The sequence below is a fragment of the Natrix helvetica genome (genome assembly GCF_964273705.1).
Source record: "Natrix helvetica genome assembly, chromosome: 5".
In the NCBI taxonomy this organism is placed as follows: Eukaryota; Metazoa; Chordata; class Lepidosauria; order Squamata; family Natricidae; genus Natrix; species Natrix helvetica.
Window position 1 is genome coordinate 76,160,535 of NC_138551.1, and position 288,358 is coordinate 76,448,892.

General features: G+C 41.2%; 4 protein-coding genes and 1 long non-coding RNA gene across 10 annotated transcripts; all 5 read left to right on the top strand.

Moving 5' to 3' along the window:
• The first annotated feature begins 14,944 nt into the window (after positions 1–14,944).
• Positions 14,945–29,257, top strand: HHEX (hematopoietically expressed homeobox). The gene is made up of 4 exons (XM_081953958.1): positions 14,945–15,436; positions 23,043–23,221; positions 24,432–24,482; positions 25,661–29,257. Exons 1-4 carry the CDS (start codon positions 15,079–15,081, stop codon positions 25,889–25,891), a joined length of 819 nt encoding a protein of 272 aa, XP_081810084.1. The 5' UTR covers positions 14,945–15,078; the 3' UTR covers positions 25,892–29,257.
• A 10,300-nt stretch (positions 29,258–39,557) lies between these two features.
• LOC309392567 lies at positions 39,558–90,246 on the top strand. The gene is made up of 3 exons (XR_014175464.1): positions 39,558–39,618; positions 84,983–85,088; positions 89,254–90,246. It is a non-coding gene; the product is annotated as an uncharacterized lncRNA (long non-coding RNA).
• Positions 90,247–94,136: 3,890 nt separating this feature from the next.
• Positions 94,137–199,284, top strand: EXOC6 (exocyst complex component 6). Of its 4 annotated transcripts, none has more exons than XM_081953920.1 (23): positions 94,137–94,377; positions 120,540–120,711; positions 122,930–122,977; positions 123,075–123,165; positions 123,923–123,968; positions 127,482–127,686; positions 128,958–129,113; positions 130,521–130,589; positions 132,091–132,174; positions 132,255–132,301; positions 133,912–134,032; positions 135,850–135,921; positions 137,119–137,216; positions 137,962–138,067; positions 140,151–140,260; positions 142,694–142,805; positions 143,485–143,619; positions 151,335–151,514; positions 158,741–158,770; positions 170,240–170,381; positions 172,166–172,239; positions 196,588–196,700; positions 198,342–199,284. In XM_081953920.1, exons 1-23 carry the CDS (start codon positions 94,262–94,264, stop codon positions 198,472–198,474), a joined length of 2,460 nt encoding a protein of 819 aa, XP_081810046.1. In that variant the 5' UTR covers positions 94,137–94,261; the 3' UTR covers positions 198,475–199,284. The 4 variants fall into 4 exon arrangements, with proteins under 4 accessions (XP_081810046.1, XP_081810047.1, XP_081810048.1 ...); XM_081953922.1 differs by lacking the exon at positions 94,137–94,377 and adding an exon at positions 98,202–98,332; XM_081953921.1 differs by lacking the exon at positions 158,741–158,770 and having other exon boundaries at positions 94,139–94,377.
• Positions 199,285–202,289: 3,005 nt separating this feature from the next.
• On the top strand, positions 202,290–218,995 carry CYP26C1 (cytochrome P450 family 26 subfamily C member 1). Of its 2 annotated transcripts, XM_081953946.1 has the most exons (7): positions 202,290–202,335; positions 202,784–203,010; positions 204,402–204,626; positions 205,015–205,290; positions 208,879–209,034; positions 214,067–214,630; positions 216,960–218,995. In XM_081953946.1, exons 1-7 carry the CDS (start codon positions 202,332–202,334, stop codon positions 217,359–217,361), a joined length of 1,854 nt encoding a protein of 617 aa, XP_081810072.1. In that variant the 5' UTR covers positions 202,290–202,331; the 3' UTR covers positions 217,362–218,995. The 2 variants fall into 2 exon arrangements, with proteins under 2 accessions (XP_081810072.1, XP_081810073.1); XM_081953947.1 differs by lacking the exon at positions 204,402–204,626.
• Positions 218,996–229,263: 10,268 nt separating this feature from the next.
• Positions 229,264–251,308, top strand: CYP26A1 (cytochrome P450 family 26 subfamily A member 1). Of its 2 annotated transcripts, none has more exons than XM_081953951.1 (8): positions 229,264–230,205; positions 235,103–235,327; positions 238,353–238,649; positions 239,183–239,332; positions 245,670–245,804; positions 246,698–246,850; positions 250,092–250,465; positions 251,152–251,308. In XM_081953951.1, exons 2-7 carry the CDS (start codon positions 235,121–235,123, stop codon positions 250,425–250,427), a joined length of 1,278 nt encoding a protein of 425 aa, XP_081810077.1. In that variant the 5' UTR covers positions 229,264–230,205; positions 235,103–235,120; the 3' UTR covers positions 250,428–250,465; positions 251,152–251,308. The 2 variants fall into 2 exon arrangements, with proteins under 2 accessions (XP_081810077.1, XP_081810078.1); XM_081953952.1 differs by lacking the exon at positions 229,264–230,205 and adding an exon at positions 234,449–234,994.
• Positions 251,309–288,358: the final 37,050 nt, after the last annotated feature.

Here is a 288,358-nt window from a genome sequence, read left to right on the forward strand (position 1 = left end):
GTCTCCTCCACAGCTTGCGCAAGGCGACAATCGCAAGTTGAATTTTATAGGGAGCTGTCAGACCTCTCAACCAATAGGATTGAACCTCTGTTACCGGCGGAACAGAGGACCTTGGTGGAAACCATAGTAGATAGATTGAATATCTAACAAATTGAGTGGCTTGGTCAGTTTTGTCATAACTTATGATGCAAATCCAGCCGTTATGGGTTGTAAGTCATATCTTATGGTTTACTGTTTATTTCATCACAGTTTGTCAAATGAACCACTGTTGGTACTGAAACAATAGAGTAAGCCACACCACTTGCAAGCAAAGTGGTAGTTGTACATGACATGCTGTGCAAACTCATCAGATCAACCACAGGTTAGCCTGATCTGGTCCTAATCAAAAGACACCCAAAAGATGAAACGTGACAGTTCCATATCAATTCCATCATTTTGTTTTTGCTTGGTAATGTCACATGCAGGTATAATTAAACCTGGGAGAAGAATCCATGGTCTCCAAGGGGTTATTAAAATATGTCAGCTAATTTGAGAAATGGGAAGAGATGGTAGATGTTACTTGGTGGATGGCATAGCTACATATCCTTCTCTGCTTAATTTTTAAAAAATATTTATTAAATTCATATGCCACCTATCTCCCCATCATATAATTCTTGAGCAGCTTATCATTTGATAAAACAATATTATAAATGATTAAACTAGTGTAATAATACTGAAAAACAGAAATAAACAACCTTAAATATTTTGGGGCGGCTATAAACTTGGATTAAAGTTGATGAAAGGTGACATGAAAAATAATGTCCGTCCAGCAGTTCCTTTGATTCTATGTTCAGCTTCAAAACATTTTTCAAATATACAATCACCCTAACAACAGTGATTAAAAATGAATTAGATTATTATAGAGCATCATCTTAAATAAATGAAGACATAAAAAAAGGTTTACAAGGGGACATTTTATTACATTTGATTATGCGGAAGCTAATCTTATTCTTCATAAACTGAAAGGCCATTTTATTAGATGCTATTCATAGCTTATGTTGACAATTGATTTTCATTGCCGCACTATGACATTTATTATCTGCAACTTGATAAAGGTAATTAAACTGAATTATAAGCATGGCTGCTGTCATAAATGTTGGTGTGCAGCTGTAAGGCTTGGAGAAACCAACGGTAGGACTGCAAATGCAAAAAGTGCAGAAATTATCTCATTATATATAAGATACATGAAATATTTCTTTCTTCCTTTTCCTCTTTTCTTTTTCATGTTGCAGCCATTTCCTGCCAGAGTTGTTTTGCTTCATAACAGACGTGTATTTCGCTTGCAATAAGGTTTGAGGAAAACAGTGTAAAGAATCTCTTCTATTATTCTTTTCTTTTCTTTGCCACACTGCCATAGTTGGGGATCTACAAAAGATTGGGAAAAGCCTACCTAGCGAAATAAAATCTCTGTGTATTTAGGTGTGGAGCCCCAGCTTCTGCCAACCTAGCAGTTCAAAAACATGTTAAAAAAATGCAAATAGACAAATAGGAACCACCTTTGTTGGGAAGGTAACTGTTCCGTGTGCCTTTGGGCGTTTAGTCATGCCGGCCACATGACCACAGAGACGTCTTTGGGCAGCGCTGGCTCTTCGTTTTTGAAACGGAGATGAGCACCGCCCCCTAGAATAGGGAATGACAAGCACATATGTGCGAGGGGAACCTTTACCTATACCAGTGATGGCGAACCTATGGCACGTGTGCCACAAGTGGCACGCGGAGCCATTTGTCAGGGCACGCGAGTTCACCTTTTTAAAAACCATTTTTAGAAAAGAGCCTCCCCCGCCCCCCCGGAGGCCCTCCGGAGGCTTCAGAGACCGTCCGGAGGCTTCCCTGAAGCCTTCGGAACGCTTAAAACCACCCTCCGAGCAAACCGGAAGTGACTTCCAGTTTGCTCGGAGGGTCGTTTTAAGCGTTCCAAAGGCTTCAGGGACCATCCGGACGGTCCCTGAAGCCTTCGGAGGGCCTCCAGGAGGGCGGGAGAGGCTCTTTTCTCCCTCCCCAGGCCTCTGGAGCCTGGGGAGGGCGAAAAAAGCATGTAAAAATGGGGGAGCGCATTGTGTGCGCATGCGCATTGGGGGGTCGCACATTGCATTATGGGTGTGGCACGCCCACACACGACTCCCCTGCGCTCCCCCCACTTGTGAGAAAGCTCCCACAACCTCCAAAGGCAAGCTGTTCCATTGATTGTCCTCACTGTCAGAAAATTTCTCCTTATTTCCAGGTTGAATTTCTCTTTGTTCAGTTTCTATCCATTATTCCTTGTCTGGCCTTCAAGTGCCTTGGAAAATAGCTTGATCCTCTCCTCTCTGTGGCAGCCCCTCAAATATTGGTACACTGCTATCATGTCTCCCCTGGTCCTTCTTTTCACTAGACTAGCCATGCCTAGTTCCTCTAACCGTTCATCTTATGTTTTAGCCTCCTGTCCCCTAATCGTCTTGGTTGCTCTTCTCTGCACTTTTTCTAGAGTCTCAACATCTTTTTGATAGTGTGGCGACCAAAACTGGATGGAAAGGTAAATTAGGCATATGTGCAGGAGCTCAATGGAGAAGTACAAAGTGTGGAGATTGAGAAATGGGAGAAAATTGATCAAATTGAAGCAAAGCCAATAGACCTACTGTATATTCCAGCTTTGGGTTGTCTTCACTTGAGCAAATTGGATGGCCTCTTTTGCCACTGAGGTTGCACTTCTACAATCCTATCTAGTGTCAATATTCATTTGCAAAAACACGGATTACTGAGACAAATTCTAATAGTACCCATTTGTAAGCTTTGCGTCTAATGTTTCTAGTGCTTAGAAAATAGTGTCTGGGATGATGGACTGTATGTTATTTTTAAAAAGATATTTATTTATATATATCTCACTCACAGAGCAACTCGGGGCGGTGTGCAATTAAAACATAAAAGATGTTATGTAAATATTATACTTCCGTGGGAGGCAATTAAAACAGGAATAGAATGATTAAAATTAAAAAGTTAAAGTTAAAGTTTAAAAGGCAGGAGGAGGCCCTCCAAAGCACTAGCCCACCCCAACAGCTGTGTGCTCCTCTGGACTTCTTTTCACTCTTTTCTGGAAGGCCAGGAGAGTGGGGTGGGGGGGTGGCACCTCACCTCTGCAGTGGGGGAGAATATCCAAATGGCAGGAGTGACAGCTGTTCTGACGTCGACTTCCCAAGAGCATGAAGCAAACTTCCCAACAAAATCCTCTTTTATTAATTTAGTGTGCATTCTTCTCATTCACATCCAACCAAGTCTTTCAAGGGAGGATTTATAGTCACAGACCTTATCTGGCTTGGAGAGCTGACAGGCCGATACCTGGAAAGCTTGGCAAGGAGTCTCGGAGAGTCACGAACTAATTAAGCAAACGAATTGTCTCAAACTCCACTCCCCTTTCGCTCCTCTTTTATTTTTTCGCTCCTCCTTTATTTTTTGGGGAGGGGCCCTAACCCTAAACCTAACCTCTGTGGTCTTACTCCCAAGTTGATCCCTGTTCTTTAGCTGTTTCCTTCATCTGACAACTCTGCGCATGCGCACCCTGAGAACGGGCTCCAGCTGCCTCACTGATGTCTGCCTCTGAAGGCAACTGATAACTGGCAAACAGCTCTGGCCCCCTCTCTGCCTCTGACCCAGAGTCCTCATCAGAGCCTTCCCCAGACTCCAAGACTGGCCCATGTTCCTCCCCAACCTCCTCACTGTCCGAATCTGCTGCCAACTCTGCTGGCTGATGATGGGCCACAACAACAGCAGAGAAGGCTCTCTTCCTGGACCCCGCCAGTCAAAGTTCTTTAACTGACAAGGTCCACAACATACTCTCCTTGCCTGACCAGAGGGGACTGATCTATATAATGGGGCAAAGATGATTCCACAAGTAGCTTGGTCCTGTGCCATCTAGGGCTTTAAAGGTCATAACACCTTGAATTGGACCCAGAAGCAAACCGGCACCCAATGCAACTCACACAGCATAGTCACATGCATTTATGCCCTTGGGGCATCCTGTACAGCTAAATAGTAACTACAGTACTTTTAGTTTAGTTTGTTGAACAAACCATTACAACGTTAGATTCACACCATGCATTGAATGAAACCTTGTTTGAGCCAAAAGATTATGCCAAGGCTTTGAAAAAATATGAATCAGCCACTGTGATGATATGTAAGCCAGGCCTTAAGTCTTAGTGGTTCGAGTCAACAAACTTTACTTTAGGAAAATCAGGTAACTTGGCCAACATTTTAAGGTGATAGTATAACTGGAATAATAAACAAGACACTAACTTTAGTGTCGGTATTACAACACTATGAGGTTTCAATAAAGACCATTTCCCTGCCCTATGGAACACTCTGCCTTCTGAAGTTCATAGACCTCCATGTTTTTAGTTTTCCGTAAGATTTTGAAGACCTGGCATGGCCCCCAAGGGTTGGAAAAGACTAGATTATCACACATTAAAAGTTTGGTTTTAGGATCATTAGTGTAAAATTAGAATGTATTGAGAGGGAAATAATATTTGTAAAGATACACCGATAGGTATATGCTGTAAGAAGGAATGTGTAGTTCTGATATTGCCTGTAAGTTTTGTATATGTGTAAGTCTTTTTTAAAAAAGTTTGGTTTGGTGTAAGATTTTTGGTTTTTATTTTATTTTTTATTTCCCAAAGTTAAAATACAAAGCAAAGAAAATAGAAGACACAAACTAACAACAACCTAACATAAAAAAAAACCCAAACCCCATGATGATATATTTGTTATTTTGGGAGTGGGAGAGTATTTTTTTTTTGCTATTGATGTTTTTTTTATAAAGTTTTAATTGGTTTAATTTACATGGCTATAGAGTCTACTTTGTAGACCACATATATGCAGGCAAATATATACACTATATTGCCAAAAGTATTCGCTCACAACTGCTTCTGATTATGTGGATGGGTGAGTGAATACTTTTGGCAATATAGTGTATTTTAGTTTTAAAAAACAGAAATGTAAATAAGATTTTTAAAAGTTGAACATCTCAGCAATTAAGATATATCCACCAGGATTGTCTGTGGAAGAAGGGGTCAAAAAACCCAAGTGGTACCTGCAACCGTGTGATCAAAAGCGTGGTGGTAGAGAAGTATAGAGAGAAGCTAGAATAAAATACGCAGGAGCAGTAACAAAATACCAGAATGCAGCAGTCTTGGCAAAACATCACCTTAGTCCTCTCAGATAAAACAGGAAGGGTAATTGGTTAATTTTATGTAATTAAAACTCTCCTTTCATGCTTGAGGTTAACTAGCTAGAAGCTTTGTTTTACGGTCTTCTTAGCAGCAAAAAGTTGTGAAAATGCATGTATTCTGTTCCCTCGGTGGATCTTCTAAGCCTCTTCTGGATCATTCAATTCTGGGAGAGATGGCCAATTGCTCATTTCTGCTTCTGGAAAGCATTTTCTCTTTAGGCATTCTTCCAAAGCAGGGGTCTCCAACCTTGGCAACTGTAAGATTTGTGGAGTTTAATTCCCAGAATTCCGAGTTGAAGTCCACAAGTCTTAAAGCTGGCTGAGGAATTCTGGGAGTTGAAGTCCACAAGTCTTAACATTGCCAACATTGGAGACCCCTGTTCCAAAGTGAACCAAAGGAATAGCATCTGGCCTCACTTTATTAAGGTAAAACCTACCACCAGAGGTCACTCATATCCCCACAGAGGGAGATCTTTCCAGCTAATGAAAGCAAAGCAAGCAACCCTTCCATTGTAACTATCAGTGGCTGGGGAGGTTGTCTTTGTTTAGGATCTATTGCTAGAGACAGTTGTAGGAAGTTAACACCCAGCCCTCTCCTAGAAAAATGAAATATCTTAGGAAATATTGAGAAGGCAGAATATTACTATATTTCCCTGGATGTGAAAAGGGAGAAACATGTTTTTAAAGACAGAGTAACTCCCTGCAGCTTCCTCCCCCCCTCCCCGTCAATGAGCTAGTCTACTTTACATAATAAAGGAAATATTAGCCTTTCAGAGAAACTCACCACATGGCATCTGGAAACTCAAACTTGGCCCCATGGGAGTCTAACAACCAATCAGAATACATTTCTTACACAGGAACAGGAAACAGGTGAGACCGAACATAGAGTATAAAGTCAGGAAATTTCATCCCATTGCTCCTCTCTTCTTCTTCACCCAACATTGAAACATGTGATCACCTTTTCTGTTCAGGACTCAAGCCATGTGGTCCTGTCCACCATTAAACCATCTTTCCAAGCAGCCTCCATGTCTCCAGTGTCTTTTTCCCCACTTGGAGCCGAACCCAGAAAGACATTTCTTCCAACACCATGTTAACATCCTCTGAGTAACGCTACATGAGTTATTTTCCCGGGTTCTTAATGGGAAGTCACTCCCGGAATCAACCAATGGAGGCATTTGAATCGGAATGTCTTCAAGATATTGGACCTTGATTCCCATGGATGCCAGAATTGATTATTAAGTGGATTAAGAGATTGCATTAATTTATAATATGGCTTGTCTGGTTTTAGCTTAACCTGTTACACGAACTCAAGCCAATTGTAGCTTATTCCAGAGACGTGATACACAACTGATCTTCATGGGGAATATTCAGCCACTCAAAAATTCCACATAACTGGAAATAGATAATAAACACATAACTGGTTGAGTCCTATTTTGTTTTGTTATTTTTCTTATCTTTTTTTCTGTACATATTCTAGGAGCATTTGAGCATGCTTCAGTTTCTTTGGGCTGGAGGAATGATAATAATGTCAATGGAATTTTCCTCAGTGGGACATTGATAGTAGTATTCCAGTATTTGAGAGACTGCCACAAAGAAGAGGGGGTCAATTTATTTTCCAAAGCACCAGAGGGCAGGACAAGAAACAATGGATGGAAATTAATCAAGGAGAGAAGCAATCTGGAATTGAGGAGAAACTTCCTAACAATGAAGACAATTCACCAATGGAACAGCTTGCCTTCAGAAATTGTGGGTGCTACATCACCAGAGGTTTTTAAGAAGAGACAGTCACTTGTCTGAAATGGTATAGGATCTCCTGCTTCAGCAGGGGGCTTGACTAGAAGACCCCCAAGATCCCTTCCAGCTCTATTCTGATTCTTAATTCTTTTTAACCTTTGCAAATATCCCCCTCTAGGCATCTTCAGGGTCAAATATATTACCTACCTGTGCTGGGGATTGAACTGCTAAAGCCTGGCATTCATCCTGTGTATGAGTGGTAGGAAAAAAAGCTGATGCAAGAGAGCCTTTTTTGTCTGAAAGAAAGAGAACAAACTGTTTTATAACTGACTCAATCTCTTAGGCAATACTTCCATAAATACCTCATCGTGATAGGAAAGTTCTCTAATTGAAGAAATGCAGACCATCTCTTCCAATTATATTGCCCAATTAACTGACTATTTTGTCATTGTGCGTGGACATCAGCATACACCTGGTTCCTTCGTTTATTCTGCTTTTAATTTGAGGTGGATTGAGATGTTTAAGGAGCAAAGCTGATAAACCAGCAATTGTAGGAGAAAGTCAACATGATGAGTTGGCACCACCTAGTCAGGTGGATTGTTTGTTCTGGAAAGGAAGGGAGCCAGTCTCTGGACAAGATAGGACCTAAACAGCAAAGATAAGAGGCTTCCTTTTTTTTGACAGAGGCCCTGAGCTGGAGTTAAAATGATCTTAACAGATAAACTGGCATCCTTACTCTATAAATATGTGAAAATGACTGTCTGGAAAGACTGGCCATTGATTTGTGAAAAACAAACAAACTGCCCTTTCACCCTCCTCTTTTTGAAAGTTTAGAGCAACTTGGCAACTTTAAGATCTGAGGACTTTAACTCCCAGAATTCCCCATGAACCTTTAGTACCTAAGTTTGTGTGATCTAGATTCACAGATTCTATACTTGTAATGGTAGGTCATAATTGTGCTAATTTTGTTTACACTTAGATTTTGTGCTTGCTCAAACCTTCTAGTTTCTTTCTGCAGAAAGCAATACAGATAGTTCTCGACTTAGAACAGTTCATTTGGTGACTGTTTGAAGTTACAACAACACTGAAAAAGTGACTTATGACTGTTTTTCACACTTACGACTGTTGCAGCATCCCCATGGTCATGTGATTAAAAATTCAGATGCTTGGCAATGACTCATATTTATGACGGTTGCAGTGTCTTGGGGTCACTTTTTGCGATCTTCCGGCAAACAAAGTCAACGGGGAAGCCAGATTTACTTAACAATTGTGTTACTAGCTTAACAACTGCAGAGATTCACTTAACTATGGCGGGAAAGGTTGTAAAATGGGGCAAAATTCATTTGAACAACTGTCTCAGTCATGGAAATTTGGGGCTCAATTGTGGTCGTACGTCGAGGACTATCTGGAAAGGGAAAGGAGAAGCCTTAGCAAGTTCAATCATGAGGTGATCGGTTTGGTCTTTGCTTGGCTGATTAGAGAAGATCAGCCACCATGGCAATCTAAAGTACAGTTTATGGCTTAGCATGTTGTGTGAACCTATGCAATTGCTTGTTAAAAGAACAGTAGCACTAGGAAAAACATACGAGAGATACTAGTTGAACTTAAGCAATCTCAAAATGATAAGCTGGGCCAGTCCTTGTTAGCATTTGGATGGGAGACCACTAGAAAATTCGAGGGTTGTAGGGTTGACTGGAAAGTTTAAAAAATCCTTGAAGCAGGCATTGAAAGGCAATTCCACATTGGTAATCTTGACAACTACATAAACTCCAGAATCAAGAGTTTACACAAGACTCACCTTTTCTTCCCCTCTCCTTTCCTTCCTTCCTTCCTTCCTTCCTTCCTTCCTTCCTTCCTTCCTTCCTTCCTTCCTTCCACCTAGCAACTTGAGATACAGGTTTCCTCAGGTTCAGGATGATGGCAGTTTTAACCCAATCATCTGCAAGAGCAACAATTCACTACTAATGCAGGACTGTCCTATAAATCTTCACTTGTCATATATATTAGTAACTTACTCTATAAAAGTCCATAAAATAAGTCCCAGAGCCAAAACAATCGTGTACTGTTTCCGATTTGGGGGGTTATCAATTTTTTTTAACATTTCAAATGTATTTTTAATTTCTTTTTTTTTTTTAGAAGCAAGAATGTCAGGAGGTTCCAAGGTTTGAATTATCATCTTTTTAAAAATCTACAAACATTTCTCTTTTCTATCTCTGTTCCCAAAAAAGCATCTCCTGAAAACCTTACGTTTCAGAGGGTTATCTATTCTGGTTAACCGGTTTTCCTTCAAACTTTCTTTTGTATTATTACCTAATTTCTTTAAAACAGTTTTCCTAACCTAGTGATCTGTAGACTGATGGATTTAACTCCCATAGTTCATAGCCCAGAATTATAGAGCTTGGGGTTCAAATATTGAATTAGTACTCACTTATGCAGAGATGACCTCCCTTCTTAGAAGCTGGAGAATGAAACATATGTTCTCCCATATTTAAACAGAAGAAAGAAAAGAGAGGAGAAATAAGGAAGTTTAATTTAGCCAGAATATAATTAATTTATTATAGGTTTGAGTATCCAGTAGAGCAGGAATATTAAAACTCTAAACAGTCTTCTATTTTTTTTTAAAAAAACCACAACTGTTCAATGTTATGGGCTGTTTGAAGTTGTTTGATTAGGGCCTGTTCACAAAATAGGAAAATAGGGCAAAATCACCGAATTTGAAGAAGAGCAGAAAGGCTGTTATCAAATAATCAGACAATCCCGTATAAAATTTAAGACAATTATATTTAAACAACCTAACTTTCTAAAAGTAACATTTCTGGGCAGTCGGAATTAATCCGATTCAAAATTCTAGAATGAAAAAAAACAAAGGGTGGGAAAGGGTTGGGGTGCAGCGGGGATGGGATTGAAAGGCATTTTTGTATACTGGGCAGCCGGGAAAACGATCCTGTCATGCAAATATCCAGAAATGCGTGATTGGAAAAGTTACTGGGAGTTTTCAATAAGGTAAAAAGGGAGCTGACAATCTTCTTCCTGCGTCTATTTCAGAGGCCTTCAATTTTGGCAACTTTAAGACTTGTGAACTTCAACTCCCAGAATTCTGGGAGTTGAAGTTCACAAGTCTTAAAGTTGCCAAGTTGGGGGACCTCTGGTCTATTTGATTCCTATTTCAACAAGCGGACTCTCCGAGTCCCTCTCTCCCACCCGAGTTTCCCTCCACGGCAGGGAATATATATATATATTGAGAGATCCGGCTCCGACTCTGAGACGTGTTATGGTTTGCTAACTGACATAAATGAAAGGCATGCTAAGTAAATGAAGCCGCACATCTAACATCTTCCAGAGCAAAATGAAGGCTGATTTCCGCGGCGGGGAAAAAACACGCGCGCTCCGCCTTAAAAGACATTAAAGAGAGAAGGCAGATTTAGGTGGGAACGGAGCAGGCAGAAGCTAATAGAGCCCGTGCCTTAAGCCGTCGTGTTTCCCAGAGGCTTTGGCTGCCGAATGGTTGATTGATGGATTAGCTCTCTTTCCCGGTTTTGATCGGCAGATGGCAGCACCAATATTCGCCGCCACAGAAAGCTAAGCAGAGTCCGCCTAGGAAGGACTTTCCAGTTCCAGGCAGGAGAATAAAACCAGTCCTAGGAGCCAACAAACCTCTTCTATTTCATGCCAGGACTGTGGCACAGATGTGTCCACGATGGTCACCAGGTTCTTCAAAAGGAAATGGTTACTCTCCAACCCGTGGAGGCAACAAAGCAGGTCATTCCTCTCTCCATTTCTTCCCACAACAACCCTGTGAGGTAGGTTGGGCTGAAAGAAATTGGCTGGCCCCAAATCCCCCAGCAAAACCTCTGTGGCTGAAGATATGGCCTTGAATCTGGATCTCCCAAACCTCCCCAATCCTAATCTAACACCTACCCTGGCTCTCCTACTGATCTAATAGTAATGAAGGCAGGCTGCATATCACATCCATGGCAAGGACATAATGACAGGGCAACGCTGTCAAAGATTAACGCTGACAGAGCAAGCTGCTGTATTTAAAAAAAAGAGCAAACCCCACTCCTTTCTAAGCACTGATGATGTTACCTAATTGGGTAATGAAATGTCTGCAAAACAACAACAACAACAACCAAGGTCAGAGAGCACTAAGGACCCCACAATAGCATGATGCCTGCAACCACAGTCATGGGGAAAACACTGCTTAGAAAAAGGAGTGACACTGTCAGCCCGTTGTGGCCACTCTCTCGTGACTTTTTTGTGATGCAGGGGTGCCCAGAGTCTGTGGTTTTAAAAAAAAAGAACCAACCAAGGTGGCCTCAAAGATGTGATGGTTTTTAAAATCACTGGTGAGCAAAGGGCCACAGAAGAAGCTAAGAGAGAGAGATAAAAAGGATTTTTTTCCCTTCTCTATTTTCCTGGACACTACTTTTTTCAGAAATAAGACCTGGGGAAGGGAGGCAGGATATTAGGGGAGAGTGATTCTCCTTTGCTAATCTGCTGGGACTGCAAATTTATTCAGTCAATGAAAAGAATGACTTTTTTAAAAAGCCACAGAAGAGGGGAAAAGCCATTTAAGGTGAAAAGCTCTTTATCCTGGAATGAAGCTGGCTAGACAACATACAATGTGTGTTTGGCTGGGTTCTCGCCTCACACCAAGCAGGAATATGGTTTGTTTGGTTTGGGCTCCCCGTGCTGGGTGAGCCTCTATGGATTAGGCGTTAGACTCATCGTGATTGTGGATCAGGTCCTAAAAAGTGAGTTTCCATGGGAGCAGATTAACCACAATCACTGTCTCAGCCCACACGCTAAGCATAAACCAGACAAGGCATAGCATAACAGTGTTTTTCAACTTGGGGAACTTTGAGATGTGTGGACTTCAATTCCCAGAATTGCCCAGCCAGGCAGGTTTGAGAAACACAGGCCTAGCACGTTAAAAGAAAAAAAAAAGCCTTTTGAATTGGGAGCAACCAGCTGTAAAATGAGCCCAATTCCTTCCGATCAAAGGCACTTTTGGCCTGACTGAGATAGGAAAGTGACCCATAAAGTTCCAAGCTAGCGGCAGGAAACATGTATCTCATTTCCTGAGAAAGACAACACAAATTCAATCAGCATCAGGACTTTATCAAGCTTTGCATGGCATGCCAAGGGATGGACTGAGACTGGAGTGGTGGTGGTGGTGGTGTGTGTGGAGGGTTTATGACTAAAATGAAAGAAAACGCACCCTTTGCACCCTCCAAATAGCAATGCTGAAAGGAACCTCTCTCCAATAGAGGAGCATTATCTGTATAATACAGATTTTATTTGGAGGTCTCAGTGCTCTCTGACCCTGCTGGTTTACCTGCAGATATTTCATTACCAAAGTAGGTAACTAAATCAGTGCAAGTGAGTATGGGTTTTGCTCTCTGTTTATATACAGAAATTTACTCCCCCACCCCACCTCTCCTCAAAAAAACACCCTGCCAGGGCAAGAAATCTGCAGGAACCACTTTGTATTGTGCCAGAGCTAGAGGTAGATATTCAGACAGACCTCGCTGAGAGCAACTGGGTTCCCACCACACTCTGAATCCCAAACCAGCCAGCTTTAGACCAACATGTTGTGTAAACTTCATCCCATCCAGCGTGGCTAAACCAGAAAATTGGATAGAGCATATTGGGGGCAGTAGACCTGCCTAGCAAACCTCATTTTAAGGAACACTTTGAGGTTCTGCTGAATTCTGCTAGAAGAATTTCCAAGCCAACGTATTTCCAAGCCTTTTAATTCCACAGAAGAATTTGACTGGCCCAACAGCATGCATTTCCTGACCGGGAGACCCTTCAGTTGTATAGGACTACATATCTAGCTTGCTAAAATATAGAAGCCTGGTATAGGACATCCGAGAGGTAGAGTTTTCTGTCTCTCTTTGCTGCTATCCAGTGGTCATCTGGATTTTTACAGCCGACTTCTGGTAGGCCTAAACTCTGTCCCACTCATTTAGAAGGCTGCAACCAAAGAAGATTGGAAAAGAGGAAGCTGTGATTCCTGGATGCATATTACCATATCAGACCATCTTTGCTGGATGGCATTATTGCCTGTTAGGCGATCGAACAACTCTGGATAAATTTTGGGATTAAAACTAAATTTTGAGGTCAAATTTCAGGAAAAAGAGAGACAGACATACAGACTGGTTTTGTAAAACACAATAACCGTGGTCCCCCTCATATATTCATAGGTCAATTAAAAATCTAACTGCCCAGAATAATTGAGAGTTATGTGGCATAATTTATAAATTATCATCTTTTAGAAGATGCATTAACTCAACATGTGTTAACTTGTCTACAGATATTCCAGTGGTTTAGGGTAGTGGATAAATATGTTTTGTTCGGCTATAGTTCAGCATCCCCAGGGAATGATCCAATAATGCAGAAAACAAATGGAACCTTTTGTATGAATGCATTCGCTTGTGAAAATCCAACCTTGTGTTTAGTTTAGTGAAAACTTAGAAATTTGGATCGGGTGAACCACGATTGATTTAACCACAATAATTGGGTTGTGAGAAAGAAGACTCCAGAGGTTTAAATCAGTAGTGAAATTCATTTTTTTAAAACTATGGGTTCTGTGGGCGTGGCTTGGTGGGCATGGCACGGGAAAGATACTGCAAAATCTCCATTCCCACCACACTTTGGGGCCAGCCAGAGGTGGTATTTGCCGGTTCTCCAAACTACTCAAAATTTCTGCTACTGGTTCTCCAGAACCTGTCAGAACCTGCTGAATTTTCATCCCTGGTTTAAATATAGGCTTACCAGAAAGTCACTCTATTGTCCTTCAATTTGATCAAATTAATCTTCCCAACTTGGGTGCCATTTAGAATTGTTTAGGAACAGCTGCCACAACCCTGCTTTGTAAAGTGGGAACCATCGACAGTTCAACAGGTCTAAATAAAGATGTTTGCCCTAGAAAAGCGCATTCGAGAGAAACGGGAGACTCGTTTGTAACGCTAAACGCATCCTACACGTGTCCAGAGCATCCTTAAGTCTTGCAGGGACCCGCACAGCTCCCTAGTTTGGAGATGGTTTTAAAACAGGGGTTAAGTGAATCCGCGGAGAGAATTGCAGAACCCAACCACGTTCCTTTGCATTGAACCAACGGGGCTTGGCTCCTCTCCCTATAATATATTTGGGGAGTGGGGAGAGAAATAGGAAGAAGATTTCTTTTATTTTTGCAAGCAATCAAAACCAGTCCAGGAGTCTTTCAGGAGAAGAAGAATCGGGCAATGCAGTGCTCTTACTTTTTTCTTCATCTCAGGACCACTTCCCACTTTTTAAAACTATAGAGCAGGGGTCATTAACCTTTCGGACCTCAGGGACCACTAAATTCATAATTTTAAATCCCGTGGACCACTAATATGATTTTTTTAAAAAAAAGATAAATAGTATTTAGTGCAATATAAAAAATGCAAATAATTTTTCTGCGGATCACCAAAATTTTCTCACGGACCACCAGTTGGGGATCTCTGCTATAGAAGACCCCCAAAGAAGTTTTTTTTTTGTCTGCATGGATTGTTTATCGCTATCGCTACCGTAATTAAAAATCGAAACTGATTCATTGGTTGCAGCTACCGCTTCTCAAGAGTCTAATACTGAGATTTCAATACTGTATGATTTTTCAACATAGGCTTGCACATGATTTTGATTTCGCCCCCCCCCCCGAGAGTCCACCCCCCCACCCCAGAATCCTAGGAATACACTTGAAGGAACACAGCCGTGCCCCCCCTCCCCATTCCACCCCACCCGACGTTCCCTGCGGTGTTGCCGGGCAGCGGTTCAGCCCGGGGCTGTGGATTGACGCCGCGGGACAGCAGAAAGTCGAGGGGTGGGCGTGGCCTGTGGGCGTGGCCGGCTCCATCGCCGGCCATCTCATTGGTTGGCTTCCAGGCCCGGGGCAGGAAGCGGTGCTGCCCAGCGGAGCTCCCAGATTGAACCTGGCCGTGCGGGAGGAGGCAGGGCAGGGCAGGGCCCCTCGTTTCGCCCTGCGTCGGGGGGAAAAAGCAGCGGCGGGTCCCGGCAGAGGAAGACGGGCCGGGGCCCCAAGCCCCAACGCGGAAAGGCTCCTGCCTGTGCCCAGCCCAGCTATGCAATACCACCAGCCGTCGGGGTCGGCCTCTCTGCCCCCTCTCTACGCGCCCACCCCGATGCTGCAGCCGGTGCACCCCACGCCCTTCTACATCGAAGACATCCTGGGCAGGGGGCCGCCGGGGCCGCCCCCGCCCACTTTGCCCTCGCCCAATTCCTCCTTCACCAGCCTGGTGGCTTCCTACCGGACTCCCATCTACGAGCCGACGCCGATCCACCCGGCCTTCTCACACCCCTTGGCTGCTGCAGCCACCTACGGAAGCGGACCCTACGGTCCTGCGGCCGGGCCGCCGCTCTACCCGTTTCCCCGCGCCGTCGGCGATTACTCGCACGCGCTCCTCCGCCACGATCCCCTGGGTAAGTCTCGCGGCACGGGGAATAGGAGGTGAGGGTGGGGTGGGGGAAAATCGCAGCCGCCTGGCTCCGGCTGGCCTGCTCCGGGATTAGGGGAAAGCAGAGCGCTGCCCCCTACTCCACAGTTTGGGCAGCATCCCTCTGCTCGCCTGATTCCCGAGACGTCATTTAATTTAAGCAACAGAGTTGGAAGGCACCTTGGAGGTCATCTAGTCCAACCTCCTGCTCACGCAAGAGACCTGTACTAGGGTCTTTGGCGCTCTGGAATCAAAGCCGATTTATGGGGCGATTCGCAGAGGGTCTTCAAACCCTTTCTCTAAAAAAAAGGGTGGCCATAAAAGAATCCCTCGGGAAGAGTTTTGCTGTGTTTTGAGTAGGAGTAACGAGCAACGCCCAGGCCATCGGCTCCAGCGGTTTATCCCTTTTCATAAGCACCGTCTATCATTCCGGACCAATTGATCGGGGGTCGAATAATAGGGCATTATCCCAACTCGCGATTTACGAGGTCGTCTGAAGTGGGGCCAACAGTGGTGGACGGGGATGGGTGGGTGTCAGTGGACGGGAATAGTCCTCTAACAAGAGTCCGGTCTTATTTGCTGCCTACTGGGAAATTGTGTGGCAGGCTCTGCGGAAATCGCCTTGACATTTCCTTGCCTGTGGCTTCAACCGAGGGATACCACTGCGATCTCTGAGCTGGAGAACTGCAGAACGACAAGTAGAGACTTTTCAGGAGATCTGAAGACGGGTTATCTCGGATTGGTTCTTCTTCTTCTTCTTCTTCTTCTTCTTCTTCTTCTTCTTCTTCTTCTTCTTCTTCTTCTTCTTCTTCTTCGTCTTCGTCTTCGTCTTCGTCTTCGTCTTCGTCGTCGTCGTCGTCGTCGTCGTCGTCGTCGTCGTCGTCTTCGTCTTCGTCTTCGTCTTCGTCTTCCGACGGCTTTCCTTAGAAGTCGGCTTAGTTGAATGAGTTGCCGCCGCGCATTTTCCCTATCTGGATTTCCTCGGAAGCCGGCGTCATTTGTGACGATCAATTAAGCTGCGCGCGGAGGTGGAAGGGGGCGAGGGTTGGGGGTGGTGGCGGCGGCCGTGGGTTGTGGGTACGGTGAGGAAGATCTGGTTGAGCTTCTTACACATTTTGATCTTCCGGGACCCGGGTCCGTATAAATTCATTTCTCCCCGGTATCCCCACCCCCAAATTAGGATGCAATAATGGGGAACCCCTGGACACATCGAAAATGTTCTCAGGAGTGCATTTGATCACTGTTCGTGTTTTGAACAACAGCAGCTAGAAATAGCTATCAATCAGATCGTTTAATTACTAAATTTATCTTGCACAGTTCTACATTCCTAGGAGGGATGTGGGGGGGGGGAGACCATATATATTGCCCCCCCCCAATCCTTTATATCTCAACCTCTTTCCTTGATAAATAAATCGCCTGACTTTGAGTGTGTGTGTGTGTGTGTGTGTGTGTGTGTGTGCTCGTGTCTGTGTGTGTTTCCCACCGTCTTTGCGCCGTTTCCTACGGTCATTAAATTATAGGATATTCCTACTTTAGTCTACTTTGGTACAGGATTCCAACTTAGGTTAGCTTAGAAGTCAGTGGGTCGGGCAAGATCAGAAACTTGGCTTAATTGAGAAAGAGGCGTGCTTCTATTATTCGCGAATAAGCGTGCGTATTGGTAGTGGACTACAATGCCCATGCCTCTTAGGATTTATCCCAGAACTATTGCAAAACCCCAACCCGGATCTCCGGAGTTCTCTTTCGGTCCATTCCACCGGCCCGGTTCGACCTCGCGTCTTTGCGAATCGCCGGCTTGGCGTAGGAGTCGGTTCGTGCCGTCTGAGCGAGGTTGGCTGACCCCTTTCCGTTCATACAGGATATCTTGAGCTCTTGATAGGAGCAAAATCTGGTTTCAGAAGCTGTAAAGTATTTTCCTGGACGCCCGGAGCTGGCTCGTCTCCGGGAGCCGTGCACGCTGCTGATTATTTTATCGACATCCTCAATACAGACACATTCAGGAAACACTCGGCTTCTGATAGCCCGGATCCGTTTTTCTGATATTGTTCATTTCCTCTGTGTGGGATGGAGCTTTATGACAGCTAAAATAACTCGCTGCTTCCTTTCAAGAAAAGAAAAGAAAAAAGAAAAAAAGAGAGAGAGAAAGGCTGTTTGCACCGAAATTGCGGAATGCCTGACGCAAACAACAATGCTGCATTTTCAAAAGTACGGAGACAGACAGAAACCCCAAACCGAAGGGGGGGTGGAAGGCGAGCGGGGGGGAGTCAAACTCTTTGAAACGTGTCCGCTCGGCCTCCTGCCTTCTGGCGCGACCGCGGGATCCCGGACCTGCGTAGCGGGTTCCACCCACTCCAGGGAGACTTCCAAGAGGTGCCGGACTGTCGTCTGTCTTCTGCGGTCGCCTCCTTGTCATTTTCCTCCCAGGAACATCTCAAGAGCTTCAGGCCTTCAAGAAATGGGGAGCGCCCCAAAGGCTACCATGATTCTTTTTTGAGGGTGGGGGCACTACAAATGTTCTTGGCTTCCTGCCTGCTTTTGGTGCTGGGTTCGAGTCGTAAACGGAAACGGCAACCCACTTGTCCAGACTCCTCTCAGACCCAGGAGGAATAAGTGCCACTGAAGTGAAAGTGCGTAATTGGGAACTGGGAAGTGGCACCCGATTCCACTCGCCCGACGGGACTTGTTTCTGAGTAGACTTCAATACAAATGTGGAGGGAAGAAGAATGGCTGTTCACGAGACATAGATTAGGCAGCTACATTTAGCCCAGCATCTTGGGCAACCCGGATGGGCGATCGATTAATTCAGGGCATCCTGGAAACCGCAACATTGTGTTGAGTGAATGGAGGTCAAGTTAATCAGAAGCGGGATTTCCAGAGAATCTAACCCCCGAAGGCGTCTGCCTCTGGATTTGGGGGTTTTCTGGAGTTGTTTCCTGATTGTTCTCCCTTGCGGGTTTAGTTTGAGAATAGTGATATCCGTTTCCCTGAAAAGGCAGAAGTTCTTTTCAGAATAAACTCCACTTAGGCAACATAGGGGGATGGCCAATTCATATAAAGAAAACGTGTGAATTCTCCCTATGGTAGAAGTGTGGGATTGTGGCTCATCATCATCAAGGTATATGGAGACACGGGTCAGCATCTTCTCTTTTCCAGCCTTCCCCAGATTGAAACAGAAGATGAATAGTAAGGATTTGCTCCCAGGTACCGCTCCCTTTTCCCACGCACCGGTATTTTAGTTATTTCGAAAGATAAATAAAACAAAGCACGTCCATACATTTTAATGGGATTTTGTCTTTAAGTGTGTTTGAGTCCAAGATTAAAATTTGTCAGTTTGCTTCCTTCTGTCTGTTTTGTGTAGTTGAGGAGGATTGATTAACTTGGTTTGTTCTGAACAGAGATAATCTAACCAAGTTTCGTGGCATATCCATATGGCTTTTCTGGAGAAGCCTTCTATGAATTATAATTGACTACACGATTCTTTTTCCTGAATCAATTTACACCCACAAACACAAATAATATATCAAGTATTTGCAAATCTACAAGGTGTGTCTGAATGTGTGTATTCTGCCTTTTCATTAGTAATTCCACTCATTGATTAATGATTATACAAATTATCTATAAAAGGACTGAATATTTTTTGAATACTGAGTATTCTGTAATAAATATTATTGTTGTGTTTGGTTTTTAGTGCTTTGCTGATTTACCACCTGGATTACATTATTTGGAAGTAAATCTCCTTCCTTCCCGTAAACGGGAAAACAAGAGCCCAGCTAATCCAATTCGGGTTTATTTGCAACTTTAAGATTTTCTATAATTGTGGCGTTTTAACCTGGCATTCAACTCGAGCCCGAGGAAAATCGCCCAAATTCAAAAATAGATGTAACTGCTGAATAAATTGTGTAACTTTTTGCAGTGACATTTACAGAAATTTTAAGAGAATCGCTGAAATCTCTTCCACAACGTTTTAACACAAAAACCAATTGCTAGAGAAAAAGGCAACGGGGAGCGATCCTATATACCTGCTTCTTGAGGCAACCAGCAAAGCTAGAAGGGAGGATATAGGATTGCAATCTAAAAGAGACGGAAAGCAGGAACCAGTTGGATATTCCTAGCTAAGTAGCTGTTTCTGTAAGGAAATTAGGCAGTGAAACAGCACCAATGACGTTGCCACATACTTTATGTTCACTAAGTAAGAGCGATACAGTCCACAGGCCCCTAAACCGGATGATTTATAAGATCCTAGTCCTCATGTGCATTGGGGTGAAGCTCTGTGCCAATTCCAAAAAGAAAGAAAAAAAGCCGTTTTCTTCTTGCCTCTTCGATCCCGTTTGTCGGTATAATTTAAAAAAGGACAACGAATCTTTTATTTTTTACTTACATATATTGTAGTGTGCGTGGGAGAAATAATTTCAAATTAAAATTCGTTTATTTGGCTAGCGGGACCAAATAAAATTAAGAAGGCGGTTGGGGATCCCCCCCCCTTTTTTAAAAAAATATGCGGTGTACATCTAAAGTTGATCCTCGGTTTTCGACGGTTCCACTTCACTCGGGGCATAATTACTCTCAGAACATGTCAATCTGAATTGGTGACCAGAGGTTTCGATGGCTTGAATCGAGAGCCCGGAACGGTCAGCTGGGAAGTAAAACCCCTTTGGAGCCGTTCGTTTAAAAAGGACCCTCCAGACAAGAGTCGCTAAAGTTTTCGACCACTACACAGAATCTGTCCTTGGTGGCTGAGAACATGAAAGAAAATGGGATCCCCCTCCCCCCCTTGCAAACCCACCTGCTGGTTGATAGAACGAGACCTTATGCATGGGGGGTAGACTGGTAGAAAGCTGTTAGCCGCGCCCGCATAACGAAAACTCCATGTTTAAGAGTAGTGTACCTCCTCCGAGGACAAAGGATGAGAATAACCCGACAGAGCTCGGCAGAGGGCGATCAGCAGGCGGGCCTGACCCAAGAGGATCAGGCGCGAGATCCGGATCTGGTCTCGTCTCTGCGGGGGCGCAATCTTTGCCTTCCAAATTGGTGCCCGGGGTTTGAGGCCGTATTCAAACTACGGGGAGGAAGGCTCGGCTCTTTCTTCTCCTTTTGATGCACCAACAGGAAACACATTGACGGAAATGCTGCCCTCGCCTTCTGCGGCCTGCTTCCAGGGTCCTCTGCCCGCCGGCGCCCGTCAGAAGGCCGTCAGAAGGCTGGAACCGCCGACTCCGTCCTGCCGCCCTCCCAACTCCCGGCAGATGGGACCTTTCCCGCGAAAAACCAGCTGTCCGTTAAAGTCTAGCAGTCCGTCGGAACCGACAAACCTGCATCTTAAACGGGTGGACTTCGGAGTTTAGCAACCCTGGCTGAGTTGAGACCCATTGCCAGCTTTGTGTGCTTTGTGTGTTTGTGTGAGCCCTGGGAGGCCACTGATTTGCATTACAACTCCCACGACCCTTTCAAAGCTGCCTGATGGAAGCTGAAGCACGTGGAGGGAAGTAGGTTGCCTCCCCCAATCTATAAGTCTACTCGGGACCCGCCTCCCCCAACCATACGTTAAGCACCCTATGGCCTATCCTGTATCCTGTACGATTTAGCATCTGTGCAACTTTCAAATCATACAGTTGGATTGAGTAAATTATGAGTAAAGGGGGATTATGCAAACACACTCTCCTAATACATAGGGACGTGGAGGCTCATTGGCTAAGAGGCTGAGCTTGTCCATCAGAAAGGTCGCCAGTTCGGATCCCTAGTGCCTCAGGATGACTAGCACATATGTGCGGAGGGAACCTTTACCTTTATTTACCCTCCTAATACAGGTAATCCTCGATTTACAATAATTCATTTAGTGACTGCTCAGTTACAACCGCACTGAAAAAAGTGACTTATTACCATTTTTCACACTTATGACCGTTGCACCACCCCCATGGTTACATGATGAAAATTCAGATGCTTGGCAACTGGTTCACATTTATGAAGACTGCAGTGTCCCAGGGTCATGTGATTAGCTTTTGCGACCTTCTGACAAGCAAAGTCAATGGGAAATCCAGATTCACTTAACAACCATGTTACTTACTTAACAAATGCAATGATTCACTTAACAACTGTGGCATGAAAAGTCGTGCAATGGGGCAAACTCACTTAACAAATGCAATATAAATTTTGGGGTCAATTGTGTTGGTAACTCAAGGACTACCTTTAGATATTGCCAGAGTGGAGCTAGATATTCATGAAAACACCTGTACCAGAACCGAAAACACCTGCACCAGAACCGTGGTTGGGCCCAAAGGGACTTTTAGAAAGGGGGCTTCCAATTGTGAAGTTTGTTTCTACCAAAACATTGTTGGAATCCGACTGGGAAACAGTCTAGGGCGGCAGCAAAATAAGCAACTTCCCTTCGCACAGTTCTGTCTGTAATCTTCAGGTCTCTCATGTTAATGAGGCGTGTGGGTGTTTAAGGTACCGCTCGTGTACCAATTAAATATACCCGTCTAAAAGAAGCTACAAATAGGAAATATTTGCTATCCGTCTGTGGAGCTCCAACCAGGCCTTCCTCAGCGCGCACATGTTTCTTATGACACACCTGTGGTTAAGTGAAGATTTTTAATAGAATTAGAATTCTTTATTGGCTAAGTGTGATTGGACACACAAGGAATTTGTCTTTGGTGCATATGCTCTCAGTGTACATAAGAAAAATAAAATGGAATACGTTCATCAAGAATAATAAGATACAACACTTAGTAATAGTCAGAGTTTACTAATAAGCAATCAAATTATACTAGGAAACAAATAAAACAATATAAATGGTAAAGATAACATGGTTATAGTCATAAGTGGGAAGAGATAGATACTAGGAAGTAAGAGAAGAACAGTAATAGTCTTAGTAGATAATTTGACAGTGTAGTGGGAATTAGTTGTTTAGCAGAGTGATGGAATTGGGCGGGGAGACTGTCCTTGTGTCTAGCTGTTCTAATGTGCATTTAATGCCATTTAAAACGCCTTTGGAAAGAAACCCCTCAAGCGAAGAAGAGCGATCCAGAGGGATGTCTCTGCACCCCATGCCCTTCTAACGGAGAGATTTAAGAATGAAACGCTGAGCTCTTAGAGGCTTCCTCGACGGCCACCCCGGGACGGTCCCAAATAGCGCGGGCGGAGAGCCTTCCACCCTAAAACGCCCCGCTTTGCAGGGGTAGCATGCGCTTCTGGGCGGGACGGGGAACTGGCGCTGCCTCGTTGTTTGTCGGGACTAAAGATCAGTAGAATTATCAGCAAGGGTTTCTTTCTTTCTTTCTTTCTTTCTTTCTTTCTTTCTTTCTTTCTTTCTTTCTTTCTTTCTTTCTCTCTCCTTCCTTCCTTCCTTCCTTCCTTCCTTCCTTCCTTCCTTCCTTCCTTCCTTCCTTCCTTCCTTCCTTCCTTCCTTCCTTCCTTCCTTCCTTCCTTCCTTCCTTCCTTCCTTCCTTCTTAGTTTAACCAAGGGAAGGGTAAGTACCCCGAGTTGGAGAAAGCGGAGTAGGCCACCTAGGAAAGCTGAGAGTCCGTAGCGGAGAAAGGGAGCTCGTCCCGCCCTTCCCCGGCGGTTCCTAACCCCACCCCGTTGTCTCTTGCAGGGAAGCCGCTGCTGTGGAGCCCCTTCATGCAGAGGCCGCTGCACAAGCGGAAAGGAGGCCAAGTGCGCTTTTCCAACGACCAAACCATCGAGCTGGAGAAGAAGTTCGAGACGCAGAAATACCTCTCCCCGCCCGAAAGGAAGCGCCTGGCCAAAGTGCTGCAGCTCAGCGAGAGGCAGGTGAGGAGGCCGCCAAAAACGTTTCCCGCCAAAACTGAATGGCGGGGTGGGTGGGGGAGAATGGTGGGACGGAACAGGCTTCGCCGGCGGAGTCAGCCAAGTCAGTTAGAAGGCTCCTCTTCCCGCGAAGAGCCGCCTTTGGTTCGCTTAGCCTTAAGAATGGAGGCTGCTGGAAGTCGTGACCTGTTTCAGTCGTTCGTCGTGAAATCCCCCAAGGCTTGAACCCTGGCAGTGGTGGGGTTCAAAGAATTTAACAACCGGTTCTGTGCCCTAATGATTTCTTCCAACAACCAGTTCACCAAACTGCTCAGAAAGTTAACCACCGGTTCTCCCAAAGTGGTGCGAACTGGCTCCAAAGGACTCCAAAGTGGAATGCATCCCTTACAGCAGGGGTGTCCAAACTTGGGAACTTTAAGACTTGTGGACTTCAACTCCCAGAATTCTGGGAGTTGAAGTCCACAAGTCTTAAAGTTCCCAAGTTTGGACACCCCTGCCTTACAGAGCTGCACAAGGTAGTCCTCGACTTAACGGCCGTGATGCAGCCCAGAATTTGTGCTGCTAAGTGAGAAATTGTGCTGTGAGACTTTTGCTGCCCCATTTTACAACCTTTCTGGCCTCGTTTGTTAAGCGAATCGCTGCTGGTGTTCAATTAGTTACAAGGTTGTTAAGTGAATCCAGCTTCCCCCTTGACTTTTGCGGGTCAGATGGTAAAAGTGACTGACTGACCATGACTCGGTTGTCAAGCATCATGTGACTGGGGTGGGGATGTTGCAGTGGTCATAAGTGTGAAAAACAGTCATAAGTCACTTTTTTCAGTGCCGTTGTAACTTTGAATGGTCACTAAATGAACTGTTGTAAGTCGAGGACTACCTGTACAATCTCCTGAGGTGTGGAAAAAAATAATGACAATGTCTGATTATATTTTATTTAAAGGAGTGGGTTCTCAAACATTTTGGTCGCTGGGACCCAAAAAACATTCTTAAACTATTACAGATCTCAAAAAAGATTGATTTAGATTCCCTCCTTACTCTGATACTATTAAAAATATCTAGTTTTTGAGTAGGCATTTACAATATTGCAGTGTCTGATGAGTATCTCAGGCCTATCCATCCATAGCAGATAAGTGTATATTGGATTGTAGTTTTTAAGAGGGGTTTTTCCCTCATATTTTCCTCCCATTTACCGTAAGCTTTTTTCTCCCCCCAATTAGGTGAAAACATGGTTCCAAAATCGGCGGGCAAAATGGAGGCGATTAAAGCAGGTAAGTGTAACGTTTCCTGCTCCTCAATCTTACTAGCTGTCCCCAGATTCCTGTACTTGAAGCAGATCAGAATCATAGGGAGTGCATAATTATTTTAGTTTGCTTAAGAAGACAAGTGGCATTTGAAAAGCTCCTGAATCACAGCAGCATGGTTTTTTTTTTTTGCAAAAGTTGTGGCATGTTTAGATATTGTTGACAGTTTCCTGTGCTTAACGGTACATGTCCTCTGTTCACATGCAGTTATTGAATCCTAATAAAAATAAACTCCCATGAACACATTTTCTGGGTTCACACATTACCCTAGGCCATGATGTTTTGTTTTAACCACGCATTGATAAATGAATCATAGTTCACACATTATGATAACCTGAAAAATGTACTTTGCAACTAGAAGGGTTATGCATAGATAGCATGGTTAATCAAAACCAAACCAAGCACATCATACAACATCGGTATGATTTCATTTTGGGATTCATACTTTAATTAAGATGCAGTTTCCTAACCTTGAAAACTATATGTCCAGTTGATTTCCCATGGAGCAGAACCAACCTAAAATGTAATTTGCCTAATTTTGATGAATTACCTTTCACCCCTTTACCTTTAACAATTCATCTCGGTCATTATTTCCAAATCCCACTTTAATTTATAGTGCTATATTTTTCTTAGTGTTTTCTCTTACAGATATTAACAGGTCTAATTCTGCTTAGATTTCTGAGATGAGCCAAAGTCAGGAAGATGTTGTTGACATTGATCAGCTGAGCTTTTACCCTAATCTCTAGCTACTATTTTTTATTAAAGAGTGAGTGGCTCACTTAATTTTTTATTTTATTAATTTATATGCCACCCATCTTACTATCAAATGATTCTGGCAGATTAAAATCTCATAATTTATGGGGTAACAAATTGGAATGTTAACAACATAGAGCATTAAAACATTAACATTCACAACAAACTGAATAAAAAGGATTCATATATAAATGGGGTAGAGGTAAAATATTCTCCTAATCTACAAAACTGTCTCCAGAATGGGACTGTCCTAAACCAGTTGGCAGAACTAGGTTTTCAGAAAATTAGATTTCTGTAGTGTCCAAAGGAAGCTTGAAATGGCCAATATTTTCCAAACCAGTGGTTTTCTCACCAAAGAGTCTTGATTCCATGATTTCTGTGTTTATTCTCAGGAGACCCCTCAACCCAACAAAAAAGAGTCAGAAAGTGGAGAAAGTCTTCAGACTTCCAAACAAGAAAATTGCTTGAGTCCTGAGATGGATAAGGGAGTTTCTCCACATAGGCCACAATATACCCCTTCACCTGTCTCCCAGGAAGAGTTGGATTCGGACATCTCAGATGATTCAGATCAAGAGGTGGACATTGAGGGAGACAAAGGCTATTTCCACGGTCCCCATCTGTAGCACTTGAAGATGGACTTTCCCTCTATTTGCACTTTAAGAGGAACTAGCTTGACAAAAACAATCAGTGCTATAAAAAGTGGGTTTTCTCTTCTCTTTCAGTTGGATGGAGAAAGAGGGAAGGAATAATGAAACTCTGTAAATAATTGTCATTGTGTTTGTCGAGACAATCCATTTGATAAAGGAGCAGATCCTTTCATGACTGGAAGGGAATCCTATATTTGCATTCCTCTATTTGTACTGGGATTGATTTTGTATCCTAGCCCAGAATGCTGCATTCTCCTCCATGAATTTAAACATGAAGATCCTTAGACTACAGGGGGGAAAAAGAACAATCACAACAGGGAACAACACGAAAAAGGAATTTTCTGATGTCTCAAGGAAAATTTTAGATTTTGGGATGAATTCTTTTGCAGGGATCTCAGAAATGTAATAGTATGCAGAATGAAATCAGAATTTTTCATGGGTCATGAGAGTACCCTTCATGAAAGTACATATTCCATTAAAATAACCTGCCCTGTGGTATGGAAAATAATGTACGAGACATTTATTAGGTGTGTAGCAAGGTCTTAAATAATATAAATAATGGTAGGAGAATGAAAAGGAACTTTATTGTTGATTTGAGATATGAATGGTCTAAGGAATTTGATATTGGCCTATAATAGCCATGCTCACTAGTCCATGGTCGGAAGGGAGAAACTCTATGGTTGTATGTTCACTTACCATGTTTAGTCATAATATAGATTTTTGGTTTGTAGATCCTAGTTTGTGGTATGTTTTTTTTAAAATCCAACAACTGTAGCTTATTCAAGAACCCATGCCTAAAACCATGCCTTCGAATGAATTATGAATCTAGATTGTGTGAAATGATTCTACCTGTGTAAAGTATCCTAGAACAAGGAAGAATCCTAAGAAGGCCTTATTCACTAAGATGTTACGTAGTTTTGTTTTCTTTTAGCTTAGTGTGATCTATAAATCATACTATAATATGGTGTATGATGTAGATCATTAGAGCATATTCAAAATCCTGGCTGGGTTCCCATTCTTTGTGGCTTAGAATCTTACATTGACACAGCCAGTGTGGTTTATATAGCAGAGTTTACTTCTATGATTTTAGTAAACAATGGCTAAAGAATACCAGAGACCAACAGATCAGAACGAAGAAGCTTCTTGAATGAGAAGCGAAACATTTAAAAGGAAAAACAATGTCCAGTTGCCTTTTGAAAAAGCACCTTTGGGACAACCGTGACCTGGATGATTGAGAATCTCCATAGATATTTACCAGATACCAATATACACTAACTTTGCTTTTTTCAAACTGTTATCCTCCACATGTGTTGGGCTACAGCTATATCTGTTCCCAAACCACTTCTGTAGCCCAATGCATCTGATTGGGCACCATATTAATGAGGGCTGCAGACGACAGCACAATGGAAATATTACTCTGCACCTCCAGCAAATCTTTGTCTTTACAGCTAAAACACTATTACATGTCTACTTAAACACAAGCCCCATTAATCCAGTGGGACTTATGCCCCAGATGTATATAAAATTGAAGGCTATTTTAAAAAAAATATTCAGTATATATTTCATTTATTTTAATACATTTTTAAAATGTTATATGTATGAGTATATATGTTTATATGTATGCTCTTAAAGACGACGACTAAAACAAAACTAATGGATTTGGTTACTTGCCCTTTATGTTCTGCTAACTACTTTTATATACAAATTCTGTTGTGTTTAAGTAAAGTTTACTTACACCTTATATTCTGAGAGTCCAGAGAAGCCATGTATTTATCAGGTTAAGAAATGCCTACATAAAAACTTTAATGAGATTGCTTTTCTAAAAGTGATAGTCTATTGCCTTTCTTTTGCTTGCATCTATTTGCTCTGCAATTTAAAGAGCCTGGCTCAAAAAAGAAGGCATCCTCAATTTAAGCTTTATCTTGCTCACTGCACCCATGAAGATTCTTAGGTAATGTTAATGAAATAGTTTGCCACTCCCTTTGTCTGGAACAATTTTTCAACTTCTGTCCAGTAGTGATGGATTTCCAAGCAGGCCATAAGTGAAAATTGAAGATTATGAAACTATCTGATGGATATAAGATGCTGAAAAGAAATTTTCAACAAATGCATTTAGATTTGTCTAATTGTCTAGCAAATGCACATGGTTTGTCTAATACCATGTGATACTGTTAAGCCATAAAACATGTTCTACGGTATACAGTGGTAATTATGCCAATGAATTCTGACATCTTGATCTGAGGGGACTGCAAAATGAATGCAAATGGCCTGAAACCAATTTGCTCACTTGGTGAGTTGTTCATACCACGGTTTTTAAAGTATGTTTCTATGGCCAAGAAAAACAACCTAAAACTGGCCACCACGTGGTTCACTCCAAGTGGAGGCCTAACACTCTTTTTTTAGCTTGCCAATATCTCGAGGTTGCTGAAATATGATGGCAGAATAGGAGTTTTCAGTGGTACAGTTTTTCCTTCTCCAAAATATAGGATGTGAATAGAATAGGAGGCAAACTTGTATTCATTTTCCCTATTAAAAAGTTCCAATGTATTAAACATTCTGAAATTGTGCTCTAAAATTAGATTATTTTGCTGCAAAATTTGGGTGACATAGTTTTGAGGAAGTGAGGGTAGCAGAAGCTAGAAACAAGATTTCTAGAGCCATTTTGGTCTCATGGTTAAGGTACAGTACCAGGTTACAAAGCATGAGACTTTGAGTTCAAGTCCAGCCTTAGCCATGAAAGCCAGCATTGATATGTTTGCTGCCTTGAGTTGTTTGTAAAAACAATAAAGGCAGGATATAAATAAATGAATGAAAAAATAGAAATAAGAGTACTTTGGCTTCCAGAGGCGGCCGTTCCTATCCTTATTACCCCCACCTGCCCACCTCCCCCGGCCAATTGAATAAGAATACGTCATTCTTTTGTTTCAAGAGATTTTAAGAGCAAAAATAGTTTGATTTTCAAATTTCTCTGTTCAATATTCTCACCTTTAAATAACCCTCCTAACAATCAAAGAGGGCTGAAAAAATTAATATTGTTACTGGTCAACGTTCTACAGTCTTCCAAAAAGTTGAGCGGCTGAGTTTGTCTCACTGCCCGCTGCTGATTCATGGCTTAAACCAGGAGTACACATCTTCCCTATCCCAAATATTACAGCTGCCTAACACTGGCCAAAAAATCAGTCTTGTTTTACTGATAAATGAGAATATTTTTAGCTCAGGGTTGAACTGTGGAATCCTTGGTGCTCTCTGAGCGTGGTGCTTTTTCTTTCCTAGTTTCATTATCAAATTAACTTAACGTCATCAGTGCTAGAAAGGAGTGGGGGGAGGTGTTGCCTGTTACACACACACCAGTGGTGGGTTCCTACCGGATCGCACCGGATCGCGTGATCCGGTTGGAGAATGAACCCGGAAGTGATTTCCTGCCCCGCCCCCTTGGCGTTTTTTGCATCGGGGCTGACTCCCCGCCACCACCCTGCCCGATGATTCCGGGGGCCATCCAGGAAGACGAGGAACGCAAGGGGGGGACGAGGAACGCAAGGGGGGGCCCTGCCCCCCCCACTGATGGCCGAATCTCGACGCGTTCCTCCTCTCAAAGATCTTTTGGGAAGGGATAGAACTGCGAGGGGAAAAGCCTCCCATTGAAAACAGCGCTGAGTGAGGTGGGGAATCTCTCAACGATCTTTTGGGAAGGGAGGCTTCTCAAAATGGGTTTCTCTTTGCACCGTTCAATCCGTCTCTCTCTCCCTCTGACGTCCCCCAATGGCTCAGCGTGAAAAACTGGTGGGAACAGTGCAGAGGAAAAGGAGGAGGAAGGAAAGGGGGGAGAGAAACGGGGGGGGAGGAGGAAGAGAGACAGAGAAAGAGTGACACCCAAAGGGGGGAAGTTGGGAGAAAGACCTCCCTCTAAATACTGATGCCCTCTGCTTTTGGGGGGGAAAGGAGAGGAGGGTCCTTGGTGAACCTCTACCCACTATTCCCCCTATCCCAGTTAAGCCAGCTAGGTTTGGGACCCAGCCTTTCTAACTTCATTTGGGATCTTCTAACATCCCACTCCCACTCGGTCACATGGCTGGCAAGCCACTCCCACCCGGTCACATGGCTGGCAAGCCACTCCCACAAAGCAGGCCACACCCACAGAGTAGGTTCCAAAAATTTTTGAAACCCACCACTGACACACACACACACAATCTACGTCTGTTGTGTCTTTGTACCTGTTGTACAGTAAGTAAAATAATAGAAGGGGCTCTATCATAATCTATTATGCAGAGCAAAAGGTATAGGCAAGAAACCAAGGCACACTGTCATATTCTCTCCTCCTCTCGGGTGACCCCTAGGTTTATCTGAGGCCATGTGTGTTTAGATTTTGAGTAACCACAATTATTGGTCTGCAAGAACTGGAATTGGAAATAAAGTTCAGATTCTAATTTCTGCAAACCAGGAATCTGTTGATTAATGAAAGATGAATTAAATCTTGTAACTGTGGGCACTTGCAGGTGGCAAGGGACTTTGTGTGCGTCACAGTCTTATCAGACAAATGATGCAGAAGACATACTTCGCATCATTTGCTCAAAGATGTGCAATCCATGACATCAAGACTTCTGATCATCTGTGCTTTCATCTTAAAAGGACCACTTGCAATAGGGAGTAATATTGCAATGCATTTAGTCTCTTAACTTGCTACAGAAATTTGTTATAGGACCCTAGCCAAAGTGTAGGATGATAGATACTGTGTTTTTATCCTTCCTGCTGCTATTTTTTGTTGTGTAATTGTTTCATTTTTATGTTTAACCACAGAAAATTATAATATTGGAGACTTTTGGATTTACTTGTGAAGTAAAACTGGGCCAGTGCCCACCCCAGGCAGTTAGTAATATTGTTTGAATTGAATTTGAATTGAATTTATTAGATTTGTTAGCCGCTCCCTCTCCACAAAGGGACTCGGGGCGACGTACAATAAATAAAAAAGCATATAATATACAATTAAACATTCCACGGAGGAGGTAAAAAATCACACAACAATCATTACAGTACATAGAAATAAGATTAAAAATTAAAATACCCCAATATAAAATTACAAGTTTAAAAGATTGCCAGGAGGATTAAAATGGAACTATGGTTGAGCCAGGCCGGCTAGTTGAAAAAGGTGGGTCTTGAGTTTTGAACGGAAGGAGCGGAGGTCGGTAGTAATCCTAATGTCGGGGGGGAGGTCATTCCAGAGGGCTGGGCCCATCACAGAGAAGGCCCTGCTCCTTTAAATAACCAGCCACATATTTCATAAATAAATGTAATAGACTACTTCCAAATACAGTATATTTAAAAGAAAGTATGTATTACTGTATATATGTGTAGCAGAAATACTAGCACAAGTTTGTGATCCTTCTAGTTTGACTCCTTATAAGTACTAAAGGTTAGAACAGTTTGAAAATGTAGAGATGGCAAACTTTGGGCTCGGTAAATCAACATTCCTCAAGTGTGTGCGTGCATGCATGTTCAGTCAAATCTTTGTTGTATTTTGGATGGATTAGTCGCTGCAATTTTCTCAGGGACTCATTTTAAAAAGTGGTTTGCCCTTGTTTCATTCCTAGGGCAGATAGAGAGTGGCTGGCTCAAAAGTATCCAGATCACTTCATGCAAGGCAGAACTAGAACACAGCTCTTCCAGTTTCTTCTGGTACTTTTAACCAGCTCACCAAACAGGCTCTCTTCCTTAATTCAGCAGTCTTCAAAAACGTCTGGACAGACCACAGTAGAGAAGATTACAGTAGAAGAACCTTCTTTAATTTAACATTTAATATTTCTTTAAGTCCATGTTTTGAAAAGTTTGTAAGGAGACCATTTCCCCCCAAACACTACTGTATTTGGGAGAAAATCTTAAGGAAGAGGAGACTTGCGTGACAGATGTTACAATGTGAGAACATTTAACTGGAAATGTACAGATTTCCTATGAATGGCTGTAGGAAGGGAGAAGAAAACATCCGTGGTAGCCTTTGTCGACTTAGTGCCCCACAAAAACGTTGGATAACCAGCTTCCTAATTCCTCGACTTGATGGCAAGGGATTATGGGAGTTGCCCTAGATAAGGATATATGTCTGTTAGGAAAGTGGTGCTTTTCTGGAAAGGTTACTTTTAGTGTATGAAACAGTCTCTCAATAATCCTGGTCAGCAACGCATGTCCATTCAGCAGTATAGATAGTCTTTGACTTATAACCTTTTGTTTAGTGACCATTTGAAATTACAATGGCACTGAAAACCATCACAACATCCCTATCACTTGTGTGCTTGGCAACTAGCATGTATTTATGATGGTTGCAGCATCCCAGGGTCACGTGACCATCATTAGTGACCTTTTTCAGCTGGCTTCCAACTAAGTCAACGGGCGAGCCTGGATTCACTTAAGGACAGCCTGATTCACATAACAGTTGCAGTGATTTCCTTAACGACTCGAGCAAAAAAAAAAAAGAGGTCAAAATCAGATGGGATTCTGTCAAGGAGTTGCGCAGCAAGTGTCCAAACGAAGTCAGAGACACTGAGACAAACTTGTCATTTGATATAAATAAATATATTTCACATTTTTCTTTACAGCAGACAAGATAGTCAGGAACAGCATGAGCACAGGTGGGTTGCCCCTGGTTCAGCCTGGATCGGGTGAACCGGTAGTAGTGGCAGCGGGAGGCTCCGCCCACTCACCTGGACGCTTCGGCATGCGCAGAAGCGTCGCACGCGTGCGAGCGTGCGTGTGACCGTGCCTGAACCACTAGCAAAAAAATTGGCAACCTCCCACTGATCATGAGGTAAATCAAACAGCATACAGAGTTCGAGAGAAGAAAAAGGCGGGGGAAAAGGGAAACTCCTCCTTTATACACACAGCAACCAATCACAGCATAGATTGCCTCATGCATGAGCCAGCACTCTCCAATCAATCAACTACAATTGAGTGTTCTGGCCCATTGTATACTTTACTGTTCCACCTACTACATTATTTAACATCCTAATTTAATTCACTTGATTTCTTTGCTTAGCAATGGAAATTCTGGTCCCAATTGACAGAGATCTATGGGATGCATTTCCAAGTGAGCCTATGTGAAGGTGCACTCTGGGAATGGATCATATGATTTATGACATCCGACACTCTCACTGTTCATTATTGGGACTGTGCAATCCTAATGTATTATATCGGGTTTTTTTTAATGTATTCAGCCCAGCAAATGAGACAAAACAGCAGTGTACTCCTCTCATACTTCACGGGTGGCTAAGCGCTCCTATTCCAGGAAGTTCTTGTCTTGCTCACATCTCTGTTCTGAACTTCCATGATGATGATGACCTGGTCAAGAGGTGGTTTTAATTCCTTTAATTGTGCTAACAGTTGACTTCCCACCACTCTGCTTCCTCCAAATTGGGATTTCTCCAACCAAAATACATGAGGTATAGGAGAGGAGGAGGGTTTTTAATCATTTGTTTTATATTCTGTTTGTGAAAAAGGAAAAGACTTTTAGTCAGTTTTTTTGTTTTGTAGGAAAATATGCTGGGACCAGAGTAGACAAGGGACTCATTTATCGGCCAGTTTAAAAGGATAGTAAGGGATCCTCCATTGGCTGAGAGTTTTATGTGCTCAAATATTAGCCAAAAAGCAGCAAGTACTAATTAGCTGAAAGTTCTCTGCAAGCTCTAGACTAGGAGTTTCAAACTTGCGTCGTCACGGCATCATCACGTGACGTCACATCACGTTGTTGTCCCCTTCGCTAAACTGATTGTGGGCGTGGCCAGCACGTGACGCATCCCGCCCCAGCCTGGGAGTTTGACACCCCTGTTCTAGACTCATAACATAAATGCACAGCCATGCTTATATTATTATGATGCTCTATAGGCTGTATGGTATAGAAAGAGTCAAAGCAAATTGAATCCATGTTTTAAATTGAAAAGAGTTAAAAGATCAACAGTCTGTTCAAACGATTTACTTTCCAGGAATTGGCAAAGCCACATGTGGGAGTGCCCAGATGCAACAAGGCTATTCCATGTTTTCTTCATTTTTATTTAGGGTGGTAGAAAATACGGGGAAATCACTAATATAAGAAACTGGCATTCAATTTCCAAGCCAAATTCCATGAATATGGCAATGCATTTGCACAATAGAAAACTTGTCTGGAAACAGCCTCCTCCTCCTCCTTCCTTTCTAATGAGTATTTTTGTAGTTCTTGGTAATAGTGATGTAACATTTCCAAGCAGCGTAAGTAATATTAGCATTTATTGGCATTTCCTCCTACCTTCCTCAGAGAAAGTTTTATAGAGAAGAAATAAACTTATCTTTTGGAAATTGTTACGTTTTTGCTTTGAGTAAGGTTGCAAACTGAAGGGCCCTTTAAGGACAGAATCATGGAACTGGAAGGGAACTGGGAGGACTTCCAGTCCAATCCCCTGCTCAAGGAAGGAGGCTTGTATCATCCCATCCAAATGATTGTCCAGTCTATTTTTGAAAACCTCCAATGATGAAGCACGCACAACTCCAGGAGGAAGCTATTGATTGATTTCTGCAAATAAGAAGTGATGGTCTTGCAACTATCAGAATCCTACTTTAATTTTTGGAGTTATACAAAGTTCTAGTTTTAGAGATAATTCTTTTAATTGATATGTAATGATCCTGAGAAGAAATAGATATCCTTGAATTGAACTTGCAAGCATATTCAAGTGACTAAAAAGGAGTGAGACAAGGCAATGAACTGAGTGGGATACAGATATGGAAAGTAATTGGCAAGGAAGTACACAACTTCCTTTCACAACTTCTATTCGACTCACAGTTTAGAAGGCATCAACCCACAAACTAGAAATAGGTTCGTGCTGCCTCCAACATCATATGATCTATGATTTATCCTCTTCGTTAAGCATCCATGCCTACAACATGAACTCCTGCTAGGAGGGACCATTCAGTTGCTATGTGATCCAGAATCCTGTACTTTCATGAAAAGACCTCTATTATAGCTCTAAGGTAAAGGTAAAGGTTCCCCTCACACATACGTGCTAGTCATTCCCGGCTTTAGGGGGCGGTGCTCATCTCCGTTTCAAAGCCGAAGAGCCAGTGCTGTCCAAAGACGTCTCTGTGGTCATGTGGCCAGCATGATTAAACGTCAAAGACACACGGAACACTGTTACCTTCCCACCAAAGGTGGTTCCTATTTTTCTACTTGCATTTTTACATGGTTTCAAACTGCTAGGTTGGCAGAAGCTGGGACAAGCAATGGGAGCTCACTCCATTACGCGGCGCTAGGGATTCAATTTCTGATCGACAAGCTCAGCATCTTAGCCACTGAGCAATCATGTCCCTCATTATAGCTCTACCTTCCCACTAAACTATCTTTTATAGCTCTACCTCCCCCCTAACTATCTCTATAAAGATAACTAACCTACTTCTCATTGTATACAAGAATGATTAAATGTGTGTTTTCAAAAAATAAAGGACTTCCCTCCTCTTTTTTGAGTTTGGAATGGGAGCTGTCACATTGTCATAGTATTCCATGCTTTGGGCCATCTTTCTTTATGTCAATGTTTCTTGCTCCCCAAGCGCCTGGAAATATTTTTTTAAAATAAGCATTTTAGTATGAATATAATAAATATGATAAATATTTATCATATAAATAAGTATGAAAGATCTAGTTCCAATATATAGGTAATCCATGACTTACAACAGTCATCGGTTATTTGAATGGTCATTCAAAAAAAGTGACTTATGACCGTTTTTCATACTTACAACCATTGTATCATGCGATCACCTTGATCATGTGATCAAAATTCAGATGTTTGGCAACTGGTTCATACTTATGACTATTGTTGTGTCCCAAGGTCATGTGATCACCTTTTGCAATCTTCTGACAAGCAAAGTCAATGGGGAAGCCAGATTCACTTAACAACTATGGCAAGAAAGGTCGTAAAATGGGGCAAAACTCACTTAACAAATGTCTCACTTAACAACATAAATTTTGGGTTGAGTTGCGGTTGTAAGTCATGGACTACCTGTATTTATAATATGAGGCTGGGTGCAAATCTGACCCCTAATCACAAATGAATGACAATTCTTAGTAATCTCAGCCTAAGACTAATAGTATTGAAGTTGGGAATTCTAGTTGAGCAATATCCCATCTCTGGTTTATTTCTTTGTTCATTTGTATTGTATAACAAGTAACATGTAGGTTCTAGCCTCACTCTATTGTTTCTAACAAAACTTATGAAAGAGATTTCTTCTTACTGAATCTATTGATTTTAATGTCAGTTAGTCTTCTGCAGTCATTCAAACTAGAAGATCTAGAATTCCAGTTCTGCATTTAATCATCATCTATTTTTCTTAATGCTCTGCTTTGCTTTCTTAGGGGTGCATGTTGTTGCATTTTGATATAATTGTCATTGACAGTCCTTAGGGTTATACCTGCCATCTTGTTGCGAAACATATTAATCAGGAGATTCAACTTGAAAACGATTATCATTTGGCAGAAAAACAAACACGAAAGAACATTTTTGCAAGCAAAATGTTAATGATTGGAAGAATTGCACCAATTTCTGTTTGACAGTGTGTGATTAATCTTCTGGGTCAGGTACTTATATTTTTAACCATTAGGTTCATTGTCCTTTGATAGTCAGAACTCTTTCTAGCCTAATAGGATATTGATTTTTTTGGATAATGTACTTTGACTCCTTAAACAACACTCACTTTTGAAAACTGTAAACAGTGTCTAACAATTCAGCCAGACCCAAATGCCAGGCATGGAATTTGAAGGTCAGTGGAAAAATTAAAACGAATTTCATCCAGGCCATCTTTAACACGTGATAGGTTTGATTTCTGAACAGGCACATATACAGTAAGTAAACTATATATGGACATTTTAGGTCAAAACAGCTTGAGGGTTCGTCATTTTTACTGCAATAATTGGTTTGATTGTATCTTATAAAAAGCAAGTCCACTTCTGTTCTAAACTCTTAGATCAAGCAAACCAGTGAAGTACTAATTAACCTATTTTGGAGTTGTTTTAATCCTAAATTGGGAGTTGGAATCAATGTTTTAGTTATCATCCATGCATCTGGCCTAAGACTAGTAAAACCTGCTTTGATATTGGAAAGTCATAGCCAATAGCAGTTTTTAGACAAGGCTGTTGTCTACTTAGACAAGGCTGTTGTCTATATTCCAATGTATTATGCTGAAACACCTGATGACAATTTAGAACTGCATTTGACTAGGAGGGTTTACTAGAGGGACTCTTCACCATGGTGCCTCTCGATATCTATTGTTGCAGGTATCTTCACCATGGTACATGTGAGCATTTTCAGGCTTCCTGCCGTACCTATTTTTATCTATTTTTAATGGAAAAAGAAATTTGGCAGAGTAAGGCAGCAGCCTCCCACCCCAGCCAAAATTGTATTTCCAGAAATCCCCTTAAACGCCACATAGGCTTACTAAAAATTCTTTAAAATGGATATTGTTGGATGCTTGCTGTAATCCAATTATTTGTTAAGAGGTTTGCCCACATGCCCCTCAAAAAGACAAGATAAATTGGGGTGGAAAAGAGCATCATGGGAGAGATGATATAGGGAGCAACTCCAAGGAATTCATGACTTATGAAGTTTATTAGCCTCTTTCTCCCATTTCGTTCCTCTATCATACCAAACAAAAAGACTCAACTCAAAGTGAATCATCATCATCAGCAATCATTCTAATGTCTCATTCTCACAAATTACTAATTGTGGCACAAAGATGATCCACTAATCATTTTTGGAAGGAGCATTCTTAGGGCACAGGCTTTGTCATATCTCCCATTATCATGGAGACAGTTTATACATACTGTATCTTTAATTCTTCTGATTTTAAAGTACTGTTTTTCCTCTTCTTCTAACACAAATATTGCTATAGAAACATCGACAACTCATTGTCAGTATTGGCAATGACATAGTCAAGGGCTGGGATCTGTCCAGCTTCCTTTGACCATTTTTGGTTGCTGTAGTCACACGTCCCCTCTATTGCTGGCCACTACTTTCTAAAGCCATGGCTTCAGTTGAATAGAGCAGCATTCAGATATCACACAGATTCTTAATATGTATGGCTCTAGCATTCTTCTGGAGAAGTGTTAGTCCTGTTTTAAAAGGTATGTTTAGTGGCCATTTTTAAACAGGGTAGACCTGTGCTTAAAAAGCAGGACTATTTCTCTTTGTGTGGAAGGTTGATTTAAACCAAGAAACAGCTTGGTTCTGTCAGCTGTGTGTTATTGAATCTGTCCCAAATGAGTGCATTATGGGTTTTCCATTGCTTCTGCCAACAACGGCAGTGCTTTATATTGTTTCTAATATTTTCAGTGTATGTGTGGGCATTTGCCTACTTGAGCGTCTTTTTGTGTACTCCATGTGATACCTCTGAGGGCTACAACACTTTTGCCACCAATGTCATTCTCTTGCAGTTCTTAACAACATTGAGAATTGAGAACTGAGGTGAAACTGACAAGAGTTCTGTTAGGTTTTTTTTTTAATCTGGGTCATAAGTTCCAAGCTCAGTCAAGGGATAGGTCCTATGGCATAAAAAGAGAACCCCAAAGCTACTTAGAAGCTCTTTGCTCTCTAAATGGTCACATGAAATCTTTCTGAGCATAGGCACACTAGTCTTCTGAGGCCAGTAAAGCTATCCTGTGTAATAGGTATGGAATAGAGCTCTCTGGATATGCCATAGGACAGGGGTGTCCAAACTTGGGAACTTTAAGACTTGTGGACTTCAACTCCCAAAATTCCCCAGCCAGCATAGCTGGGGAATTCTGGGAGTTGAAGTCCACAAGTCTTAAAGTTCCCAAGTTTGGACACCCCTGCCATAGGACATCATGCTGACCTTACCCTTCTCTCCTATGTCTCACAGACTTCTCAATTGAGATACATTGGGATACAGAAATACCAATCATCCAAAAGAATGACAGACCTATAATCTGACTGTCATATTTATGCTGCTGTCCTGTCACATGAGAAATTTGAAATATACAGTATCAGCATCTTTTTCCCAGTCATCTACCTGCCATTGCCTCAAATCATCTCCAGACATATTAAGGACAGTGATCAATGGATGTTTCCCCCATAGATAGGGATGCTATCTAGGGGAGGGAGAAAGCAGCCATGGGAATTCACCAGTCACTGTCTTTAATTTGTTCCATGTTCAACTTTTAAGACAGTGCTACTTCTTGGCCTTGCAACTTAACCAAAACAGAGTTTGGCTGTTGGAAAAGAACTAGTCAGCCTGGGATACGTTTCTGCTGACTCAGGAACTGGAGGAATCTACCTTAAGGTGGCTGTGAGGAAGAATTGTGTAGGTTTGATTTTAATCATTACAAGTTCAGCTCATGCTGGATGTTTTCTCAGAGGATTTGGAGAGCCATCAGCTGGGATCTTGCAGCCCTCTGTTTTTTTCACTGTGTAATCTTTATGGTTTGGAAGTCCATGATGCTTACAATGGAGATATAACTTTGTGTCTATCTGCCTTGTTCTAAGGGTAGAAGAAAGATAGGGCAAACATGGAATAAAGTGACGTCATTATTAATAACTATTTCATTGACTTCTATAGTCAATAATTTGCAGACCTGTGTTCTTTACTTTGATTTTATAGAGTGAGACTTGTCAGGTTCAGCACAGATAACATTATTGGCAAGAACTGATATTTCTTAATTCCTAATCAGCAGGGGAAAAGAACAAAATAATGTAAGTCTATCTGATTGATTAAACTATTAACAGTGCAGTGAGTCACAACAAATGATTTTGGCAATTTAAGATTATACTCTTGAGTTAGACAGCATGGTCACTAATTTTTGCAGTTAAAGTAGTGCACCTTTGCCTTTGTGTAACGTTTGGGCAATATTGCAGCCTTTATCTGAGAACACTTTGCCCTAAAGGATGAAAAATTATTTGTCAATTGCACCAGGGAAGCAATGTAATGAACAGTTAAATAGAAATGTTAACCACCTTGTGGATTGAGGTCTTATTTTTCCCTTAGTTGTTTGTGGAATCTACATTCCATTAATTGCGAATTACATCAGATTAATTGAACAAATGCTTTCAAAATGAATCCAAAGTGTTGGTTTAAAAGCATAGAGGAAGTGGTTTCTTAGACAACGGTTTCCCACAAAGAGGGTTGATAGCAGATACCTGGAAGGGGTAAGGTGGTTACATTAATTACAGAACTGTTGATTGTTAAACTGAAGGCTGAGGTTTTATTTAAAGCTTTGCTATTCAATAAACCGTTCTCATTAAGTCTTTAACGTTGGCTAAAACACTGTTCCAGCTGAAACAGCTGTGCTTTGTTGTTACATCTTTTAGCACATTTAAAAAATTATTTGATTAATGGTACATTGCAAGTAGAACAGCTTTGTTCATTAAGCATGTGGGATATTCCTAATGATCACAGTTTGCCAGCCAGAAAGGAAGCAAATTGAGTTGTTATGTTATATTCCCCTTTAATCTATGATAGTAGGCCTGACTGTAAAAAAAAAGGCACTCCTCGACTTGCAACCGTTTAGTAACTGTTTGAAATTACAACCGCACTGAAAAAAAGTGACTCATGAAACTTTTTCCTACTTACGGTCATTCTGCCATCAAAATTTGGGTACTGGGCAATTTGCATGTGTTTAGCATAATCACAATGGCCCTCCCCCAAGTAAAGTCAATGGGGGAAGCCAAATTTGCTTAATGACCACAGGATTCACTGAACAACTGCAGTGATTTGTTTAACAACTACAAACAGGTGTAAAATGGAGCAAAACCCACTTAACAGCTTTGTTTAATGATAGAAATGTTGGGCTCAAATTATGGTTATAAATTGAGGACTAGTACACTTCAGTCTAATTTGACTGCTTGAGACAATATTAAGAGACCCGTGTAGATTTCTTGCCAATAGCATGAAAGAGGTTTGTTGCTGCATATCACTCTGTGGGGCTTTTTTTGTTTTTCTTTTCAGCCTAGTCCATTATCCTGGATGGTTTTCCATTTAAGCTTATTATTCTGTGAAGTTGTCGATCAAGATTGGCTGTTTCTTTCGCCTGTTGTGGCAATCTTCACAATAGCATTACTGTAAACTGTTCTTTAATTGATATGTGCTGTATTGGTGCAGGGAGTGAAAGCTAAATATGATAGGGACCCAGTGGTAAGATTCTAAAGTTTTGCTACTTGTTCTATGGGCATGGCTTGGTGGGCTTGGCTTGGTGGGTGTGGCAGGGGAAAGGATATTGTAAAATCTCCATTCCCTCCCCACTCCAGGGGAAGGTTACTGCAAAATCCCTATTTCCTCCCAATCAGCTGGGACTCGGAAGGCAGAGAATAGATGGGGAGGGGTCAGTCAGAGATGGTATTTACTGGTTCTCCGAACTATTCATATTTTCCACTACCGGTTCTCCAGAACTGGTCAGAACCTGCTGAATACCACCTCTGTAGGGATACTACCAACATATCAAATGAACGCAATAGATTTGGCACCAGTAGGGCCACAAAAGGTTGAAAGAAAGCTGGGATAGATAACTTTTAATTAATACAGTCATTTCATTGTACAGTCCCACTGATTCAAATTGGAGCTGAGTAAGAATATGATTTTTATGGTTTCGTTTTCCATGAAATCCCTCTGAAAAAAAGTTGCAGGACATTGGAAAAAGAGCAGGGGAGGTCATTTTATTTCTTTTGGAGTGCCAGTGTAACTTAGATAGGCTTCCTGTTCCCTCCCTCCATCCCCCTCCATACAAATATAACCCCAGATGTATCAGATTACCTATTCATTTTATTGTTCCAAGCCATAAGGTGGTTTATTTGGTTTTCGTTTAGTTTGTTGTGTTATCAGACATCATATTCACAAACCATGATTTAGTTTGTTGTACAAAGATGAGCTTAGTGTGAAGTATGAATTCAGCCTATCTGGGTTCAATTAACGTTTGAGACCAAAATCAAACATATTATAACATAAGTCAATCATTATTATTATTCTCAACACAGTCAAGACACAGTGAAGGGGTATCTACAATCTCTCTAGAACTGGGGTGTCAAACTGGCAGCTCAAGGGCTGGATGAGTCATGTGCAGGCCATGCCTACCCCAGCTCCGTGAAGGGGAAAAAATGTCATGATACATCATGTGACAACGTGACGCTGTGAGTTTTACACCTATGCTCTAGTCTAGATGAATAGTTTTGGTATTTTCTCGCTAAGCAATGTGATTGCAAAGCACAATCTCATTGATTGCATCTGCTTAGCCAATGCAATCCCTGCAGTCTTGATTGCTATCATTAAGTGAAGTTTGCAAGAAGTTAATGGCTCTTCATTGTAACTTCCAGCCAGCTTCCAACAATCAAACTCAGTGGGGAAGTTAACAGGAAGGTGCAAATCCCAGATGGCTTGCAATTAGTCTGGCAGGCAGGCAAGCGAGCGAATACTACTGAGCGTGCATGGCTGGCAGGCACAGCATAAGCATGGCAGAGCTTGGGTGTGGCAACTGTAGAGTGTAGGATCACACGAGAGGGGGCACCACATGGTACAAATGCAGCAGAGCTTAGAGTAGCTGCTATCGGATGTGGGAAACTGACTTGCAACCTTCTTTGCTGGCTTCCCCATTGATTTTGTTGTAGGAAGCCCGAGGGAAGGTCACAAACCATCATGGGGACGCTGCAACCATCCTATGAGTGAATTGGATTCCAAGTCCCCAAATTGTGATCACATGACCATGAAGGTGCTGGGACAATGGGAACTCCAAGGATTGGTTGTTACTATTACTTGTTCGGTGTCTTCATGTCTAAGAATGGTTGCTAAACATGTGGTTATTAACCAAGGACTACTTGAAGTTCTTTTCTGCCGTAATCAGGATGTTTTATATAGTATGTAGAAACAAGTAGAGAATACAGTTGTTTTGTACTTGTAAACATATGTGGCCAAGTATTATCACATCCCGTTTCCTTTTTTTTAATACATACTGCAACATCTCTCTAATGTCTCTCATCTTTAACAAACTTTATGTACTAGTAAAGGTTATTCAGAACCATATTGGATGATGCTGATATAATTGCTTTGCCAATATTGCCTTTAAATGAAACAGCAGATCGCCTTTTAACTCCTAATGAGCTTGAAATTAAATTACCTACAGTGTGTCCTTTGGTAGTACTTATCTACCAACCTAGATGTCTGTTTGTTTAAGCAATCAGAGGACTTAACTGTTTACAGCTCAGGCAAGTGTCTGCAAATAGCCTCACTTATACTATATTAGCACACTCTTTGCAAATGGAGAAATATGAATTAATCATGTGGGTCTTGGTTAGTTCCTCTTTATGCCTGTTTGCTGATACATTTGTAATGTTGTTAGAAAATGAGTCGATGGTAAGCATTAATGAGATGTGAGAAATGGAGCAGAAAAGCCACATTTTAGCTGTTTTAATCAAGAGGAAGCGTCCTAATGTTGGAAACACATTTAATGCAAAACTAAATATTTGACTCAACACAGCTTCTGCTAGTCAATTAACCAATGTTTGTCAGAGTGTGGAAGATGTAGAGCTTAATGCTTCACTGAATGTGTCTCTCAGGCACAGAGGTGAGTAATGGCCTGCGTTTGCGTTTTAGGTAACTTTGGTCTTCCTGCCTTAGGGGAGGGAAGGATCACAGCCATTTTATCACCCACCTTATATTTTTGTCCTTTTGGTATATACCAGGTCTGATTTACAAAGCCCATAGTTATATTTATTTATTTGTATCCCGCCCAGTGGCGAAATTCAACTTTTTTTTTACTACTGGTTCTGTGGGCGTGGCTTGGTGGGTGTGGTGTGGCTTGGTGGGTGTGGCAGGGAAAGGATACTGCTAAATTGGCAGGGAAAGGATACTGCTAATACACTTGGAATACTGCATTCAGTTCTGGTCGCCACAATGTAAAAAAGATGTGGAGACTCTAGAAAGAGTGCAGAGAAGAGCAACAAAGATGATTAGGGGACTGGAGACTAAAACATATGAAAAACAGTTGCAGGAACTGGGTATGTTCAGCTTAAGAGAAAGAAGGACTAGGGGAGACATGATAGCATTGTTCCAATATCTCAGGGGTTGCCACAAAGAAGAGGGAGTCAAACTATTCTCCAAGGCACCTGAGGGTAGAACAAGAAGCAATGGGTGGAAACTAATCAAGGAGAGAAGCAACTTAGAACTGAGGAGAAATTTCCTGACAGTTAGAACAATTAATCAGTGGAACAGCTTGCCTCCAGAAGTTGTGAATGCCTCATTACTGGAAGTCTTTAAGATGTTGGATAGCCATCTGTCTGAAACAGTATAGGGTTTCCTGCCTAGGCAGGGGGTTGGACTAGAAGACCTCCAAGGTCCCTTCCAACTCTACTATTGTATTGTATTGTAAATCTCCATTCCCACCCGACTCTGGGGCCAGCCAGAGGTGGCATTTGCCGGTTCTCCAAACTGCTCAAAATTTCCGCTACCAGTTCTCCAGAACATGTCAATACCTGCTGGATTTCACCCCTGATCCCGCCTCTATTATTTTTACAAATAATTCAAGACAGAAAACATATCCAGCACATAATCCTTGTCCTATTTTCCGCAACAACCACAATCCTGTGAGATGAGTTGGGCCCAAAGTCACCCAGCTGGCCTTCATGGCTAAGTTGAGACTAGAACTCGTGGTCTTCTGCTTTCTAGTCTGTGCCTTAACCACTAGACCAGAGGTGTGCAATTTTCAGACCTGTGGAATTTAAGTCCACAGGTCTTAAAATTGTGAAGGATGGATACCCCTTCACTAGACTAAACCTGCTCTCTACCTGGAAGAATTACTCAGGAAGATATATAAATCCTTCTACCATCCTCAGGAAGAATATAAATACTTCTATCCTCCACCATTCAGTCAGAACTGAAGAAGCTTCTTGGATGAGAAGCAAAATGTCTTCAAAGAAAAACAAAGTCCAGTTGCCTTTTGAAAAAGCACCTTTGGGACAACTATGACTAGGATGACTGTGAATCTCTATAGACATACTCAGGAAGGTTTCTACCTCATGGAGACATTATCCTTGATGGAGTCCTTAGAAACCTCATGATCTTACCCCCAAAATTGAACATCCAGCTGCTATATAACAGGGGTGTAATTGTCTATGGTTTGATTTTAAAGAAAGCAATAAAATATGTCCATCTTATCTCTGCTATGCTTAATGGACTGTTAAAAGTTGATAACATTATCCATCAGGTAGGCCTATCTTTTTACAGTGGAAAGTGGAAACTACCGGTATGTCTCCTCCCTCTCACTTTTCATCAGGGAGAGAAAGGTGTCCATTTTCAGATATTGTCACTGTATTTTAAATCTATTTAACACCTTCACATGCATTTTTCAGAAGGAAAACTTCCTGACATACATACATACATGCATACATACATACATACACACTAAAGTCAAGATGATGACTGTAATTTTGTCATCAAAGCCCTACCTCTTTTTAACATGTCAACATATACTAAAAGAAGTGAGCTTCAGTTGTGTGGTTGTGATCACTGCTTTGCCTTTTCTTGACATGTGTTTATCCTATTTTATTTTATTTTAGGTATATCTGTGAAGATGCACTGACTCACTGGGTTTTGATTTGATTAGTTTTATCAATGCAAGCAGTATTTCCAATACTGTTTTGGGCATTGTTCCCCTGTAGGGAGGGGTGGATTACATGTTCCTAAATTTGTTCTGGTTTCTCCTTGGTCTAGGTACAAAAACATGAAGAAACTTCTTTTTAAAAAAACCCTCAAACTTTCTCCATTCCAGCACACAATTTAAAAGGAGGAAGGGGAGATAATTTATCGTTACTACTATATTTTGAACCAAGTGGGAGTCAAATCTTTTCCTGGTTCATTCTGAATAATCTAGAGCAGTGATGGCTAACCTTTTTGTCGTCGTGTGCCAAAAGTGTGTGTGTGTGCACTGACACCCATAATGCAATGCATGTGCGACCCCCCCTGCATGCCCTGTGCATGGACGTGCGACCCCCCCATGTGTGCCCTGCCCCTTACATGCACATGTGACCCCTGCATGGGGTGCATGATGCCTCATGCTCTCCCACCCCGCCCTTTGCTTTCCAGGTCCAAAACAGGGGTACGGGGGGGCTAGTGTCCCCTCTCGCCCTGTTTTTTGGATCTGGAAGGCCTCTTTCACCAACCTGGAAGCCAAAACGGGGCACGGGGGCACTGCGGGAGGCCCCAAAATGCAATGCGAGCTCCTCCCTGTGCATGCACCCCACCCTCCACGCATCCACACGTTTAGCCCCCACATGCGCCCCCAGAAACCCAGAGACCAGCTGGCCGGCTGGAGTCGGCACAGTGGAACTAGAATGGGGCTACGGCTGGAGTGTCTGCCATCACGGATCTAGAGTTTAAGATTCTCCAGTTATTAGGAATATTACCCTGCTTGCAAGATGCTCCATTGATAAAAAGAAATCTATTGTGTTAAAAAAATCTTTAATAAATAAAGGCACTTAATAAATGGTCCTAATATTATTTCTCATCACTTTTGCAATCATTGTCACTCTTCTTTAAACAGCAGTATCTCTTTGCATAATATATGTTGCTTTGTAGTTCTGCTTTGATGTGTTGATTTTGAATGTTTATATATGTTATCCTGGGAGCTCCTAGTGAGATTCATTTTCGAAATAAATAAGACACCACAAGGACTGTTGCTTTCAAAAAATATAAATGTTGTTCATTCTTTAATTTAGATCGTAATATAATGGGTGTTTGAGTTGTCACTGGAAACACATTATCATAAGCATTTCAAGTAATCCTGCTATTTTAACAGGAATTTCCTGTAATATATAATCCAGTGGCAAAATAACTAGAATTGGGCAAGATAAATATCAAGTAGATATAATAGGGGGCAGCGTGACTGGCCAGGATGAGGCCTTCAGAAATAACAAATATTGAAATAGTAATAACAACTTTCATCACCAGGTTTTACTGATACCGTAGCAACTTTTTCCACATAGCTCTGACTAAAAACAGTAATGCCTAATCCTGGCTAACTTCCTCTTCAGACAATGGATGTACAATAATATTTTATTCCATCTTTTTTGAATGATCAACGGATGATCTAAAATGCGCCTAACAACAGAACAACAAAGAATGAAGAAGCAGTAAGTAAAGAAGTCTCCAAAAAGAAAATGAAAGCAAGTAAAACGATCAGTTTTCTAATTGATTATTAAAGCATTCATTGCATATCATAATACACTTTTAAAATCAACAGTTCAGTCCCAAATGGAACGTCTCAGATATTTATGGGTATGCAGTAGTCCTCAAGGTACGACAACAGTTGAGCCCAAATTTATATTGCTTAGCAAGACAGTTATTTAAGCGATTTCCCCCCCCCCATTTTACAACCTTTCTTGCTACAATTGTTACGTGAATCACTGCAGTTGTTAATAATAATGGTTGTTAAATGTGAATCTGGCTTCCCCTTTGACTTTGCTTGTCAGACAGTTGCAAAGGGTGATCATATGATCCAAGGACACATAATATGTTGTAAGTATAAGTCAGTTGATCATGTGACCATGGTTGTTGCAATAATCGGTGTGAAAAATGGTCATAAGTCACTTTTTTTCAGTGACATTGTAACTTTGAATGGTCACTAAATGACTATTTGTTGTAAGTGAAGGACAACCTTTAAATGGAAATTATTTAATTCTTTATGATGTACCATCATCAGGGTGTATTCTTCCTTCCATGACACAGTACTATACCTTAGCCCGCTGTCTATAGCTGAGAATATTACAGTAGAATCTTTTGATAACAGGAGAAACTGTTCTAGTTATGTAGCTATATTGTCCTTAACAGAACATCAACAAAGGCTGTAAATCTGATTTTTACTTGGTATTTAATTTAGTGGAGCTGGCTTTGCAGTTGCACATGAAAAGGCATGTTTAAGTTAAATTAGTAAAAGTTTGTTTCACCAATATTTTAAAAAATCCGATTAAAATCCAAAAAGTTCAAAAATAAATTAATAAATATCAACAGATTACATTTTAGGGGCGACCCCTCTCCCCAGGCCAAATTCTCTATAGGTTGCATAGACAAAATACCTCTATTTCGTTTAATCAATTTGTGGATAGTATTTTACAGTTTATCTAGCACTGTATGTTAAACAGTACTTGGGGGGGAAAGTAGGGGGGGAATCCTTTACACATTTAAAAGGAATGCAATTGATTTTAGGAGAAATAACTATGTAAAAGAGAAGAGGTGGACTGTCCTTGCATTTTCACAGAGGCTAAAGTTCAGGTTTGACTTGAATGATTGCAATTCATTCTGATTAGATAACTGTAAAAATGTCCTAGACTGCCCCAATGTACACATATTTGCTATTTCTAGCCAAGCTTCTACCCAGGACTGTTTTCTCTAATATCACGCAACTGACTCATTGATTATCCAGAACATAGTAAGTCTGCCAGGTTAAGAAGAATTTTACAGTAAATCATTCATTCACTTCTATAACGTGTGTTTACTGATCTTTTCATGCCCAATCTGAAAAGTGGATTGCTGTTTTGCATTTTTGTTTCCCACTGATACAGTTTACAAAAACAGAAGTTTCTGCCCACAATTGTAATAATAATAGTGATTATGATAACAGGATAACAGCAGTGGTGGGATGCTGCTGGTTTAAAAACCGGTTCGGTGAGAAAGCACTTGTGCACAGTGCTGAAAATGGAGCATGTAGAAGCTCAGTTGCTTATCTTCCAAGTCAGCAATGGTAAGTAGAACAGCGAGGGGGGAGAACTCAGCTGTGTCGCACGATTGAGATGAGCTAGAAAGCAGGATAGGGTGGTGGTGGGTGGGTAGGGCCAACTGATCGTCGGAGCCACCGGTTCATGCAAACCGGTCCAAACCGGCTGAATACCACCTCTGGATAACAGGCAAGATTTGAGATTGAGGGAAACATGCAGAATGAGAGAATTAGTTGAAGAGTTATATATATTGAATGTTTTCAATATGAGATAGATGAGTCTGTGGATCACATCTAATAGAAAATAATGACTAATCAATGGGGACATATGATTAAATCAAAATATGTATGAATGAAGACCAACTAACCAGCTGATGGTTCTCCTGGTCATGTTGACCGCTACAACTGCTGCAATTGAGGTGGAATGTTGTGTGTGTGTGTTTGTGCACATGCACGGCACACCTTCAAGTAAGTATTGACTCCTGATGTCCGCCTGCAGTTTTCTTGGCAAGATTTCAAAAATTGGTTTGCCACTGTGTGCTTTCTTGGGTTGAGAGAGAGTAACTGGCACAAGGTCACCCAACTGGCTTTGTGGCTTAAGGTAGGACTAAAACTCTTGGTCTACCATTTCTAGCCAGCTACCTTAAACACTACATCAAACTGGCTCTCTTAGATAGAGCTGCACTGATTCTCCATAGGCTTCGACCCTAGGTGCAATTCAAGGTGCTAATTGTTACCTATAAAACATTTCATGGCATAGCGTTGGTTGACTTGATGGTCTATGATTGCCTCTCCCCATCCCATGATATCTGGTAGAAAGAGCATGCTTCAGGCCTATCAATTAGAGAGTGTCTTCTTATAGGACTCAGGAAGTGGGCATTTTCTGTCACCTTATCACCTCAAATTAGTTGTGTGCCAACCCAGTTTCTGAAAGCTGTTGAGATCTGTGTTTTTTTCCCTAGCCCCCCCTAGATTGACGGGAAGTTAGTTGAACGCAGGTGAGATGGGTGCTGATTACTTTGGTTTGCGATAGAATGTTGTTGTCCTTATCTTTAAGTTTCACTTATTTCACCAGTTGTACTATTTTAAAATTTTGTTATCTGCCCAGAGTCATGTTTGTAAGATGGGCAGGCATATAGATCGATTGAAATAAATAAATACTAAATCTATTCCCATCAGAGTGTGACTTTCTTCCATATCGCAACAAATTGCCAACTACTTTCCAGAACAGAAGGGAGTCCGCTTCCGTAAACTCAAAACAAAATTCAGGAACATGCTGATTGTATGCTTGTGTCTCCTGGCACTAGATGATGAGAGAAAAAGAAATCTCATTTCTAATGGTTGGAGAAGAGGTAGATGTTTAGCGGCTCATAAAATTCTACCACTAAATGGCAGATGGCTCTGGTCCAGGTTTGGCCAGCTGTTAAGGTACCCTCTACATAAGAAACGATTTTTTTTATTGATATATTGATTTTGGAAAATGGGTGTGGCCCAAATGTCTTCCTGTAGCTATGCTTTCAATAAAAAAATTAAGATTTCGTATATCAACAATAACATCAATAACCTAAAGTAGTGTTAAATTGGATCCTTTTCACCTAAGATAAAATATCGGCCTTGGGGGATTTAAGACAGCAGCTGTTTAAAGTTTGAATATCATGATGACTTTGGAATCTTGATGGAAAAGCTATTAATAACAAGGCTGTTCCTCATTCAATTAGCATCTATAGAGAAGTAAAATTGAAATCAGTTTAAGAATGGGGGGAAATTGATAGATTTTCCAATTGTTCTCAACAGAACTTGATATTGGTAGCTTGCCCAGCATATATTCAGAAAAGAATTATACCTAGAATTCTCTTATATGGATGTCCCTCTCTCTAGCCTTTGTTTCTTTGTAATGTCATTTAGCTACATCTTTAAAATGACCCCAGAAACTGGATTTGCAAAACAAATCCAGAGTGGAGATAAGATTAAAAAAAAAAAAGCAAAAAAGCCTTAAGGAGTCCATTAGTACATCTGTGAGCAACCATTAAAGAGGTCAATTGCATTGTTGAGGAACTGTGATGCTCATACTAATGCAGTGTTGAAGGAGATTTATTTAGGTGGGGGAAGTTAAGAATAATACAAGGCAAATGACAGACAATCCTTCATAAAGCACCTGATCACCTCAGCGATTTCTAAATAATACTGTTGAAGTTTCATATGCAGAAACCTTCAAGGGGTTCAGTCAAGAAGATCTTCTCAAATTACAACCAGAACAACTTTCTTGCGTTCTGGGTGCCTAAGCACAGGAGGTGGTTCTGCTTTTTAAAGGATGTGTAAAGTCAATTGTGGGCTCTGTTATTAGTTTTATTTAGTTTCACAGGCTGGAGGGTTTTGACATGCATGGTTGACTGTTGAGCATTCAAAAGAGAGAGGAGTGGAAAGGAAGCTATTATAAAAGTCTCAAGACTGGACTACACGATTATAATCCCCTTGGTATACAAGGTTTTCTTTCTCCTTTTTGATGTTTCAGGTTTTTATGCGCCACTGTTTATGAAATATACTATTTTGTTGACATCCTTCGAAGCACATTCATCGAAAATGTTGCCTGATGTAGTGGTTAAGATGTTGCATAAGTAATGAGTAGAGCTAAGTTCAAATTCTTTCTCAGCCAGGAAACTCACTAGATGGTTTTGACTCAATCACCAGTCTGGTTCATGTAGGATATTAAGCTTTGCTTTAACAATGGGTTAGTGAATAAATCGCAATTTATCTGTTTTTGCAAGATGCTGGTTGCTAGACCCTGGTTTGTTTGAGTTCAAGCAAGTCAGATTCTGGGCTCATGCATGTGTGAACCCAGCTGCTATCTCTCAGCCAAGCATGCTTCCCAAAATCCTTGTGAGGATGGAATTGGAAGGAAGAAAGAACAAGCGTGCCTCCTTTAAAAAAAATGGTAAAAACACCCCAGTAAGAAAACAACAACAACCATAGTAACTCACGAACTTTTCCCTGTAGCACCCATGAAGATACCTGCCTTCTGAAAATGATACTTTTGCATCTAATGAGCCCCAAATTCTGTTTCTTAATCTTTGAAGATCTTTCTTGTTGTTACCTGACATCCTTTAAACAGAAGATGCCACAGATAGTAACTGGGGGCCTAAGGCATGCAAAGCATGTGGTTTACCACAGGCCTGTAGGTGACATAACTAACGTAACAAAGAAGCACGAGGAAAGGCCAAGCAAGGCCTTTTATGCACTTCCTTAATTTAAAACCACAATGCTCTTCTTATCTACTGTAAAAAAGCTTGTGGAGCTGTTTTGAAGTTCTAGTGGGACTTCAACTGGATTTGTTTGGTTAAGTAGATGTTTCTGATGCAGAGGGCTCTTTCTGCTCCCAAACCTCTAGAAGAGAGGAGACTTGCTCTTAATATTGCCTCCTAACCAGCATTGTTGTTTTTCAGTCAAAAAAAGCAGTGTGCAATTCAGTCAAGACACAGCACTCAAAAGCCATTATAAGATTACATGGCCTTCCAATTGTATCCATACTAAGAATACTACATGGGTTTATTCCTTTATTTCCCCTCCCCCAAACCAAAATGCATTCCTTATCCTTGGTACGTTTGAGTTTTTACAGGCAATGGAAAGCTACTGTGAGCTACATGCAGGTAGTTGGACTTAGTTCAACAGATGGTAAAGCAAACAGAGCTTTCCTTTGCAGTTGCTCTCACTGCCACTGCCCTTAGTGTAAGTGCTTTTAATTTTAATCCAAGTGAGTAAGTGCTATTGTATTATGGACTGGGAAGGCCTGTGAATTAACTCATCAACATTTCCTGCAAAAACAAGCTTGGAATTTTCTCTGAGTAATAGCAAACCGGATTGTGATGATTTTACTGCAGGCCAAACTCCCCTTAAGTAGGGAAAACAATAAATGGATAGATTGCATTATTTCAATCAGAATGTCTGAATTATCTGGATAAATAATAAATAAACAAGGAGAAGAATGTGCACAGGAGCCTCCTCTCAGTTGGAATGGCCAACTAATGGGCCTTCTTAGAAACCAATGACAATACTGAAAAAAAAAAATTGGAGGATGCCATTCCTTGTTATGTTCATCCAACAATTCACTTTAGAATCAGGCCTGTCAAATTGGCGGTCTGCGGGCCGGATACGTCACACACAGGCCACACCCACCCCAACTTCGCAATGGCAAAAAACATCCCAATACGTCACATGATGCAATCGAATTTGACACCTGTGCCTTAGATCACCTAATTCTTTATTATTTGAATTTAGTTTTATTTTTCCATTTTGAAAAAACACGATAGGGATGTTAAGTTTTTGAAAAGCCTAAGCCACCTATTTGATTACAGTAATTATTTAAGGAAGTTTAGATATTGCACCATTGTAATTGAGGCCAGCTGGAGAAGTGGGAAGTGACTATATAATAACTGGATTTGGGGCACACAGCTTGTAAAATGTTACTGCTCAGTTATTGGGATATTGCTATTTTTAGTTTGTTAATGTTTTTTAATGAAGGTGATAATATTGTATTGTAATACAATCCTATAAATTCGATTGAGGGATGATTTAAACAATGTAGAAATTATAAACATAAAAATAACAGATGACAGCTGTTTCAAGCAAACTTTTCAATCAGCAAATAATCCTAAGAAGTTAGTTGGAACAATAGTTTTCATTCTGTATCTTGAAATTAGTGGTTACAGGGCCTGACACCCCTTTGTAGAAAACTACTATATTATCCAGATATGACATTATTAAAAGTTCTTACAGCCTTTTTGCTTTCAAAAGCAAAAGACCACTGAAAAGCAATTTGGTTATCAAACGGCAACACACAATTATCAAAAGATGCTGCTTTTAGATCATTTGGACTTCAATTTATTGATCTGACTGAGAAATCAACATTTGTTTGTCTTTTCCCTTTTCCAGTTTTCCTTTAGCAACAGATTTTTCATCAGGCTGTAGCAGAGAAAGGAAAAAAAAAAAAACCTCCACTGAATTAACTGATCACAAGGATCTCCAGGAGGTGTACTTTAAAATAAAAAGTCAAAATGGCAACCACAGTCATGCAGTTCAAATCTTACGTAGCATTATGCACGTTAAAACAACGGTTGTGAGTTTGACTGTATGGTTGTGCCCGCCATTTTGATATTTCGACCCCCTCTGGGTCTGATTGGCTCCAGTTTGTGCCTCTTTTCTATGAATGTTTTTTTAAAAAAACCAGTCCAGTAGTAATATGGACCATTTCTTCCGTGTTCCACATCTTTGGAATCTGTAGGTAAGGAGGGCATGAATTATTATTATTTTTCTTTGCTTGATTCTAATCTTAAGCAAGCGTTAACTCCAGCTTGTTGACTAGTACTGTCAAAATGCACTTCTGTGGAGCAAGGGTGACATTATTAGAGGGGAAATTCTCGCCCCCATTTTCTTTCCAGTCCAGGAGGTTAGAATTTGTTTGATGCTAGCTGAATCCATGTGTCAAACCACTTTCCTCCCACTTTTGCATCCATATGTTTGAGAAGGGCGGTTTTCAGTCCCTTGCTTGTGGGTTACAATATGTCAAAGGAGAACGGTGCTTCCTTTTTCCAATGAAAATAACATGTATTCTCTTGAGCTGTTGCAACAGCCACGTGAAGCACAAGAGGTCATCCATTACAGAGTTCCTTTTTAGTTCTGTGGCAATTTGTGGGTCTTTTTTTCTTTGCTCTTTCTTTTTTTTGCTCTTTTTTTTCACAGCCGATGGAAAGTGTTATCTCAGGCAGTTTTGTGCAGGAAGTTCTCTTTATCACTTCCTCCCAGTTGCAGTTTGCCTGGGACTTAAATATTAGATCAGATTGCAGTGAAATGTGGACCTTTGTGTGCTTAAATCATCAAACGAGGAGATTCTCACCAGACTTGGTATCATTGGGCTGCACACGCAGCCATGTAACAAAACACATCTATCTTAAGAACGCAGGGTGATTTCTGTTGGTTGGGCAGTGAAGTGAACCCCAGAGAGGGGGCTGCTTGGTTTGTAAGGATGGCAGGTAACTGTGCTGTTTCACTTCTTGTTTTCATATTTATCACCCTCTAGAAAAGCAATATGGTTGGCCGATTTACAGCAAAAACCAAAGTGTTCAATCTACAGGGTTTAAAAAGAAATTTGACTTTCACTTTGAGTAGCCCCACTACCCCCTTCTTTTCCTATTAAAAAGAATTTGTTTCTGTTTGAGTCTGATGGCTTGGAGAAATTCCAATTAATTTATTTTTTATTCAAATAGGTTTCGATGAAGCCTCAGCTCTGGGGGAGGAAGACATGAGGAAGACATGATCGCCTTTAGGAGAGGCCATAGAGAAGATTTAGAAAGCTGTTCTTCCTTGTTTGTGGTTGTTTCTATTTTTTTCCCCCTTCTATCAGAGAAGTTCTCTCTTCCTATCGCAGGCTTGCATTGCCAGATGCTAGCTTATATTGCCAGCCACAGGAAACCCATTCAATTGTGTAGTGGAGCAATACTTCTGCTTCAAGTCAGGGGCCTGGTTTATGCCCTGCTGATTTTGTTATTTTTCCTATTATTACTGTATTCTTAGCCCTCTAATCAGAAAGAACAGCACAATTGTTTAAGTTGTTTTCCACTCTCAAATGTAAATCAGTTTTGCCTAATTTGGTACTTTCTCCGGATCCTAGGGTTACAAATTGAGTTGTTCTTAGCTAACATGGACATTGTACTCACACACATTTGAAAAAGACGTCATATATGACACATTGTCCAAACCTTTGTTTTGCGAGGTACTATTTTAAAAGAGTAGATTCTTTTTTTTAAAAGTTTTTAAATTTTTTTAAAATAAAAATGTCAAATCAATGCGTGAACGCCGTGGCATCTGGGTGCATTGCATTCCAACACAAATAAAACTGATGAAATTAAGAATTATTGTTACATTCAATCAATTTATGAAATTCCCATTACAATACGCATCTACTGTATATTAGGTTGCAATCTACCATTATTCAACTATTCGAACTATTTCTCATTATTACTTCCATTTTATCAACTTAAAAGTGTAATACATTAATATTCCCTTTATTTCTGTGTCTTGTTCTAGCTTTTAATCATATCACCCTATATTCAAAAGCTTTTTCTTTCTTTCCTGCCTAACTTCTAATCGTATCATCTGCCTACAAGAAAAGAAAAAGAGAAAGAGAACAAAAAGGAAAAAGTGGGGAAAGACAGTTCAAAACAGCAACCAGGAGCAGGAATCATCCTTCCATCGTCTCTTGCCCACTTTATATTTAAAAGAGTAAATTCTGAGGGGATTCTTCTTTGCATTTTAAAAATCATATGGTGCTCTCATAAATTAGCAACAAGACAGAAGGGCAACTGTCTTCTAAATTGAAATACACTCTAGGCCTGGCTTTCAGGCCTGAACATTTGCTAACTTGTGGAAAACACTTACGTCTGAAAAAAGAGTGAAATCTTCTTAGGACCATCATGATAATTGTTTGGTGGCTGGATTCCCACATTATGCTAAACTATTGTTTGTGTAACCATGTTTTAATAATAAAATGTTACTAAGTTTGCACCGTACAGTACGCTGAACCATAAAATATGGTTTACAAATGATAATAGCTGGATTAATATATACTGCCTTAAACTGTAATACGGTTTGGATGATCAAAGTCAATAAGGATATGTGCATATATGTGAGAGAGCAAACCCTTAGACTCACTTTTTAATACAGCAATGTATTTTAAGACCAGTTCTTACATCAGGGTTACAACGTGCATGGTGGTGAGTTGGTCCACAGATCTTAAAGTTGCAAACTTTAAAACATACTGTTTTGCATTATCAATGTAAATATAGAAAATTTAGCTGGCATCAGCATCCAGCTTCTCTGGAAGATCAAAGCTGCTTGGCAGTGCCTGTTACTGATCTTATCCTGCTGATTTTTTGATCGGGACTCAATAATTAGCACTAAAACATAAAAGTAAAGGTTTATCTTGTAAACCATGCAGAATCACTTACGTATATGATATAGAAATTGAATAAATAAAAAAGGCTTGGGGATGTTTGTGGTGGCATCATTATTATCACAGCATGGGAAGGCGGTCAATGGGAGAACTAGCTGGTAAGCCACGGGAAGGGTCCAAAGCAGGGATGGGTTCCGGCAGAGACTACTGTTGGTCCTCTCAGGGATGGGTGAGTTGTCATCTTTTTCTACAGTTTTCCCTCTGTAGCTTAGTCCAATTCAAGGGAGCAATGGGTCTACATCCAGATGACCAGTACTAGACTAGCCATATAAGTTACAGTATTTTTCAGAATATAAGACGCACCTTTTCCCCTCAAAAAAGACGGTGAAAATCTGGGTGCGTCTTATACACTGTGTCACGTACTGAGCATGCTCACCAAGTTTGTGAATTGGCGAGAGAAAGCCGGCAGCTGATAGGCTAGCCATCTGACAGCTCAGAGTATAAAAGGGAGCTGTCAGATGGAGGCTTCAGCTGTTGCCTGTCTCCGAGCCAGTTATTCTGTTAGCTTGTTACTGTTATTGGGCATAAACTTATTAAGTTTAAATTTAAGTTTTATTAGATTTATAGACCGCCCCCTCTCCCCGAAGGGACTCGGGGCGGTATTAGCTTTTATTCCTGTCTGCGCCTCAGTTATTCTGGCAACCACCCATCGTTCTAAGGTTAGAATACACTGAATACAGCATTTTTGGCCTCCTGAAACCCTGCCCTCTTTGCAAAAATGGCCGTGCATAGCCTTTAGGAGCATTATAGACTGCTCCTGGGGGCTGGGGAGGGCAAAAATGAAAAAAAAGCTGTTGTTTGCTCATTTTGCCCCCCAGCTCCCAGGAGCATTCTATAAGCCCCCTAAAGGCTATGCATACCCTTTTTTGACAAAAAACTGGCCCTTTTACTTATTTTTGCCCCCTCTACCCCCAGGAGCACTCTACAAGCCTCCTAAAGGCTATTCGTGCCCTTTTTTTTTGACAAAAATGGGCCCATTTTTGGGAGGTATGCAGAGTGCAAAAACTTTTTTTTTAATTTGCCTCTTCAAAATCTTGGTGCGTCTTATACTCTGAAAAATTCGGTAACCTTCATGTAATGGGCTTTGAGAATAACCTTGGAAGACAGAAGGAAGAGCTGCAGCCAGCACAACAGTCAGACAAGGGATATCTCACCCCACATCAGGAATGGGAGAAAACAACTCAGAAGGGATCCTTCCTAATTTTCCTGAAAAAAAAAAACGGAAGGGAAGGGAAAGGAAGGGAGAATTACTTTCTGACTTGTAAGATTGTGTTACTGTAACCTTATTGTAACCTTACTGTCACCTCTCATAATATTGTTTTCTTGTCTGGACTACTTTGAAGAGATATTAATATTATCTCTATCTGTTTGCCTGTCTATCTGAAGGTAAATGAGACCCTGTGGGCTTAACTCCACTAGTTGTAGCTGATGTTAAGCAGGGGTGGGTTCCTGCCAGTTCTAATCTCTTCTATAGAAGAGGTTCCACAAATCTACAGTGCCATTTAGAACCAGTTCCAGCTCCCTCCCTCCGCCCATCCGCACATCATCAAGATGAAGAGTGAGAGGAGGAATTCTGGAGTTGAAGTCCACAAGTCTTAAAGCTGTCAAGTTTGAACACCCCTGGAGTTTTTTTTCTAAAGGGTTAGAGGTGCAAGGGTCTTGTAACTTGACAGCTTTAAGACGTGCGTGCTTCAAATGCCAGAGTTTCTGAGCCAACATTTTGGTTGCTAAGCAAGAGCGTTGTTAAGTGAGTTTCACCACATTTTACAAGTTGGCCATGCCCACCCAGTCACATGGCCAGCAAGCCACTCCCACAAAGCAGGCCACACCTACAGAAGAGATTCTAAAAAATTTGGAAATCCACCACTGACTTTAAGGAACGGTGCTCATTTCTGCTTCTTTATGTCATTGATCCAGTGCTGTCCAAAGAGTTTCCCCGGTCATGTGGTCAGCATGACATCATGCTGCAGCATAAAGTGTCTGTTGAAACACAGAATTACCTTCCCACCTAAGTGGTGCCTATTTATCTATTAGCATTTACATGCTAGGTTGGCAGGAGCTGAGACAAGTGACAGGAGCTCACTTAGTCATATGGTGACCAGACTCGAACCGTCAGAATACTGACCTTCTCTGGTATCTTTTAAGCCATTGAGCCACCCTGCCTCTGGTCTGTCTATTTAAGCACATATAAAATGTTATAAAAGAGAACAGTTTCCTTGAACAGAAAGAGATTACTTAATGTACTTTATATTAGCTGTGATGTTAAGAAAAAAACAAAAGATTGGCATGATCTTTGCTAGATATAAGACAGGCAAAGAAAGAGTGGGAAATTATCTTCAGTTGCATATTAATTCCTTAGGCACTTTAAGGATTTTGACCAGAAAGGTGGGATAATAGCACCAAATTTGGAGGTGGGAACCAAAATCTTCCAGGAGCCAAGGACTTTTCTTATAATTATTTGAGAAGCTGGCCTCTGTAAAGTGGAACCACATCATATATTGAGTTGAGTTTGGAGGATAGCGCCTTCCTTCCTGTTATTTATTTAGGATTGTTTTCATGTGTTTCCCAACTCGGAATGCTGAGAAATTGTAACTGTAACTACCCTGTTTTCTCAAAAATAAGACCTCCTCAGATAATAAACCAATTGGGCTTTTGAGCATGTGTGCTAAAATAAGCCCTCCCCTGAAATAAGCCCTCCCCAAAAATATTGCAACACAGCAGCAGCCATGAGGTAACCACACTTGCCGCCTCCTGCACCTCATAAATAATAAGACCTCCCCAAAAATAAGGCCAAGCGCTTATTTTGGGAGTCAAAAGAAAATAAGACCCTGTCTTATTTTCTGGGAAACGTGGTAGTTTTAGCATAGTGAGCAGAAAAAAAGCTTGGAAGACCGCAAAGTATTCACAGGTGGTCCCGAGGCTGTTGGTTGTCATCATTCAGTCTGCTTGGTTTTGTTTAGCAAGTTGTAAGAGTCTTACAGAACAGGATGATACCCAGTAGTATCTCTATTTCTTTCACTGGTTTCACCTGAATAAAGACTCATATTCTGAGAGCATCTGATCTCCTTTCAGTCGCCATGTAATGTAGAAACAGCTTTTGAATGTTGTAATGGGCAGATTCTTTCTGATGGTAAGGTGATGACTATATTTTGCATGGGAGCAGTTGCTCATTACCTCCATGTGACCGGAAGGGATAACGCTTCTACTGTCTATCATAAGGCACACTCTTAGAGATGATGTGTGCCATGGACCAGGAGTCAGACAAATGACTGAAGAAATGGCTCCAGTAAAAACTGTGGGATGACAGCCATAGGAGACACAAAGTCAAAAATCATCTGAGACTGATCAAACACAGACCCCACCTGAAAAGCCAGAGTGGTCAGATATGATGCTGTAAAGCCTCCAGCCTCCACACCCAGCAAATAGAGTGAAGAGCAGAACAAGGATGTTGCATCAGGCTCCTTGCCAAGCAAGGAAGTAAATCTCTTGATTAAAAATAGCATCTGCAGCCTGATTTAAGAGACAGCACTGACCCATGATCCCTTGTTGAAATCAACTGTCTAATCTTCAGCTCTTGCAGGATGCTCATATGTGGCTTCTGCTTATGAAATTCTTATGAAAATCATAAGATATGATCTCTAGAGTGGCTGACAACCCTGATCTGGATCTTGAAACTCTGGATGAGATTTAACAGATGTAACAGATTAACAGAATTGAAAGGGACCTTATAGATCATCTAGTCCAACTCCCCGCTCAAGCAGGAGACTCTACACCATTTCTGACAAATGGCAGTCCAATCTCTTCTTGAAAGTCTCAAGTGATGAAGCCCCCACAACTTCTGAAGGCAACTTCTGTTCCATTGGTTGATTGTTCTCATTGACAGAAAGTTCCTCCTTATTTCTTAGATTTTGACTATTCTTCTGCACACTCCTCCTAAAAGCAAAACCACTCAAGCAAGCACTCTTTCAGAGACTCTATTTTGGTTTGCATTCCTTGTCTGGTCTTATCTCCTTGACCTTGAGTAAATTGCTAATTTCCATAGGAACTTTGTGTGCATGTACATGTAAGTGAAACCAGAAGCAGGACAATGTGTTTCTTGCTAGCCTTGCTACCTTTGTGCGTGAATATACTTCTGAATATCATGTCATTCTTCCCGTGCTTTGTTAAAGGCTAGACTCTCTGCTTTTCATAGTTTGTTTGGTATTTTCCATGGACCTTGTTGAGATGTGTTTGTTGTTCCTTGAAGAACGGGACTAGGCCTACTTGGTTCATGGAGATCTGTCTGCTTGTTTGGCTTCAATAGAATCAATGGACATATTAGAGTTGTAGGGTAGTTGGGGATTAAATACATATAGCATGATACTCAGATTGGAAAAGGAAAAGAAGCATGGTGGCTACCTGCCTATTTTCAATGGCAGCCTGGAGTCTTCTACATGCAAATAAATACATAAATAAATGTTCTTAAAAATGTTTAAAATAACTGCTGGATTTCTTTTTCCTACAAGCATTCTGAACTGGAAAGAAGTACACAGGTAACATGCAGGGAAATTGAAATGGCAGATCACAGGAACTGCCTATCAAATATTTCAGTATATGACAAGTCATATACTTATTGAGATCTGTTGTAGTATGCCGTGCAACAAAAACCACATGCTCCTAAAGTCTATCCACAAAGTGCTTCCTTTCGCAGTTTGGTAAATGTGGCCTATCTACAAAAGCTGTGAAGTGTTTCGTATGTGGCTCTCCCCTTGGGTAATTTAACTCACTTTTTACTCTTGTGCCACATCAAGTTATAGAATAACTTCTTTAATGTAGGTTTCAAATCCCCATCCCTGCAGCTATTGTGCTGATAGCTCCTTTTCGAATTCTTTGAACTTCTGTCTGTACAGGTTTACGTCATTTCTTTTAAATAGCAAAATGTTTCTATTTTGTCTTGGTAGCTTTTGAGTTCTACTCCCACCTAATAATGTATGCATGGTACATGTCAGGAAATATTCTGACCCATTAAAAATCATTTGTAAAATGACCGCAGACATCACTGGAATCTGATTAAGTTCTTATTGTTGTCCTTTTACATTACAACGCCATCTCTCTGTAGTTTTATAGGTGGCAATGGGGAAGTTGAAGATGTCTCACATGTCCAATTGCGCTGCAAGTTCTACAGCAGTGGTTCTCAACCTTCCCAATGCCGCGACTCTTTAATACAGTTCCTCGTGGTGACCCCCAACCATAAAATTGGTGTCTCGGTTCCTAAGACCATCAAAAATATGTGTTTTCCGATGGTCTTAGGCGACCCCTATGAAAGGGTCATTTGACCCCCAAAGGGGTCCCGACCCACAGGTTGAGAACCACTGTTCTACAGGAACATCACATCAACATACATTCTCTCTTTATTAGATTTTTTTAGGGAGATCAGATAATTTCTATGTGAATCATCTTCTTCAGGATTCAAATCCAGCCACCACTCATGCTTTAGTAACGTTTTGTGCTGTTGCAATAATAATAATAGGAATAACCAGTTAAAGAAATAAAGATCCCTATTCCTTATGCATTAATACTTTGCTTAGTTATTTACTAACTGTTACATACAGACGGCCGTTGTTAAATTTACATATTTTCACATGCTCACCGGGAATTAGTTGCCCAAACCCCAGAAAGTTTAAACAACTGTCATTGGCCGGCTGGGCTGTCGGAGCTCCTTAATTTACATGTTTTCACATGCTCACGGGGGATTGGTTGCCCAAACTCTGGGAAGTTTAACTACTGTCATTGGCCAGCTGGTCTGCCAGAACTCCTTAAAAGGCGAGCTCCAGCAGCCTAGCCGGCAGAGCGCAGTCACTTACTCTTGCAATAAAAAGTGCTGAAACTCACTCGCGCCTCTCGCCTGCTGCTTCTTGCTGATCTAATACTGACGATGAGGACAAAGGGATCCGAGAACCCTTGTTGGACAAGCAGCCATTTCGCACAAGGACCAAGACCCTGCACCACAGCACGAGATGGCATTGCAAGCATCCTCTGCACCAGTGATCTTCGACCTGCAGACGGAGGACTGGCACACATACACAGGGCGACTCCGGATGTTCCTGGAGCCAACAATTACCAGGACTGGTTGGACAATAGGAAGCGGGCATTATTCCTAACCTTTTTGCATAACAAAAATCTATAAGGTGGTACAGACGTTGATTGCCCCAGCAGACGTAGAGACCGTTGAACGGACAACCCTACAACGCGCCCTGGAAGGCCACAACGCGCTATCGGCTGCTCCCATGATGAGCCAGAATGAGTTTTACACTGGTGCCAACGGGAAGGAGAGATGGTGAATGATTTCATGGCCAGTCTCCGAGAAATTGTGACCTGGTGCGAATTCATCAACCCAGAAGAAATGATGAAAAACTGGATCATCTTGGAATGAGAGATCTCTCCTTGCAAAAGAAACTGCTAATCAGAAGGGGAGTCTCATTCAAGGATGTGGTCGAGGAAGCCTGGGTAGCTGAGTCATCGGATAAGTCAGCAACGCACGTAAGGAAAACCAGTGGGGTACACCAAATATTCAGGGAACCCGACTAGGCATCCGAAATTCCGGAGTACGACGATGAAGGGGACGATGCTGACGCCATCCACCATGTGTACCCAGAGAGGAGACAAAGTGCAAGGGACATAGAGGGAAGGCAGCCATGTTGCCCAGGCTGCATGGGATTCCATTCAAGAATGGCGTGCCATTTCCGGGAATGTGGCCTTTCTGTAGATGCCAGCAGAAAGACCACATTGCTGAGGCGTGCAGAGAATCCCAGCCCACCCCGTCTCATCCAACACCTACGGCTCCACAGGGAAGACAAAACAACCCACGACCCAGCCAAGAGCAGAATAGGCTGAGAGAGGAACAGTACCAAGCCCAGAGGGAGATCCATCACACCACCGTGGGCTACTCAAATGCCTACAAAGGGGAAAAGTTCCATGCCACGGTGACCATTGAAGGGGGACCATGCAAGATGGAGCTGGACACAATATCATATTTTACTATCGTGTCCTGGCAGACCATTAAGAAATTGAACCCGACAGCCAGCAAGAAGCTCCTCAAACCACCAAACTTCTGGCTCAACGACTACCAGGGGAACCAGATCCAAGTCCTAGGAAGAATGGAGGTTGAGGTGGTGTTCCATGAATTCCAGGGCTGTCTACCCCTCACGGTTGTCGCCAGCCACTGACCGTCCCTACTGGGAGTGGGATGGTTCAAGCCCCTGGGGCTAGACATCACCAGCCTGCATCAAATCTCAACCCACGATCTGGATCGGATACTGGCAGAGTTCACGGATGTCTTCAATGGGGGCCTAGGTAAATATACGGGGAAACCCATTTCATTTAACCTAGACCCCCATGTAACCCCCATCAGGCTCAAACCCCGAAGGGACCCCTTTGCTCTATGGCCCAAGGTGGATGAGCAATTGGACAAACTAATTGCCCAAGAAATCCTTGTGCCGACCGACCACACGGTATGAGAAACCCCAATATTCATCGCCGTAAAGCCAGATGGTTCCGTCCGCCTCTGAGTGGATTACAAATGTATGCTGAATAAAGCCATACAGCAAAGCGCGTACCCGGTACCAGTTGTGCAACATCTGTTGCATTCTCTAGGAAGCGGGAAAATATTCACCAAACTGGAAATGGCCCGGACACACCAACAATTGCCTGTGGACGAAGCCACCGCAGAAGGACAGACAATTGTGACCTACAGGGGCACTTTCAAATTCACCATGCAGTTTGGAGTCAGCGTAGCCCCAGGACTGTTTCAGTGTTTAATGGAGCAGCTACTGCAAGGAATCCCGGGGGTGGTGCCTTACTTTGATGATGTATTCATCTCAGGGGACTCCATAGAGCAGCTGATGGAATGCATGCGTGAGACTTTGGGGAGGTTCAAGGAGAAGGGACTTAAAGTGAACCCAAAGAAATGTCAAATCAGCATGAGGCAGGTAGAGTTCTGGGATACCTCATAGACAAGTCTGGCATCTACCCCATCGACAGCAAAGTAAAGGCCATTAGAAATGCCCCCACCCCAGAGCTCCAAGCCTTCTTAGGACTATTGAACTTTTATAGTATTTTTTTACAACAGAAGGCAACCATTGCTGAGCTGCTGCACAAGCTCCTGTGAAAGACAGTGCCGTGGGCTTGAGACAGAAGGAAGACCAGGCCTTTGCAGTGGTAAAAGAGCTCCTATCCTCCAACAGCGTGCTCATCCAGTTCAACCATACTTTGCCGGTTCGGATCATCTCTGATGTCTCCCCTTTTGGAGTCAGAACGGTCCTCAGCCATTGCCTACCAGATGGATGGGAGGCTCCCATAGCCTATTATTCCAAGACCTTGTCCCTGGCAGAACGCAACTACAGCCAGATCAACAAGGAAGCCTTGGCTGCAGTCGCAGGGATCAAGAGATTCCATGAGTATGTGTATGGCAGACACTTTGAACTCTTCACAGACCATAAACCACTGCTGGGGCTCCTTGCCGGGAAGCAACAAACCCCGCCGTACATGTCCCTAAGAATGACCAGATGGGCCATTTTCCTCACAGCATATGACTACGAGCTGATCCACTGCCCAGGGAAGGACATCAGCCATGCTGATGCACTCAGCCATTGCCCATTACCGGAGCTGGTGGAAGACCCCACCCCCACCACCACGGTACTGCTAATCAATGTTGACCCAGACAGCCCAGTCACCGCCACGGACATTGCCAAGCACACAGAAAAGGACAAGGGGTTGCGAAAGGTTCTGAACTGGGTGTTGAGGGGGTGGCCACAGGAGAAGCTGAGTGAAGAGTTCCAGAGCTACCAGAGTAAGCAAGCAGAACTATCAACTATCAAGGGTTGCTTGTTGTGGGGAGAGAGAGTCATCGTACCTTAGAGGCTGTGGAGGCGAGCCATGGAAGCCCTCCACGAGGGTTAGTATGGATGAAGGCACTAGCCCAGAGCTACATCTGGTGGCCCAGTATGGATAAGGACATCACAGAGTGGGTAGCCACTTGCAGACCCTGCCAGGAGACACGACCAGCCCCACCCCGGGCACCCGTTCGAGAGTGGGAAGCAGCCAAGGGACCATGGTCACGCATCCACATTGCCTTCGCAGGACCAGTGGAAGGGCAGATGTTCCTGATCCTGGTGGATGCTTACTCCAAATGGCTGGAGGCCATTATCATGCAATCAACCACGGCAGAAGCCACCATCAGAGCTCTCCAGAAACTTTTCATGATCCACGGTCTATCCGACACCCTGGTCTCCGACAACAGCCCACAACTGACCACCAAGATGAAAGAGGCATTCCTTGCAGAGCAAGGGATCTGGCATGTTTTCATCGCCCCATTCAATCCGGTGAGCAATGGCTAGGCTGAGCGAATGGTGAGGCTCACAAAAGAGACCCTCACCTGAATGGGACCAGGAAGCTGGCAGGAAAAGGTCGACCAATTCTTTTTCACCCAACACATCATCCCCCATGCGACCACGAACAAAAGCTCAGCAGAGCTGGTTTTTTTTTTTAAACAAAGTTTTATTGGTTTTTTGGTGTTTTACAAAAAGGAAAAGGTATGGGGAAAGTTACAAATTGTGGCAGCCGCAAACTGCGGTAGGTATACCCCACCTCCAGACTCATGGTGTACATTTGCATAGCATTCAAATATTATATAATAACATATAGTCAGTGTGGTAGATTCATTAGTAATTACAATCAATTTATGTCATGTGGATTTTCTTACTTATTTGTGTGATCTGAGCTTTCTTGATGTCGCCCCATCTCCCCCTGTTGGCAGTGCTCCGGCCCCTCCCGTGTCTTGTGCATCCACTGGGATGTCTTCTGGTTTTTCTAGGAGTAATTTATTTTTTTCCATAAAGGCCTGCGCCTCTATGGGTGTATTAATTCTGACCCTTGTCTCCTCCCAGAATATTAACATACCTTCAGGCAGCAACCAACGAAACCACACCCCCTTCTGGTATAGTTTATTCGCCAATTGCGAATAATATTTTCTTTTCTCCCTCACTTTCTTGGGGATCTGTTTCAGTATGGTTATCTCCTTATCTTTGTATATCAGGGCTTGTCCCCTTTGTGTATTCAGAATTTCATCTCTTGTGCTTTTTCTAAGAAATTTAATGTGTACCTCCCTGGGGACATTGTGTGTTCTAGCATATGTGGAGTTCACTCTATAAACCAGGTCTATTTCCCACCCCATCTGTTGTTTTTCTTTCTGAGTATACTCAGCCAAGATAGTTGTCATGATGTCCCTAATATTTTCATCATCTGTCTCCATCACATTCTGAAACCTAAGATAAAAGGACATTCTCTCAAACTCTATTTTCATTTGTTGGGTGTCAAGCTCTTTGTTTCCCTTTTGCACGCCCTCCACCCCCCCGTCATCTCAGCCACCCCCTGCTCCAAGAGATCCAGTCTCTGTGAGTTCTTATTAATTTTTTCCTGGTTCCCTCTAATTTCTTCTTTCATGTCCTTCAGTTGTTTCTTTGTTTCCTCTTGTCCCTGTAGAATTTGCTGAAACATTTGATGAAACTCCAAGTCCGTAGTTTTAACTTGTTTAAAGGCTGTCAATGTTGATTGTGTGCTCGGACTTGAGGTTGCAGATGTTGGGGCAGAGGCAGCAAAGCCAGACTTTCCAGGAGGTGGTCTTTTAGATGTCATTGTTAGTAATAAAGAGTCCAGTCAGTATAGAGAAGAATCAGTCAGAGTGGTAGAGCAGCCAAGGGAGTCCGGGGGGTAGAGAGACCAGACAAAAGGGAACTCTCTAATCACCCTGGCAGGGAACAGACTTTTTCACTCCAAGAAGTTCAAAAGCAAACAATCCACAAGAGAATTATCCAAATAACACGGAGACAAAGACCGGAAGCCTGAAGCTAAAAGGTGGAGTCAAGTTCACCTTTCATGAAGACAACGGAAGTGTGCCATCTTGCCCTGCCAACTTCGGGTACTGAGGCAACAAATAAAGTTTTCAAAATTCAAAGTTCCCAAGGCTTCCAGATCACATTTTCTTGAAACCTAAAGGTTTAAGTCTGAACATCCATTTAGTTGGAGTGTGACCTCTTTGGTTTGGCTCACCCCCTCCTCCTTCCCTGGGGCTACGAGCACGTTTGTTTCTAGCCGCTTGTCCAAGGGGGGGGGGAAATCCCCCTTCCCTCCAGCCGCACTTCTCCAAGTTAGCCAAAAGTTCCAATTAACACAACTGACAAGTTTTAGAGTTGGTAATAGGTATGAAGAGAGTCTACACCTCACCGCTTCAGCGCGCCTCCCCTTCGCGCTCCTCGGTGCCTGGAGCAAAGCAGGAGCCCCCCGACGGCCGCCGCCGATGCAGGGGTCCTCCCGCCGCGCCGCTCCTCCGGCAGAACGCCTCTCCGGGGCGTCCTGTGCCCCCCAAGGAGTGGGGAGCCCACCGGGGATGCGCAGGGCGAGCAGTCTCTGCCCGTCGCCGTCAGCCGCCGGAACCAGAAGTCAGCTCAGCAGAGCTGTTGATGGGGAGAAGACTGAGGTCCAGACTTGACTGGTACCACCCGGACTACCTTCCAGAGAACCTCCTGGATTTCGCTCGACCAACCTGGGAGTTTAACATAAATGACCAGGTATTACTCCACAACTACGCCGGGTACCCGACTTGGCTGGTGGGCCGATTGTACCGTTGTACTGAGAGGAGCTAGAGGATGGACGAATCTGGAGGAGGCACATTGACCAGCTCCGACACCGCCTGGGGTACGCTGAACTGAGGAACCAGGGCGATTGGACCACACCTGCCAGCTCAGAACAACTCACAGAGAACCCCAGGTCTCCGCCCTGTGGAACTTGCTCAACCACCAGCCGGGAAGGAGATGGGCAGGAACCGGCCCCACCAAGCCAAGGGATCGAGGGATGATCATCTAACCTGAGCCGCGAACATGTAGCTGCGGCCAAAGCTATCCCACAAAGAAATGGCATCTCAGGAGCTGAAGGAACCAGGCCGGAGCTCGACTCACAGGCTGAGGAGCTCCAGAAGGTTCCTTCCCAGTCAGCGGAGGAACAGCAGGCTCTACCGCACTGGCTGAGCTCCCAGGGACAAGTGATCTGCGCAGTTCAAGTAGGAGACCGGCGCGCCCCGCCTACCTGAAAGACTACATCACCTACATAGGCTGGGGATTGGACATTGTTCATTCTAGGAGGCGAGGGGTATTACGTATGTACGTTGTTAAATTGACATGTTTTCATATGCTCACCGACGATTGGTTGCCCAAACCCCGGGAAGTTTAAACAACTAATCAAGGAGAGAAGCAACTTAGAACTGAGGAGAAATTTCCTGACAGTTAGAACAATTAATCAGTGGAACATCTTGCCTCCAGAAGTTGTGAATGCCCCAACACTGGAAGTCTTTAAGAAGATGTTGGATAGCCATCTGTCTGAAACGGTATAGGGTTTCCTGCCTGGGCAGGGGGTTGGACTAGAAGACCTCCAAGGTCCCTTCCAACTCTACTATTGTATTATTATTATTATTGTAACTGTCATTGGCCGGCTGCGCTGCCAGAGAGCTGACAAAGGCGAGCTCCAGCAGCCCAGCCGGCAGAGCGCAGTCACTTACTCTTGCAATAAAAAGTGCTGAAACTCACTTGAGCCTCTTGCCTGCTGCTTCTCGCCGATCTAACATTAACAATTTTTAGAGAAAATATATGTTGATGTACACTTTTATTGTACTAGTTTTATTAATGTTGGATAGGTGGACAGGGTATTGGTGTGGTGTGGTGTTTGGAGTGTCTTTTATTTGTTTTGTTTTGTAGTTGCCGGGATGTAGGTGCACCTGCTTCTCTTTCTTGATCCTAGTTGTGTTTCCTGCTTTTTTCCGCTTGTTTTGTTGTTTGATATGGCTGGTCATTGACCAATTAAATAAATAAATTTCAATTTATTTTTGTAATTTTAAAAGTTTATTTCTGTAATGTTGGTTTTTAACTTCTTTAACTCTTGTTTCTCTTGATGCAGCTTATATTCTCAAATTTTTTTCAACCTTCAAGCTTTTTTCTGCCTTCAATCTCTAGGTTAGGAAAAAATTCTATTGCAAAAATAGAATTTCTTAGTTTTTATCCCTTCCTTTCTAGAGATAAAAAAAAAAGAATGCCCTACACTGTACCTTCTTTTGGAATTTTTCTTTTTAACTAATTTGTAAACAACTGCATGACTACAGGGAGGTAGTTCTATCATTTATCTTCTTCTAAATTGTATTAAATTCACATTTAATATTTCAACATTTACAATTGAAAGGGTTTATGGGTTTACATTTTATTTTATTTATAAAAAATTGTGTTTTGAATAAAATAACTTTGTTAGGTTGGTTTATCCCCCCCACCCCCCAAATGAAAGGAAGGAAGGAAAGGAAGAGCTAAACCCTCTAGTCCAGGGGTGTCCAGACATAGCAATTTTGACTTTAAGACTTGTGAACTTCAACTCCCAGAATTCTCCAGCCTTTTGTTCCTAAGAGATTTTATGTACTGATATTAGAAAAAGAATTTGATAAGAGCCGTAGTGGGTGCAGTGATTAGTATGCAGTATTGCAGGCTACTTCTGCTGACTACCAGCTGCCTGCAGTTTCTCACTGGCTCAAGGTTGACTCAGCCTTCTGTTCTTCTGAGGTCAGTAAAATGAGGACCCAGATTGTTGGGGGAAATATGCTGACTCTGTAAACCACTTAGAGAGGGCTATAACACACACTATGAAGTAGTATATAACTCTAAATACTATTGCTATAATAACCTGGTTAATGTTTAGTATTAAACCACATTGCAGTTGGTTTCTTTTGGCTTATATGTGGAAATTCCCCCATTATAGTTTGGAGCTATATATAATTCACTATAGCTTCTTCAGCAAAGATTCATTAAAAACATCTGGATTCATATGTGGACCTAGCCGCTGTAAAGAGGAGAATATGAAGTGAGGGATTTGAGGACAGATTGTTTTGATTTAAAATATTATTAATATAATAAGAAAAGAGATAAGTAATTATAAATGACTGATAGTATGGAAAAAACCAGGCACCATTACTTCCCTTTCTCACAGAAGAAGTGGCATAGCCTTTGTGCTATTTAGCATGACATTTGAATGTATTCTCCAATGTGCAGAGACCACTCATCTCTCTTTCTTGCCAACATCGAAGGCCTGTATGACAGGAATGTAAGAAGAACCTTCTTGAGAGATCTTCCCAAGCTTTAGCACTTAAGACATGGGCTATGGGAACCTGAGTAGATGCTTTCTTGAAGCTAAGCAGGTCTATTCTGGCCAGTACCTGGTGGAAGATCAATTTCACAGTTGTTAAGTGAACCACTGCAGTTGTTAAGTTAGTAACACAGTTGTTAAATGAATCTGGCTTCTGTAGGAGATGACCAGGCTGAGGCAGAAGGAAGGGTCAAACATCTCATCAGTCATGAGACCCTGTGTGCCCACAAGAGATCTAAGTCCAGCCCACCTTGAACTCCTTCTACTATTATCTCCCGCTAATTTCCCTTGGTTGTTAGTAATTCAGATTCTTGTAGAGAGCTTAAGCTTGCAATAAATCTTTATATGCATTTGAATTCTCTGGATCTCCTGATTTTCTTTGCATTCCCATGGACTGTATTTGCCAGAAGGTTGCAAAAGGTGATCACATTACCCTGGAACACTTCAACCATCATAAATATGAATCAGTTGTTAAGAATCTGAATTTTGATCATGTGATCATGGGGATGCAACAACAATTGCAAGGGTGAAAAGTAGTCATAAGTCACATTTTCCAGTGGTTTTGTAACTTTGAATGGTCATTCAATGAACTGTTGTAAGTTGAGGACTACCTGCATAAAATAATTATTTTATTTATTTATAGCATACATATTTTTGTCATTGGTCAACTCAAACACCACTGATCATGACACAACAGATTAGAAATTAAGCTAATAAATAATAAGCAACTGGATGAAATGGAGAAATATTAAGGACAGTAAAACCTCATGGCTTCTCAATAGATGGCAGGCAACCTACTGAGGATATGGCCTCTTACTGTAACCTGTAGTGAACAAGGGGCTTTTGCAAGTGAGCCATGAAGTAGATTCAACCAGAGCTAAACAGCGGGATAGAATCAAGATCATGTGAAGTGTTAATACCACTTTATAATGCCTTCGTAAGGCCACACTTGGAATACTGCATTCAGTTTTGGTCACCACGATGTTAAAAAGATGTGGAGACTCTAGAAAGAGTGCAGAGAAGAGCAACAAAGATGATTAGGGGACTGGAGGCTAAAACATATGAAGAACGGTTGCAGGAACTGGGCATGGCTAGTCTAGTGGAGAGAAGGACTAGGGGAGACATGATAGCCGTGTTCCAATATCTCAGGGGTTGCCACAAGAAGAGGGAGTCAAGCTATTTTCCAAAGCACCTGAGGGTAGGACAAGAAGCAATGGGTGGAAACTAATGAAGTAGAGAAGCAACTTAGAACTGAGGAGAAATTTCCTGACAGTTAGAACAATTAATCAGTGGAACAGCTTGCCTCCAGAAGTTGTGAATGCCCCAACACTGGAAGTCTTTAAGAAGATGTTGGATAGCCATTTGTCTGAAATGGTATAGGGTTTCCTGCCTAGGCAGGGGGTTGGACTCGAAGACCTCCAAAGTCCCTTCCAACTCTGCTATTCTATTCTATTCTATTCTATTCTATTCTATTCTATTCTATTCTATTCTATTCTACTCTACCCTACCCTACCCTACCCTACCCTACCCTACCCTATCCTATCCTATCCTATCCTAGTCCAGTCCACAGTGCTGGGCTGACTCTAGACCAACATAGTCTTCCCAGCCAGTAAGAAAAATAGAAGTTTATGTCCAATATGTCTGGAGGATATGAGGTAGGGGAAATCTGAGCTAGGCAAATGTGCTTGCGTATTTAAGATGCTTCTATGTGCTGTGCACTTAACTATATTATTTGCCACTGCATTAACAGCCAGCTTTTTGTCCATTGTGAAAAACCTGGTTAATTCCATTTAAGCTTTTCAGTATCTGTTCCACCACATTTGCTCTTGACAAATAGGTGTTTTATTTGAAGAGCAATATCAAATACCATGAGCGTGCTGTCATTATAGCTATTATGTGACTGATTCTATTAAGCAAGTGGCATCCTGTGTGAGAATTAATCAGCCAGCAATAGGAAAGTGCTTGCTGTTTACCCACCATTTTAACTAACGGTTAAAATAGTTTAATCAGTGCTTTGCCATTAAATACTTATATAATTAAACAGCCAATTTAGATTTCCCTCAACTTCTGCAAAAAAGCCCCCTCCCCCAAAGTAAAATATAAATTTAAACTACTAGGTAAGAAGACAAAGCTAGCTTCTCATCAGAAAGTTTGTTTAACTAGTGATTCATTGGTGTTTGTAAAAATAGCTAACTTGACTCGAAACCACTAGCCGTATACAAAAGAAAAGCCTTCCATTACCATAACTCATGTAAAGTGAAGATTAAACATTTTAACATAGACAGGGTCTTAATCCCATGAACCTTATTTATTTCCAAATGTAGTGCTATTGGCAATAAACAGCAATTTGAGAAGTCATAATCCAAGAAAATCATTGTCAAGGGGCATTACAGCTGCCTATAAATTTCCCCCTGATGACTTGAGTCCTAGTGTACAACTTCAGAGTCAAATATTTGTATTAGAGGTTCCTGCCTTTCACAGACTAATTAAAAAAGATGGAATTCTTTGATTCTATCTCAAATCATTCTGGGTCTAATCTCTCACAAAAAAAAAAGCTACTCTATAAACTGAAGTCAAGGTATTTTTTTCCTCCTTCTCATTCAACCAAGACTTTTACTGTCTTGCAATAAATCCTGGCCCTAAAAAGTAAATGTAACTGAAGTGCTCTTAATGATGTGTCTACAAGACTTCCCATGGAAAATTACAAACTGTCTAACAGAATATCAAGTAGAAAATTATGCTATTGAGAAAAAGATTTCGTTTAAAGAACGCTATTGGGGGGGAAATGTATTGTGTTTAAAGAAAACACAGGGTTTTGACAAAAAGGTCTATGTATTTTATATTCAATCAATGCAGATTCTTGGAGACTGCCTAGACAAGTCTCTTACTTGGAAAGTCTTTTCAGAAGTGGTTTGCCCTTGCCTCTTTCTTAGGGTTGAGAGAAAGTGACTGGCCCAAAGACACCTTAGTTTTGCACCTAAGTTGGGACAAGAATCTGTTTTTTTAGACTGACTATGGTCTGACCTAAGTGTAGTACACAAAATTATCCGCTACAATGTCCTACCTGTCAATGGCTACTTTAGCTTCAACTGTAATAATGCACGGGAAAACAATAGATACAAACTCAAGGTAAACCGCTCCAAACTCGATTACAGAAAATACGACTTCAGCAAGAGAGTGGTCAATGTATGGAATGCACTACCCAATTCTGTTGTTACATCTTCAAACCCCCATAACTTTAACCTTAAACTGTCTATCGTGGACCACATCCTTTTCCTAAGAGGTCTGTAAAAGGGAGTGCATAAGCATACCAGCGTGCCTACCGTCCCTATCCTACCGTCCCCATTTATTCGTACCCATTTCCTGCATTCATGTCCATCTTTATACTTATACCTGTTATCTCATACATGTTTGACAAACTAAATAAATAATAAATAAATAAATATACCAAACCGACTCTCTTATTACAGTAACAGAATCTTGCCCATCTAAAAACACCTTCCCCCTCCCTTTCTTTTACTCTCCCAAAAATTCAATAGGGTCCCTTCTGAATGTTTCTCCATTTCCATCACTTCTTTGGACTCAGATTTCATATATCAGACCATAGGATGTCCTTCTTCCTCTTGTATTCTAAGGTCATTCCCACATAGTATTATACAGGTGAAGCTCGAAAAATTAGAATATTGTGCAAAAGTTCATTTATTTCAGTAATGCAACTTAAAAGGTGAAACTAATATATGAGATAGACTCATTACATGCAGAGCAAGATAGTTCAAGCCGTGATTTGTCATAATTGTGATGATTATGGCTTACAGCTCATGAAAACCCCAAATCCACAATCTCAGAAAATTAGAATATTGTGAAAAGGTGCAACATTCTAGGCTCAAAGTGTCCCACTCTAATCAGCTAATTAAGCCATAGCACCTGCAAAGGGTTCCTAAGCCTTTAAATGGTCTCTCAGTCTAGTTCAGTAGGAATCACAATCATGGGAAAGACTGCTGATCTGACAGTTGTGCAGAAAACCATCCATAAGGAGGGAAAGCCTCAAAAGGTAATTGCAAAAGAAGTTGGATATTCCCAAAGTGCTGTATTAAAGCACATTAATAGAAAGTTATGTGGAAGAAAAAGGTGCACAAGCAGCAGGGATGACCGCAGCCTGGAGAGGATTGTCAGGAAAAGGCCATTCAAAAGTGTTGGGGACTTTCACAAGGAGTGGATTGGCTGGAGTCAGTGCATCAAGAGTCACCACACACAGACGGATCCTGGACATGGGCTTCAAATGTAGTATTCCTCTTGTCAAGCCGCTCTTGAACAACAAACAACATCAGAAGCTTCTTACCTGGGCTAAAGAAAAACAGACCTGGTCTGTTGCTCAGTGGTCCAAAGTCCTCTTTTCTGATGAGAGCAACTTTTGCATTTAATTTGGAAACCAAGAACCCAGAGTATGAAGGAAGAATGGAGAGGTATGCACTGCAGGGATGCTTGAAGTCCAGTGTGAAGTTTCCACAGTCTGTGTTGATTTGGGGAGCCATGTCATCTGCTGGTGTTGGTCCACTGTGCTTCATTAAGTCCAGGGTCATTGCAGCCATCTACCAGGAGATTTTGGAGCACTTCATGCTTCCTACCGCAGTCGAGTTTTATGGGGATGCTGACTTCATTTTCCAGCAGGACTCCTGCCCACACTGCCAAAAGCACCAAAACCTGGTTCAATGACCTTGGGATTACTATGCTTGATTGGCCAGCAAACTCACCTGACCTGAACCCCATAGAGAATCTATGGGGCATTACCAAGAGAAAGATGAGAGACATGAGACCGAACAATGCAGAAGAGCCGAAGGCCGCTATTGAAGCATCCTGGTCTTCCATAACACCTCAGCAGTGCCACAGTCTGATAGCTTCCATGCCACACTGCATTGAGGCAGGAATTGCTGCAAAAGGGGCCCAAACCAAGTACTGAGTACATATGCATGCTTATACTTTTCAGAGGTCCAATATTGTTCTATGTACAATCCTTGTTTTATTGATTGCATGTAATATTCTAATTTTCTGAGATTGTGGATTTGGGGTTTTCATGAGCCATAATCATCACAATTATGACAAATCACGGCTTGAACTATCTTGCTTTGCATGTAATGAGTCTATCTCATATATTAGTTTCACCTTTTAAGTTGCATTACTGGAATAAATGAACTTTTGAATGATATTCTAATTTTTCGAGTTTCACCTGTATATAGTGAGGCAACTATATTCTCTTAGCCTTGGGACTTCTTAAACTGCTGTGAACTAAACACAGAGTTGTCTCATGAAAAGCAGACATGTTAAGTTTGAGTCCTCCTGACCCATATTAAGTTGTACCCGTTTCCTCTCATGCTATGATGTTCCTAAGCTGAGGTGATATCCAGTTCTAGAGAACCAATAGCGGAGATTTTGAGTAGTTCGGAGAACCAGTAAATACCACTTCTGACTGGCCCTGCCCCCATCTATTCTCTGCCTCCTGAGTCCCAGCTGATCGGGAGGAAATGGGGATTTTGCAGTAACCTTCCACTGGAGTGGGGAGGGAATGGAGGTTTTACAGTATCTTTTCCCTGCCACACCCACCAAGCCATGCCATGCCCAGCATACCACGCCCAAAGAACTGGTAGTAAAAAAAATTAAATCCCACTACTCTCCTAAGAGATAAACTGTGGGTAATTTCCAGGTTAGTTTGCACCCAGAGATCTATCAGGCCATCTCTGCATCCAAATCAGATCAAGCATACCTGCAACTCACTTCAGCTAGCAAGCCTGGTGCCGTCCACCAAGCAGTGCCAACGGGCTGCGCCTAGGAGTAGAGTCTTCTCTGTGATGGGCCCAACCCTCTGGAATGACCTCCCCCCTGATATTAGAACTACTACCGACTTCCGCTCCTTCTGACAAAAACTTAAGACTCACCTGTTCCGATTAGCTGGCCTGGCCCACTTATAGTTCTATTCTTACCTCCTGGCGGATATTTTATTTGGAATAGCTTTTAGGGTTAATGTTTTTAAATTTTTAAAATTTTTAAAATTTTAATCTAACTTAACTAAATTGTACAGGGAACCATCACTACCTCCTCCAGTCCTATGTTTAATTTATTTATTTCATATTTATAACATGTATATTTACTGTTCAATTATTTTAATATGACTGTACACCGCCCCGAGTCTCTTTTGAGAGCGAGGCGGTCTAGAAATTGAATAAAGTTAAGTTAAGTTAAGTTATTTATTAAACATCAGCAAACATCAGAAATAGTTAATTGGCAAAATTAGACAAAAGGCAGATAGAAACGGGAAAAGAGAAAAAATTGACAAAAGACTTTTTTTTTTTAAAAAAAGGAAAAATTTACACTGTCTATGCACCTATACACCAAATAAAAAGGAAATTTCCAGAACTACTGGAAACAATCCACTGGGCAATTAGCATGAACAGGCCCAAAGGGATTGGCTATTGATTATTCTGGATTTAACCCTTTTAGGGAGTGCCATAGAAGTGGGAAGTAGGACATTGGATGACCCTTCCTCCTATTTTGTAGCATGAAGAAACAATCTTGTGGATGGGCATGTTATAGCTGTTTCACCGGAATATTCTCTGAAGCAAAAAACAATCTATTAGTGTTCCTGTCTCATCTCTCTTAAAGATTATTGCATGTTTGAAATATAGAAAACATCAGTCCCTTATGCTATCTCTTTCCAAAGTGCCTCCCTATTTCATATGAATTATGTAATCAAGCATAGAAAATAAAAATGATGGATGCTTGCAGATTTGTGTGCTTTTGGAAATGTATTCATTGCTGTTTGCATATTAATGTGCTGCCTGGAGATTGAGAAGAAAAAACTAGCATTGGTAGACAGCACGCTCACAAACAGAAGATACTTTTTTTTTTGGGGGGGAGCAATAAATACCACTTCATAGTGCTTTACAGCCCTCTCTAAGCAGTTTACACAGTCAGCACATTGCCCCCCAACAATCTGGATTCTCATTTTACCCACCTTGGAAGGATGGAAGCCTGATTCAGCCTTGAGTGGGTCAGGATTGAACTCCTGGCAGTGAACAGTGAATTAGCCTGCAATACTGCATTCTAACAACTGCACCACCACGGGTAAGGAAAGTTTGGCAACCATTTTGTAAGAAATCTGGCCAATTGTCTTACATTTCCAAATGTGATCACTGGTCAAAAATTTCATATTTAGCTAGAATATATATGTACTGTATTGTTTACCTACTGAAATTACTGTTTTTATATATTCTTGCCTACTAACATAACCTTCTTCATTTATCCAAATAGTAAAAGTAGAGTAACCAAAGGTTTATCAAGTAGAAACAAAATTAATAAAACCAATATTAAAACAAAATATACATACGTTACCTCAAAAAGATTTTAAAGAGCTGGGGAACAAAAAGATCTACCTAATAAGAAAAATCATCAGTGGCACCCCTGAGCCCCTTCAGGGATAATATTCATGGAACCATAACTAAAAAAGACTTAAGAATCATATTATCTTAGCGGAAAAGCATAACTAGTCCAGTTCTGTTACCAAACAGATACTTAAAAGGTAATAGGAAAAAGACTGTTAGGATATTAGAAATAACATATAGTTAAAATCAGTAATAATTGAAAACCTGATTATTTCCTCTATCTTATTGCTTTCCTTGAAAGAATAGGTTAGTCATAGATTGTCATGGATCCTTGTGAGAATAGACTACGCTTCTTGCTCACATCTTCTCTGTTTTCCAGGCATTCAAGTGTGATTGCGTTTTTGTAATTGGTTTCTACAATTTTTTTCTAAAGTCTTCTGGATGGATGTTTACCAGAGGCGGTATTCAGCAGGTTCTCTCTGGTTCAAGCGAACCGGTAGCGGCTGCTGCAAGAGGCTCCGCCCACCCGCTCCGACGTAATGTGTGAGCACTGTGCATGCACAGAAGGCGGTGTACATGCGCAGATGTGCACGTGAGCGAAGCCAGCATGCGTGTGCGGGCTCTTACATTTGCGAACTGGTAGGGAAGGTAAGTGAATCCCACTGCTGATGTCTACTCAAACCAAACTGCTCTCTAGAATCTCCCTAAAGTAAATCTGATGTTTTTGACTGCTCTACGTTGACCCAAAAATTGTGTCTTTGTATTGAGAGATGTTATATTGAATATTCCTTTCTTATTCATGTGCCCTCAATGGACAGTATCAGTAATTCCTCGATTTAGATATAAGAGCTCTGGTCCAAGTGACCTGCTTCATGGACATCTAGAAATGAGTAACACCAAAAAGACCCCAGACTTTCCTTTGCTCCAGTGACAGTTTCTACCCTTTGCTAAATAATGATCTCTTGTATTATTTTGCCCATCTGCTATATAAGAATGCAGGCTTATTTGTCACACCATAAAGTTGGCCATCTTTTGGGCAAACTATGCAATTTACAGGACTGTGGTTTTTTTTTCTTCTTTGAATTTTAGATAACGTGTAATGGATTGTATCTTACGAGTATGTGCTGAATAAACATAGGAAGGAACAAAAAAGGAGATTCCTGGATTTAGTTACAGTTGCACAAAGATAAAACCTCTGCACTATGCCAATGTAAGTTAAGTGTAAAACACACAGGCAAATACATGCTACATTTCCTGAAGCTATGCCAATGACCACAGGTAAGGAATAAATAACTATCTGATGAATAGTGTATTACTGGATGAATAGTGAGTTCATCAATATTCAGTTCATCAATATTCAGTTAAGGCTGCATTAAAATTTTAAATTAAAATAGAAGCCATCATGCCATCTTTGAATTGAAATAGAAATAGATTCATAGAGCTGGAAAGGACCTTAGAGGTCTTCTAGTCTAACCACCCCTGATCAAGGCAGGAGCCTCCCAATCCAATAACTGTCCAGTCTATTCTTGAAAAAAACCCCAAAGAATTGAGCTCAATTACTGATGACTTAATGGGCACATCTGTGTAGTTTTCCTTGGCAACTATATTTAACCACCTTCTGATATGTAATGTATACTGTATGTATTTTCAGTTACAGTCCTGAAATTTTCCCATGATCTCCCATCTGAGTACTAACCAGATCCAACCTTGCTTAGCATTAACAGTTACTTAAACCATACCTAAATCAAACAGCAAAGTGCAAAACTCAGCCCCCCCCCCTTGTATGAAATGGCACCCTACCCATTTGTGGCATTTTGCAGCCCAAAAAGTTGTATACTCCTTGAGTAATGGTAGGAAGGTATCATGCACGGAGGAAGGTCACAGCACGGAGACAGCCTTGGTCGCGTTGGTGGATGATCTCTGGAGGGCAAAGGATGGGGGTTGTTCCTCCATCCTTGTCCTATTAGACCTCTCGGCGGCCTTCGATACCATCGACCATGGTATCCTATTGCGCCGTCTGGAGGGGTTGGGGGTCGGGGGCACCGTATTACGATGGTTCCGCTCCTACCTCTCTGGCCGGACGCAATGTGTGTTGGCAGGAGAGGAGAGGTCGACCGCGAGGCCCCTTATCTGTGGGGTCCCACAGGGGTCGATCCTCTCGCCTCTCCTGTTCAACATATATATGAAGCCGCTGGGCGAGATCATCCGTGGTTTGGGGCTGGGATACCATCTGTACGCTGATGACACTCAGCTGTACATTTCCACCCCAAACCACCCCAACGAGGCTGTTGAAGTGATGTCCCGGTGTCTGGAAGCCGTACGGGTCTGGATGGATGACAACAGGCTCAGGCTCAACCCCTCCAAGACAGAGTGGCTGTGGCTTCCGGCTTCCCGGTTCAACCAGCATATGCCATCGCTGGCCATCGGGGACGATCAATTAGCCCCGGTGGAAGGGGCGCGCAATTTGGGCGTCCTCCTTGATGCCCGGCTGTCTATGGAAGATCACGTGGCAGCCGTGGCGAGGGGGGCGTTCCACCAGGTTCGCCTGGTGCGCCAATTGCGGCCCCTTTTGGACCGGGAGGCCTTGTGCACAGTCACTCACGCGCTGGTGACGTCTCGCCTGGACTACTGTAACGCTCTCTACATGGGGCTCCCCTTGAGGTGCACCCGGAGACTGCAGTTGGTCCAGAATGCAGCCGCGCGGGTAATTATGGGGAGATCGAGGTTCTCCCATATAACACCCATCCTGCGCGAGCTGCACTGGCTTCCTGTGGCCTACTGGGTGCGCTTCAAGGTGCTGGTTACCACCTTCAAAGCGCTCCATGGCACAGGGCCTAGTTACCTGCGGGATCGCGTCCTGCCCCATACATCCCTGCGACCCGTCCGCTCACACAGAGAGGGATTACTCCGGGTGCCGTCCTCCAGAGAGTGCCAGAGGGCGACGCCCAGGAGTAGGGCCTTCTCTGTAGTGGGCCCCACCCTTTGGAATGACCTCCCCCCAGACATCAGGACAACAACCGACCTTCGCTCCTTCCGTATGAAGCTGAAAACCTACCTGTTTCGACTAGCTGACCTGGCATAATACTACAATCTCTCCAGCCCAGGGCATTTTTAATTGGTAATTTTAGTTTTTAAGGGTTAATTTCACTGGGGTTTTAACTTTTTTAGGTATTGTAACTTATTTATTTATTCTTACCTCCTCTGTACGCTATATAATACTTTTGTACGTCGCCCCGAGTCCCTGTGGGGAGAGGGGGCGACTAATAAGTTCAAGTAATAATAATAATAATAATAATAATAATAATAATAATAATAATAATAATAATAATAATAATAATAATAATAATAATAATGCCTTTTGTCTGTCTTCCAGGCGTCCTTGAGAACAATAGGCATAACATTTAAAGCCCCAAATTAGATTAACATTACAGGTAGCCCTCAACTTATGACCACAATGGAGCCCCTAAATTTTGTTGCTAAGCGAAACATTTGTTAAGTGAATTTTGCCCCGTTTTACAAACTTTCCTGCCACAGTTGTTAAGTGAATCACTGCAGTTGTTAAGTTAGTAACACTGTTGTAAAGTGAATCTGGCTTCCCCATTGACTTTGTTTGTCAGAAGGTCGCAAAAGGGGATCCCATAACCCCCGGGACACTGAAACCGTCATAAATATGAGTCAATTGCTAAGTGTCCAAATTTTAATTACATGATCTTGAAGATGCTGCAATGGTTGTAAGTATGAAAAATGGCCACAAGTCACTTTTTTCAGTGCTGTTGTAACTTTAAATGGTCACTAAATGAAGTGTTGTAAGTCAAGGACAGGATCCTGTCTTCCCTTTTCTTTGATCCTGTTGCTTGATCAATAACAATAAGAAATCTATCCATATTCTCTGATCCTGGAGTATATAGTAACAACCCCCCCCCCCCCCCCAAATAATAAGATACTTAACAGTATGAGACTGGGGAAATTTCACCAGCTTTCATTCACCAGTCATAATATTGGGTTTGGACAACTTATTGTACATAACTTGCAGAAACTCCCCAATCCTTTTCCCGAAGGTCTTAGAATGTTGTTTCCCAAACCTGGGTATATTACCCCCAAATTGGATAAAAGTCATTTTTTTCTTTGAGTAACGATATGCAAACCCATTACCAAACACAACAGGGATATTAAATAAGGCTTTTCTGATAAGTGGTTTTGGCAATGAAAAAAAAAGTTTGAGAAGCAGTGCTCAAAAGCAAGCACTCCTTAGGCTGGCCATCAAAAATTGATGTCACTGTTTTTCCTATTTTTGTTTTTGTTTTCAATAAAGAAAATGATAGGTAAATGTGTACCACCAGGTTCTACAAGTGGAATGTTTTACATCCACAGGCTTCCTCTTCATTTTACTCCTTAAGGCTCTCTTAAATTTCTACAAATATTACAATGTTGTGGCTGAAACTGGTTGTACTCCCAAAATTCTCTACTGAGCCGTTGGTAGCTAAACAAAATCAGACTCTTACTCCCGCCACAAAAAAAAGATGTTAACTGCCCTACCAGGTAAGCTATCTGAATAGATCTAGAAATTTAGACCAATAGAGGTTTGGTACAGCGGTTAAGGTGCCATTTAGAAACTGGGAAACTGTGAGTTCTAGTCCCACCTTAGGCATGAAAGCTGGCTGGGTTACCTTGGGCCAGTGACTCAGTCTTTCAGCTCAACTTATCTCACAGTGTTGTTGTTCTTGGAAAATAGGAGGAGGAAAGTGTGTCCTGTACCTTGAGTTATTTTATTAATAAAGGCATGATAGAAATAAAATAATAATAAGTTGCCAACCTAGAAACCAGGCGACCGTGAATTCTAGCCCCACCCTAGGCATGAAAGCTAGCTGGATGACTTTGGGCCAGTCACTCTTTTTCATTCCAACTCACCTTACAGATTTGTTATGGTGGGGAAAATAGGAAGACGAAAGACGAGTATTAGTATGTTCACTGCCTTATTTATAAAAATAATAAAGACATAATAAAAATGTAACGAACAGACAAATAAAAGTTCATAATTCTTTAATGGAATTAAATGAAAGGAAGTGTATAGCAATGTCTCAAAAGTAGACCAGTTTTTCAGTGTACTACTTTTTAATTTCTTCTTAATTTTGTTTCTTAATTAAGATTAACTGAAGAACAGCTTAAAGAAATCTGAAGAAGAAGAGCTAGCATTTAACAATAAATACTGTATAATCCTACACTACAAAATTGGCCTGGATGGATCTATATATAATTGTAACCTAATCTAGCATAATAGCTTTATTCATGATTCTTGAATCAACTACATCTCTACAGCTTTGGTCTTTGGTAGTCCAATTAATTAGGAAAAAATGAGACCAGCCAGTAATAAAAACCAAGAATATTTTGCTAGCATTTATATTACTTAAGTAATTGTCTTTTTTTCACTCAATAAGCAATATCACAAGGGTCAATTATTGGCATAGTTTACCTAAGAAGGTGAGAACGAGCAAAGAAATTGTAACCTTCCTGACAGACTGTTGTGTGTATTTGCAAAAAAAAGGAGAAAGAAAAGAAAGAAAAGAAAGGATGGCTGAACCACATATAAAGGATGGAAAGAACCACATATAAAGGATGGCTGAAACATGATAGTGGAGAAAGCCAACTGACCAACTTCTAGAAAATGCTGAAAAGATTTTAAACTAGGAGGTCAGCCAGAACTGAACTTATCACACATTATGTAAAACTAGGCTGGATGACTTTCTGGCCATCAGTGACATATACAGTTGCAGTTGATGGTTTGTGGATCACCCATGTCAGTGCCAACTCATTCTATCATTTATGGACTACTCAAAGGGAGTTCTGGAGCTGAGGAACAACTAGCAAGAAGATCTTTTCCCTAGCTGTAGCAAGGAGGAATATTACGGCTGATGGAACATAGATGGCAATCTTTCAAATCATGTGACCCACAAACCATGACAATCTGTAGGTCTAGAAGCAATTCAGTGGTTCAATAAAAAGATTACATACATCATATGCCCACACCATTTCTGAAAGCAAGGGAAAACAGGGTTAAGCAGATATGGTTGGAGTTTCGATGACATGAGGCCTCTTCAGATATTGCCCAAACATCAACTCTTAACTAGGTCAGTTTTCCCAGTGCGATGGATTGCGATCACAATTCTCTTAGCCATGCTGGCTGGAAATTCTGGGATTTGTAACTAAAAAATTTTGAAATTATTTTAGGAGGTTGAATCTTTGATTGCAAAACAGCAAAGTTTAGTCATTTTCTTGAAAATAAACCCCCATTAATCTAGCTGGAATATGCTATACATATTTATAAAATATAAAGGGTTTTGGAATCCAAACTCTATATAGAATATTATAGGTTTTCTATAATATAGAATATTATAGGTTTTCTATAATATAGAATATTATAGGTTTTCTATATTGTATATTTCTACTCATTTCATGAACTGTCAAATAAACTGGATCTAAGAATCAGGAAAAAATATAAGCAGGAGTTGTGGTACATATTGTTTCTCTGGTAGATGGCAGTTGCTCAACTTATAAACCACAGAAACGTTTGGAATTTGTGATAAGAACTATATGTAAAGGATTCTGATAAAGTTCATTTTCAGATGACATGATGTTAAAAAGCCCAGTATTTCCTCCTCCTCCTCCAGTCATAAAGATACTTTTCAGTTGAATTCAGCTCCTGATATTCCACACATCTATCTTAGCAATATTACAGAACTGGTTTTGCCTCCTTTTTTGGCAATGTAAATATTTCTATCTCCTTCCAGGGCAGTCTGTTACCACTCTCAAATACGATTACCTTCATAACAGAATAACAGAGATGGAAGGGAACTTGGAGGTATTCTAGTCCAACCCCTGCTCAAGTCTCTGTGTGTGTGTATGTGTAAATAAATCGATATTTGGTTGAAATCTGCTTTCTTGTAAATTATAATTTAAACCCTTAGGTTGTGGTTTTCCTGAGACCATGGCTATGTTCTCTCACTGCACTCTGTCATAATGAGAGCAGTGAAAGTTAGTGTTTTAATTATGGTTTGGTTTGTTGATTGACTTCAGTTTAGGGAGGCTGTCATTAATTATAGCTTACAAATTACAGTGACTGAATTCACACAATGTGTTAAGCTGAACGGGTCTTTTCATGGTGTAATGCAATGTGGAGAATGAATATCTCTGAAAATTGGATCTTTCCATGTATTAGAATGACAGAATTCCCAGTTTCAATGGCTGAGATATTATCAGATACATTTGTTTGAAGGGCTACAGAGTGGGGAAAAGCAGAATGATTTTTTAAAAAAATTAAGATATAAACCTAGCATGTTTGTGTGCATAACATAGCAGTCTGTATTGAAATTATTGTTTCTGATAAATGTAAGGCTTGTGGCTATCACATTGAACCAATTTAAGCAACCATGAGTTTTAAAGCTGCATGTGTGAAAACACCTTAAGCTGCTAATTAAATCTGAAGCCGTTTATCATAATCACCACTATTTTTTGGTAACAGTTTTAAAGACTTCTATTAATCGTAACACAAATGTAAGTCCCACATAAATCTTATCATGCCTACTAAAATAATGGGATTTTTGTTTACAAGGTATCAATGAAGGTTTAGAAGCTTTGATAATAATTCCAGACAGTCAATAAATTCAGAGACTTTTACATTGCCAGTAGGAGCCTATCTAATCTTGGAAATGACAGACAACACAATGAACCCTGACTTAATCTCTTCCAAACACTAAGGACACAGCCAAATGTTTAACATGCTGTTTAACTTCAGTACCTATTTAGGGAAAAAAAATCATTTGATATCTAAACACCTAGAAACAAAGAGCTGGCTGAAAGGAATGAGATGCTTTTGATTAACCCGTTTCCACAGTGAAAATGCACAAGCTTTTGAATTGCATACAGTTCCTAGTCCATTGAAATGATGGCAACAGAACACAAAAGCCTACATTCCGGAATGTCCATGGGGAACAGAAAAAGATGTGGCAGGAGGTACTAGATAGACTATTAAAGGAGGAAATGACCGTGTATTTTGATGAGGTTTCCTTCTTCCAAGCCAGTCACTACAACTCTGGCCAAGCTGACAGGTGCCATGAATTCCAGATCTGCTGCCAAAGTCTAGACTTGCGTGGGATAGCACCACCTTAGTCCATGAAATGCTGGCAGATGAATGCACAGATTTGACACATATTACTGAGACCTGGTTGGAAATCTACCTTCTTGGGTTCATATCAGTGGTGGGATGCAATTTTTTTTTTACTACCGGTTCTATGGGCGTGACTTGGTGGGCGTGATGTGGCTTGGTGGGCATAGCAGGGAAGGATACTGTAAAATCTCTATTCCCTCCCGATTAGCTGGAACTCGGGAGGCAGAGAGTAAATGGGGGTGGAGCCAGTCAGAGGTGGTATTTACCGGTTCTACGAACTACTCAAAATTTCCGCTACTGGTTCTCCAGAACTGGTCAGAACCTGCTGAATGCCACCTATGGTTCAGATCCAGAAGAATGTGATGGCTTGGAAGAAGTAGGTAGCAGGGATTATGTGAGATATTATCATAATGACCAGTAGCATTACCCTTTAGGTAATTAGTATGAATGCTTATGTGTGAAGTCAGGCAACAAGCAGTCTACTGCTGCTGCTAATGGACATCATCTTGTGACTGGTGTTTGAGTCTTCGAGTCACCATCTTGCAGCGCCAGGTGTGTAGATGAATCTAGTCAATAATAAGCGGGAACTAACCATTGCTGGCTCCAGTGCGAGGTACTGCAGGACTCGGTCTTCTCCTCAGTATTATTTAAGAAGATGCTGAAAGATTGTCAGTATACTGATGATTTTCAGTTTACCTAGCTCTCATAGACAAAGCTAGAAATATTTGGAGATCCTGAGTCTAGGGTCCAGAATGTCAGAGTCTGAGGGGAGAGAAAGAAGCTCAGACTAAACCCCATCAATGTGGAGTTGCATACATGTCTAACCACAACAACTATCCATTTGCTCCATAACTGCTTTTGATAAAGCGAAGGATCTTCTTGGATGCATATTTAGATCAAAAAGTGGAGACTGTGTTCAGGGGGCTTTGCCAAGTTTTGGCTGATATACAAGTTGCAACCAGTGGTAGGTTGCAGGCGGTACGCCCTGGTACGGGTGTACCGGAGATATGCCCGGAGCACCGGGTACCATTCCAGTACAGTGCTCGGGAGGGCCCTGCCCGCCTGCCTGCGCTCCTTACCTGTCCTTTAAAGCCTTTGGCACTTCCACACACGTGCATGGTGCGTACAGCACCTGTGCGATGCTCTGCCGAGCAGTTGGAGAGTCAATGAGGCTTGCGGAGGTGTCGCTGGAAGGTAAGATGCAGGCGTGTGCTTCATGTGGAGGATGCCAGGCCCTGTTGCAACAGTACCGGTTGCAACCGGATCCGGAACCCACCACTGGTTGCAACCTTACCTGGACCAGGGTAACTTAGCAACTGGACTATTGAAACATACACTACGGAGACTGCCTTGAGTATGATTTGGAAACTTCAGCTGGTGCAAAATGCAGTGGTTAGACTGCTGGTCAAGAAGACCTGTCTTGGCAAAATTATAGCCATCTTGAGGACATTGCACTGGCCAACATCTTGGCCCAGTTCTAGTTCTAGAGTTCTATACCACATAGCATTGTAGTATATCAGGGACCACATGCCAATAATGCTTTTATCCATTTAGTCCAAAGATCAAAGGAAGACCTATTGATTCCATCCCTACAAGAAAATGGATCTGTATTAGGCCTGGTGAGCTACCCCCCCGCCCCCCTTTATGGAATACATTTCTCATATAAGTGTGATTGACTTCCATCCTCATGTCATTGAGGGAGGTCTATAAAACACTTCAGAGCTTAAGGTGATGGGGCTATCCATTATAATTTATTAGAATGTATTGGTTTCAATGTATTATTGTTTATGGTATTGTTTTTACTACTTGAGATAATATCTTTTTTATTTTGCTCTTGTTCATTGTCTGTCATAAATACGGTGCAATAAACAAATGCATCTACACGTTAAGCAGAATGTCTAATCTCTTTAGAGTGTCTATCCTAAAATAAACATCCATGATTTTAAAGGAATTTTCCCTGCTTAAGACTATACATTGCTTAGTTTTTGGTATAGGCTGATTCTACTTTAGGGTCAATTGTGATTTTAGTGATGTGTCATTTTAGTGAAATTTTTAGAAGTAAACAATATAGTAATAATGAAATGACTTTCTCATAAACCAATCATTGATATATTTCCCTTTTAAAAAAACCTTAATTTTCTCTTTGAAAAATAGTCCTTTTGAAATAAGTGGAAAAATTCTACACTTGAAAGCACTAATAGAATTCATTTGTATTTTTTCGGTTTCCAAGCCTTTCAAATTCCAAGTATTTATCTTCTACAAAGTTATAACAACACATGATGCTGTTAAACTTGTTTGATATTCCTTTAATAATGTGACTTAGCACGTCAACCTCATCCAAAGAATAACATTTTTATATTCTACCACAATACTTAGTGTGTATGAATTCCATGGTAATATTAACAAATCATGAATTTACTGAGAAGGAAGGAAACTAGATTGTAAGAAAGAGGAACTAAAAACTGTCATTCAGTTGAAATGCTTTTGAAAAAAATCTACAAAGTTTCCAGTGCAAACCTCATAATTTTGCTCACTAGTTTCATCTACTCAATAGATATTGAGTATAGCATTGTAATTTTAGGAAGTTTGGGGGCTTTATTGAATGATTCCTACTTACCTCAGCATTTTGTCAGTATCTGGAACTCTTTGTTTTCTTCAAAAGACTTTCTGAAGCATTTTCTAACCATCAATGCAGGGCCTTGATATATTATTTTAAAAATGGTATTGACTGATGTTATTCTAGAAAATCTTCTTTAGGATCCTGCCAACTGAACAATCAAGAGCTGCTAATAAAAGTTGTTACTAGGTATTGAGTAATATAATTACCTTGACACTATTTCCTCTTATCTGCCTCTTTTGTGATCATCCTCACCTATTTGACTGTTGGATTACAAGGACACATTATATGCAGATGACTTTTTAAATTGTTTCTGGATGGCTGGCACCACATGAGAAGATACTGGAGAAGACTTCAAGGAAGCCTGTTTGCTCACTCAACAATAGCCATTCTGCATGGGGAGGCCCACCAATACAATACTGCTAATGGGACTTTTTTTTTTTTGAAGACAGGAGAGCAGATAATTCATTAGGGAGAAGTGTTTGTTCTAGCCACCAATGGCTTGAAAACTAACTGTACTCTGGTGCAGTTTTGGAAAGCATGCAATACATTTCGAAAACTTGTTTTAAATTTATAATAGGAACTGTATTAAGATTGGTGTAGAAAATCTTGTTCACAATATCTTTTGAAAGGCCTGTCTAAATATTTTTCACCCTTGAAAACTTTTAAGATGCCTGAACACCAAGACACTGCAACAGTAATAAATATGAGTCAATTGCCATGTGTCCAAATTTTGATCACATGACCATGGGGTTGCAGCAACGGTTGGAAGTGTGAAAAAGGGTCATAAGTCACTTTTTTCAGTGCTGTTGCAACTTCAAACAATCACTAAACAAACTGTTGTAAGTCGAGGACCACCTGTATTGGCTTGTTGAACTCACTCAGTGGCTGGGTTGGCAAAAGGTACCAGATTAAAATAGGATCAGGGAATTTGTGGTTCCCCACCATTAGATCAACATCTTATGTGAATCAGAGGTGGGTTGCTCTCGGTTCGGCCTGGATTGGGCAAATCAGTAGTAGCGGTGGTGGGAGACTCCGCCCACCTGCCCGGAGGCTTCTGCACATGCGCAAAAGCATTGCGTGCACAAGCAAACTGGTAGTAAAAAAAAATGGAAACCCACCACTGATGTGAATGAAATAAGGACATCCATAGAGGAAGTAAAATGAAAAATAATTGTGGTCGCAATCGTGCAACTGAAGCTTCATGTAAAAAGGTGTGGGGTTTTAATTGTATGATCATGACTGTCATTTTGACTTTTTTGCCCTTCCCTGATACCGTGGAAACAAACTGCTATATTGCACCATAAAAAGTTAAAATTATTAAATAAAAAATAAAAAACTTTTTATAAAAAAAAGTTAAAATTATTTGGGAAAGCTCGCTATATGAAACTATGCACTTGGATTTTTTTTTTCAAAATGTGGGTTTAGGATTAAATATGTCACCTGGATCTAGCCAATGAGTTATGTGAAATAGTATCTTTGGATGTATTGGAAATCCACCATTTCAGGTCAGCATAGAATTATAACAACAATAATACACTGGGCTCATATTCTTTCTAGTTGCTCAGGGTAATGAATATGAGAGTTGTTCATTGGATCTTCCCAATCTTAATAAAGTCCTTAATTTTCCAGGGAAGACTGACTGAGATTATCTAATGATTGTATTGTTCAACAGGCTCCTATTTGGTTTTCAGATCCATTCAATCTTTCAATAGATGCATTATGTCGTCCCACAAAAAACCCCAGTTAAATATACCTGTAATTTGTAGCAATAAAGATGTAAACCATGGCCTGAGCTACACATATAACAAAGCTTTAGTAAAAGTTTGTTAAATAAATCAGAATGACTTGTTCACACAACCTATCAACTCCTTTCTGGGCAAACTACATCATGAGTTTAATGAGTTGTGTGAACCAGACCAAAGACAGGAAGAACAACTTAGATCCCTTTCACTCTCTGGAACATATCAGCCATTTGAGACTAAGGTAGTGTTACCATTTTTAAAAAACTTGGACATATCTGGAGTAGCCTGATTGGGAGTATCTGATAAGTAGACATATAGCAAAGGCTTACAAGGAGCCGAAGGGAATGAAATAGAATTGCTTGCATAATATCTATGATGTTCCCCTCTTCAGATCTGTCCAACCAAGGCTTCAATCGCTCAGATCCTCGACTTCCTTCAAAAGGGATTAGACGGGGGTCTCTCCCATAACACCCTTCAGCGGCAGGTAGTGGCCTTGTCCTCGGTCATTCCCGGTGAGGGACACTTATCCTTAGCTCACCTCCCACTAATCAAGAGATTTCTACGGGGAGCCACCAACCTGCGGGCTCCCCCCATACATAGGTTCCCCACTGGGGATCTACCGCTAGTTCTAAGGGCCTTGACAGGGGCTCCGTTTGAACCGTTGCACATTCCTACCAGAGGAAATCTGAAGTGGCGGCAAATCTTCCAGAATAGATCGGGGTGAATCTGCTACTCCCTGTGGTCTAAAGTCACGTGGCTGAGCCAATTGGCCTGGTGATTGGTCATGCCCGAGATGTGTTCCGACACCAGTGACATCAAATGTCTCTGCCCAAGAGCAAAGTTTTAGGATGTCCAGGATCCAATCCTGGTGAATCTCACCCTTGAAACAAATGCTTTTTAATGCCTATTTTCCTGCAAGGCTGCCTTTTTGCAGGAGCAAAGAATACCTTTTTTTCTGAATGTCTCAGTCTTCTGTGTAATGCCTGAATCATGCCCTTCGTTATTAATTGCTTGGTCATAGTTAATGATTTTATCATCATTGAACTTGGTTAGGTGTTTCAAATAAGTTTCTAGTTAATGCCTAATCTGGCTTCTGTATACAGTCCCAAGACTGCAATAGCTACCATCAAGATGTAATTCTTTCATCTGTGCTTGTGTGACATCCAGTGGTGAATTATTTAAAGAGGCCAGCCTGTCTGTACTGGAGGAGCAGTGCCTTGGCCGATTGTAGCATGTACTTTCTAATGCAGCATGGAGGTGGAAGGTTGTGTGTATATAGTACACAGCCGCAGATGTTAGGCTGTCCTGCAAAGATTATTTGAAAAAACTCTCATTTCACAATGTTTTAAAGAGAAGCATGGTACGACTGAGACAGTGGTATGGTGCAACGGGGCCGGCGTCCACCACACGAACGGCCCTGTGGCGCTCTAGCTGCTTGGTGGAGTGTCATGTCGGCGCTGTACGCTCCATGTGTGTGCACGGATGCCCCAAAAACCTCAAATACCGGTAAGGAGGGGGCTGGGCGGATGGGCCCTCCAGAACACCGTACTGGAACAGTGCCTGGTGCTCCCGGCAGGCACCAGTACACCCATACCGGGGCGTACCGGTCATAACCCACCACTGGACTGAGAGTTTCTCTAATGACTCCCATTGTCATGGGAGAAAAAGCAACTTGGGAAGGCAATGATTCTTCATCTGAACCAAGCCATCCATCCTGGTCCTGCTAGACTTTGCTCTGTCACCTGAAATATCCATTAATCATTTAGCCCACATTCCTGATGTCAGCAGGAAGATGGTTAGAAAGTCAATATGGTAGCCACCAGGCACATGAGAAAGAGCAGAGCTTAAATTACATTCTGTAGTGGATGGCTGCTATCATGACTTTTTTGACTCCCCCCCCCCCCCATGCTTAGGTTTTTTTGTTTATATCAGTAAATAAGTTCAGTATTTATAGTTGAATTGTATGCATGTATAGGTATAGATTTGACCTTATGATCACAATTGAGCCCAACATTTCTGTTGTTAAACGAGACAGTTTATAAGTGTGTTGTACCCCATTTTAGGACCTCTCTTGCCACAGTTAAGTAAATTACTACAATTGTCAAGTTAGGTAGTAAGTGAATCTGGCATCCCCATTGTCTTTGCTTGTGAGGAAGTCGCAAAAGGGGATCCCATGACCTTGGGACACTGCAACTGTCATAAATATGAGCCAGTTGCCAGGCATTTGAATTGTGATTATATGACCATGGGGTTGCTGCAGGTAAGGGTGAAAAACAGTCATAAGTCACTTTTTTTCAGTGGTGTTGTAATTTAGATTACAACTTAAACGAATGGTTGTAAGTTGAGAGCTATCTGCACTCTTGAAAAAGTCAGGGCTTATTATATCTGGGTTCCAAAACTAATGCAGATATAAGCAACAAACAAATCAATAAACAGATTTCTGAACTTTTATCTCCCTTCAGTGGCCTCAACCAGGTTAAAGTCCGGTCATCTGGATTCTAAGCTGCTGAGACAGCTGAAAGCTGCTCTAAACCTTCATTAGTTTCCCACTGTTTTAGAAATAATTCTCAGTAAATATAGTGCTGCCATGCACAGTTTTGCAAAACTTTTGACTATTGCATTAAATATTTTCCCACTTGGCTGAGACATCAGGGAACAAATAAACATGTCTGCTTTAAACTCTGAAGAGTAGCAGAAATATACAACCTTGTGTTTGTGACGCATTTAGGTAATTTTAGAGTCCTTTAATGTAGCACAAAATAGCAATACTTTATCAATCTTGACTGAATTTAAAAAAAGGTTGTGTAGAACTGCTGCTGATTTGACCTTGAATAGGAGACCAGAAGGAGCTGTAGGCTAGACTGGGAAGTCAGAAAATATCCAAAAAGCAATCCCCAACCCCTACTGTTGTCATCAAAGATTGAACTTAAGTCAAGGAAGCCGTTAACTTTTACTTTATGATCTTATGGAATTCGTCCCCCCCCCCCTTTTAAAAGGCAAGAAGCTGCACCTGAGATCTCCAGCGCCTCCTACTGGTGGTAGGACTGCCTGGAATCACATATTCCTAAAATAATTACTTTCCTTGATTTGTGTGGACTTTCTCTGAATCTAGTGAATAAAGCTGAAAAAGGGGTATTATCTAACTGAACAGAAGAAGAAGAAAAATGTATCCAGAAGTTAAAAGTGTAATTATTTTTAAACCAACATCTGCTTCCTCTTAAATTCATAAACTCTTTCATTTTACTGTTACACAAATGTCTATAAATATCTACTGTTTTAATGGATGCATTATACATGCTTTTAAAAACAAGTATCAGATTTGGCTGCAGAGTGGTTTTGAGCTCAGGGCCGTAAGCCAAAGGTTACCAGTCAGGAAAGAGAAACAACAGCTGTGCCGCTCATATTGGTGAATAAGAGAAAGTCTATAGGACTACCATGTCATACCAAACGTCTGTTTTCCTTTGCTGATGGCAAGACAAATGTCGTGATATATAAAAAAGAGAATCTTCACTTGCTGGTTGGAACAACTTAATACTTGATTATGGCAACAAGCACCAATCTACAAGGATTTAATCTGGAAGAAAACAAAGATAATGTATATGAAACTATCCTTGGTGAGATTAAATACTTGGAGCTGCCTTTAGGAATCACTTTAGGGTAAGTACCATACTGTAAAGAACTCTTTGATTCTGTTGATTTCAGTTTTTGTTTTATTTGTTTATTCATTTATTCTTGTTACAAAATGCAAAGCTATTGCACCACTCCGACTAACCTCAGTGGGAGTTAGACCTGTTTCTAGAGTAGCTAATTCAAAATTGTACCTCAAAATTGCAACGTAACACTTGGCTACAGTGAATTTCATTTCTCTCATTAGTCTCACAGCACTGATGTTTAATTAATTTACAAGGCTGTTCTTTCATCTCTGAGACTTTATTTGGCTTTCCCTTTTTAAGTCAATTTTGCTGATGGTAGATTGTGGTGGGATTGAAGTATATGCAAGTCCAATTTTGTCCCTTTTTCTTATTTTAAATCAACCCACTCCCTGCACATAAGTTTATTATTATTAAAACATGTGTCTGCTGCTAATTATAACTCATGGAATAAAGTACAGAATTCTCTGATATTCATAATAGCCAATTTATTATATGTTAAGATACAACAGCCTGAAATAAATAGGAAAGATTTATATTTTCATGGTCATTTTACATATTAAATTGCAAGGCATGACTCTCAAGTTTATTTTTAGTATCTGCTAGACTATTTTAAAATAGCACAGTGTTACTTTAAGTATCAGTTTACTGGAGAAATTGTATTTATTCCAAGACATGGTCCTGGTGAATTTTCTTCCTGTATAATATATAACATCTTATAATATGAAAAAGGGGTAAAATCATTTTAATTCTGATCAAACCAAGCACTGTTGCAGCTATACCGAACAGTGGCTGTGCTTTTCATTCTTGAAGGAAGAAACTTTTTGAGTTTATACTTACTTCATTTTAATTGTTTTTTCCCCCTGTTGTCACTTTAGTCATCTGGACAGAATCAGGTTAAATGCACGCCAAGTAAGCATAGTTGGGTTGCAAAAAATTAATTGCAAGGTTTCTATCTCACAACACTTACAAAATTATAAATCGTATACATAGATAATAAGCATTTGATATTGTTGGCTTATACGTACATCTTTATCCAATCCCAATATGAAATAAAACAAAAATGAACGAGCCATTATAGCTAGTTTGCCTTGAGCCTGGAAAGTTGAAAGGAAACACATTCTGTTTCATCCATTGGCAGAAAACAAAGGTCTTAGGAATGACATCATTACAGGAAGGAGACCTGCGTGGCCCTTATATAGGAGGACCAGCTGCAGCTTACCTGCCAGGTAGATATGCCAGCTCCTCCTGGTTCATCCCTATCCCTTTCCATTGGCCAAAGGAACAGGAAGTCATTCAAACAAAAACTCCTTTATAGGAAGACTGGCTCAAGTGGAACTGTAGAAAAATGCCACCATCATTGATCACCACTTCTTTCTGTCCTCATACCTTATATTTCTGGTTGCGACTATCACAGCAGAGTTGTCCCCCCTCCCCCGGTCTCTTTTTAGTTAATACTAGACAACCCTGTGATCTGTTGGGTCATCTTTTGAGAGAAAAGTAGTGTAGCCTCATGTAATCAGAATGAACATTACATTTTTTTAAAGTACAATTATCACCTTTAAAAAGTATATATTAGAAATAGAAAAATAATTGTAGTGGCAAGCAAACTTCAATAAGACTCTATTTACTTATCTAAACAGAGAGGCAGAATAGGCTATTGATTTTGCTTATGGGAGGGTAGCGGAGAGTGTCTGAATTAATTATCATGTGACTGTAGGGACCCCGTGACTGCCACAATTTTGTGAATAAAACTGATACAAAATTCACGAAAATTTCACTTTCACAGGAGAATAATGGATCCTGGATTTTTAATGCATTCTTTAATTTGGCAGATTTTAGGTCCCTTTAGTCAAAAATGGTTGCCACATATTCTATTGCAGAGGTCCCCCTAATCCCTGACCCATGGGCTGGTTTCTGGTCCATGGCCCACTGGGCTGTGCAAGCAGCGGGCAAGTGCATGAAGCTTTATTTGCATATGCTCTGGATTAGATTGTGAGTGCATAACCATCCACACACACACACATACCATTGACAGCCCACGAACCAAAAAGATTGGGGATTGCTTTTATACAGTTTGGGCCAACTTGAAGGTACAAGCAGATAATCACATTGAGACTATTAGTAATAAATGAGCCAGTCTAAAAAAAACAATTAGAAAAATAGAGTAGAAGTACAGTGAATAAAATTCAATAAAACAAGACAATCATTATTTCAAGGAAGATACGCTATGATCATGGAAAGCTCGGGATTATGGAAAATGGGGGATACGAGGTAATGAAATGAGCACCCTGAGAAATAGCCTTCCCCTTCACAAAAAGAAAAGTGTATTTATTCCACGATCCACCTGGTGTCAAGAGCAGGATAGCTAAATAGAGTTAGACCAGCTTAGCACTTGGATGGGGGTGTACTTTGGGTTTCAGAGTCATAGGCTAGTTTTGGAAATTTTAAAAAAAAAGTTGAAGAAAAAGGCTTTTTTGCTAATGAACAGTTTTAGATGCAAATGCTCACACATGCAGAGCACGGACACGGAGCAAATTTTTTTGGCTTTACTGTTGAGTTACATGCTCTGGGTAACTTCCCATTTTTAATTGAAGAGGTGCCTGTATTCAATAAGGGATTGTGTGAATCCAAATACACTGATGGTCATCAAGGAGAAAATGAAGCACTCTGTTCAGCCTTCTGCCTGATTCTGCCTTCTGTCCATAGGGTGAGGTAACAAATAAATCAAGATTGTATCAATGATGATGCAACTGTAGTGCTGCCGTTTTTTAAAAAATATCTTTATTGACACAGTTTAATTTATCCCCCAGACCTTTATATTATATAATTAAAAAAAATCCACCTAGGGCTCTACCAACTTCTTCCCTACATCCTGGTAAGCACCTATACTATCCCTGGTCATATTCAAAGTATACAGATTCTTAGACAAAAATTAATTATATTCCCTTTTTTAAAAAGAATACATTTCTCCTTCAAAAGAAGATGTGGTTGTCTCAAAATTAAAAGAATCTAATTTGGGGGGGGGGAGCGTTTCCATTATTTTAATTATTTCATCCCATTTGCAGGAACTCAGGTATGTTCAGCAGGTGAGACCGATGCAACATCTTCTAGTAAAATTTAACCAGAAGGTAGAAAATGTTTGGCTATCCAGATGTTGCATTATGCTCCATATCTCTGGAGCTTCAGCAACATTGGGTCAGCTGCAGATTCCTTTAGTAGTTGTGAAATCTTGAGATGGCCTTTGATTTTTTTTTTCCAGAAGCCACTCTTACATCAGAAGGAAACAGAAGGGGTTGATTTACAGCAGGGGTTTCCAAACGTGGCAACTTTAAGACTTGTGAATTCCAACTCTTAGAATTCTCCAGCCAGCTGGCTGGAGAATTCTGGGAGTTGAAGTCCACAAGTCTTAAAGTTGCCAAGTTTGAAGATCCCTACTTTTACACCAATGGCTCGTCAACCTTGGCAGCTTTAAGATGTGTGACATTTTAACTGGCTGGGGAATTCTAGGAATTGGAGTCTAGACATCTCAAAGCTGCCAAGGTTGAGAAACAGCGCCTTATACACTACTCCCTTTTCATTCCAAGCGGGGCGGGGGGGGGGGGAAACGCATAGACCATTCTGCATACTTTTAGGCATGCCAGGTGCTTTTAGAACCCTGACTGAAACACACAGCCCTCCCAAGTGTTCCGGACTACAAGGAGCATGGGAGTTGTAGTTTGACACATTCTGCAGGCCGCTTCAGCCGCTCTGAAGGTCGCGGGCGCCCGCCCTCCTCGCCGATTCGCTCCCTCCGACTCTGCAACGGCGTGGCCCCGCCCCTTTCCCCGCCCCCCTTGGCTTGTCTCTCCGTCTCCCTCCCCTCCCCTCCCATGCAAGATGGCGGAGAGCCTGCCGGAGCATGAGCGGATCCTGCAGGAAATTGAGAGCACGGAGACGGCCTGTGTGGGACCCACCTTGAGGTGAGCGCCCGGCGGAGGAGCGGGGGCGGGCGGCGGGGAGCCCGAAAGCAGGTGCCGCATCCGTCGCGGAGGCCGAAAAACCGTCGCTCTCCCTTGTTTTGCAACGCCGGAGCGATGACAGCTCGCACCCGGGAGCCCGTCGCCTCTGCCGGGCGGGATTAAGGGGGCGAGAGGGTTGCAGCTTCCCCTCCGCCGGGAGTCTCCTACCTTTCCAGCAGCGTGGGTTGTGCGTAGGTGTGTGTGGGTGTGTGGCGTGCATAGGGGCGTGCATAAGTGCACCGTCCCTGTCCTACTGTCCCCATTTATTTGTACCCATTTCCTGTGTCCTTATTCATGTTTATTCTTATTCCTGTTAGCTTTGTACATGAGCGACAAACGACATAAATAAAAGAAATACATTTCCCAGCCCGCGGCTTGGTAGGACTCCTTTCCTCCGGCGAAGGAGAGGACCAACTTCACCCTACGTCCCCCTCGTTCCTCTTAGGAAAGGCGCCTTCTTAGCTCACCTGGCTGCTTCCTTGGCCGCTCACCTGGCCTCCCAAGACTCTTCGGCCAAGCAGCCCCATCACCAGGCTAAGCAGCCTCCCTTAACTTTCCTCTGGAATCAGGGTGGGAAGTGCGGCTTCTCAGAAGCCCAAGCTGGGAGGCCCATTTGTGGGCTGCCCGTTTCTCTCTGTTCTGACAACCTGTCAAACGGGCACGCCAAAGACTGGTGGAGCCCTCCTTTCTCCACTGAAGTTCTCCTCCAGTCAGGATCAGCTTGTTCAGTTCTCCAACACCTGCCCCCCATCCTCCCCCCATCCCCGGGGAGTGTGTAAGTGTGCCATGGAGACACTCGTTTTTCCTTCCCCGGTGTTTATTTCTTGATACTTCTGAGGCTTATCCATAACAAGACTCTGGCTGTTTCCTTTGGTGGAATAATTGTGCAATGCAAGATGGGGGAAAAGGCATGGAGGTGAAGTTGGCTTTGTAAACCATGATGTACTCTAGGTGTTTTGGGATTTGTCAAAACCAGCGACTTTCCTTTCCTAGTCACGAGTCCTAAATTGGCTTCCTCTGAAACGGTGTTTGAGAGTTTTATTTGGAAATGACCAGTATTTTGCTTCTAGTGATACGCTCAGTAGTAGTATCCTATGTAAAAGAAGTAGAGTGGCTCTGTTGTTCTAACTAGTACACATTGCTGTGTAATACTATGGATTTAATTTCTACTACAAAGATATGGGTGGGACTTTATTGTCTGGAAATGGGAAGACTTCAGAATAGGTAGCACTGTGATTCTCCTTCCGCTTCATCTGCATTGGTCTTGTTCCATGGAATAATTTTTTAGGATGATGCAATTACATCTTTTGTTGATGAATGTTTACTGATATAGTACTGCTGTCATATAATTATATCTGATATCTAGAATATATGCTGGCTATATACTGATATGAAACCTTTGTCCCCTGTCATTGATGCTTTCTGTTGATTTGGCTCATACAACATGCTAAGCAACAAGAAACAGATTATGGGTTAGAATATTGCCTAAATTGAGTCATTGTAATTTGTAAACCATGGTTTATATAGCTTAGAACTGAGATGTAAAAACAGGTTGCATTTATTGAGCCAATACTGAGGTTTTTCAAGGGCTTACTTGCTGAAGGTACATGATAAATTGTAAACTTTACCCAGTGAAAGTATGTACAGTATTTAGTAAATGACATAATTGTGTATACAAAAATATAATTACTTAAAATCATAAGACAAATTGATTCTAATACCTTGAATTTTTTCACGAGACAGTTCTAATTACAAGTAGTCCTTGACTAACAACAGTTTGTTTAGTGACCATTCAAAGTTATGACAACTCTGAGAAAAGTGAATCATGACCGTTTTTCACATTTAGGACCATTGGTCATGTGATCAAAATTCAGATGCTTGACAACTGACTCATACTATGACGGTTGCAGTGTCCAAGGGGCATCAGATCATCCTTTGCAACCTTCTGACAAGCAAAGCCAATAAGGAAGCCATATTAATTTAACAATTATGTAACAACCTCAGTGATTCACTTAACAACTGTGATAAGAAAAGTCGTAAAACGGGACAAAATTCACTTAACAAATAGCAACAGAAAATTTGGCCTGAATTGTGATGCTAAGTCGAGTTCTGTCTATAATGATGTTCTGGATAAGGTCTCCTACAATAATTTTAAAACGCACACAATTTTTTAGTAGAGGGGTGAGGTGCTGGAAGTCAATGGCAAATATACTCTTAACTCATTTTAGACTTTTACCATAGATATGAATACAGCTAGTCCTCAATGTATGACCACAATTGAGCCCAACATTTCTGTTACTAAGCAAGACAGTTGTTAAATGAGTTCTGCCCTGTTTTTATGATTTTTTCTTGCCCCTGTTGTGAAATGAATCGCTGTGGTTGTTAACTTAGCAACATGGTTAAGTGAATCTGACTTCCCCATTGACTTTGTTTGTCAGAAGGTTGCAAAAGGTGATCGTATGACCCCGGGATACTGCACTTTTCATAAATAAGAATCAGTTATCAAATGTCTGGAATTTTGATCATATGACCATGGGGATGCTGCAATGATCGCAAATGTGAAAAACATACATAAGTCATTTTTTCAGTGTCATTGTAATTTTGAATGCTCACTAAATGAATGGTTTTAACGTCAAGGATTACCTGTATGTATTTAGCTACTTAGTGTTTCCTCACTGCCCATTGTAATTTTGATTAGATTTTGAAGAAACATCAAATTGCTGCATTCTAAAACCCATCAGTTAATAACACCGAAGAACTGAACAGTAATCTTATGTCAGTGTTATGGCTGTTTTAAATAATCTTACTGGAGCAATTTTTATAAATCTACCTGACATCATTAAAATAGATGCAACTTCCCCCTATTTTACTCCTATTATGAATACAAATATTTAAAGTGTATGTTGAAATATTTAATGCATTCAAGACCCATTTAATTCAAATAATGTTTAACCACAGGAGTGTCCAACTTTGGCAAATTTAAGCCCTCTGGACTTCACCTCCCAGAATTCCCCAACCAGCCTTGCTGCCTGGGAAAATCTGGAGTAGAGGTCCACACCTCTTAAAGTTGTCAAGGTTGGACGCCCCTGGTTTAATTGTTCAATAAACATATTGAACAAATATAGTTTTCTAATGTAATAAACATTTTGTGCAATTAATTACTGTATGCAGAAACTGAATTATTGTTCTTCACTGAAAGATACGCATGACTTAAGTTAATACTGAAATGTTTTAACTGCAGCATTAGGGAGATGCTGAAGATGAGATAAGGATATTCCACCAAACCTGTTCTTTAATATTCCTCCCCATAAGCTAAGATTCTCATCTTTACAGTACTTATTAAATGTGTTTCTTGACAACATATCATGAAATAACTATTAAACACCTGCTTTACATGAGACTTAATTATTGCTGTTAAGAACTTGGATTAATCAGATTCTTTAAAGAGCCAGTTTCATATTTTCCCCTGCTTTTAAAGTTTATTTTCATTTGTATTTATTTAGTACAACTGTAGGAAATGTTATTCTCTTCATGTATACAGCCTTTTAAATAAACTAAGAAAAATGTTTAGTATAGGTATGTTTTTCAAGATCGTTGGTTTAGGAAATGGAAGAGTGGAGAACTGCGTTTCTTTACTACAGACGAAAAGTCCCGCGGTGTCCGCTTGTAGTAGTTGTCTCTCAGGATCAGTCTTAGTACTTTTTGTCCTGAGCTAATGTCCCAATACCATTTTTATTTATTTATTCAATTTCTATATCAGCCCCTCTCAATCAATGAGTCTGGGTGGCTTACAATTCAAAAATATACAATTAAAACAATAAAAACACTTTTAAATAATAAAAACAATAGAAATTAATTAAAAATATTCAAAATAAATATCTCATAGCAACCGAGATACTTGGCCAGTTAGCCATAAAGCCAGGAAACTGGGATAGGATGTCTATGGCATCATTCAAGAGGCATTGGGGTAGACATATATTGTATATCTTGGTGTCATCTGCAAATTGATGATATCTCACCTAGTGGTGGGTTGCCATTTTTTTTACTATCGGTTCGCTTGTATGCGCACGCCTGTGTGACACTTCTGCGCATGCGCAGAAGCATCCGGGCGGGTGGGCGGAGCCTCCTGCTACCGTCACTACCGGTTCGTCCAATCTGGGTGGAACCAGGAGCAACCCACCTCTGATCTCACCCCAGACTGATCCACAAAGTAGGAGCCATGAATTGGATCTCTCTCCCTCTATTAACACTGACTGGAACTGGCCTGGAGAAAGGAGGAAAACCAGCACAATGCATTGCCGTCCAGCTCCAATTCCTGTAGCTGGCCCAGAAGGAGACCATGATTGATGGTATTAAATGCTGCTGAGAGGTCAAGAAGAGCCAGGATGGATGGATGATCTCTATCTGACTTGCGCCAGAGTCATCCATGGGTGTGATTGACCCAAACCCCAGCATGAACCCTGAGTGAAAGTGGTGTCGGTAATTTACTTCATCCAAGATTCTCCGAAGCTGTCATGCCACCACTCTCTCCACCACTTTCCCTAGAAAGGAAAGATTGGAGACTGGACAAAAACTGTCCAGATTACTTGGGTCAAGTGATGGTCCTTTGAGAGAGGTGTGTGTTGTTCTGATGAATCTTTTGCGACCTTTGATGACAATGCATAGTTAAAAAGGTAAAGGTTCCCCTCGCACACATATGCTAGTTGTTCCCAACTCTAGGGGGGCGGTGCTCATCTCTGTTTCAAAGCCGAAGAGCCAGCGCTGTCCAAAGATGTCTCCATGGTCACGTGGCTGGCATGACTAAATGCTGAATGCGCAGGGAACGCTGTTACCTTCCGACCAAAGGTGGTTTCCTATTTTTTCTACTTGCATTTTTGCATGCTTTCAAACTGCTAGGTTGGTAGAAGCCGGGACAAGTAACGGGAGCTCACTCCATTATGCGGTGCTAGGGATTCGAATTGCCAAACTGCCAACCTTTCTGATCAACAAGCTCAGCGTCTTAGCCACTCAGCCACCACATCCCTCCTAATTTTCATATGTAAAATGAATAGTTAGGTTCCAGCAATGTCTCAGTAGCATTTCCTTTTGGATGTTCTTCCACCACCTTAAGCTGAATAGAAACAAGGCTGAGTTTGTATTTTGGCCTGATTGTCCTTCCTATCCTCTACTGAGTCTTCTTCATATTTGTCTTCCAAGCTCCCAAACTGTTCTAGTTTTCTTCAGCTGCACCCTTGGGGCTTTGATTAATGACCAACTGACTTTATACCCATGTACTGATTTTACAGCTAGGGTTACTCAATTTAATTTGATGAACATTCATTAGATTTGAGAGTTTCTGATGGAAAAGGCCATAGCATGAATTGGTACATGATTATCTCATGTTGACATAAAGAATAATTGCTAGGAGACTATTACAAACTATTACTGCTGTGTGGACTGTTCTGGATTTTCACATTAGGTTTATGTCTCAGTACAGCCTAGGATTCTTTCCTGGTTCCTATTCAGGTCACAGCCCTGTTTAAATCCTGGTGCGTGTGTTTGGGGCATTGGTCACCCGCCCCTCCACACCTGCCATATCAGTCTACTCTTATTTCTTCCTACAGATCTATTCATTTTCACACCACTCTTGTTTTCTTGCTCCAGGAGTCTTGGTCTCCAGCTTCTGGGTCTTTTGATTTGATTTTAATTTTGATTTTATTAAATTTATAAACCGCTCCCTCTCCCCGAAGGGACTCGGGGCGGTGTACAATCAAAAGTTAAAACACCATATACATATACATATACATGGACATATACATAGAGGAGGCACATAAAAACCAATTACATAAAAACTGTACAATAATAATGAAATTAAAACGACATTAAAAGCTACCCCAAAAATTTAAAATAAACTGCCAGGAGAATTAAAGAATAGACTATAATTGGGCCAGGCCGGCTAATTGGAACAGGTGGGTCTTGAGTTTCTTGCGGAAGGAGCGGAGATCGGTGGTGATTCTAATATCGGTGGGGAGGTCATTCCAGAGGGTTGGGCCCATCACAGAGAAAGCCCTACTCCCGGGCGCCGCCCGCTGGCATTGCTTAGTGGACAGCACCCGGAGGAGTCCCTCTCTGTGAGAGCGAATTGGTCGCAGGGATGTATGAGGTAGGATGCGATCCCGCAGGTAACTAGGTCCTGTTCCATGGAGCGCTTTAAAGATGGTAATCAACACCTTGAAACGCACCCGAAAAACCACAGGCAGCCAGTGCAGCTCGCGCAGGAGAGGTGTTATATGGGAGTACCTAGTACTCCCCGTGATTGCCCGCGCGGCCGCATTCTGGACCAGCTGTAGTCTTCGGGTGCATCTCAAGGGAAGCCCCATGTAGAGGGTCTTGATGAACGTGGGCCAATGACTCCTGAGTCAATTCCCTTCCTCCCTTTGTCTCTGCAGTCTTTAAACCCTTTTAAAAGAACTTTTATTTCTGTGTTTGTGTAGAATCCGTGTGTTCTTCCCTACTCTTATTTAGCTGACAATTCCAGGTTACCTCTTGTTTAAATTATTTTGAATATAAGTACCATGGCCCTATCCCAATCCAATTCTTTACTGGGTTGTGCACTACATTTATTTGTAATTATTGTGTTGTTGTTTTGTTCTGTGGTACCATACCTTAGTAAAGAACTAATGATAATGATGATGCTTGATTCTTATATTGGGTACAGCCAATTTACGCATGTACTAATTTGGAATTTTGAGCTTGTCAGGCCTGTTGTTCCTGGTCTCCTGTGGCTACCAAATGATGCTTAAATATACAATTACTCTTAAATTACTATCCCAAACTCTGTGAAACCCATGTTTAAAACCTGGAACATGATTAAATATGAAGTCAACAGAAATTAAGCTTAACTCAAAGAAGACTTTAGTTTTGAAGAGTGTATGTCCACTGTATAGGGACTAATTTAATCTTACAATAATTCAAGGCACTTTCCCTAGGTGCATATATTTCAAATTGGAGTTGGACTCACTACAGGTTATTCCAGAAGGAGGAACTAAGGCAATGCCTGCTTTAATTACATGTATATGTCATTCTCTGTGTAGATGTTGGCATGGGTGTGCTTTTTTTCTGATTATAAACACATCTTGTGATATTCGTGTATGCAAATTATGTGGGTGATGTCTTAACATTCTGAAATTTTTTTCTTTCACAATACAGAATGACATTGACATGTGAGACCTGTTGGTGAAGTTTGAGTATTCATTGAGTTTCTGAAGTGTCCTCCGTCATATATCATAATAGTTTGTTGGTCATGTTTGTTGAATAAGCCACAATTGTCCCAGTTCACACAACACACTCGGCTATAAACCACGGTCTACAAACCAGAGTAGTTGAGTGCTAAGTCAACATTAAACAAATCACATTTTGGATAGTGGTAGTACGTAGTAGTGTAAACTGAGTCAACATTTTTTGCTTTTACAGTGAGAGGAATAACCGTACGTTAAGTTGATTTGTACCCGGCAATTTGTTTTGAAGTCTAGCAATTTGTAACAGCCTTGGGGGATGTTGTTAATGTGTTATTTCCCTGTAGTTCTTGCAAAATATAATGAAGCACTTTTTTTTCAACTTGGTAGGAAAACTTTAGCTGTGGATGTAAAGCAATTCGCAAATAGATGCAGCTAGTAATATAATTAGGAAATAACTATTTTATTTAGCAAACCATGCAGTATTCCAAGAATGTTTTCTTATTGTTTTCTCTCTAAAATTAGAACCAAGGTTGCACTTTCTTACATTAATCTTTCCTAATCTGTCAACTTTCATTATTCATAGCCAGCATTTAGAGCAGTGTTTCTCAAACTTGGCGACTTTAAGTCCTGTGGACTTCAACTCCCAGAATCCCCCAGCCAGCATAGCTGGCTGGGGAATTCTGGGAGTTGAAGTCCACAGGACTTAAAGTCGCCAAGTTTGAGAAACACTGATTTAGAGCATCAAGCTGGGAAAAACTACTGATTGTAAGTGAATAAATTCTGTTGGGAACAATCAGAATTGCTTTATGCAAGCATTGGAGTACGCTAACTATAAGGGACCTGAAATAACAAAGATCTAAGATCCAATTTACATATTCCTATTTTCCATCCACACATACAAACCTCCTAAAGGAATCCTAGCATATACTTTGAGTGGTGGACTTGTAAAAGGATCGATTAAGCTCTGTTTTTCAGAGAAAGATTGCTTAAAGGTTACATTTTAAACAATTATTGTTATAGAAGTTTCTGCTCTTTTTGTCCTAACATTTTTACTATGAGAATATAATGGAGTTTCACGGTCTGTAACTTTACTTAAATTAGTCTTCTACAGTTTCAAACATCTATGGCTTGCGGTAGAGGCAATCTCTGTTTTTAGAGCTATCAGTTCCAACTATGTCCTAGGCAGAGGTGGGTTGCTCCTGGATCGGCCTGGATCGGGCGAACTGGTAGTGGCGATGGTGGGAGGCTCCACCCACCCACCTGGATGCTTCTGCGCATGCGCGCACACGAGCAAACCGATAGTAAAAAAAATAGAAACCCACCATTGGTTCTAGGTAAGTGGAGAATTAACTATTTAGTTGTATCCCATTTACCTAGAAATATCCCTTCATTCTCCTTGTCTAAATTTGTTAATTTGTTATAGCACTAAGTACATAGGAGTTCTCCCATGTTTGTAAGATGTTGTACTTATGTGATTGTAAGCTTTTTTCCCCCATGTAATTTTTCCTGCTAACCAACTCTTAATTCTATATATCCTCCTGCTCTGGGAAGTTTCCCCCTCTCGGTAAGTGCTAAAGCAAAGTTTCTCAACACTGGCAGCTTTTAAGATGTGTGGACCTCAATTCCCCAGCCAGCTGAAAGTTGCTGGGATTGAGAAACAATGTATTAGCATACCAAGAAACATGTCCCTTCATTCTCTTTGGGAAACATGAATTTGAACCAATGTTCAGTTATTCCTCTGCTCATTGAGCACATATTACGGTAGTAGTGCCTAATGCAACACTATTTTTACATCTTTAAGAATGTCAATCTTCCAGATTTCCTTCAGTATGCTTAAATCAGCAGTCTGCTAAAAGCTGCTTTTATAGATTAAACATGGTTCTTCAAGAGTGTGCAGTGTTTCAGTACGAAAATGAATTTCACACTTGACCTCTGTGTATATAAATATGCACACCACACACCAGTTACTTCACCAATGCAAAATTTGAAATAGATTAGGGAGAACATCAGAGGAGAAAATGTAAATGTTATTGTCAGATTAGGGTAATTTAAAAAAAAAATAGCACTATTCAAAAACTTTGAAGTTTCTACAGAAAAAAACCCTAATAGATCAAGAATGGGTACATAAAGTTTTATTTATTTTAAACATTTCTATCTATATAGTTGTATCTCCAAACTGCCTTCCCCATAGTATGTTAGCAAAACTTGACGTCAGAATATCCATATCAGGAGTGTACTAAATATATCTAATTTACGTATACAGCCCCAATCAATGATACTGCCCCTTCTGCTTTAGCAATTATCGGTTGATTTCTTTTTTGCTGTGAATTATGCATACATTTTTCACTATGCTGGTTTAATAATTAATTGTAGGGCATATAGTGATTATTTTAAACAGCTACGATTATTAGTATAGGTTTCGTGGCATCAGGATATTTAGAAATATTAAAATGGTCCAAATAGATGCTATACCAAATTTTAGGTGTAACCATTTACTTTAAAATGGGAACTGCATAGTTTTGGTGATCAAGTGTAGCAAGTTTAAACAAGATTAATGCGCTGCCCACAGAGCACCTGGGAGTGACTTGCCTAAACATGTGCATGATATCCAAAGAGATCATTTCACTGTCGTTTCATCAGTTGCGCTAAATCTTGATGGGAGTGCTTGTTAATTAATTTATATAGCTGTTAAGATTAGTATTACAATTGGATGACACAACATTAATACAACACAGTCCTCTTTTTGGCACACCTTCCAAAATCCACCACAAACTGTTTGCTCAGCAAATGGTTACAGGAAATGATATTTCATAGCAGCCTTTTCTAATCTAATTCCCTCTCAGAGTGCTGGATTAGTCGAAATGCCCAAAATTTAACCCATCATTGCTGGATAGCATCAGTTTTAAGGAAAGCTGCTGTACAAATTTGAATTTTAGATAGTTAAATAGGAAATGTAGATTTAAAAACAATTCTATCTTTGCTCCACCTGTAATGTGTTTTGTGAACAGATATCAAGATACTCTCACAGGTGAGGCAGCTGAAAGGTGATTTAAGCCGGTGTGCTCTGGAAAGTGGTGTTTTTTCTAATATCTTGTCTTAAGATGCTACATGCAGTGCAATACATGATGAATCTTGGAAAAGTAGTTTGAAATTGTATATTCCAGGCTGGTAATCCTGTGCATCTAGTTCAGAGGTGGTATTCAGCCAGTTCTGTCAGGTTCTGAAGAACCGGTAGTGGAAATTTTGAGTAGTTTGGAGAACCAGCAAATAGGCTGGCCCCGCCCCTGCTGGCTCCCAGCCTCCCAGCTGATCTTCTTTTGTTGCCCTGAACAGGAGAACAGAGCTGGAATGGGTTTTTTTGCAGTAACCTTCCCCCAGGAGTGGGGAGGGAATGGGGATTTTGCAGTGTACTTCCCCTGCCACACCCACAAAGCCACACCACGCCCCGAAGCTACCCCACAGAACTGGTAGTAAAAAAAATTGAATCCCACCACTGCTCTAGTTGGTTCTCTCTTTTTCCTGTGGGACAACTCCTTCAGTCCTCTTTTGACTATAATAAGGACACTACATTGTCCCCAGTTATAAGAACACTATAAAACTTGTGTCTAGAAAGTCTTTTAAAACTTCTGCTTATGTTTGATTCATTGTATGGTTGACCTAGTAAGCGGTCAAGCAAGCATTCGAGTTAATGGTCCGTATCAAACACTTTGCCTATCACTGCAGACATCATCAGAAAGCCCTCTGATTCTTGGCTCCTATCTAGTGGTCAAACAGTCAATTTATATTAAGACATACATTTAAAAAAAAAAACAGACACCAGTATGATGAGGAAGAACAAAGATGGGGAGTCAGGGCACAGAATAAAAAAGGGAATTTTATTTTGGCACTTCTGATGAGGACCTAATTGGCAAAGTTTTGGCAAACCTGAATTGGCAAACCTGAATTGAAAGTTAGGACAAAAATGCTTGCTAATCCAATCAAAGAGAAATAGATAACTCTCATTTTCTATTATAAGTGTAATCTTTATTGTCATTGTACTTAAATACAACGAAATTGGTATTATGAAATAGTCAACAGATACACATTTTTTCCAAAATGTTCCACGTAGCCTACAACAATTTTTGAAAAATAAAATTGCTTTACCTCCTCCCCCCCCCCCCCCCAAAGTGCATTCAGATGACAATTTCCCTTGTTTCTTGCTAAGGATTATGAGCCAACCAGGATCACACAGGTGGCTTTGAAGTAGAAAATAATCTTCTGAGCATTCTTACTTTCAACATTATAATCTGACTATATAATACAGAACAGAAGATGATTCTGGATGGAGGCCTCTGGGTCAAAATGAGGCCAACTGGAAACATTTAGAAATTATTTTAAAGTTATTTTAATTTTGCCCAATGAAATGATTCTAGGCATCAATGTCCATGTATCGATAAGACATAAAGTTGAAAAAGGGTCTTTTCTTGCACATCATACTTTTTTTTTTGCTGCTTTTGATTCTATCTTGTGCCTGCCATAGAATTGAAAACTGACTGTACTGGCTTCTCTTGTGACTTCAGGTCTTCAAAATTTCCAGTGCATTCCAATTTATTGTATGTTGGATTAAAGTTTGTATTATTTCAGCTGTTGGAGATCAGGAGGACTGTAGTTGAAAACATTTGATAAGTCCTAGGGCAGCAAAGATATTTTGTTTTGTTTTATAAGACACAATTTCCAGCGCATCAAGCGGTATAGTGTGGCCATTTGCAAGCACATATAATATCTGGTGGAAGACATTCTATTTTAACAACATTTGAAGTACAACACTACAGAATCTCACACTATACTAGTAGCCCAAGCAGTAAAATCAGTGGGATTATGGGATTATGGAAGTTGTAGTTTAAATTTCTGTTTCAAGCCCAGCACCATTTCTCTGTTAACTTCACAATGAAAAACACAAAGAAACAGGGCTAATTTCCTTCAAGAAATTTTGGGGTATGGATGGGAGGGAGATATTTCTAGCAGTGATCTATTCCATCCTTGGATTTAACCTATAATTCAGATTTATCCCAGCGGTGGGAATAATGGAAAGTGTGTGTATGTGTGTTTGTTTGTTTGTTTGTATGTATGTATGTATGTATGTATGTATGTATGTATGTATGTATGTTTTCATAGATTTTCACGGGTGTAGGTATGCTGGTTTTGTTGTATTCGGGTCTTTTCCCGTGTAAATTTGAGATTGTCTTGGCAACGTTTCAGTGAAGTCTCACTCACACCAGCCTGAAGATGGCGAGTGAGACCTCGCTGAAACGTTGCCAACACAATCTCAATCTTACGTGGGAAAAGACCTGAATGCAACAAAACCAGCATATATATGTATATGTATATGTATATGTATATGTATATGTATATGTATATGTATATGTATATGTATATGTATATGTATATGTATATGTATATGTATATGTATATGTATATGTATATATGTACGTACACACGCGCGCACACACACACACACATATATATGAATAAAAGAAAATGCTTAAATGTCTAATTTAATCTTAAACCTTTCACTCTACTTAAAACAGAGTGAAATATCACTTTTTAACAGAGTGGTTTTCAGAACTCTTTTGAAGGCATAGCTTCATTGGAATATTCACAACGTCTTCATTTAATGTGACACAAGTAGCTGAAAAATGAAAACTTAAAAAAAACATTAATTGCTTTTTAGGGAAAAAAAGTGCTTATTGTATAAATTGGTAAGGAGCACAAAAGCTTGGCAGGAAGAGGCATCTCCTTGCCTGCCACTGTAAAAACAGGAAGGAGGAAGTCCATTGCAAATCTGGGTTTACTGATTATCAGCTGACGTTACACTACAAAGGATGTCCATTAACAACTATCAGTGAGATACACAGATTATCCAGACTGAACAATAACTGCTCTAATGTCACTATTACAGAATATTGACCCTGGTTATAGGAAGCAATGTTAACTAACAAACTGTACTCAGCCCTTCCTGCTTGTAGAAACAGGATACTATTAGTGAGAACAATTCACAGAAATTGCACATACAGGAAAAAGTGACAAGTCAAGTATAAAGAACTAAGATTTATACATTCTTTCCCCGTTTGCAGAATTTAAGCGAATGCCATTCTTTCTGCGTGTGGTAATCTTCTAAATAGAACAAAGTGATTAAAAAAACAACAAACAAGGGATGGGATGAGGGGGATCGCAGATAAAGGCTGCACATATAAAACCTGTTACAGAATTAAGAATATGTCCTTTTAAAAAAAAAAAGCTGATGGATAGCAGGAAACACCTGGCCATTATTTTATGAAGCATTTGAAATGATCATATTTTTTAAAAAGCTCAAAGTTGCAGAGAATACAGTACTAGCATCAGAAGTCTGTGGCTTTATCAAGGGAGAGCGAGACTTCATTGTGCTTGGCATCTTTTATCTTTGATGTTTTGTTGATTGTATTGTAATGTCTTGGTTGTGAGCTGGCTAGACTTGTTGGGCATGGGGTGACATACAAGTTTAATAAATTATTATATGTGTGAATATGAGAACCGTAGTCAAAGTGACTGACAAAACTTCTTGAAATACCATGGGAATGTGGAACTTATGGTATGTCCCATTATTTCATATTTGTCTTTGATAACACAATCGCAAATAATGAATATTTACGCTTGCAGGGCCAGCATAACGTGCAACATGTAATGTAGTGTTATATGCATATATGTATGTGGGAATGTATACTAGTTATTACTTATTTGGGCTTAGGGATTTCTTTTTCTTTTGTTTATTGAGTTATTGAGATGTATTCTATGGTTTTTCCGGCGGACTGCACCAGGGGTGGGTTCCTACCGGTTCGGCCTGGTTTGGCCGAACCAATAGTGGTATGGCAGCCTGGATCGCTGCCGATTCCAGGCCTGCCCTGCCCACAAACCGGTTCCCTGGTTGCTGCTGCTGCCGCCATCTTGTTTTGGAGTTCTGCATATACGCAAAATAATTTTAATTGAATTGTGCATGTGCGCCCAGCGGGCACCCAGCGCGCGCATGAGTGAACCAGCAGTAAAGCCGACCAGAACCCACCCCTGGGCTGCACCAAGGGAGGCTCATTCCATTTCATTGTACACATGATGTGCATTGAACAATAAAGATTTGGTTTGATTTGAATCTGAGCTTGGTGATTGTCTTGATGTTGAACATTGGCTTTTGCATGTGTTGTCTTGCATATTTAAAATTCAGTGGCATTTTGGGGAGATGATCTGAACCTGTCTTCATAGTTTGCTACGTTTATTGGTTTTATTCATTTAGTTAATTTTGAAAACGTTTGTGATAGCTAGAGATATTTAATTCTCTCATGCATATACAGGTAGTCCTGGATTTACAGCCATTCGTTTAGTGACTGTTTGAAGTTAAAATGGCACTCAAAAAAGCCACTGATGAATGCTTCTTTCATACTTATAACCATTGCAGCATCCTTATGGCCATGTGATCAAAATCCAGACACTTGGCAAAGGGCTTGGTATTTATGGCTCAGTCTTCCATCCTTCCAAGGTAAAGTGAGAATCCAGATTGTTGGGGGAAAGTTGCCGACTTCGTAAACCGCTTATGGAGGGCTGTAAAGCACTGTGAAGAGGTATATAAGTGTAAGTGCTATTGCTATTACCTTTAGTGCTTTTGTAACTTCAAACAGTCGTTAAATGAATAGCTGTAAGTCGAGGACTACCTATAATGCTTTGGCTTAACTTCATTGAACATGCCAAAATGGATGGTTTCACATATAATGTAAAGCCACAGAACCACACTTTTCAAATCAAGGGAAAGGCTGCGTTCAGGCCTTGAGTTACAGTAACCAGTGAATAAAATGCAACCAAAGTTTGTCAAAAAGAAAAAGGAAAACTCAAATCTTCTATTACTGTTAGCTTTCAGTTCTCTGTAAAATTCCAGAGAATAGGGAGGAGAACGGTTGAAATGAGTGTCTTTCAGATGCATCTTCTAACCTTCAGAAATGATTCCCCAGAGGCTTTCTAGTCCCAGGTCCTTTGAAGAGAGTATTTGCTGCATCTTGCCTATCTCATAAAAGTTATATAGATACTTTCATGTTTAAAAATAAATCATAATTTTAAGGAGGATAGTTTCAAAACCTCCCTGAATACTAGAGTGGTGCAAACTTCAAAAGTGTTTGAGAAAAAGAGTGGTAGACCTCATTGAGAGTCTATATGCCGTCTCTTCTGTTCTTTAAAACAGCTGACACTTTTTCAGGCTTATGAAAAAAAAGCTTGAAAAGTGGGGGGGGGGTGTCAAAACCACCATTGCTTTAAGGAATGCAGTTATCAAAGTTAATGTAATTTTTAAAGCAGCAGCACCTTTTCCAGAGTTACTTACATGAATACCAGAGAGGTGGGATGCTTGTTCAAGATCTGAAGACTTCAAAGTTATTTTTTAAAATGTGCGTAGCTGATCCCACTGTCTTTTGACATCTGTATAATATCTGTAGGTAGGCTCCATACACATTGTCTGCTGAACAATAAAAAGGAATTAACTCATCTCTTCCTCTGCCAAGTCAAAAAGCCGTGGACTGTACCTATGTATCTGGAATTTTATTATGCTAAAGCAATAGAGAAGATGTTGCCACCAACATGTAATTCTGCACAAAAATGAGTTACTGGTGTTTTGTTTTGCTTTTTATTCATTGGATTCAAGTCATATAATCTAAACAGCTACTTCACTGTACCAAATTGGCTGTTTTTAAATCAGCTGAGGCCAAACTGAATTGATTTGACACATAGCTGTATTGATTTCCACATTTAAGTCTAGTTTGATGTATGATTTCTAGTGCTATCTAGGTATATTGGATTAGATATATCTTCAAATCATTTTCTTAAAGTACAGGTCCTGCTTCTGTAAATAGTAGTAGAAATGAGGGTAAAAGTTTTTTCCCCCTTCCCAGGGAGTCAAAAATTACACTGATTATATAGGATCAATCTCTCTCTCTCTTTTTCTATTGCACTTTGTTATCTTCTACAGAAATTGGCAAGTCCTGATATACCCAGGAATACCTGTATAGACATGGATTTAATTAGAGCTGCAGAAAAGGAACAGATTTTATTGGTTAAAATTGAACCTAAGACTGAGTTGTATGTGGATTTGAAAATAGGCTTGAAAATACCTGACAATGAGAGTAATGTGAATAAGATATCACAATAGTTTAAGTAAATGAGATCTGCTGATAGCTAAATAAATAAAGTGGACATTCAGATAAATTAGGTGAATAACTTGGAAAAGCTTTCTTACAAAAGAGGCATGCTAAATTAGTGAAGAAATTTCTGAGAGGAGACAAAAAGAAGAAATCAACTACTGGGTCATTGTTGGAAGGATTAAAAACCAAACTTTAAAAAATAAATGGAAGGACTATAAAGTAGATTTATTTAACCTTTTTTGGCCTAGTTCTATATAATGAGATTTTAAAGATTTGTTCATAAATAACAGATAAGATAGCTTTAGCTCTTATAGAAAGTGATAAATTGGAATAAATACAAAATGCATATATTTTATTAAGGTGTGTGTGTTTGTGTCTATTAGCATACATGGATTCTGATAGATGTTAGGTGTCCAGAGTCATTGTTTGCAAATTGGACGGCCATAGATAAATAGCCCCTGCCAACCAATAAGTTACTCATGAGAGATGAAGAAAATGAAAAGGTTATTTTTTAAAAGGCAAAATATTTTAAAAAACCTTTAACTTTCAATATTACCATGCTTTTTGAATTTCACCTTGTTTTTCAGATTGCTGTACATAAAAACTTTCAAAAAATTCCAAAGGAAATGCAGTATTCCAGCCAGACCACAAGAGGGCGGTGATCTGCTATTTTTTTAAAAAAACCACTAGTGAGATTGAAGCAGAATATACATTACTGCAGGTCTAGTAATAATAATAGTAATATCTTCATGCTCAGCCTGAAGTATAGAATTACTGGAAGTATGGAAGGTTGAAATTACTCCTGGTTCACTAGCTGAATGTTAAGGCAATGGTGCATGACACAGAAAACAGAAATTAAACCCAATGCAGTTCCTTCCTATATGTTTCCTAATTTTAGAGAAATCACAGTTTCTGAAGCAAGGACCTCATTTGCTTCAGTTACCTGAACACTTCAAATTTCTTGCAGGCACGAAACTTTAGCCAATAACTGTGGGAAATGAAGCTATCCTTTATATATGCTAGTCTTGATCCCTTTAGAGTTCGGGACTCTAATTTTAAATGTTGAAATCCTTTTTTCCCTCCCTTCCAGCAAAGGAAGAAGCTTGGGAACACTAGTTTTCTATAAATGACAGAGCATCTCTGTTCAAGGAAATAATATATTTTGCACCTGGCAAGCACGCTGTAGTTTTGTGAATGTCTAGCTAGCACGTAGACTTCATTCACAACATGTCCCTTTCTCCATTCACTCTTTTTAGTAGTTACTGTTCTTTTCAGCCTAAGGTGCCCTCTTCTTTTTTATAGAGGCAAAGAGAGGAGAAAGTGGGGGGGTCTACCTGTGATTATTCAAGCCCGATTACATATAAATATTAGGCTGCTTTTCACATTTAGATTTTTGTGCTGGTAAATACCTAAAACAATTGGGCAAAATGCAATATGTTGTATGAACAGAATTATTGCAACACTATAACCATTTGATTTCAGGTTCTGAGAATTGCGTGCAAATTTGCATTTGATTTTCTGTTTTTGACTCATTTTGACGTGTGAGTTGTATGGCTGCCTCATTGTATTCTGTTGCTGGCCACCGACCAGGAAGAGAACATTTACTCTGGTTGATTTGACTTAAGCCTCTTCAGGATTCTAGCCCCAGAGGTAAAATGAAATAGAAATCCATTCATGTCAATTTCCTGATCTGTTGAACGTAGCTGATTTGGCACCAAAAAGAAATAAATATTTAATTATTCATTGGGTTTGTTAAGGCTACTCAGCTCCAAGATTGCAGTAATAGGGTAAGCAAAAGAAAAGGAATCAGCAAAAAGGTTCTAAGTAAGGGAGAGAGAAGAGAGGGAGAGGAAAGGAGAGAGAGGAGGAGGGAAAACGAGAGAGAAAGAGAGAGTGCGCGAGAGAGATTTAACTGCGCATGCAGGAGCACACCCACGCTGGTAGTAAAAAAATTAGCAACCCACCACTGATCCATAGTTTTATATGCCAGCAAAATAATGCTTAGGATCCAGATATTTTATAAGCTGATCTTATGTAAGACTGAGAAACATTTTATTGCTGATAGGTGCTGGGTAATTTAGAAAATCAAACAATACAGCAGACAGTATGTGCTTCACCAATGCCAAAAAATGGCAGTCCCAAAACATTTCATTGTCCACGCATGAAACATATATACATGTCAGGAAACTACACTACGTATGAGCATGGCAAAACAGACTGACTCCAGGTTGGCAAAGGAGTGAGATTCTCTCCTTAGTCATTCAACTTATATACTGAATATATATCAAAGGACGCTGGAAGAAACATCTATAATTTGTGTTATGCAGTTGATACTAACTACTCTGATAGCCAAAAATACAAAGGATCTGCAAGATACAGTAATAAAAGCCGAGGCGCACAGTGAAACAATGGGGTAAAATTAAATATAAAGGCAAAACGAATGAAAATGTTATTTTCCACAAGGTGGCACTGTTTCCATACAACATAGAGAAAATATTTTTTTTAGGTAGTTTAAATTTGTTCTGTTTTCATGCTGAATTGCTAATAGCTTGTGAAACAGTGTGTGTATATTATACACTGCAGCCTTTAAGACACATTTTGTTAAAACTTTCACATTTTGATGTTTATAAGGACCTACAGGTTAAAAACATGATTTTGGTGACCAAAAAAACACTCACTTTTTTCTTTTTATTACTCTCTATGCTGGCTTTTCACCAAAATATGTTTAGAATATGTTTGTTTTCTAGCCTATAGCATCCTATTTTCCAATAAAATTAGATACTCCATACTTGGCTTAATAAGAAATTAATTCCTATGAAGGAACAGCTACTGCCAAAAAGCTTAGGTAGCTGGAGAGGGAAGTCATACATGGTTTGGGAAAATTGAAAGGGTTTAAAATATGCTTTCCTCAAAAAAATATTATCCTCCAAAAGGCACTGCAGATGTCAGGATGATTTATTTAATGAATGCTTGTTTCATTTTTATGATATTTCTGTCTGAGAACTGAAGGCATCATAACCCCAGAATATCAGCCATTTAAGATAAATTGGGTCAGGCAGTTTTTATGAGCCCCATCCACTCTACTGGGGACTTAAACTGGAATCTCCTTGCTTGAAACAAAATATTATAATGGCTCTCAGATGTAAGAGTTTAAAAATGAAGAAGAAAAATAGGATGGGGTGGAATAGACAGAACTTAGAACATACCAAGACTTTCAAACAGTTGTAGTTGAAAGAAAGCGGTACAAACTAAACATTTAGCAAGTGAAAATGTATTTATATATTAACATAAAAGTATGCAACAAAAAACTGTTTTTGAGTACAAGGCCTTGATTTTTTTTAAATTTATAAAAATGTAAACTAATAGCTTTTAAAAATTAGGAATGCAATGGTATAATCAGCCCTCCCCAAACTGGCATTTCTGTGGGTTGGTAAGAAGGTGCCAGATTTTTTTTTGGGGGGGGGGGTAATGAATTAAAGTAGCAAGGATCGAAATGTCAAAACAAGAAGATAGCAATTCTAGCAAACAAATGCTGTTTGCTTTTATTATTGCTGACATTTTTTATTTCTAGACATAACTTACCTGTCCTCTTAATATGTATTTGACCCCTATTATTTTGACATGTGACTGCATGCCATTGCTTTGGTGTTGGCTGGTTCTAGAATAACCTCTATAAATGCTTTCCAGATGCACTTGTGACACTTCACTTTGTTGTTGTTATTATTCTACACTGCTCTAGGTCTGTTCTGGTTTTCTTGTGCTTTTAGTTATTTAGTTAGTTAGAAGATATGTATGCCAATCTACTGGGGTGGGGGTTCACAACAACAATAAAACCCAGATCAATAAAACCCATAAAGTATAAAACCAAACCAAAACCTGGCACCTCAGTCTTTTCTTTGGAAATCCTCACAATCAACTCCAGACATCTTGACTCTATCCAGTGCCTGGGTAAAAAGCCCAACTCAAGATGGCCTTCTGGAAGGCGGAGGGAATGTGAGCCTGCCAGATCACCAAGAGGGTTCCATCAGGTAGGGACATCCAAGACCCTACTACCATGTTTTCCTGAAAATACAGCCTACCCCCAAAACAAGCCGGATTTTCACGCCTGCACCTAAAAGAACCCTACCCAAAAATAAGGCCTAGTTAAGCCCCACCCACTGTCTGGTTGTATGAGGTGGGGCGAGGCACAGCCATAAAACTCAAGCGAGGGTGGGGGTGGGCCTGGAGAATAAAACAAGGTTGTGGGGGTGACGGACAAAATGAGGCGGTGGAGAGGTAGCGGACAAAACAGGGTGGAGGACAAAATGGGGTGGAGAACAAAATGAGGTGGTGGGAGTGGCGGACGAAATAAAGTGGTGGGGGTGGAAGACAAAACGAGGCAATGGGGGGAGGACAAAATAAGGCCAGGGAGGCAGAGCTGTCCCCGCCCCTCCCACCTCCCGCTCCAGCTTAGCTGAGGGCCGTGCAGCCAAGTCATCCATGTCCTGACAACTGCCTGACAACTCGTGGTGGCTCCAAAAACCCAATCCAGGACCCTGTATAGCCACCAGCCCGCTTCTCCTTGCTTGCCATCACAATAGAGCAGGAGGCTGAGCAATGCACTTGGAGCTGCTGGAATCGCTGCAAGATGAGGCAGTTGTCAGAATGTTGATGGCCTAGCAAGATTCCAGGGAAGGGACCTGATGGAACCTGGAGGGGCCTGTCTTATCTAATATGATGGGACAGGCAGATATTCTCAAGCTACGGTAGCATGTAAGAAGGACATCAGAGGTGGTTTTCAGCAGGTTCAGACAAGTTCTGGAGAACCAGTAGCGGAAATTTTGAATAGTTTGGAGAACCGGTAAATACTAGCCCCGCCCCCATCTATTCTCTGCCTCCCGAGTCCCAGCTGATCGGGAGGAAATGGGGATTTTGCAGTAACCTTCCCCTGGAGTGGGGAGGGAATGGAGATTTTACAGTATCCTTCCAAGTGCCATGCCCACCAAAGCCACGCCACGCCCACCAAGCCACGCCCACAGAACTGGTAGTAAAGAATGTTTTTGAATCCCACCACTTACGGGCATGTATATGTGCTCTTATAAAATGTGTATGTCTAAACGGGGTGGGGGGGGGCAGTCAGATTACCTCCCCTTGCATCAGGGCCAATAGCATTTATCAACTTAGATATTTATAAATTTTGTGCTTGTAGAAACAGAAAAAAAAAACCCCAATGGAACTTACAAATACTAAACTCCTGCAGCAGACCTGTAAAGAAATGGCCCTGGCAAGGATAACAAGAGCTGAAAATATCATTCTGAAATCTTTAATTTGGTCTCTTTGGGGTGGGAATCTTGATCAAGATATCCTGAGTTTGTTTGGAATGAACACCTGTTAGAGTTTGTATCACTGTATTCAAAGCGGAAACACGTAAATACGTTCTTTAAAAAAGCTGCTAATCTTGGTTTTGGATTTTTTTTTTTACTTACCCATGAATGCAGATTTGGGTAATGTTAGGTTTTGTCCACTAGAGGGCACTAACAGAATGACTGATTTCTGAGTTACAGGCATAAAAATACCAGTAATTTAAAGGAAACTTTGAAGATTGATTTTTCCCTGTAATGGTGCCCCCCACCTCCCACCCCAATACATATTTTGGACGTACAATGAGTGGACAGGTGGATAAGTTCCACCACTGAATCAATGCAAGCAAAGTCATGCATAGAAGACTTTTAAATTAATTTTTTAATTTTTGTTTGCATTTTGTTTGTATGTACCCATTGGTAGGTCTGTGTATGATGACCAGCCAAACGCACACCAAAGGTTTATGGAGAAATTGGATGGATGCATACGTAATCATGACAAAGAGATTGAAAAAATGTGCAATTTTCACCATCAAGGATTTGTGGATGCCATTACAGAACTTCTTAAAGTAAGGGCTGATGCAGAGAAACTAAAGGTAAGGAGCTGCAGTTTTTAAAATAATTTAAAAAATGATAATCAAAGGGTTATTTTGTGCAGTATTAGGGTGCAGGATTCATGGCCACGTGTTCTTTTACAAAGTAAAATAGTGATAGTAAAAATAGTCTTTAGACGCTTGTGAATAATGACTCAAAACATTACAATAGTGACAAAAGAACTATAGTATGCCATAAAAATGCTGCAATTACTTTTTGTAATTAAATACAATTAGGTAGAAGATTATTTTGTAGATCAGCTGCAAATGTTTTAGCAAGCATTGATTTATTTCTACGTTAAATGTGTATTAGACATACGTCTCACAAAAAGTGAATCTGGGCAGCGCGCGATAAAATTATACAAGCTGAAAACAATCAACATGTAACCATTATTTTAAAAAAGTAAAAATCACAAGGCAAAGAGAGAACAGCAGATATTAACCACAATCATGCAGCAGTTCTTCAGATAAACTGCCCCATGCTATGGAGGATTATGGGTCAAAACCAGAATTGGACCCAGAAGCAAACTGGCAACCAGTGAAGCTCGCGAAGCACAGATAATAACATTTGTATTCTAGAAGCATACACAAACTGCCTCTGCTGTTGCATTTTGAACCTGCTGAAGCTTCCAGATATTTTTCAAGAGAAGACGCATGAACTGCGCATTACAATAGTCCAATAGAAGGGTGACTAGGGCACAAACGACAACGAGCAATACTCTCCGATTTAGGAACGGGCACAACTGGCACACAATACGACAGGGATCCCCAAACTTGGCACCTTTAAGCCTCGTGGACTTCAACTCCCAGAATTCTCCATAAGTCTTAAAGTTTGAAGACCTCTGCAATACGAAGTTGTGTAATGGCCTTCCTAATCTATAAATCTATAAATCTAATAAAACTTAAACTTAAAACTAATCATGACTGCCACGTGCTGTTTGAGCAGGAGTCATGATTCCAGGAGGGCCCTCAAATCATGCACCAGGTATGGCTGGGTCTGTGCAACCACATCCAGCACTAAAAATGACATCGTCCTGGAATTGGCAGGCCTCTGAGCCTCTGAGTCTTGCCAGGATTCAGCTGAAGCTGATTGTTCCCATCCAGACCCCCATAGCTTCCAGGCACTGGGCTAAGACGATCATAGATTGTTTAATTCAGTGCCCCCCCGCCAACCTTTTGGGCACCGGGGACCGGTTCGAGGAGAAAGGGTTTTCCGCGGACCAGAGGGGGCATGGTTTTGCATGCTGTCTACATCTCGGAGATGGAGCTTTGCTTGTTTGCGCGGCCCGGTCTCTGGCATGCTGGTCCACAGACCAACGGTTGGGGACCCCTCGACCGAGTGAGCTGAGAAATATTTTTGAGATACTTTTTTCTGAGTGTCCAGATCCGGCATGGAAATTTCCTCTTCCCTGCAGACGTTTCTCCAAAAAGCGGCTGAAATTGTTGGGATTTTTTTTTTAAAGATACTGTGAGATTTCCTCAGAAGTAAATAGTCCCTCTTAGCTCCCTTTGCACATTTATAAGAAAAAAAAATATGTGCCCCAGACAGAATGAGCATAGTTCACCAGAGGTTATGAGTAGAACAGCATTATATAAAGGATATTCATATAACTAGAGACTCAATGAGGTCATTGAGCATCTTTGTTCAGAATTTAATGAGTTTTTTAATAAACTAGAATGTGCTCCCTTATTATGATGACCTAATGAGTCACTTAATATGTGGGAAACTCTGAGGTCGAGCACTGCCTGCACCTGCAGCATTAAAATGTCGCTTGGCTGGCAATATCCACGTTTGATGTTAATCAACCTCCCAGTGTTTGCATTCAGCAAAGTATGAATGTTTAATTACCATAAAATGCAATCACCATTTCTTGCAGACAATGAGTGACACATAGAGCTCATTGAGGTTATCAAAGAAGGACCAGTGGTCAATTGGGTCAGTGATTTGAATTGTTTGACAGACCTATAGAAACAAAGTTCAAAAATCCCAAGTAAAATTGAGAAGTTTGCCACTGAATCTGTTAGAAAGAACTGTCATAACTAATTGAAGTTAACAAAAACCCTTGGTGATCGAAAGTTCAAGTTCAAGCTGTAGAGTTAATTTGGATTTACATTTCTTTGTTCTAAGTTTCTCATGAAGCATGATCTGATTACAAGGGTGAGCAGCTGCACCAGGGCATTATATGCATATTTTTCTAATAAAGGTGAAATCATTTTTAAGGTCCAAGTTACTGATACAAACAGAAGACTTCAAGAAGCTGGGAAAGAGGTAAGAAAATGGCTTTTCCGATTCATTCAACAAATGTTTTATGGAATATGACATGAGTGCACCTAATTTAACCATCATATGTTTGAAAATACTCAAGGTGCTAGCTCAGACAGAGGAAATCATCCAGAGTAGACTTCAGCAGAGGAATATTATGACCGTGGTCGAAAAACTTCAGTTGTGCCTTCCAGGTTAGTTACAAATACTTAAATGCCAAATATAGGCGTACCTAAATGTCACTTCATATCTTAAATGTAGATATATTTCAACACAACTAATACAAAATTGATTTGTGATACACACTACTTTCTGGAGCAAATGTTGCTTAAAGACTTAAAGGAGATATTTAAATGCATTTAAATCAGTTATCTTTTTTTAAAATGTGTTCATTCATATCCAGGATATTGATAGGATATTCAGAGACGGAATATTGTTGGTGATATTCATTTGTAGATACAATGTTGTCACGTAATTGAATATTATTTCACCATTCATGGAACTAAAGTTTCAAAGATAAGCTGAAACATCGTTATATACAATATTTCCCAAATCCCCCTTTCTGACATTTGGTTTTAGTTACATAGAGAAACATTACATTTTTACCATTATCTGTAAAACACCTTGGTTTCCTGATGTGCTCTTCCTGTAACACATGTTCCTGCCAAGAGCAGTATTCTATTTTTGTCTGTAAATCCATTGTAATTTTCACGGCGTTGGGCGGCCAATAAAGAATTAAAATAAAGTTTTAAAATGCTTTGAGATCAGCCTAAATTAACTTTCTAAAATTCCTATTTTTACTGCTTTTCCATTTTCGTCCTTAGGTTGTAAAACTTTCACAATTTCAAAAATGCATTTATATACGTACAAAACTGATCGTTTGGAAAGCATCTGTATTCTGTATTATATATTTTATAGTGAAATTTATGACATTTATTTTTTTTCTTACAGTATTGGAGATGTACAGCAAATTAAAAGAGCAGATGAATGTCAGAAGGTGAATTAATCGTTTTTAACTCAACTAAATGTTTTAATGAATTGGTTCATCCACTTGTCTATTGCAATTACTGATGGAGTAATAAAGCTTACTTTAGTGAGGACGTTTAATGAATTTGGTCTGGTCATTGTATTCCTTTCCTGACTTTGTTCCATGCTTTTCATGACAAATGAACAATTCTCATGAGGAAAAATAAAGTATTTGCAAGAATTAGTCATTGGCTTTAGAAATTAAACGTTTAAGTCATATCCATGAAATTGAAATAATTAAATTTGGTTTATAATTCCAGTTGTTTGATTTGGTTTTATTATTTCAAAACAAATAGTTAATACATTATCAAAATAGCAAAATAGATATTTTCCTCACTGGTTAACATTTGTCTTTGGTTGTCATCTGATATACCATGCAACTTTCAAAACAAGTTCTAAATAAATATGTAAATATTAATAATGGATCTATAAATAAAAAACAAATAATTATTTCTATTTTTTTAATGTACTACATAATATAGTAAAATATAGTATATAATAAACTATACATAATATATTTAATACACCGTAGTATATAATATAATTATAACAACTCCTGGTGAGATACACCCTATGTCACATTCTTTGATCTCACAATTTAATGTCTACAGGTATTTATTGTATTAAAATTCAGGATTTTTAATTATGTTGAATAGCTGCTTGGATATGCTAGGAAAAGAGTATAGCATAGCCAAATGCTTTGCTTTTATCCTTCTCTAATTTTATTTTTTAATCCTGCTGTCTTTCAATCTCTGTTTCCCTTAGGATTTATATGTCACCAACATAATTTTGGTAATAATCTTATTAAGGATTATGTTATAGAAATAAAATTAATACATTCTACAGAGAATTTTATATATAAAATATACCGTGTTTCCCTGAAAATACGACAGTGTCTTTTTTTTTTTTACCTACAAAATATGGCTTGGGCTTTATTATGGGGGGGAGGGTTTATTGTTTTGGGGTTGCCGGGCGGCTGCTCTCTTGCGAACGGGCTGCCAAAGGACCGGGCACAGCCTCATGGGCGAATGGCTGTGTTGCGCTGTTGCAGCAGCACAACACAACAGCCTTGAAGCGACCACACTCACGAGCAGCCACCTGGCAAACCCCCTTTGCAGCCGGGCAGAGCATCACTCACCGACCCAGTAATATCCCAAAGGCGCTAAGCCGTGTGGCGCTCTGCCCGGCTGGAAAGAGAGGTTGCGCGAGCACTTGTTCTGCCTCCAGCTCGCGTGCCTCCCTGCCTCATCATGCCCAATCTCCCTGCAGGGCTGGGCCAGGGCGGCGGTGCCCCGCTGCTGCCGCCACCATGCTCCGAGCATAACCGGCTTCCAAACTCCGGAGATCCACTGCCGAGTCTTCTGGCAGCGGCCGCTCTGGGACTACGCTCGCCAGCCCACAACCATAGAGCGTAGTCCCAGAGCAGCCACTGCCGGAAGACTCGGCAGTGGATCTACGGAGTTTGGAAGCCGGTTATGCTCAGAGCATGGTGGTGGCGGTAGCGGCAGCAGCCCCAGCAGCGGGGCAGCGCCGGTGCCCTGGCCCAGTCCTGCTGAGAGAGTTGGGCATGGTGAGGCAGGGAGACACGCAAGCTGGAGGCAGAACAAGTGCTCACGCAACCTCTCTTTCTAGTTGGGCAGAACACCACGTGGCTTAGCGCCTTTGGGATATTACTGGGTTAGTGAGTGGTGCTCTGCCCGGCTGCAAAGGGGTGTTGCCGGGCGGCTGCTCATGAGAGCAGCTGCCTGGCAACCTCCCGCTCCAGCTGGGCACAGCGCCACCCACCAATCTAGTGGTATCCCAAAGGCATCAAGCAATGTGAGCACCTTTGCCCTCCCTCCCGGCTCCTACGGCTTTGCGCTTTTGGGATATCGCTAGGTTGGTGAGTGGCGCTCTGCCTGGCTGGAGGGGGGGGTTGTCCAGGGGGCTTATTATTGGGGGAGGGCGTATATTTTTGCCCACAGGAAAAATATAGCATGATCTTATTATCAGGACATGTTGTAATTTCGGGGAAACATGGTGTATATATATATATGAAATATATATATATATATGAAAGAAAGCAATTGAAACTAAAAAAGCGAAGAAAAAAAGAAAATAGATTTTCCTCTTGTTCCGCAGCAAGTGTAATTAGTATAACACCATCTCTTTTTTAAAGTATAACACCATCTCTTTAAAGTATAACACCATCTCTTTTTTAAAAAAGCTTAACACTATCTCTTAAAAAACAACAACATTCCATTCCATGTTTCATTCCATTCTCTATAATATTTTAAGGGTTTATCACTCCATCTTAATAATATTAAAATTACATTAATAATAGCAATAGCTTTTTGACCTATTTACATAATTCTCTGTGTGGTTTATAATATCAGCATATTGCTCCCAATGGTCCTCATTTTACTGACCTTGGAAGGATGAGAGACTAAGTCAGCTTTGAGCCCATCAGGATCAAAGTCCTAATGGGCTCAGGAAAGTTCACCTGCAATACTGCATTTTAATCACTGCATTTAAACCCACTTTAAATCCATCATTTTACATTTATATCTTATATATATATCTCTCAGAATTGTTGGCATCCTGAAGTCTAAATTCTGAAGTTACTTTTGCAATTTCAGTAAAGAAAAATTATCCATATCGTGGTTCATATTCTCACTATCGCTTTTAATGAAATCTTTGACAATTTCAATGTCCATTTTGTAAATTCATTGTAGAGAAGTTATCCACATCACTTTTCAGATATTTGTATGTCTTTTGTAATTATCAAATCATCATCCAGTATCATTTGTAAATCAATTATTTCCCTCTTGTTTTATAAGCTATCATTTTTAAATCCACATTCAGATCAATTTCAATTTTATTCAGTGGAGCTTCTCATCAATAAAATATTCCAATTCTACAATAGCAGATAACATTATAATTAAGTATTTCACTCATTCAACAAAAAAACCCTTTAGCTTAGCCATTGATATATTTATTTCCTTCTAGGGCCCTGTAGTGTCCAACCTTCAGAGTTGTCTTATTAGTTATTTAGATATAAACCTAAGTATCTCCCACAGGAAAAAATCTTTTTAATTAACTTCAAAGTCTTTAATTCAAATCCTTCTGAACTGTTAATCAATTAAAAATTTCTAAAATCAGCACTATATTCACCCTTTTGCTGTATAGTCTGAAAAAAATCCTTATAAAATTTTAAATTCATATTTTTTTAAAGGATTGAAGGAGAATTCACCCAGCAAACACAATCAAATTTGAAGTCCCAAATGTTTTTAATTTTTAAAAAGCAGTAATTTTCAAAACAACAACCCCAAAGTGTATTCAATGCCATTTCTTCCTCCTTTTCTTCTCCACTCTTATATGAGACTAGATTATTCAGGATCTGGAATCTAGGCTGTTATCAATTTTTTTTTAATTTAAAAAATATGCTATGTTTTTTCCCCTTTCCATCTTAAAAAAAGATGGTTTCTTGTTTTTTTCCCCCCAGATATTATTCTGCTCTAAAAACAATGGAACAGCTAGAAAACATATACTTCCCTAGAGTTAGTCAGTATCGGTTTTGCCAAATCATGATGGGGAACCTTCCAAAGCTTCGCGAGGAAATTAAAGGGATTTCCATGTCAGATCTGAAGGACTTCCTGGAGAGCATCCGGAAACATTCAGATAAAATTGGTGAAATGGCAATGAAACAGGTAAACATCCTGAAATGCTCAATTTTAAAATATTATTCACTAAATCCTGACTGCAACAACCGCATTTAGATTTTGTTCCTATTCTCAGGGGAGCTTTCTCTGATAGCATCCAAGAGCCTCCTTATTAACATTATGAATACTTATGTGCCAACACCATGGGACAGCCTTCTCCGCAGCAACATAGCCTTTTCCTACCCATTTTGAACTGCAGAATACAGTTTTGTCTCTAAATGGTAAAACTGGATGAATGACATTCATGCCAAAACAAAACCAGTGGAATCATTCTGGAAACCTTCATGCATATTTCTAGATATGTGACCAAACCTTGGACGTGTGTGTGTGTGTGTGTGTGTCTAGACTGGGATGGATGTTTGTCTTCTTCCCATAAACACTCTTTTAAGGGTCTCTGTCAAACATATTTGACCATGCTGGGCCCTTTTGCCAAGGGTATCTTCTGCTGTCTTGCCGTAAAGTGGATATGGTTGGGTGGAGCCAGAGTGTTTTGTCAGACAAGGACTGAAACTTTCATGTGCCATATATATATATACACATACATACATACATACATACATACATACACACATACATACATATATACATACATACACACATACATACACACATACATGCATAGACACACACACACACACACACAGGTATATATATACTGTTATGCCCAAATATGGGAGGGAACGCACTGCTTCCCTTTTCTGTCTTTCGGTTCTCTCCAGGAGACCATCCAGGCAGAAAACCATATTTTTAATGTTGCCTTTGTTATATTTGTGTTTATTTGTGCTGATAAATAAATAAAGGGAGACTAGTATAGATCTATTTCAAGAGTATGGCTAGCTGATGAGAGCTAAATAACTTGAAATAGATCTATACTAGTCTCCCTTTATTTATTTATCAGCACAAATACAACACACACAACACACACACACACACACATATATATATACACACATACACACTTCTTCCTTCCGTTCCTTATATCATCCCCCATTTCAGTTGGGTTCAGATGGAAATGGTTTGAAAGAAGGTTTAGCAGCCTTCTTCCACGTTTGTTTCCATCCTATCTTCAGCTGCACAGCAAGTTTATCACACTACATCCCATCTTTTGAAAAAGGCTGAGATCTGCTGGATCCAGCTAAAGTATTAGGAGACCACCTCTTCCGCAACTCTGGCCTTGTTATGACTTGCATTTGTTTCTTCGGACTGTAAAAGAGACCTCATGGATTATTTTCTTGACTGTCTCTGCTTTGCTAATGCAGGCCCAGCAACAAAAAACTTTTAATACCGCTCTTCAGAAGCAGAGCAGTCTGTGTTGTGGAAAGAATGTATACATCAGCAGCAATGGAATTGCAGAAGCAAGGAGCGAAATGGTTTCAAAGCAAACTCTAGAAGACGAAGAAGAACACGAAGAGGAGGTATTTCAGGGGATTATATTGTATTTTTATGTTTAGGTGACTGCATGGGGTAGACCAGGGGTGTCAAACTGGATCTGGCCCATGGGGTGCTTAAATCTGGCCCACGGGGTGCTTAGATCTGGCCCACGGGGCTAACCTAGAAACAGCAAAGGACTGGCCCGCGGTGGCTCTGGCAGTGAAAACGAAGCTTGGGAGCCTGGTTTTACTGGCAGAGTGCTCGGGCCGCCACAGGCGCCTCTGACATCCCCCCCCCCTCCGAGGTCAAACACAACCCTGATTTGGCCCTCAATGAAATTGAGTTTGGTGTAGACCAAGGTTCAACTGAGAAATAAGCAGAAACCTGAAGTTTATATCGAAAAATTGTGATACAGGATGGAACTTTAAAAGAACTGCTCATGGCACAAAATGCAACAGGGCTTAATAAATATTGTTTGTGTGAATTTGATTCAGCTGAATATTTTATGCTACTCTTTCTTTGTTCTCGGGAAAAAAGAAAATGTAGGAGGTTATCTCCATTTTGTTCTTCCTGGATAACAGTTTCACTGTTGTCAATTGTCAAATAATTGTACTTGATCTAGTAGTAGCTGTCCTAGATTGAGATAACTTTAGAAAGAATCTTGAGCTTATTTGAAATGGCAGAAAAGTACAAAATTGCAGAAAATAAAGAAAGCAATGTTTTGCTTTATTAGCAGGACAGATGTTTCTATTAACATGGATTTTACTGCATTCGTAAAGGAAATCATAACCTAGTACACATGAACATTTTTTGTTGAATTTATACAGCCCAAAATAAACTGAGAAAATGCATAATTTATGTACTGTTTAAATCATTGTGTTATTTATGACTACCATTGCCCTTTTTATTCTTTATCTAATTAGCCCTTGCCAATGAAGGAGAATATTTGTAGCTCAGGATTGACATGAAGGGATCCTTGGTGCTCTCTGAACTTGCTTGTTTTCTTGCAGACATTTAATTACCCTAACTAGGTAACATCATCAGTGAGAGCACTAAGGACCCCTAATTAACCCTTGGTTAAGCTTTCAACCTCCACTTTTGTTAGGTCAGGGGTGTCCAAACTTGGGAACTTTAAGACTTGTGGACTTCAACTCCCAGAATTGAATTCTGGGAGTTGAAGTCCACAAGTCTTAAAGTTCCCAAGTTTGGACACCCCTGTGTTAGGTTAAGTCACCTTTGGGGAGGACTGGAACACAGTAGTAATCCTTTTGAATAAGTACCTCTCCACTTTGGTTACCATAACAACCATGGAACTAATCATAACAAAGTTTTGCTCATGAAAGACAATATTGACTTTCATTTAATTTATGCTAAAAGTTTGCTTTGTAGTATTATAACTGATTGGATGTTATATTCTTGCCTTTTTTTTGTGGGGGGATGCATTTCTACAGGTTTTGACTGCTCACGATCTGGTAGATTTTTCTCCTGTATATAGATGCCTACATATTTATTCAGTTTTGGTACGTATATGTTATATATGAAACCCTTTTATTCGTATATACATAGAAGTGTATATATAGTGTAATAATGAATATGTGCCTAGTTATTGCCTGCTGCTAATGCTTGTCTGCTTAGTTGTAGCATTGTTGTTTTCATTCATAAAGAGTCCTTCTGTAAAGACAAGGGCCTCTGAGCCACTAGAGGCTCTGTTTTACCAGCAGAAAAAGAAAGCGTTTTCCCCTAGTTTCCCTTCTCTTCATAATTCCCATTGTTACCTCATGTACTGTTGCCTAATTTTCCAGAACAACTTGGTAAAGACGGAGGAGGCTGGGTAAAAAGAAGAAATTAGTGGCCACGGTTATTGGTTGCAACTCTACAAAATTTGCTGAGGCTAAGTAAAGTTTAGAATAGTTTCACTGAAAACAATGAGATTCATGTTAGCTTAGTTTAAGTCATATTGAGGATGATGTTCATATTTTAAATGAGATTTGGCCTCTGACAGGAGAGGGTATTCGACTCTTTGTTCCTCTCCTGGTTCTGATCTAGGTTTGTAATCTTTCCTCTTGCACTCTTGTTCCTCTCTATTACCCTTAACTGTGGGGAAAAATAAAATTTGAAATAGCATTTATGTACAGTATTTTCAATTTTTATGAGGCTCAACAAGCAGAGATCTCGGTATATGCTATAATACTTTTCTGCAACTGATTAGATAGGAGCACTAGGCTTGTTACCGGTAGGACATATTCAGCTGGTTCTGACCGGTTTTGGCTAACTGGTAGCAGAAATTTTGAGTAGTTTGGAGAACTGGCAAATACTACTTCTGGTTGGTCCCACCATCGATTGCTGCCTCCTGAGTCCCAGCTGATCGGCTGGGTCTTCTTTAGTTGCCCTGCACAGGAGAACGGAGCTAGAAAGCAGGTTAATGGGATGGGGAGGGAATGGGGATTTTGCAATAACCTTCCCCCAGGAGTGGGGAGGGAGTGGGGATTTAGCATTATCTTTCCCTTGCCACACCCACCAAGCCACGCCACACCCACCAAGCTACTCCCAGTAGTAAAAAAAAATGAATCCCACCACTGGGTAGGAGCTAACCTAAAAAATCCCAGGGGAATATGCAGGTCACATATTACTGTGGAAAAGGAGATTGCGAGAAAAGCAAGAAATGTGCAACTGAGGCAGAGCTGAAATCCACTTACCTTTGCTACCGATTCGTTAGCAATGTGAGCGCGCGCGGGGACAACAATAATTTCTTTGGTTTTTTTTTTTTTCCAGTGAATCCTAGAAGCCAAAAGTAATATAAATATTAAAAACATTGATTTAAAGGAGTATTTTTAACATAAAATACCTGTAGTAAAACAGAATCAGACAATGCATACGCACAGTATATATTTGAAATTATGAGCAGCCCATAGTTTTTAAAAAAACTGTTTTTTCATATTCAGAAATATGGGGGAAACGTTTGTCATGAAAATATTTGGGAGAACAAACAGGTCTTTAAAACTGTGCATATTTTTTGTTTAGGGTGATGCAGAAACATTTGAAAGCTACTATAGAAAACAGAGGAGGAAACAAGCAAGACTAGTTCTACAGCCACAGTCCAACATGGTACTTGTACTTAAACAAGAAAAGATTTATACAACCTCTCAAATTGCTTTCTGTTAAATGATTGTGTTCTTTTCTTACAGCATGAAACAGTAGAAGATTACAGAAGATACTTCAGTCAAATTGTAGGGTGAGTAAAGCTGCTATCTGTACTTATAGCTTTTCAACTTGTTTGCATGTGCTTTTTTTGCTATATTAACACCAGCAATGGATATTTTAAGATACCAAGGGATGGAAACCGTTGCTCCCCCTTGCTCCTCCCATCATCGTATGATAAATTAAGTTTTCTTGAAAGTAAATCTTGTGTGTATTAAAGAACTGGATCTATCAGATATTAAAATCTTTGGATCTTTTGATGGCAACTACATTAAATACATTTTTCTTTTTTCTGGAACTTTTTTCTCTTTTCTTTTTTAGTTTAGACTCGCCCCGAGTCCCTTTTGGGAGAGGGGGCGGTCTATAAATATGAATAAAGTAAAGTAAGTTGTGTTATCTTTTATTGTTCTATTCAAAACTTTTAATAATATTTTTTTTAAACATAAAATTGTATTTTTAGGGTATAAAGTCTGTAGATGCCTTAGTGAGATATTCCTTCTAGTGCCCGCTGACAATTATCATTTTTCCACTACAACAGGGGTATCAGACTCGTGGCGTCACCTTGTCATCACGTGACATATTGCAACTTCTCCTCCCCCTTCGCTAAACTGGGGGTGGGGGTGGCCAGCACATGACTCATCTCGCCCATGGGCCACGAGTTTGACACCCCTGCCCTACAACATCCCAGAATTTACAGGCTGAAGTTGTATGGTATATAGCTTGAAACCACACACCTTATAGATCTAAAATTAAGCAAAAACATTGCTCTCTTCTTAGATAGCAATCGTCGGAATCTCTCATTTATGCAACATCCATTGATTGCCAAGATGTCTTCAATGCACCACAGCCCAGCCCATATTCAATTGTTGGTTTTCTGTTGACATATAATAAAGTTCACAATCTAGAGGCAATCAGTCTGTCAGAGTTCCAAATAACACCCCTAATGAAAGAAGACTCTGAGGCTTGAGTTTCCTCAAAGTTCCATTTTATTAGAGATGTCATATTGGCACATCTGAGAAAACCCAAATCTGAAAGTTTCCAGGTTTTTCCCGCCCAAAAGAAAGTTCAAGTCCACCCCCCACAAGTCCATCACATGATCCAATCAGACATCATCCAAAACTGGAGATACCTCCCAGTTACACCACTGCAGCTGCAGGGCAAAGTGTCCTTGATTCTCTGAGAAAAGAATGTTATTTTGACTAGATATTTCCCATACTCCATATAATCCCCCTTCCCAGTTTCCCACAGTAAAAAATGTGACAGGTCTGAAGGCCCAATGTAAAAGATGGCTTCCAGGTCTGACACAGTCCTACCTTGCTTTCCCACAATCTTGCTGTGTTGAATGCATGAACAAAAAATGTGCTCTCCCACTGAGGTGCGTTTTGAGGGGTAAATGTCCACATTTATTACTGCATCTCAGATATACTCGTCCTAATTAAATGGCGAAGCGTGGGTTTCTTCACACATTCGCTTTAATTAAGCGCCAAAGTTGCAAATGGCGCAAAAGGCCAGCAAAGCCTCCATGTTTGGGGGCTGAGGAGGAAAGGGGGAGGGGAAAAGAGAGCGCATTGGGCTTTATTGCTCTTTATCAATGATATCTCACATTAAGATCACATTAATTCCACGATTTGTTACCTTGTTCAGTTTTTTTGTCGTGGAGGATCACATTTTACACGCAACCCAAGGATTAATAACGAGAGCTTACACAGATGAACTTTGGAACATGGCGCTTTCCAAGATTATTGCTGTCCTTAGAACTCATTCGGTGAGTGAGCCGTTTTTTTTTTTTTTTGAAGCTTCCCATTAAATTTATTTACTTAAGACCCCGTAGAGTAGGTTTAAGGGAAGGAGAATGTGGGGAAGGCTGGTGGTGGTGGTGCAGAATGGAAGTCTAACATGGAGGGGGTGGGGAGGGGTGTTGGTAATTAAAAATTGCTCAGATTTGGGGAAGACCCCATCAAGCCTTTGTTTGTCCTTGCAGTATCAGGCTTTGAGTCACAGCCCTGGGCAATCTGCATAATCTCCCACTGAGTTACAATTCCCCAGGTCTTCCCAACTATTCTTAGTCTGAACAGTTTAGAATATGCAGAGTTAATCTGCTCTTTATTATTGCAATCTGTCCTAATTAGTTTCAACTGACCTTTTCATTAGATCAGAGTGAATTAGTTTAGCATTGAAAATAGCACCGGGGAAATAGTTTCTAATTATAATTCCAAACCCTTTTTCCAAAGTGAACTTCACTGGCAAAAGCCTTATGACAGCTCTCCATTGTAACCGAGTTGTACACTAGCTACTAGACCCTATTCGCTGTTCTTTGGTTGGGGAATTATAAACAAGTGTCATTTAGTCTCATAAAGTGATCTTTTCCTGATTTTTTGTTTGCAAATTTTCTTCCTGTAAAGGAATAAAATAGCAAAAATTGCTAATAGCCAATGGACTTTTATTGTGAAAGTTAATCTGTAAATAGAAGCTAATGGTTATCTAACATAAACCCAGGCTATTTCTTTTATGTTTTCTTTTCTTTTATTTAGTTTGTCAAACATGTACAAGATAACAGGTATAAGTATAAACATGGACATGAACAAAGGAAATGAGTACAAATAAACGGGGACAGTAGGACAGGGGTGGAAGGCACGCTGGTGTGCTTATGCACGCCCCCTTTACTCATCTCTTAGGACAGGAGTGTCCAAACTTGGGAACTTTAAGACTTGTGGACTTCAACTCCCAGAATTCCCCAGCCAGCACTCTGTAAGAAGAGAATGGCAAACCACATCTGTAAATTGCCAAGAAAACTGCATGAATGTGTCGGTGCCCTCACCGCTAATGAAACACAGCGATTATCTTAAATGTTTTTATAGCTTCTACTCAAAAGAAGAAATTGGAATAGCCAACATTTTACATCTGAAATTTAGTGACGGGGAGCAAAATGAGAGGTAGAGCACTTTCTCACAAATTGATTTAAATGCCAATGTGGGTGGCATTAGAAGAGTATTGGGGAAATTAATAGTAGATAAGTTTATGGGTAGTCTCTAGCCATGAGGGGGATATATATATATATATATGTTGTATTTGTGCTGATAAATAAATAAAGGGCATACCAGGGGTTGTAACACAAACACACACACACACACACACACACATATATATACATACACACTTCAGAGATACAGTCCTCACATATTATTTCTGAGGAATGTCTAAGGAGAGTCTCAATCATTCAGGTCAAGGTTGTTCCAAAGATGCTTTTCAAAAGGCAATGAATATTCTTGGTTTTTTCCTTGGAAAACATTTCGCTTCTCATCCAAGAAGCTTCTTCAGTTCTGGCATTGAAGAACCGAAGAAGCTTCTTGGATGAGAAGCAAAACGTTTACAAGGGGAAAAAAAACCAAGTAAATATTTCTGAGGAAGATAAATCAGAAGAAAGTCCTATTTTCAATATACTTTGCTTGTAAGCTTCCATACACTAATGTTGGAAATGCAGCCATTAGTCAGCTTTACAGCTGTTGAAAATGAGCAACACATCAGTAGACAAACACCAATTTGCTTAATTTCTTAAACGCAATCTGATATTTTAACTTTCAGTCCTATTGCACTGACCCTGATCTCGTTCTGGAGCTGAAGAATCTGATAGTTGTCTTTGCGGATACTTTGCAGGTTGGTAACATGCTGGCATTTCAGCTATGGAATGTCTGTTTACTATCTTTTTCTTATTTAACTAGATTCAAGAAATGCCTGCCTTAAAATTAAGCATGCACTAAAAATGTCTTCAAACACAGAAAAGACATGAAAATAAAAATAAAAAAGACAAGAGAATGGCAAAGAAGAGATCTGTGTTTGCAGTAACATTTGACTTGGCTATCCTCACCTGGCATCTTCTAGCTTTGTTAGAAAAGCAGTGCTTGGATTCCCATTCAGCAAAATCAAAGCTCCAGGAAAATGCTAAGAGTTGCAGCCCCGGTCATTCTGAATATTTATTTATGATATATTCTGCACTTCAGTCAGGGGTTCAGTATGTGATACCAGTAATAGTCCATTTTCCTCCATCCCTCAGGTCTAGTATTTGTTGTCTGCAATTGGCCTTGTAGATCAAATTTATAAGAAAGAAACAAATAGATGCTCAAATGTGGTGAAGGTAGAATAGTCCCTTATAAGCCCATATTAGGCTTGCATAACCCTTTGGCTTGCCTGAGCACCATAGAGTGAAGAGGCATTGTCTTGGGCTGAATATAAAATATATAACATAGTCACTGTATATAAACACACATTATGTTAAAAATGTTTACAACCTTTTTATGGGCTAGCTGTGCTTTGAACAGACCTGCTGTACATCATTTGATAGGAAGAGAACAAGCTGATATTTATGCCGGAATGGCAGGGGAGATTGATGCAAGAAATATATAATAGCATATTAATTGAAGGGGAAGGTTGACTTTTCATATGGAACCCCTTCCCTTCTCCTCCCCTCCTCCTCCTGCCTCTGTTTCTCTTTATGTATTCAGATAATCATGGTAGAGGACTTGGCCCCTATGTTGTATAAAGAGCGTGGTGAAGGAAAGTGGTACCCATTCCTTCCTTCCTCACAAGAGCTCCAGCATTACCATATGAAGCAGGCCAGAGATAAATGAGAAGCTGTGGAAAAGAAAAGAAATTAGAGCAAGCTCACTTTAGGAATGAGGAGGAAAGAAAGTCCCCAGTGGACTATTGAATGGGAAAAGGGATTGTGGTATGCTGACCTTTACTTGCAAAAACAAGGAAGGATACAGGCCTTAAAACTTCTCAGTTTTGTAATATCCTATGCTGGCTTCTGTTTGCACCTTTGAAATATTTTTCATTTTACTTTTGTTTTGTTAGGGTTATGGTTTCCACGTCAATAGACTATTCGATCTTTTATTTGAAATAAGAGACCAGTATAACGAGACGCTTCTTAAAAAATGGGCTACATTGTTCAGGTGAGTATTGCAAGATAAGAAGAAAGGTTTTCCAAATAACAGCCAGTTTTGGTTTTATTTTGAATGGCTAAATATTTGAAGATTTCATTATCCAATCTTTGTAATGATGATATGTTTCCTGAAATGACAGCAATTTAGAAAGCTTTAGAAATATCAACATTTATGACAGACTGGATATGTATATGAACGTAATTTAAATTTGAGGTTTTATTTATTTGATAATTCCATGCGTTTATTTTGTCTGTCTGTTTCCCTCCCTCCCTCCCTCCCTCTCTCTCTCTCTCTCTCCCTCCCTCTCTCTCACACACACATACTCTCTCTCTCTCTCTCTCTCTCTCTCTCTCTCTCTCTCTCTGTGTGTGTGTGTGTGTGTGTGTGTGTATTGTGGGGATTTCAACTTGGTGTAGTATAAAAAGTTTACATTTCCCTATGAAGCCGCTTCTTTATTGTAGCTTCACAAATACTTGTTGATTGGTGTATTATGAATTCTTGTCAATTAATTACAATTAATTGACAGTTAACTAACAATTAATTGCGGCTATGATACTTCTTTGCCTCCTTTTCTAGCCATACTTTACAGCACTTTTTAACTCACCAACATTCTTGACAATTTACAAATGGATAATTTTGCCTTTGCAAGAAATGCGAGGCAATAAAGCTTAACCCTGGCTGGATTGTGCCCGTCTGTGTCGTTGTCTTTTGTACTTGCACTGTATGTTCCTAACTAGTTCCTTAAATCCTGCAGGGATATTTTTGAAGCGGATAATTACAGTCCAATTCCTGTATCAAATGAGGAAGAGTACAAACTTGTGATTAGTAAATTTCCTTTTCAAGATCCAGAACTTGACAAGGTAAGAGAACTTGATGGCATATTAGTTTTTGTGTGGCTTTAATTCCAATAATGAATGAGACTCTGGTGTGCCTACATTCTCTTCTATTGGAATCATATATGGGTATCAGATACTTCGGAAAGCAGGCAAAGCACTAATTAAGTTATCTAGCTGGTTAATGAAACATCTGCAAGCAAACAGCCAAGCTTAGAGACTACCCAGGACTCCGCGTATTAGTTTTTAAAACTAAAGAAAAGTAGATTATATTCAGAGGCGCTTGCCTCCCTTTTTTCATGCACAAAACAAGGTTATTATTTCAAGAATACCATTACATTAAAAAAAACAATAGGAAATATATAGAAGAGAATATAAGTTCGAACAAGACGGAGAACAGCATAGAACTGGCTACCTTTTTTTACTTCTAAATAATGGCAAACTAGATTACCATTGTAACTGAAAAAAAGCAGCAAACTGCAGTTTGATTGAATCATATCTTCATCATTAACCAGGATCTGTTTCCGGTGACCTGATTTACACATGGTTGTTTAACTGTAGTGGTTGAATAAATCACAATGGGTTGAGTTCAAGTGGCAGACGAAGCACAAACTCTTTATGTCTATGAAGATTCTCAGTCATTCAGATCATGGTTGTCTCAATAGTGCTTTTTCAAGAGGCAACTGGACTTTCTGGTTTTTGAAGACATTTCACTTCTCAGCGAAGAAGCTTCTTCAATTCTGACTTGAAGGTGGGGAATGGAAGGATTTATCGTGCTTACAGACAGCTGGTCATTCGTATTTTTTAAGCGAGTCCTTGAGGCCACCTGGAGGTTTATCTGTGTCCTCAGGATCACCTAAGTAATGCAAATCAAAAGAATGCAAATGACCAGCTATCTGCAAGGAGTATAAATCCTTCCATTCCCTACCATGCAGTCAGAGGTGAAGAAGCTTCTTGAATGAGAAGTGAAATGGCTTCAAAGAAAAACCAGAAAGTCCAATTGCCTCTTGAAAAAGCACCTTTGGGACACAAACTCTTCACAAATTGCAATGGTGGGAGTTGCACGGTGTCCTAAACCAATAGATTTCATAGTAGCTTAGAGATCTATAACATGGGACTTCAGGCCATGTATATCCCTCTAAAGCCTTAGTCGTGGCCACATCTCCAAATTTTAATGGAGGAAATTATCAAAATGTGCAAACAATAAGCTTCCTAACTATATACAAGTTAAATTCATAACTTACATACATAATCAGGTGATATGCGAATTATCCTAAAAATTCAAGTTCCAGGTGTAGTTATAAAAGAAGAAACAGACATTGCGATCTCCGGAAGTTTAAAATATATTGCTTACTTAGCTTTTGTTAGCCACTGCTAACATCGTCAGAGTGTAAAAACCATTAAAGAGATGCCTGCCTTTATACACTATTAATCAATTTGGCCATTGCACGTGTGATAGGCCCATCCACCCGTCTCCCACCTGTAATTAGCTTTGTTGTTTTTACATCAGGCATGTTAATCGATAGGGGAGGAAGGAATAGGAGCATTGATCAACATGCCTGATGTAAAAACAACAAAGCTAATTACAGGTGGGAGACGGGTGGATTGGCCTATCACGCGTGCAATGGCCAAATTGATTAATAGTGTATAAAGGCAGGTATCTCTTTAATGGTTTTCACCTTAACTGTTACATTAGTAACACAGTGGTTATATGAATTTGGGTTCCCCATTGACTTTGCTGGTCAGAAGGTCAAAAAAGATGATTTACATTACCCCAGGACATTGCAACGGTCATAAATATGAGTCAGTTGCCAAGTGTCTGAATTTTGATCAAGTGACCATGGGGATGCTGCAACGGTGTAAAAAATGGTCATACGTGTGAAAAATCATCATAAGTCACTTTTTCCAGTGCCATTGTAACTTTGAATGGTCACTAAATGAACCAATGTAAGTCAAGGACTATCTGTGTATGAAACTGTAGATAGACAGTAATAGAATTAAGTAATTAAGTTGCAACCAAATATAATTTAGATTAGAGATCAGATTCTTTTTTACTTGACCTGTTTTGATATATAAAGTACCACATGGAAAATCTGTTTTGCTTCCACAGCACCGCTTTCCAAAGAAACTTCCGATGTCACAGTCAGTGCCTCAGATTTATATCCAGGTTAAAGAATTTATTTATGCAAGCCTTAAATTTTCAGAGTCACTTCATCGGAGGTAAGCTTTGATAAACCTGTTTTTGGTTTTGGAAAGCCCTGTGTTGAATCCCTAGCATTCAGCTCCTCTTTAAAATGCCAGTATATATAGCCAGGGATGAGCTCGATCAATCATCTGTCTCAGAACTAGGCAATTTCTCCTCATATTTCTGGATTTGTCTTCCTATTTGCTCTGCGTGCAGTGTTTGAAGTTGCTTTTTATTTTATTTTGTTTTATTTCTAAAACTAATAACAATTCATTGTAAACTAGAATTGTTTTTTTTTAAAAAAAAACATATTGGTAGAGTAACGTAAACATAAATTATAATATCAAATGACAAAGTGCAGAAATTAAAATCCATTTAAGACCCATAAAATTGCAATCAATTTTACAATTAATGGATCCTATAAATGCTATAACTATGGTAGATAACTATAAAAGGACGTAAGTACAGGTAGTCTTCGACGTACAACCACAGCTGAGCCCTAAAATTTCTGTTGCTACATGAGACATTTGTTAGTGAGTTTTACAAGTTTTGCCTATAAGGAAGGTTTTTTTTTCATTAGTTTAGATTATTTAGAAAAAGTAACAGATATTCAAATGCTTCTCTGTCTCTCTTTCTGACTCTCTCTCTGTCTCTGTCTTTCTCTCTCTCTCTCTCTCTCTCTCTCACACACACACACACACACAAATGCAGATTGGTAGAAGGGAATAAATCTATGTTTTTGTTGTTTGAATAAATTTATCTTCAGCTCAAATTTTACTTTTATCACCCCATTCAATAATACTGTATCTTTGTATTTTAAAAAAGGTCATTCTTGGAATATTGAGAAATTCACTTTCTAATAGGTAGAACACACTACAAAGGAGAATTTACTCCACTTTTCAAAGGCTTCCATTTTCATTAATCTCAAAGCATTACTTGCCTTTAATTGGATGGAATGCGTAGTTCTTTGCTTGTTGAAATCTGGAAACTATTTCAGTTTGTTGTCAAGCTGTGCCTACTGTTGACAATGGTAAATTACTCCCCTTTCACAAATACCCGAGCTAATAAGGCTTCTTAATCTCCATCTCCAAACAGGAATTAATTAATTATGCAAATTACTCTTCACAAATATATACTAACAGCTAGAGTTCAAATTACATAGATACACATGCTAAATTTTGTCAAATTATTAACAAATGTTAGCATGAGTGAAATCCAGTCCTTCGTAGTAGTTAAGCAAACATACTTGATTATATGTGTGGACAAATAAAAATTACAATGTGTCTGTGTAAAATACTGTATCTACATCTTGAAAATAATTTATGTATTACCATGCCTCCAGAAGGAAGGGACAACAAATTACAAAAATCAAATTATGTCTTCATAATCAAATTATGTCTAAACACTATTTGATATGAATACACAACAGCCTTCCAAAATGTTACCCTTTTTGTCTTCCTTGGACTTTTGGAAAATAATATGTGCTAGAGCTTAAATTTTGTGGGCAGACAAAAGATTAACACCTTGTTGTTAGTGTTAGCTCCATATTAAACCAGTTTAACGATTTAGGGATGATGTAGTGGTAGTGTAGCAGTATTTTGGATGTGCTGATTTTAGTGCGCCTCTTGTAAGTTTCTATTGGTGTTCCATTTAGCCTTGGAAAAACCAAACTAATTAATTTTCCAGGTAAATCAACTTGGCTTCTGCATCACAGGGAGCATTGCCCCACAGATTCATCATCTTTCCACTGAAGCTGTGGAGCAAAGTGCCTTAGCTTCCTTTTCTAGACCAGTGAACACCAATTCCAAGCACTCCCAGACAATCAACATTCCACGGGGAGAATTTTTTTCACAGACCAGAGTGGGTGTGGTTTCACATGCTGCCTACATCTTGTGGGCGGAGCTTCGCTTGTTTGCGTCACCCAATTTCTGGCATGCTACGGACCGGTGCTGGTCCAAGGACAGGGGGTTGGAGACCCCTGTCAATGGCATGACTATTCTGCCAACAATAGTTGACTTTTTCTTCTTCCTCATTATGAAATGCTAAGACATGGGGCAAAGATGGGTGATTTCATTTTTCATTTCTGCTCCCACTCTGGTTGGCTGTGGGGAATGCTGGCAGTACATAATGGGAAAGAGAGTAACAGTTGGTGGGTGGTATGCAGAATCCCCAAAATGAAGAATGCAAAGCCAACAGTCACATGGAAAAGGTTTAAATTTCTGGAGGTAGTCAAATGGTGCACTGGTTGCAAAACGCACCCATATAGGGTGGGATATGGAGCTAAAGACTAGAAGGGTATCTATTAAATGGAAAGCTGTTCCAAGCCCTCCCAGAAAATCAATGTGCCAAGAGTTATATTGACACTGGATCACAATCAGGTAATGAGAAAGAAACAAAACTGCATGTTTATTTAGTAATTTTATATGCAGTGTTCATCTGTTTTCAGAGTATCTCATTTTTTCCTGCAGTTCAACAGAGATAGATGACATGCTTAGAAAATCGACAAATTTATTGCTGACTAGAACTTTAAGCAGCTGTTTGCAAAACCTCATAAAAAAACCTCACATAGGTTTGACAGAGGTAAGCGCTGAGATATATATTAATATTCTAATATTCAATACATTGTCAGGGACTTTCAAACTTTTTCAGTTATTTGGGGATTTCCAAACTTTCTCCTTGGGAAACATGCAATTTCCCCAGAACTTTTAAAAATAAATCACGAATTGTGGATAATTTTTTTTTTTTTAAAAAAATACATCCTGGTATTAGTTCAGTGCTTTGCTTGATCCTGTCGTTGCCCTGGGGAGATTTTCAGGTAATTTGAGCTCATATGTTAAATCTGTAGTGCTTGACAGACTCCTAGAGTTGATAGATTCCAATCCAAATAAATGGTGAAAAAATGGCATAGGAAAATATGTTTTATCCAGCACATAGATATTCTGTAGGGAACAACTTAAGGTTTTCTTAATGGATATATAAGGGTAAAAAAGATTTCCTGAAGCTAGAAAAATTACACATAATGTTCACAATGGAGGTTTTTTTCACACATTGGTATTCCACATTAATCTGCCTTTAAAATAGACATATATGTTTTTTTTATAATCAATCCATGACATGCTATATGTTAGGTTTTGTACTATATACTCTGGTTTGGGAGGGGGCTCTGTAATTAACAGTGTCTTAAATATAATCTGAAACTTTTAAAAAGTGCTTTATTACAATTTGTTCTTGTATCTTTGTTTTCACTTTTTTTTTTAAGCTGGTGCAAATTATCATAAATACAACGCATTTGGAACAGGCATGTAAATACCTTGAAGACTTTATAACTAACATTACAAATATTTCCCAAGAAACTCTCCACACAGCAAGACTGTATGGTCTTTCAACATTTAAGGTATGGGAGATGTGATCAGTTTTCAAGTCTAAATAGCCAAATTCTTAATTTCTAGATATATTGCTTTAGTTTCATGTTTTATGTGCAGTTTATATATATATATGAATAACAGTACCCAAACATATTAGGTAAAGTGACTCAGCATCATAAAAGTTCCAAATATTTACCTGTAAAGAGTACTTTTTTCTCTCTCTTAATCCCTGTAATCCCTTTGGGATGGGGTGACTGATTGGAGCTGAGTGTTATTGGCCGGATGCCCTTCCTGATGTTCACAGCAGAGAATTACTCATTGCATCCAGAGAGAGAAATATCTGTTCACAGCAGAGAATTACTCATTGCATCCAGAGAGAGAAATAACTGCCTTATCTATCAAACACACAGCCCCCTCATTGTGAGGTGTGAGCTCCACCTCTAGGCTACCACGCCATTCATCTATAAAGAGTACTTTAACTAAGCATAAAATAGATGATATTAACTTAAGTTAAGACCAGAAAAACAATTGTATTGTATTGTATTGTATTGTATTGTAAAATGATTTTGGGGAAGAGCTAAGAAAGATGTTGGAAACAATTATCAAAATTATCACCAGGCTGACATACTTCCCCAATGAACAAATTTGGAAACTATTATATATATTCATATTTTATGTAGGAACAAAATAACCTTTATCCCAAAGATGCTTTTTCAGGAGGCAACTGGACTTCCTTATTTTTTCTTTTGAAGACGTTTTCCTTCTCATTCAATAAGCTTCTTCAGCTCTGACAGGATAGTGGGGAAGAGCTGAAGAAGTTTCTTGGATGAGAAGCAAAATGTTTTCAAAAGGAAGTCCAGTTGTCTATTGAAAGTCCAGTTGCCTCCTGAAAATGCACCTTTGGGACAACCATGACCTGGATGATGGAGAATCTCTACAAAGTGACCTTTAACGCCATCAAAAACAACATCTGCCTATCCCAGGTCCTTGGGAAGGACTTAATAAAAGGATAAAAATGCCAAATTCAACCTAAAAATCTGGCTGACTGTGTGATCAACCATAAAAAAATAAAAAGGGATTCATGTGTCTACTTTAGAGACTATAAAACCAGATTTATAAAATTTCAAACAGCTAAGTTTAACTGAACTGACTTAGAAGTAAGGCCCTCTCTGTTCAGTGAAATTATTCCAACTAATGTGTATAAAAGAGCAAATAAGTTCCTATAGGAGATTTACGCAAGGAGTGTGTTTGTATACATGTGTGCACATCTTTTATCAATTCATAAATTTACTCATAACCTTATCCTAGAATAATCATTTTGAAATCACCCATTTCAAATGTAGTTTGTCATATCATTGTTTTGAGAAGATTCAAACTTTATATTCTTTGGCCTCATGGAACTAGCTGCATGATCTGTTGAATCCTATCCCCACATAGGTATTATTTTAATACTTTAGATAATGACCTGTGTTTACTTTAGATAATGATCTGTGGAACAACAATGCAAATAAGGGGTCTATGTTTCTCATTTCTGAACCTATTTGTACAAATTTGGAATGTTTTCTTTCACTGACTTTTTTTTAAAGTACACCAAAACAAGCATCGGTTAATTCCCTAACAATTACATCTTAAGTTTCAAGTAATTGCCTTACTGTGTATACACCCAAACAGGGCAGGATTTTACAGACCAACAAACTAAAAGAGGATTATTCCCACTGAGAGTAATTCTGTCTTCAGCACTTTTATTTTGTAACTAAATCTAAAATGATACCTATCAAATTCCAGCATTAGTCTCTGTCATCAAGGTTAAAGGAAGATGGGGAGGATAAAGAAATGCTCAAGGGATTAGCATCATGCCTCTTGTATTTTCTGCGTGGAGAACATTTAGTTACCATTACATATGACCGTTGGTGAACGTTATAAATAGGACAAATGGGAATTGTTAACACAGCAAAGTTCAGAAGAGCTTGTCAGTTATTCTCTGTTAAATCCCTCTTCTTCATGGCGCTCTATGGATCTTTGCTTGCAGCTGTTTTGCCTTCAGTTTAGACACCTGGTGATAGAGCTGAAGTAGAAATCCTCCATGGTCTTCTGCTGAAGTGGATTTGCAAGACTTGCCCAAAGGGACTTTTCTGTAGCAGCATTAAAGACATCAAAAAACAGTTCTTAAGTTGTGTATTTTGATAATCAAAATTTCATACAAGCCTTCCTTTTAAAAATGATGGATTTGAAGGAAGGTGCTTTGTAAAAGTTATGTAGAGGAATAAGGTTGTTACTTTTTTTTTAAAAAGTGCTTGTGTTGGGAAAAATGCGTTGAAAAATCCTAGGTGAAAAAGAGAATTATGGAAATTATCCCATTTTTTTAAAAGATTAAAGAATCTGTGAGAGTATTGAGGAAAGTCTCCAAAACTATTCATGTTTGTGAAAAATTCCTAAAGAAAGAGTGGTAAATCTTTGGAACAAAACCAAGAACACAGAGTAGCTTCTTATACAAATAATAAGAAATGCAACAATTCTTTATCCTTAAAGCTCTCCTATGACAACTTGTGTCTCCTGTCTGCTGCTGTCTTAATCATAAGAGACAGCAAATCAGAGACCAAATTTTGGCTGTAGATAGAATCAACATGATTGTTTAATTTAGAGATGGATCCTGACCAGGGGTGGGTTGCTCCTGGCATTACTGCTGATTTGGCGCGCACAAAAACTTTGCGTCCACACGCACTAGCTTCGCTCACACACACATCAGACACACGCTCCGCCCATGTGCACATTCGCAAAAATAGGTCTGTGCATGCACAAATCATTAAAAAAAGAAAAAATAAATTTGTGCATTTACAATTATTCTGCGCATGCGCAGAACCAAAAATCAAGATGGCGGTCCCATAGGAGAGCCAGTTTGGGGGCATGGCAGGCCTGCGTTGCTGCCTGCTCAAGCGACACAGGCCGTCAAACCACTACCAGTTCCTCCGGACCGTCCAAACCAGTAGGAACCCACTTCTGATCTTGACCAGGATGGTAATCTCAAGAGAGCACTGTTCCTTTCAAGGTTCATGCATAATGCACAAAGTGACACCCCATCTCCAGGGCAGCCTTTTCTCTGTAGAATTTTTATTCCCCCAAAGGTCAGCCTTTCCAGGTAGATCAGAGAAGAAACATGACCAGAGGAGGTAATTCTACTTTGGTAAGAATTGTAAGGCTACACGAACAGAGTCTTGCCAGTCTGAAAGTATAGTTCTTCCCCCATCTCCTTTATCACCCAAGGAATTAGGAAGGGTCTCTTCTAAGCCTCTTGACCCACCTACTATTTAGTTCTGGACTGTGCTGTCTCTTTGTCTCGCCATTCTCTAGGCAACCCCTGTGGGCCCAGTCCCCCAAATTCATTCCTGCATATCATTATAGCATCTCACACGGCTACAGTTTGCAGCTATGACTGTTGAAAAAGCGAGTCTAATCCTCGCGTTTTCAACCTTCACAAGGTTGCAAAGCAAAGGAAAACTGAAGTAAGATCATAAGCATAGTTTATCTTTACATAGCAGTTAATCTACTTTGCTTAGTGGCCAGTCTAAGTTGTAGTCACTAAACAAGGACTACCTTGGCTGCTTCCAAAATATTCTGCACACAAGTTAAAGTTGTGTTGCTTCAGCAAGCTTTCAGCCCTAGCTTATTTCAATCTTTCCCTTCCTTTAGACTATTGAGTATTTTGTAGGAGTTAGAATCCATCCTGAAATCTAGAATAGATAGAATCCTGATATACCGTATTTTTCGGAGTATAAGGCACACCTTTTTCCCTCAAAAAGAGGCTGAAAATCTGGGTGCGTCTTATACACTGAATACAGCATTTTTGGCCTCCTGAACCCCCCCCCCCCTTTCACCAAAATGGCTGTGCAGAGCTTATAGGAGGCTTTCAGAGAGCTCCTGGGGGCTGGGGAGGGCAGAAATTAGCAAAAAATGGGCCGCTTTTTTTGCTCAATTTTGCCCCCCCCCTGCAGCCCCCAGGAGCACTTTATAAACTTCCTAATGCTCTTTTTTTGACAAAGAACGGGCCCATTTTTGCAAAAAAATGGGCTGTTTTTTACTCATTTTTGCTCCCCCTCCAGGAACACTCTACAAGCCTCCTTAGGCTATTCATGCCCTTTTTTTTGGAAAAAAAAACACCAGGCCCGTTTTCGCGAAAAACGGGCCTTTTTGGGAGGTTTGCAGAGTGCAAAAACTTTTTTTAAAATTTGCCTCTTCAAAACCTTGGTGTGTTTTATATTCCGGTGTGTCTTATACTCTGAAAAATACGAGGTGTGTGCTGGTAGACTTTACAGCAAAAATAGGGATGGTGAGAATGCTTAGTGGGCCTTCCCTACATCTCAAGCTTGAATGTGAGGGGAAGTTCCTTTAATGTGCCTCATTCTTTCCCCTATTACTGCAAAAAAAAAATGAAATAAAAAAAAAGATCACTAAGGAAGCTGCTGCATCTGTTTCATTTTCATATCCCAGAAAGCAGTTCAATTTAGAGATGGAGGGTTTCCTTCCTTAAATTGTAGAAAAGATCACAAAACATGTCCTTGGGGCAATGTCTCCCTCCCATGTATCTCGTATGGTTTAAGAATTTGTTTCAAGGGGAAAAAGAATCAGGAAGACTGTGGAGTCTTTTACGGTCTCTTCTTAGCTTACTTTTAATCCTTCAATGAATTCTTCATAGAATCTGAGATTTTCATGTTTAATGCTAATTATATGATGAGCAATAAATCATATGAGGAGCAACCTAATTCATTTAAGCTGTATTGTAACTTCTTCAACTTTCCTATCAGAGCCTTTTTAATTATATGATCAATATTCTTCATGTGTTGGGCAATTGGCATTACCCTCCTCTCGGTCCCCATAAAGACCTTTTGCATAATTCTCCTTAATAAAGTATACAACCATCTGATTTCGCTGTGGAAGGTCCTGCTGCAAACAAAACTTCACTTTATGAAATATCATAGAACTTTGCATTGAATATTAACATCCACTGACCATTAATTTTATTGATTTTAAGAAAACATTTCACAGTGTCCACCAAGAATCTCTCTGGCAGATCCTATGTTTATACAATGTACCGATGGTCTTTATTATTATCTTTAATAGGACTTATACCTATGATTAAACTGCTGTATTAAGACCAAAAATGGCCATACGGACATCTTTGAAATTACTACCAGAATTAGATGAGGCTGTATTCTATCATCACTCCTCTTCCTCATGGTCCTTGATGATTTAGATCAGGGTTGTCAAACTCAACTTCATTGAGGGCCTTATCAGGGCTGTGGTTGACCGTGGGGGTGGGGATGGCCAAGCGTGACTGACTGGGTGGGGTGGCCAACTAGGTGAGCATGGCCAGCTTGATGCCCTGACTGGGCGTGGCTGACTGGGTGGGCATTGCCAGATTGATGGCACTCCCCAAATTGCTGGCATGTTTCCTCTTCACACTGGATAGACTGGGCCAAAGTGAAGCAGGCCGGCCCCTTACTTTTTTCAAGACGGTCCTGCTGGCCAGATCTGACCACATCACGGGCCAGATGTGGCCGGAGGCCTTGTGTTTGACACCCCTGTCTTAGGGGTAACCCAGAAGGCATTCATTATTCTGAAGAAGACCAGGATTTTGCAGATGATATTGCCTTACTTGGGGAAGATAAGACAAAAGTACAAGTGACAACTATCTTAGATGAGGAAGCAACCAAAATTGACTTCAATGTAAGTGTCAAGAAATCGAAGATCATGTTTGTGAGCTTCACCATACAGATATGGGGAAGCATACTCAGATCACAGTGACTTGAGGAAGTAGAAAGGTTTATCTATTTGGCAAATACAGTCACCAGAAATGGAGATGCAGAGATGGACATCAGGTGATGCATTGGAAAGGCAGCAGCTGTTTTCCAGAGGATGAATGAAATGGTCCTTTCGTCTGTATCACTGTTGTCTACTCTATACCACTAAATTCTGTTTGCTCACCTCTATAGTGATCCCAATAACCATTTGTTCCAGTGAGACCTGGAAGGCATCAGCAAGCATTACTTAACAAGAGACTCAATGTCTTCCAAAAATGATGCCTTCACCAAATCTTAAAAGATTCGCTATTTTGACCAGAAGCACTCCAAAAGAGTTTCTCCTGCTAATTACATAACATTGTCACACATAGAAGACTCCAATTTGTAGGTCATATTCTCCATATGGAGAACAATCGAATCCCCTAGATGGCAATGAAATGGATCGCCTGTTGCCAAACAACCAAGAGGACACCCTCGAAATACATGGTGAAAAATGTTCATGGCAGGCCTTAAGGACTCTAAACATCACACGGGAAGACACTGAACTGCTTGCTCAAAACAGAAAATGCTTGAGAGCCATTGCTGCCCAATACGCTACATAGCATGGGAGGATCTGATGCTACTGTTAATGTGTTGGGCAATAAGTCCATCATCCCTTGTGAGTGGGCAATAAGTCCATCATCCCTTGTGAGCAAGTCAGTGATCAACTAATTGAGGATGATGGAAAGTACAGTTCAACAGAACTGGAAGGCACTAAGTTGCAGAAAGTTACTGAAACCGCTTGTTGCGATTCTTCTGCAGAAGTTGGTCATCCCATTTTGATGAAAGTTCTGAGGAACAACTGCTGTCAACAAAACTATTGTTTTATTTTCTCCAATAAAAAGTTGTTTGGGGCCTTCTGATTTTGTTCTGTGGGAATTTGTAATTTGTTCCACATGTATAAGCTTTACCTTTAAAGTAGTGGCTACTATATGATCCATATTATTGCTCTGTGGGATCATGCTGTGTGGCTGTCATTTGTGACATCTGTATGGGATTGTGCTAAGTAACTCTGGTTTCTCTGGAACAGATTTAGGGAAGGTTCAGTTTGTTTGAAAAGGATCCATTTATATACCAAACTCAAGAGCAGAATACATGGCAATTTAGTCTAAATGGCCTCTAGGTTTTCCAACTTTGTGATTCTAGTTCTGACTTATATATAATTGCGCTGTTAGCAGCCTATTTTTTTCATTAATTTTCTACATCCAGAAATATTTTTTCACATACTTAAAATGTTAAGATTTAAAACTGTAGAATGACATCATAGAGTATAGTGATAAAATACAACAAGCCTTGCTGGAAATATTGGTTTCTCATCCAGTTACAAAAAGCAATACAAAAGTCAAGATTCTAAAATTGCAATAAATACATCTATACCGATGAAACAGTAATGCAGTCTTTTGAATAATAGCTTGATTCTTTTTTTCTTTAAAACTAGCAAGATCTGAGTATTATTTCAGAACTTTTATACTAGGGTTCTGGTAGTGGTCCATGGTCTGTTAGGAACCGGGCTGCACAAGTGGCAGGCAAGCAAGCAAGCAAAGCTTCATCTGTGAATGTACCCCACCCCATCCCACACCCTGTCTGTGAAAAAAAATGTCTTCCATGAAACCAGTCCCTGGTGGCAGAAAGGTTGGGGACTGCTGCTTTATAGCATGCAGTAGTTATAGATGTATGTAAATGTATTAAAAAGGAGTCAAAGCATTAAGCATCATACTCCTTTTGGAGCAAAAGTTGACTTGCATTGATATTGGTAGTCGATTTGTTTTTAAATACCTTACAGTTTGAATTTTAAAGATTTATTTTCCATTTTTCTTGGTCCACAACTGCTCGGTTTACAAAATTTATTTCAAGCAGTTATCCTTAAGTTAGTAATGCTATATTGACATTTTATTATCTGTTCTTTTCAGGATGCAAGACATGCTGCTGAAGGGGAGATTTATACAAAACTTAACCAGAAAATTGATGAATTTATCCAGCTTGCTGATTATGATTGGACAATGATTGAGCCTGATGGGAGAGCTAGTGGCTATTTAATGGATTTAATTAATTTCTTAAGAAGCACCTTTCAGGTTTTTACTCATTTGCCTGTAAGTATAGAAAATCAAATCTATAGCAGTTCGCTTTAATTTCTACGTATCTAAGGACATACCGGTAGATGGGAGGAGAAAATCCCCATCCCTGGAATGCAGAAATGCAGCACTTACATAGGAAAAAATGTAGATTAGGTTTATTCTTTTCCCCCCCTTTTGTTTGGCTGTGAAAAGCAGTTTGAAAGCATTGGCTCCTGTTTTAGTTCAACTTCAGTTAGCAAGGCAATCCTAGGGAGGTGGGGGTTAGGTCAACAAACCACCTTTATAAATAATGGCTACATATGGTTTCTTTTAGGTAATCATATTTAAGATTAACCAGCGATTATCTGGATGATTTAGTAAACTTTGATTAATCCAAAGGGGAAATAAAAATGTCTTGTAGTCTTGGACTTTCAACAAAACCAAAAGAAGGAAGAAGTTCTTTTTTAAAAAAAATCTTAAACCAAGGGTTTAGTGTTGTTTTTAATCAAATCTGTGATCAGCTTTGGGACGGAAGGATAGGATACAAACTGAAATCTTAAGAGTAATAATATCAATCAGAAAAACAACAACTATGCTCAATAAATCAAGGATATCCCGTTCAATTTCTTCCCTTTTCCATTTGTAGTGAGCACTTTGGGCAATTACCGTAGATAATTTTACACTGTGGACTTACTAACTTACATCTTTTAGACAGTCATGCACATTATTTGGGAACAGTAATCACTTATTGTAGGAAATCAATAAATAGTAAAATAGTGAAATGAGCATTTGGCTTTAAGCACTTTTTAAAAAAAGAAAACCTGTTGCAGTGAGCAGCATCCACCCTTACAGGCTCAAATTAGTCTGAGAATTTGTGAGGGGACTGGATAGTCACTTGAAGGCCCACATTAAGTCTAGCCGTAATAATGTCATTAGTATTGAGTTATCAGGATTCACCCTCTAGTTTAAAAAATGAATGCTACTCAACAATAACTTAGAATTAATTAATGGCATTCTATGCTTCCTTTAGCAATAGGAAGAGGTGGCAGTCTTTTGAGTTCTCTACCCATTTTCTGCTTCTTATGAATGGTTGAATGTTTCCAACAGCTCCTATCAAATGGGACCCATTTTTGGACCATTAAAAGCAACATAACACATGTGTCTTAATCTATATACTATGAGGACTGGGAGGGGTAAAATAAGACTTCTGAATCATTTTTATATATCTGTAAACTTCAAAAGGTGTTTTTTTAAAATAGACACTATTGAACTTGATTAAATATATATATATATATATATACTTTTATTTAACATTAGCTGGTTTACTGTAGGGGAATGTATATTAAAACCACATTTACAGGTATGGTGTAAATGGCCCTTGTCAGTCAATGTTTTAGATTTTGTGCATTATTTGATACTTTTTCCCTCACAAACTTTTATTTCACATTTATTTAGAAATTCAAGTTATGATTTGATTGTTTTGTTAGTGTTATTGGATGAGATATATTGTGCCTCAGTTAAATGAAATTATCAATGTGATGTCTTGGTTGTTAGTCTGGACTTTGTCATTTCGTCTCCTACAATTTTTTTTTCCATATCTTATGTGAAAATACCCTATGAATCAAACAATATTGTTCTGGAATTTTGAGTTAGGAAAAGCTTTGTTTCGGTGAGGTCTCACTTGCCATCTTCAGGCTGGGTTTTGGACTTAAAGCAGCTCCGACCACGCTTTAAGCCCAAAACCCAGCCTGAAGATGGCGAGTGAGACCTCGCCGAAATGTTGCCAAGACAATCTCAATCTTACATGGGAAAACACCCGAATACAACAAGACCAACATACCTACAGATTGCCACGATTTTCCCCTTCAGCCACTTTGGAGGAGAGAGATAAAGAACTAATGTTTAAACAGTGTAGTTCACAGAACACTTCTATGTGAAGATTTCTACGGCTAACACTCTTTTCTCTTTTCAAGATCTGAACTGGTGCATATTCAACCAGGGCTATTCTGCAACTTTTCTGTAGAATCTGTGGCATGAAAGGTCATGTCAGCGTGTTGTGAAGATGGCAAAAATAGAGCAGATCAGGGCAGTTATCCAGGAGGAAAATGAAGTTATTCTATCTGAGAATGTATTTGGAAATTTTATCCAGGTCTTTACACAGAGAAGATGAAGGTGTAAATCTCATTTTACGTCATATATGGAGATATGTTTATATCCCTAGTCTGAAAAAATAAGCAAGCTCAGAAGAAAAACAATTTCATTCCAAATATTTTCTTGTTATTAATTACCCTTATGCAGGAAGTTATTAAATAAATATATGATGAAAACGTACAGTAGGCTCAGAATATAAAACATATTCCCATGCTTGAAAATGCGGGGGTAAAAATGATTTATTTTAAGAAAAACAAGGTTAGAATTGATGTGAAGACACTTCTTTCTGGATAAGTGAGAAACATTTATTCTGACTAAATTTCTTCATATTCTTTGTAGTTGGAGTAGTTCCATTTTCTGCTGAGAACATCCCAAGTAGTTGTGAATGAAAAAAAGTTTAATCTCCAGAGAAGGAATGGATATGTGCATAAAATTACTTGTCCATCTCGGGCTATATTTTATTCCAGGATGGTTAACAAATCTACAGACTCCTCTATATATTCTCCAGCGTATTCCGCCTAAAAATATTTTAACTGGGAAGAGAGAGGTGTTTTCTACATGCAATATACATGTTCAAGGGTTCAGTTAAGGCCTCTCCCTAAAGCCCTAACTTTAGTACGTGAGAATATACAAGAAGTCCCAAGTGATTCAGAATAGGATCTCATGTTGATGATTTTCTGAGATCTCACAGAAATCATAATGCTGAATGATTGGCTTTCCTCATCAAGTAAATATTGGGCTTTCGAGTTCCGGTTCCGGCGGCGGCGGCGACGGGCAGCTCTTTGCCCGCTCCGGCTCCCCGGTGGGCTTCCCCACTCCTTGGGGGGCACAGGACACCCCGCAGAGGGGTCCTGCCGGAGGGGCGGCATCGCGGAGGTCTCCTGCAGCGGCGGCAGCCGGCGGGGGCTCTCTCGCGCGCCCAAGGCACCGGGGAGCAAGCTCGGAGGGCGCATCGCGATTCCACGCCTCGCGCCTCGCTACAAGCCGACTGGAGAATGCTACAATTGAAGGAAGCAGCTGCGGTGCGGTGAGGTTGCCTCTCTCTTCATCCCTTACTTTGCATGAAGATTTGACTCAGCTTTTAAAACTTTAAAACAACTTTCGGAGCATTTTGGAGGTGCGGCTGGAGGGAGGGGGGTTTCCCCCCCCCCCCTTGGACAAGCGGCAAGAAACAATTTTGCTCTCAGCCCCCGGGGAAGGAGGAGGGGGGAGAGCCAACGAATGAAGCCTCACTTAGGCTGAGATGATTTTCTTTTCAATTTAATTTTACATATTACAATGATTTGAGGACTTTTGGAACTTTCTAAAACTTTGTTACGCCTCTGTGCCCAAAACTGGCAGGGCAAGATGGCACACTTCCGTTGTCTTTATGAACTCTGAAACCTGACTCCACCTTTAAAATTCAGGCTTCCGGTCTTTGTCTCCGTGTCTCCCAGAGGAACCTCTTGTGGATTGGTATTTTTTTAACCTTCTAGGGGAAATTTTCTATCTATTGCCAGACTTATTGGAGAGATTCTCTTCTGCCTGGTTATTCTGCTCCCGGATTCACCTGGCTACCCTTCTTTTCTAATTGCTTACTTCATATTTGGACTGAACTTTTAACGTTATAAAGGATGGCATCTAAAAGACCCCCTCCTGGAAAACCTGGCTTTGCCACTTCTGCTCCAACATCCGCAACATCCAGTCCAGCCACACAGTCAAAGATAACAGAACTGATGCACCATAAGACTACAGAGATGGACTTTCAACAAATGCTTCAACAAATTCTACAGGGCCAGGAGGAAATCAAGAAACAGTTAAGGGAAATGAAAGATGAAATTAAAGAAAATCAAGCCCAAATATATAAGAACTCACAAAGACTGAATCTTGTGGAAGGGGGGGTGGAGGAGGTGAGGGGGGGGGTGGAAGCCGTGCAGAAAGGGAACAAAGATCTTGACATCCAACAGATGAAATTAGAATTTGAGAGAATGTCCTATTATCTTAGATTTCAAAATGTTATAGAAGAAGATGGGGAAAATATAAGGGACATCATGACAAACATTCTGGCTGACTATACACACAAAGAAAAACAACAGATGGGGTGGGATATAGATCTGGTTTATAGAGTGAACTCAGCTTATGCTAGAACACACAATTTACCCAGGGAGGTTCACATTAAATTCCTTAGAAAAACCACAAGAGATGAAATTCTGGGTGTACAAAGGGGGCAAGCATTGACATATCATGATATGGAGATAACCATTCTGAAGCAGATCCCTAAGAAGATTAGAGAAAAAAGAAAAAATTATTCGCAATTAGCGAATAAATTATACCAGAAAGGGGTGTGGTTTAGATGGTTGATGCCTGAAGGTATGCTGATATTCTGGGAGGAGACAAGAATCAGAATTAATTCACCCATAGAGGCGCAGGCCTTTATGGAAAAAAATAAAACACTCCTAGAGAAACCACCAGACACTACAACGGACACGCAGGACACGGGAGGGGCCAGAGCTCTGCCAGTGGAGGGAGATGGGGCAATAGCAAGAAGACTCAGATCACAGAAATAAATATGAAAATCATATTATTATAAATTGACCGAAAGTGAAAATGGAATTATATTTGGATTTTATATTGTAATGTTTAATTTGATTGAATTTAATAATAGAACTAATATGCTGATTATAATCAATTATATACTAATGCATTATATATAAATGTACGCTATGGGTATGGAGGGAGGGGGGCCTCACACACTTTGCAACTGCCAAAATTTGTATACCTGTCCATTTACCCTTTTCCCTATAAATTTTGAAAAACCAATAAAATTTTATTACAAAAAAAAAAAAAAAAAAAGTAAATATTGGGCTTTCATGGGACCTTTCCATATTTAAATAAAATGCTTTCCTGCTTTACTCTCCCTGCAGCGTCACCTCCCATAACAAGGAGGTTTTTTTTTAAACTTCTAAACGGAAATAAATATTTTGGTTGGGATAGGAGGACAAATAATAGCACACTTAAGATAACACTTTGGTTAACTTAAAAGTCAATAAAAACTTGAGTTAAATTTAAAATATTGAAATATTTCTCATAGGCACTTAGCAATTACGGAAATACAGGTCTTTCAGTGTATATCTCACACCTGCAACATCACCTGTTAAATCTGAAACAAAACCCTATCTGCTCTCCCTTGGCTTATGACCATTATTTTTTATTGATAAAAGTATACTTTCAGGATATTATATACATCAGAACAGATCTTGAAAGGTGTAGATTTTGCCAAGCGGTGGCTTTGCTATTGTGTGAAGTAAGCAAGATTTCTGTGACTCCTCATTTCTGCCGAATCCTATTCCAGATAAATTTCCAAACCTCCTGAGATCAATCACAAATCAATCTAGCTTCACTTAGAGAAGCATTTTTATTAATGGTTTCCGTATGTAGAAAAATTATATCTGGATTTTTTTTCTAGAAAGCACGGGTAATATCCATGATTAAGATAGTTGAAAATTATAACTTAACTATGCCAGTAAAATCAACAAACACTGTAAATAAAATCGTGGAACTTGACTTCAACTAAAAATAAGGAATAATGGTTTATAAGACAAGTAAGAAACCCTCGAGTAGTTAAGTAGCTGGACATTTTTAGCTTTTTCAAACATAACATATTCAGCCATAATTTTGTTTTACTTGTGCCTACTTACATCTTCAGAATATAAAATGATTGATATCATGGCCATACTGAATTAAGGTTTTAGTTGGAATTCTCTTCTTTCCTTTCAATAGAAAAATTTTAAAATGTGAGGGAAAGTATAATTTTTCAACTTTTGTCTTAAGAAATGAAATTTGAAATAGCAATGCAGTAAAGAAAGCAATCCAGATTATGTATGAATATCCGATTTTTTTTAAATACATACCAATGACTTCAGATGCTAGGGTAAGAACAGATGTTTCTGGAGAATGTTTACCTATGTGCTAGTTAAGAGTTGATAAGTTAATGTACCAACTTGATGGCATTATCATCATTATCAATGATAGATTTCCCACCACTGATACTCTTTGAGATATGTTGGACATTATCCCAATTCAGAGGCAAATGATGAGGCTTGTAGTCCAACATGTTTGAAAGGCTCCGAATCAGAGAAGGATGACCTAAGGTTAACACTGCATACATGGCTATTGTTGTATAATCATTCTTTCATTTTTATTTGCTTTGTTCTTCAAAATTTGGTTGCTTTTCCCTTTTCTGTGTTGTCACTTGATAGAAAAACACTGATGTAAAATAAAGTAAAAGACCATACTTGTAATGAAAATAAGCAGTGTTTAAAACTTTGTTAATTACTGTAATGGCAGAATATTTTTTTTATGAAATGTTACTTCAGATTGTCACAAATGCCTTAAGTGTGTTTTAATAGCGAAAGCCCTTGAATAGAACTGATGATAACAAGGCAGGATTGGATCACAAATAGATGTGAGCACACAGGAAGCTTAAAATAACTGGATGATTAATCCTTTGGTTGATGGCATGTTGTGGAATTTTCTTCTGGAGAATTTTGGAGCTTGAGGCTCTAGAGATGGAGGGGTTAGCGTTGGGCTGCTAGAAGAGAGGGACTTAAATCCCCCACCCATTATGTATATGAGTATACCATCTATAGCAATTTGGATCTATTCAGATTCTAAAGTTGTCATACTAATTGAATAGATGCTCAATTTTTTCAAGTGCATGCCAGATAAATCTTTCCATTCTTTTGGAAGAAACACAACTTTATGCAGAGTATTTTAATGTACTGTGCTTTATATTATTCCTTAATATGCCTGAATATCAGTTTAGAGTAAATGATAACCTATTAAAATAAAATAAAATTAGATTAATTAGACAAGTACCTGTTAGGCTTTTACAAATTACAAGCGGGATTCATTGACTTTATCAAAACGAGGTAAAAACCATTCACATTTCGAATCATATTTTTAACTGTTGAGATATTTAGGAAATAAACCTTAGAAGTAGGTATTATTTATTTTCTTGAGGGTTCCATCAGCCCCCCTCCCCCACCTCTGTTACTCAAATGTAATTTAATGTTGACAAGTGTATTTTAATTTACTTTCTGTTTTGATTGCCTTGCTGATTTCGTTCTCAGAATAACAACAATGACTATGCAGCCATGTCGGTAAGTAGATTGCAAGCTCAAGAAAAGCATGCCCTTGGAAAACTTAACTATGGACTGCCTGCAGGCTTATTGCTTTAGTATTGAGTGACTTATTTATAAAGCCCTCTATTTGGTTTGATCTGACTGGCTGCTAAATTGTATAGCAGCATGCGGAATCCAAGTTGAAGACTAACCCTGGTCTTTTGGACAGAAGGCAGAAGGAACTTTTTTAAAGTCTCATAGAAACATGATACAGCCTGTGTTGCATCTGAAATGAGATCATTCAAAGGAAACTTTTAAGACCTCTTGGATTTGAGGTCAGGTGTCAAAATGCAACTATGGGATGTGCATACGAAATCAGGTTAAAATGGCCAGATAGTGGCTGAGAATAAAGAGCTGGTGAAAGTTTTAGCCTCTTTTAAAAACATGCTTTTTGAAGTGAGGAGAATGTCTGTACCCAAATGTATTTCATAAAGATGATGGATTGCTTTAAAGGATTTGTGCCCCAATTATTTTCAGGTCATCAGCTTATTTTAAGTATTTTACTTTAGTCCAACACAATATTTGCATTTTGATGAACCATTGCAACTTTTAAATAGGCAGAATCATTTATATTAATGCATAATTGAATTCTGTCTGCCTAGGTTGCATTATCTAAGTCACATTTATTTCTGTATTTTTGCATAATTTTCAATATCCACACTGTAATTTAAAAAGGACAAGTTACTAAAAATTTAAAAAATATGATTCAGTTGTGTAAAATTAAAGCAACCAAATTTAATGGCTGGGAGCTATGTAAAATGTTTTGCTGAATATTTTAAGAGTTGGAGAAAGAGTTAGAGAAAACTATAATACCACTTTCACATTTAACTATCTTTAGTAAATGCTTAATAAATCTAATTTGATGCATTTAAAAATAAGCAAAAAATTAGCCATGAAATTAACCGTTTAAACCAAATGTTAGTGGTATCAATGGAGAGCAGGAAAACTGATCTATTTACCACTCTAGATTAAATAATTCCTCTCACTCTTCCATTGTGAAAACTGATGTATTCAAGGCAAGAACTGGCCAATACTTATGAGGCAACATGCAGATATATTGGAATATATAGTCATAAAGGAATGGATAACGTGAAACAGAGAGTGCTAGCTGACAGACTCTTTTATATACTCATTTTCCTAAATTAGCTGCTTTCAGATGCTTTGGAATTTATTCCATTGTGCTTGTTTTGAGGAGTTTTTGACAAGAACATTTAGAAGGCGCAAGTAGAAGAAGTTTGTACTGGACAATAATACGTGAATTTTGACCATGCAGCAAAATGACTGCTTTTCCAGTTTTTTATCGTTCTAACAAATATATTCGATTTCAGGAACTAACTTACATTGCAGTTTTAACATGGGCACTTCCAAGTTTTGCACTTATGTGCTCTTATAAGCAGCTTGAATTTCAGACAGAGCTGCAGTTATTTGCCTTTTAAATTTGAGAAATGGCATATCCCAGCTTTAAATTGAAATCCTGCTTGCATTATACTTGTAAATTGGAAATATCAAAGAAAGTATTACCTGAAACAGTTACTTCTTTTGTTTTATTCTAGTTTTATCGGTTTCTGCATTTTATTCTATAGCTCTTAGTTTTTTGACATGCCCCTTATATAGATAATGAAACTAAAGTATTTAGGTAAATTCTGTATTTACAGATGCTAAAGGTTTTGCTGCAGTTGTTTCTGTGATTCAACATTTCCCAGTTATTTTTTTACTGTCCTATGGATTTATGGATTAATGATCTATTCCAAGAGAGAAAGATACTTATTAGCTCAATGCACATACATTTCCTTTAGGAATAAAGTTTCTTGCTTCCCATTAAACGAATTCAAAGTTGACACTTATTCAAAATAAGTATCAATTGTTATGACAATTTATGGACCTGTGTTTTGCTCTGATAGCAAACATTTATGAGAATATGTTTTAATTTACTAAAAGGTGATTTCTAATTTGAATTTGAACTTTATGAAGAATATATTTAGGTGTTTTAAGAATTGTATTAGGTCACCCTAATTTTGTTAATTGAATATTGTGGATCCAATGGATATATCCAAATTAATTAATTTTTCATTATCTATCTATCTATCTATCTATCTATCTATCTATCTATCTATCTATCTATCTATCTATCTATCTATCAATGTATTTGCCGTCCATCTTGTAATTCAGGAAACTCTTAGCCTTTTAACTAATTTTTAACACTGAATTTTAATCATCCTTGCCTCTTTTTAAATTTTATATGTTTTTGTGTTTTAATATTTTATATGTCCCTGCGTGAGAGAGATGGGTGGTTTCAAAATTTGATAGATAAATAAATACTACTACAATTGTTAGCTAGTTAAAAAGAAAAAGAAATAAAGGAGAGGCAGTCCCTGAAACACTGACCCATATTATTTTATACTGCTCATATTACAAAAGTGTTCAGTTCAACTAAATTCTCCCAACTGGCTTTAATGCTTAAAGGTGGACTGGAATCCGCTGTCTCCTGCTTTCCAGCCCAGCACTTCAACCACTACACCAAACTGGCTCTCAGTATATAGCACCATACATTTCTTAAATAGTAGCATAACCTCAGGATTCAGTGTAGAAAATGTCATTATTTCTACACTGTCAATGGGATATGTCAATGGGATAAACAATCAGCATATAAGCCATTGATATTCAATTCCATTCGATTGTTATGTCCAAAATGTCCTCTGATTTGAAGATTGGTAAATATTATTTGCTTGAGCATCTGAGTCTATTTGTATAACAGAAGATAGGTGTGGGGGTGGAGGTGAATTTGAGGAAAGAAAAAGCACCCAACTCAGTCATACATAAACTACCAGTCATTCTACAAGATTTTCTTTGTTTCTTAAAACTTTTATTAAGAGTTGCCCAATAAATTAGTTTTGGTGATTTTTTATCATACAAAGTACTTTTCCCAACAGAGCATGTTCCAAATATACTCGTTTCTGGCTTTCCCTTCATACATATCCATGCTGTCTGTTATGGCCAAGCAATTTGCAGAATATTCAATTATATAAAACTAATGCACAGAATTGACCACGGCTGTCTTCACATCCTTCTTAAGCTTTTATTTATTAGCCTTGCTTTGCTGAATATTAATTTATTACAAATGTTTGAATCTTGTAGGTATTTAAGCAAATACATTACGATTATTAAATAAATACTATCGTAATAATAAAAATTACAACTCATCTCCATATTCATCTCAGTTTTAGTATATCTCCTGTTCTCACTTCAATCCCCAAAAGCATATTTAAAAAGCGGTTTGAAAAACAACTTCCTAGGAGTGAGGGTTTTGATCTTATGCCTGTTTGAAGGACATTCCATGGGAGGGATCTTCTCCAAGGAATACTTATCTGAGGGTCCCTTGTGAGTCATTATGTTTCATACAGGGCATGGACTCTTGCCAAGCACTTCCTGCAGGCATCCTTTGGATCAAGTGGTCTTGAAGGTGGTGACCAGGCCCCAAACCATCTGGAACTTTAAGGCTGATCACCAACATAAACTGTCAAATAACCCAGATTCTGTAACAATGGTGTTATATGATGATTGTCATTTTTTAAAAATTCATATGTGGGCACTTCATTTTGCACTCATTGACTTATCCGTATGTTCAACCCAGTTGATACATAATCTACCTCTGCTTTATATTTTATTGGAAATATTGCTTCCAATGTATTATGTGGCTCGGTTGCCTTGCGCTGTGGCAGGATGTCATGCTGGACACATGTCAATGGCTCAATGGCTTAAAGAAATAGAGATGAGCAGTGTCTCCTAAAGTCAGCTACGACTAGTGGGCTAAAATCCACAGGGACTTCTTCCTGCTCTTGGTTGTGTGTCAGATCTTCTATAAAAGTATCTTGTTCCCCATGTGCACCTTATAAGATAATATGGGGAATTATTGTTTGTTTTCCAATCAGTAAGAAATTGAACAATTTGTTCAGTATTACAAAAGACATCCATATGTTGGAGAAGTAAATCCACAGAACTCTTCATTTATATATTCCTTGGACTGGACCTTATAACCAAGATAATTTGCAAGGGCTAATTGGTTTTCTATTTCAGAATTGTTATCAGTGCTTGTGGACCATTTGGCTGGTGTTGGTACTGCTATGTGTTTTTTTAAAAAAAAGAATTTTATTGGTTTTTACAGATATTTGTAGGAAAAGGGTACATAGGTATAGAAAATTTTGACAGCTACATCATGCGAAAGGTAGAAATCCCCCCAAATCTCACAACTTTTACAGAAAAAAAAACATCAAAAAAATTAAAGATAGACATTGGCAGCTTTTTGTTTTACATTATATCATCAATATATTCAATCGTCTTTTATGTCACTTCCAACAGTTACATTATAACAACAATTGCAATAATGTTTCAAACTCATTTTTGTGACCTGAGTCTTCTCTCTGTTGCATCCTCCCCCCTGTCTGCTGGCGGAGCCACAGCCCCTCCCTCCTTCATATCTTGTGTACTGTCCCCTATTTCATGTAGGAGGGCACTGTGTTTTTTAATGAAGGCCTCCGCCTCCACAACTGTATTAATTCTAATTCTACTGCCCTCCCAGAAAATCAGCATTCCTTCTGGCACTAACCATCTAAACCAAATTCCTTTATTATATAATTTCTTTGATAAAGAGGAATATTTCTTCCTCTTATCTCTTACTTTCTTCGGAATTTGTTTAAGAATGGTTATTTCTTTGTCTTTATATTTAAATTGTCCCACCCTTTGAGCTCCTAAGACCTCATCTCTTGTGGTCTTTCTAAGAAATTTAACGTGTATTTCCCTTGGAACATTGTGTGTTCTGGCGTATGCTGAATTGGTCCTATAAATCAAATCAATATCCCATCATAGCTGTTGTTTATCTCTTTTAATGTATTCTGCTAAAATTGTAGTCATAATCTCCTTAAGGTCTTCATTCTCTGTCTCTGGCAAGTTTTGAAATCTAAGAAAAAAGGACATTCTTTCAAATTCCACCTTTATCATATGATTTTCAAATTCTATGTTCCCCTTCTGAATTGTCTTAATCTCTTCCCTCATCCCAGTCACGTCCTTCTCCAGCACACCTATTCTCTGTTTATTTTTTGTTGCTTGTTGTTGCGTTTCTCTAAGCTGGTCGTTTAAGTCTGCCAGTTGTTTTTTCAGTTCGTCTTGTCCCTTCATGATAGTTTGAAACATTTGGGCAAGAGATAAATCCTTTGAACTCTCTTCAGTTGTTTTAGGTTGTAGAAATGAAGCCAATTGTGTCTGTTGTGTAATCAGGCTGGACGTAGAAGATGTTGGGGCCGAAGATGCCTTACCATGCAGTGGCTTTTTAGGACCCATATTAAGTTCCGAGATAGCTATAAGTCTATACAAAAGAAATGGCGTCTGTGGAAAAACACAGCTGGGAGAGATCGTGAGGCAAGCAAGCCCAGAAGAGAAAGTTAGTCTTCCTATACAGCTCCACGCCAGGTGATATAAATCAAATGTTCCAAATCCAAGGGAGATACATGAAAGGAGAGGCTCCTGGAGATCTCTAGGGTGTGGAATAATACAAAGCCAGAAATTCTTTCAAAAGGGAAACTTCATTCATAGGAGCAAAGAAGAAGGAGGAAGTTGGCCATCTTGGTTCCGCCTTCACAGGAGATCAGAAAGCAACATGTCCAAAGTTTCAATAGAATAGTTTAAAAGAATCAACTCAGCAGTCATCTCTTGCAATTGTAGCCAAAAGTCATTCTCCCATTGCTTAGAGGAAGTGAAAGTAACTTTTAACTCTCTCTCTCTCCTCCGAGAGAGAGAGATATTCCGAATGCCGCTTTTCCGAGGGGGTGAACCCCCCCTCCAATCTTAACACTTCAAAAGATTGAAACCAGGATTTTAAAAGGCTGCTGTTCATAAATTGAGTAGCTTAAAAAGAGATTGAGGGAAACTTCCCACCTCACCGCATTTCAGCTGTAGCATCCAATTGATTATTTCCTTCCAGGCTCCGCTCGGCAAAGGCGCGCAGCGACATGACAGCGCCGCCGCACACCCCCCACGCTCCCTGGCTCCTGGGGTGAAGTTGGAGACCCCCCCTGTGGCTGCCGCCGATCCAGGGGGTCCCAACAAGCCGCCCTGCAGCAGGGAGCCCCTCCAAGGCCCCCTGTGCTCCTAAAAGGAGGCCACTGAGAAGACAAGCAGCGGACGCACACATCCGTCGCCTTCAGGGGCCGGAAGTCATCTCCCGGTACTGCTATGTGTTTTATAGGATGCATTTATCTTCACATTGTAGATCTTCAGAAATAAAGATCAACAGATGTTTTGATGTGCAAGTTGGTAGCTATGGAAATACATTCTGTCATCAGTTCTTATGTGGTTTAGAATCATTCTGAAAGACTTCAAATATAATGGATATTTTTTCCCTCTTAAATAAATCTTAAAATTTGTTTGGAAAAAAAAAGGGAGAAATTAAGGAGATTTAGTATGTGTTAACAGTCTTTTCAGGATTGCTTTATTTGAATAGTAAGCATTCTTGTTCTTGGTGAAATTTGTCCTTTGTCCAAAAGATCACAGTTGTGCATCTAAAAAAGCCTGCCTACATATTACCTTGTTATGCGTTCATATAAATACATCCTCATTATTTTTTGTCAGCCAATCATCTTTAGGTGCTTATTAAACTTCATTTAGTACAGGAGAACGGACACTGTGTTTATCAGTTATTGCCCAACACAGTGGCAAACATATTCATCATTAGTGAAGGTTACATTTTTTGTTATCATTGATCAAACTATTTTAATTCTCCCCGTCACCAGAATATCCATTTTAAGATACACACTTAAATATCTGAATTTGAATTTTGTGTTTAAGGCAGTGAAAGAAGCTTCCCCTTAATGTGTCATGTAATATTGTTAAATTAACAATGAAGCTAGACTGTCAGAGCTAACAGACAAGTCTTGTTGTTCGCTGTTTGCCTGGGGATTGTGGGACTGTGTTTTATTGTTTCTATGATTGGCAGTAAAAGCCTTATTTCACAGCTTGCAGCGGGGGGCTATTGGATGAAGTGTGATAGTGCTCTGCAAGCTATAGTCAAAAACTGTCCATCAGAAGCCCACATTGCCTACTTAGAGAAAGGACTTTCTTACTGATCCTTCCAAATGTCGTTTCATGCTGTCCTTGATTGGCACAGCCTGGCAGGGAGGATGGATGAATCTGTCACCGGCTGGTTAATTGTGTTGCTGGTCTCAGTCTGACATCAGCTCTTTGACTCTTAAGTGGCTCAATACAAAACAAATTAGGAGATTGTAGTCATATTTCTCATTCTATGTGCTCTGACTTTGTTGAATGCAGTCCATAAATCATATTGACTGACATCCCACTGAATGATGAAAGCTGCTTTTGAGACATCGAGCGTAGGCCGAGAAAGCACCACCACCAAGGTGCCATGGAAGGATGCATATGGCTGACCCTTTGGGAATTTCCTAAGGGCCGAATGTTTCTTTACAGCAATTGTTCCTAAGAGAAAAGCTTTGGGGCAGTACAGAAAAGATTTAACATGTCAGCAGATTCTCTTTTACAAGCAGCTTTGAAATATAAGACGTTTGTCCGAGGATTTTCTCCTTTTACCAATGTGGTCTTTAGCAGATGTGAAGAAGAGGGGGGATTCTAGGTGTTATATTTTGTAGCAGGTGTTATTTTTATGTGTCAAAAGCCTTATTGCTTGTGCTTTGCAAAGGTAAAACAAAATGTAGAGATAGTTGAAACCGACAAATAAATGCAAGAATGTTAGAAGTGATGAGATAGTAATAGTCATTACATACTTGGTGTTGAGGAAACATCACCGATAAATTTAGTATTTATTATTACAAATGATTTGGGTGCAACTTAACAATAATTCAAAAAGCAATATTACATTAATGGATTCATATATGCATTATATAGAATAAGTTTATTTTTAGTTTGTTTCAAACATAAATGTGATAAGCCTAAGCAATAAAGTACAGAGAGCTAAATTCTTCAACGTGAATTTGGATTAATAGTTTCATAAATAAATGAATTTAACAGCTATATTTTCAACTTGGAAGAGTTATATTTTTTTAAAAAATGTGTAGTGTAATTTTACATGTATAAACGTACACAGACCCGAACAAAATTATTCTAGTATATTATGTAGCCTTCTAGCTTATGGTTAAATTTTAGGGCTTGCTTTTTTTTTATTTTTGCCAGGATAAAAACCTGGTTATCTCAAATAGAGATAATACAAACTTTTTCTCCTTGTGCATGTGTTTGTTAATGCCATAACAGCAATAAGCCTGTAGTCAGAGTGCATAGTTGAAAGCAGTTCTGTTGCTTCTTTGAATAGGGTGTTAGCATTTGTCTATCATCATAAAACATGCACTTGATGTACATTTATGAAACTCGACTTAAAAAAAAAGCCTTGTAGCTTCTCTTGGATCATGCATTGTAACCATTACCTTGTGCTCCACTACTATTAATACATTGATCTGAAAACTCTGAATGCCTAGGTTGGAAGACAAACAGGAAACGCAATATAATACATCAATATATAGCAATAAAATGTTAACGAGGTTTAATTGGTTGCTAGTTTGGGGATCGGCGATATTTTATTCTTTATATATGTCACATGATATATGTTTTATATCTAAGCCAGTTTGGTTTAGTGGTTAAGGCAACAGGCTAGAAAGCAGGAGATGGTGAGTTCAAGTCTCGCCTTAACCATGAAAGCCAGCTGGGTGACTTTGGGCCAGTCACACTCTCTCAGCCCAACTCACCTCACAGGGTTGTTGTTGTGGGAAAAATAGGAGGAGGAAGGCATCTTGGATGTGTTTGCTGCCTTGAGTTATTTCTAAAAATAATAAAGGCGGGATACAAGTAAATAAAATACTGCAAAGGCATCAAAGCCAATCTGTTACATAAAACATGGGACTAATCTCACAGAGCCCTGCATTACATCAAAAGGTGCACTTGTTTGATTCAATCAAAATAAGACTTCCAATTTGTATCTTAAATGTGTTATCTCATAATTCAGTTAAGCCTATTGATTCTTATCTTTCCTTCTATCCCTCCCCTTCAAGGCTCTGTTTTCATTCATATTGATACTGTTCCATTTGGGGAATAGCACTGCATGTCTGTTAGTGTAATTATGAGTGACTTTGGCAGCTGTTTAAGCATGCGGATTGTGTATTCACTTTTTATATGTTTGATTGATAGCTGGCTTTTGGTAGTTGGCTTGTTTCAGTCGCTGTATAGTTTTAGGAAAAAAAATTCAATTTTTGAATGAGCAACAAAAAGACACCTTAGAAGCGGCCTGTAGAGCTTGCTGAAGATTTATAGTAGGTACATGCTTCAAACATGATTTGGAAGAAGTACTTTGGAGCTTGCGTGACCACAACACTACTGGTACTCATTAAAATAACCCAACTTTCTTGAAGCTTTGACAGGAGTCTGAATAACAAGATGACACTCATTAAACTCTAAGCAGCTGTATGTTCTGGAGGCCTGAAAAAGGCTGGACTATATTAATGAAGAGCAGAGACGCAAAATGTCTGCACATTTTTCCAAATAATTTTTGAAGTGTGACATAGCCATTATGGCTTACGTGATACTATATGTATTGCCCACAAATAAATACCAAGGAGCAAAATAGGTAGAATTTCCTAAAGATATACTTTTAATATTTTGTTATAGTTGGGAACATATAAATGCTAAATTGGTTTGAAAATATTGATTCATTTTAGTATATTGTTTTCCTGTGAGACCACTTGCTTAATCTCTATGTATGCAAGCCACAAGGAGGCTGTGGTTTTGCCATTATCCCTTCTCATTTGAGGGATTTTTTCTGTTTCAAATTGGTTCCTTCAAGGATTTTCTTGCCACAAAACCACTTATTTTAAAAAGTGTGAATAATCGTGAAATGTCTTTTGACACACCATTTACATGTAGTCCTCGACAACCAACTGGAATCTTGTCAACCATTTAGAGAGTCCTGTGGTCACACGGCAAATTTTGACATTTTTTTTTGCCGGTTTCTAGCATTTACTTTTAGTTTCCAGCAAAACTTCCCATTGGATGCTTAATGATTGTTGGTGTTCTCTTGACAATTGTATTTGCTTAATGACCACCACAAAGAAAGTTGTAAGATCGGGCATGGTCATATGGTGACCAACCTAACAACCACAGTGACTTATGACCATAATTGCAGGCTCAGTTATGGTCATAAATTGAGGACTACTTACTCTAGTATAAAATATCCTATCCAGAAACACCCTTATGTTTACATTATTCTACATTATTCCATTTTTTTCCTCTGGAAGCTTCATATCACAAGATAAAATAAACAGACTGGTCATGTTCATTTCTGGGGATTACATGAACTACTCACATAGCTTTCTCTGCAGCAGTATCGGTACATTCTCTCAACTTCCCAATCTAGTGTAAAGCCTTGGTATTTTCCAATGTTTTTTCATCCAACTAATATGTCTGACTCTTCTTACCTTTTTGAGATCAGCCATTACAATCGTCTCCATGGATTGACCTGATTCGTTCTGAACTTTAAACAATCCAAAAACACAACCTAAATCCATATGCAAATATCCTGTGGTGCTTATTCCCGGATTGTGTAAAGAATTGTGATGCAATTTAGTATTAAATAAAGATGCACAAGAATTCACTGTGGAAGGCTACAAAACTTAAATTTATAGATTAGTTTATATGGCCAGATGACTGATAAGCCTATTATGGTTGTTGTAAGGAAAAGACTTTTTTTTAATCTTGAAATTAGAAGGAGCCTAAGTTACTTAGCAAAGTGCAATGTTTGCTAATAGTTGACACACTGTTTCTTTAGCTTACATCTGAATTGGTCAATTACTAAAACATAAGTTCACTAAAATGAATGGAGCTTCCTTTCTTGGAAACACACCCACCCACCAAAAGTTTTGTATTTTCTCCCACCCACTACTTCTGTACTCTTTTTATTAGCTACTGGCCAATGGGACTTAAACTGTTAATATGAAATGTCTTTGTACAGTTATGAATATCTTGATAGCTTCATGCAAGTTGGTCATTTTTTAATATTTAGAATCCTCCCACTTACACACACACACAAAATATTGGATCGGGAGGAAAGCAACTGAGGATTTTGGCAGAAAATAATATAGCTTCCAGGGACATCTGTAGTAATATCCTGTAAATATCAAGACCATTTTTGCCCCCTAATGTTTTCACAAGACTAAAGAACAGCAACAAGAAAAATAATATCTTAGCCATTTTTGTCTATTTGAAAATTCTTGGATGTTGGCTCAAGCATCCAAGGGAAACGATTATTGTGAAACAAAGCCAAGCATTCCTTATCTGATTGTCTTGAGTTGAATTAATGCTGGGGGGAGGGGAGGGAGAATTGGGAGATCTTTGTGACAAGAGGTGCCAGTTTATTTCCGTAATGTATTGCCTTTTCTTTAATAGGGAAAAGTAGCTCAGACCGCTTGTATGTCTGCTTGCCAGCATCTCTCAACTTCTCTGATGCAGATGCTGTTGGATAGTGACTTGAAACAGATCAGCATGGGAGCTATTCAGCAATTTAATTTAGATGTCATACAGTGTGAATGTAAGTATGCAAATTCTGAATAAAAAGCATGCCTTGAATGTATAAACTATGGAAGCCAGAAATCCACGAGACCGGCTAATCGGTTATTCGAAGCATTGTGGAATCTGGATTCCCTTTTTTGATGTTGTGGTTTGCTTTTGGATTGAGAAACACTAACTACATATCTGTGATGCTGCATTTTGGGGTTTTTTCCTTGCGGATCTTGTAAAAGACTATTGGCTCTGATGATTTGTTGCCATTGTTGAGGCTTTCCTAGAATTTTATTTGCTAGGATAGAGGAGCTTTCTAAGGACGATTCTGAGAAATTAAGCCACCTAAGAGTGTGACATTATGTTTGTTATTTAATTGAATTCATTAACATTTTTTGTCTTAGTAATGATCCCAACTTTGAACAGAATTGTGCGTGAGCCAAATGAAAACTCTTAATTGGTAAAAATAATATAAATATCCAAATATTTGTTACATGCCAAGCATTTCAGATGAGTATATTTTATTAAATTGATTTGAGCCAAACTTTCTTGTGTCTCCCTCTGCTGGTAACTTGAACATTTATTATAACAAAAGAAAATGTTGCTTTTAATTATTAGTGTAGTAGTGGATTTAAAGAAATTAAATTCTGTAATTTTGACTCAAAGTTTATGGAATAATACATTTTGGACTTTTAAATACTCAAAATCTTTTTAATATTTCTGCTGCAAAAAAAGGGCAAATCCTTTGGAAATTAACTCCGACAGAAAATTGCTCAATTGTTTTCATCTTGTTGAATCATGATGATGGATTGCAAGAATTCTTCCCAAACATAAATATATACCTTCTTAAATATACTGTAATGGAATTTATGAACTTGATTCATTTACTCCTTTATGTTTTTGGATACATAAGACTGATATTCAATTTCACATTCAAAATTTCTTCAGATAGTCAGTCTGACTATGAGCTGATACATATCTGCACAAGTCATAAATTCAAGGATTGGCCATGAAGTTATTTATCTTCACCTTCATAATTGTGAATGGTCACTAAATTAGGATTACCTATAATTGCTTAAATTATTTTAATAATTGTTAGCTTTTTTTTTCTTTGACATTCTCTTTATATTCCCTTTATAAAACATGAATCTAAGAACTGAATTGAACATGTGTTATAGATGGTTAGGTACTGAATATTCTGTCTTGCAAGAATTCTGGGTTAGCTGCTTCATCTGAATCCTTCCCAGTCTCATTAGTCCCTTCGTGTAACTCTTCTCTTACTGCATCTTTTTTCTGCATCCTTATATACCTGATTTCCTGTTTGATAGATCCCCCCGAAAGCTCCAGAAATGGTTGAAGTAAAAATAGGCTTTTTAGCTAGCAGACATCATTGAATATATTAAAGCATTCATTCAATAAAATGTTTATATAGTATATATTCTTTCTTTGAAACGGTCTTCGTGAATATGTAATTTCCTGGAAGAAATTGTTGTTTCATGTAGCCCAATTCCAGTAAACCAAGATTCCCCCCGCCCCCCCCCCCCGAATGCTGATTTACCATTCTGTGTAAATCTGGCTAATTCTTCCTATTAATGAGGAATACAAAGTAATTAACAATTAATTCATAATTTATAATCCTTAAATCCAATATAAATAAAATAAGATTTCAAATTTATTCTGTTTTCCTAAGAAATTAAGACAATTATGTGCCCCCCCCTCTCTCACACATACAGTGTCTCAGTAAGAATCATAGAATGTATCAAATCTAGAGTCTTCCTGACATTTCTTTCACAAACTCTTGTTGTTTCTTTTCAGTGTTTGCAAGTTCTGAGCCTGTACCTGGATTCCATGGAGAAACCTTGCAATTAGCATTCATTGACCTCAGACAAGTAAGAAGTTATTTTATTTATTTATTTATTTGGTTTCTTTTAAGAACACTAATTCCAGTTGTTTCAAGTCAATTTAAACTGGTCAAATTCAGTTCAAAATTGTCTAAACATTGCTATATAATGCTTATTTGTATTTCCCCAGCAAAGCTGATATGTGAAAATAAAATGTTGTGATGTCAAATAATCTAATTTTGTCAACTACTGCTATTATTGTTGTTACTTTATCAGTCTTTCAATTTTTTAATTTTTATTTGTTTACTTATCATACTTGGTAGTCCAACTTTAAAAGATAACAGAAATTAATCCTGAAATATTTTTAAAAAAGAATTAAACCAACCATTCATACCCTTAAATTTAACTATTTTTAAAAGATGTGGTTGTTGTCTTTTTTTTAAAAAAACTAACAAATTGATTAGATCTCTTAATCCAATAAGGAATGCATTCCATCTGTCTGGGGTGCTCATAGAAAAAGATCAATTCGGAGATGCCAACAGATGAACCTTGGCAACCATCAACAGACCTCCATGGATGACTTAGTAGGCAGCAGTGGGGGGATATAGAGAGGGATCAAATTGGAATGTCTTGTCTCAGATAGCCTAGATCCAAATGATGCGAGGCTGTCCAAGTTAATAAACAGCACATAGTCGTTCCTCTAGGAACAAATTGGCAAGCGGGGTAAGGTTTTTAGTACAAGTGTAATGTTGTCTCTTTGAGTTTGGGCAGGAACCAGTCTGGCTGCTGAGTGTTCTACCATAATTCTAAAGTAGACACAAAGGCAGCCTCTTATTACTTTACACAAGACATTACAGAGATCAGAGTTGGGGATTATTAGGAAATGCACCATATTTCCATACCATTCTGTTTCATTACATTTAGATGTAGTATTTGTACCTGTCAAAAATGACTGGTGAATGTTTACATTTTCCTATTAAAAAGCAACTCAAATGAATCAACTGGATGATGACCAGTCCAAAGTTGTGTGTGAGTGTGTGTGTGAAGGGGAGAGGGAGGGAGGGAGGGAGGGAGGTAGTACAGTACTGCACAATTAGAAAGAATATATTTCAGGTTTTGGTTAATGATATCTCAAGATGGATTGCATAGAGCACATAAGATTACATAAATTTCCTGAATTTGTTCTATTTTTAATGTTTGGGAAAAGCATAGCTTCATTATTTCTGCTTAAATATGCTACTTGTGCAATTCACGTGATAACGTCAGGATTCGGGCAGATATCAGTGCCTTGCAACAATAATGTGTTGACTGGACTAGAGGGAAAGCAGATTTATGTATATGCTCAGTTTAATTGTAATTCACTTGGCATACTGAAGCAAAAGATAATAACTCATCAGACGACTGGGACTAATTTCTACTTATTTAACAAGTGTGAGGTTACAAGTTCAGTTTTAAAATATGGATGTACTAATTTGGAATGGGAGGACCAAGACGTTTGAGGTTTAGCAGCCCAGAATCTAACAGTAGATCTGCAATTTGAGTAAGGAACTTGGTATCCCGCGGCTAAAGCATGACGTAGAGTTGCCAGTAGATTGTTCTCTGTGTTTGGCTCTCTTGTTCATTCAATATATTGGTCACCAAGTGTCTTAGAACTAGACTAAAATTCAGTATGGAACTAGATGAATTGGAAGCTATATGTTAGCCCTGATGGTAGGTTTGTTGTGTTACTGGGGTAGGTGTTTGCTTACTTCATCTATTCTTCATTCTTACATTGATGATTTCTTCCAGATTTCAGGTTCTGTAGTCTCTGAGCTTTGTAACATTTTGTAACTTGGGTCTTTTGAATAACGATAACAGGAAGGTGATTATCACTGTATTTTGGTATGTTTATAAATGTTTCATGAAAGGTAACACATTTTTGAAGAAATAGAGTAACACACAACCAAAGATTAAAAGAAGATGGCATTATTTAGGTTCATGCAATTGTAATATTGAGAGCAGAAAAAGAACTTGAGATTTTCTGGTGATTAAGGAATATGGAGAAGGAAACTCTTCTTCATAAACTGGTTAATTAATTTCTGCAATTCATTAGTGCAAGATGAAGAGTAGGCCTCTCAACAGCAGAAATAGCCATTTACTTTATCTTTGGTTGAAAGCTTATTCTGATCCAGCAAAGTAATGGATGAAAATTTATGTTCCTGAAATGTTCATGATCAATTCCATGAATTAATCAAATATCATTTTAATTTTGCAACAAATGTTATTAGTTATCATAACAGGGAGATTTTGTCATTCTTACCAAAAGTGAGATTAAGGCTTTTCTTGGCAATTCGTTTGTTATAGAAAATTTCATCATTTTAGATGAGAACACTCCAATTAGCAAAAGGTTGTATATTAAGATCATAAATTAAATGATCAATACATAAGGTTGAATTCTAATATATTTACACAGTTGTACATTTTAATGAAATTAGTTTTTAAATACATGCTAGCAGACTGCCTTATTTCTATAGGAGATTATATGGCTATAAGTGCAAAAAAAAAAGGTAAATTAAGTTTAATGTGTTTTCTTTAAAATGTATTTGATTTTAGAGATCACATGTAGCAGCATAACAGGAAACATTTTATTACAATATTACCTTTACAAACAGTAATTATATTCAAAAATATTTATTCTAGGATAGGGTTATTCTAGAGCTCTAAAACTGAAACAGGAGGAATACAAACATCTTTGTTCATTTGACCTGGGATATAGGTTAATCCTATCGCATATTAGAACAATATTGTTTTAATTTTTTCCCCCTTTACACAGCTAATCAATCAGTCACTTTACAAGCTTTTTTTGCTAGCCTAGGTTTTTTTTCACGCATCTCCTGGGCTGTAGACTACAAAATCCATATTATATATATATATCTGTGTGTGTGTGTGTGTTTGTGCGTATAACTATAAATATATACAGTATATTATTATCTCAAGTATTGATGCGACAATTGTTGCAGTCAATTGTCTACATTCTTTTTTGCTGCTTTTGAATGCAAAATTTGAGGTAAATTGCCCGCCCATTTATTTTCTTTTCGGCCTAACTCACAACTTGTGTTGATGATATTTAATGATGATATGAAGGATTTAACACCCTTCCCGTCTTCTCTGTTTATGATTCATTTCTCTCCTAATAGGACAGATGACAGTTCTTTTCAAGAAAACTTAGAAAAGCAACAGAGCCATTTCAGAGGGTTCTTACAAGAGATCAGGCTTCTGTTCTTTAGTTTGAATTTGATACTGTTTCGTGAATTGCAGGATATGAAAGATAAGGAAGTAAGTCCAGTGGTCAGGTTTTACCTGCCCACCCGGACTGTGCCCTGAGGTCAAGCTCCTGATATTTGCTGTTTGGTGCAGAGGGGCTGATGACAGGTAGGGGCTGATACAAAGGGGAAAGCTTGAACCATATCAAAGCTAAAAGGCAAGAGAATTGGGACATTGCAAGAGACTGTAGCTAAAAGATGGATCAGCAGGATTGCCCTCTTTTTAAAAAGTAGCTGACCTGTGAGAAAAAAAAACTTTTATCGTCCTGCCAATCACATGCTTGCTAATGGAAGCCAGTTATCTCAACAACAGCTTAGCTTCATGGTGTGATTTCTTGACACTTTACAAGATTTGGAGGCGAGGGCAATACAGATTGGCAATTTTCACTACAAATACTATATAGCACATGTATAAAAGCTTGATAGTTAGCTAAAGAAATCCATACAGCTGTTTCAGTGATCCTCTTAGAAGTTCCACTACATGGGAAACACACAGAAGAGTATCCTGCCCAGCCTAGCATAGATGATAAATCTACACAGTGTTTTGCATCCCTACCTAAAGATAGTTTTGTTTTTTTTAAAGTGGACTTCCATAGTCATTTACGCAGGATTATGTTTTCTGATTGATTTCAAATTATTCAGTATATTTTAAGGCAAACAAAAGGATTTTCCAGTCTAGAAAAAATAAATAAAATAAAATAAAAACTTCACCTCTCTTCTGATAAGAACTACATTTTTCAAAGAAAAATAGCTCAGTAAAAATGTTATTCCTGTGTGGGGCGGCTGTGAAAAAACAAGTATTCTGGTGTGGGTTAATAGACAAAAGATTGAAAATAGATAAATTTGGACAACTTTTACTTTCTTTCTTTCTTTTTTTCCCCTTTATTGAAAAGACAGTGCAAAAGCAGAGCCAAAGAAAAATCAATAGAAACTCTTAACATACTTAACAAGGTAATAACTATAACAATAATATATTTGCAGTTTTTATAATAGTACAACCAATGGAAAAAAAGAGAAAAGAAAATTTCTACTTACATTAGCCTATTTACAATTTTTCCATATTATATCCGTAATTCGGTAGCATCTTTATTTTCCGTACTGTTATTGACATTCGTCAACTTCCCTCTCAAATCTACCTCTTTTCTCCATCCATTCATAAAATTTATTCCATGGTCTATAAGATTTCGAGTCTTCTTTATCTTTAAATTTTAAGGTTAATCTATCCATTTCAGCACAATCCCAGATTTTCCTAAATATATCGTCATCTGATGGGGGATTCGCATTTTTCCAATATTTAGCATATATGATTCTTGCTGCCATCAATATATGTAACACTAAATGTATGATTGCCTTGTCACAACTTTCCGACAGTATGTCGGACGTTTGGACAACTTTTTAAAAAAGAGATTAGGCAAATTCAGGAAGAGGAATTCTATATTGCTACTTAGCATAAGAGCTCTATTGCTTTCAACTTTGTGACTGTCCATTCAGTACCATTTCGGGTGGGGGTTTTCCCCCCGCAAGTCAGAGGGTGCTACTGCATTTATGTAGTGCTTACGGACCTCTCATTAAGATCTTATATTGTACTGAATCATACTGGAGCCTAAAGCCCTCGCAGTAAACTCTGGTTAAGAACTCTTGATTGTATGTCCACCCAGCATCAAAACTTTCTCCTAAAACCATAATGGCGAACCTATGACATGCATGCCACAGGTGGCATGCAGAGCGTTCTCTGTGGGTATGCCAGCCGTTGCCCAGCCCAGCTCCACGCACATGTGCCTGCACCTCCACCGGCCAGCTGGTATTCAGGTCTCTCCTGCCACAGAGCCTTCACTGATCTCTGCAGATCCGGGAAGGCACGGGAGGCAGGAATGGAGAAAGCCTGGGCGCGCTGGGGAGAAACTGCTGAGGTCGGGGAGGCAGGAATGGAGGGCGCATGCGTGGGGAGGGCTCTATTGCATTTTGGGGATTGGGGCACACACCCATGCATTTGCGGGGGCACGCGCGTGTTTTGGGCACTCGGCACCAAAAAGGTTAACCATCAGTGTCCTAAAATGAGTAAAGCATTAAATCGAGTACTGACTCTTACAGCCTTACGGTTCTTCTAATTCAGTTCTTTACATAGAGGGCTGACATTGCTATCTTCTTAATTATTATTATACATTTATACCCTGCTTGACTCCCAGTAACTTTCCACTGACTGTAATGAGAGTTATAGTTCAGCAACATGTGAAGGTCCTCAGAATCATCACTAGAATATTAATTTGGAATCTTAACACAAAGGCCATTTTCCTTTTTCTGGTTTTGCTCCTATTTGTGGGATTGATATGGATTAATATACTGCTAAAAGCAAAACTTACAGTTTTCAATAAGTGTTTGATTTCTTTTATGAACCAAATAAATAATTAATATAAAATAATGTACAGGTAGTCCTTGACTTATGACTACAATTGACCACAATTTACGTTACTAAGCAAGACATTTGTTAAGTGAGCTTTGCCCCATTTTATGACCTTTCTTGCCAAAGTTGTTTAAGTGAATCTGTGCAGTTGTTAAGTTACTAACATGGTTCTTAAATGAATCTGGCTTCTCCGCTGACTGTGCTTGTCAGAAGGTCGCAAAGGGTGATCACATGACCCTGGGACACTGCCACTGTCATAAATATGAGTCATAGCCAAGCGTCTGGATTTTGATCACATGACCAGGGAGTTGCTGCAATGGTTGTAAGTGTGAAAAATGGATCATAAGTCGCTTTTTCCAGTGCCGTTATAACTTTGTCACTAAATGAACTGTTGTAAGTCGAAGACTACCTCTTATGAAAAAAACCTTGCAACTGACAACAGTTTGAAACAAAAGTCAGAATGGTACAAGCGAGAAAGCAGCAACGCTGAAGTGGGGTTTTAAAAAAAGAAAGAAAGAATTACGGTACTCAAAATGATGGGTACATTCGGACTAGTCTAGCAGTTTACTGATTCTCCCACATGCCAGGATTGTGGCAGAGGCCCTTGGTTCTTGCTGCCTATGTAGCTCTCATGGTGACCCCTTTTGGGGCATTCTGAGATCAGGGTTTTCTGACCTCAGAAAAAGCCAGCTGTGCAAGATGGCGGAGGGGAGCTGGTTTTCAGTTTTCCTTCTGGTGGAGGTCAGCTGTCTGTTTCTAAGGAATCTTTATTCCCCCTTGAGATAGCATTCCTGCAACTTCTATTTCATTTTGACTAATATGGACATTTCTACAACAGGTAAAAACTCTTGTCCAAACTAAGCTTATTAAGGCATGCAGATAAACAGATTCTATGCCATACACGACTTCATAAGTGTTGCAGATGGAATTGAATTATGTTGCAGAGAAAAATAAATGCATTCTGGTAATGTTTTTGACATGACATGGTACTGCTTATCCTATTGCTTGGGTAGTTAAAATTAGCACATTTGGTTTCTTTTAAAGAACCGCAGTAATGAATATTCAACATATTACATTATATTTTGGGTTTTATGGAGTCCAGTGGCTTTTACTCCTAGGCACATTTCTTTCTTTAAGCTGCCTGCAGTGACTGATTTGCAGTATCAGTGTCCTATAAAAATATTATTTGTCTTTGATAACTGTATTGTTAACAAGTAAATAATATTTTGTATTTTGAAAAACAAAAATGCATTATTCCTAAGGACAAAAATAGTCTAATTACAGTACAATTTCATTTTGGAAAAATTACATCGTTATTAATTTATATGCATGTAAAGTTTATGCATCATACAAATGAAGGAATAAAATACATTCTGCATGATATCATAACATTGGCATTTCAAAGAAGCTTTAAACCTTTAGAAATTAAGGGCTGCAGTCATGTATGTATTTACATGAGGCAAAGTGCCACTGAATTCAGTAGGGTTCTCCTAAACGAGACTTACTTCTGAGTAAGAATTGTATAGGGGAGAGCTTTTTAAATATTCATTTCAAGCCCAGCTTTGTTAAAATGGCAAGTGCATTGTTAAATTAGGAAAAACAGGAAAAAAATCAGAAAATTTTAACCACAAAAGGAAAATATCAATAAGTAAAAAAAGTGACCTAGTCTGTTAAGCAAGGAAGGCACTACGTTTGAAAACAGTAGGAAATGAATAAAAAAATAAAACAATGTATATTTCTAATTCCCCTCACTTTTACTTCAGACTTTGTGTTTTTCTGTCTTAAAAGACTTTGTGTATAAATTAGCTACTGTAGTTACTCAGAAATAATTTAGCCAGAATTATATCCTTTGGAAACTTGAGTGTCTGTCAATGAGCTTCTTTTCAAGTTTTAAACTTAAAAAAAATGTGGTCCTTTTGTTACTGGTCCATTTTAACCTATAATGATGTGAAAGGAAGCATTACAATGTAGCATTTCGTCGTTCCTCTACTTAAAACAGCTATAACATATTAAATAGGATTCTTTTTTACTTAATCTTACCCACCTTGTTTCATTCTAGGCGACTTTCTTCAAAAATAACATTTAAATCTTTGTTTCTAAAATAGGATTAGCAAGTGTTGTACCCTTCAAATATTCTGGTTAATTCATCAGAGCACAATTTGACAAACTCCTTTTTTAACGCAAAGAGCCTCTAGTTAATTTTGAATCCCTAAAGAATTAATAACATATTTGGTTTTATTCCATGAACATAACAAGACCAGACATTTCTCATGATGTTCCTAAAGGTTTAGATAGATTTAAAGAAAGCGTTTTGCCCTTTGGGATAATTTAAGTTGCAAAGGATTAGTATGAACCCAAATAACATTTGACTTTTTTTCAGAACAAAACAATTCCCTGTGGTGCAGCTGTCATAACCCCAAAGTTTATGTGTTTAGATACACTTACAAATGTGTGAGAGATTATATCTTTTCTGAGGGTTGTCTGTTTGAAATATATATTATGGCAGCTTAAAAGAGAATGCGGTTTTCCTCTAGTGCTTAATTACAGTAGCTAGGTAAGTTTTTGATTTTCAGCTTTTAGAACCACTTATTAAAAATAATATTCATGTTAATATCATTGCCCTGTTTCCCTAAATATTGGCTGATGTTCTCAGCAGTGGTTTGTTCCATTTAAGTCTCCACTGAATTTTCACAATGGAGCTGATGAAAGTCTTCTTTGAAAATGTATCTTGAAAGAAAAACTAGCATAATTCCCCTTCACAGAAGTTAATAATAAATGCTTTGGTTATGTTTTGTGTATACTGTAAGCACAATTTCTCAAAATTATATATGCCTTTAGTTTTAGTATTCAGAAAGATATTTCTATATTTATAAATAGGATTAGATCAAAAAAACATGTCTATGAATATCATATCCCCATAGTTACATTGTCTTAACTTAATAGGCTGATAATGAAATTCTGGGATTTCCCATTCGGAGAAGACATAAGGTTTAGTATGTGTTTTTTTAATTTACTTTAAATGTATGACTGTGATTAGTTGAATTGTATCCTAGCTCCCTCTCTCTTTCTCTTTCTCCCTCCCTGCTCTCTCTCTCTCTCTAAAATATGTTTACTGTAATAAGATAGCATCCTGATAAGTAAATACTATATAATATACTGGCAAGGATATTATAGGAATCCTGTCTTTATTGTAGCAGCTATGCAAGACCAAATAATTGTTACAAGACCAAATAATTGTATATTTATAACATTTCATTCTACTGAATGATGGACATCCTACAATACTCTTTCCATCTTTTGCATGATGATAGAACCTAGAGATCATTTTGATGTGCCTTTAATACGCATTTGTATTTTCCAAAGATTGAAGTCCATCAAGTGCAGGAACTTCTGAACAAAAAGAACCAATGCTGAGGGAAAAATCCCAACCCTCCAAAAAATGTATATAAAGGAACCCTATACATACATACATACATACATACATACATACATAGATACATACATGCATACATACATACATACATACAAGCATATATGTATGTGCAAAAGTATACTTGGTCCATGTGTATAGGATACATTGACGTTAATACCAAATGATAATTGTTTACTTAACTTGTTTTCCATAAGTTACATTTTTAGATTCTTTTAGGGTGCATATTTTTTGAGTCAGAACTAATCTTATATTTGTTCATGTCTCAAATTCTGAGGTAATTAACCCTTATTATCAATTATCTTTGATGTGATTGTCTGAATCAAGGTGAATGCTATCATAATTATAGGTTAACATTTATCATTTTTATGTAAAGTAATGGAATCTGCTGAACATAGTTGATAATGTGCTATTTAGGGAAGCTATCTTGGTAGGAAACTGTTGACAAGATACTTGCTTTTTAAAAATTAAAGAGTTCACAATCCATTATATCTGAATTTCAAAGATGAATAGAAACTTTCACACACTCTCGTAGAATAACTTTTCAATGGCTGATCTAAACCAAAATAAATTCAGCAAAATTGTAAAATATTTTTGTGGTATGCAGCATACATTACATTCTGTGCAAGTGATAAAGAATTTTTCCCTAAATACTAAGAGATTACACACACACACACACCACACATTACACACACACACACACACACACACATTTCTTGAGGATTGGGAATTTTTTTAAAAAAAAGATTGCATCATTGGGTTTGAATATTTTAAAGTAAATAATTAAAAATGCACTCTTTGGTAGCCTAAACTTTCTGATACAAATATTCTTGTCATTAAAGTTAGAGTAAGCTAAATTGATGGGTTCTTTCAGGAGTTTGGGCTGTGCCCAGAGTTTTGTACTTTAAAAAGTTCTCATTTGCACTCTCCAATGAATTTAAACTTTCTAGATGTGTACCTGCTTAAAAAGGAGGTTTGTGACCTCTTGACCCTTTTGTTATCGCTAATTTAGAAAGGCCTTTATTCTGGAAAGCTTAGGTATTAAAGAGAGAGAGAGGGAGGGAGAGAGAAAGGGAAGAAGGAAAGAAGGGGGAAAAGTGTTAATGGCATAAGACTTCTTTCTGATCACCCTCTGCTAGATGTTTATGCAAAATGTCAATAGGAGCAATTGGCCTAACAGTGTGACAGCTTATTTTGCTTGGAAATGGGCTAATCTCCTGTTTGGGTTATCTGGAGGTCAGGTGGGGATTTCTTTTAATGCTGGCTAAACTTTTTCAGCCTTTGTTGGGTTGAGGCTAAAATCTTCTCAGCCCTCATGAATCCCAGTTATCGATCAAAGAAAATAGTGGGCTTTATCCCAAAATAGGTATCCTTGAAAATAAACCCCCTTCCCCCCCCCCCCGTTCATTGGGACTTTTTCTCCAATCAATCTGCGTTGGGTGGCAGTAGTGCCTGCTTCTTAGCACATGGGCTCAAGATCAGGGGTGGCATTCTGTTTTCCCGATTGCTCACCGATTGCAATCCTATAGAGGGGGAGAAGGTAGATAATATGGTGCACGTAGGATTGCACACCCTGCGACATCCTTAATCTTAAATGTAAACAAGTGACTTGTCAGCCCCACAAGGTAGACCAGACCAGAAAATAAAGTCCATTAAAAGACTAGAACTTTACTTCATTGAGATAAATTACAATAACAGAATTCTGCAAGCTTTATCTCTACTCCTTGTTAAATTATAGTGCAGGGGCGTCCAGCTTTGGCATCTTGAAGACCCGTGGACTTCAATTCTCAGAATTCCCTAGCCATCTGTGGAGATTCGGAGAGGATCCTCTCTGTCACTTCCAAATACTGGACTATCTTACTTCCTCAGATTTGAAGGGTGCTTTGGTTCCCATTGCTTATGTAACAGTTCTTGCATACATCTATCAAGGTTATCCTCTTTATTCTCTGCCTTGCAAAGCAAGAAACGCATTTTCTGTCCACCAGAAAACGCCTTCCTTTGACAGCAGAAGTGGGACTTGTGTTCTTTAATGTTGATAAGCGTTCATTAAAGGCCAACTTCGGGCCCTTACAGAAGTTCACGTAGAAGCTTCCATACAAATGGCCGCCATTTGCTGGAGCTGGTCACCATTGCACTATCACAGCAGGCTGGAGCTCAATAAATGTTCAGGCAGGCATGGCTGGCCGTGAAATAGGCCTTGGCAGGTTGCATGCTGTGAACTCCCCTCCTCAGCAGTGAATCAGCTTCTGTGTGTTTTTATAATAGCCTCCCACCCCCCCCCACCCCCCCACCCCACCCCACCCCCAGCTAATTATGCCCCAAGGCTCTAGAAGGCGGCCTTACCTGTTGAAAAGACTACGCAGCAAGTGTTCTGACATGTTTCTCAGGCAAATTGTATTTGATACAAAGGTACTTTGCCCGTGGAAGAGTCCAGAAGTATTGGGCTAATCACTGGTTAAGAAAAAAATAATAATACGATGCAAGATTTGCTAACTAATATTCAACCCTAAAAAGAGAACACAGCCTCTCTACTCAACTCTACTTCGATTCACAGCATTTTAAACATGAGCTAACACCAGTATCCACACGATCCACTTGAATTCCTTTCTTTCAGTTCTATACAGCTAATAAGAATTAATTTGCCAATACTTTTGGCAAATACAACTTTTCCTTAACGTTTTTAATTAGTTTGAACATGACCAGCTATATAACTGGGTGGTTTATAGCTTTCTGCCTTTGACTTCTCTTTTCTAAACCAGAATTTCATTCCTCCCCCCCCCCCCCCCCCGCAAGCTGAGTACTAGGGAAGGTATATCATTCCTGGGGCAGGCAGATATAAGAATTTGTGAGGCCACCAAAATGCTATTCTAGTGAATAGCCACTGCTGTTACCTGGAACTTGGCTGCGCTTGAAAAATTATATTTAGTAAGAACCCACTGGCTTTCTGTATGGTTATATATAGCTGAAAAAGACACCCCAAAAAGTTCCTTCTTTGACTTCATTGATCAGCACCATGCCACCTGCATGTTAAAATGTGATTCTTTATTTTAATTATTATAATTTAAAAATTATTTGATTAGTTAGTTTAAACCTGATGGACAACGATTGTTCGGAATCATCTAAATCTGATTTTAGTTTTACATCTACAAATTTGGAAACAAAAACTAAAAGAATGCAAGGCAGGAAGAAAAATCTGAAACCACAAAGTAAGCAACAAACGTCCTTTTTCTCTTGCAGCCAAATTGCTGAGTGGTGCATTTGAAGATGTGAATTGGGTTCAAATAGCAGGGGCACGTAACTTGGGGTCAGCTACAGGAATTCCTCACACAAATGTCTTCTCTCCCATATTCTTTTGTTCTTTTGAGACTGTTCTGACTGCTGCGTTCAGTCTTGGCTCCTTGAGGCTTTAAATAGCAGAGAGTTAACTCATTACTGGGCAGAGAAACAATAAACGAGTCCCCAAGTTTTCATATTAGGAATGAGCACAATTTTAAAATATATATATAATTTAATCTTTATTAAACGTTTCAGTCGCTAAACCTATCTCTAAGCTTTGCATAAAAAATACAAGAGGCTTTCCATGTTGTCTCTAGGTCAACCAATAGCTGAATTTGATTTTTCCTTTTAAAAGATAGATTGATAGAATATCCACGGCATGACTTTCAACCAATATGATCCTATAATATAATCACATATTATTTGTTGTCTTCGTATTTGCAGCATCAAATTATTTAAGTGTTACCAAGAAATTTGTAACCACTTGGTTCTCAGTATTGGTGCATTCTGCAGTAGAAACAATAGCTGTTGATTTGAAAATAAAATGGGTACCCAAACCAGAAACATAATAAAAATCATGGAAAAGGTTTTTGATAATAATAATAATAAGACCAACAGGCAGGCTTATGATCATCAAGAATTGGATGTTTTTTTTAAAAAAAAATCTGTCTTCAGTATGTATGCTTATAAAAATACTCTTTTGTCAGTTTGTGACTTACACAATGTCATTGGTAATTCAAAATATTTTTTTAAAATCACATAAATTGCAAAACTAGCAGGTTAAAAAAGAAGCACACAAAAATGTTCCACCATATTAAACATTAAATAGCTAACTATAATCAATAACTGAAAGAGTAAATATTTATTTTGAGTGTTAAAAAAAAAGGAGTCCTACACTTAGATTGTCGTAGACATCTCTGCCAAAAATGAAATAACTTCTTAAAATGTTTAGATATCATGGTGTATACACTCTTGGCCAGCTGTAGAGCTTTAGGATTTGGAGAAGAAATCTTGTCACACAGCAAAGGTCATTAAATAATGAAAAGTGAAAAATATTTTAATATTTTTAATGGAACATAGTGAAGATGTGTAGCCAGGAAAGCATGCCAATTTCTATAATCTCATCATACTTCATTGATGAAGCGCAACTTTCCATCAACCCCAAATCCAACTCGGGGAATTTCCCTTTTCATTTTCAGTGGGATTTTAACGAGAGAAGGATTAAATATTTAAAATTAAATGCTCAAGGGAAAAATTGAACCAGTTGAATGAAAACAATTGCAGTAACTAGGGATAAGCTTTTATGCAGAATGGAAAAAAATCTAAAAAGATAGTACTTAAACATAATGTGCATGCATTGATTCAACCAGTTAAATTATTTGTCTCCAGTTTGCACTATTTGGGTAAGAATCCATATACCTTCAGGACATCAGAGTCAACAGCTCTAAAGGCCTGTTTATAAACGGGGACTTTTCTTTTCCTATGTTTCGTAGAGATAAGTTGGAATACAAAATGGATTTAAGGTTAAGACATATATGTTACTATTTCTTGTTTTTGCTGACTAGGACTGATGAGTTTTTATAACTTGATCTCACACTATCAATTGGGCTTGGAAACTAAGCAGGTTGTGGTCTGTTTAGTTCTTGGATGAAAAACACAAAAGAAGGCCAGGAGTATAGGTTAGATATAAAGTTTAAAAAAAAAACCCAGAAGAAAGAAATAGCAATAGCACTTAGACTTAAACTCCGCTTCACGGTGCTTTACAGCCCTTTTAAAGCAGTTTACAGAGTCAGCATATTGCCCCAAAAACCTGGGTCCTCATTTTACCGACCTCGGAAGGATGGAAAATTGAGCCAACCTTGAGCAGGTCAGGATCAAACTGATGGCAGCCGGCAGAATGAGCCTGCAATACTGTATTCTAATCACTGCGCCATCACGGCTCTTAAACCATTTTTGTACTTTGATGAAAAAAATTACATGGATATGTTCCCAAAGTCACCAGAACTAACTTAACCTGCAGTTAAGGTTTCCTTAAAGGCGACTTTGTATATAATTTGTTTTCTTCCATTCAATTGTGTCTGATTCTCAGAAATTGCCTGGACAAGTTCCTGCAATTTTTTGTCAACATTTCCCCCCCCCCCTCCGGTAAATGGTTTACCATTGTCTCCTTCTTGGGGCTGAGAGAAAATGACTGGCCCAAGATCATAAGCTGCCTTAGTGCCCAGTATGAGACTAGACCTCCCAGTCTCCCAGTTTCTAGACTGATGCCTTAACCACTACATCAAACTCTTGTATATAATAAAAAAATACTTTTTTTGCAAATATTTATTTCTCTTTCTCGAATTGCCTGACAGTCCAAGAAGTCATGGATGGTGGCTGAAATTATTTGCAAAAAACTATCTATTTTCTATCCATTGAAGGAGGAAGTTAGAAGAAAACATTAAATTCATCATCTATTCCAGTGTTGGTGAACCTTTTCGGCACCGAGTGCCAAAATGAGACTGCGCGTGCCAAAAACCGGAAGAGTAGCCGCTCAGTGCACACGCGTGTGCCGGGAAGATCATCTTCCAGTTTCTGGTGCACACTTGCGTGCCGGCTGCCAAGTTTTCTGGATTTTGATGCGCATGCAAAGAGCAGCTGGCCCGTGCGCATGTGCTCACCGGAAGAGTAGCTGCTAGGAGCGAATGTGTGCCGGGAAGATGATCTTCCAGTTTCCGGCACTCCTGCACATGTGAAAACCAGGTGGCCAGCGCTGGACCCCAGAAGAGCAATGGGCGACGGCTCGTGTGCCCAGAGAAATGGCTCCGCTTGCCTCCAGCACATGTGCCATAGGTTCACCATCACAGAGCTATTCAATGCAGGGTCCAGCTACAATAGCTGTGTCAGATGACTGTCCAGCGGCAAGAAAGAACAACTAATTTCTCCTTTTCCTTATTTTCAAATATAATGTAATCAAGCGGAATGCTTGCATATCTTTCATTATACAGATCTTATTTTAAAACAGGCTTATTCCACCTATGAATAATTTAAAGAGCTTAACTACATTGTTGAAATGAAATGGATTCAGAATAAATGATTCCTGTTTTGATTCTACTGATAGCGACGTCTCGTGTTAGCCCCATTTATTTCAACAAACGTTTGCTTTGATCCAAGTAATGTACTTATTCGCATCAACAGAGTTGACGTCTGCTAGATTCTACCCAGTATAGTAGGTGTGTGCGTGTGCGCACAAGATTGTTTGTGTGCGCCCGCGCAGGATTGTTTATGTTGTACACTGTTGTAGGACAGCCATTTTTCCAACTACCAAGTGACTGCTGAATTGCAAAATGACATACTCTCAGTAATCATAGTTTCCCTGTCTCAACTGGCAACGCCACTTGCTAACCTTGCATTTTATAGTAGCGCCAACCAGCCTATTGTGTACTACCATTGTGGGAACAGTTAAACTGAAACTTTAAATTTTGCATCCCTATAAACAGTTGTAAGCTGGTGTGTATATTTTTGGCAAAAGTAACTGTCATATGATTGAACTTGCCTTCAAATTCTTTTCCTGTTCCACCTTTATGTTTAATTACAGGATTTCACCCTCCTAGGATTATATCCTCTTCTTCTGCTTCATTGGAAATAAACATGTGTACGGTTTTATTTCTGCTGAGATATGAGTCATTGTGTTTGTCTTAAGCCGAAGCACTGCAAGATGAAGGCCTGATCATCAAAGGCTATGGACCATTTTATCCCACACTCGTCCAATTTATATAGAATTTTTTTTTGAGAGAGAGGGGGAGAGAGAGAGAATTGCATAAAGATTTATCATTCTCTGGAAAATTAGCATATACATACTGTATGTATACATATACCGACACACATTTACAAGAAAGACTCCTATATTTATATTGATTTCTTTAGCACTCTGCTCTATTGACAATTCCCTGTATGTCAGGGGATTATTAAGCCATCAGTCATAAGCTAAAAGCCTTGTAGGTTTCAAGCATTTTGCCTAATGGTATAATATCTGAAAGAAAATATATTCCTACATTTGTAATTATTTCAAATTCTCAGGTACTAATCCTTTTGCAATCTTAAATTTATGTGACATCCATCCAGAATATTTGTCAACAGAGCTTGACGTTTACAGTAAATGCAGCCAATCCGTTCCCTGTTGAGCAATAATTCATAAAAATAGTTTGTACGGTAAACTTCAGCCTAAACCAGACGTGAGAAGAATGAAAAAGTGTCTACTTTTTTTTTTTTATCAATGAGGGCTAACTTTGAGCTGGGCACCATGTCTCTGCCCAACCCGCTTCAGAAAAGTTTTTGGAACATAAAATCGGAAGTGGAAGTGTTATGTACAATGGCTTGGTCCTAGAGCAGGGCTGTCAAACTCCCAGGCCACAGGCCAGATGCGTCATGTGCTGGCCATGCCCACGCCCGGTTTAGCGAAGCAGGAAAAAGTCACGATACATCGTGCGATGATGCCGTGACGATGCAAGTTTGACACCCCTGTCCTGGGGAGAGGAGGGAAGAAGGATTTTTATCTTTACAACCCACTGCAGATAGAAATTATGACAATTTAAAATAGTTGTCTTGATGCTAAATAAGTAAAACCAAAGTACAGTGAAGTTATAAAGAGGATAGATGTGTGCTGCTCTGCAGCGTCCTTATGTAGACTAAACAAAGGAGGAAATGTTTCATATTGAGCTGTAAGAAATTCATTCAATGCTCCTTGAAACATCTGTCAACAGTGATACTGTTTGCCAGCCTTCCCTGATAGCGACTCACTCTGACATCGAGGGAACATCTGCAAAGTGCCAAATTATGTTACCAATGGCTAAGATCGTTCCAAAGAATCATTATAGTGGGTGACTCTTGCCCCTCATAAGTCCATTGCTACATCACGCAACTGCAGCAGTGAGTAAAAAAGGAAGTGGCATTGCCCAGAGGCCCAAACGTATACGCCACTATAGTTCATTGCTACCCCTGCTCCATCTTCCTCAGATGGTTGTCGCAACATAAACCCTATGCCCTCGGGAGGGGAAGAGAACGAATAATTGGATGGCTTACTTAGTGTGCTTTGTATAAGTTGGTTCTGGGCTGCATTTAAAACTGGTTTCTATGGTGTTCTTTAAAATAAATATTTGGAAATTAATTGCAGTGTAAGCAGTTAATTGTAGAATTATTAGAGGGAACGCGATTGGGATAAAATATTTTGTCTCCTCTGCACTGCTCTGGAGCTGATGATGTCTCTGGGGATACTAACAGCATTTCCCTTTCTTTGGGTGTCACAGTGGCTGACACTTCAGTGGTTGTCTTGCTTCTCGCTGTGTTGCAGACCTTGTGCATTCTGTCATTCTGCATAAATGAAGAGGGGAACATTGGCAGCTAAAGTTGCCATCTTGACCTCCCCCCCCTTTCTTCCTTTTTAAAAGCAGTGTCTCCTCTCTTGCTTCAAGACTGATTCTGCAGCTGTGTGAGAAAAGCAGGACTTCCAACAGCAGGGGGCATAACTTGGGTGGATGCCTTTCCTAGTGCCTTGCTCTTTCCATTACCAGGACAAACAACATCCATTCTGCAAAATAAGCAAGTGCCAATTTGCGTATGAAATATACAAAGCCATGAGAGCAGTGGTGGGTTGATTACTGGGAATGTCGGGGTTCTTCATATTAGCCATTTTTTCCTGACATGAACAAAATATCTTAACTCTGTACTTACCTTTCTGAATCATGCATCTGACATTTTCTTTGTTGACTTTTTGGTAGGAGAACTTCTTTATTTTACAGTCTTAGCCCATGTCACAAAATATAGAACATAGCACACAATTAATATTTGCATCGTATTAATGCATACATATGCAAGAAGAAGCCTATAAAATTAGCAGTTCATTGGAAATATTAAATGATTTGTATAAAATAAGACTGTATATAAAAAAAAATTGCTACAGTCTTCAAAACACCTGGGTAAATGGCCGTTTAGTAAGAATATCTCAATCTTCTCTTCATGAGTGAAATCTTTCAATCTCAAAGGGGGTGCATTAGCTCTGGTTGCCAGTGAGAGTACAGTGGGTTGATAAGGTTGTGTAAAAGAAGACTTAACCTATGTACTTGATTTGGCATATCGATCAGCTGTCACCCTAATAAAGACAGCATCTCAGTGGCCTAGGGATAAGACCCTTCTGAATAAGGCACACAGAATCTTGTAGAAATAGGTGGGGAGGTGCAGGAGGGGAGAGCAATTCATCTAAAGCAGGGGTCCCCAAACTTGGCAACTTTAAGACTTGTGGACTTCAACTCCCAGAACTTTGGGAGTTGAAGTCCACAAGTCTTAAAGTTGCCAAGTTTAAAGACCTCTGATCTAAAGGGAGATGGAAAAGTTTGGCTCTGTCTACCTGAATATCTAAATCCACCCCCTTTGCTTAAGTTCTACCAAGGTTTTTTCTAGACTCAAAGCAAGTAGGGCTGGTATTGACAGTTTATACTATCTCAGATCTTAGTCTATTTGTTTTTTCAGGGTAGACTGAAGAGAGGTACCAATGAGGTTTCTCTGAATGATTTATTTTGCCCAGAATCTTAGCTGACATAATCTTGTCCAGGCTTCAAATGAGATGCAGCCTAGCTCCAATCTGGTGATGGCTTTAGAAGTTGAGTAAAGCATATCTGCTATTGATTTTAAGGATTTTGTTTATATTATAAGTTTTTTGCATGTCTGAGATCAATACAGCATCTTGCCAAGAATTGAATAATTTGAAATTTGTTCCCTTGCCAACTAGCAAATTTGTTGATTTCTAGATCAAGCCTTTACCCAGATTTTAAGGATTTCATATATTTGCACAGTATCGCATGTTGATTATCACTGCCTTTATTTTATTTTTTTGCTTCCATTTGGGATGGGGAAATCTTTTTGAGCTTCCATGGATATTCTTAGAAGGAAGAATACTGGAATAAATCCTTTCATGATAGACAGATCATTTTTCTTCAGGACTTGTCCCAATTGGGTATAAATGGGAGGAGAGGTAAAGAAGTTAGTGCAACTCATCATTGCTTTAAATAAGCACCTCCACTATCCCGATGTTAACACTTTCCAGCTTGATGCAGAGATTGGCGCAGGTTCAAATGTGACTTAATCTTTTGGCTAGATTGCTTCTAGTCAAAGGGCAGAACCTTCAGATGGTCTGCCCAAGAATCCAATTTATTCATTAATTAGCATTTTAAAACTATGGGATAAATACAGAAAAAGAATTAGACTACACTTATCACCTCTTCTTCTGATCTTTATTTATGAATGTACAGAAAAAAAAAGATTAGTAGAGGAGTAGTCACTCATATCAAATAAAGGAGAAACGCTTAAAGAGATTTGACTGAATCTGGAAAATTTTGTCACACAGGATTCAGGACATTTATTGGAATTTATTGCAGTACAGTTTAGAAAATGAACAAGTTAAGGATTATAAGATCAAATGGATATAGAATTTAAACAAAATAATTGGTATGCAACGATGGAACAATAATGGAATACTACAAAGGTGTTCATACCATATTCAAAGTTTGATTTTCTCTTAATATAAGACTATAACATTTATTTTTTCCTTTTCCTTTCATCTGATCTGCTAAATTCTTTTTTTTCCAGATTAGATAAAACTTAATGTTTTTTCCCCTCATTTTATATTTTTTAAACTGAACCTTGTTAGTTACAGCAGCAAGTTAATTATACAACAGTCTGGTTTTAATAGTAATTTATGTTAATACTTATTTCAATGTTCAAATTGATATAAAATATTATAATACCTATATTTATACCAGTATTGATTGGAAAACGTTTCTTTTACATTTTAGAATGCTTGTAAACCATATTTACAATTTCTTTTCCTGTTTTTTCTTACTTTTTCCTATTATATTTGTACATTTAATAAATAATAATTGAAAAAGGAAAACAATAAATCAGTACCAGAAAAAATACATCTGGAGAATATATATTGCCTTATAAGAGGAAAAGAATGACAAAATAACTTTATATTATTATTTAGCTGATGTGTAAAAATCTTGTGGATGTTTTAATGTAGAAGTTATCAAAGATCTTTGAATGTCTGTAACGTGGCGCTTTGTATAAATGAGAAACAAAAGATATTTTGCTAGCTTGAAGCCTCCCATTCATCAGTGACAATTAATTGATCTATTTGAAAAATGATAATTTTAGGAACCCATGACAATGTTTTAGAAACCCATTAATCAATGTTGGTTAAAAATATTTTATTTTGCCCAGTTATTAAGTACGGATTTGGCAAAGTGGAAAAGAAATAGTACAATAGAAAAGTGGATTGCATATGAACGGCTTACACAGTTGCTATAGAACTGGGTTTTACTGAAATCTTATTGCCTATTCAGCATAATCCTAATGAGAGTTATGGATAAGCTGTAGTATTTCCCTGTTTTAAGTTTCTCCCATAGGCTTCCATGGGGATTTGCACTTCAGGTTTTCATTTATTATTTCTTTTTTTGGATTTCTATTCAGCCTTTTATTCAGGTAGCATACATAATGTTCTCTCACTTTTCCCTAGAACCATCCTGTCAACATAGAACATAGAATTCTTTATTGGCCAAGTGTGATTAGACACACAAGGAATTTGTCTTTGGTGCAATGCTCTCAGTGTACATAAAAAGACAAGATACATTGGTTACGAATCATAAGGTACAATACTTAATGATAGTCATAGAGTACAAATATGCAATCAAATCATATTAGGAAACAATCAATATAAATCGTAAGGATACAAGCACATCAGTAGGCCAAACTGAGAATGACTGCCCCAAATGGCCCCCGATATGGTCAGCTAGAGCTGGTATCTCCCCAGGTCCAAGAGCAAATGGTCCATGGCTTAAGTGTAATAGCATGTTTTGTAGAACGTTGGTGACCTATTTAGACAAGTGTCAGTGGTATGTCAATAGTTATGAGTGCATTACTAACTTCTGGTTATAATTTTCATTTGCTTATCTGGAAGGAAGCATTGTCCAGTTTTGTGGGACCTGTTTGTGCCCAAGTATGTATTGTTGATGTGTTAATGAATGGTCTGCATTAGTTTTTAAATCAGAAAAGGGCTTCAACTCCCAGCAAAGCTGGCTGAGGAATTCTGGGAATTGAAACCCACAAGTCTTAAAGTTGCCAAGGTTGGAGACCCCTGCTCCAGAACATCTTAAAATGTAAAACAGGGCATTCCTAAATGTTTCACTTCAAAAGTAAAGTACCAGACCGTTCAGGGAGTCTTATTTTCAGAGAACTGCACGTGGCATTTAACCTTAAAAACCTAAATCATCCCAGTAGAACAGAAAAGGGGGGGGGGGAACAGAAAAATGTTATGGAAATCACCTTAGAGAAACTCGTGTCCCCTTCTTTGCATATTGAAAATGCTTTCGAAGCTGAACTTTAATTATGGGAATTAGGCTTCTGTAGGGAGAGGCAGCCACTCCAATAGCCTGCCCCGTTATGCCCAGAAACAGACTGCCAGCCAGGGCCATTGAACCATAAAGCAGAGGAGAGAAAGCAAACACTGCGTCTCAGAACTGGTGGCAGTTTGTTTCAATCCCTTTATGCTGGCCCCCTCATGCAGTGTGCGGTCTGGTCCCTATGGAAGGGGATTAAGCATGGGTCATTCCAACCAGTTTAGACTTCTCCTTGTGGCTTTCAGGAGCTCCTGGTGGTACACTCAGTGGCAGGTGGTGGCCAAAGGTGGCTTCTCTTGGGGCAGATTCAGAAAAGTGCCACTAAGGGGAAAAAATTGGAAAGGAAAATGTGGTTTGTTCACCTAGCAGGTTGAGGTTTCGTTTTCATTTCAAAAATGAGGTTCATTTTTATTTTTGTTTATTAGATATTCAGAGTTGCACAAGGATTTAGTCTTGGGGGCCATGATCTCCTTGCCTTAATTTTAAATAAGAAAATTTAGCATCATCACAATGTAAAAAAATATTACTCCTGTTTCTTAGGCATTATATGAGCAAGAAGGACCTAGTCATGAGTGACCCTTAAAGTCAGACAGACCGGAAAATGTACAAGCATTGGAATCTTTTTACAGTAAAAAAATATCTTGCTGTGTTGATGCTTTATATTTATTATTAGATTGATATCCCTTCTTTCCACCAGGAGCTCATAGGAACACACATAGCAATCCAGTTTTTTCTCCTAACAATCCTTTGAAGCCGGTTAGTCCCCTTGCACTGGAAAATATGAAAGGGACAAATGAATGGAAGTGTCTACTGACAAAGAAACACAATGCCATCTTAAAGCAACAACATCCAGGGCTGCCTAAGTTGTGGGTTCAATCACATTCTCCTTATTGCTTTGCTGACTTCTGTTTGGTGCCACCTTACTCCTTCCACGTAAAAAAAAGGATTTCAGTACAAAAATTAAATAAGCCGAATCATTGTTTTAAGTGCCTTTTCTCTGTAGCGCTGAAACTTTAAGAGCCTCCCGCAAACTCCTCCTTTCCCAGCCACAGGGGAGAGAGAGAGTTGAATAGCTTAGCTAGCAATTCAGAAAAATTACACTGAAATGGCTACAAACTAGTGAGTTGGCCAGTAGGCCCACATTGAATAATAGAGGTAGGATGTCTTTTATCCCGAAGATGTGTCGTGTGTTTTCTATGCCCATATATGACGGGTGGAGCTTCGATCACACCATATCTGCATTTTTTAAAACTTTTTTTGACACGTGTGAGACGCTCCCCCTTTTTTAGAGATAGCCAAGCCTGTTGGCCTTTTCGTAGGGAAAGGAAGAAAACGTATAAAAATTGGGATCCTCCTTCATTCATGCCTGGGAGAATGGAGCCTCTATCGCCACGAACTCCGAGCGGGACGATCCAAAGACGGCTCCCACCACCCCCTCGGTTCAGAGGGATCAGTTTCAGCGAGGGGGGGGGGTGCCTAAAACGCCCCAGCCGCCCCCCTTCCCTGTCCTGCCCTCCGATCTCCGCGCTTGAAGGGCGATCGCGTGGGAGGCCGTGGGAAACATGATCGCTCCGTGCAAGCCGGAGCTCCCTAAAGGTAGCGGCGGCGGCGTGGGGTGTGTGTGTGTGTGTGTGTGTGTGTGTCAGGTGCCCACCCGAGGCGGCGGGATCGCGCTGCTTTCCTGCCGCTTCGGGCCACCGTTCCCAACTCCTTCCCTCCTTTCAGGCAGCGTCGGATTAAGGCGGAGAGGAAACAGCGCGCCGAGCCCCTTCAATACGAGCTGAAGGCCCCGGGGGAGCGTCCCCGGCCGCCTCCATCGGCCTCCGTTCGACTCGGCTCGGCTCGTTCCGAAGTCAAAACAAACCACCTCGCGGGAACCGCCGGGATGGGCTTTACGGAGCGGGAGTTGGTGGGTGGGATGGGTGGGCGAGGAAAGCCGGTGGAGGCTCTGATCCGCGCTCAAGTCGCCGGGTCTGAGAGCCTGAAACAATGGAGAGCCGCGGCTCGGAAGTCGGGTTTAAGTGGTTTAGCGGGGATTAGGACTTCAAATTGGAGACGGGGCTGCCGCTTTCCTGCCAGTCACCCCGGCTTTTAAGAGATTACTTCGGGATTGGAAGGCAGCTTCAGGGGCAGATGCTGAGGCCGGGAAAGAGCTGCGGGCGGGCCGGCCGGCTGGGGGGGGGGGGGGAAAGGGGGGGGGAAGAGGGGCCGGAGGCAAATTCTCGCTCGGCCGCTCATCTCAGCCTCGGACTCTTGGTCCCTCGCTAAGTTTTAATGCCCCCACCCCCACCCCAAGCCTGTTTGCAGCAGCGAAAGTGGCATCCAGAGGGCTTTGAAATGAATGGAGATTCCTGGGGAATTCTCTTCGCTTTTCTCCGACTGCCTCGGATTGAGCGTCGTGCAACTTGCAGGGAGGGACGGAAAAGCCGGTTGGGGGGGGGGGGAGAGGAGGCGGTGTGTATGTGTGTGTGTGTGTGTGTGTTTTGCAGGCTCCTCCAGGTAAAGCCTCCGAGGGTGGCCTTGACCTGATCCCTTCTCTGTCGCTTTTGTCTCCCGCAGCTCCTGGATCTCTTCATGGTGTGGGACTGGTCGACTTACCTGGCCGATTACGGTCAGCCCGGCTCCAAGTACCTGCGCGTCAGCCCTAGCACAGCTTTGGCCCTCTTGGAGAAGTAAGTCGCTCGGGCTTGGCTTGGCGGGGCTGCGCTGGAGGAGCCCCCATTCTCCGGTTCCCTTTAGCCTTTCTGCTTTCCCAGACGTCAAACATTCCCCTTTCAAAAAACGAACAAGATAAGCACGCAGACCCCAAGAAGAGCCAGTCAGCCGTTTCCTCCAGAAGCCTAACACCGCGGGGTCTCCACTTTCAGCCCCAGCGGTTGGCTGAGCAGCTGGGGAGGAAGGTTTGCGGGTGGAGCGGAGCGCGCCTCTTGCCCTGCATCTGCCGGAATAGCAAACAAGAAAACACCCTTCTTCCCACCCCCGCCACCCCGTTCTTTGAAATAGACTGTGGGCCCGCTGGAGTCTCTCCTCTCCGGAGCTCAGCGTAGGATGGACGCGCTTGGGGCTTTCTGAGACTTTCCCCTTCTGGGACGCTTTTGCTCCTCAGCTGATCTTCTCCTATTTCTGATCTCCAGTATTCCCTTCGGTTTCTCCCCCACCCACCCTTTCTTTGGATCAATCAGCAAATCAATGGATAGCTGCCTTTCGAAGTACCTTGGATCCAGACTGGGCAAATTATTGGTTAATAATTTCTGGTTAAAAACAGGTTCCCAGACCTGGCTAAGGTGGCCGGTGGCCCGGCTGTTCCTTAAATTGTTGGGTGTTTTTTTTTAAAAAAAAAAACCTGTCCCTCAAATTGTTGGCATTTAAAAAAAAACTTTAAAAATTAAAAAGTGCGAAAGAATAAAGATTAGCTAGGCTGGCTAAAACTGAAAGATAAACACGTGTGTGTGTGTGTGTGTGTGTGTGTGTGTGTGTGTGTGTGTGTGTCTGATTTGTAGCTGCGATGTCCTCTCCAAAAGCTCCCGGGTATTTCTACAGGTAGGTGGGATTTTGAGTTTGCTAACTCGTTTGCGCTCTTTCTCTCTCCCTCCCTCCTCTCTCCCGCCCCAAACCTTTCTCTCCTGCTTGCAACGCCGGGACGCTTGGCAGAGTCCACCGGGGGTAAGCATAGTTTCGATTCGTTTTGATCCGAAATCCTTCCCCAGGTTTCATTTTAGAACTCTTGGGTAGCTTCGTTGGAAAGAGCCAAACTTTGGGTGGTTCTTTGTAGAATGGAACCGGGCGGAGGTCCTGCTTTTTTATAAGAGATCTTGCCCTGGGTTTTTGTTTCCTTTTCCTTTTTGCTGGGGGGCTGCACGGAGGCCTCTTGGAACTACAGCTTCCCCCGCCTCAGCATTGGAAACTTATGAGTTTCGGATAGAAATAGCTACCTTATTGAACTGGCCTCTTTCAGGGGCATTTCCCAGGCTGATAGGCCGAATTGGGGTGATCTCCAAGCCATCCTAATTATTTCCCCCAAGAAGCAGAGGGGCTCAAGCTTTCCGAGGGAGTGGAACCCCCCAAAACGCCTAGCTCTCCTTCCGGAACCACAGTCTTAGAACGAACTAAGGAGAGATCTGGCTTACCTTGAATGGCCCCGTCCTGGCTTCAAGCCTCCTAAGCCCTTCCTGGAAGCCTCTTCTGGGCCTTCAGCGCTTTCTGCTGGAGGCTTGGAAGAACCCTCTCCCCAGCATGGGTTCGCGGACTGGGCCTGTGGCGCGGGGTTCTCCCCAGAGCTCCTTGACCTTCTGTCTCCTCGGCTTCCCTTCCAGGATGAAAGACGTGAACAAAAAGAACCACCTTTTTGCCCAGTTCCGGAAGAACGACCGCGACAAACAGAAGCTGATCGAGACGGTGGTGCGGCAACTGCGGAGCTTGGTCAACTGCATCGCCCAGCACCCGTGAAAGCGCCCCCCACCCCCACCTCCGCCGGCGAGCCGGACTCCCGCGAAAACTGGTTCCGGTGAAAGGGCCGCTGATTTGACGGAGAACGAAAAGGAGGCCCTGGAAGGGACCGGCCGAAGGGAAGGATACCCCCCTGCATTCCAGGCCTTGCCAAGGGGGAAGCGGCCCGCTGCCTTTATTGGCCAAGGCCAAACGCCGGCCTGGCTCTGCCGTCCTTCATTGTAAATACGATCTTCGGAGAAGACCTCAAGACCCTCCCTCTTCCCCCCTCCCCCTAAAGCCCTCAAAAGGCCATTTAGTGTTTTCTGCTCCAAGGTTCCGTTTTTCCAACCAGCGATTTTTTTTCTCGACTCGGACATTTCCTACTTGCTCCTCCTCTTCTCTATTTCCGCATTAGATTTATATGTTGTAAGCCTTAAGTAATCCCGACATCAGAATTTCTCCCCCCCTTTTTTTCCCAGGCGGGGAGGGGGGAGCCAAAGCGGGGGGAGCTCTTTTGTAGTCCCCTTTCAAACTACCTAACTCGAACTCGCCTCCCGACGGTGTCCCGAACGATTTTGACTTTTGGGGAGCAGCCACCGGCGCCCTTCGATTTTGATCCCCGGGGATCGGACCGCGTTGAATGTGGGGCACGGAGGGGAGGGGGTGTTTCCCGAGTCCAGGTGCCCAGCTTCTGCCAGGGCACGTCCTTGCTGGAAAGACGAGCGAATGTATCATAAAGGGAATGCCCCATTAACTCCTATGGGACACATCAAGAATGTCCACTTTCTTCCCAGGCCTCGCCGCTGATTAAATTATTTGATGGTCCTGCTGAAATCCTTCGTGTAAACCCAGAGCTTCCTTTAGCTGCGCCGCTGGATGCGCCTGGCCAGATCCTACGGGCAAAACGTCTCCCGGGCCTGTTTTCTCCAGCGCATTATTTGCCCTCCGCGTTTCCTTCGGTGCTGAACGGCTGGCGGCTCTTTCCAGACCCCGCTAAGATCCGACTTCCAGAGAGAGAGAAGCCGGAGCATCTTTTCCTCTCCAGCGAAGATGCAAGCCCCCCCCCTTTGGTTTTCTTCTGCGGGATTTAGGGACGGGGTGGAGCAGCCGGGTGGACCCCGGCGAGTCAGTATGCTCCAAGCCGGGGAAATGTGGCTTCGGGCACTCAAGTGGAGGTTGATGGCACAGAGGTCCAGCCGCGCTTCGGGTATCCTTGGAGGAGAGAGAATCGGGGGTCTTTTACGAGGGAGCCAAAGCGCCCTCTCCCCCTTCCTCTTTCGTGTATAACGAGGAGAGATTTAGGAGACCCTTGTCTGGTGCGAATTGTGATTTGCTTGGGGTGGGGGGAGAAGAGGGGGGTTTCAGGTCAGGCCAACAACTTTCCCATTGAAAGGTGATTATATACCCGGCTCAAGTTGATGGCTGTTGCCTTGTTCTCTCCGGTTGACATGGGGCCGGGCACCAAGTTGCGAACTTGGCTTCTCGTGACGCCTTTGCGCTTCGGAGTGGCGCATGTTCTTCGCCCAAAGCCGCTCCGGACCTACTTGCTGGCAGGCAGGCGGACTGAAGGCTTGACGCCTCGGAGGTATGCCAAGCCAGGCCTGTGGCATCCAGGGTGAAGAGCGAGAGAAGCCCGCGTCTGGAGAGATTCTCAGTCCTCCAGGTCATGGTTGCCGAAAGGTCCTTTTTTTCTTTTCAAGAAGCAACTGGACTTTGTTTTTCCTTGAAGACGTTTCGCTCCTCATCCAAGAAGCTTCTTCAGCTCTGAGCGAAACCAGAAAGTCCAGTTGCCTCTTGGGGGGGGGGGGCATGTGCGAGTTGCAGTCGACCTACCCCCCCCCCCCACAACCGGGAGGAGAGCACCGGCTTATCGTCGGATTCCTGAAAGGACTCTTATCTCCGAAAATAAACCTCCAGAGGTCCCCCAACTTGGCAACTTTAAGACTTGTGGACTTCAACTCCCAGAATTCTGAGTGTTGAAGTCCACAAGTCTTAAAGTTGCCAAGTTGGGGGACCTCTGCTTTAGGCTGTCACCGAGCATCCTTGAAACACCCTAGTCGATCTTTAACTTTAACTTTTATTTGATTTCTAGACCGCCCCTCTCCCAGAAGGGACTCGGGGCGGTGTACAGTCATATTAAAAGCAGTGAATACATAATATAAATATAAAATAAATATAGATGTGGCTGGAGGAGGTAGCAATAATTTACTGTACAATAGTTAAAGTTAGATTTAAAATTTTTAAAAATTAAAAATACATGAAAAAACACCCCTAAAAAACTATCCCAGGGTAAAATATTTGCCAGGAGGTATAAATGGGACTATAAATGGGCCAGGCCAGCTAATTGGAACAGGTGATCGATACTCAGCTGCGTAAGAAGTCAGTAGCTATAAGTGGTCCCCAATTCTTGATCTTGATCAGAGCAACTTGGTTCGCCTGGCGCGGGCAACTGCCGGCCTGGGACGGATCGAGGGAGGAAGCCCCCTTTGTCATCTCAATCCGAAATGATCATCAAAATAGTTGCGTTCACAAAGCTAAACAAACCGCTTGGCCACCGGTCCCATCGTGTGGCTCATCGAAGAGAGAATCCAGTCAGTTTCTGCAAACTAAAACCTCCATTTGCCCCAGACTTCCTGTGGTCCCCCCCCCCCCCCTTGTTTGATCAGCTTAAATCTTGGGGCATTTCGTAACTAGTGAGTTACAACCTCTTCTACCCTGCCCGCACCGTGGAGTTGTAAAGCTAATCTGGAGATGGTTATTTCGATGGGTGGGCGACACCCTAAATCACTGGCTGTGAGGAATCTGCCTTGGCATTGATTCATTCTGAGAAAGTATCTCTCTTTGTAGCCTTCCTGGGTACGAGGCTGGCATGGAGTATCCTGAAAGCGGACATGACCCACACAACTCCTAAGTTCTACCTTGCAGCGCTGCCTTCAATTGGAAAACGGGCAACGCTTAAAAGGGCTCCTTTCCCCAATCTCCGTTTCTGGGCCGACTGATGAGAATTGCACCCCAACATCTCTTGGGTGGGCTTTAGTGGGGCGGCTCCCTTAAACACTTTCCTTTGAATTTAGCTGGAAGTCAGGCCCCCTAAAGAAATCGGTGGAACTCAGCTCCCAATAAGAAATTCTGGGCTTCTTTTTTTTTTAGCCTTGCCCCCTTGCAGCTGGGGTGGACAGCCTCAAATGAAAACAAGTTTTGAATGTATACCAATTAGTGCACATTCAAAGTGACAATAAAGTAATTCTATTCTATTCTATTCATTCTATTCTACTCTACCCTATTCTCTCGAATGGGCTGCAAATTTAACCTCGTTCCACCTTGCCTTTTCTTTTTCTGGGAATTTTAGCCTCACCTAATGGATGTTGGGCTTCGTTCCCCGTAATTATGGCTAGCAGTGACGGGAGAGCTTTGGGAGACACCCCCCCCCCACGCTGTCCTCCCACACACGACCGATCAGTTTGAGGGATCGGAACAGCCTATCCCTGGGACAATAGGCAAGCGGAGTGTTTGAGCCCCCAGCGGGCCACTTGTGGGGGGTGGCAGGAGAGGTCCTTCGCCTCCGTGGTTAGAGGTTGCCCTTGACTCGGAGCCGCAGGAGGGAGACTCTGTTGTGGCTCATACCTAGGTGATGCTGCCCCGCTCGCCCAGAAGCCGAGATTTCCCCCCCACCTCCGTCCCCATCATCCCCCCCCCGGACCCTCCCGGGCGCCAATCGCAGCCCTTTCGGGCCCCGCTTTGAATATCAAGCGGCGACGTCATCCGTGAAGGTGGGTCGAGGGAGCTCTATAAAGGCCCAAGCAATGCGCGATTAAAATCACCTGAGGGGAGCAAAGGGAGGTCGCGCGTGGGACTCCGCCAAGCCTCGCTCGGCCATGGGTAGGGTAGGGCTGGGCAGAGCATGCGGGGCGGTTCACGGACAGCTGGCTGGAGAAACGAAAGAAGGAAGGAAGGAGGGGGGGAGGGAGAGGAGTTCGAGAAGGGGGCGAGAGCTCCGGAGCCCCAGCCGAGCTCCACGCTGCCTCTTCTGCAGAGCCGGACCGGCTTCCGACGACGCGTCCCGGGAGAAGAGGCGCAGGGAGCTCGCTGATGGGAAGCCGAGGGGGTGGGTGGCGTGGGGGCTGCGGCGGGGAGAGGGGAGAAAGGGGAACCGAGGGCTGCCCGGCTGCCCTCTCCGAACCAAGCCCAAACAAGCCGGGAGAGCCAGGATGCCAGGCGGCGCCCTCGGACAAGCAGCCTCCCCTTCTGAAAAGGACGGGAGAAGGCCACAAACACACACACACACACACACCACCTCCAGCTGATTCCTTCCCTCTTCTCTCCGCAGCCCAAGCCGACCAGGAGGCGCCGCCGTCGGGGGGCTCCGGGGACCCGCTGGCTTGGCTAGAAGTCGCGCTGGTCGCCGCCGCCGCCGCGGGACTCCTGCTGGTGGGGGCCCGCCACCTCTGGGCCCTGCGCTGGAGCTTGAGCCGGGACCGGGCCAGCGCCCTTCCCTTGCCCAGGGGCTCCATGGGCTGGCCCTTCTTCGGAGAGACGCTGCACTGGCTGATCCAGGTGAGCAGCCACCATGGGGCGGCCCATCCCCAACGCCGCCTTTGGGGCTCCGGAGGCGGCGGTGCCCACCCCGGGTTTCCCTTCTCCCGTCGCTTTCAAGGCTTCCCAGCGGTTCTGGGCTTGAAGCCGGGGCTCCCCCGCCGTTAAAGCCGGGAAACGCTTCCTTCCCTTGGGAAATCTCGCTGCCGCCGGGGAAAGACAAGGCGCTCTGCACATGCTTAAGGGCACCCTCCATTTTAAAATCTCCCCTTTCCGCCTGTTCCGCCCACTTCAACGAGGCTTGGGTTCCCCCAAATTGGGGCGAGGAGGCGAAGGCAGCTCTGGGCCGGCCCTCCCCTCCCTCCCTCCCTCCCTCCCTCCCTCCTTCCGTTGGGTTTGAGGATCCACGGCACCTGAAGGCCGAGCGGCCGGAGGAGAGGCTGCTCGCCGCCACTTCAGGCTCCCCGGCAGGTGGGCGGACGAAGAAGCCTCTAAAGCCGCCGCAAAAGAAACTTGCCCTCCCGTCGATCTCGCGCGCTCTGCGATCAAAGCCGCCCGCCGCAGGTGCCAGCCGAGCCCCGCAGGAGCTGAGCGGCGGAGCGATTCGGGCGCCAAGAGAAAGGGGCTCTGCGCTTGCGCACAGATCCCCTGGGCTTGTCGACCTTCAGCAGCGCAAAAAGGCAGCGGCGCTTCGGCAATTCCGCTCGACTCCCGCCTCACTCTCTCTCTCTCTCTCTCTCTTTCTCTCTCTCTCCCTCTCTCCATCTCCCTCTCTGTCTCTCCTTTTCTCTCTCTCCGTCCCTCTCTCCCTCTCTTTCTCTTCCCCGCTCTCTGCCTCCTTTCCTCTCTATCTACCTTTCTCTCCCTCCGTCCTTCTCTCGCTCCCTGTCTCTCTTCACCCCTCGCTCTCCCTCCCTCCCTCCCTATCTATCTTTCTCTCCGTCCTTCTCCCCCTTCCCGTCTCCTTCCCCCTTTCTCTCTGCTTTCCCCCCTGCCCGTACCTCTCTCCTTCTCTCCCCCCTCCCTGCCTCTTTCTCTTTCCCTCTCTCTCTGCATCCCTCCTTTCCTCCCTCTTCCTATTTTTCTCTCTCTTTCTCTCTCTCTCCGTCCCTGTCTCTCTTTCTCTTTCCCTCCTTTTATCTCTCTCTCTCTCTTTCTGCATCCCTCCCTCGTTTTCTCTCTCTCCCTATCTCTGTCTCTCTTTCTCTCTCTCCGTCCTTGTCTCTTTCTCTTTCCCTCTCTCTCTGCATCCTTCCTTCCTTTCCTCCCTATCTCTCTCTCTCTCCATCCTTCTCTCCGTCCCTGTCTCTCTTTCTCTCTCCCCCTTTCTCTTTCTCTCTTTCTCTTCCCTCCCTCCCCCTCCCTCTTTATCTCTACCACCATCACCACCACCCCACATCCCGACCGAGCAGGGTTCCCACTTTCACAGCTCCCGGCGGCAGCGCTACGGCGCCGTCTTCAAGACGCACCTGCTGGGCAAGCCGGTGGTGCGGGTGAGCGGCGCCGAGAACGTGCGCAAGATCCTGCTGGGCGAGCACAGTCTGGTCAGCGCCCAGTGGCCGCTCAGCACCCAGATCCTGCTGGGCTCCCACACGCTGCTCAACGCCCACGCCGAGGCGCACCGGCATCGGAGGAAGGTGAGCGGGGGGGAAGGGCGTCCCTCTAGCCCGGGCGGTCCTCACTCCAACGGCTGCTCCGGCAGGGAGGCTGGACAGGTGAGGCTGGGCATAATGGGCTATGCTCACCTTTATCTGGAGGGTGGCACATGGGGAGTTTCCCTCTGCGGCGCTTCGGCTAAGCCAGGGGTCTCCAACCTTGGCTGGGGAATTCCGGGAGTTGAAGTCCTCCAGGCTTAAAGTGGCCAAGGTTGGAGACCCCCGGGCTACGCTGAAGCTGATCCACGCTGAATGGAGGGGAGTCTCCCAGCCCCGGTTCCCCTCGGAAGCCGAGCCTTTCCCCGGAGCATGTCCGGTCGGGGGGAAGCTTCAGGCGGCTCCCGCGCTCTGCTTCTCCCTCCCCGCGCAGATCCTGGCCCGCGTCTTCAGCCGCGCTGCCCTGGAAGTCTACTTGCCCCGAATCCAACGCCTGGTGAGCTGGGAGCTTCGTGGTTGGTGCCACCGCCCGGGGCCCATCGCCGTCTACGCCTCGGCCAAGGCTTTGACTTTCCGCATCGCTGCGCGGATCCTGCTGGGCCTCCGGCTGGAAGAGGAGCAGTTCGTGGAGCTGTCCGGGGCCTTCGAGCAACTGGTTGAGAACCTCTTTAGCCTGCCGCTCAACGTCCCCTTCAGCGGATTGAGGAAGGTACCTGAGTGTGGAGTGAGGGAGGGGAGTGAGTGAGGGAGGGAGGGAGGAAGGGAGAGAGAGAGAGCAAGAGAGAGGGGGGGCGGGAGGGAGGAAGAGAGAGAGAGAGGGAAAGAGAGCAAGAAAGAGAGAGGGAGGGAAGGAGGGAGAGAGAGAGAGAGAGAGTGAGAAAGAGAGAAAAAGGGAGAGAGAGAGAGAGAGAGAGAGAAAGAGAGAGAGAGAGAAAGGTGTATGTATGTATGTAGGTATGTATGTATGTAAGTATGCATGTATATACCCTCAACGACTCTGAGTCAGGGGGGGATGGGGTGTGGGGGTGTGATGTTTACTGAAGGCAAAACAAACAAAGAAACAAACCCTTGTGCCCCTTCTCAGTTCCTTTAGATTTGCTTTAATAGAGATTGATTTGTGGCACAAGTCAGATGCCAACATCCAACTGGCAAAAGGACCCAAAGTCTTCCAAATGGAAAATAGGGTTAACTCTGATTAACCTCCTCTTGTGTTTCCCTGTGAAAGGGGAAACTGAGGGGCACCTGACAAGGGCATTCTCCAAACCCACAAAGCCTCCTCTTCAACGCAGCCTTTCCAAATCTCCAGTTGTAGTTGGAGTAATAGTTGTAGAGAACTATGGTCAAGCTGCAACCTGGGAGATGCTAAATTGGTGAAAGGCTAGAATAGTGCCTTCAGTTTATTCTGAGAAACAGTGGAGTGGTCCAAACTAAGAATGGGCTCGATTCAAAGACATCATTCCTCTATGACCCTCCCTGCATTTGGGTCACAAGTTTCACGAGAAACCTTTTTATCCACACATTTGCTCTCTCCTTTCACCCTTTGTATCCTGAGCTCCTACCATACCTACCGCTCCCCAACCTTCCGGTTTCTGAAAGCAACTTCTGAAGGGCCTGCCAGCAAGTTAAGAGAAGAAAACAGACTTTCACTATTATGGTTGTTGCACAGTCAGCCAGATGTTTGGATTGGATTTGACAGTTTCATCCACTTATTTTGTCCTTCCCAAAGACCTGGGGAAGGCAGATGTAATTTGATAGTGTTAAAGATATTAGTGCAGAATATAAGCTGTTCTAGGTAATGCTGCCTTTTGCAACTGACTGATGGGTGATTTTGTCAATGCTGATGTTTGTCTAAGTCAGGGGTGTCCAAACTTGGGAACTTTAAGACTTGTGGACTTCAACTCCCAGAATTCCCCAGCCAGCATGGCTGGCTGGGGAATTCTGGGAGTTGAAGTCCACAAGTCTTAAAGTTCCCAAGTTTGGACACCCCTGGTCTAAGTAGTGAGAAGGGAATTGGTTTGTGTTTTTCTGGTGCTGGCCTTTTTGTTAGATCTTTCATTATTAGAACGATTTGCTGATCTTCCTTGCTCTCTTTGCCGCCTTTTCTGCTATTATTACAAGTTCTTCCATTTCAGCTTTGCTTTTATTCTTATCCACATCCTTTATCCAAGCTGCATTCTTGTTGTCTATGGAAATTCTCGGTCATCCAGGACACGGTTGTCCCAAAGGTGCTATTTCTAAAATGAAATGTCTTCAAAGAAAAACCAGAAAGTCCAGTTGCCTCTTGAAAAAGCACCTGTGGGACTGTGTTCTTGTTGTATTTCTTTGGGTTGTTCCATAGCTGTTCCCAGAATCTTCTCTTTGTTGGGGTGTTGATTAATTCATTGCAGTCTGTCCACTGATGGATTGGTAGAAATATTTCTAATTCCACTGTATGGAGATTCTGCCTATAATGTACAATTCAAGCTTCATATCGGCTTATCCTCTTGGAGATACTGTAGCCATTTTGCTGCTTTATTCTTTCCAGTGCTTCTTGATGTTCCTTGTTTCTAGAGGATATTTCTTGATCAGTTGTTGTTTTTTGCATTCTTGTTCCTCTTCTTTTCTTTCATCTATTATAGCTTGCTTGCATCCTTAGCACGCTGAACTTATTTGATCTTTTATTTTGGTACTGCACTGTTTGGCTTTTTTTTTTCTTGTTTGTTGCTTTGGCATGCCGGGTATTCAGTCATAACTGCAGCTGTGCTGTGCACTTCTTTCTTCAGTGAGCTGGTTCTTATGTTTGATGTTACAGTATTGGCACTTTTTAATACTTATGCTACTAGCTGATTCTGTAGAGCAAACTTCAATGCAGGCAACCTTTTTCTGCTGTTTTTGTGCTGTTCTAGATGCCCAGTTATTCTTTGCTTTGATTCTTCTTTTGTTAGAGGACTTTGCTCTTTCTGAGGAGAGGTCAGAGTGATGGGTGCCTGATTTGGGAATGAAAAATAATTCAATAGCTATTCGGGCTTCCATTGTGGTTGATTCCCCTTGGTTTTCCTCCACAGTCTGGGCTATTTCTGGTAAGGCTTTGATTTCTTTGATCTCATACAAACATTTACAGGCATACATTCTCATAGCTATTATTCACATTGTGTTTTAACCCTTTTACGCATTCATTTTTCCATGTAAAAAAATTAAGATGTATAATCAAGATTGCTTTGCTTACCATCCTATACACCTGTTTTATTTTACCACAACCCTACTTTCCTTTCCTTTCCTTCCTCCCTCCCTTCTTCTGTACTTTCTTCTTTCCTCCTCCTCTCCTTTCCCTTTCCTTCTTCCCCTTCCCCTCTCCTCCTCCTCTTCCCCTTCATACCTTCTGTCCTCCTCTTCCTATCCCTCCCTATCTTCCTCGAAAGGAGTGATTTTGAAGGCCAAAGCCACACCATCCTTTATTTCTATTATTTGTAAGGAGACTGCTGGTAATAAAATAATTCAATTTTATCTGAATGAGTCTTTCTTGCAGAAGCTCAAACATGTCTCTATAGCATATACTCTTTTTCAATTTCCCCACTGAACTAGGAGTGACTGGGCTGTGTTCACCAGAACTATGTGACCCAATGTGAATTTAATCATAGTCTAATCAGCTAATTTGGTTTGACACACTAAAAACACAATCTGTTGGGTTTGTCACAAGAGATTAGTGAGCTAATTTGTGCTCAGGGTGTCAGTAGCAATGACGAGCCCAGTAAGATTCCATTCTTAGGTTAGCCTTCAAATTATGAGGACAAAGCCACTAGCTCTCTTGATCTATCCAAGACCCCCAAAAGACGAGATCTTCAGCTCTTTTGTAGCATCATTTATATTTATTTATCTCAGGAATAAATTCCCGTGGGTTCAGTAAAACTTTATTTGCTTATTTTGAGCCTTCAGGTCAAAAAACTGCCTGGTCTAGTCTAGTGTTGTTTTTTGTTCTTGCCAGATTTCAGAAGTGGTTTACCATTGCCTGCTTCCTAGGGCTAAGAGGGAGTGGCTGGCCCGAAGTCCCCCAGCTGGTTTTGTGCCAAAGATGGAACTAGAACTCAGGGTCTCCCATTTTCCTGCCTCTAAAAGGGCTTAGTTGCTTTCCTTTCAGCTAAGAGAAACAATAAAGCCTTCTAGCTAATGTGAGCTACTGCTTGGAGAGGGCAACATAAATGAATTTCTGGAACTTTCTAAGCAAGTCCACTGCTTTCTTCCTGGAACCTTCCGTTTTCTGAATCGGTTTCTGAACCAGATGTCTGTGCTCCTCTCCTTTGAACCCTCTTCTATTCCCCAGGGCATAAAGGCTCGTGACCTCTTACATACTTACATGGAGAAAGCCATCCTGGAGAAACTGCAGAGGAAGGATCCTGAAGCTCACCGCGATGCCCTCGATTTCATCATCAACAGCGCCCAAGAACACGGCCAAGATTTCACTATGCAGGAATTGAAGGTGAGGATTTTTATGCTCCTGGGGATCAGGGGGTTTTCATGCGGGATTTGACAGTAGCCCCTGATGGAAGATGGTTTCTCAGCTGGTGTAATTTTGCAGGAGGTCGGGATGGAAATATTTTTATGGAATAGCTAATGCTTGGCCTCCTAATGTTTCCTGACACTAGAGATTCTGTGGTCAGTTGTCTTGGGATACTGGAGCTTCATAAAGTACAAAGATTTGTCAGCAGTCACTCAGAAGTTGGTTTTGGCGTGCGTGTGAGAGAGAGACAGACTAGACTAGACTAGACTAGACTAGACTAGAATAGAATAGAATAGAACAGAATAGACTAGAATAGACTAGAATAGAATAGATGAATAGAATAGAGTAGAATGGACTAGAATAGACTAGACTAGAATAGAATAGACAAATAGATTATACTAGACTAGAATAGAATAGAATAGACAAATAGACTAGATAGACTAGACTAGAATAGAATAGAATAGAATAGACTAGAATAGATTAGAATAGAATAGACAAATAGACTAGGCTAGACTAGACTAGACTAGACTAGAAAAGAATAGAATAGAATAGACAAATAGACTAGACTAGACTAGATTAGAATAGAATAGACAAATAGACTGGACTAGACTAGACTAGACTAGACTAGAATGAAATGGTCATCCAATCTCTTCTTAAAAATGTCCAGTGTTGGAGCATTTACAACTTTTGGATGGACACACACACATACACACCACCTGATTGAGGGTTTAGACCATGGGTGTCAAACTCGATTTCATTGAGGGTCACATCAGGCTTGTGTTTGACCTTGGGTGGGGGCCAGCAGGGGCATGGCCAGGGTGACCGTGGCCAGTTCGACATCACTCATGTTGGGGGGTGGCTTTGGTGGCCCTGAGTGCGAAAACGGGCTCCTGAGCTCTGGTTTTGGCTGTGACGGCTTCCCGCAACCCTCTGCCAGTGAAAACGGAGCTTGGGAGGCACCACGGCCCGGTCCTTTGTTGTTTCCAGGGCAGTCCTGTGGGCCAGATCTAAGCACCCCAGGGGCCAGATCCTGCACCCGGGTCTTGAGTTGGACACCTCTGGTTTAGACCATTTCAGGTAGCCCTCACTTTCTGGCTGCAATGGGACTGCGACTTCCTGCACACGGGTCGGCACAAGGGCTCCCAAGCCATTAAATTTCTACCACCTGACTGTGATAATACTGCCCTAGGATGGGCCAGTCATAAATCTCTTTTGCACGACTGTTGTAACTTTGAAGGGTCACTGAATAACTGGTCAGTAAGCGAGGACTACCTGTCTACCTCTTTTGCTTTATTCTCCACTCTGATAGCATTAGTAGCGATAACCTGGCTCAAATAGCAGAAAGTCAGCTTGTCATGTGCAGTTTGATCCCGTGCATATTGTCTAAACTATTTTAACCTCAGTGGGCTTGGTTTACGTGAGGAATAATGGCTATTTAAATACACGTGGAAATGCTATGAATAGGTAAAGTTTTGATGGTGAAATTTGATTAAATCTCCTAATTGAATTGAGTTTCTGAATCAAATTGGAAAGTCAAATGGGGTTGTCCAATTGAATGCCTTTGAACTGACTCAATGTGACCAATAAAATAAAATAGAATCAGGTAAATGATATGAACTGAATTGGGTTGGAGCCAATCCATACCCTCTAATACTAGGTTACATCCAGATGAGACTACTATCGTGCACTCTACCTGGAAATTGTCCTTAGATAATTCAATTAGTACTGCATACTACTACAAGAGCTGCTGTGGAGCATGGGGTTAGAATGCAGTACTGCAAGCTAGTTTTGCTGACTGCCGGCTGCCTGCAATTTGGCAGTTCGAATCTTACCAGGCTCAAGGTTGACTCAGCCTTCCTAAAACGAGGACCCAGATTGTTGGGGGCGATAGGCTGACTCTTTAAACCTCTTAGAGAGGGCTGTTAAAGCACGGTGAAGCGGTATATAAGTCTAAGCGCAGTTGCTGTTGCTATACAGTATGGGGAGGAGGGAGAAATCTCAAGGACTTTTGCTGTTATGGTTTCTATTCTTCTCACTCACACTGACTACTTAGTTATTTCTGACCCCTAATTGAAGGTGTCCCGATCAAACGTTGATGCTGAAGTGCAAATCAATCTGTATTGTTCCTTCCAAATACTTTGAACTTCGTCTATTTCAATTTTATTTGATTTCTAGACCGCCCCCTCTCCCCAAAGGGACTCGGGGCGGTGTACAGGTACCACATTAAAAAACCATATACATAATAAATACCCTTAAAATCAGATTAAACCTTAAACCCTGTACAAATTGATAAAAATTAAAACTCAGCCTAAAACCAACCCATAGAATTTAAAAATGCAGACTTGAGGTGGGTAAACTGGGATTAGGCCAGGCCGGCTAAATTGAACAGGTGGGTCTATGTACCCAGACACGCAATACCACGAAGGGCCTCTCTTCTTCTTGTTTTTCTCCCCTTCTGTTGCCATACTTAAGTACTTTAAAGAAAAGGAAAGAAAGAGAGAGGGGGAGGGAGAGAAGAAAACTGGGGGAGCAGTCAGAGACTTTGGAAAACGTTCAGAGAAGAGCAACTAAGATGATCAAAGGCCTGGAGACTAAGCCATATGAAGAACGGCTGAAGGTTTGGGGTTTGGCTAGTCTAAAGAAAATAAGAATTAGGGGTGACATGATATCAGTAGTCCAATATTTGAGGGGCTCAAGAAGAGGGGGTCAAATTATTCCCCAAAGCACCAGAGGGCAGGACAAGTGACAATGGTTGGGGACTAACCAAAGAGAGAAGCAACCTGGAATTAAGGAGAAACTTCCTAACAATGAGGACAAATAACCAGTGGAATCGTGGGTTCTGGAGGTTTTAAAGAAGAGTCTAATTTAAACAGTCACTTATTTGAAATAGTATAGTTCTGGAATGGAGCCATATCTGCCGGCACACAAGCTGTCAGCTCCAGCGCGCATGTGCACGCTGCCAGCTGATTTTCAGCCTTCCGGAGGGCTGGGGGAGGCTGTTTTTGCCCTCCCCAGGCTTCAGGAAAGTCTCCAGAGCCTGGGGAGGGTGAAAAGCAGGCCCAATGGGCCAACTGAAAGTTCATTTGTGGGGGCACATTTGCATTATGGGTGCCGGCACGTGCTTGTGCTATATACGTAGGCGCCCTTGCTTTTTTGGCAGCCAACAACAAAAAGGTTTGCCGTCACTGGTATAGATTCTCCTGCTTGAGCAGGGGGCTGGACTAGAAGATCTCCAGGGTCCCCTCCAGCTTTGTTCTGTTCTGTTCTATTCTATTCTATTCTATTCTATTCTATGCTATGCTATGCTATGCTGCTATTCTATTCTATTCTGTGCTGTGCTATGCTATTCTATGCTATGCTTTGCTATGCTATGTTATGCTATGCTGCTATTCTATTCTATTCTATTCTATTCTGTGCTGTGCTATGCTATGCTATGCTATGCTATGCTATGCTATGCTATGCTGCTATTCTATTCTATTCTGTGCTGTGCTGTGCTGTGCTGTGCTGTGCTGTGCTGTGCTATGCTATGCTATGCTGCTATTCTATTCTGTGCTGTGCTGTGCTGTGCTGTGCTGTGCTATGCTATGCTATGCTGCTATTCTGTGCTGTGCTGTGCTGTGCTGTGCTGTGCTATGCTATGCTATGCTGCTATTCTATTCTGTTCTGTTCTGTGCTGTGCTATGCTATTCTATTCTATTCTATTCTATTCTATTCTATGCTGCTATTCTATTCTGTTCTGTTCTGTTCTATTCTGTGCTGTGCTATTCTATATATGCTATTCTATGCTATGCTATGCTATTCTATTCTATGCTATTCTATGCTATTCTATGTTATGCTGCTATGCTGTGCTGTGCTGTGCTGTGCTGTGCTATTCTATTCTATTCTATTCTATGCTATTCTATGCTATGCTATTCTATGCTATTCTATGCTATTCTATGCTATTCTATGCTATTCTATGCTATTCTATGCTATTCTATGCTATTCTACTATTCTATTTATTCTATTCTATTCTATTCTATTCTATGCTATTCTATGCTATGCTATGCTATGCTATGCTATTCTAAATTGGATTGTGCTGCCTCACATCATGAACATAGATATAGAAATGCCAGTACAAATGCATGCGTGTATGGGTACACACACGTACACACGTACACACACACACACACACACACACACACACACACGTAAGTCCCCCCCCCAAAGTCCAGCAAGTGTTCAAGCGAAGTCCCAAGGGGCTAAATGTTGTAGAAGGTTCATCAGGCAGAATGAAAAGTCATGAAGCTTCAAATCGAGGGACATGGAACCTGGGTAGACAAAGCCATGTTGCCAAGAGAGAGGCCGAGTTTGCTGCTCTTCTCAGATAGAAGCAAACCCCGTGTTGCTTGTTAGGAAGGGCGGGGGTCCTTTCTTGCAGGGAGCCTTAAAGCTTTCCTCCGCTGCTCTAGACACAGGGAGCCCTTGCTTGGAGTTGGAGCGATGGTGTTCGCAGCTCAGTCTCCTCCTCTCCAGGGACCGACAGCAACTCCTGCCTCCTGCTTGCAGCTCCTTGGGCGGTGGCTCATCCAGCAACTTGAATCGGCTGCTCATGGTCGAGCAGGCCATGTTAAGTATAGGGAAATATTGTGAGCATATTGCCAAGGGCTTTTAGAGCCCCAGCATTTCGATAAGTGTTCAATAGCAACTCCTAGAATCCTCAAAACTCTTGATTTAGATTTTTAAATTAGCATTTTTTTCCCTTTAAAAGGCTCAGTAATGTCTTATTTAAATTCTTTTTCTAAAATCCTGATCACAAGGTCACTGAGATGAAAGCACAAGAGACATTCGGTTTATTAATAGCATGCACCATTTATTTATTTGTTATATTTATTTGCCGCCTGTCTATAATAATAGAAAGCTCTAAGAGATCTAAAAATAAGAATAGATGTGATAATAGATAGAGGCCTATCTCTAACCCTATAATAAGAGGAACACTCTTCTAATTCACGGATCTCTATGGCTTGCCTTATAGGAATCTGCAATTGAACTAATATTTGCAGCTTTCTTCACCACGGCCAGCGCCACGACGTCTATGATCTTACTCTTATTGCAACACCCATTGGTCATAAAAAAGATCCAGCAGGAACTGGCCTCCAATGGCCTTACTGGGCAGTGTCAGTGCTTTGCAGCTGAAGATTTCCTAACAAAATCCCAGTCTGGCCAAAAAGCTTTGCCTACACATGAGAAGGAAAACAAAGATCGTGACTCCAGTCTGCCTCTTCCATCCAGATGGGGAAGAGAACAAGGACAAGAGGCCAAGATGGAAGAGGAAGGACCTAACATGAACAGTGTGGCTAAAGTGTCCCAGGATATTGTCTCTGGAACAGCAAATGGTCCTAGCTCATTGTCCAGGCTGGAAGAAACAAGCCAGTTCTTTAGCAGTCTGGAGAGATCTGAGTATTGTTGCCACCCTGACCTGACCCTGGAGAAGCTGAATCGTCTGCGCTACTTGGATTGTGTCATTAAAGAAGTGCTCCGTTTGCTGCCCCCAGTATCTGGAGGGTATAGGACAGCCTTACAAACCTTTGAGCTAGATGTGAGTTGAGTGGCTTGCTCTCTTAACCCTTTGGTGGAAGAGTGTGGAACCTGGGTTGACCTGGATATTAGAAGGTTAGGCTGTGTATTTTATATGAGAATTCAGGAAGAACACTTTTAGTTCCTAGGACACGGTGGCTCAGTGGCTAAGACGCTGAGCTTGTCCATCAGAAAGGTGGGCAGTTCCGTGGTTTGAATCCCTAGCGCCGCGTAACGGAGTAACTTGTCCCAGCTTCTGCCAACCTAGCAGTTCAAAAGCATGTAAAAAACGCAAGTAGAAAAATAGAGAACAGCGTTCTGTGCGCCTTCGGCATTTAGTCATGCTGGCCATATCACCATGGAGAAGTCTTTGGACAGTGCTGGCTCTTCGGCTTTGAAACGGAGATGAGCACCGCCCCCTAGAGTCAGGAACGACTAGCACAGGGGTGTCCAAACTTGGTAACTTTAAGACTTGTGGACTTTAACTTCCAGAATTCCCCAGCCAGCTCTGCTGGCTGGGGAATTCTGGGAGTTGAAGTCCACAAGTCTTAAAGTTGCCAAGTTTGGACACCCCTGGACTAGCACATATGTGCGAGGGGAATCTTTATCTTTACATTTACTTTAATTCCAATGTTTAGAGCCAGCAGATATGTGAAGAATCTCAGGGCCATTTGTAGGGAGGTGAATTTTGGAGGTATGAGAAAGGATGTCTCAAATGGACTGTAAGTACCGTAACTAGGGATGGGAAATATAGAAGCTCAGTAAACAAGATTCCAAGTACTGGATGGTGGACTCTGATAATGAGTAAAGAAGCTTGTGAAGAAAATCAAGTGGAAAAGGGGCATAGAAAGAGTGTTCAAGCAATATTTGTATGCTGGTCTCCCATTCATTTTCTGGCATCACTATTTTAGCAATGGAAAGAAATGCTGCTTCAAATGCTGGAGGAGCTGCTATCAGATCCTGTCAGCAGTTTGGGGCAAGATGGATCAATGGTCTAATATGATAGAATCTAGAGAACTACAGGTTTTTCATAAGAAGATTGAGAACTGGAGAGAGGAGTGAGGACAATGTCTTATTTTCTTTTGACCCCTGAAATAAGCACTTGGCCTTATTTTCAGGGATATCTTATTTTTGAGGTGCAGGAGGCAGCCAGCATGGTCACCTCATGACTTTTGCTGTGTTGCAATATTTTTGGGAAGGGCTTATATTTTTGGGGAGGACTTATTTTAGCACATGCACTCAAAAGCCGAAGTGGGCTTATTGTCAGGCCTGTAGTTATATTCTTTTTAGGATCTTTGGCCTGCCACACTTTCTTATAATTTTCTATGCTGTTTCATTAGTGTAGTAGTTGGGAGGGGGGAATAGAAAGGAGTAGGATTGTAGAATGGATTGTTGACATTCTTTTGTAGAAGCCAAGGTCATCTTTTGTCTCCGCACCTCGACACCTGACCGGAACCAGAAGGGAGTAGATGCCAGCGTAGAAGATGATGATTGGAACATGTGATGGATTTGTGGGTGTGGGGACAGATCATGAACTTTCAACTGGGTGGATTTCCAGGATGTACATCAGAGTTGGAATTTTTCCATAGAGGTGCTAGCTTGCCTGTAGAATAAATTGGACTTTTAAGGATGTTTTGCCTTGGACAATGATTTATTTCTGCATGGTATTTAGAACCCTAACACTTATTATCTGGGGAGGTCTTATTTTTGGGGAAACAAGGTAGGACTTGTATATTCCCAGAAGTTAATACTGATCCATAAGCACAAAAAGTGGGGAGGGAAAAATATAACTGCTAGTTACAATTGCTCTCATCTGGAATGGCACTTGGAACAGCAATGCCAAGGTAGTCCTAATATTATGGCCATCAATATCTCACTTCACGGAGATTGTAATTTTAATGAACTGTGAAATACTGATATTTTTAAAAGAGACAGGTTCCCATGTTCCTTGACCTTATAGCAGCAGTGCTCAGAAAGACATTAAAAAACATATAAACACAAAATTAAAAGACATCTGTAAGGAGAAGAGATAAACTTAGCTAAAAGAAACATAGTGAAAAAATGGTATTTTCATGATTTGTTTCTCTCTGCTTAGTCGTCTGAAATGGCAGCGCTTGGTAGCAGAAAATCCACATTTTAAAAAAGTATTGTTTTTGTAGATTGTGAGTAATATTTTTGAAGCTAGCCAATCTAAGCACACGGAGAGCAGATGAAGTAAGGCTCGTGCTGTCTCTCCAAAAGGTTGGCTCAAACTGTTGTGGAGGTTTGCTCACTCTTTCAGACAGGTTTCATCCGTCTGGCTGCTGTCTGTGGTGCTGATTTTGTTCCATCTCTTCTTCCTTTCCTTAAAGGGCTACCAGATTCCGAAGGGTTGGAGTGTGATGTACAGTATTCGGGATACACACGAGACCGCCAGCATCTACCAGAGTCCCCCCGATACTTTTGATCCAGAGAGGTTTTGGATATCACCGGAAGACCAGGAGGAGCAAAAAACGTCTGCCTCTCTCCGGTTTCACTACATTCCCTTTGGTGGTGGGGTCCGAAATTGCATAGGCAAAGAACTGGCCAAGGCGATTCTCAAGATGCTTGCCATTGAATTGGTCAGCACCGCCAGCTGGGAATTGGCCACGGCTCATTTCCCTGAAATGCAGACCGTGCCAATTGTGCACCCCGTAGATGATCTTCAACTCTATTTCCATTCTCTGAAGGCTGGCCATGAAAGCAGCAGTGGGGCAGGCAAAGTCAACGCCTGAATGCATGGACATCTCCATCACATCTCTAGCTTAGGAGTAGACTAGGACAAAGGAGTAGACTAGTCTGGGGCAAAACACCACCTTCCTTTCAGCGCAAGCCCCTTCCACCATCTGCCTCTTGGTTATGGAGTAAGAGAAAAGGATGGACTCACTGCATTCTCCCTGAATTTGTTAGCATCTGTTCTTTGGACAAATGTGCATCAGTTGGTCTTCAGTCATCTTTAGTTGCACTTTTTGTTTTGTAATGAAGTGCACAATCCTGTTGTCTTGTGGTTAAGAGAAGTCTTATTCCAAAAGGAAATGTCGAAAAAAGTGGTGGAGACACTGGCGTTAGTTCTACACAAGGATTAAGGATATGTAGCTCAAGCAAGCAAGCAAGCAAACAAGCAAACAAGGGATGCAGTGAAAATTTTGGGAATCCATGATCTAGTCTGCCCTATGAATTTTGTTAAGCACCCTTCAGAGCTTCTGAACAAGACTGCTGCTCCGTTGCTTCCTTCCTGTGCTTTATTCCTGATGGGAGAGAACTTTCATAGCTATGTTGCCTTCCGCATGGAACATGTTCCAAGTGCAATTCAGAAGGATCATCAGAAAGGAAAGGCAGTGACAAAGCAAGAACCAACAAAAGAAATGGAACCAAATAGATCAGGAATGGACTTTGCTTCAGGGTGTGCTTTTTGTATTTAAAGACAACGAATGTAACCGCGTTCCACATTTGTAGACCAAGAAGACAAGATAGGCCTGGAACAGATTTATTCTCCAGTTTTTGTCATGACCCCAAAATACAATGTCAATGGCAGTGACGAGCAGTGGCTTTCCATGGTTTTAGCTTAGAGTCTTTCCTAGATGGAGGCGGATGGAATTGAACAGGAGACATTCTGTTTTATACACACGTATGATTGAACTGTGAACAGCCTGATCACGACACACAAGCCTGACCCTATTTTAATTAAGCAAGCTACTCATAGGTTTTTCTGGTTAGGGTACCAGGTTGTCAAGCAAACTATGCATGGAATGTCTTAGGTCTGGTTCATGCTTTTTAAATTCTTTCTCCTTTGGGTCCTGCGAAATGAAAAGCACTCCATTTGCAAGGGATACGAGATGGTTCATTTCTGAGATTTAACCTGGGATGGCTTGCTGACATAGCCAGTTTCCAAAGGGGTAGCTATATTAGCTCTTGTAGTAAGAATAAGCGAGAGTTTTATAAGAGTGTGACATGATTTCTTATAGCACGTGCAGTTATGGATTAGGTATGGATTTATTGCCACCTGTGCATATGTGACACTGATAAATTAAGGTTAATTCCATGCATCTGATGATGTCCGTAGTCTGTAAACGAAGCCAGGTGGGGAACTTTGATTCCTCAGATGTTGTTCAGTTATCCGTGAGCCCAAACCAATTATGAGGGATCCTGGGAATTCTAGTTCAGCAACACCTGGAAGATCACAGGTTCCCCACTGCTGCTTACACTGTTGTAAAATGTTTAGCCTTTCAATATGCTGCCTTGTAGATATGCTGAGGGTTTTAATCGCTAGCATTTTTAGCCAGCAGGATGAGCAACTAGAGTTTTTGTGGGATTGTGTATTTTGAAGGAATACCAATTTGGGAGGAAATAAAACTACCATTGATATCTATCTGTCGTCTCCAACAGCTTAGAAAAGCACTTTGTAATAACTGCAGAATGACACATATGTCTCTTGAGGAGCTGGGTTAAGCATTGCCTTTCAAAAGCTCTGGGGAGCATTATTACAGAAGAGGTGCACTGTGTGTGGCTAATTCCTCTCTCTAATCCAGATTGTGGGGACTACAGTATTTTTCAGACTATAAAACGCACCAGAGTAGAAGGCGCACGAAGATTTTGAAGAGGTAAATTTTTTAAAAAATGTTTTACACTCTTCCAGTTTCCCAAACCCTCGGCACCCCTGGTTTTTGGGGCATGCAGAGAGTTTGAGAGGCCTGTAAAGTGCTCCTGGGGACTGGGGGGTGGAGGAATGAGCAAAAAATGGTCCATTTTTGCAAAACAGGCCTGTTTTTTTGCAAAAAACAAACAAACCAGGGCGTGCATAGGCTTTTGGAGACTTGTAGAGTGCTCCTGGGGGCTGGGGAGGCAAAAACGGGCAAAAAAATGGCATGTTTTTCACTCCTTTTTGCCCTCCCCAGCCCCCAGTAGCACTTTTGTGAAGGAGCAGGGTTTTGGGAGGCCAAAAATGCTGTATTCAGTGTATAAGATGCACCCAGATTTTCACCCTCTTTTTTTTGGGGGGGGGGGGGAAATGGTGCGCCTTATACTCTGAAAAATACGGTAATTCTGTCCAAGTATTTAAGATGCCGATGTCTTGCCAAGAAATGGGTTTTCAATCACAAGTTCAATCACAAGTTGCCAAGGAAAGCAACCTGTTCATACCCAAAATCTAAATCAATATCTACAAAGGAACAGAAAAGACGGACGCAAGTGAAACCATAAGGAACAAACGGTTGTTACTCTTCTAAAAAAAACAACAACCACAAGGTGGGAGACAGAGACTCAGAGCATTGAACAAAAGATGCCAAAGCTTCTAGCAAATATGATTGACAGTAGGCTAAGGTAACGCAAATTGCAAAGTTGGATTGGAGAGCTGTATCCACTTGACTGCAACAGGACCATCTGGAGATTGGGTAGGCGTTGAGTAGGCCCAAGTAAAGGATAATCAGAAACTCAGTTGTAATTCAAGCCCCCGATGCTAGGAACCCTTTAAGACCAAAACGCAAGAATTTGATATAGCAAGGAGAAAGTTAGGCTCAAGTTATTGTTATTTTGCCTCTCCTATAGGCAGCATTTTCCTCTCTGTGGGGTATAGACCTGCTTTTCACTTTGTGAGCTCCCCCTACCAGCGAGAATGATGTGGTGCAGCCCAAACACAGCTTTCCAGATTAATTTCAACTTGATATGCTTTCTGCATGGGTTGGAATGGAACTCACACGGTGCCATTGTGCTGGCAATGGATGAGAATTTGGGCCATTTGTGTCTGTCTTAAAGTGGGTGCATTTCATCAATGGGAATATCCTTGAACAGCATGTTTAATGCCCCAGACCATTGTTTGCCCTTCTCTTTGCCCTTCCATCTTACCAAAACTAAGTTGTTGATCTCTTGAAAATCAGCAACAGGTTTTTCCGCCTTTTATTTACTTTCTAAATAAACCCAGTTGTGTGATATTGCTATATCTACTTGGTGTCATCTGCCACACCATTACCCAGCACAACTCCTGGTCGACAAAAAGTTGCTTGTCCTGTCACATAGTGTAGGGGATGCATCAGAGAGATTGGGATAATTGCATGTTTCAGATACACTTTCTTGATTACCAGACAGCCACGAGTTTAATTATCGCTATCTGGAATAACTCTGCTGTGGGTAACTGATCCCCAAGTAAAATTCCTATCAAAGATGTGGGAGGCAAGGCCTTTCAGAAATAAATCCTGCTAGAACTTCTTTTTGCTCTGCGTTTATTTAAAATATTTACTGCCTGGCACAAAGCCTGATTGGGGAAACAGTTCTCTGCTGAACCGTTGGCCAGAGAAAGATTAAATCTGGGCTGGGAGGGACATTGGGACAAGTCAGAATCCAAAAGAGTGGAGCTTTGGAATTATGCTGGTTCCCTCCCCTCTCTTGTGGTCTGCTGGTCCCTGGCCCCTCAAATAAAGATTAATCCTCATCTAAACAGAGAGTTGGACATATGGTGGGGCATACTGCCAAAACAGACAACATCTCATGTTGTGAACCGCAATGCCAAGAAACTGAGAGCTGGAATTCCCATTAACTTAGCCCATCAACGTTGCAAGAAACAGGAAATTTACTCAACAATTATGGCACCTTACCGAACACTGGAAAAGCTGCCTTTGATTTATGTTGTCATTTAAACAAAAGGAAGTAAGGCAGATTATTTGCCCTGCTGCTGCATGGGCATGGAACTCAGAGATAACCTCAAGTAGTTAAAACAACAAAATTAAATATCTGGAACTTGTAGCATCAAGGGTGGGATTCAAGTAATTTAACAACCGGTTCTCTGTCCTAATGATTTCTTCCAACAGCCAGTTCACCCAAACTGCTCAGAAAGTTAACAACCGGTTCTCCTAAAGTGGTGCGAACTGGCTGAATACCATCACTGTGTAGCATCCTCAGAAGGTATTGGGTATATTTTAAGGGGGGGATGGCTGGAGTTTGTAGAGCACCACCTAGACTAGAGTATTGGAGGGGAAGGATACCCAAATAGCTTCTTTGCATTATCTAAACTGGATTTCCACAGCCTGCTGTCTTTCGAACAGCATTTTCCAACACCCCTAAATTAGTCCTATAGAACATGTTATTTTAATTCACTGCAGTATTTCAGTAGTTTAGACAGTGGTGAAACCTTGCTCACTTTCCTGCTGTTTCTTATTTTAGAAAGCCAATTTGGTGTAGTGGTTAAAGCATCAGGCTTTAGTTCTAGTCCTATCTCAGACACAGAGCCAGCTGGGTGACCTTGGGCCAGTCACTCTCCCAAAGCCTTAGGAAGGAAGGGAGAGAAAAACTACTGGAAAAAAAACATGCCAAGGAAACTGCATGGACTCAAACAGACAGTCTCTGAGAATCAGATACAATTGAATTTGGGGACAGATTCTTCTGCTAATTGAAATCGTCCTAAATTCAAAATTAAATTCGGAAAATTGGAAGCTCTGGCCACGAGCATCCTAGTTGTGGAACGTAGATATTCCCAACGAGCATTCAAATCAGCTAATGGTGGTGCTTGAAGATCTCTCAGTAGGTACCCTCAGAACAGGAAATATGAAGTTATCCTCTATTGTCTCTGAACTAGATAGATTTGGTTGCGTGTTGTGTCTACGAATTTGTCCATAAAGAAATGTTGCATGTCAAAAAGAGGCGGAGTTATAGTTGCATGGTCATGTCCACCATCTTGGATTTTCTTTACATGCCTGGCCACAAGAGGGCGCCTCGTGGCGGGGGAATCCTTGTTTATCTAAGTAGCAGCTGTCTTCATTTTTAATTGGTCTTACCGCAATTTTATTTTATTTTATTTTTTAAAAAATTCAACTACCCAAATAGATGTGAGGACATTAGGTACACAGTTAAGCCATATTCTCTTGGGGGCTTCCTAAAACACAAGCCATCTTCTGGGGGGGGGGAATGGTTGGCCTGATGCCAATATAATTGAAGGGAATAGGAACATGTAAGACTTTGAATTCTCTTCCAAATTATCAGTAATGAACATGGCTATATTTAGGAGGCTTAGAGGAAAAGTAGATGCTTAAAGGTTTTGTTTTCAAATTCATGAGGTTCTAAGTGAAACATGCAAAATAAAAGCAAAAAAGTATAAATCCTTCCATTTCCCACCATCCAGTCAGAGCTGAAGAAGCACCTTTGAGATAAAAGCAAAGATCTTATCTAAAAATCAAAACAGGCTGATTTCAATGGACAAGAAGGCTTATTTTGGCTCTGCTTCTAATCCCTTATAGATGTTTGACTGGCAGTGCCTCCCCAGTTACTGTTGGGATCACCGTGTCATCAGGTCACCTGGGTGATTCTCCTCTGCAATTTATGAGTTTGTGTTTCACCGATAGATAAAGGATACTGCTATCTAAAGTCAAATTTCAAAGCGAAATATACAAGCTTCCCTGTTTTGCAATTACCAAATCTAAGACATATTAGTGGTCAATGGTTTCTCTAGTTTAAGCTTTCAAAAATTTAGTTTTTAAGGTTAAGAAATAAATATTTAAAACCTTAACACAAATCTTTAAAACTTAAATGTTTATCTTGTGCAGTTGTGGTACTTTACTCCATGACAAAGTTGTTTATCAGGTGCCTGTGGCCGGAATTTACAGATCCCCAGCCTCTTACAGAAAAGCATCGGTGAAAAATATTCTCATAAATTCCAAATTTCACAGCCGAGTCCATTAGAGACCAGAACTGATTAAACTCTGCAACCAGAAGATGATGCTGACAGTAGATTTTCCTTTCGCCTATAACTTCCTTATCTATCTTGCTAGAATTGCCTTCCTTTCCTCACCAAAGCTTCATGCTTTCAACTGTGATAAAAAAGGTAGATATTCAGGAAGTGAAACTTTTCCCTGTATATTTCCTAAGTTTCTAATCCACATCACTTAATCGGATGGGTAGCTGCCTGTCTGAAAGTTTTAACATTACCCTGGCCTCCTGACTTAGACCTCTGTTACCCAAATTCTCCCCTAGGTTTCATTTATAGAGGAAGACGCTTCCTTCATACGCTGGATTAATCACTCGCTGAAGTTCTCAGATGTCCATGGCTCTCTTTTTTCCTGAAAGAGGAAAAAAAAGGAAGATTGCTTTGTAAAATAAATCCTTCTAACCTTTAAATCAAAATGAAAGAATCAAAAGTTGGAATTAAGATTGCTGGGAGAAATATCAACAACCTCAGATATGCAGATGACACCACTCTAATGGCAGAAAGTGAAGAGGAACTAAACAGCCTCTTGATGTGGGTGAAGAAGGAGAGTGCAGAAGTTGGCTTGAAACTCAACATGAAGCAAACTAAAGTCTGCCCCTCTCAATTCCTGGCAAATAGATGGGGAGGAAATGGAGGTAGTGATAGGTTTTATTTTCCTGGGCTCCAAGATCACCGCAGATGGGGACTGAAGCCAAGAAATTAAAAGACGCTTGCTCATGGGGAAGAAAGCTATGACAAATTTAGACAGCATACTAAAAAGCAGAGACAACACCTTGCCAACAAAAGTGCGTATAGTCAAGGCTATGGTTTTCCCAGTTGCAATGGATGGCTGAGAAAGTTGGACCATAAGAAAGGCTGAGCGCCAATGAATTGAGGCCTTTGAACTATGATGCTGGAGAAGACTCCTGCGAGTCTCTTGGACTGCAAGGCGATCAAACCGGTCAGTCCTAGAGGAGATCAACCCTGACTGCTCTTGAAAATGAAACTCAAATACTTTGACCACCTAATGAGAAGGAAGAACTCACTGGAGAAGAGCCTAATTGAGGGAAAGATGGAGGGCAAAAGAAGAAGGGAATGACGGAGAATGGGGTGGCTGGATGGAGTGTGAGCTTAAATGGAACCCAGAGGATGGTAGAGGACAGGGAGGCCTGGAGGAATGTTGACCATGGGGTTGCGATGGGTTGGACAACAACAACCTTTAAAAGAAAAGTTGGTTTTAAAGCAAAGGAGGAAGCCAGAGATTTTGCAGTTTTTTAAAAAATGCATCTATTATTTGATTCCAAAGTCAGAGCGATGAACTCTCCTATCTGAATGCAGGACACTTCCAATGATCAGGAAGGACTTCCGAATTAAGGGAGGTGCTGCTCATATGTAAGGGAATTCTCCTTTTCTTTCCTTTCCCCCATCAAAGGGGGTAAAGGTTGCACTATAATGCTAAGTTAAATACAGTTGGCAGATTGACCTTCAAGTGAACCAGAAGCTTCTGCCCTCCTGACCTTGTCTTTAAGGTAAATCTTTGTGGTCAACTGAAAGAAAGAAAACAGCCAAATGTCAATGACTAACTTTAATTAACATAACTTTCTGTACTAAAAGTGCTGGGATGCTACAGTTCTAAGATTCGCCTTCAGTGAAAGGACTTTGATTCGAACATCCAAAAGCTGATTTTTAAATCTACTTATCTCTCTAGTTATAATCGTTTAATTTCAAGACACACCTCAATCTTATTAATTTAAATATAAGGCTAGGTTAGGATGAAGGAGAGCAAAGAAATAACTGTTTAAAGGGGCAAGAAAATGACATTTATGTCTCTTGTTTTGTATTTGTATCCATCGGGGTAAAAAAATATCCTTTGCCTCACTGCCCATTCATATGTTTAGGACACGTTGGACCATATTTCCCATCAGTGACTCCGCACACCTTGCTTGGTATTTGTATTTTTCAGGGTAGAGAGGTCTCAGCCTCCACCCATCCATGTGTTTGGGACATGTTGGACTACATTTCCCATCAGTCACCGCAGGCAGCATAGCTGGAGAATAATAGCCACTAGGCTCCAACACGTATGGACAAAATCAAGACGAGGAAACTTCCCCTTTGATTAGTCACATCCTGAAAATCTAAGAATTATTTTAAACTTGTGTTCTGAAAACCCGAAGACTGAAATGATGGATTTTTCCTTTCTTCATCATTATATATTCAGAATTATCCCGGTTCTAGCTAAATAAATCCTGCCCGGTTGAATGGATCTTGCCCTTGTTCGGTTAAGGCTGGGGTGTGGTTTTGAGGAAGCCAGTTTCAAGAAAACACAACTGATCTACCATTGGAAAAAATTGAATGCATATCCAACCTAAGCACCCAACTTAGCTGCTGTTTGCCTACAACACCCTGAGCTACGAACTAGCCAATCAAATCTGAAGTAACATTAAATGCCCAACTTCAATCCATGCATTTTACTGTGCCTTGTACACCCAATAAGTTCAGTTCATTTATGCATTTATAAGTCAAATGACTATGGAGATTCTCAGTCATCCAGGTCATGGTTGTGAAAAAGCACCTTTGGGACACCGATAAGTTAAAATAGCCAACATAGGTTACTCACAGTCTCATAAGTGTAGGAGCTTTTCATTCATTGTGAATTATTTCTTCTTCATTGCAATAATCACATCATAAAAGAAACGTTTGAAACAGAAGGTAGTTTTAGGCTTACCTATATTGTTGGAAACCTCAATTGAAACCATGAAAGTAGTCATAATGAATATCTAAAGGCAAAGTTAGAAAGCAGAGCATATGCAATTTGAATCCCTATGTAAAATATGTTAATCTGCTTTAGAAATGGCCATTTAAGTGACCATTGCCTGAATGTCTGAAGTATTTCCTGTGAAAACAAGCCCGGGCACTTTCATTACAAAAGATTCAATCGCGGATCTGTTAAAAAACAAACCACGGAACTGATTCATTAGCGCCTTTAAAACTTGTGAAAAAATTTTTTTTCCCTGAAGCTTTTCAGATCGTGCCCAGGTCCACCGAATTTGTTGCTCCGTTTCTGGACAAATTATGAAGAAGGTTTACATAAGCGCACCAGCATGCCTACCGTCCCTGTCCTAACTAATCCCCCATTGATATTATGTACTCATTTCATGTGTTCATGGCCACGTTATACTTATTTATATCCATCTATTTGTACCAAACTCATGCGATGATATCCGTCTCCATGCTAATACCTTTTACCTTGTACATGTTGACAAACAAACAAACAAACAAAAAAAGAGGCAAATGCTTTATTAGAACCGGAAAGGCTTCCTCTATTTGTTTTCTATTTTAAAGAAAAGGATCCAGGTTTTCCTAACCGGGATCCCGAAATCATCGGACCTCCAGTAAACATGGCCTTGGGGGGGGTGGGATGGATTGGGATTATTTGGGGAAATGTACGTTGATTTCCCTATTAAGCGTTTTTGAAACGCGCCAAGTGCAGCGTCTTTCTATAGAAGGCTTTCCCCGAAAAACAACGACGGCTAACTTGCCCTCTTCGCCAAGGCAGATCGTCTTGGGCTGTTCATTTATTCACCTCCTTTCAAGATGTTTTTAATTATCCCTTTCACTCGGTGCCCCCCCGCCCCCACCGGTCTCTCCCCCCCCCCCCCCGCGATTGACGCAGATAAACTAGATGGCGGCGGAGATAATAAAGGCTTCCTGTGGCAATTAACGGTGCTCAGACCCCCGTATCTCGTTATTTGATAGACAGTGAACTTGGCGAAGAAGCAGGCAGGGTTCATTCAAATGTCATGGTCCGGGCTGTAGGTCGCCTGCAGGTCAGCGCCTGGGAAGGCGCAAGTGCCCCAGGGTCATGCCCTTGTTTTCTGGTGGCTGCAAAACTGCAGACGCGCCCTGCCAAAGGGGCATCCGTCTCTCCCCCCTCTTCTCCTCCCTGCCCCCGCCATTAGGCGAGCAGGCACGTAGTTGGAGGTGGATCCCGTCAGCTTTCACCTCGCCGGGGCGCTGGGATTATCTAGGTCAGGCGGAACGGCGGCGGAGAGCAAGAGTGGGCACGGGGGAGGGGGGGGGCTTGGAACTCCACCAAACAAAGAGCCAACTTGGGGAAATGGATTGCGTGGTTCCACGATTCCCTTTCCCTCGCTCAGAAAGTATTCGGTCCAAGAGGCAGCCCCCCCTCCCCCCAACTTAGAAGTGGGGAGAGGGAGGGTGTAATGGCCCCGGATGTCCCTCGCTCCTCTATTAAAATCAGCATTTGCCCAAAAGGATGAAGATGCAAATTTAGAGAAAAAAATAACTTTCCAGGAAGAGACTCTACACGTAATCCTCTACTTACAACGGTTTGTCCAGTTTGCTGGAACTTACAATGGCGGTGAAAAAAGTGACTTATGACATTTTTTCACACTTAATGACCGTTGCAGCCTCCCCACGGTCACGTGATCAAAATTCAGATGCTTGGCAACTGGTTCATACTTAATGAGGGCTGCGGTGTCCCAGGCTCACGTGATCCGCCTTTGGCGACCTTCTGATAAGCAAAGTCCATAGGGAAGCCAGATTCACTTAACAACCGTTACTAATTTAAGAACGGCAGCGACCCGCTTAACAAATGTGGCATGGAAAGTTGTAAAACGGGGCAAATTTTGCACTTAGCAACATCATTGTTGGCCTCAACTGTAGCTGTACCTGAGGACTTCCTGTACAAGGAAGGATCCAGGCGTTGCATCTCTGTACTTGTAAGGCTGATTTCGGAGTTAGAAATAAGAACAGAGTTGTGTATTGTTAAAGATAAAAACGGTACTGAGCAAGACTGACCATTAAGAGCCAATGGGAGGGAACTCAGTGTGAAGGTGCTTAGTGGTCTTGGGTTTATCCCACCGGGACCCCGACTTTACACGTTTTCTGCTAAGATTCATTGCCTGTTTAAGTCTCACTTCTTAAGGATTTATTTCTAAGGTTATATTCAATATCGAAATATGAAAACCGTGTCGGGGATTTATTTCTACACAAGACAGATCGGCCTCTTAAGTTTTTCCGCAGGACCGCAGTACAAAGGATCTTTATACATTTGGGAAGGGGGGGGGCGCGTTGAGGTATCCTTAGAAAATAAAACATCATCTCCCTTCCCCTCCCCCAAAGTCTCGGCCGTGTCCTTCTCTTCTCCCCCATTTCTGGGCATCCTTCAGGAGGTGAAGAGTTAATCCGCAGCCAAGAGTCCTCTCTTCCCATGGAAGAGGCCAAGCTCTCACAGAGAGAAGTGCAGTTTCAACTTGGAGGAAGTCCCAGAAAAGCGGAACAATTCGGTGTAAAACGTGTCAAAAGGCCGGGTGGTGCGGTGCGCCTCTGCGTGTCCAATTCCCAGAGAGTGGAATGACTGGAGCAATTAATGCGAAGCAAAGTGGGAGTAAATCAACTTTTTTTGTTGGCGCATTCTGTTCTCAGACAGGAGCGTCTTGATACGATCATTGAACAGAGATGAATGATGCATGAATTATGAAGAAGAAACCTGCCCCATATGCTTTCTTTGTCACGTTTCTGGCCGGCAACCTCCCCCCCACCCTTTTAAGGGTTTATCTCCCGAAGGACCCCCGCAGTAGTAGATTTATAGGAGAGGCTCTATATCTGGGCGAAAGTTATCCTTCGCATTTGGAGGGTTTCGTTTCAGACTGATATTCTCACGCTATACTGAGACTATTAATTGCCCCCAAAACGTTTGACCTGGACGGCGGGGATTTGGGGGTATTGCCCGACCATCTCCGTCAACTGAGCACTATTGAAACTACAGGAAACCGTTGTCCATTTTCGATTTTCTTTATCCGTTTTTTAAAAAGATGCCGAATATTAGATTTGCTCTCTTCCCCAGTTCTGTTTGTGAAATAAGATAACGCTGGTCAACCCCTGAGCCCCCCCAACCCCTTCTGTCTCTTAACGCCAGACTTAATTGGTCTTTTTCGCTCCCCCCCCGGGAGCAAATCCCTCGGAATTGGGGGGATCGGTGTAAGCAGCAACAACAACAACGGGAACCAGGAAGATCGGATGGCCGAACGGCCCGGTTTCAAGTATCTCCGCTGAAACAGGAGAAGGGCGAACTCCCATTTCTCGCTCGGCTGTAGGAAGGGAACTGCTGCCTCCCTGGTCGCCTTCCTGCCGTCTTTCCGCTTGGATCGCCTTCTCCAGCCATTCTCCCTCTCGAGGCCGAGTCCGTCGGAGACGAGCGAAAGGCAAAAGCGATCCCGATCCGCAGGAAACCCCCATCTTCTCCCGCCGCCGCTTCGGATTAACAGAGTGGCCGCCGCCTTTGGCCGAGCTCCCCCCCCTTTTCAAAAAATTGGGAAGTCTCTCCAATCGCGGGTTTCTTGGCTTCTGCTCTTTGGAAGGGAGAAAAAAACGATGGCGATCTCGGAAGGATCAGCCGAGAGAGGCGCCCTTCGAAACGTTGAGCTCCTCTTGCGCGGCGAGACATCCGCAGACCGCTCCGACACCAAGGAAAAGCGGGCGATCTGGCCGCGTTCAGAGCCCAAGAACTCCCTCTCCTAAAGCGCCTACAGCATAGAAATCGGGCCGGCTGCGCGGGTGGGGAGGGGCTGGGGCGGTGAGCGAAGAACGCGGCACTTTTCGCAATGCATCGGGGACGGGGACGGACGGGAAATCAACCCCCGATGGATCCCGTTGGGTCCAGGCCGCGGTTCTTCCGTCCTCGCAGGCGGCTCCCGGAGCGAAGAAGTCGAGGCATTAGAAACTACTCGTGAGAGAACCGGTCTTCCTGGCGGCGTTGCTCCTCAACGGTGTCTTGGGGCTGGATCGAGCCAGGCCAAGGCTTCAGGGCGCGGGCGATCTCCCAAGGGCGGCGCCAGGAGAGAAGGAGGGGGGGGGGGGAGGGCTGCTGCTTCCAATTCGCCTTCGAGGTCGGTAAAGCCCCTCCCCACCCACCCTCCGGCTCGAACGAGGGAGTTCGCGCGGCGCTGCCGACAGGGATGTGGCTCGTCGACAGGTGGGAAGAGCCCGCGCCTGTGGAACCGTTTCCCTAAGGAAACCGACTTCGGGGCGAGGACAAGCAGGCCTCTGGCTGCACGGTCGTCTCCCCCCCGCCCCTTCTCCCTCTCCCGCCCTGCCTCGGCTGTTGGACGAGAAGGAGGCCCGTTCGGTCACTCCTCAGCGGCGAAACCCGAGGCTGAGGCGTCATTAAAGGCGCCCCCAAAGCTCCCTCAACTGGGCCCTCGCTGGCTTCTGGAGCCCAGCGCCTCGCTGCCAGGCCCGGCCCCGGTTCGTTTCCCGGCGCTTTGCCTCCGCGTGTTTGTCTGCATAAAATTCCCTCGGACTGCCGGAGCTGGGTAGGGAAGCAGGCAGCCGCGCGGTCTCTCTCGCCCTTCCCGGGCCTTGTCCCCTCCGAAATGAGGCTGCTGAGCGCCGCGCCGCCCGTCCGGAGGAGCGGGGGCCGCCCTGGGCCTGCGAGCGGGGGCGAGGCGAAGGGGCCACCTTTTCCCGCCCTCGCCGCTCAGGGGCGACGAGAAGCCGCGGCGCTGGCGCGTGTTTTACCTTTGGCCACCCTAACCTTTCTTTCCTCCCCCCCCCCTTTCGCTGACCTGCGGTTGAACCTGCGATTAACAGCGCTTCGCCGGTTCGAGAATCTGCTGCGTCTCTTCTTGCTGCTGGGGCGGATTCCTCCCCGAACGTAAAGATAAAAACTCCTGCTTGGTGAGGTGAACCGAAGGCCAAGGATGACTTTTTCTAGGGGAGGAGAGACCGAAGGCCGCTCCTTTGCCTCCCTCCGCTGCTCACCGCGCCGAGGCAGGGCGGTAGCGAAGGGGCGCCCACCCGCGGGTTTCGCGGGTCTCCTATGCTGGGGATTTGACCTCTAAAATCCACTGCTGGGCCCAGCAAAAGGCGGACATTGGCCAAGAGGGAAAAGTGGTGTGTGTGTGTGGGGGGGGGGAGGGGAGATTGCAAAGCGAGTCGACCCAAACCTCCATGGTCCTGCTGTCTTTATACTTCCAGATTTCAGCCATCTAATTCACTTCTTTTGTTTCTGCCTTCGAATCAGTGTCAATTCCTGGTGTGGCTAGAGAAGTCTCTGCATTTCACCTCTTGGCAAGATTTTCGGAATGTGGTTTCGTGTAGCCTTTTTCCTAAGGTTGGCGAGAGTGATGGGTCCAAGGTCACCAGGCTGGCCTTTGCCTCGGGCAGGACTATGGTAGACCTGTCTCCCGCTTTAACCCCTAGGGCCTAGGCCATTCTTGCTCTCTAGTTTAGGTGGTTAAAACAAGAAAAGGTTAGATCCCCTTTCCCTGGAGGTAGGTAGGTAGGGGTGTGGTGTGTTCGTGTGTGTGTGTGTGTGTGTTTGAGAGAGAGAAATTCTTGCCGATCAGATGAAGAAGATCTCCCTTATAGATCCGGATCTGAAGACTTCCTATTTCTGGACACCCGTACTTTTTTTCCCTTCCAAGGCTCTCCTTTGCCAGAACGGGGATCAGGAGACGTTGAGCATGAAATGCAACTACCAGAAAACTTGGCCGACTCGATCTCAATAGGTTACAACTCTTTGGTTCGAAACCAGATCAAATCTGAAGCCCCAAGTCTCCAGCTGGAGCGGATCCCTACAGAGAGATATCTCCCTCCCATCAGAGCCACGAGGGGGGGGGGATTAACAACACCAATCTAATTGAACAGCATGAAGCTGATTATTGATTACTTAATTATTTACATAGCCCCATCACAGGGCTCCATAGATCGGTAAAGAACAAACCTCCAGAGACAGACAAACTCAGATTAGTCTCCGGAGAAACGATGGCGCCTCCCATAGGTGTTGGTTAAAGGTAGTTAAGGACGTGAAAAACGGTAGTCTAGCATTGATCAACTGCAGGTCATTTAAATTACACGGTCGGTCTTGCTGTCTGCAGCAGGTTCTAATCCAATAGAATGGCTAGAAACTTGAGCAAAGTTCCCAGTTCAACAACGTTCTTCATCCGTTGAGGTGTTAGGAAAACAGCGAGACCAAATGGACCTTGTGGCACCAAAACGACGCGAGATTAACTGGTCAACTCTGTCCGTCTTTAGATAACAGCAGGCCGGAATTCAGCAAGTCCTGATCTCGCTTCATTGCCATGCCCGAAAAGGTGTTGAGATAAATCGCATTTCTGCATATCATGCAAAACGCAAACGGGGGGGGGGGGGGGGGGAGGGAGGGAGAGGGTGAAAAACCCGAGGGCAGGCGGTGAAGGTGACTTTAAGTCCAAATAGTTTGACTCGAGGAAATTGCCAACGATTTTGCTGCCAACAATGCTCAGGATTTTCACAGGTAATTATTATTCACGGAGGAATTTCGCAACCTCTGGAGTGGGGGAAATACTCAAAAGGGATAAAACTTTAAGAATGTGGACCAGCCAGGGATGGACTCTGATCTCGGAGGAGATTCGGACGGGTTCTACAGTCATGAAACTCACTGGGTGACCTTGGGCCAGTCCCGCTGCTTTTCCGAAACGCGGACAGATTCGGAGAAATTAGGGCGGAATGGGGTTAGTATTAGTAGGAAACCGGACCGAGCTCTGGTCAAGTCTGCAATTCACGTCGATATTTTATTTACTTAGAAATGCCCGGATCAGGTTCCTTCTTCTTTTCTACATAACACACACAATAATAATTATTTTTTTTGCTGGCTGCATCACAGGGACTGGTAGGAGGATAAAACGAACAGAAGCAATCGACTTTCCAGGAATTGGTTATTTTTAAGTACATACTTTGGAACTCCACGGTCTGACTGCATTTATTGGTGGTCTGCGGTTGCTTAGCACGCTTAACCAACTCGGTTAAAAATCCTTAGTGTTATTTCCTGGACACGCTAAACCCGTTTAATCAAATCAGATCTTTATTGTGTTCATAAACCAGCCTAAATCTGTTGATTGGTTGATTGACCGTGGCTTACCTCTTCCGCGAATAAACCTGGTTAGTTTATAGTGCAATGTATTTTGGATACCCAGAGGAAAATTAATTTGCGTGCACAAAGTAAACTCGTTCGAGGTCCAAGCCTTTCAACACCCGGATGGTATTAGAAAAAGTGATTAGGGAAAAATAAAATCTTTTGGAGCTTTTGGGTTGCTGAAGAAGGTCTGTGCCTAACTAGCTGAAATTCGGCTTAACCTCGTTTGTGCCCCCCACCGCCCTCGAGAGCAGCTAGTTCTCCAAGGAGGAATAGAAGCAAAACTCATAGGCCCCGAAACGAGACTAAAGGAAGTCTAAAACCAGCATTGCAGCTCAAATTAGCTTTCCCTCTACTGGCTGGGGATTATGGGGGTTGTGATATCTGAAGGGCCGAAAGCTTAACCTTATAGATCTCCTTGAATTCAGCAGACTGCCCCTAAAAACCGGAGTGGCCTTCATTATGGGATGCTCAGAAGCGGACAATTGTCGGAAAGACTCTCCGTGGAACCCAGGAATTGGCTCCTTACAAGGAGTCGGAAGGGGCTACCCTTGAATGAAAGGCCAAAATTACTCGCCGTGCAGGGATTTCTTCTGAATAAATACGGGTCAGGATTGGGCTGAGCAACGGGCAACCAGATTCTTCCCCTAGTTTTTTCGGGACTCCGCTTTTGAGGCTGCGTAATCCGCGTCTGCATTTAACCCGGTTCACGCATCTCGCTTAACCTTAAACCTGCCCTAACCGGCTGAGTTTACACTCACGCTAAGCCCAGCCAAACCTCGCCATAGAACGTGTGAGTCCAACCAGGGAGCATTCCGAATCCACGCTGCTTAGTTTTGCCCTGCTCTATTTGGATTGCCAGCCTCTCCTTTAGACGCCGTTCCTCGGGTTGGGTTTCTAGTTTCAAGGCACCGTCACAAATCAGGGGGGGGGGGGGGATCCCGGAATCGAAATCCCGAGGACGGTACCGCGGGGTCGAACTGTCGGATCCTGCCAGCGAAACGGGCGAACGAACCGCCGCACCTGCTTCCCACGCAGCCCGGAGGCGAGAGAGAGATATGCCCGATCTCCCCAGGTGTCAAGAGGACGGATCCCAGAACAGCCTCCTTGGGATCGGAGTTGCAAAACTACCTTTCGTTTTTCAGAAGGAGAATCCGCCCCCACCCATTAGCGGGGATCCCGATCCCAGGGCCAGGAGCGGATCGGCCGGAGCTCTTGGCTGGCCCGAGTGACAGGAGACCTCGCCGGGTTCTGGCCCGCGGTTTGGTGAAGGGGCGGGGACGGGAAGGCGCAACACCTCACCCCCACCCTTTCTCCAAAGGCTTGAAGCCAGAACGGGGCGGGGTGGAGGAAACGATGGGGCGGAGCTTGCTGGCCACCAGCAGCAATTAAAGCTGAACTTTGGATGAACTAATTGATCGTCCGGACCAAGATAAAGTGGGCAGCGACCTGGGGGCCAGGATGGGTATAAAAGGGGTCCCCAGAGCGGGGCTTAGCCCTTGCACTCCGTCGCTCGCCGAGAGGGAAGGCAAGTCCCCGGTTCCCGCTGCCTCCGCTCCAGCCGTGGAAGCCAGGAGAGCCGCTCGAGCATGGGCTTCTCCTTCCTGCTGGCCAGCGCCCTGGGCACCCTCGTCCTGGTGCCGCTCTTGCTCTGCCTGGCCTCCATGAAACTCTGGCACCTCTACTGCCTGCGGGGCCGCGATCCCGCTTGCCCCCTGCCGCTGCCTCCGGGCACCATGGGGCTGCCTTTCCTGGGGGAAACGCTCCAGCTGGTGTTGCAGGTAAGACGAAGAGGGCGGCCGGCGAGCACCGCGCCGTCTCAGTTGGGGAGCCCCTGATCCAAGCGCCTGGGCTCCACTCCCACTCCACTTGCCTCCTTTCCTTCCCAGCGTCGGAAATTCCTGTCGATGAAGCGCCGGCAATACGGCCACGTCTACAAGACGCACCTCTTCGGGAGGCCGACGGTGCGGGTGATGGGGGTGGAGAACGTGCGGCACATCCTCTTGGGCGAGCACCGGCTGGTGGCCGTGCACTGGCCGGCTTCGGTGCGCATCATCCTGGGCTCCGGCTGCCTCTCCAACCTGCACGACGGTCAGCACAAGCATCGCAAGAAGGTAAGCGGGTTGGGGAAAGGGCTCCCCTTGCGTGGCAAAGCAGCCCTTTGGTTCCTCCGTCCGGGGGTTTAGGACGTGGGAAAAGGAGATCGGCCTCTGGCTCTCTTAAAAGCGGAGGAAGGATCATCGCGGGATCTGGATTCCTAATGATTAGAGAGGAGGTGTAATTTTTGTGTGCGCATAATGCATGAATGCATGTATGCATGTGTGGCGGGGCAACCTAAGGATCCGTGTCTTAGCTGAAAACCTTTATATACATGCATGTGTGTATGTGTGTGTGTATGCATGTGTGTGCGTGTGTGTGTGTGTGTGGCGGGGCAACCTAAGGACCCAAGTCTTAGCTGAAAACCCTGAAGTCGGATGAACTTTTAAGGAGACCGGCTAAGCCCCACTTTTTAATCTGTGCCCTGTGTCTTTTAGCTTGCAACTTTTTTAGCCAAAAGAAGAAGAAGAAAAAAAGCCCTCGCATTCAGCGGACGGGCATGCTTCGGAGCAAACGGGGTCCCGAAGGGCTCCTTGTAAAAGGAAGAAGGGAAGGGAAAGCCGCAGAGGAGGATCTTAAAAACACATCTGGGAAAGGTCCTTCCCCATAAAACAGGCTCCCATAAAATGAATGATGCCTTTGAGAACTCTTTTCCAGAAGCAAGGGGGGGGGGGCAATCTAGAGACCATAAAGAGGGGTTGGCGCCCCGACCCTCCACACCTTAAGACTGATGATGAAATCCCCCCTCCCCTTTTCCAAAGTATTTTCTTTCCTTTCAAGTGGTTGGAAGGTGTGCCAAAAACGGGGGTATGCAGTCCAGGGGTATTAAAAAGTGCAATTGCTTTCTGTTCTCACTGGAGGTTAGTTGTAGAAGATTTGAAAAGAAGGAGGTTTTGTCCTGATCTGTATTTTAACACAACCCGCATCTTGACTTCACTGGCCCTTCTCTACTCTGGTTGAAGAAAATTGCTTAAGTTCTCCTAGGTGTGTCAGGCTTAAAACAATAGTTTCTTGGCTTTTGTTCCTTTCTAGTCCACTTCTAGTGATGCAATTTCATGTTTTTGAGTCTTTGTCTGATGGCAGATAAATTCTCCCAAGCTGGTTCTGAGAACTTTTATTCATCAACCATTTAGTTGCGTGAACATTGCACAGATACACCATGCCAAAGATATTGTTGTGATTACGGATCTTGCTGGCTGGCAAAACCCTTTTTGGTGGAGGCCAGAAAGGAACAAAAGCCTTTCCCCCTTGCAGCCAGCTTCACATTAGAGTTTCAAGGTGTGTCCGGTGATTTTGTGGTCTGCTATCTTAAGGATGAGGTCAGCTGATCTTTCTGGGTGTGATCAGAAGTGTTGGCGCTGATGATGAATTAAAAGTAGAATAATGATTGGCAATGGGGAATGCTTCCTACGCTGGTTTTATCATGTCTCAGGAATGAATGGATAAAATGTCCTTTTTTTTGCACACGCAACTGGCAACTTGTTTTCCATATTGTTTTCCATAGCGTCCTTGTTACATTACCTTCAACTCATCCCCAACTCTTATCTAAAGTCACTTCTTGATAGTTTGAATTTTAAAGTAACTCCCTCCATGTTATTCCAAATGCAATTTTTGTGATTGATTCTATCTGGCATGCTTTGCTGATCCGTTTGGTTGAGGGACGGTTACAAGAGCTTGGGTCCTATCTAGCTCCTATTGTCTGTTTTAGGCTGGGGTGGGGCAGCTTCCTTCCTCTCCCTACTGGGCACTGTTCTCCATGTCCATTTTGGCTTAAAAGTACCCATCACTCAAAACAGCCAACTTAAATGAAGCCCATGCTACTATAGAGACAGTGATTTGGTAGGTCCTTTTCCCCATTGGTAGAAATCCACCAATCCCTCTTCCTAATTTGATTGTTGGAAGGGGGAATATGTAAGGAGGTATGTAAGGATAAGCACCATTTGCGAGCTTAATATCTTTGGCAGAACAGAGATTGAGGATTTTGTTTGTGTGTTTGTGTGTATGTAGGAGGAACAATTCAGTTTAGGTTGGATTTTTTTGTCCTGGCTCAAAGAGTATAGTATAGCCTTAATTGTCATTATACATCATGTATACAACGAAACTGGTTTTAGTCTCACTGGTCCAATCCATGAAAACAACATGAATACTATAAAGAATAAAGTATAATAGAACAGAGTAGAAGATAGCATTTTAGCTCGGTTTTGAGGAAGAGTCCTCAGCCATGGAAAAGGTCCTGGAAAAAGAAACAGACAAATATAGGATCTATTCTATCTCCCACTTCTCCAAACCTAAGAGCACTAAAGCAGTTCTGAGATAAGCAAATGTGTTCAGAATTTGGATTCTGAGCTCAGAAATGATTGAACTGAAATGAGTTCCCTATAAAAAGCCAGATCCATGTTTTTGCTACTCTTAAGCTATGGGGGATCATTTAGAACAGAGGTCCTCAAACTTGGCAACTTTAAGACTTGTGGACTCCCAGAATTCTCCAGTCAGCTGGCTAGATAATTCTGGGAGTTGAAGTCCACAAGTCTTAAAGTTGCCATGTTTGGGGACTCCTGATTTTAAAAAAAAAAATCAAATGATTTAACTCAAAACAAATCATTGGTCTTTGGGACATGGGAAGGACAACACCTCATTGCTTTTAGCTCCTGAAGTCTTCCTTAGACATCTAATTTTATGCTGGATGCATTGATTTGGAAGAAGCCTGCTTGAATTCAGCTGGATTTTCATTTCAGTATAAGAACTCAGGGCTGTAATTTCATTGTTCAAGACATTTGGATTCTGAAGGGGCATTCAGATGGTTTCTTCTCTTATCATACTGCAACGTTTATTGTCTCCCCATAAAACATTAATTGTGCTCAGGATATTCGATGGAGCGCTCCAATCACTAAAATGATCCCACTTTAAAAAATGAAGGGAACCAAGCACTATTCATCCAATGGAGACTTTGGGCAGGTTTAATAATACATCTGTTGTCTCCAAACTTTGACCAAACTGAAAGTGATTAATAATAACATTACCTCCTTTTTCCCCCATTTTCAGGTCATTATGAAAGCTTTCTCCCGTGAAGCCTTGGAGCATTATATCCCAGTCATCCAGGAGGAGGTCTGTGCTTGCTTGAAGCGATGGCTCTTGGCTAGTTCTGCTAGTGACTCTAGCCTATTGGTATACCCGGAAGTGAAGCGCCTCATGTTTCGCATTGCAATGCGCATTCTACTGGGATTCCAACCCAATGAGGCAGGCTGGAAGAGTGAGCAGCAGCTGGTGGACACCTTTGAAGAGATGATCCGCAACCTTTTCTCCCTGCCGATTTATATGCCTTTCAGTGGCTTATATAAGGTAAAGTTGTGAAGTCTGCCTCTATTTGTGAATTTAGGCAATGGGATAGACATACTGCAGGGCAGGGGTGAAATTCAATTTTTTTTTACTACCAGTTCTGTTGGCATGGCTTGGTGGGCGTGGTGTGGCTTGGTGGGCGTGGTGTGGCTTGTGGGCGTGGTGTGGCTTGGTGGGCGTGGCTTGGTGGGCATGGCAGGGGAAGGATACTGCAAAATCTCCATTCCCACCCCACTCTGGGACCAGCCAGAGGTGTTCATTTGCTTGTTCTCCGAACTACTCAAAATTTCTGCTACTGGTTCTCCAGAACCTGTCAGAGCCTACTGGATTTCACCCCTGATGCAGGGGAGGCATGTCTTGGCAACTTCGTGGACTTCAATCTCAGAATTCCCCAGCCAGCTGGGAATTGAAGTTCATGAGTCTTAAAAGTTGCCAAGGTTGGACACTCCTGCTTTAGAGGGAAAAGTTGTGTTTCTCAGATCGTGAATACCGTCCTATCGCAAAAAAGACTCAAACAATCCTTGCTCTGTTTCCAGGGTTTGAAAGCACGGAATGTCATCCATGCCAAAATCGAGGAGATCATCCAAGTGAAATTGGCTGAGAAGGAGCCTTCCAATCGCTATAAAGATGTGTTGCAGCTGTTGATAGAGCACACCCAAAGCAGAGGGGAGCAGCTCAACATGCAGGTGAGTCTTTCAGCATCTGCCTGGAAGTCTCCAAAGTCCAATTCTTTGAAGTGAATGATGACTGTTCTGCCTCGTTTTTCTCCTTTTGGTCGACCGGGAACAGCTGTTTGGCTGGCCCTCAGTTGGGAGTGAAATGATGTTCTTTGTGAGTGTTTCTGATGTAGACTCCTCCTCCCAATTTTATATGCAAGTCTTCAGAATAATCTGCTAATTTTAAATTAGCCTGAAGAAGATTATAACTCTCGTGGCAGCACAACGCAGCCAAAAATAATGGAGAATAGCTTCCTCCAGATAGATACAGAAATTCAGTAGTAGGCTTGAGATCCAGAAAAGCTATATTTTATCATGGGAGGGAAAATTAATTAGAAGGATTACACTATTTCTTTTTTAGAGCATCATGTAACGTTTTTCTCTCTATTCCTGTACATGTGAAAATCATACCTGCTGATATGCTGCCTTAGGCACCTCTGGCAATGCTAATTTCCCATCAGCTGAGTGGATGTACATATTTCCAGGGGTCTAATCTTGAAACAGATGTGGATGTTTGTTTGTTTCTTTTCAAAAGCTGAATTTTCTCTAGTTCATTTCTGTGCTTTGAAATACACTTGTGAGCAAATACTTTGGGCAATATAGTGTAATTCTTATCCTGACTAAAGTCTGGAAGAGGGACTTGCTTGTCTTCCGATGGACTTTTTTTCATTAAGTGCAAAGCTCTGGAAACCTCACTCCTTGCTATTTGCCAAGGTTGTCAGCATGCAGAGATCCTAGATTTTTCTTGCTCGCTTGCCTTTGACTTTGTGCTGATGTTCATTAGCATATTTTCTCAGAAACAAACCCTGGGTAACTTTCTAATTTAGTATTGATAGGATATAGTGGTTCCCAAGCTGAAAAGGACTATAATCCAAGAAGCCAAACCTTTATTGCTTTAAATTACTTGTATTTTATTCAGTTTAAATTCACTGCCTAGAGCAGACATGTCAAACACAAGGCCTGCGGACCAGATCAAGCCTGTGATGTGATTAGATCTGGCCCATGGGGCCACCCTGGAGGCAGCAAGGGGCCGGCCCCCGCCACCTTGGTCCCCACCACCTTGGTCCCTGCCCAATCCAGGAGGCGGTGACTGTGGGGGCGCTCATATCCAGGATGGCCCCATTGCCATGGGGCCACCTTGGAGGCAGTGAGGGGCTTGCTCCTGCCACCTTGGCTCCCTTCCAGCCCAGGAGGCAGAGAGTATGTGGGGGCTCATGTCCAAGGGGCCACCCTGGAGACAGTGTGGGGCTGGCTCCCGCCACCTTGGCCACTACCACCTTGGCACCCGTCCAACCCAGGACGCGGCGAGGGTGTGGGGACTCGTGTCCAGGCTGGTCCCATGGCCAGATCTAAGGCTGACTGCCACCATGAGGTTGTTGTAGATCAGCAAGGAGCCAGCAGCAGCTCTGCCTCCTCCATGGCCCACTTGCCAGTAGCCCAGGAGTGCTTCCTCTTCCCTGGGATGGCTCCTCCCCCACCCCAACATGGGAAAGCCATGGCCACTGGCAGCACTGTTACCCTCTTCCCCTTCCCTTGTCTCTTTCTGGGCACAGAGATGGGCGGGGGGAGGAGGAAGGAAGATGGGAATGAGAAGGAGGGAGGCAGGGAAGGAAGGTGGAAGGGCAGGAAGGCAGGAAGGAGATGGGAATGAGGAGGAAGGCTGAGAGAGAGGGATGGAGGAAGGAAGGAATGAGGGAAGTCCAGCCTTTGCACTTGGCTATCAGCAGCCCTAACAGCCCTTCCACCATCCTCTTTCCTCCTGGTGTCCATCACTGAGGATGCTTTGCTTACAAAGCTGGGTCTCCTTGCATGGAGAGGGAGTGGGCCTCCCTCTGACCCACACACTTTGTCCTCCTGCACCCACCATGAGCAACCTGGCTAAGGAGACCAAGCATAGCGGCAGCAGCCTGGAGAAGGAGGAGGTAAGCATGGCAGAGGACCTCCTCAAGGAAGCAGGGCTGGGTTGGGCTTAGCACTTGCCCTCCGCTGCCCAGGGCTCCAGGCAGCCCACACCCTTGTCCAGGGGTCCTCCATGAAGTCTGGGAGCGATGGTGAGGTTCCTCTGGTGAATGAGGCTTTGGGGCTCTGGTCTCACTGTCCTCTACTGGATTCCCCACTCCCAGCCTTCCCCCCCAGGAGGCGGAGGACAATGCCTCTGTGTGTGGAAGCACAGAAGAGAAAGTTTGCAGGAAGCAGTTTCTGCTGAGCCCAACTTCTCCCTTGACAGATCTCTAGGGAGGAGGAGGAGGAGGGGGTGGCAGGAGACCTATGTGAGAGAAGGCAGGCCCAATAAGCCAGCATCCTTAGCACCCACAATTGGAAACAGGGATTCCCTTTCGAGAAGAGCCAGCCTTTCTCGTGCAGGACCAGGGAGCACTGCTCACCTGCCTCCTCCTCTTGCTCTCTTGACAGAGATCTGTCAAGGTAGAAGTTGGACATGGAGAAATGTGCTCCCTGCAAGTGTTCTCCTCCGGGCTTCCACCCGCAGGATTGTCGTCCTCCGCCTCCTGCTGGGAGGGGACATTGGACAGGAACATGCCAATGATGTCTGGGTTTGGGAGATGAACATCTCCTTTAGTGTGCTCTGCTCTGTGTGCACACGCACCATTCCAAGCTTGGAGACTTTTATCCACATTTGAGCTTGCAAACTGCCAATCATGCCTGGGTTTGTGGAGAAGGCTCTCTCTTTTCTCGGTGAATAAAAGTCCCCAAACTTAGCATGCAGTATGTGCGTGCGTGCATGCACATACCCTTGGCTGCCAGCAGTTTTGGGAGATGAGGAGCTTGTGGGGCACTGAATTGTCTCTACATTGAGTTAGCCGGTGCAACTTGTTCCGTCCTGACCCAGCTGCCCAAATCAGCTGCGCCCAGTGAATGTTGAGTTGGTCACGTCCACCCAGCCACACCCATCTAGTCACGGCGACCCAGATGTGACCACCCAGCCATGCCCATCCTGGCCACTGTCAGTCGTCATAGTCTTACATGCAACTGGCCTTTTGAGAGCATCCATAATGCTGATGCAGCCCTCAATGAAATTGAGTTTGACACCCCTGGCCTAGAGCTTTGGGGTGGATGGGAAATGAGTGAATAGTAACCAACTCCATTTTAACTTATTATTTGAACACAGATGTATGGTTGGTTTTGATTCAGTGGCCCAGCTTAATTAAATCGTCCCTGGTTCAATTAACCAGGGAAAGGTCCATGGTCCTGAAATGTTTGCAATTATATTAAAAGGCATTTCCACACACATGCAAGGTTTGGAAGATGTACTTCCCACTCAATATGAGCAGTTAAGGAACACTGATTTAAGCATGGCTGCTATAGTATCATCTTTATTGTCATTGTACTTAAATACAACGAAATGGGTTATGTCAGGCTCACTGATGAGAACTCTTGGAGAAATACGCAGAGAGGGGAGCAGGCTGGAGACAAAATTCAGTTCTCTAGGGACATCACCTTCTAAACTTCAGCGAACAAATATATGTATGAACTGTCCCAATTTAGAGCTGGTGTTGGAGCTCGGGGGACCAAACAGACCATCAGGCAAAAGAATTACATGGAGAAAATACTAAAAGGGAAGCTATTTGTGCAAGTCCTTCATTTCCATCAAGGACCGTATAATCTTCAATGATAAGTCTTTGCTACATTTTCTCCACCTTGGTTCTTGAGCCTCCTTATCTCATCCCTGCCTCTAACGTTCCTTCCCTGGTATCTTTCATGGAATTGCCATTCAATTGTACTCCATTACATTTATATTTTCCTTGAGTTCCTAGGCTGCTCTAGCAAACAGATTGCGGCCTTTCTACTTTCAAATTATACCATTATCCAAACATTTTCACTATTGGCCAATAGGTTTTTGGGGGGGTTGCCCCCCCCTTCTAATCTCTACTATCTTCTCTTCCATTTTTTATAGTCCTGCTCTTAGCTGTTACCTATTGCAACCATGATTCTCTGGCTCTTATGAACCTGCCTCCTGAATTCAGCTGAAGGCCAAGCGAGATGTGAAGCTAGATTAAGGCCATCATATCGGGAGAAGAAAAAAAATCCCCATTGGAATTCTCTCTCCCATTCCCCCACTGCTATTCACAATGAGGATTCCTAAGGAATGTCAGGATGGGCCCAAGAGGTTTTATTGCCTTAGATAAAGGATGAGACCGCATTCAATTCTTCAGCTTGACTTGGACATAGTTTTCCACCATACTCAAGGGCAGAAAGATAATTTAGAGCAAAGTAATCTTTCAGATGTGTTAGATGTGCAATTCATTTAAGTGGTAAGCTCGTCCCTGACTTCTCACTATCAAATCCAAAGGATCATTTCCCCCCCATCCCTGCTTTTATTCTTCCTCTCCTAATGAAGAACCATGGGAAACAATGTCTCTCTGTGTGAGCATCCTATTGTAAGAATTGATTATTATGGAATAGTTCATGCAATTATTTGGCTGCAGTATGCTGAATGCAGGAAAACCAGACTGATAACTAGCAGCCCTTAGATATAAGTGGATCATTTATATCACAGAAAGAACCAGCATGAAATTTCATGGGATTGCAGGCTATTAGACTTAAACTTCTCTATGGGAGTTGCTATCTCATCACCAACCTTTAAGCAATCTTCTCTTTAAGGGAGTTCAAGGGTTAAGTACATCGATCTCTCCATTTTTTAAACTAGCAAATGGCAAATGTTGATGTGTATAAGAGAATGCAGGAAATGGGTTGCAGGAGAAAATGACCTTATTTGTAGTTCTTTCCTATAAACAAGGTTATACAGGTAATCCTTGACTTACAATAACAGTTTGCTTAGCAACAATCCAAAGTTACAACAACATTGAAAAAAGTTACTAATGACTGTTTTTTCACACAACCATTGGAGCATCCCCCTGGTCACATGATCAAAATTGGAATTCTTGGCAATTCGTTCATACTTACGATGGTTGCTGTGTCCTGGGGTCATGTGATCACCTTTTGTAACCTGACAATTGTATTGTATTGTATTGTATCGTATCGTATCATATCGTATTGTATTGTAAGGTCAGTGGGGAAGACAGATTCATTTAACAACTAACTTGTTACTAACTTAGCCACTGCAGTGAGTCACTTAACAACTGTGGCAAGAAAAGTCGTAAAATAATAATTTGCCCCATTTTAATAAATATCTTATTATTCACTTAACAAATGTCTCTCAGCAACATAAATTTTGACCTCAACTGCGGTCATAAGTCGAGGACTACCTGTATAATAGAGAGAAATTTGGCTGAAATTCCGAGGCTGATTAGAATAGAATAGAATAGAATAACAGAGTTGGAAGGGACCTTGGAGGTCTTCTAGTCCAACCCCCTGCCTAGACAGGAAACCCTATACCACCTCAGACAAATGGCTATCCAACATCTTCTTAAGGACTTCCAGTGTTGGGGCATTCAAAACTTCTGGAGGCAAGATGTTCCACTGATTAATTGTTCTAACTGTCAGGAAATTTCTCCTCAGTTCTAAGTTGCTTCTCCCCTTGATTAGTTCCCACCCATTACTTCTTGTTCTACCCTCAGGTGCTTTGGAGAATAGCTTGACTCCCTCCTCTTTGTGGCAATCCCTGAGATATTGGAACACTGCTATCATGTCTCCCCTAGTCCTTCTTTCTCTTAAGCTAAACATACCCAGTTCCTGCAACCGTTCTTTATATGTTTTAGTTTCCAGTCCCCTAATCATCTTTGTTGCTCTTCTCTGAACTCTTTCTAGAGTCTCCACATCTTTTCTACATCGTGGCGACCAGAACTGAATGCAGTATTCCAAGTGTGGCCTTACCAAAGCATTATAAAGTGATATTAACACTTCATGTGATCTTGATTCTATCCCTCTGTTGATGTAGCCTAGAACTGTGTTGGCTTTTTTGGCAGCTGTTGCACACGGCTGGCTCATATTTAAATGGTTGTCCACTAGGACTCCAAGATCCCTCTCACAGTTACTACTATTGAGCAAGGTACCACCTATACCGTACCGGTGCATTTCGTTTTTCTGATTGAGGGACTGGTTGAGAATAGGAAGAAGATACCTGCATCAGCCATCAAAGGCTTTTGGAGAAAGGGGAAGCCATAATGGGAAGGAAGTTTATGGAAGTTGCTGGATGGAGAGGAGGAATGGGTGATGCCAATCTAAAGAAAAGGACCATCAGCATTATGACTCTTCCAACCAAACAGCATTTTTGCATGCAGACTTTGGGGTACGGCTCTCAGTATCTGCATGCAGAACTTGACTTGCAAATATCTTGTCATGCAAAATACAACCTGATCATTTTTTTTCCCTTTCCTTCTTCTTAAAGGAACTGAAGGAATCGGCAACCGAACTTCTCTTTGGCGGGCATGAGACCACAGCTAGTGCAGCCACATCCTTGCTTACCTACCTCAGTCTTCACCCTCAAGTGCTACAAAAAGTGAGAAAAGAATTGCAAGAGAAGGTGGGTTTTGCTTTCAAGGCAAGCAGTGTGGACAGGGGCAAGGAGGAGAATGACCTTGGTACAGATATTGTTATTCATCAAAGATGGCTACTTTTCATTGGCTGAGGCTTACAGTTAAATCTTTAGAGGGTTGCAAATGGATTATTATGGTCACGTGGCATGCAGAGTTGAGATTTCTTTGTGCTTTTAAAAATATAACCTGCCCATATTTAGGGCTTACAATTACAGTTCTCATGCGTTTCCAGCTTCAAAAATGGTAAGAAAATGAACTGTAACTTTGTGTGTATACATACAAGTATATTCAAGTATTTTTGATTAAATCTTCTGTTGGATGGCTTAATCCAATGATGTAACTATAAACAATGCAGTAACCTATGCAATTGATATGGAATATTTTACTCTGTTTTCAAATTAGGCAAAATAGTATTTATCCTCTACCACAGTGGTTCTCAACCTTCCCAATGCCGCGACCCTTTAATACAGTTCCTCATGTTGTGGTGATCCCCAACCATAAAATTGGTGTCTCGGTTCCTAAGACCATTGAAAATATGTGTTTTCCGATGGTCTTAGGTGACCCCTGTGAAAGGGTCGTTCGACTCCCAAAGGGGTCCTGACCCACAGGTTGAGAACCACTGCTCTACCACATGAGCAAACGCCTTTTGACCTCCTGGGGAAAAAAATGCAACATAGTAGGAAGAAAAGAAAAGAAAAAGTAAATTAAACCAGATTTGTGCACAGAAAATACTGATGTTTTGATTTAGTCTACGAGGGTTTCTTCCTCCATGAATAACCTGTTTGAGAGATGCTGCATATTTTTGTAATTTCCATTAGTCAAATAGGTCTCTGTTTTACATCTCTTTTAATATTTATCATGCCGTATGCTCTGCTTCTAGGGATTATTGGGCAATTGCAGTCAAGAGAAGCCTTTGGGAATGGAAGTCCTGGAGCAGCTGAAATACACTGGCTGTGTGGTCAAAGAGACTATCCGACTGAGCCCACCAGTTCCAGGAGGGTTCAGGGTAGCCCTCAAAACTTTTGAGCTCAATGTAAGTAAGAGATTTTGAAGTTCGTAACTTCCTAAATGCATCTCCTCGGTAAGGCTGATGATTTAGAAGACTTCTAATTTTCAAAATATATTTTAATACTTCTCTGTCTGAACATTTTACATATGGAATAGCTTGTTTTGGCTGATCCATGGCCTGAACCAAAAGATGATGTTTGAAATGTTTCAGTTCATGCATGGAATAAAATGGTCCATGAATGGATTTGTTCTGTGAGGAAATGGTTGGGTCGGGAAAAGTGGGAATAAGCATTGGACCATTAATAACAATGGCTTAGGTGAGGAAAAACACTGGGAAAATTTAGGGCTTCAGACTGGTGGAAGGAGAAAAGGAAATGCACAGTATTTATCAGTAAATATACAGTACTTGGCTTTCAGGTTTTATTTTGCTTGAACAATCTGAATTGCAGTGACGTGTGGTGAGGTTTATGGCTGGTGAGGCTGGTGACGTCATCAGGAAGGCGGGGAATGGGACCACGTGTGCTGGAGGCTCAGGCTGCCTCAGCCTCCAGCACATGTGATCCCATTCCCCGCCTTCCTGAGCGTGCTCCACTGGCTCGCGCTCCGGAGTCCTCGAAAGCAACTGGGGAACGATGAGAACCTTCCTGCCTCTGCTGGACTTTGCGCGCTCCTCGCAACTGCATATTGCAGTCGCGAGGAGCGCGCGAAATCCAGCAGAGGCAGGAAGGTTCTCGTCGTTCCCCAGTCGCTTTCGTGCCTTTGTCATCCGGCAGCTGCCTCCGCCTTCCGCCTTCCATATTTCTGCCTCCGCCTTCCGCAGCTCCCGGGCGCGCCCGGACAGATGTATATAATATTATATATATATATATATATATATATATATATATATATATATATATATATATATATATATATATATATATATATATATATATATATAATATTATATACTATTATTTCATGAAGAGAGGTGAGGCTCTGCCTCCCCTGACCGCACGTCCCTGCTGAATTGAATTTATGTTTCAGTTGTGCTGAATTATGGCTAATCTGAAATGGTTCAGTCAAATTTCCAGGACACAAAATGAAACACTTTTGTCTGTTTTATGCACACTTGTAGTGTTTAGGCTCATAACTAAGAACATTATTAACTAAGCTGACTATATCATTATCAAAGGACAAGAGGAGGTATTAAATCCATTGAGCGATAAATCCCCTTGCCGCTATAATAAAAATAAATGTTCAAAGTTGTCCTTCCTCCTACAGTCCATGGTTCAACGGAGTAGGCCATCTGTTGAAAAACTAATTTTCTTATTCTGGTGGCAAGTCAAGTGTCATTTTTGGCAGAGATTGTGGTTTGGAATATCATGGTTTGTGATACTTGTGGGATTAAATGAAGGGACAATTAATAGAGTACTACAGTAAGTATTTCTTGGGCATTTCAAAAATATACTTCATAAATGGAAAGCAGTACAAATATTCAGGAAAATCATACTGTGTTGCAATGAGCACACCCACACATACATTAAGTAGGCATTAGAATACTTTTTTTATTCTTTAAACTTGCTTCTCCACTGGTTTCATAACTGATGAGGTTCCATCATTTGTTTTGTTGTGTTAGAATAAATTTCTGCATTGGCCATCCATTCTCTGAAGAAGAATAGAAAAATAGGTGGCTTAATGGGGTGTTAACATTATGTATAATTATACACATAGGCATACATACAGATATGTGCATGTTGAATGTGGTACCACCTCATTCTGAGCCAGGAATTCACCTCTGAGCAGAATATTACTTGTACTTCTACTTAGTAGGTCCCAAATGCTTGTTGTATGTGCTTAGGAAGTAGTACTTGAAATTATGTCTATCTCTCAGCAAGTAATCAATTCAGAAGAATACTCACACAGAGAAGCTTGGTTCTATGAATGAGTCATTCTTGGTGGGTTTGAGTATAGTCTGGAGACTTAGATCTATATGACAACAAGCCGTTGATGACTCTAGTATCTTATTACGACATAATGTCTTCTCAATGCCTTTGTGGTAAAGTTCATTTGTTCAAAATGGCCACTTTCCCATGTGACTCTAGTGACTGCAACCATCTCACGCTTGTGCCCTCTTGCGATGTTGAAATGGCAGTTTCTGGAATTCCCTCAGTCAACATGGCCTTCAGCCGAGCTGCAGAAGGCTGTTGTACATCATACTTGCTCATAGTAATCATTGCCCCAGTGACCTTCCCTCCGTAAGTGCAGGGGTCAGTAACTTGGGTAAACTTCGAGCTTTGCAAAGGTATAAAGCGTTGGGGAAATAAAATGCTCAGAATTACCTGAGCTGCAATATGTAGATAATTAGACGGAATTGCCCTCTCATTTGAGGTAAATCATCTTTCTTTATAATGGTTCTTTTAACTACTTGTTATTCAGTTATGTATAGGTGAAACTAGAAAAATTAGAATATCGTGCAAAAGTTCATTTATTTCAGTAATGCAACTTAAAAGGTGAAACTAATATATGAGATAAGACTCATTACATGCAAAGCAAGATAGTTCATGTTGTGATTTGTCATAATTGTGATTTCTGAAATAAATGAACTTTTGCACAATATTCTAATTTTTTGAGTTTCACTTGTATATGCACTTAGGAAGCAGTGATGGCAGGGTATTTAGTAAAAAGGGGCTGTGTTGTGGCCTGTCAGCCACCGGTTCCTCCAGCAGCCAAATCAGAGGAGGTGTGGGAGTCAGGGCCAGCATCAAGGCAACCCGGGAGCTCCGAGGGGGAAGAGGGAATGGAGCTGGCATAGAGAGAGAAAGACAGAGAGTCTGGGCCATCCATCAGTCCTCAGATGGAAAGTCAACAGCCCCAGGTCTGGAGGTGGCTGATGAGGAAGAGGAGGAACAGAGTGGGTCCAGTGCCTGGGGCACGGATGCACAGAAGGCAGAGGAGAGGAGAGCAGTGGAAATCCGTGGGCCGATCCTTGGGAAGGAAGAGCCACAGTTGCTAGCGAAGCCCCACCCTAGCTCTGGGGATAAGAGGCAGGGGGCGGAGAAGAATAGATGTGACAGACAGCTATTCATCTCCCCTGCCGGACAGACTTGTTAGCCTGCGATGAGGGAGAAACTTTTTGCTGGGGCTGCTGGCGCGCCTAATAAAAGAATCATTGCTTCAACTACAGAGGGTTTGTCGTGTTTGGGGAGCTGGGTCAGCACAGGTTGGTTCTACGCAGCAAATGCCTATAACGCTGGTTTGTGTCACTATTTGTCTGCTTCTTGTAGGGGTACCAGATTCCAAAAGGCTGGAATGTCATATACAGCATCAGTGACACTCACAGCGTTGCAGATCTTTTCGCCAACAAGGAAGAATTCAACCCTGACCGTTTCATGGCTCCTTTCCCCGAAGATGCGTCACGATTTAGTTTCATTCCTTTCGGAGGAGGCTTGAGAAGCTGTGTGGGCAAAGAGTTTGCCAAACTTCTGCTCAAAATCTTCACAGTGGAGTTGGCTCGGAACTGTGATTGGCAGCTTTTAAACGGACCTCCGATAATGAAGACGGGCCCAACTGTTTATCCAGCAGACAATCTTCCTACAAAATTTACCACTTTCAAAGGTTGAGACGAAGGAATTCCATTTAAAGCTTGCACAGTGGCTTTGTATAATACAATACAATACAATACAATACAATAGTAGAGTTGGAAGGGACCTTGGAGGTCCTCTAGTCCAACCCCCTGCCTAGGCAGGAAACCTTATACCGTTTCAGACAAATAGCTATCCAACATCTTCTTAAAGACTTCCAGTGTTGGAGCATTCTGGAGGCAAGCTGTTCCACTGATTAATTGTTCTAATTGTCAGGAAATTTCTCCTCAGTTCTAAGTTGCTTCTCTCCTTGATTAGTTTCCACCCTTTGCTTCTTGTTCTACCCTCAGGTGCTTTGGAGCATAGTTTGACTCCCTCTTCTTTGTGGCAACCCCTGAGATATTGGAACAATGCTATCATGTCTCCCCTAGTCCTTCTTTCTCTTAAGCTAAACATACCCAGTTCCTGCAACCGTTCTTCATATGTTTTAGTCTCCAGTCCCCTAATCATCTTTGTTGTTCTTCTCTGCACTCTTTCTAGAGTCTCCACATCTTTTTTACATCGTGGCGACCAGAACTGAATGCAGAATTCCAAGTGTGGCCTTACCAAGGCATTATAAAGTGGTATTAACACTTCACGTGATCTTGATTCTATCCCTCTGTTGATGCAGCCTAGAACTGTGTTGGCTTTTTTGGCAGCTGCTGCACACGGCTGGCTCATATTTAAATGGTTGTCCACTAGAACTCCAAGATCCCTTTCACAGTTACTATGTCCGGCGTTCCATATTGTACAATTAACTTTATATATAAAGTTGTAATAGTTATTTATAAAGAGTTCTTTTAAAAACGTTTCTTATATTAAACTTAGGTTTTTTTTTTTTAAAAAAAGCAAGCGTTATACTTGCGGATCCTTGAGGTTCATAACTGGATAATTTTATTTCTATAAGAATAAAAAGTTTTATTTAAGAAACCTATTCGAAACGTTTTGTAAGTAATTATAGGGAAATAGTGGAGAAACTGGGCATGTTTAAGCACAGTTCTGAAGACTTAACACTGATCGCATTTAGAGACCATTGCCATCATGAAGCAGTCTCAGCATGTCAAAAGACAAAGCTGCACACTAACATTTAAAGCAGGGGTCTACAACCTTGTCAACTTTAAGACTTGTGGACTTCAACTCCCAGAATTCCTCAGCCAGCTTAAAGTTGACAAGGTTGGAGACCCCTGATTTAAAGGACACAGTTAAAATTAAACTTGAATCTGTAACCCCATAGCCCAGACACCCTCCAGAAGACTTCACTGTGAACTGCTTATGGGAACCAGTCCAAAAGGGACTCTGCTGGTTGTCCATTGGGAGATTGTTCTAAAGGTCTGATGTTACCTCTGAGAAGCGGTGCCGAGTCTTAGGCCACCTCACCTCCACAAAGTGAAGAGCCTGCTAGCAATGTCTATGGAGATTCTCAGTCCTCCAGGTCATGGTTATCCCAAAGGTGCTTTTTCAAGAGGCAATTGGACTTTCTCTGGTTTTTCACTGAAGATGTTTTGCTTCTCACCCAAGAAACTTCAGCTCTGAAGAAGTTTCTTGAACAAGAAGCAAAACGTCTTCAAAGAAAAACCAGAGAAAGTCCAGTTGCCTCTTGAAAAAGCACTTTTGGGTAAACAGCTAGGAGCTTCTCCTCGGGGGTAGACTGGGTTGGTTGGGCTTATTCCAATGAGAAATATGGCCCTGCAGCAGTGGTGGGATTCAAATAATTCAACAACCAGTTCTCTGCCCTAATGATTTCTTCCAACAACCAGTTCGCCAAACTGCTCAGAACCGGTTTTCCTGACGTGGCGTGAACTGGCTGAATCCCACCACTGCGCCTGTAGGTAACTGCAACAAGCTATGTAGGGCTCTATAGGTTAGCATCAGAAAATAATACCCCAAAGCCTAATCACAACCAGTGAAGGGTCAACATCCGTGGTATCTGCTCCCACTGTCAAATGCAGGCTAGTGCATGGCTCAGGTCATTTCAAACCCACTGCAATTTCCCAAAGCTCTTTGAAGACAAATCCATGTGGAGAAGGTTTCAGTTATCTGACAAAGGCATGAGTTACTCTAGCAAGGTCCTCCTTCCCCAGCTTGTATCACAGCACAAGCAAAATTAGGGAAAGTCCTCTTGGCTATGACCTCGACTTACAACCATTTATTTATTTAGCAACGGTTCAATGGCACTGAAGATAGTGACTTATGAAAGGTCTTCACACGTAGGCCATCACAGCATCTCCATGGTCACACGACGAGAACCGGAGTATTCGGCAAGCAGCATTTGGCAAGCAGTGTATTTATGATGTCTGCAGGGTCACGGGAGCCCGTGTGATAGCCATTTGTGACCTTCCCAGCTGAATTTTGACAAGCAAAGCCAATGGGAGGGGGGGAAAAAGCTGGATTCACTTAACTGAATGATTTGCTTAACAACCATGGCACAAAAAGGGTCATAGAATTGGCCATGACTCATTGCTTAGCAATGAAAATTCTGCTCTCAGTTGTGGTTATAAGTCAAGCTGCATATCCAGAAGGAAGCTCAAATTACAGACCTATTTCCGTCAGGGATAATGGCCATCCTACCTAACTCCAACTTGCGTTGATTCAATTTAAGAGTGGTTTGTCCCACCAAGACCCTCATAGCTTCCAAGTATTGAAACAGGACTGGGGTTGTGATGTATCATCTGCATATGATAATATGAAACATGAAAATGACTCCTCGTGCCTACAACCCCCAACCTCTGCAGGTGGCCCAGAAGGCTGCCATATTGCCCATCGCTGAGAGGTCTAACAGGGTCAGGAAACATTTCCTTCCCCATCTAGGTCTTGAGGTCATGGCCAATGCTGTCACCATTCCACTCATAGGCCTTTCTAAATAAGAATCCAAATCAACTATTTTCTGTAGGGTGTTGCACAGTTGATTTATCACCACAGTCTCAACAGCCTTGTTGGAAAAGGGAAGAGTAGAGAGTGAGCAGTAGTTGCTTAATAACTCTGAACACAGGGAGGGATTCTTAAGGAGGGGATACTACAGCCTTCCTTGTCCAAAGCTCCTGGCAGAATCTCCTTCCACAGTCACTCAATAATCTCAATCTCCCCCTCCAGAAAATTACCCCACTCTTGACTTCATGAAGGAGCCAGAAGGGGTAGGATCCAACCTGCAAATGGTAGAGGATTTCTTAGAGAGCACTCTGTCCAGTCCAGAGGTGGCATTCAGCACCAGTTCTGACCAGTTCTGGAGAACCAGTAGTGGACATTTTGAGTAGTTCCGAGAACTGATAAATATCACCTCTGTCTGGCCCCAACTATTCTCTGCCTCCCGAGTCTCAGAGGAAATGGGGATTTTGCTGTAACCTTCCCCTGGAGTGGGGAGGGAATGGAGATTTTACAGTATCCTTCCCCTGCCATGCCCACCAAGCCACGCCCACCAAGCCATGCCCACAGAACTGCTGGTAAAAAACTTTGAATCCCACCACTGGTCCAGTCCACTGTCCACCCAAATCAGAAGGAATTCCAGAGAACTAGGTAAGATATGCTCCAGTCATCCCTCCAGATTCTGCCCACATAGAGTCAAAATGTGAGTGAATGTGAGTGATTTTACTGACACAGTGCTGTGCTATTTAATCCTGGTGGCTGGGCAGGAATGCTTGATGCTGTTTTTTTTCCTAATGGAATCAGCCAGCTGAATCAAGCTGCTGGATGACAACTTAAGCCATAAAAAGAGGAAAACTAACAATGTTTCACCTATCTTATCACACAAAAGACCTGAACATGGGCACATCCTTGGTTCGGTATACTTCTTGTCCATTCAGTGGTCTTCAAGGCACTACTCCACTGCTTCCTCTCCTCAAAGCCTTAGGTCAACCATGGCAGCTTTAAGATGTGTGGACTTCAACTCCCAGAATTCCTTAGCCTTAGCATGACTATCTGGAGAACGTGGGGAGTTGAAGTCCACACCTCTTTTATTTATTCATTTATTTATTTAGTTTGTCAAGCATGCACAAGGTAACAGGTATAAGTATAAACATGGACATGAACAAAGAAATGAGTACAAATAAATGGGGATGGTAGGACGGGGATGGAAGGCACGCTGGTGCGCTTATGCACGCCCCCTTTACCGACCTCTTAGGAATGGGGTGAGGTCCATGGTAGACAATTTAAAGTTGAAGCTGTGGGGGTTAGAGGATGTTACAAGGGAGTCTCAGGTAGAGCATTCCAGGTCAATCCAGGTCTTAAATGTTAATTGCATGATCAGGTAGATCATGTTAATTGACCCAATTATCTTCACCTTTGGTCATAATGGCTAGCAAGATTGCTTGTCTAGTAATATTTAAGACATTTCAAGCTGTGTTCCATGGGATCTAAGGTTCCACAAGAACTTTATAGGGTTGTGTGTGAGACTACAGGGAAACAATAACTTCAATACAACCATTTAGTTTTTTATTTTGAGAGTTTTGACGCTTGAACTGGGTGCAGGATTCTTTTTGCTAAGTAACAGCCTGGACATGTTTGAAAATCCCTTATTCTAGAAGGTCACTTGTCCATCTCTGAAACACTATCTTGATGTACCAGTCCTACCTCAAAGATAGGCAGTCTGGTACCTCCAGTTCAGTGACGTGCGATGAGGTTTATGGCTGGTGAGGCACTGACACAGTGGTGGGTTTCAAATATTTTTAGACTTGTGGACTTCAACTCCCAGAATTCCACAGCCAGGCATGCTCACTTCCGATTTAAAGCGACAGCATTTGTTTTTCTCCTTTGCGAAATAAGTTTCCTTTTTTCATTTTCTTTTTCTTCTCCCTTCCCCTCCTTCCTCCCCCTCTCCCTTCCTCCCCCTCTCTCAAACACACACACACACACACACACACAGAGTAGTTGGATTGGACTATCTCTCCTACCCCCTTCCCTCTCACTCACTCTCAAACAAGCACACAAACACATAAAACTTGGATTGGATATCTTTTCCAGTGACTTGAAAGCAGCTCCTCTGCCATCCCCCCCCCAATTCCCCTGCTGCCTTCCCCAAACACCTCCACCATTGCAAATGCAGCCTGCTGTCTGGGTGGGAAATGCCCAGAATGCAATAAAGCCCACCCACTCACTTCCTGCTGGCAGGCTGGGGTGAGAGGAGAGGCAGAGAAGCCGGAGGGGAGCCGATCCGATCCTTCCAAAAGAAAGAGGCTGGGGGAAAGTGTGTGTGCTACAGCATGGCTCTTTGCCTGGCTTCCGTGGATGACTCTGCTTAACTGTTTAAAAAAGCCTCTAAAAAAGCGCCCTCTACTATGAGGCAGGAGAACTGCATGCCTCACCTACGTCAGGAATTTTTAGGCTTTTAATCCTTGCTTAATTCTGCTCGAGTGATCATAAAATGCCTAAAGTCAGACTAGAACAGGCATGCAGTTCTCCTGCCTCATAGTAGAGGGCGCTTTTTAGAGGCTTTTTTTAACAGTTAAGCAGAGTCATCCATGGTGAGGCAACAACTGCTCAGCTTTTTCCTTTTACATTTTTTTTCTTTTCATGATGAGAGCGGTGAGGCTGTGCCTCACTTGCCTCACCTGACTGCACATCACTGCTCCAGTTCTATAAATCTCAGCTAGGAGAGCCAATGACAAAATATATGAACATTTCACTCTAGAATATATGAAGTCTTCCAATTCCTTTTTTTGTATACTGTTTTTTTCTAAAAACATCTTCAAGAGACGATGTTCTCAATATTTCTATAATCAATTTAAGAATGATAAAAGAAATATTCCAATACTTATTATTGCTTTCCAGAAAGTGAAAATGGGTAATATTTTATATCATTAAATTTGTTAGAGCTCCATGGATATGTTTATGAATCATAATAAGTCATAATGAAACATTTTGGATTTAGGATGATATATGAGCCAATCCATTTATGGCTGAATGCAATGTGTGCAGTCAGCCAATTGTAACGTCTTCAAGCAAGCCATGGGATTAGTATGATATGTAGAATTGCACTTGGCTAATTCTTGGCAGCAAATCACCTATGGCCATGAATCTGCCACTAACGAGATCAAGGGTATTGCCCTGTTGTATCCTTGATTTAAAAACATACACTAGAAGACAGACTCAGTTTGGGTTACCTCTGATATGAATTCTTCATAGACAACCCCATTAAAAGTCAAACCTTGGACCAGCTTGCTTCTGTAATTGAAGCATTCATGCATAGAATGGAAATCTTTTGCATCAATGATAGCACATGGCCCAAAACCATGGACCAAAAGAATTAGATTTGTTTAGCCACCATGAAAGCCTTGGAGAAAATATTCAAATGCTGTGATGTGGCTATATGTACAAAGATCAGACTCATGCCAGGGACGTGCGTTCAGGGGAGGCAGGGGAGGCAGAGCCTCACCGCTCTTATCATTAAAAGAAAAAAAGGGAAAAGGGAAAAGGCACACGTGGTCCAATTCCCTGCCTTCCTGAGTCAACATGAAGGGGACCGTGGAGCGCGCTCCGCTGGCTCGCGCTCCACGGTCTCCTTCATATTGACTCAGGAAGGCGGGGAATGGGACCACGTGTGCAGGAGGCTGAGGCTGCCTCAGTCTCCTGCACACGTGGTCCCATTCCCCACCTTCCTGATGACGTCACCAGCCTCACCAGCCATAAACCTCACTGCACGTCACTGAATCATGCAAGCCATAGTCTTCCCTGTGACTGGAAGCAGACATTGGACTTTGAGGAAGCATGATAGGAAGTGTATTCATGTCTTTGAACTTCGATGTTGGAGAAGACTCCTGAGAATATCATGAAGATCCAAGAAAACAAACCAATGGATCATCAAACAAATCAACCCGGAGTTCTCCCCTGAGGGACAAATGAGCAGATTTAAATTATTTTATTTTGGATACTTTATGCAAAGATCTAATTCTCTGGAAAAGGCTTTAATGCTGGGAAAGAGGAGAAGACCAGCAGCAAGGTGAATGGACTCTGATACTGTGGTGCTGAATGCAGCATTGTAAAATCTGATAGCATAGGCTGGGGGATAGATCATCATGGAGAAAACTTAAGTGGTGGGTAGGAGTCAAAGGTCCCGTATTTTTCGGAGTATAAGATGCTCTGAAGTATAAGATGCACCTAGCTTTTGGGGAGGAAAACAAGGGGAAAAAATCTGCCTCTGCCTCCCAGCAATTTGCCTCTTTGCAACAAACAGCAAACAGTACAGACTATATACACCGTTTGTGGTGTTACATTTCAGACTATACTTGTACAGATGCTGTTAAAATTGACGTGACTTTCTGGAAATATAGTTATTCTCTGCTATTTAAAAGAAGATACAATAGCATTGGGCCTCTTCAGCTTAAGCATTTATTTTAAAAAGCTTCTTCATTTTGTTAAGTTGTCTAGAACAATAATAAAGCAGTCTTTAAAAAATAAGTCTAATATTTTGAACATTCTATAGGCCTTTATAGTTATTGACTTACTTCCTTGCAGCAAATAGCACACAGCCTGATCAGCACAAGAAAAAAAAATCTGTCTCTGCTGGGCAGCAATTTGCTTCTGCAGCAAACAGCAAGTTTCACTTTCAATTTCAACAGGGGCCTCCCGATCATCAGCTGTTTTAGGCTGCAGGGATTGCCATAGCAGCCTCAGCAAGCCCCATTTTCCCATATGCTGCAAAGAAGTAAATTGCTGGGAGGCAGAGGCCAAAGGCTGGGGGGCAGTGGGTGGGTGGGGTACATTTGGTATATAAGATGCGCCCAAATTTTCACCCTCTTTTAGGGGGAAAAAAGTGTGTCTTATACTCCAAAAAATGCAGTAACTTGATTGCACATAATCAATAAGTCAGTCAATCAATCAATTAAGATGGCCCTCAGATATAGTTGAACTTTTCATTGGTCATGCTAGTACCCATTACTGAGACTTGTCCTATACTGACATCTGCCCAACCTTAAAAAAACCTTCCTACTGCACCTGTGCAAAAGCACAGAATGACGTGTATCAAAAAGAGCTTTACTTTCTTCATGCTTTTTACATATTTATCCACGTTCATATTGCTTTTGTTGCATCCTGGATTGGATTACTATTACAAACCGTAAGCATTGCACTCTACATTTAGATGCCCGGCTGTCCATGGATGACCATGTAACAGCCGTGGCAAGGGGGGCGTTCCATCAGGTCCGCCTGATGCGCCAATTGCGCCCCTTATTGGACCGGGATGCCCTACGCACAGTCACCCATGCGCTAGTGACGTCTCGCCTGGACTACTGCAATGCTCTCTACATGGGGCTTCCCTTGAGATGCACTCGGAGACTGCAGTTGGTCCAGAACGCGGCCGCGCGGGTGATTATGGGGAGGACTAGATACTCCCCTGTAACACCTCTCCTGCGCGAGCTGCACTGGCTTCCTGTGGTCTACCGAGTGCGTTTCAAGGTTTTGATTATGATCTTTAAAGCGCTTCATGGCACAGGGCCTAGTTACATGCAGGATCGCATCCTGCCCCACACATCCCTGCGACCAATTCGCTCACACAGAGAGGGACTTCTCCGGGTGCCGTCCGCCAAACAGTGTCGGGGGGCGACACCCAGGAGCAGAGCCTTCTCTGTGATGGGCCCAGCCCTGTGGAATGACCTCCCCCGTGACATCAGGATTACTTCCGACCTCCGCTCCTTCCGTGTACAGCTGAAGACCCACCTCTTTCAATTATCTGGCCTGGCTCAACCGTAATTTTTCTCACTCCTCCTGACTGTCTTTTTAAATTTAAATTTTAATTGTACATTGGGTCTTTTACAATTGGGGTATTTTAATGGGGATTTTAACTGTCTAAATGTTGTAATTGGTTACCTCCTCCGTGCATGTGTGTCTCTGTATTTTTGTATGTTTATGTGTTTGTACACATGTTTCTATGTTCTATATGCCCATTGTACGCCGCCCCGAGTCCTGCCTGGAAAGGGAGCGGCTAATAAATTCAAATTTATTATTATTATTATTATTATTTAGCCAAACAAATTTCTGCTGTGCTGATCACATTTCTGCTTCAAAACTCTTCTTGCACGCTTGTTCTACTCCTGAACCATTTGTCCAAATTCTATCAGGATATGCTGGTGAACAAGGTAATAACCATAAAAATCACCACATACAGCTGGGCAATTTGCTTCTCTCCCCACCGCCTTATCTGGCTTTTAAAAGAGAGATAAATTCCACGGAGAGGTTCTATGAATGGCTAGTTTTCATTCATGGCAACTATATGAAGCTACCTGGTCAACGCAGGTAATACATAACTGAGTATCAGAAGCAGAAGCAGTAGTATGCTGTTTCTTAATATCCTACTGATGGGTACAGTATTCTGAAAGCAGCTGATATGGAGTTATGTGGGTTTCTTATTTAATCCACTGTTTGCTTACCAAAATTTTGAAGATCCCATGCATGCCTTTGGTGGTGTTTGCTCAGGTTGATAAGGTTGATTGTTTTCTCTGTTTCTAAAAAAAAGCCATGAACATCTAGTCTCTTTTGGGTCAGCCTTTATCAGAAAGTTGAACTACTAAGTTGTAGGTCAACAGATTTTCATCCTATTGGCTTTAATATGTCCTTCACCTACCCTGGAATCTTTTTGTTTCCTTCCTAGCTTATGGCTGTAAATAAAAAACGTGGTCATATGGTACATGTGTGCCTGAGATGGATAAAATGGCCCGGGAATGACCTTCTGAACCTTGGCTAACCTTAAAGACATACATTCAGTCAACATTTCTACCTCAACTGCAGTTGTGGCCTTCGCTAAGCACTTCAACGTTAGCACGAAGGCAATTTAGCTGGGTCAATAGTTAAAAAAAACAAGAGTTTTTCGCCATACATCATTCCGTCCATGTAAATAAAACACGATCTGTTGAACTATTGAGTATTTCAAGCGTGCTAGGCAGATATGATTTTTCTTTTTCCACAGGAAGAGAAGCTTTTAGCATACTCAAAGCAACTGTTGAGGCCACCTACTAACCGTACGTTTCTGCCATTGATTTTATTTTTTAGGAACATTTGGGATTTTTACACAGGATGAAATGTTTTGGAAAAAAAATCCAGTCTTCTCTTTCTTGGATCAACACTAAAATCCACAGGAAAGTTTGCCCCTGCCTTTTAAATATAGTTACATCATCACACTAAAAAAAGGATATTGTAGAACTTCAAAAAGTATAGAAAAGAGCGGCCAGTATTATTAAGATAATGGAATAGAGTTTATACAATACTCAAGATCTGATAACTTAGTAGAAAGATGAGGAAGTAAAGCCATGATATCAAGAAAGTTTGTCTGCCTCTGTCTGAGTTTTGGGATTTAATGATATTAAATGATTATTATATTATTTAAATATTATCATGATTACATAACTTTATCACACAGATAAAAACACCATTTAACACAGGTAAACTCTGTCAATGCAAGATGTAGTAAGACCCATCAATTTGAACAGTGTTAAAAGAAATTAAATATATTCGTGGAAAGGGCAGTTCTCTGCATCTTCTAGTGAAGTCAGGAACATATTCCAGGATAAAAGCATACAAACATCTTCACACCAACTGTTGTGGAAACAGAAATGGGAGGATACATATCCATGTTATGGGCTTCCCATAGGCAGTTGGCTACCATTGATATCTACAAGGGTGGTAAAAGGTGACATCACACACCATGACATAATCATGACTTCTATTGAATGCTCTCCAAGATTGACTTCTGAGAGCAGAGAACTGAATTCACCAGCCTTTGATCTGATCTCCCATACTTAAAATATTAAATAGTATCTTCAAAAAATGAATTATCTCCCTGGAATTACTTTAAACCGTAATCTGTGCTTTCTACACTTGGGACACCAAAACCAGCCATCTGCTTCCTCCAGCCAAGCCGTTGGCATGAGTTATTGGAGCTATTCCAAATGTTGCCACCAAATAGTGATTTTTAATTTTCAGAAGGGAGACATTAATAAATACACGGAGGATACCGATAACGGTTCAATTGGAATAAATCAAATTCTGCTTTTGCTCTGGGTCTAGCTAACTTTTTGTTCTGCTCCCACCTATTTTGAGGAGCATAGTGATGAGATTGAGATGACAGGGACCAGACTGACTTGGTTCAGGAATGAAATATGCAGAAATATACTGTGAAACCTTTTCTGTATTGCAAACTTTTACTAATAGGTAATGAGGTTACTGGACAGACAAGAATTCTCTCTGAGTTACAGTTCATCAGGAAAAGCCTCATTCTCAAACATCCTGAATTGTTTTAGAAACACTTATTCTAAGCAGAACAAAATACTAACTGATGGCATGCAGCTAATTTTAAAGTTTGGAGAACTTTTGATTTCACAAACTTTACTTTACTTTTACTTATATTTAGATTTTTATACCGCCCCCTCTCCCCAAAGGGACTCGGGGTGGTGACTATTTTATAATATACGATCGAGAGTTACATAACTTGTGGGCCATCACTTGAGTACATCCAACCACAGATATACAGGTAGATATGTAAACAGAAGCCAAAATACAATATGTAGCTACATTCATGGAGAGACAAGTGGTATGTAAAGACTACTATCTCTAGAATGCTTTCTAGTAGTAGAAATGCTTTCTATTGCCCATATAATTCCCTTCTTGTAATTGGAGGGTCTGTTTCTCTTTAATCTTGGAGTTTCCAGTTTAGGGAAATATTATATAGATGGGTTTCCTGGTCTAATTATTATAGTCCTAGGGTAAATAGCAATAGCCAGGGGTATCCACAGAGTGTGATCAACAATTATGATGGCATCCATGAGGATCTGATCAAAAGTCACCCTGTTTTATACATGTTTCAGAGCTTTGATTGCACAGGTGGGCTGCTAATCTTGACATTTTTGATCATTCCCTGCGGATGATCCTATTAATAGTAATAGTAGAAGCAGCAGTAGCAGTAGTCTACCCCATAAAAGGAAGATGGAACAACGCTTCAATTATTTCTTCCTTAGATCTTCTTTTCTGTGATGGCTTACTGATGGTTTTTGGAAGCCAGTTTAATCTTTATGGGGAACATTTCCCTCTAGGTCAGGGGTTCCTCACACAACGTTGTGCAATCACACTTCTCTTTTACACAAAATGCACACACTTCCCCTAAAAATTCAAACACCAAAATTAACATAAAAGAACAGTTGCACTGTTTGCAATGACTTGCTGTAAACAGTGCAACTGTTTGCGCTGCAAGGAAGATACAAAGCAAAAGGCACTTTTAATATTAGAGGGGACGTATTAAATTGATACCTTTGCTGAAATTTTATATGTATTTTGCTAAAACGCATGGTTGCAAGTAACCATTTAAATGCAAACCGAATAGAATTCTTTATTGGCCAAGGGTGATGGACACACAAGGAATTTGTCTCCGCTACATACGCTCTCAGTGTACATACAAACAACAAGTGATAAATCATGATCATAGTCATCATAAAAAATACATTCATCATAATCTTAAGATACAACACTTAGTGATAGTCACAGGATGCTAAATAAGCAACCAACATAAATCACACTAGGATACTATATTTATTTATTTATTTATTTATTTATTTATTTATTTATTTATTTATTTATTTATTTATTTATTTATTTATTTATTTATTTATTTATTTATTTATTTATTTATTTATTTATTTATTTATTTATTTATTTATTTATTTATTTATTTATTTATTTATTTATTTATTTAAACTTATTAGTTGCCCCCTCTCCCCACAGGGACTCGGGGCGACGTACACAAGTAACAGTCAGCACAGTGTCATACAGAGGAGGTAAAAAATAAATAAATAATTACAATACTGAACAAGGTTAAAACCCCAATGACATTAATAGTTTAAAAACTAAAATTGACAATTAAAAATGACCTAGGGGTGGAAAAGTTGTCGAATTATGCCAGGCCGGCTAGCCGAAACAGGTGGGTCTTCAGTTTATTGCGGAAGGAGCGGAGATCAGTTGTTGTTCTAATGTCTGGGGGAGGTCGTTCCAAAGGGTAGGGCCCGCCACAGAGAAGGCCCTACTCCTGGGCACCGCCCTCTGACAATCTCTAGAGGACGGCACCCGGAGGAGACCCTCTCTGTGTGAGCGAATGGGTCGCAGGGATGTATGGGGCAGGACACGATCCCGCAGGTAACTAGGCCCTATGCCATGGAGCGCTTTGAAGATGGTAACTAACACCTTGAAGCGCACCCGGTAGGCCACAGGAAGCCAGTGCAGCTCGCGCAGGAGCGGTGTTATATGGGAGAACCTCGATCTCCCCATAATTACCCGCGCGGCTGCATTCTGGACCAACTGCAGTCTCCGGGTGCACCTCAAGGGGAGCCCCATGTAGAGAGCATTACAGTAGTCCAGGCGAGACGTCACCAGCGCATGAGTGACTGTGTGCAGGGCCTCCCGGTCCAAAAGGGGTCGCAATTGGCGCACCAGGCGAATGAAACAATATAAATCGTAAGATACAAGCAACAAAGTTGTAGTCATAAGTAGAAAAGGAGAGAGGTAATAGAAAAGATGAGAAGACTAATAGTAATACAGTCTTACTTGATAGTTTGACAGTGTTGTGGGAATTATTTGTTTAGCATGGTGGTGGTGGGGAAACTATCCTTGTGTCTTGTTCTGACGTGCAATGCCTATAGGGTAGTCTTGAGGGTAGAAGTTGAAACAGTTTATGTCCAGGATGTGAGGGGTCTGTAAAAAACATAAGCATTAATATCTCTACCATCCCATACTTCCTGAATTTAGCTAACTTGGGAAGGTGTATTTAAGTAAGTGCATATTTGAGGCTATATCAACGTTTTTCAACTGAATGGATTTGTTTCATGCATGTGATGATGATGGCGTCAGTCAGAAATTCATTTATCTTTAAGATGGTGCAGATCTCTTTGTAGTTTTTTTTTTTTACTATGATGGTCTAATACAGTTATTGCTCAAGAATGTAACTGCTAATTACATTATGTACAAATTGTGATTATCTCACATATCTTTGCATATAGGTGTACTTTTAACAATTGCTGCCTTTTACATGGAGTGGGTAACAGTTCAATAGGTGTAGTAATTCCTGGCTAAAAATCTCTTAAGATCAAAGTGCTTTACAAGGATGGGTTATATTTTCTGCAGAACTTCAAAGGTAGGTGGGGGAAGCATCTAGAAAATGGGGGATGGATGGGCAATTTTGGCAGCCAGCCTAGCTCAAATTATCTTCCCCTTCCTATTTATACATGCAAACATTATATAGATCACCCATAAAAGTATCTTTCTGTTTACGTCCAGAAGTCATTAATGTTATGGATGGAAAATCAGGAAGACAAATGGCAGCAAACTCAGAAAAAGCCATTTTCAGGACCAGGGTGCCCAAAGTGTTTAATAAATCAACATGAAAAATGATGACATGAAAAGTTGCATGAATTATGCAATCTTAATCATGGTAGGGAAATAATTGCAACTTCATGGATGGGTTTGAGATGAAATATTTAACTGTTTCCATATGGCAACAGATGGATATAATGATCAGTCTTTTAATTACTTTGAACCTATTTTATTTCCAAAAGTAGCTGGCAGCAAAATTTAAAAAAAAGTCTACATTGGACACTTCAAGGCTCCGTTCAAAAGCTATCTGTCACCTACAAAGGAGATTAATATTTGCAAGAAAGAACACAGACTTGTAATTCCCAATGAACTCAGTACAACCTTGTTTATCTGAATGGCCCAGAGACTTCTGAAAGTTTCCGGAAAATTCAACCTCGCTCAAGGGCATTGGAGTTTTACAATGAGTTTAAAACATGAAAGGGGCACATTTTGCGATAACCGAGACTGTAGAAGATAAGAAGTATCTTGATTGAGCAGACCAGATGTCTAGTCATTCATATGTTCCTTGGAAGGTGAATAACCTTGATATTCTTTTGGCATTATGGAACAGAGGTTCTTCGAAAGTGCTCAGATTAATAGTGTTTAATGGTTCTGCTAATCAAAATGTTAACTTGTCCATTGAATTTGGCTAATGAAGACCAGCAGTTTTTCCATGTCTACTTTGTTGTTTTCATAAGACTATATGTGGACAAACAACCCAAGAACCCATAGTTAAAACTTAGTCTAAGGCTAAGCCAAAGAATTTTCATAAGACATCGGCAAATAAATTATCTATTCCCAGGCAAGCTACAAATTTACCAACTACATGTTTAGCAGAGTGTGCAAGTTTATCTTTTTAGAGCAAATATAGGAAAAGTCTTTTTTTAATGACAATTTTTATTAAAAGTTAGATGAGAAGAATAAAAATTAACAGAAAGTAACAATTAAGAGGTGAAAAAGAGAAAAAAATAAAGAGACAACAAAGCCAAGTGTAAAGAAAAAAACAAATATACTGGTAAATGATTTCAGATTTTACAATAGTTATAAGTATAAATTTACACTGACTTCTTAGCGTTAAGTTACAACATAACTTTCAGTTCTAAAATTATTTTTTCTAATAATCCAGCAAGCATAATAATGTCAGGGTTTTTGGTTTTATGCAAGAAGTTAACAGAGGTTTCCAATCTGCATTTAACAAAGGAAAAGTCTGATAATACAACTTTAAGGTAGGAAGATAACAGCATTGTTTCTATTTAGAAATTTATCTCAGTACAACCTGGCTCGCTCCTAAGAATATTAATGCAAAGAACGTGAAGATGGATTTTACAGTTTGTAACAAGGTTCTTTCAATCTGCTTGGTATTGGAGCTTTGGATTTGAACTCTCACAATTCTCAAACACCATAAATGAACGTAATTTGTACGGTGCTAAGTAAAGAAGGGTTTTTTAAAAAATATCCTTTCTAGAGTATATTAAAAATTGGAATCATACTGACTTTATTCACACATAACCCAAAGCTATGATACAGTTCTAGTTTATTTATTTAAAGAACCTATATGGTTGCCTACCTCATATAATGATCCTAGGCAGCTCAAACCAACTGTAAAAATAAGAATAATAACAAAACCACCCCTCCCACTTTGCGCCAGACGAACCGTGCTATTAGCTTCCTAACTCAACTCCCATCCTAGCCCAGCACTTGGGGGAAGAGCCAAATTTTCATGGCCTTCTGGAAGGTTAAAAAATAGAGACTTTCGAATCTCATGTGGGAGGCGACTCCAAAGGGGTGGGGTGATTACAGATAAAACATGCCTCCAAGATCCCATCAGATGACAGCATTTAAGGGAGGGGATCTGGAATGTACCCACTATATCAGACATAGTAAGGTTGTGTAGATATTCTTGGAGAGAGACACTATGATATTGCTTGTTTAGTTTTAACTGATGTGGTATGTGAGTGCCCCTCATATTTATGAACTCTACTACAGGACTTGGTGTGTTCAACATGCTGTACTTTATGGATAATAGGTGGTGTGAACTTTGCCTTTCAAAGGCTTGTTTGTCTCTTGTCTGAAATGTTTAAAAATACTTGTTTCCTTTTTTAAAGCTCCGAATCTGCATCTTTCTGAATCAATTTGGAGCCAGCTGCTTTGATTCAATGATTCCAAGCACTTCAAAAATCACTTTTGATTGTTGCTTTCTTCTGCCTGATTCTTGGAGGCAGCCTGGAGAAGTCTCTTGCAATTTCCTTGGCAAATTTTCTTGCAGTTTTTCAGCAGTGGTTGGCATTGTCTCCTTCCTAGGGCTGAGAGAGGGTGACTGGCCCAAGGTCACCTAGCTGGTTTGTGCTTTAAACAGAACTAGAACCTATGGTTTCCCAGTTTCCAGCCTGATGAGATAATTTCCACACCAAACTGGTTCTATCTTAGAATGAAATACTTCAACAGGAGATTTTCAGTCAATTCAATATGTTGTGGATGATGTGCCTATATGCTGGTTTCGTCTCATTCACATATTCCATCTGCAAAATGTACACTTAAAAAGTGTTGTACGCTGCTTACTTATTTTCAGGTAAGCGTGCAGAAGATTTCAGAGTGAAAGATGTAACTTCCCTTTTAAAAAAAAACGGTTCATAAAATCCAACAATCATATCTATACGTTTTCTGAGGCCACCATTAGAATCGTCTTATTATTCTGTGCTTTAATTTATTTTTCTTTTTTTTTTTAATGATTTTTTCTTCCATGCATTTAATCGAAAAAGGAAGCAAAAAAAAAAAAAAAAAGAATGGCAAAATACTCCAAGAAAACAAATGCAAACGCCTACACACATCCCTGGAAACTTTGGTGGTCTGTAGGTCATTCATCTTTTCACCTTTTCTGAACCTGAAAAATAGTCCTTGACATGAAAGCTAATAAGAAATGCTCTGCACAAAACCCAGCATTACCCAGGTCACAAGGAAGGAGTCGGGGTTAAGGAAGGAATACATCCTAAACATCAAGAAAGAAGTAGAATTCGAAGGCCTTACCCCCCCCACCCCCCTTCGGTTGCTTGGCCATTTCTCTCCACTCACATGGTTGTGATTTACAGTATGGGCTCAACTGCTGACACCTTTATGTCCCTCCCCCCTATCCCAGCAGGCCTCACAGACACAGCCCATGATCGATGCTGGTGAACTTTTCCTCTGATTACCTTCGGGAGAACTTTCCCATCATCTATTGTTTTTCACCAGAGTGGAATACAAAACCAGGTCTTCGCCTTCCACCCTCTACTTTCGCTAAACTAGCTATTTTGCTCTATCTTTAAAGCTATGTGCAGAATTTATTACAGTCAAGTGAAAGAGGTTTCAAGCTCTTCAAGGCTTTACCCCACTGCCTGAACTTAAAATGGTCCAAAGTAAATCAACATAATGGCTGCCCGCCTAACATTGTCCCGGGGAGGGCTTTTTATACACGCTGTTGTCTAGTCATTCAGAACATTTAATGGAAAACATAAAAAGAGCAGGAGATGGTTGACTTTGTCTTCCTTCAGTATACTGTATTAAAGTAAACAAAGAATGAACACCCTCGGCTCGATTAGGCAAAATGAATGGAAGGAGGCCATAGAAGCATTCCACTGATTTTGGGGAGATGATGAGAATATATTGCTGGTGTATATGGTGCCACCATCTGAGAGTTAGCTCAGAAATACCTTCCTTAACTGCATGTCTCATCAGTATGCAGCCTTGCTCTTGCTGTAGGACAAGGCTGGGAGGTTGTAGGAGAAACTGGGGGAGTGGGATCGGGAAGGAAGAAAGTTGCCAATATTTGTTGCTGCTTCTGACGCTGTGCCTTAAGCACAACTCTGGTTTGTGCGACAGTGCCTTGCCCAGCAGACTGAGCAGGCAATGTTGGTTCCAGAAAAGGCATCATGCGTTAACAGAATGCTGATATTCAGTAGTCCTCCCAAGAGGCTGAGTGAAGGAGCTGTTTCAGGTATGATTTGGGTTGTCAATGAAGCATGCCTTGATGGCCAGCGTCATACCTGAAACAGCTCCTTCACTCATTCAGTTTGGGATTCTTGTTTTCTTCTTTTAACTGTTGGGATTGGAGATCAGCAGTGGACTTCTGTCTCACATCTCATGCAGCTGGTGGATGCAGATGGACAGATGGCCATTTGTTGTACTGCCTCAGGCCACAAAATGTCTTGGTACAACCTTACATCTTCGTATAGATGAAAAGAATGGGCAACTTCAGGATACTGCACAGCCATCCAGGTTTCACAATAACAACAGCACTTAGGCTTATATACCGCTTCACAGTGCTTTATAACCAGGGGTGGGATCCTACCAGTTTAACAACTGGTTTGCTGAGCACGTGTTTCGCCCTCTTAGAAACCCACATGAACTGGTGTTGAGGATGGGAAGTGCAACCAATTGGGTTTGATGGTTGACACTTCGCTAAAGACCAGTCATTCTGCATCTGGTTTTTACCAAAGGAGTTCAGCTCCCAATGTTCCACAACAAGCATGGTTCTTGGCATTTATTCATGTACTTTGCATTGTACCCACATCTGGAAGGAACTAGATCAAGGTAAGATGATTCAAGGAAAAGAATGTATCTATTTCTAATTGCAGAAAGACTGGTTTTAGATATGTGTCCTTTGTTACACTGCAAGACAATATATTAACTACTTTTGAAGATTGTTTTTTATTTAACAAAAGATTTATTGTACATTACAGTGGATGGAAATTTAATTCCCCCCCCCCCGAACTACTCTCATTTAACTTAGTTGTTTTAATTATATTTTCCAGGTATTTTAAAACATTAAATTTGTGTGTCTCAATTGTCCCAGTCAGGAAACACAACAAAACTGCATGTAATGAAAAGAAACACTAGGGAAAAAAAACCTTCTGGGAACAAGGGCCTTTGAGCTGGCTTTCTTTCTGAAGGGTTCCCCACACCCTTTCTTAGCTGTGAAACCCAAAAGCCAGCTTTGAAATTGGTCTGTTTTGCAAAACTATTTTTGATTCCACTTTTTGGATCAACTCTTCTTCGAGGTCATTTTAAAAAGAAGCATTAGTAGCAGTAAGAAAGTAGCATCACAAATATAAAATTGCACAATTAAAAGGGATCCTTTTGAACTAGGATAGGTATCAATGCACAGGACTTAATAATTCAAATGCGCTTAATGTCTGAGACAAGGGAAGCAACGTTTTAATCTGGCGCCTAGTGCTGGCGCCTGATGGACTGTTTTGAGGATTGCTTAAGAACCATTAAGTTAAGGATTCCTTTGTACTGGAGCATCTTTGCACGAGCCATTTGTATGCAATAGATAATTTTTTTTAATACACTTAGGTCTTTCCCCATCTTCTCTGTTCTAGAGATAACCGTGTCAGTCCTTGATGTCATCTGGTTTTTCCTTGAAATCCATACCTCTCATGATTCATGCTCTTTCTACTTCTTCTTTTTTTGGTCCTATTTAATTAGTTTAATTCTGTTTCTTTTGAAGGACAATGTAAAATCGCACAAGGAAGTGAAAGGTGGCCTAATATCTGCAAGTTGAACTACATGTTCCTCACACAATGAGGTTCTGTACAAGTGTGTTGGTTTTACTGGAGAACAACCCGATCCAGATTAAGCCTGGTGCTGACATGTAACCTTTCTCTCTCACATTTATCCCCTTCTCTTTTGCTCTCAAAGTAGTACTTAGCACCATTACGAATTCCCAATTGGCCTCTACTGGTTAAGTACAAAGCAATGCTACCAACTCCTAGGGATAGCTGCAGCATAGGGAATTTGGGCATGAACTTCACAACTAGAACTGGAAATTTTAAACTTCTCCTTCAATAGCTCTTCTAATCAGGACTGCTTTTTTTTAAAGCAGTGTATTTCCACACAATACTAGCAATAGCAATAGCAATAGCACTTAGACCTATAGACCACTTCACAGTGCTTTACAGCCCTCTCTAAGCGGTTTACAGAGTTAGCATATTGTCCACAACAATCAGGGTCTTCATTTTACCCACCTCGGAAGGATGGAAGGCTTAGTCAACCTTGAGCCTGGTGAGATTCGATCTGCCAAACTGCAGATCAGCAGAAGTAGCCTGCACTCTAACTGCAGTACTGCACTCTAACCACTGCGCCACCACGGCTCTACTATGTGTAAATACCATGTAGTTCGAACCCCTAATATTTATTCTCTGACACATGCATAGAGCAAAAGTATTTGAAGAACCATACATAATGCATTTAATGCTAAGATTTGTACAGTGAAAGTTAATCTACCTACTAAGAGAGCAAAATATCTATTTCTCTGATATTCCTTAATAACTGCTGACCAGCCACTGCTTAATAATGTCTAATGATGGCAAGTTTACTATTTTCCAGGGTGAATGTCAGGAAACCCCATTAAGGTTCCACTGAACTCAACTTCTTGGTATTTGAATCCATCACTCTGGATCATAACTTCTAGAGCAGTGGATCCTAATCGGGTTCTCCAAATGGATTTTATATCCCATAATTCCTTGCTAATTGCCTAGGAAATCTAGAACCCAATATACTTGTAGGCATCACACCAAATTGGAAATGTCACTTCTGAGTACATGAGAACAATTTTAACCATCTTTTATGATTACTTTTTCCTTTAGATATTTCTTCAATTACTTGTTCCGTAGATATTTTCATGACCAAAGCATACATCCGCTCCCATAGTATATTATTAATTTCTTCTACAGAAACGGACAAACTGGATTTAATGTGAACAAATTTATGATCTTCAAATTGATTTATGATTTTATGTATGTAAGTGTTTACTTTCCTTTTGTTGGAAATCCACTTCACTTAAAGCATTTCAGTCTTTTAAAACCTTCATTGGTTTTGGACACTTACTTCCATTACCCCAGCTGCACAAATAAATACAATTCAATAAATTTATTCCTAGAAACCTGGGGGCAGAAGCAGAATTTTATATAGGGGAAAGGCACACCTGAGCACATCTGGGGAAAGCAAATAAATAAATAAATAATATAATGTGCAGATAAGCATGAAAACAACAAAGGGTCTTGTTTGATTGTAAAGGCTGAAAATTCACTACCATTTAAAAGCATAAGATTTCAAGGCAGTTCTAATCCATCAGCAGTAATATTATGGTTATGATTAGAAATAATAACTATTTATCTTATCATTTCCATTCTTCCTGCAGTTTGTTTGTTTTTTCTTTCTTTCCTTCTTTCCTTCTTTCTTTCCTTCTTTCATTTCTTTCTTTGTTTCTTTCTTTTTTTCCATACTTAAAATGTACTAATAATGCTACAAATAGAACCATTATTTTAAAGACTAGTGCTTGCTTTCTTGTAGGAAGTATAAAGCGTAAATGTGTAAGATATCACTATGACGCACAACAAAGCATTTCACTAACCCAGAATTTTTTCCTGTTTGATTTGTCTGACCGAAAGGTTCTTCCTCATGGTGGACTTGAAGTTGTTTTTCACCCATCCTGCCTTTGTTGCTTCCATTCCAGTAACTGCGGTCACCTAATATTCTTCCAAAGTTATGGGTGACAAAACAGATGTTACAGAACATCCTGAGATATTTTAAAACAAGGAATAAAAAAATATTTTAATGCAGGTACTGCTATGGAAAACGTAAGCATATCTCATTCGTAAACTGAGAATGAGGTAAAGACAACATCACTGTGATCTACTTGAAGCAGGAGGTTGTGAGGACATGTTTTAGATGAGCCTCAATACCTACCATGGATTGCTTTTCTTGTTTTTGTGTTTGTTGTCTTCCTGTTTGGCAGTCTTTTTTTTTTTTTGCATAGTTTGATTTGCCATTTTGACTTGTTATGTCATAATTCCTCTGTTTGCCACCCAGAGTCATTCTAAGAGGCAACGAATGAATGAATGAATGAATGAATGAATGAATCAATGAATGAATGAACGAACGAACGAACGAATGAAAAGGAATCAATAATGTTTGCACCATGACTAGGTAAAAATGGATAAAAGTCTTATGAAAGACAGAGAGACTCTACAAGAACCACAATCTCTCTTTCCTTTCTTGTGAATGTTTTCACACAAAAGACAGTTGAAGATATGAAATGGAGAGAGAGGAACTGGAATTTATCTTCTCCGTTACTCACATTCTTGAAAAAAAAAACACTTTACCATGGTTAGAAAATAGACAGCTGATACAGTTATCACTCTCAGACTATATAAATGGCCTTTCTGCAACCTTTTGAAAGAACAAAAATAAAAACCTTGCATACCACTTTTACTTTGGAGAGTCAGATAACTATAATGTTTTCTTTGGTTTGAACACATGCGCCCCATTCAGTTACTTTCAAATGTTTCTGGCTTTTTGTACAGTTTTCTAAGGTAGAAAAATCTCTGCATCAAAATGATTATTAGCAAATGTGAACACACCAGGCGGCATAGGAAACTTAAAGTAACTTTATAGAACTCCATTAGCTAAATTATGGATCATAATTTATCCGTAGACATCAGTGGGATATCAGAATATTTAATCTGGCTGGTTGAGACATTAGTTTAACATTAATCTTGACAATATAAAGATAATACTTTTATCCCGATAGAAGTATGGGATGGGATCTGTTAGATCGGGTAAAGGAAAGGCATACGCAGGCTTAGGCAGCAACAGCTCTTTATTAACTCCGAAACAAGTATGTACAATCCAGCGAAGGTTCAGTCTGACAGCAGCCCTTTTATAGGGAGCTGTCAGACCCTTCGACCAATCAGGTTGAATCTCTGTTCCCGCCGGAGGACAGAGGACCTTGGTGTAAACCATTGTAACTGATTCTGGTATCTAACAGGATCAGTGGTGGGTTGCTAACCGTTTTACTACCAGTTTGCTCGTGCTCGCGCAACGCTTCTGTGCATGCGCAGAAGCGTCCAGGCAGGTGGGCGGAGCCTCCCACGACCGCTGCTTCCAGTTCTACCAAACCGGGCCAAACCGGGAGCAACCCACCTCTGGATGGGATGCCAAGCATTTCTCTTACAGCATAAAAAGTGAGGAATTTAAAAGAAAGAAAGAAAAAAATAAAGCAAAATAATTTATACTAGTATGAAGCAACAAGCAATAGAATCATTTACTCAGCTTCATCTTTCATCCCTACTCAGGGAAAAACCTTTATAGACAAGTAATTCAAATAACAAATCACAACAATATGTTTGTTTAAAGTCATCTACATGCAGCAAAGTCTTCTTCTAGGAGTGGGGAACTATGTCTCTTTTATGACTTGTGGACTTCAACTCCCAGAATTCCCAGAGCCAGCATGGCTGGTGCAGGAATTCTGGGAGTTGAAGTTCAAAATTCATAAAATTAGGGCCGGAGTTTACAACCAAGAGCTGTATAAATGGCCCTGCATATAGTTTTAATAACACCCCCCCCCCCTGTTGCAACTAAATTACAATATTGAACATGATGGAAGAAAAAAAAGATTACATTCATGGGACTAAACCTATCAATTGATTATTTAGATTTACATCAAACTTACACTCAAAGTTAGGAGTTTTTGCTGTTGTTCTTGTTAGAATGTGGCCTCTGCAAGCCAAGGGAAATTCAGGGATAATTGTAGGCTTGAAAAAAGCTGTACGCTCCTTACAGAAGCTTCCAATTGGGGTTAGTTTCTCCTTTCCAAATGTAGAATGTAGTTTAGATGCCCATTTCACTTACAGGTTGTCCTTGACTTATGATCACAATGGAGCCTAGAATTTCCATTGCTAAGCAAGACAGTTGTTAAATGAGTTTTGCCCCATTTTATGACCTTTCTTGCCACAGTGAATCACTGCAGTTGTTAAGTTAGTAACCTGGTCGTTCACTGAATCTGGCTTCCCCATTGAATTTGCTTGTCAGAAGGTCGCAAAAGTTGATCACATGACCTTGGGACACAGCAACCATCATAAATATAGGCCAGTGGCTAAATGTCTGAATTTTGCTGTCCCATGGCCATAGGGATGCCTCAATGGTCGTAAGTGTGAAAAACAGTCATAAGTCACTTATTTCAGTGCTGTTGTAACTTCAGTCACTAAACGAATGGTTCTAAATTGAGGACAGCCTGTGTTTTTCCAGTAATCTTGTAGCGGTAGGGTTGATTGAACTCTATGAATTCCATCAAAATTTCCCTTTGGGTGACTCTCCCACTCTAAGGTCTCAGTAGCTGCTCTGCTTCTTGACTTTCTAACGGAGACTTTGTCCTTCAAGGAATTTTTTCCTCTTCATTTTTAACCCCCACCCCCGCCCCCAGTTTCCTTTTGCATTTGGTTAATGAGGTTGTTTATTTTTGTTAAAGTCTTCAAAACCCATTAATTTTTACCAGGAGCTCATTAAAAAGCCATGAGTGAACAATACACATGTATTGATAGTGTAATGTAAAATGCATCCCCCTTTAAAATTTAATGGCACAGCAGACTCGATCATTAAAAATGCCATTTGTAAAAGAAAAGACGTAGCGCATGGTTCATTCATTTGTTTCCAGGCAATGACTTTGGGCTGCCTTGTGGAGACCATTTGGGAGACGGATGATGCTTGCATCCATCAAGGCAGCTAATGGTGGCTGATGTCAGGCAGCACCTGTTTGTCGTGTCCTTCAATTCAAACTCTAGATCAGGGGTTTCAAACTTGATTTCATTGAGGGCTGCATCAGGGTTGTGTTTGACCTTGAGCAGCCAGAGTAGGGCATGGCCAGGGTGGGCGTGGCCAGCCACTCCTGTTGGGGGCACCTGGGGTGGACCAAGCACTCTTCTAGCGAAAACAGGCTCCCGAGCTCCGTTTATGGCTGCCACAGCCTCCTGCAACCCCCTGCCAGTGAAAACAGAGCCCATGGAGATCCATTTTCACTGGCAGAGAGTTGCAGGAGGCTGTGGCAGCTGAAACGGAGGTCAGGAGCTCATTTTCACTGGCAGAATCGGTTCTTCTGCAGGCCGGTTCTTCGCTGTTTCCAGGGTGGCCCCTTGGGACAGATCTAAATACCCTGTGGACCCTATCTGGCTCCTGAGCCTTGAGTTTGACACCCCTGCTCTAGATGTTCCCAACGTTTCCAAAGGCAACTATATCAATGAAGGAATCTTGCACTGCTTTGCTTCTAACTATTCATGGGTAGGTGTTTCCCTCAAAACTATTGTCATGTCAAAAGAAAACTTTAACCATCAAGGGAAAGTACTTTGGGCCTCTGGAGGCCACGAAATGCTGGAGATGGTGTGCTACCAAGAGGGAAAGAAACCCAATCTGTTTTGCAATGGGTTTTTTTCTTAATAGACTTGTTGGGTTACAGTAAATAGGTTCTTAGCCTGTTCTGCTGGATCAGGAAATTTACACCACAGAACTAAGATTTTTAGTACAGAATGGCACATATTCTTTCATGTCCCAGAAAATAAATCAGGCGTGCAACAGGAAAATTAGACTTTCCTACAGAATATTCTGTATGAAAACGCCTACAGAAAAATTAGTCCCAATGACCTCAAGGGAAGTTAATTTTTTTTAAAATAAACTTAAAATAATAAATACATCTAAGAGCCGAAGTGGTGCAATGGTTATAGTGCAGTACTGCAGGCTACTTCAGCTGACTGCTAGCTGCAGTTCAGCAGTTCAAATCTCACCAGGCTCAAGCTTGGCTCAGCCTTCCATCCTTCCGAGGTGGGAAAATGAGGACCAAGATTGTGGGGGGAAAGATGCTGACTCTGTAAACCGCTTAGAGAGGGCTGTAAAAGCACTGTGAAGTGGTATATAAGTCTAAGTGCTATTGCTATCTACCCTAAATCATAATGTGACTTGCTTGGTTTTGGCTGTCAACAACCATCGATAACCAAGCCATTGCTATGAGACATACAGAAGATTGCTGAATTGAAGAATTGAAACAAAAAAAAGAAGATAATTGAAGGGGAGAAATTTAATCTTTTTCCCCATCCAGCAAGGAAAACATGTCTTCCCCTAAACTAATATTTTCAGGATCCATTCTGAGAGCATTAGAATTGCTGCAGAACTGTATCGGTAGCAACTCTGTGCACAGGTAGTCCTTGACTTAAAACCACAATTGAGCTCAAAATTTCTGTTGCTAAGCAAGACACTTACCAAGTGAGGTTTGCCTCATTTTACAACCTTTCTTAAGTGAATCACTGCCGTCATTTAATGAGTAACACAATTGTTAAGTGAGTCTGGCTTCAGAAGGTCACAAAAGGGCACTGTGATTGTCATAAATATGAGCCAGTGGCCAAGCATCAAATTTTGATCACATGGCCATGGGGATGCTGCAACAATCATAAGTGTGAAAAAGGGTCTTAAGTCCACTTTTTTCCAGTGCTGTAGCAACTTCAGTCACTAAACAAATTACGGTACATTGAGGACTACCTGAAAGTTTTCTTCAGATGCCTCTTCCTGTTTTTCAACTGGCAAAGTTGGACATAGCAGGAGGAGAAAATTTTTGGAAAGAAAATGGTTTTTTGGGGAGGGGACTACATAGCAAGCTGCAGATGGCTTTATACGTCACATTTTATCCCAGTTTTCTATGATCCCACAAAATAGGCAGCCACAGACTTACTGCAGGGGTAGGTTAATAGAATATTGGTTAGTTTGGAGGCAAACATAGAAAATTTCAAAAAATCTGAAAAGTGCCCTAACTCTGAACACCTCCAAGATTTAACATTTGAATAAATAAATAAATAAATTTATTATTTAAAGTTTGAATAAAGCTCTGCAACCAAACAAGACAGACACAAACTTCAACGGATAATTAGAATTGCAGAAAAAACAATTGCTACCAACCTGCCTTCCATCTAAGACCTGTATACTGCATGAGTCAAAAAGAGGACTGTGAAAATAACTACAGACCCCTCACATCCTGGCAGGGACGTGCGGTCAGGGGAGGCAGGGGAGGCAGAGCCTCACCGCTCTCATTATGAAAAGAAAAAAAAAGGGAAAAGGCACACGTGGTCCGATTCCCCGCCTTCCTGAGTCAACATGAAGGGGATTGCGGAGCACGCTCCGCGGTCCCGCAGCTCGCACTCCGCGGTCCCCTTCATGTTGACTCAGGAAGGCGGGGAATGGGACCACGTGTGCAGGAGGTCCCATTCCCCGCCTTCCTGATGCCATCACCAGCCTCACCAGCCATAAATCTCACCGCACGTCACTGCATCCTGGACATAAATTATTTCAAAACGATGCTATAGGGCATTGCACACCAGAACAACTAGACACAAGGACATTTTTTTCTGGAATGCCATCACTCTGCTAAACAACTAATTCCCAAAACACTGTCTATTACTTACTAAGATTGTATTACTATTATTCTTCTCTTCCTTCCTAGTACCTGTCTCTTCCCACTTATGACTATAACCATATTGCTTCTATCTTTAAAATTTATATTGTTTTATTTGTTTCCTAGTATAATTTGATTTCTTATTAGTAACCTATGACTTTCACTAAGTGTTGTATCCTATGATTCTTGATGAATGTATTCTCTTTTATTTTTATTTATGTACACTAAGAGTATATGCACCAAAGACAAATTCCTTGTGTGTCCAATCAAACTTGGCCAATAAAGAATTCTATTCTATTCTATTCTATTCTGTTCTATTCTATTCTATTCTATTCTATTCTATTCTAAATAGTCGATTGAGGTGCTGACTTATCCACATATTGGGCGTGATTTGTTTCAACTTTTTAAAAAATAAGTCATTGTGGGTCAAAATGGGATGACATAAATTAGGTGTTCTTCCAACACACTAAATCACAACCAAACAATCCAGACCATGGCTTCAGACAATGTATGAACTTCATCAGTAAAACAATTCCTTTTCTTAAAATGGCAAATTGTGGCAGAACACTTCAACAAGAGAATAATTATGGAAGCTATTGAAATAGAGAAACAGCCCCACAACATGAATAAACATGATGATACCTCCCGCCTACCATACATCTGGGAACCAGCCCTAGTCAAAAAACAAGCCCCACCCACCACCCAGGCCGTTACAACACGAAACAACGGACACACAGCCAGCACCAATCAGCACCAAACTACCAATCAAGATACAACCACACGACCAATCATTCCACTTACTGAAACAAAGCCAGCACTCCACACACACACACACACCAAGATTTATAAAAAGACAGCAGCTCCGGCCACGCTTGAAGCCCCAAACCCAGCCTGAATATGGCGAGAGAGACCTCGCTGAAACGTTGCCAAGACAACCTCAATCTTACACGGGAAAAGACCCGAATACAACAAGACCAGCATATCTACACCTGTGAAAATCTCTGAATACATGCGTGCGCGCGTGCACACACACACACACACACACACACTTATACAGAAAGGGGGAGTAGTGAGCTCCCTCCCATATTTGGGCATACCAGGGGTTGTAACACAAATACATACCTATTTCCCTGGCTCAGCTGATAAGGAGGAGAGCCAGTGGCTTAGTGGCTAAGACGTCTGTCTAATATGCAATACAGCCCAGGTTCAAATTCCAGTAAGGGTATGGCTAGCTGATGAGAGCTAAATAGCTTGAAATAGATCCATACTAGTCTCCCTTTATTTATTTATCAGCACAAATACAACACAAACATAGCAAAGGCAACATTAAAAATAAAAATATGGTTTTCTGCCTGGATGGTCTTCTGTAGTGAGCCGAAGGACAGAAAGGGGGAGTAGTGAGCTCCCTCCCATATTTGGGCATACCAGGGGTTGTAACACAAATACATACATACATACATATAATTATCTTTGGACATCTGTGTGTGTGTGTGTGTGTATGTAAGTACGTACACACACACACACACACATTCAAATTATGGTCAACACTGTTAAAGAGATATACAGGTAGTCCTCAACTTATAACCACAATTAAGACCAAACATTCAGTTGTTAAGTGAGACATTTGTTAAGTGAGTTATGCCCCATTTTATGACTTTTCTTGCCACAGTTGTTAAGTAAATCACTGCAGTCATTCAGTTAGTAACAAGGTTGTTAAATGAATCTGACTTCCCCATTGACTTTGCTTGTCAGAAGATCGCAAAAGGTGAACACATGACCTTGGGATGCTGCAACCGATAAAAATATGAACCCGTTGCCAAGTGTCTGAATTTGGATCATGTGACCATAGGGATTTTGCAATGGTCAGAAGTGTAAAAAAATGTCATAAGTCACTTTTTTCAGTGCTGTTGTAACTTTCAATGGTCACTAAATGAACTTTGCAAATCAAGAACTACCTCTTGTTGGTGCTATTCATCATAAACTATAATGGTTGGGCTCCCATACCATTGGTTCACCAAAGCCAAATAGTCTAGCACTATTATTGTCCACAATGTTGCGTGGATGGATTAATCTCTGACACAGTGGCTGTGCTTTCACAACCCATGCTTTGACACTCTCATTGAATGAGCACACGTACACCTCCATCTTGAATCTGTGCAAATTTCATACTCTAACCTTCAGGCTAAAATGTCAATTGCTCCAGAGTCAGCAAGTCTCAGACCTTGATTAAAATACGGTATGCAAAGGAAGGAGGTTGTATATGTGTGCTCCTCAGTCTACTCCTTGGGTTTAGTAGATCATATGAAGTCATTCAGCAAATGTAAGAGAATTATCTATGCTCCAGCATTAGGATGGTGATTTTTGCCTTCATCATTTTAAATCCGTGCACATCAAGTATGATTGGCATCACTTATGGGGGAGGAGTTGCCAAGATGGTGGCCACAATTGCATGATCAAAACCTTGCCCCTTTGACGAGTGACAGCAGTAGCAATAGCACTTAGACCACTTCACAGTGCTTTACAGCTCTCTCTAAGCAGTTTATGGAGCCGTATATGACCCCCAACAATCTGGCTCCTCATTTTACTGATCTTGGAAAGATAGAAGGCTGAGTCAACCTTGAGCTGGTGAGACTCGAACTGTTACGAGAGACAGGGCTTCAGCTGTATAATCACGGAGACCATCCCACTTCTTTGGCCCTCTCTGCAGACGTGAAGGGATCTGGAATCAATAGATCTATGAAAATTGTTCACTAGGTACAGCTGAAGCAGACGCCAATGATCCTGATCAAAAACTATTCTGGTGCTGGTGAGAAAAGAAACGATAACACATAGGTGCCAAAATGCCCAAGGAGGAACCTGAAGAAGTTTTATTGGGGCAATCAGAGCAATGAAATGGCAGACAAAATGCAAGGGGCACTGAAAGTTGAAGTTAAGTGATGCCAATAGCAAAACTATGCGGGGAGCAAAGTAGATCTGGTAAAGGAGGGTGGGGGGGGGTCTGTTTAAATGGAAAAAGGCAAGACTCTGAACGGAGAAGCAGGTGATCCCGTGAGTCTGAAGTGGGAATCCGAAGCCCAAGTGAAGGCCGATTAAAGATGTAGCAAAGGGGCAATAAATATTGATACTACTCTTTGTAATATCACCCCATGGGAAAGAATCTTTGCCGGATGTTCAGGCCTGAGAACTACAGGAGCTGGGCGAGCTGTTTTGACAGCAAACAATACACAAGAGGCCGAAAGAATTATACGTTCTTCAAGCAAACCGGAATGCAGAAGCAGCAATAGCAGGCTCATAGCCTGGGAACAACAGCCTCTCCGAGGCTTTAAAGAACCTGAAACATAACCCTTTTATATAGACTCAGCTAAAAAGACGCAGCTGGTTCAGCAGTTCATGTCTTGGAATAGAGGGTATTACCTTTTCAGAAGAGAATTAAGAGGGAAGATTTAATAATAATATAAAAAAGAATCTCATTCGCGTGACCGGGATTTCTTTATGTGGCAAACCCGGCAGGCCCCACCACCAATAAGGGTAGCCAGTGATTTGGTTCCCAAGGTTCTTAAGAAGATTAGGAGGCAGGTGAAAAATTAGATGCATCCAAAGGCTGTGATCTTAGATGGCCAATCTTGCAGCATCTGGTGCCTTCCAGATGTGCAGGACGCCCTTCACGCTCCAGCCTCCCACCAGGTCTGGGAAAAACACCCAGTGCGAACTCACCTGAGAATAAATCTCATCAGCTTTGGCTGGAGAGACATAGAGTTGAACCTGTCCTGGAATAAGCCTCAGGGCAGGATCTTTGTCCGTGAGAAAACAAGGCTTGTGATGGTTTGAAATCTACCGTACTGATTTGAATATGAACATGCATTAAGAATAAAATAGGTTGTAAGTCTGGGGCTAAGGGCTATATTGAACTATAGTGATAACGGAAGAGATGGCCATTTAGAACCTATTCAAACAGTGAGGACAATTAATAGTGAGGACAATAAACCAGTGGAACAGCTTGCCACCAGACGCTCTGGGTGCTTCGTCACTGGGGATTTTAAAGAAAAGACCGGACAGTCACTGGTCTGAAATGGTATAGGGTCTCCTCCTTGAGCAGAGGGTTGATTAGAATCCTTTTAGCTACCAGTTTTGGTTGCATTAGATTAAGGCTATTTCAATAAGCTGCTAATAATTAGTTTACAACACATGGGGGGGGAGGGGGGAGAGTCAGGAGCAAATCAGGGATTCCTGGGTCAAAAGCCAACTTCCCATGTAAGATAGAAAACAATGGGGTTTTTAAAAATGAGAATCTGCTTACACATAAAACTCACCTTCCCCAGAGAAGTATAAGAGAAATCCAGTGTCAGTCATTGTTGACATGAATACAGCTCAAATACTTTATGTCAGTGTGCCTTTTAAAGCAGTCAGACAAATTAGGATTTCTTTCTCTGGCTAGCAGATCACATTTTCATCTAAAATCAAGATTCCAAAGCAGCCTTAATAAGCTAGGTCTAAACCTAGTTTAGGTTTAGGTTTAGGCTCAGTGGCTGAGACGCTGAGATTGTCGATCAGGTGGTTGGCGGTTCAGTGGTTTAAATCCCTAGAGCCGTGTAATGGAGTGAGCTCCCGTTACTTGTCCCAGTTTGAAAGCATGTAAAAATGCAAGTAGAAAATAGGGACCACTTTGATGGGAAAGTAACAGCGCTCCATGTGCCTTTGGCATTTAGTCATGCCGGCCACATGACCACAGAGACGTCTTCAGACAGTGCTGGCTCTTCGGCTTAGAAACGGAGATGAGCACCGCCCCTCGAGCCGGAACGACTAGCATGCCTGTGCCGGGGAAACTTTACCTTTTAACCTAGTTGAAATCAAGACTAAGACTGATTAAAATCTCTTGCAACTAATCGGAAGATTGTTGACGGCTCTCTCACTGCTTTTGCACAATGTAATGGCATAATAGGAAATCACTGGTTTAGTCTTTCATTTGCACAAATCTTATTTGCGTGGTTTCTTTGTAGTCCCATGTGATCTGCTTAATTTTTGGTGCCTTCAAGTTAGTGTTGATTCTCAGTGACTGCCTGGCTAAGTCCCGGCAGTTTTCTTGGCAACGTTTTTGGAAATGGTTTGCCATTGCCTACTTCCTGGGGCTAAAAGAGAAGGACTGGCTCAAGATCAACCAGCTGGCTTTGTGCCTAAGGCTAGACCAGAGGTGGTATTCAGCCAGTTCTGACTGGTTCTAGAGAACCGGTAGTGGAAATTTTGAGTAGTTCAGAGAACTGGCAAATACCACCTCTGGCTGGTTCTGCTCCCCATCTACTCACTGCTTACCGATTCCCAGCTGATCAGCTTGGTCTTCTTCTGTTGCCTTGCACAGGAGAACAGAGCTGGAAAGCAGGTTAGTGAGGTCGGGAGGGAATGGGGATTTTATAGTATTCTTGCCCTGGAGTGGGGTGGAAATGCAGATTTTACAGTATTCTTGCCCTGCCATGTCCACCAAGCTCCGCCCCACCGAACCCATAATAAAAAAATTTGAATCCCACCACTGGGCTAGACAACAACTCATGGTGTCCCAGTTTCTAATCTGGCGCTTTAACCATTACATCAAACTTAACTTAACTTAACTTTATTCAATTTCTAGACCGCCCCTCTCTCAGAAGAGACTCGGGGCGGTGTACAGTCATATTAAAACAATTGGACAATAAATATACATAGTATAAGATAAATAAAATAAATATAGGACTCTGTTTCATTATGTGTTGTGCAGATCCCAAACTTTGAACTATTAGAATTCACTGTGGGCCAATGTCCATGGTTCAGCAAGTTGCATGAATACAGTTAATGGGATTTCATCAAACACATCAGGAGCTTGTTTGGGGAAGGGGGAAATGTGAGAACTGTTCTGGGTCTTTAGCAAGGAAGGAGCATCTCCTAGCTGGAAAGTGCTTTTTCCAGCTAGGAAAGTTGTAAGTCCTGCCCTACTTCTCTGAATAAAGGTTCTTTCTGAGCAGACAGCAACTGTTGTACAGATAGTCCTCAGCTTATGACCACAATGAAGTCCAAAGTTTCTGTGGCTAAGTGAGACATTTGTTAAGAACGTTTTGCCCCATTTTTGCCCCCCTTTTCATGCCACAGTTGTTAAGAGAATCACTACAGTTGTTAAGTTAGTGCAGGTAGTCCTCAACTGACAGCAGTTCATTTAGTGACAATTCAAAGTGACAATGGTGCTGAAGAAAAATGACTTACGACCGTTTTTCAGACTTACAACCATTGCAACATCCTCATGGCCATATGATCAAAATTCAGATGCTTGGCTTATATTTTTGATGGTTCATGTGATCACGGGGGGGGGGGGCTCATGTGATCAGCTGTTGCAAATTTCTGACAAGCAAAGTCAATGGGGAAGCCGGATTCACTTAACAACGGCGTTACTAATTTAACAACTGCAGTGATTCACTGAACAATCTTGGCAAGAAAGGTTGCAAAATGGGGCAAAGCACAAGTGTTTCATTTAGCCACATAACTCTAGGTCTCAATTTTTGTCGCAACTTGAGGATTACCTGTTTCACGGTTGCTAAGTGAATCTGGCTTCCCCATTGACTTTGCTCGTCAGAAGGACGCAAAAGGTTGCCCATGACCCTGGGACTCTCAGAAAGAGGAGTCAGCTGCCAAGCATCTGAATTCTGAACATGTGGCCATGGGGGTGTTGCAACAGTTGTAAGTGTGGAAAATGGTCACAAGTCACTTTTTTCACTGCCATTTGTAACTTTGAATGAAACGTTGTAAGCAGAGGGCTACCTGCACTGCTGTCTACCTTTCATTTTTTTTGCAGGAAATGTGTTAGCTTTAAAAAGATGAAAGAGAAAAACTAACTGGCCATGGGAAACTCTAGTGTCTGTGCTTGGTTCACCTGCTCAGCTGCCCTAGGATTGTGATTTAGTTAACGTAGTTTTATTTATTGATTCATTCATTTATTCAATATCTATAGCTGCCCGTCTCAGCCAATGATTCTGGGCAGTTTACATACCATTTTACTTAGCGTTGCAACAAGAAGTTTACAATGAACCACCTTGGACTTCCGCTCCTTCCGACAAAAATTGAAGACTCACCTGTTCCGATTAGCTGGCCTGGCATAATTATAAATGTTACAACTATGAACTCCTGGTAGTATACTCTCATCTGGTTATTTTAAGGGTAATGTTTTAATTTTTAATTGTTTTTAGGGCTTTTAGACCCATATTTATTCTTCTGTACAGTACTCTTAATTTTAACCTCCTCCACATATATACGTATATTTATAGTTGTATTTATATTTGTATTTTATCTGTTATTTGTTGTGTGGACTGTACACCGCCCCGAGTCCCTTTCTGGGCGGTTTAGAAATGCGAAGAATAAATAAATAAATAAAATAAATGAAGCAGCTGACCACAACAGCAACTGTATTTTTAAAAAAAAATTAGCACAAAGCGGTATATATAAAAACCTATTTATTAAATTTATAATGCGGGGATAGAAAAATGAATTGCACAATACAGTTGTGCATTGAACAATCATACATGGGAGGCCTAGGTAAAGAAATAACAGGTGCCCCAAAGCTTTCCTGGTAGACATTTCATAGATTTAGAATAACAGGATGACAGAGTTGGAAGGGACCGTGGAGGTCTTCTAGTTCAATCCCTTCCTCAAGCAGGACACCCTACACCAGTGGTTCTCAACCTTCCCAATGCCGTGACCCTTTAATGCAGTTCCTCATGTTGTGGTGACCCCCAACCATAAAATTGGTGTCTCGGTTCCTAAGACCATTGAAAATATGTGTTTTCCTATGGTCTTAGGCGACCCCTGTGAAAGGGTCGTTCGACCCCCAAAGGGGTCCCGACCCACAGGTTGAGAACCACTGCCCTACACCATTTCAGACGAATGGGTGTCCAATCTCAATAGAATTCCCAGTGGAATTTCAGATTCCATTTCACAAAATTCAGCTACAAGGAATTTCAGGACGGTTCTGCCGATCTTGGTGCATGCAGGAGAAGCATCCCAATGTTCTCCGTTGACTGGCTCTGTAAGAAGCAAACTCAGTGTCAGGCCTGCAGCAATCTTCTCTTTTGGATCCTTGGCCTGCCACACTTACTATTATTCTGCTATGCATTTTCTATGGTGGGAAAATGGGAGGGGGGGATTGTAAGAAGTTGCATGCTATGTAGCCATAACAAAATTCCTTCTAGAAAGCCACGGTCATCCTTTGTCTTTGCACCACTGCACTTGACTAGAATTGGATGGGTGGAACTGCCAGCATGGCAGTGGGAGATGGGACCATGTGATGGACTTGTGGCTGTGGGGGCAAGATCTTGAACATTCAACTAGGTGGGGGAAACCGGGAAGTTTTCAGATTTGGGTTTTCCCAGATGTGCCAACATGGTTCTCTTAATAAATTGGAACTTTGAGCAATACTCTGCCTTGGACTCTGATTTACTTTTGGGTGCTATTTGGAACCCTGACACAAAGGGGTCTATCAGTTATCCTGGCCCTGAGTTTCTAAAAGCCTTTAATGTTTGAAGAAAAACCAGCTACTTGGGATTTTATGCAGTTGTTTTCACAGAGGTGTAAAATGCGCTTGGTCCAGTGTTTCACTCAGCAATTTGACCACTGAATCAAGTATCAGCCACAACTTCCAGATCAAAGCCTGTATTTAGAGCACATTTTAAGCATGAGGTTACCAGAACATAAGCAGCAGTAGCTAGACCATGCTCACTCCAAGGAAGAACTTATTTAGTGCAGGTATTACTGAGGCCAGTCCAACTTCAGTGATAATAAGAACAGTGGTGGCGCAGTTGTTAGGATGCAGTATTGCAGGCTAATTCAGCTCACTGCCAGGAGTTCGATACTGACTGGCTCAAGATTGACTCATCCTTCCATCCTTCCAAGGTGGGTAAAATGAGGACCCAGATTGTTGGGGGCAATAGGCTGACTCTGTAAAACGGCTTAGAGAGGGCTGCAAAGCACTGTGAAGCAATATATAAGTCTAAATGCTATTGTTATAATCCTAGCCATCTCTCCAAATGATGGCACTATTATTTCTGCAGAGTTCCAAATTTACTGCAGAAAGGCAGTAAATTTCCACTTTCCTGTACCTGAGAACTACCCATCCGTAAGATCTCCATTATGTTTTAGCATCTGTGAACCAAGGTTTATGGTTCGGTATATTGTGTAAATCCAACCAGCTGTGGTTTACATTCCCTCAACCAATAAAGCATGGCTAAGTATGGATCCAGTTAGTGACTCACAAAAGATCTCAGTTCCCATTAATGTCTTTGCTTCTTTGATGCTTCGTTAGTAATGGATAACAATATCTTAAAACTAAAACAGTCTGCTTTGCTACTGGCCACCAACTGCCCATGACCAGATGAAAGCCCAGGTAGCAAAATCAGAAGTAACAAGAAGGTCAATGCCAACGCCCATCCATTAATCACCTCAACTACAGGCTCTTGTCACCAACCAAAAAGGAAAAGTGATATAAAGGAAGAGAAAGATGGAACGCCTAAAACACTCCTTTTACCACAACAACAAAAATTTCAAGTGCTTTTCTGCTTGTAGGAAGAAAGAACTGTTCGGTAGAACCCTTACTTGGCCAGTTGGCATCTACTTGCCCAGGGGAGAACATGGTCCCTTAAAAACCAAGATTTCCCCCCCCCCCCCAGGTAAGACATGCTGGAAGGGGGCAGCAATTTCTTGAATTCTCCATTGTGGCTAATTCATCTGATGGGGCACCTAGTTGGGAAAGGCTGCTTTAGATCCTAAGGAATCTCCACATTTCCTCCATAAATCATCTGGATATTATGCAGTAAATATAATATGACCTGAGCTTCAACCTTCTGCAATTGGATCTGTTCTATTTTCTTCAGTGGATGAAGTACTTGGTTGTTTTAAAATACATCTTCTAACAATCATACCAACAGTTGCTGGATGATAGGTCTAAAAGCTTTTTCTCTTGCCAGAGAGCAATTATTCATTTTCAAAAAATAAATCAAGATCTGATTAAACATTTCCCCCCATTAAGGGATGTACTCTGAAGTGTATTGTGATAGCGCTATAAGATTACCTGCAAGGATGCTTGGCCCACAGATTTTTTTTCAAGGTGCTTATTGAGAATAGTTTCATATGGCTGATATATTAAGATTGTGTGAGTCATTAGGATTTATGTGACTGATACTTTGAAAATATTGTCCATGCATGTTAGTTCAGGAACAGGTCACAGACTTGGGTTATTGTAGAAGAGAATGTTGTTTCTAATTGGGGGATTTTTCCTTTCCTCACAAATGCCATAGAGAGATTGAGAATATGTTACAATTTAAATCAATATAATTTAAATTATAATTCAGCATGAATTGACTCATTCCCC

Bases quoted from the DNA above. Each gene is read 5' to 3' on its own strand.
- HHEX (XM_081953958.1), top strand. From the start codon at position 15,079: ATGCAATACCACCAGCCGTCGGGGTCGGCCTCTCTGCCCCCTCTCTAC. The intron at 23,222-24,431 runs GTGAGGAGGCCG...CCCCCCAATTAG, and splicing joins TGCAGCTCAGCGAGAGGCAG to GTGAAAACATGGTTCCAAAA. The intron at 24,483-25,660 runs GTAAGTGTAACG...GTTTATTCTCAG, and splicing joins AATGGAGGCGATTAAAGCAG to GAGACCCCTCAACCCAACAA.
- EXOC6 (XM_081953920.1), top strand. From the start codon at position 94,262: ATGGCAACAAGCACCAATCTACAAGGATTTAATCTGGAAGAAAACAAA. The intron at 123,166-123,922 runs GTTAGTTACAAA...TTTTTCTTACAG, and splicing joins ACTTCAGTTGTGCCTTCCAG to TATTGGAGATGTACAGCAAA. The intron at 170,382-172,165 runs GTAAGTATGCAA...GTTTCTTTTCAG, and splicing joins AGATGTCATACAGTGTGAAT to TGTTTGCAAGTTCTGAGCCT.
- CYP26C1 (XM_081953946.1), top strand. The intron at 204,627-205,014 runs GTGAGCGGGGGG...CTCCCCGCGCAG, and splicing joins CGCACCGGCATCGGAGGAAG to ATCCTGGCCCGCGTCTTCAG. The intron at 214,631-216,959 runs GTGAGTTGAGTG...CTTTCCTTAAAG, and splicing joins TACAAACCTTTGAGCTAGAT to GGCTACCAGATTCCGAAGGG.
- CYP26A1 (XM_081953952.1), top strand. From the start codon at position 234,803: ATGGGCTTCTCCTTCCTGCTGGCCAGCGCCCTGGGCACCCTCGTCCTG. The intron at 234,995-235,102 runs GTAAGACGAAGA...TTTCCTTCCCAG, and splicing joins CGCTCCAGCTGGTGTTGCAG to CGTCGGAAATTCCTGTCGAT. The intron at 246,851-250,091 runs GTAAGTAAGAGA...TGCTTCTTGTAG, and splicing joins TCAAAACTTTTGAGCTCAAT to GGGTACCAGATTCCAAAAGG.